This window comes from Oncorhynchus mykiss, chromosome 3, assembly GCF_013265735.2.
Source record: "Oncorhynchus mykiss isolate Arlee chromosome 3, USDA_OmykA_1.1, whole genome shotgun sequence".
Lineage (NCBI taxonomy): Eukaryota > Metazoa > Chordata > Actinopteri > Salmoniformes > Salmonidae > Oncorhynchus > Oncorhynchus mykiss.
In genome coordinates this window covers 46,455,504-46,718,456 of record NC_048567.1, presented here as the reverse complement: position 1 = coordinate 46,718,456, position 262,953 = coordinate 46,455,504, and the positions used below count along the sequence as shown (strand labels likewise).

General features: G+C 43.9%; 2 protein-coding genes across 16 annotated transcripts; one reads left to right on the top strand and one right to left on the bottom strand.

The window, feature by feature from the left end:
* The first annotated feature begins 119,376 nt into the window (after positions 1 to 119,376).
* On the top strand, positions 119,377 to 171,620 carry LOC110520042 (pre-mRNA-processing factor 40 homolog A). Of its 4 annotated transcripts, none has more exons than XM_021597020.2 (28): positions 119,377 to 119,544; positions 136,379 to 136,413; positions 137,377 to 137,454; positions 137,565 to 137,708; positions 143,428 to 143,511; positions 146,331 to 146,349; positions 146,436 to 146,458; positions 146,559 to 146,600; positions 147,069 to 147,179; positions 147,415 to 147,535; positions 149,571 to 149,595; positions 149,910 to 150,134; positions 150,333 to 150,438; positions 151,539 to 151,603; positions 151,705 to 151,869; positions 158,415 to 158,523; positions 159,031 to 159,181; positions 159,571 to 159,704; positions 160,168 to 160,282; positions 161,816 to 161,907; positions 162,182 to 162,298; positions 163,007 to 163,144; positions 166,225 to 166,320; positions 166,535 to 166,621; positions 166,846 to 166,942; positions 167,165 to 167,226; positions 167,338 to 167,502; positions 170,028 to 171,620. In XM_021597020.2, the coding sequence occupies exons 1-28, from the start codon at positions 119,526 to 119,528 to the stop codon at positions 170,115 to 170,117; spliced, it is 2,715 nt and encodes a 904-aa protein (XP_021452695.2). In that variant the 5' UTR covers positions 119,377 to 119,525; the 3' UTR covers positions 170,118 to 171,620. The 4 variants fall into 4 exon arrangements, with proteins under 4 accessions (XP_021452695.2, XP_021452694.2, XP_036830201.1 ...); XM_021597019.2 differs by having other exon boundaries at positions 119,380 to 119,544; positions 161,795 to 161,907; XM_036974306.1 differs by lacking the exon at positions 137,377 to 137,454 and having other exon boundaries at positions 119,511 to 119,544; positions 161,795 to 161,907.
* A 2,541-nt stretch (positions 171,621 to 174,161) lies between these two features.
* LOC110504152 (formin-like protein 2) lies at positions 174,162 to 259,867 on the bottom strand. 12 transcript variants are annotated; one of them, XM_036974296.1, is made up of 30 exons: positions 259,255 to 259,867; positions 226,961 to 227,044; positions 212,048 to 212,128; positions 207,660 to 207,736; positions 206,710 to 206,793; positions 205,735 to 205,884; positions 202,542 to 202,571; positions 202,334 to 202,378; positions 200,453 to 200,561; positions 200,045 to 200,121; positions 193,646 to 193,739; positions 190,894 to 190,968; positions 189,897 to 190,007; positions 189,454 to 189,603; positions 188,449 to 188,550; positions 187,860 to 188,175; positions 187,287 to 187,466; positions 186,345 to 186,365; positions 184,830 to 184,954; positions 184,322 to 184,524; positions 183,804 to 184,038; positions 183,510 to 183,578; positions 183,313 to 183,393; positions 183,038 to 183,167; positions 182,417 to 182,580; positions 182,091 to 182,192; positions 181,865 to 181,963; positions 180,250 to 180,388; positions 177,877 to 177,992; positions 174,162 to 175,502 (listed from the first exon to the last, which is right to left on the bottom strand). In XM_036974296.1, exons 1-29 carry the CDS (start codon positions 259,366 to 259,368, stop codon positions 177,901 to 177,903), a joined length of 3,339 nt encoding a protein of 1,112 aa, XP_036830191.1. In that variant the 5' UTR covers positions 259,369 to 259,867; the 3' UTR covers positions 174,162 to 175,502; positions 177,877 to 177,900. The 12 variants fall into 12 exon arrangements, with proteins under 12 accessions (XP_036830191.1, XP_036830194.1, XP_036830195.1 ...); XM_036974299.1 differs by lacking the exon at positions 177,877 to 177,992 and adding an exon at positions 176,104 to 176,150; XM_036974295.1 differs by lacking the exon at positions 177,877 to 177,992 and adding an exon at positions 176,051 to 176,150 and having other exon boundaries at positions 175,369 to 175,502.
* Between the last annotated feature and the right edge of the window lie 3,086 nt (positions 259,868 to 262,953).

Below are 262,953 nucleotides of genomic sequence, written 5' to 3'. Positions count from 1 at the left end.
TGAGAAGTCAGTGTGGCTGTATTGTCCAATTCTTGAATGAACCGCATCATCTGAAACAACAAACACACAAAACAATTCAAGAGGTAACGTATTCCTCCTCCTCCGAAGAAAAAAACAATCAGGCATCAACTTTGATGAGATGTCTAATGTAGGTCAGAACAGCAGGCTGCATACTTTTCTGGATAAGACTACTTCTTTTTAAGCGCAGAGTGATTATTTCATGAATGAACTGCTGTGAATAGCTCGCAGGAGAATGTTGTGGAGCAGTTTAATATCCAACAAAAAAAATTGCAGTCTGCTGTAGCACGTCTGTAATGATGTCACTGATCTAATGGAGGGCATGTCACACTGTGATGCAGTCTTTAGTAGGGTACTTTTCCAGACACATTTGAGTGATTTCATTCATATCAACAGATTCCGTCTAGAAATTCAACTGATATAATTGTATATTATTAGGTGATAATAAGCAGTTACAAACACTAGTATTGACACAGGTGATTATAAGCAGTTACAAACACTAGTATTGACACAGGTGATAATAAGCAGTTACAAACACTAGTATTGACACAGGTGATAATAAGCAGTTACAAACACTAGTATTGACACAGGTGATAATAAGCAGTTACAAACACTAGTAATGACACGGTCCTGTGTGGCTCAGTAGGTAGAGCATGGCACTGGCAATGCCAGGGTTGTGGCTTAAATTCCCACGGGGCAGCAGTACCAATGGAAATGTATGCACTTACTACTACTGTAAGTCGCTCTGGATAAATGTAAAATGTTGACAGTATAGGCTGTCTTCTATTGTAGATCATGATATGATTTGATCAATAGAAAATGTTATACACCAATACTCCCGAGCATGGCGTGCGATCTCATCCAGAATCTATGCCAGTTTTCTGTTTCAAGATACTGGTGTGTGGGGGACCTAATTCTATGGTGGTTTACACACCACAAAATGTATTCAGACCCCTGGACTTTTTACACATTTTGTTACGTTCAGCCTTATTCTAAAAGGTATTAAATAAATAAAACATCTCAGCATTCTACACACAATACCACATAATGACAAAGCGAAAACAGAGTTTTAGAATTTTTAGCACATTTATCAAATATAAAAAACAAAATACCTTATTTACATAAGTATTCAGACCCGTTGCTATGAGACTCGAAATTGAGCTCAGGTGCATCCTGTTTCCACTGATCATCTTTAAGATGTTTCGACAACTTGATTGGAGTCCACCTGTGGTAAATTAAATTGATTGGACATGATTTGGTCACAGTTGACAATGCATTTCAGAGCAAAAACCAAGCAACGAGGTCGAAGGAATTGTCCGTAGAGCTACAAGACAGGATTGTGTCAAGGCACAGATCTGGGGAAGGGGACCAAAACATTTCTGCAGCATTGAAGGTCCCAAAGAACATAGTGGCCTCCATCATTGTTAAATGGAAGAAGTTTGAAACCACAAAAACTCCTCTTAGAGATGTCCGCCCGGCCAAACTGAGCAATCAGGGAAGAAGGACCTTGGTCAGGGAGGTGACCAAGAACCGATGGTCACTCTGACAAAGCTCTGGAGTTCCTCTGTGGAGATGGGTGAACATTCCAGAAGGACAACCATCTCTGTAGCACTCCACCAATCAGGGCTTTGTGGTAGTGGCCAGACAGAAGCCACTCCTCAGTAAAAGGCACATGACAGCCTGCTTGGAGTTTGCCAAAAGACATGTAAAGACCATGAGAAACAAGATTTTCTGGTCGGATGAAAACAAGATTGAACTCTTTGGCCTGAATGCCAATCGTCACATCTGGAGGAAACCTGGCACCATCCCTACGGTAAAGCATGGTGGTGGCAGTATCATGCTGTGGGGATGTTTTTCAGTGACAGGGACTAGGAGACTAGTCAAGATTGAGGCAAAGATGAATGGAGCAAGACCTCAGATTGGGGCGAATGTTCACCCTCCAACAGGACAATGACCCTAAGCACACAGCCAAGACAATGCAGGAGTGGCTTTGAGACAAGTTTCTGAATGTCCTTGAGTGACCCAGCCAGAGCCCGGACTTGAACCCGATCTAACATCTCTGGAGAGACCTGAAAATAGCTGTGCAGCCATGCTCCCCATCCAACCTGACAGAACTTGAGAGAATCTGCAGAAAATAATGGGAGAAACTCCCCAAATACAGGTGTGCCAAGCTTGTAGCATCATACCCAAGAAGACTCAATGCTGTAATCATTCCCAACAAAGTACTGAGTAAAGTGTCTGAATACTTATGTAAATGCAAACATTTCTATAAATCCGTTTTTTCTTTTTGTGTAAAGATTGAAGAGAAAATAAAAACAATTTAATAAATTATAGAATAAGGCTGTAACGTAGCAAAATGTTGAAAAAGGCCAGGGGTCTGAATACTTCCCGAAGGCACCGTATGAGCAAAAAATATTACATTTTATTTGGACAAAATTAAGTGGGCCTATTTATATAATATGAATTTGGAGGGCAGAAATGATTAAATATTAAAGCAATAGACCTCTCACTAAAGGCTTCAGTCATACAAAAACTATACTTCAACCCTAGATGTTTTTCTAGCAGATAAGTAAGACTGACTCAGTCTGTGTTCAAGAATGGCCTTTTTCCCTTTATTCAGATTACAACCTCTCACTTTCGGTTATTTGAAAAGGAAATCATCTCTAAAATATTGCTATTTTTAAATCAAGCCATAGAAAGTTAGTTGCTATTTCAGTTTAATCCACCAGAAAAGACAAAACAAATAGTACAACCAATATTATGGTTAAACTCAAATACACTAATTGATTTAAAAAAAACATTTTTGGAGAAACAAAAACATTTAAACGGTATGATCTTTATAAATTATATTATAAATAGGACTGGTGGAGTTATGTCACACATGCAGCTAACAAAAATATATAGAAATAAAAAATTCAAAATGATAAGCAACTAATTGCAGCATTACCGCAAAAATGGAAGAGGAAAGTGGAAGGGGGAAAAAGTAATGAACCTGTCTGATGGCCCTGCATTAAAGACCAAAATTGGTTAAAGAAAATTGTGACAAATGAAAAAGCATACCAGTTTCATTTAAAGACCAAAATATTGGCAGCTGTGCCACGTAGATTGCAAAATAGTTGGAAAGAGATTTTCGACGCACCAATTCCATGGCACACGGTTTGTTAATTGATACACAAACTGACGTCGGATTCAAAACGTAGAGTTTTTCAATTTAAATGATTATACAACATTCTTGCAACCGATAGTATGTTATATATATATCTATATATTGGGGATACAACCATTCCAGCTCTGCATATTTGGCTGCGAAGAGACAGAATCCTTAGATCACATTAGAACACCTATCTACATCGATGGGACCGCAGTGGAGAAGGTGGAAGGCTTCAAGTTCCTCAGCGTACACATCACTAATGATCTGAAATGGTCCACCCACACAGACAGTGTGGTGAAGAAGACATAACAGTGCCTCTTCAACCTCAGGAGGCTTAATAAATATGTCTTGGCCGTTAAAACCCTCCCAAAGTTTTACAGATGCACAATTGAGAGCATCCTGTCGGCCTGTCTCACCTGGTACATCAACTGCACTGCCCGCAACTGCAGGCCTCTTGAAAAGGGTAGTGAGCCTAAAGCATCCAAAGTCACAGGAAGGCCAAAAAGATCATCAAGGACATCAACCACCCTGAGCAACAGCCTGTTCACCTCGTTATCATCCAGAAGACGAGGTCAGTACAGTTGCATCAAAGCTGGGACCGAGAGACTGAAAAACAGCTTCTATCTCAAGGCCATCAGACTGTTAAATAGCCATGACCAGCCAGCTTCCACCCAGTTACAAAACCCTGCACCTTAGAGGCTGCTGCCCTATATACATAGACTTGGAATCACTGGCCACTTTAATAATGGAAAACCAGTCACATTAATCATGTTTAAATAATGTTTACATACTGATTTACTCATCTCATTTGTACTGTATATACTGTATTCTATGGTATTTTAGTCAATGCCACTCCGACATTGCTCAATCTAATATATATATATTTCTTAATTACATGATTTAACTTTTAGTTTTGTGTGTATTGTTGTGTATTGTTAGATACTACTGCACTGTTGGAGCTAGGAACACAAGCATTTCGCTACACCCGCAACAACATCTGCAAAATGTGTGTATGTGACCAATAAAATTGGATTTGATTTGACTTGTTTTGGTACTGCCCATATGTTGCATGTTTTTGGTCGCAGGTTCAGGAATGGCTGAGGACTTTTAACATGTATCTGCGCTACCTCTGCAAATAGCACTGCTGGGTGATTTGAAAAGTCATAGTCAATTAAAAATATAATAATACTCTTAGCAAAACGTTTTTAATTTACAATCTGCAGAAAGGTTCAGGACCTTCATGAAACATCACAGTAGTGAAAAATACAATACATGACCAAAAGTATGTGGGCACCTGCTCATTGAACATCTCATTCCAAAATCATGGGCAGTAATGTGAAGTTGGTCCCCCCTTTGCTGCTATAACAGCTTCCACTCTTCTGGGAAGGCTTTCCACTCGATGTTGGAACATTGCTGCGGGGACTTGCTTCCATTCACCACAAAAGCATTAGTGAGGTCGGGCACTGATGTTGGCCGATTAGGCCTGGCTCACAGTCAGTTTTCCAATTCATCCTAAAGGTGTTTGATGGGGTTGAGGTCAGGGCCCTGTGCAGGCCAATCAAGTTCTCCACATCGATCTCGACAAACCATTTCTGTATGGACCTTGCAAGGGGAAATGTTCATGCTGAAAGAGAAAAGGGCCTTTCCCAAACTTTTGCCACAAAGTTAGAAGCACAGAATCATCTAGAGTGCAATGCTGTAACATTAAGATTTTCCTTCACTGGAACTAAGGGGCCTAGCCCAAACCATGAAAAACAGCCCCAGACCATTATACCTCCTCCCACCAAACTTTACAGTTGGCACTATGCAATGGGACAAGTAGCGTCCTCCTGGCATCTGCCAAATCCAAAGTTGTCTGTCAGACTGCCAGATGGTGAAGCGTGAATAATCACTCCAGAGAACACATTTCCACTGCTCCAGAGTCCAATGGCGGTGAGCTTTACACCAATCCAGCAACCGCTTGGCATTGTGCATGGTGATCTTAGGCTTGTGTGCAGCTGCTCGGCCATGGAAACCCATTTCATGAAGCTCCCATTGAACAGTTCTTAATTGCTTCCAGAGGCAGTTTGAAATTCGGTAGCGAGTGTTGCAACCGAGGAAAGACGATTTTTACTTGCTATGCGCTTCAGCACTCTGCGGTCCAGTTCTGTGAGCTGTTGTTGCTCCTAGACATTTCCAATTCACAAATACAGCATTTACAGTGGACTGGGGCAGCACTAGCAGGGCAGACATTTGATGAACTGACTTGTTGGAAAGGTGGCATCCTATGACAGTGCCACGTTGAAAGTCACTGAGCTCTTTAGTATGGGCCATTCTACTTCCGATGTTTGCCAATGTTTGACTATGGAGATTGCATGGCTGTGTGCTCGATTTTACACAATCGAGCACAAGATTTTACACAGGCTGAAATGGCCTAATCCACTAATTTGAAGGCATGTCCACATACTTTTTACCATATAGTGTATTTGGCTAACAGAAATCAAAACTGGATTTGAGGGGTCGAGGGGAGCTGAGATAACTAATATACTGTGTCCATAAAATATATATAGTATGTATCAGCTGGATGTAGAAGCCCAAGTATTGTTGTCCAGTAGTTAACTCAAATTGGAGGAGGTGTAATGTAGATGCAGGGAGTCTGGAAGCAGGTCCGGTTATTGATTACCTTGATGTTGGGACAGGACAGCCCCCACACCTACTTCTGAAGCGTCCACCTCCACCGTGAAGAGCAACGTAGGATCTGAATGTTTAAGCAACGGGGCAGAGGTGAAATGACCCTTCAGTAAGTGGAAGGCTTTATCAGCTGCAGAGTTCCATCCCAACTTCCGGTGACCAACTTTGAGGAAAGAAGTGAGAGGAGAGGCGATCGAGCGAAAGTTCTTAATGAATTGGTGGTAGAAGTTGTCAAATCCTCCAAAAACATTGTTACTCCTTTGTGGTGATTGGGACTAGCCACGACCTTGACAGCATCCACATTCCTCTCATCCATCATGACTCCTTGCGAACTGATCCGGTAACCCAAAAAGGAGACCTACCCCTGATGGAATGGTCACTTCTCTGCCTTGACGTACAGGTGGTTGGTCAGGAGGTGTACCAGGACTACATGGACATGAGCGATGTGCTCCTCCAAGGTAGCCGAGTCGATGTGCATGACCACCTGGTGTCCGAGCATGTCACGGAACACCTCAGTGACAAATGCCTGGAACACTCACGGAGCGTCGGCCAATCCAAAAGGCATCACCAAGTACTCGTAGCGACCAGACATCGTGCTGAGGGCCATCTTCCATTCATCCTCCTCCCAGGTGGGGATCAAATTGTAGGCACTCCGCCGGCCCAACTTGGTGAATTAACGGCTGTTGTTCAATTGCGGCTGGCACCAACGGGAGAGGATAGCGGTACTTTGTGGTGATGGAATTCAGATTTCTGTAATCGATTGCTCAGACGCAATCCTTCGTTCTTCTTGGCCACGGAGTAGAAGCCTGCCTGATGCAGCGGAGGTGGACGTGCCGAATGGAACCCTGCTGGAGAGCCTCCTGGATGTACTCCTCCATGGCCTGGGCTTTTGCCACCGACAGAGGTTGGATGGGGCCGCGCAGAGGTGTATAGCCTGTAGGCAGGTCGATGGCACAGTCCCAGAGGCGACGAGGAGGGAGACAGGTGGCCTGGGTCCTGTAAAAAACCTCCTGAAGATCTTGGTATGCCTCTATTGGGCTGAAGGGCAACCACAGGACTTTCAACCGACGTGGAATCACAGGGAAAGGGTAAACAGGTCTCCCGGCATTCGGGTGTCCAGTCTGCAATTTTCATCCCCAGACATGAGATGGTGTGGTTATAACGTTGAAGCCGTGGGAGGCCGAGGATGATCTTGTGTACGGGTGCACTGATGATGAGGAAGGGAAGGCTTTCTTGATGTATGGATTCCGCGATGAGGGTGAGTGGTGCTGTGATGTGTGTGATTGTCCCGGATCTCAGTGGTTGACTATCCAGTGCTTGAACCGGACAAGAAGAGGAGAGCGGGTATGAGGTGAAGAGGCGAGGTCAATAAAATTCCCCATGGCACCGGAGTCCACTACAGCTGTAGAGACAAAACATGAAAGACAGCCAGCCAGTCAAAATGTTACTAGAAAAAGTTTGGACGGAAAGTGATTATGATGGAATACTCACGCCTAACCCAGGAGACAGATGACGTGGCTGTCCCTCTGCTCCCGTGGACCCCTGGTTAGAACGTACTGGACACCGTTGAAGCTGGTGCCCATCCTGTCCGCAATAAAACAGAACCTCAGCTGTCTACGACGGCTACTGTCTGAGAGGTGAGCACGTACTCCGCCGTGGTCTGGCCCTCCTGCTGTAGTTGGAATAGGCGCTCACCCCCCTCTCTACCCTCTGGCGGATGGTCGAAGATCCCCCTGAACAGAGCCATGAACCCATAGGAACCCAGCTCTTCCTCTACTCTCTCCCTGACGGCCGTGGCCCAGTCCAACGAAATAGAGGGAGCTGTGGAGTAGGAAGCCACGTCATTTATATGGGGGATTGGAAATAATGCAGTCAACTACATTGATAGAAGCCGCAATCTATCTGCGATATTAAATCTAGCCCTCCCCCAAAAAAGAAGGGGTCCTATTGGTAGATGGGTAAAAATAAAATAAATAGCAGACACTGAATATCCCTTTGAGCATGGTGAATTTGTTAATTACATTTTGGATGGTGTATCAATACATCCAGTCACTACAAAGATACCGGGGTCCTTCCTAACTCAGTTGCCATGAGGCCAATGGGGACTTTAAAACAGTTACAAAGTTTAATGGCTGTGATAGGACAAAACTGAGGATGGATCAACAATGGAGTAAAGCTAAGCACAGGCAAAATCCTATAGAAAAACCTGCTTCAGTCTGCTTTCCAACAGACATTAGGAGACAAATTCACCTTTCAGCAGAACCATAACCTAAAACACAAGGCCAAACATACACTGCAGTTGCTACCAAGACGACATTGAATGTTCCTTAGTGGCCTAGTTACAGTTTTGACTTACAGTGCCTTGCGAAAGTATTCGGCCCCCTTGAACTTTGCGACCTTTTGCCACATTTCAGGCTTCAAACATAAAGATATAAAACTGTATTTTTTTGTGAAGAATCAACAACAAGTGGGACACAATCATGAAGTGGAACGACATTTATTGGATATTTCAAACTTTTCTAACAAATCAAAAACTGAAAAATTGGGCGTGCAAAATTATTCAGCCCCTTTAAGTTAATACTTTGTAGCGCCACCTTTTGCTGCGATTACAGCTGTAAGTCGCTTGGGGTATGTCTCTATCAGTCTCTCTATAAGAGAGACTGACATTTTTTGCATTCTCCTTGCAAAACAGCTCGAGCTCAGTGAGGTTGGATGGAGAGCATTTGTGAACAGCAGTTTTCAGTTCTTTCCACAGATTTTCGATTGGATTCAGGTCTGGACTTTGACTTGGCCATTCTAACACCTGGATATGTTTATTTTTGAACCATTCCATTGTAGATTTTGCTTTATGTTTTGGATCATTGTCTTGTTGGAAGACAAATCTCCGTCCCAGTCTTCAGGTCTTTTGCAGATCAGGTTTTCTTCCAGAATGGTCCTGTATTTGGCTCCATCCATCTTCCCATCAATTTTAACCATCTTCCCTGTCCCTGCTGAAGAAAAGCAGGCCCAAACCATGATGCTGCCACCACCATGTTTGACAGTGGGGATGGTGTGTTCAGCTGTGTTGCTTTTACGCCAAACATAACGTTTTGCATTGTTGCCAAACAGTTCAATTTAGGTTTCATCTGACCAGAGCACCTACATGTTTGGTGTGTCTCCCAGGTGGCTTGTGGCAAACTTTAAACAACACTTTTTATGGATATCTTTAAGAAATGGCTTTCTTCTTGCCACTCTTCCATAAAGGCCAGATTTGTGCAATATACGACTGATTGTTGTCCTATGGACAGAGTCTCCCACCTCAGCTGTAGATCTCTGCAGTTCATCCAGAGTGATCATGGGCCTCTTGGCTGCATCTCTGATCAGTCTTCTCCTTGTATGAGCTGAAAGTTTAGAGGGACGGCCAGGTCTTGGTAGATTTGCAGTGGTCTGATACTCCTTCCATTTCAATATTATCGCTTGCACAGTGCTCCTTGGGATGTTTAAAGCTTGGGAAATATTTTTGTATCCAAATCCGGCTTTAAACTTCTTCACAACAGTATCTCGGACCTGCCTGGTGTGTTCCTTGTTCTTCATGATGCTCTCTGCGCTTTTAACGGACCTCTGAGACTATCACAGTGCAGGTGCATTTATACGGAGATTTGATTACACACAGGTGGATTATATTTATCATCATTAGTCATTTAGGTCAACATTGGATCATTCAGAGATCCTCACTGAACTTCTGGAGAGAGTTTGCTGCACTGAAAGTAAAGGGGCTGAATAATTTTGCACGTCCAATTTTTCAGTTTTTGATTTGTTAAAAAAGTTTGAAATATCCAATAAATGTCGTTCCACTTCATGATTGTGTCCAACTTGTTGTTGATTCTTCACAAACAAATACAGTTTTATATCTTTATGTTTGAAGCCTGAAATGTGGCAAAAGGTCGCAAAGTTCAAGGGGGCCGAATACTTTCGCAAGGCACTGTATATTGGCTTGAAAATCTATGGCAATACTTAAAACCTGCTGTCTAGCAATGATCAACAATCAACTTGACAGAACTTGAATAATTATTTTAATGAGTAAATATTGTACCATCCAGGTGTGCAAAGCTCTTAGAGACCTCCCCAGAAAGACTCACAGCTATAATCACTGACAAAGATGCTTCTACAAATTATTGACTCAGGGGAATGAATACTTATGTAAATCAGATATTTCTGTATTTCATTTTCAATGAACTTGCATCAATTTCTTAAAACAGGTTTTCACTCTGTCATTATGTGGTATTGTCTGTAGATGGGTGAGAAAAATGATACATTTTAAACATTTTGAATTCAGTCTGTAATACAAACAAATGTGGGGTTATGAATACTTTCAGAAGGCACTGTATATTTACATTTTGGTCATTTAGCAGACACTCTTATCCAGTGCGATGTACAGGAGCAATTAGGATTAAGTAGCATGTTCAAGGGCACATTTTACACCCAGTCAGCACGAGGATTCAAACGGTATAGCCTTATTCTAAAATGGATTCAATTGTCCCCCCCCCCCCCCCCCCCCATCCATCTACAGAAAATACCCCATAATGACAAAGCAAAGACATTTTTATTTTTGCAAATCCATTAAAAAAAAAATCTAAATGGAAAAATCACAGTTAAATAAGATTTCAGACCTTTTACTCAGTACTTTGTTGAAGCACCTTTGGCAGCAAATTGAGCTTCAAGTCTTGTTGGGTATGACGCTACAAGCTTGGCATTCTTCATTGCAGATCCTTTCAAGCTCTGTCAGGATTGGGAGCATCGCTGCACAGCTATTTTCAGGTCTCTCCAGAGATGTTCAATCGGGTTTAAGTCCTGGCTCTAGCTGCGCCACTCAAGGACATTCAGAGACTTGTCCTGAAGCCGCTCTTGCGCTGTCTTGGCTGTGAGTTTAGGATTGTTGTCCTGTTGGAAGGTGAACCTTTGCCCCAGTCTGCGGTCCAGTATGCTTTGGAGCAGGTTTTCATCAAGGATCTCTCTGTACTTTGCTCCGTTCATCTTTCCCTCGATCCTGACTAGTCTCACAGTCCCTGCCGCTGAAAAACATCCCCACAGCATGATGCTGCCACCACCTTGCTTCACCGTAAGGATGGTGCCAGGTTTCCTCCAGACGTGATGCTTGGAATTCAGGCCCAACAGTTTAATCTTGGTTTCATCAGACCAGAAAAAAATCTTGTTTCTCGTGGTCGGAGAGTCCTTTAGGTGCTTTTTGGCAAACTTCAAGCAGGCTGTCATGTGACTTTTTCTGAGGAGTGGCTTCTGTCTGGTCATTCTACCACAACGGCCTGATTGGTGGAGTGCTACAGAGATGGTTGTCCTTCTGGAAGTTACTCCTATCTTCACAGAGGAACTCTGGAGCTCTGTTAGAGTGACCATCGGGCTATTGGTCTCCTCCCTGACCAAGGCCCTTCCCCCCCGATTGCTCAGTTTGGCCGAGAGGCCAGCTCTAGAAGAGTCTTGGTGGTTCCAAACTTCTTCCATTTAAGAATGATGGAGGCCATTATGTTCAAGGGGACCTTCAATGGTGCATAAATGTTTGGGTACCCTTCCCCAGATCTGTGCCTCGACACAGATCCTGTCTTGGAACTCCTTGGACAATTCCTTTGACCTCATGGCTTGGTTTTTACTCTGACATGCACTGTCAACTGTGGAACCTTTCCAAATCATGTCCAATCTATTGAATTTACTACAGGTGGACTCCAATCAAGTTGTAGAAACATCTCAAGGATGATCAATAGAAACAGGATGCACCTGAGCTCCATATCAAGTCTCATAGCAAAGTGACTGAATTCTTATGTAAATAAGGTATTTATGTGTTTTTATTAGTAATACATTTTTAAAATGTCAAACAACTTGTTTTTTCTTCGTCATTATGGGGTATTGTGTGTAGGATGAGGATTTTTTTTTAATCCATTTTTTGAATAAGACTTTAACGTAACAAAATGTGGAAAAAAGGAAGAGGTCTGAATACTTTCCCCGAATGCACTGTATAGTGCTCTATTGGCCCTGGTCAAAAGTAGGGCACTATATAAGGCATAGGGTGCCATATGGGATGCAGATACTCACTAGTTGTCTAGGGACAGGGAATCTCCAGGGTGTTGATTATGGCAACAAATAAACTACTGTCCAGCTGATTGGTGCAGAGCTCTGCTGGTTGGTGGAGGTAGTCAATGATCTCGATTGCCACTGACAGCTTCAAATTGCGGCATGACAGACACAATCATCTCCCCTATTCACTCCTTGCACCTCACTGGCACTGGGTCCCATTCTCCCCCTTCTCCAAAAGGCCGTATCGTGCTCACAGACTCGGCGAGAAAAACACAGAGACGCCTGTCAAAGAGAGATAAGGTAGTAGGACTAAAATAAGCACTGGGTAATGTCTTCTTGCCTCCTAGCGTAATGATTCTCCGACAACATCAGTAATTGTGGGATTTAAGCGATGTGACAAATCTCTTTGGACTGGTTTGTGGGATAATTCCATTACCGGTATATCTCGTCTCAGCTGGATGCCAGCCTTGGGATGAGTCAGAGCCCTCCTGTGTTGTTGATTGTTTCCCACCGAAATATCAAAGGGATTTATCATCTCAACAATACATCCCTGTACACTTGTTAACTTCACAGTCATCCTTGTGTGTGTGTGTGCTCCTGTCATGTGTGTGCCCTCCTGTCATGTTTGTGCCCTCCTGTCATGTGTGTGCTTTCAGAACTTATAGCCTTGGGGTTAGTATGCGATGGGAACACTTTTCTGTTCTCATGGGAAACAATAAACCTTGTCAAACACTACTGTGGCAAGAAGTGTTTTGGAAGGGAGGACATCGAAAATGACCATACCTTGTGTATTCAATCACAAAATAGTTTTTGGATCATCTACTTCAGTTTTTTTAACTTCTTAATCTTGGACGTTATCAAAAATGGCGCAAATAATGCAAAAAGAATGCATTTCACAAGAAGAGCATTTTTATTCTGCACTTTTGAAAAATACTGTAGCCTGCTGAAGTTAATAGACACAACGTGAGCTATACAGATACCCCTTTCAAGTCGGCTTCCCAGACACAGGTCAAACCTAGACTAAGTGTTTTGATGTCGAATCTCCACTGAGTTCTGTTTAGTCCAGGATCAGACTTCATCTGTGCCTGGGAAGCCGTCCCCAAGTCTCTTGTACATCTTCTTTTGATGAAAAGTTTCAACACTCCACACTGTGGACAATGAGTACTATGCAATACAATACAAATACTACCCATTCCTCATCACAGTATATCACACAGAACAATTAGTGCGTGTTGCATTAAAAACACTTTTTTTTAATATATATTATGTCAATGTGATATTGAAATCCATTTCAATTCTATAGTAAGAGTGATTGGGGGTGTATCAACCTCCCGATGATCATCCAACTCTGTGCCAGTTAGTTTATACTTTTATCAGAATCTCATCACAGAGGGTTAACTATTACCACACTATACTATTACCATTACTGTTACTATACTACTATTGCGTTGAGATAACAATGTCTATAGTAATTATTTTTCCGGACACAACTTTGAGCACAGCTGGCTGTTTGAAAGGGCCTACAGCCACTTTGCTTGTTGGTCTTCAGATAAACTTTCAAAACCGCTTTTTGAATTCCACGGCAATGCCACTCGGCTGATTGAATGCATAGTGGTGTTTATTCTGTCAAACGACTGATATGGAGTGAAGTTTATAGTTTTAAGGGAATAGTGAAGCACTGTTTTCCATGATACCTCTATAACATTCTCATTACACTTTTTTTTAAAACTTTTTTTTATAGAACCTTCATTTATCTAGGCAAGTCAGTTTAGCACACATTTTTTTATTTAGAATGACAGCCTACCCTGGCGACACTGGGTCAATTGTGCACCACCCTATGGGACTCCCAATGACAGCCGGTTGTGATACTGCCTGGAATCAAACCAGGGTCTGTAGTGACGCCTCTAACAATGAGATGCAGGGCCATAGACCGCTGCGCCACTCGGGAGCCAATACAGTCCTCCCCATTTTAAAGAGTGACATACCTAAACCTACACAAAACAGTCTCTCTCGTGACTCCAAGTACAGCAACTTGCATACAAGCAGACCACTGTGAGCCATATTTTTTTTTATTTTTTAGATAAGACAAATCATTTTACAGATGTAGAGTTACACTCAAGAGAAAAATGATTCAAACAGAAAAGCTTCGGTTTGCAAACCCTTTGGGGTTTTGCCAACAGTAGTGATGGACATGAATAATACATTGGTGCACCTGAGGACATCCTCATCAAACAGTGAGGTGTTTAATAGAAATATGCAATATTTATCCATGGCTTGTCTCAGTGCACATGCCCCTGTCTTTCTCCTGTTTATACCTTCAATCATTTATATTTGAACACGTGTGTTGTCCAGCACCTAAGAAGCATTCAAATATAATACGCCTGTTGTTGTGGTGGTGGTATACTGCAGACCCAATAGTAGGGCTTCAGGTATTATATGCTCTCTCAAGAGAGAGGGATTCCATGAAAAGCAATGCCTTCTCTGACCCCATCCCGTGCTAGCACGCACTCCAGCACATTTCAGTGCAGAACCTTTACAACCTGAGGTGTGTTCATTCCACCGATTCTGTTGCAAAACGTTTCTTAGACGGAAGCAAACGGAACATAATGGAGAGGAACTTACCTGAATTTGTCTACTAGAAACTTTAGTTTTAGTTGCAAAACCGAACATTTTGCAATTGTTTGGTAGAATGATTACTCCCCTGAAAGTTGTTAAAATACATTTAGTTCCAGTGCAGTACTTTTTTCAAACGATGGTTAGGCCAAGATGGCTGTTACTGGGGAGGGGCCTGATGTCAAGAAAACCTTCACCTGCATCTCACACACAAAGAAGATGGTCATAGAGACAGATGCATGCAAAAATGTGCGCGCATCTCTCTCTCTCTCTCTCTCTCTCTCTCTCTCTCTCTCTTTAAAAAAAAGCAAACAGTTCAAATTATTTTGCGGTGATATTGATTATGCCTGAATCTCTCTGTGCTGAGTGCAGTGGGCTCTGACAGTCACTCTCAATTTGGGTAGCAGTGATGAGGCCCCTCCTCTACAGATACACCGTGACATCAGAAATGCAGAACTCACTCTCACACCACATGTCATCCATCCAGCCCCTGTCTAGACAGAAGGAAGATGTCTTTCAAAAGATGCTCAGATCAGCTCAGTGCAAGGTGAAACATTATCACAGATGCTGCCTATAATACAGTAGTCATTTCACAGAAGCATCTCTTTCAGGCAAAATACATACTGTGCCTAGAAGATATTTCATCTGTAAGGCATTGTAGGTTGCCGTTGTTAGTCGATGAATCTAATATTCTCAATGTTGTTTTGCTTTTTGCTTGTGAATATTGCATATGTGTAACTCACAGAACAAGCCAAGGTACCAAGGATATTGCTCTAATCCAGCTGTCATCTCCATAGTTCATAATATAATGTAGTGGTTCCTAATCCTTTTTTGGTTACTGTACCACCAACTGAATTTTGCTCTGTCTGGAGTACCCCTGAAGTACCCCTTCATATGCATTTGACCAGTAGTCCTATGGTCTCATGAGTCTCCTCAAGTACCCACTGTGGATAGGATAAGTACCCCCATGGGTCCGAGTACCTCAGGTTGGGAACTACTGATATATAGTTAATTACAGTATAAAACGCTTAACACTGTAACAGTCCATGGCATTCAAAAACCTGTATAGTATACAGGCATTGTCCATGATGCATTCATAAAAACAGGTGATTCACAAGTGGAACTAAACCAGGACAAAACCGACAAAAAAATCAAGAAACAGAAACAACGTTTCAAAAAAAAACATTAGTAAGAGCTCGATCCAAAAATACAATACGTCATATTTCCACCTCGTGCACGCCAAAGAACTCATGGATGAACAATGTTACAAATGAATTGTGTTTGCTCAGACCTCACCGTGGAAAATCTCCAGTGACAGATCGGACTTGGCTGACAACCAGTGGTGTCCTGGCTGGCTCTTCAAATCAAATCTAACTTTATTTGTCACATGCGCCGAATACAACAAATGGAGACTTCACCTTTACTTTACCGCTGACTTACAAGCCCTTAACCAACAGTGCAGTTCAAGAAGAGTTCAGAAAATATTTACCAAGTAGACTAAAATAAAAAGTAATAATACAAAGTCACACATTAAGAATAACGAGGCTATATACAGGGGGCACTGGTAGCGAGTCAGTGTGCGGGGGTACAGGTTAGTTGAGGTAATTTGTACATGTAGGTGGGGGTCAAGTGACTTGTACATGTAGGTGGGGTTGAAGGGGGGGGTCAATGTAAATTGTGATTTTAATTGTTCAGCAGTATTAGGGCTTGGGGATAGAAGCTGTTGAGGAGCCTTTTGGTCCTAGACTTGGCGCTCCGGTACCGCTTGCCGTGCGGTAGCAGAGAAAACAGTCTATAACTTGGGTGACTGGAGTCTCTGACAGTTTTATGGGCTTTCCTCTGACACCGCCTATTGTATAGGTCCTGGATGGCAGGAAGCTTGTACTGGGCCGTTCGCACTACCCTCTGTAGCGCCTTACGGTCAGATGCCGAGCAGTTGCCATACCAGGCGGTGATGCAACCGGTCAGGATGCTCTCGACGTGCAGCTGCAGAACCTTTTGATGATCTGGTGACACATGCCAAATCTTTTCAGTTTCCTGAGGGGGAAAATGTTTTGTCGTGCCCTCTTCACGACTGTCTTGGTATGTTTGGACCATGATAGTTCGTTGGTGATGTGGACACCAAGGAACCTGAAGCTCTCGACCCGCTCCACTACCGACGTGAGTGCCACGGGGAGGTAATCCTTTAGGCAGGTTACTTTCGCTTCCTTGGGCACAGGGACTATGGTGGTCTTCTTGAAACATGTATTACAGACTCAGTCAGGGAGGGTTTGAAAATGTCAGTGAAGACACTTGACAGTTGGTCAGCGCATGCTTTGAGTACACGTCATGGTAATCCATCTCGCCCAGCAGCTTTGTGAATGTTGACCTGTTTAAAGGTTTTTTTTCACATCGGCTACCGGACCGTTATCACACAGTCATCCAGAACAGCTGGTGCTCTCGTGCATGCTTCAGTGTTGGGATGAGGTCAGGGAGGATATCCTCCTCCCACAAAAAAATTATTCTCTGGTTGCACATGTGACATGCTGGTAAAAATTTGGTAAAACTAATTTAAGTTTGCCTGCATTAAAGTCCCCGGCCACTAGGATCGCCGCTTCTGGGTGAGCATTTTCATTTTTGCTTATGGCCTTTTAGAGTTGGTTGAGAGCTGTCTTAGTGCAAGCTTTGTTCTGTGGTGGTAAATAGATGGCTACGAATAATATAGATGAGAACTCTCTTGGTAGATAGTGTGGTCTACAGCTTATGACAAGGTACTCGACCTCAGGTGAGCAATACCTCGAGACTTCTTTAATATTAGACATTGCGCACCAGCTGTTATTGACAAATAGACACCCCCCCACCCCTCTCAGAAGGCTGCCCGATCTGCGGGCCCTTTTCCTGAGTCTTTTCTTCAAGCAAAAGGTGTGGATCTGGGCCTGTTCCAGTGAAAGCAGAATATCCTTCTCATCGGACACGTTAAAGAAAACATTTTCTTCCAGTCCGCGGTGAGTAATCGCTGTTCTGATGTCCAGAAGTTATTTTAGGTCATAAGGGACGGTAGCATTATGTACACAACAAGTTAAAAAATAAGTTACACAAAACGCAAAAAAACTAACAATGCTAGCACAATTGGTTGGGAGAATGTAAAATGTCAGCCATGTTCTTCGGTGCCATCTGGTCTTCAGTGCACTCCAGTGCTCCCCAGCTGTCAGCTGCACTCAGCCTGTGTACAAGTAAGGAGCAACCTTTGGCAAAAAACCTAACATCCTAAAAGGACTACAGATGGATTCAGAACCACTTATAAACATGTCCGACTGCCTTTGAGACTCCATATTTGGTGAACAGCTAGGTGAATTTGGCAAAAAAGCTAGATTATTTTGAAGATAATGACAGCATCTGTATACCGGTGGAGGCTACTGGGAGGAGGACAGCTTATGATAATGGCTGGAACAGAGAAAATGGAATGGCATCAAACCATGTGTTTGATGTATTTGATACCGTTCCACCAATTCCGCTCCAGCCATTACCACTAGCCTGTCCTCCCCAATTAAGGTGCCACCAACCTCCAGTGCTGTATACAGTTCAGGCCCAGTCAAGAGATTTTAGGTTCAATTACTATGGTTGTTGAGTAACATGCTGCTTGCAAAGGATAAATATTACCATGTTAGTACGCGGCAGGTAGCCTAGTGGTTAAGAGCGTTGGACTAGTAACCGGAAGGTTGCAAGTTCAAACCCCCCAGCTGACAAGGTACAAATCTGTCGTTCTGCCCCTGAACAGGCCGTCATTGAAAATAAGAATTTGTTCTTAACTGACTTGCCTAGTTAAATAAAGGTAAAAAAAATAAGGGACAAATGAATTGCAAAAGAAGACACAGTAAGATAGTTGGTGTCGTAACACATTGTAAGTGTTTTATAAGGACATTATGAAGCACTACGTCAAATAAAATAAGACATTGTCAGTGTACACCATGCCAACTTACAAAAGCTATTGCATAGAAACTCTAATATGGTTTGCCAGTTGAGCAAAGTGTCTTGTGTTTAAAGGCTCCAGGGTTGCAGTCCTACCTTGGGAATTCATGCTTAATGGGCCGCTGCCTAGTTCTGTCACACAGCACATCAAAGTTGGCCTCAGTGCTTCATGATAAAACATCTACAGGTCATGACTTATTGAGCTTCCTCAAATTGCTTCTCGCTGTGCCAGAAGCAGTCCCAGTTGTGGGACGGGCTCCATTATTGCCTCGGTCTGGAGAAGCACCACCATCACAACATCGATGTCTGCTTCCATTAAATCAACTTCTTACAGCCAGAGAAGAAGTTGAGTCAGCGAGTCTGCTGGTCCATTATAAACCATCCTCACGCTGTGAGGGAAGCAGGTACATACCAAACACAAAGTTAGGGATTGCGAAATTCAAATTCAGATGGGAATAAGCAGGAAATCCAGGAATCCTTCAACCAGGAGTTCCGCAACCCTAAAGCAGACACAAAGATGCTGGATGTGGTACGAAAGAGAGGAAACAGAACAGAGAGAGAATATATTTGGCTCTAAAGGATATAATGAGAAATATACTGTCCTTTGGAGAGGAATCATCAAGTTTGGGATGTGGAGACAATTCAGTAGTGACCATTACAAGTTGATTGAAAGGGAAAGGGGGACACCTAGTCAGTTGTACAACTGAATGCATTCAACTGAAATGTGTCTTCTGCATTTAACCCAACCCCTCTGAAACATAGAGTTGCGGGGGCTGTCTTAATCGACATTGACGAACAGTGGGTAAACTGCCTTGCTCAGCGGCAGATCAACAGATTTTTACCTCGTCAGCTCGGGGAGTCGATCCAGCAACCTTTCGATTATGGGCCCAAATAGAATAGCATCGCCCATTTATGAGAAGCATGATACAGACATGTTGGCCTGATATTGATTGATTGCACATTGTGTATCTTGAATATGATAGTGTGTGTCAAACATATTTTTGAAAGGTGTATATGACGACAAGCGAGATATGCTGTATCTTTACTGTACAGGTAAAGAAAAAGTAACCTTCTAAGGCACCACTGTGTAGGAGGAGGTGCCAGCTTTGTAGCCTATACCTACAGTAGGCCTACGCTGTTCTCATACAACAACCTCGTCTCAGAGCATTTCGTATTATTCTGTACGTAAATCCGAAACACTCCATTTAGTATGATATGTTATGTTTGGTAAGGTTACATAAGAGAGATGGTTACTTAAGGCAAAAAACAGAAGTCCAACTGCTGGTCAGGGTAGATGGGTGGATGTATAACGTAAAGGTCTAGCAAACCAAAGGTTGCGAGTTCAAATCTCATTATGGACAACCTTAGTATTTTAGCTAATTAGGCACTTTTCAACTACTTACATGTTAGCTAACCCTTCCCCTAACCTTAACCCTTACCTAACCCTAACCATAACCCTTTTAGCTAACCGTAACCATAACCCTAACCTTAACCCTTCAACCTAACTCCTAAACTTAACCTTAACCCTATACCATTGGCCTAACTAACCTTAATGAGCTAGCTAATGTTAGCCACCTAGCCTAGCATATGTTTTGCACATTCGTAACACATTCTACATTTTGCAAATTCGTAAAATATAACCGAATTGTAATTTGTAACATATCATACGAAATGAGGGATGGACATCCACAAATGAATACATACCATACGAAATTAAACATATCATACTAAATGGAGTGTCCCATTTAAGAGAGGAAGGAAAGAAGAGATGGATGGCTCTGCTGCCTTCAGCCTTTGCTAATGATGTCATCTGAGGAGAAAAAGAGAGGGCCAATCACTCACAGTCACTATCAGCCTCTTCACAAACTGCATGTCTGCTAGTTAACATGACAAACAGCATGCTTAAAAAACATTGGAAAAACAAGAAAAACTACGGCATGTGCAAACCTTGTCTACATATCTGTCAATACAGATTTATCTTACAGTAAATTGTACAAGTTTGGTAAAAATGGTGGTAGTTCCCCCCCCTCAGTACCATTTCTTTATGTTGAATAATTTCTCTGATGTGACCATTATGGCAAAACCTGCCACGTGTTACAGTTTGATTTGGTTCATTTTCCAGTGTGTTACCTTTATTGAGACAACTGTCCCCTGCTCTCATATACAGTCTAATGGCTTGTGTCACACCTTTAAAAACGTGCATCAGCTGTCACAAAAGATCAGCGTCCGCTGCACAGAGAGAGCCGCTCTCACAAAAGAGCACTGTTGTTCGGTTGCCCTGTACTGTAAGTTTATTGTTACAAACTAAAGGTCACAAAATAATAGACTGCTTTTAATCTCCCTCTCGCGGGCCGAGTTTAAAATAGCCTCTGCACAGGTATTGCTGTGGAAAATGCATATTATTCACATGTCACGCAGAAATATTCATGAAATGTTTGTAGAACCCTTTTAAAAACCTCTAACATTGTATTATCTGTTTTAAATAGAGAAGCCACCTGGGCGGGTATACAGATCAAAGTAGTAGTCTGGGAGAGTTGCACCTGGCTGAAGTTATGGAGGCTTTGATGTGTATTCCACTTGATCCTTCCTTTGTAACCATTATACTCCTCCCCTAGTGAAAAGGGACAAAGATTGAAATGATCCGTATTTAAAGCCCCCATGCAGTCTTTTTCATAAAATGTTTTATATCATCACTGTGTGTCTAATAAATCACGTTGTGTGTGTATATTTCATGAAAATAACTCAAAATGTATGCTTTATTATTTATTTCCCTGAGCCTCCCGATAATGTGGGCGTGTTAATACAAATTTACATGCATTTACATACACAGCCCTGATTGGTGGATAGGATCATCTAGGGCTTTCACCGCGGAGCCCTTCAAAGTAGGTGGGTACACATGCAAATAAAAGACGCCTGGTCGTTGGTCAGAATAATCACATCATATTGTGACGTCATGTTCTGGGCCATAATCTCCATACCATCTTAATATGCTGAAATTACAGGTACAGTTCTCACACTATAATGGTATTATTATATATTTTTTAAATTTCATAGTGTTCTTTCGACCGCATATTGTGGAAATATTATCAACAAAATAGGAAAATCCTTATTTTTGACTGCACTGTCCCTTTTAAAGAGGGAAAGGAGGAATGTCACAGCCAAACAGATGGGAGTCTGAAATAGAGTTCTTCCGTGTTGCTTGAGCATGAAGAGGTGAGGGGGGGAAAGTGGTTGTGACAGCAGTTAGAGGGGTGTTTAAAGTGCTGACAGGTAAGCTGGCAGTACACTGCTGCTGTGGGAGAGGTGAAAGAGTACAGTGCCCATTAATCTCAGCTCGCAGTCGGAGCGGGACCTCTCCTCTGACCTCCCTGCCCCTGCTCAGGGAGACAATCCTGACCTCTCATCGCCATAGGGGAACACCTGACCACACTACATCTTACCAGCACACTCTCCTGTCAATGTTACCCTGGTCTTTTACATAATACCTGGTCACTGGGGTAAGCCATTTGACATGTCAGAATACTAAGACTGAAAAAAAAAGTCCTGCCTAGACTGAGGCTTACCTAATATGGACACTGTACAGAATGTAAAATCAGTTATGTATACTTTTTGGACAGAGATGGATGAGAGATGCAGCAAAACTTAACATTGAGAAAATGTAGTGGTCAATGCATGCTGGACACAGCACTCTGGACACATCATTAAAGCCATATGCTTCCACTTTTAAGAGGATTTATTAGCCAATATCAGACCCACTCCTTAAATAAACTGGACCTCATACACTGCAGGACCAGAGCGCTATAGGACTGCAGTGTAATCTCAGTCTTGGTTTGCCTGCTAAACAGCTCATTTCTTTTGACTTCAAATGCCTAAAAAGTTGCAATGTTATTTACAGTTGAAGTCGGAAGTTTACGTACACCAAATACATTTTAAACTCAGTTTTTCACAATTCTTGGAATTTAATCCTAGTAAAAATTCCCTGTCTTAGGTCAGTTATGATCACCACTTTATTTTAAGAATGTGAAATGTCAGAATAATAGTAGCAAGAATTCACATTCCCAGTGGGTCAGAAGTTTATATACACTCTATTAGTATTTGGTAGCATTGCCTTTAAATGGTTTAACTTGGGTCAAACATTTCGGGTAGCCTTCCACAAGCTTCCCACAATAAATTGAGTGAATTTTGGCCCATTCCTCCTGACGGAGCTGGTGCAACTGAGTCAGGTTTGTAAGGCCTCCTTTCTCGCACACGCTTTTTCAGTTCTGCGCACACATTTTCTATAGGATTGAGGTCAGGGCTTTGTGATGGCCACTCCAATACCTTGACTTTGTTGTCCATAAGCCATTTTTCCACAACTTTGGAAGTATGCTTGGGGGCATTGCTCATTTGGAAGACCCATTTGCAACCAAGCTTTAACTTCCTGACTAATGACTTGAGATGTTGCGTCAATATATCCACATAATTGTACTTTCCTCATGATGCCATCTATTTTGTGAAGTGCACCAGTCCCTCCTGCAGCAAAACATCCCCAAAACATGATGCTGCCACATCCGGGCTTCATAGTTGGGATGGTGTTCTTCGGGTTGCAAGCCTCCCCCTTTTTCCTGTAAACATAACGATGGTCGTTATGGCCAAACAGTTCTATTTTTGTTTCATCAGACCAGAGGACATTTCTCCAAAAAGTATTATCTTTGCCCCCATGTGCAGCTGCAAACCGTAGTCTGGCTATTTTATGGCGGTTATGGAGCAGTGGCTTCTTCCTTGCTGAGCGGCCTTTCAGGTTATATCAATATAGGACTCGTTTTACTGTGGATGTAGATACTTTTGTACCTGTTTCCTCCAGCATCTTCACAAGGTCCTTTGCTGTTGATCTGGGATTGATTTGCACTTTTCGCACCAAAGTACGTTCATCTCTAGGAGACAGAACGCGTCTTCTTCCTGAGCGGTATGATGGCTGCGTGGTCCCATGGTGTTTATACTTGCGTACTATTATTTGACAGGTAAACGTGGTACCTTCAGGTGTTTGGAAATTGCTACCAAGGATGAATCAGACATGTGGAGGTCAACAATTCTTTTTTCGAGCTCTTGGCTGATTTCTTTTGATTTTCCCATGATGTCAAGCAAAAAGACACTGAGTTTGAAGGGAGGCCTTGAAATACATCCACAGGTGCATCTCCAATAGACTCAAATGACTCAAATGAATGACTCCAACCTAAGTGTATGTATACTTCCGACTTCAACTGTACATTATTTATGGTGTTTGTAATTAGGGGTTTACAGCGAAGCTATTATTTTCTATATTACATTTTTTGTTACATGATCAAATAACTCATGCAAAGATGGGTAACTATTTTTTAAATTTGGCACACAGGAACTAGAGGCCATGGGTAACTTGGTCAAAAAGAATGGCACCGATTGGTCTATAACTTGTACTGTTATAAGCAGTCTCACTTAAAATAGACACTTTGTATATAGGAGTCTTTTCTCGTAATGAACAAATTTGTAACGGTTTTCTTGAGTTGAAGGCGAGGCGGACCAAAATGCAGCGTGGTTTCTATTCATGGTTCTTTAATGAAGAAACTACACATGAACAAACTAACAAAACAATAAACGTGAGAAAACCTAACCAGCCTATCTGGTGACAACAAACACAGAGACAGGAACAATCACCCACGAAACACTCAAATAATATGGCTGCCTAAATATGGTTCCCAATCAGAGACAACGATAAACACCTGCCTCTGATTGAGAACCACTCCAGACAGCCATGGACTATGCTAGATACCCCCACTAAGCCACAAACCCAATACCTAACAAAAACCCCAAGACAAAACACAGCACATAAAAAAAAACATGTCACACCCTGGCCTAACCAAATAAATAAAGAAAACACAAAATACTAAGACCAGGGCGTGACAAAATTGGCCTCAAGGACCCATACGGTCCGCCAGGATAGATTTTCCTCCGTCTTGGAAATTTTGTAACACCTTTGCAAAACTTATTGTCTTGAAAATGAGTCCAAATAACACCAAATTTGTTATGTAGGCCCATGGTACATCTCTTAATTGAGTTTGATTAAGAGATACCTGAGTTATTGGTGAATCAGGAGATCTGATTATACTTGTCGATTTAAATCCTACGTATATCCACTCCGCAATGGCCTATCAACTTGAAATATTTTAGGTTCATCAAATACATGACCATGACGAACCATGTTAACTTTGGCATTGATATCTTTAAAAATATGGAAAGTATTAACAATGTACTTTTTTGACTATGGTAACACTAATGCTTAAAATAATAATAAAAAAATCTACTTCTCATGGACTAAAAGTCAGATTCACCCAAATGTGGTCTTTGAACATTGAGAAAACATTGAGAAAATAATGTTGATGCATTCAAAGATGGCCACACTATACCAGTAGATGCATATTAACACATACGCTAATATACAAAAACGTGCTAAAAATACTTAATCTCAAATTACACTAAATTCAGAATGTAGGCCCATGGTACATGTCTTAACTTAGTTTGAGAAAAGCTACAGGATAAAAAAAAAAAGATTTTACATGTCAATTTAAACCACTGTAAATTCACTCCACAGTCGCCTATTAACTAGAAACATGTAATCGCTATCATGGACATCCCTAAGATGAACCATACTACATTTAGTATTGATTTTTTTTAAACAAGGAAACTATTTACAACTCCTTGCATATATAACGCTAATGCTCAAAATCATCTGCAATCATCTTCTCCTCACAAACCATACATCACAGATTTTGTATTGAGACTCAGTACAACAGTCTTTAATGGTTTTGGGAAACAATAGCTTCCTTAGAAGCTGTGTGAAGATAAAGTTACTGTAGACCACAGAGTTGTTATATAAGCCATTAAGTAATGACTTTGAGAATGATTACCTGTTGCATTCAAAGATAACCAACCTACAGCACTACACTTAAGTTCAATTGCATCATCCTTGTGGTATTGAGAGAACCATGGTAATGCTTTCACTCATTGCACATAAAGGAAGATAGTTCCATCATGATAGAATGCTTGCTTTGTTATCCAACTGATTGGTCTCGTAGACTAGATGTAACATATATGTAAATGTAAATCTGGGACACTCAAATCAGTATGATATATTACACATACGATCAATGCATATGGTCATTCATTAGTGGTCAGTCTGATTGTCTTTTCGGCATAATTTGAAGATATTCTCCTGCACTTTCCTATAATTTTTTGTATAATCCACAAAAATGTTGGACCACATCACATATGTGCAGATATTGGCTAAAACTCAAATTGCTTTGGGTTTGGTCCACGTGGGGAGAAATGTAGGGAAAATAGGGATTTTGTGGCTAATTGAGGTAAAACAAAAAGAATGGCACCGATTGGTCTATAACTTGTACTGTTATAAGCAGTCTCACTTAAAATAGACACTTTGTATATAGGAGTCTTTTCTCGTAATGAACAAATTGGCCTCAAGGACCCATACGGTCCGTCAGGATGGATTTTCCTCCGTCTTGGAAATGTTGGAAAACCTTTTCAAAATGTATTGTCTTGAAAAATGAGTCCAAATAACACTAAATTTGTTATGGGGCGGAAGGGTAGCCTAGTGGTTAGAGCGTTGGATTAGTAACCGGAAGGTTGTAAGTTCAAATCCCCGAGCTGACAAGGTACAAACCTGTTGTTCTGCCGTCATTGAAAGGCCTTCATTGAAAATAAGAAAAATGTTCTTAACTGACTTGCCTAGTAAAATAAAAAAATGTGGGTGTAAGGGTGTCTTCCTACTCTAACGAGGAGGAGTAGTAGGAAGGATTGGAGGACCAATGCGCAGCGTGGTAAGTGTCTATATTGTTTAATAAGAATACTGAACACTGAACAAAACAATAAACGACAACGTGAAATATCAAAACCGAAACAGTTCCGTGTGGAACAAACACTGACACGGAAAATAATCACCCACAACTCAAAAGTGAAACCAGGCTACCTAAGTATGGTTCTCAATCAGGGACAACGATAGACAGCTGCCTCTGATTGAGAACCATACCAAGCCAAACACAGAAATCCCAAAACATAGAAAAAGGAACATAGACAACCCACCCAACTCACGCCCTGACCATACTAAAACAAATACATAACAAAACATAACAATCAGAACGTGACAATAGGCCCATGGTACATCATAGCAGCACCCACCCGTAACACGCGCTCCAGCAGGTATATTTCACTGGTCACCCCCAAAGCCTATTCCTCATTTGGTCGCCTTTCCTTCCAGTTCTCTGCTGCCAATGACTGGAACGAATTTCAAAAATCACTGAAGCTGGAGACTCATATCCCCTTCACTAACTTTAAGCATCAGCTGTCGGAGCAGCTCGCAGATCATTGCACCTGTACATAGCCCATCTGTAAATAGCCCATCCAACTATCTCTACTTGCATATTCATCTTCTGCACATCTATCACTCCAGTGTTTATTGCTAAATTGTAATTACTTCGCCACTAAGGCCTATTTATTGCCTTACCTCCCTAATCTTACCTCATTTGCACACACTGTATATAGATTTTTTTCTATTGTGTTATTGACTGTACGTTTGTTTATTCCATGTGTCGCACTGCTTTGCTTTATCTTGGCCAGGTTTCAGTTGTAAATGAGAACTTGTTCTCAACTGGCCTACCTGGTTGAATAAAGGTTAAATAAAAAAAATACAAAAATTAGCTGATACACAAAACGACGCCGGATTCAAAACATAGAAATATCAAATTTAATCTTGCAACCAATAGAATGTTACATATTTGGGAGATACAACCATCCCAACTCAGGTATTGTCCATATGTTTTTGGTTGCAGGTTCAGGAATGGCTGAAGAACTGCAACATATACCTGGAGGTAACTCTGCAAATAGCACTGCTGGGTGATTTGAAAAGTCATAGTCAATTGATCAATAATACTTTTAGCAAAAATGTTTTTCTTTAATTTACAATCTGTAGAAACTATGAGAATAGGAAGGTTGAGAACTTTTGTGAAACATCACAGCAGTTGAAAAATATATGGCAAATAGAAACTGGATGGTGTTGAGAGATATAGTGGCTTGCGAATGTATTCACCCCCCTTGGGAAAACAACAAGTTAACTAATGTACAATATGCTGGGTGCGTAAATATGTATAGGTTCAGAACTTTTGAGAAAAAGCACAGTTATGCATATATGGCAAATAGAAATCAAAACTGGATGGTCTTCAAAGATAGATGGGAGGGGTTGAAGTTAGCTGAAGGATATGAAAAAAAGAAGATAACTATTGTAAAATACATTGTGTCCGTAAATTGTATATATGATGTATAAGCTGGAAGTAGAAGCCTAAGTGTTGTTGTCCATTAGTTTACTCCAATTAGGGGAGGGGTATATATACACTGCTCAAAAACATAAAGGGAACACTAAAATAACACATCCTAGATCTGAATGAATGAAACGTTCTTATTAAATACTTTTTTCTTTACATAGTTGAATGTGCTGACAACAAAATCACACAAAAATTATCAATGGAAATCAAATTTATCAACCCATGGAGGTCTGGATTTGGAGTCACACTCAAATTACTCAATTACAAATCACTCAATTAAAGTGGAAAACCACACTACAGGCTGATCCAACTTTGATGTAATGTCCTTAAAACAAGTCAAAATGAGGCTCAGTAGTGTGTGTGGCCTCCACGTGCCTGTATGACCTCCCTACAACGCCTGGGCATGCTCCTGATGAGGTGGCGGATGGTCTCCTGAGGGATCTCCTCCCAGACCTGGATTAAAGCATCCGCCAACTCCTGGACAGTCTGTGGTGCAATGGAGCGAGACATGATGTCCCAGATGTGCTCAATTGGATTCAGGTCTGGGGAATGGGCGGGCCAGTCCATAGCATCAATGCCATCCTCTTGCAGGAACTGCTGACACACTCCAGCCACATGAGGTCTAGCATTAGGAGGAACCCAGGGCCAACCACACCAGCATATGGTCTCACAAGGGGTCTGAGGATCTCATCTTGGTACCCAATGGCAGTAAGGCTACCTCTAGCGAGCACATGGAGGGCTGTGCGGCCCCCCAAAGAAATGCCACCCCACACCATGACTGACCCACCGCCAAACCGGTCATGCTGGAGGATGTTGCAGGCAGCAGAACGTTCTCCACGGCGTCTCCAGACTGTCACGTCTGTCACGTGCACAGTGTGAACCTACTTTAATCTGTGAAGAGCACAGGGCACCAGTGGCGAATTTGCCAATCTTGGTGTTCTCTGGCAAATGCCAAATGTCCTGCACGGTGTTGGGCTGTAAGCACAACCCCCACCTGTGGACGTCGGGCCCTCATACCACCCTCATGGAGTGCACATTTGCACATGCACATTTGTGGCCTGCTGGAGGTCATTTTGCAGGGCTCTGGCAGTGCTCCTCCTGCTCCTCCTTGCACAAAGGCGGAGGTAGCGGTACTGCTGCTGGGTTGTTGCCCTCCTACGGCCTCCTCCACGTCTCCTGATGTACTGGCCTGTCTCCTGGTAGCGCCTGCATGCTCTGGACACTACGCTGACAGACACAGCAAACCTTCTTGCCACATCTCACATTGATGTGCCATCCTGGATGAGCTGCACTACCTGAGCCACTTGTGTGGGTTGTAGACTCTGTCTCATGCTACCACTAGAGTGAAAGCACCGCCAGCATTCAAAAGTGACCAAAACATCAGCCAGGAAGCATAGGAACTGAGAAGTGGAGTACAAGCATACCCATAACATAATGCAGCCACCACTATGCTTGAAAATATGGAGAGTGGTACTCAGTAATGTGTTGTATTGGATTTACCCCAAACATAACACTTTGTATTCAGGACAAAAAGTGAATTGCTTTGCTACATTTCTTGCAGTATTACTTTAGTGCCTTGATGCAAACAGGATGCAAGTTTAGGAATATGTTTTTTCTTTCTGTACAGGGTTCCATCTTTTCACTCACAATTCAGTTAATATTACTGAATAACTACACTGTTGTTAATCCATCCTCCATTTTCTCCTATCACAGCCATTCAACTCTGTAGGAGTTTTAAAGTCACCACTGGCCTCATGGTGAAATCCCTGAGAGGTTTCTTTGTATCTTTGTAGTGACTGGGTGTATCGATACACTATCCAAAGTGCAATTAATAACTTCACAATGCTCATAGGGATGTTATCCTTTTTTTAATCCATCCTCCATTTTCTCCTATCACAGCCATTCAACTCTGTAGGAGTTTTAAAGTCACCACTGGCCTCATGGTGAAATCCCTGAGAGGTTTCTTTGTATCTTTGTAGTGACTGGGTGTATCGATACACTATCCAAAGTGCAATTAATAACTTCACAATGCTCATAGGGATGTTATCCTTTTTTTTAACCCATCTACCAAAGGGTGTCTTTCTTGGTACACCTCTGGTCTTTGTGGTTGAATCCGTGTTTGAAATTCCCTGCTCCACTGAGGGACCTTACAGATTATTGTATCGTTGGTTACAGAGATGAGGTAGTCATTCAAAAATCATGTTTCAACACTGCTATTGCACACAGAGTGATCCATGCATGTTATTAAATTACTTATTGGGGTGGCAGATAGCCTAGAGGTTATAGTGTTGGACTAGTAACCGAAAGGTTGCAAGATTGAATCCCCAAGCCGACAAGGTAAAACATCTGTCGTTCTGCCCCTGAACAAAGCACTGGGCTGTCATTGAAAATAAGAATTTGTTCTTAACTGACTTGCCTGTTTAAATAAAGGTTAATTAAATAATTAATCACACTTTTAGGCTTGCCATACATAACAAATGGGTTGAATATTGACTCAATACATTACTGCTTTTCATTATGTATTCATTTGTAAAAATTAAAATAAAAAAAATAAAAAAATTATTGTCTGTAGGCCAGTGACACAAAATCCCTATGTAATCCACTTTAAATTCAGGCTGTAACAAAATGTGAAAATATTCAAGGGGTGTGAATACTTTCTGAAGGCACTGTAAATACCAGAATATCCAAACATTTAGGGGCACAGAAAGAAAGGAAATGCACAATGTATGAACCTAATATTCCACAAAAAAAATTGTAATTCCAATGACAGGCATTCGTATTAAATTGTAGCTTTAAATAATCAAATATATTTACAGCGTTACATATTAGTTTCTAGAGCATAACATGTGCTTCAAAATTAGCTAGAATTCATGTAGCCCCGATATAGGCTGTATCGCAATCAATAAAATAAAAAAAAATCTTGTGCGCCTAAATTTCATGTGGTACTCCTAACATTTAAGTTGGGAGCACTGGTGCTACCAATTTGTTTTAAAAATAATTTAGAGCCCTGCATACAGTAAATAGTTAGTCAGAGTATAAGCTACGTAACCATGCTGGTAAATCATGCAGTGCTAGTTGTTTGGGGAACAATTTCTTTCACCTCGGAAGGTAAATTGACAATGTGTACTGATGTCTAACTTGTCTTTGAGGGAAACCTTGTGACAAAGAGAGTGAATTAGTCAGGGGAGGATAAAACAGATTCTCGTGACCAGTTCGGTATCAACTTTGTCAGCTGATGGCTATTAGGGAGCAGCGCAGCAGCGAGATGGGCCCTGTGAGAGAGACCCCGGGGCGGAGGGAAACAGCAGTGCTGTAGCGCTCGCTACCTCCCTCCCTTCCTGCCTCTGTCGTCACGCAACTCCACAACGCACATCTGAACATCACAACAGTGGCAGCCACGGCAGGGGGCTCTTCTCACATGGCAGCCAGGGACATTGTTGTCTGGGCATTTGAAAGATTATCAGAGAACAAAATTGCCTTCCAAAGGTTTCTGAAAATAGCTCACTCAATAGCATTCTATCCATTTAGGCTGGGTTTTCACTGTGAGATTTAATGCACTTTCAGATTGTCATTAGTCAACCTATTAGATTAGTTTGTTATGAAACAGGAAGGCAAATATAGCTGCGAGCAGCAATGAACGGGGTTCACAGGATGACAGAAAGCAAGCACTCTTTCATGTAGGACCTTTCTTCCTTTATGTACAATCAGTGAAAGCAAAACTAATAAAGCAGTTATTTTACTCAAAGAGCAGTGGCCAAGGTTTGTACGGCTCTACCCAAGTAGGGATTGTTCATTCAGCTCTTCCTCCCAAGCATGGGACGTTAGTCGATGGCTGGTCCAGTAGTTGATGGCTGGTTTCTCACTCTGTACTGGCCTGCTGGGTCGTAGTTTTGGGTGTAGCCTCTCGTAGTTAAGTTGGGCGTGTCCTCCTTGTCTGCAGTCATAGGGGACATCAAACATATGATTAGAGCATGTAATGGCAAACAATTGGAGCCACACTCACAAGTTCAAAACAAGCACTTTCCTTTGGTAGTGCTATTGAGAGCATTGTGATTTGTGTGTTTTCCGGAGAGGAAAAGAGGAGAGGAGCAGCGGTCGAGAAGCAGCAACTATATAGACTTCCGCTGGTCCAAATGGCGTGCTAAAGGTAAGTTCCAGTTACTTTTAACTCTAGTCCTGGGGTGTGTTTAGCAATTTGTTTGGGGAGGGAGGAAATGATAGGGTATTGGCAACAGATGTCTCTTAGTCAATGTAGTCCATTCCAATCTGGAGAATCACAGCACACCATGCAAGCAAGCAAATAGTTCATGCAATTCAATTTCACACAATGTCGGAGTTAAGTGAAGGCAATCTTTGTAAATACACACAGCTCACGTGATTACAAGGTACTTGTAAATAGGCATGATATCAAAAAAATATCACATGCCGATAATAAATACAAGGCAGATTGACAGTCTCTTGTTTAGTAAAGCTGTCCTATGCCACGATTTTGCCATCCCAGACAAAATTTCCAAGTCGCAAGCAAATTTGTGGGTCGTAAACAAATATCGGACGTCTTGGGTCGTTCAGTTTGACATGGTCTAGGTCTGCCGATTAAGCCTCCCACAATGTTCTGTCAGTGTCAGATTTTTTACCCCTTTATTATGTTATTATGTGGGGGGCTTGATGTTACGAGCCGATCCCAGTGACTGGCGAATAGTAACACGGCCGGTCCGCACTGAGTATGTACACAATAATATGACTATTGTGAATAGTTATATGAATATAATAGTTTGATTTTAACGTTTACATGCTGTGCAATATGAACAATTTCTCTAATAATCTTGTTTACATAACACATCTAAAATCAGGCTACTTGACGGGATTTTGAATCATGCACAAAATCGGCAATCAAAATAAGCGTTCTTCTCAGCGTTGATTCTGAGTTCGGACATATACAATTTGCAGGTGAAAAATATTTCTAAGATTCCTACTTTGAGTTTTTCCCGAAATCACTTCAATCACACATAAGCAGAGACATGCTTGCGCTGCTGGTACTGGCACATGTGCAGATCAAATGTATCCTTGCAGTCGATGTAGCCTACGTCGACTGACATAGCCTCTCAAGCCATTCACAGAATGTGACGACAGAACTGAAGCAAATAGTACAATCTGGCCAGGTTGAAATCAAGATTTTAATTTGGTAACGTCGCACTTTTAGTGGCCCCCCTCTTGATGGCAGAGAGAAACGTTTTTGAGTACATTTCCAGTAATTCTACACATTTTCCCATGACTTATGCTATGCTAATCTGATGTCAGGGTCAGTAATTTGACCATGATTACAGTTTAGATAGCTGACTAGACTCATTTACTAATGTCAAAAATGTTAGCTGACATGGCAGTGTTCATTTCGTCAACAATAACTATGATGAAAAAAACTCCTCAACCACCTATTAAAAATGACTGATAACAAGAGGAGATACCCTCGAAAAAACCCGCTAACTATTTCATAACACTTTTCATTTTAGTTGCCGAAAATTGGAGACAAGAATTCCACGTGAGACTAATTGACATTTCATTGAATCTGTTTTGTCCAATCCTAAGCATGCAAGCATGCAGAATATGTCATGCAATCCTCTCACTGGCAGAATTGACATCTTTCAGTTGCGGGATCTGATTGTGCAGATTTTCCCGACTCTCCCACACAGCTCCCAGGCGGTCGTTTCAGTCACAACCTTTTGAACTGATGCGAAGCCAGGACACTTGACTTGTAACTAACCTCAGCTAGAAACAACGTTTACTCTCTCTTACTGTAATGTAGGATATTTTTGCTTTCATCACATCAGAAGCTCTATTTTCCCATGTGCGCTGTTATTCATTCATCTGGAGGTCTGTAAATGTGAGTTGCGTTTGCTTTTTTTTGTTGCTATTTGTTGAATATTAGGGGTACAGCAATACTTCTGGGATTTTTGAATAGCTCAAATTCTCGACTCTTATTTACCCCCTTGGCGGTTATAGTGGGGAATAAAGCAGAGCTATAAATAGTTTAACCTGTAGCCAAGGCTTTGACAGCCTACATGGTTAATTATGGCTGGCGTTGGTTACAATCTACCATAATATCAATGTTGCCAGCTAAGGTATACGAGGGGATAGTAAGCATAATTGAACAAGGCAATCTGAATGTGCACATGATGGAAGTTAGAGGTAGCCTAAATATTAATTATTTCATAGACATAAATGCTCTGTTTATTATGTGACTAAAATGGCTCTGACTAAAACTAGACTTAGCATTTTTCAGAGTTTTAGTCCACTGATAGTAACTAAAACTAACGAAGGATGAAATGATTCAAATGTGACTAAGAGTAAAAGGTACTTTAAGACTAAAACTAAAATGAAATCTAAAATAGAACCAAAATGAACACTGTGACATGAGGCATTTGAGTGTGACTGTCAGTGACCAACATAAGAGAAAAACTGCTGATGCACAACCAAATTTAGAAATTGCAACTTTTATATTCTAACTAACTCTATTCTAACTCTCAACAGATGAGACCTCGACTGAGTTAAAAAATGTATGATAATAACAATAATTTTTTTAATTCGCGGGGGGCCTAGGAGCCACACGGCCCTAATCAGTTGCTTATCCCTGGAACTGGCCCTACATACAGTCTGCAAAGGGCTTTAGAGTCAGTGTCACTTGTGACATTCATATACCAATTCTGGGGTAAATTTGACTAATGGTTTATGTTAAGATTTGTGTAAATATTTTCAGTGTAAGTGTATTGGTATTGTAAGAGCCATTTTGCATTGGAAAGAAAATTATGTGTAGAAATATTGGAAACTATTATGCTCTTTATTTGTGTGGAATTCCACTTGAATTGCTATTGTGACACCTGGTTGCTACCTTTTGGGTTTAACTGCAGGGTAGCATATAAGGGGGTTGTGGGTAAAGATAGCAGAAGACCAAAAGGGCTCGATCTTTGGCAAAGGGAGTGGGATGCTAGTAGTAAGAGGCAATTGTATCGCTTGCACCAATCAGTTAAGGAAGAGGTGGGGAGTATGGGATGTCAGAGAAAGGATGTTGTGTGGAGGAGACTATGGTTTGGGCACACAGGTTTTAAATACCACATTGTGGATGATAGGCAGACATGAAACAGGTCTGTGTGACTTGTTTAGTGGAGGAAACAGTGAACTGCATAACGTAGGTAGGGAGAGATTGTGTGAAAGGGTTAGAGAGGCTGAACGGGGTTGGAGATTTGGTGGTGTAGTGGGGGGGAGGAAAGGGATGTATATGGCTCTATTTCAGGACTAATGAAGAGAATTTAATGTAGGTAGGCCGTGACTGGCCTCATACTCCAATACAGTGGGTGGCAAAAAAAGAAGATGAAGATGGCAGAAGACTGATTAGAACAGGTGTACAAGCCTGTTTAACAAGATTTTGTTTTCAACTGTTTGAAGCATTTCATTTACCATTCATCCTTTTATCTTTTTTGACTTCATTAATATCACTTGAATCGGTTCAGAACACACGGAATATTGCTTTGTTTCACGATACACCAACTGGAATCTGTGTGACAAATACAATTGAACTGCAACAATCTCTTCTCATCTATGGGGGAAACGCGTTGGAACCTACCCGTAAAGCAGCTAAAGAAGCGGCTTTTGAACTCGTTGAACCTAGCCCCTACAGGTAGATTGCGGTTACCTTTGAATTCGGAGACTTTAGTTTGTCAATTTGTTTAAATGATTTAAATCTCACAGTTGGTACACTCTACATTGGCATTCCAAAATGATTCAATACTTTCTCACAACTGTAATACGCCGACTGTGCAAGTGACAGGACGTGTCACTGTGTTCAGACCACATAGTAGGGCAACAATGTGTGATTATACAGATTTACACTGAACCAAAATATAAATCCCATGTTTCATGAGCTGAAATAAGAGCCCAGAAATGTTCCATATGCACAAAAATGTTGTGCACAAATTTGTTTACAACCCTGTTAGTGAGCATTTCTCCTTTGCCAAGATAATCCATCCTCCTGACAGGTGTGGCATATCAAGAAGCTGATTAAACAGCATGATCATTACACAGCCTCTGCTGGGGACAATAAAAGGCCACACTAAAATGTGCAGTTTTGTCACACAACGCCACAGATGTCTCAAGTTATGAGGGAGTGTGCAATTGACATGTTGACTGCAGGAATGTCCACCAGAGCTGTTGCCAGAGAATTGAATGTTCATTTCTCTACCATAAGCTGCCTCCGTCATTTTAGAGAATTTGGCAGTACGTCCAACCAGCCTCACAACCGCATTTCGTCAAGTGGGCGAGCGATTTACTGATGTCAATTATCAGGAATCAAGGTAAGACCCAAGTGCAGACTGTATGAAGTAACAATGTTTATAGTAACCACAGGAGCAGGCAAACGACAGGTCAAGGTTGCCAGGGGTCAATAATCCAGAGCAGGGGCCAAGGTACAGGACAGCAGGCAGGCTCAGGGTCAGGTCAAGCAGAGGTCGGTAACCCAAAGGTGGAGCAAAGGTACAGAACGGCGGGCAGACTTATGGTCAAGGACTGGCAGTGGTCAGGCACAGGGTTAGGACAGGCAAAGGACAAAAACCAGGAGGACGAGAAAAAGAAAGACTAGGGAAAACCAGGAGCTGAGACAAATTTGGTAGGCTTGAACAAAAAAGACAAACTGGCAACAGAAAGAAAAAACAGGTATAAATACACAGGGGATAATGGGGAAGATGGGCGACACCTGGAGGGGGTGGAGACAAGGACAGGTGAAACAGATCAGGGCGTGACAGTCAATGTTGTGAACAGAGTTCCCCATGGTGGTGTTGGGGTGATGGTGTGGGCAGGCATAAGCTACGGACAACGAACACAATTGCATTTTATCGATAGCAATTTGAATGCACAGAAATACCGCGATGAGATCGTGAGGACCATTTATTTTAAGGCTCTGTGACCAACAGACGCACATGTATTCCCAGTCAGGTAAAAACCATAGTTTAGGGTCTAATTTATTTATTTAAACTGCCTGTTTTTCCTCATATGAACTGTAACTCAGTCAAATCTTTGGTGCATTTGTATTTTTGTTCAGTATACTCATCACGATATTTCACATTGTTTGTCTCAATAGTTATTGCTCTAGTATCCTATGGTGCCAATTACATCTATAGTGCCACCAACTGGTCTGGTGCAGCCCATCTTAGGTTGCAGTGACTTTTTCACACAGCTTCTAAGGACTGTAACCTAAAGTTTACATACCACATTTCATGGCCTCATGTACGTTGGTTCAGTTCTTATAGCCCACTAGTGGTGTAGCGTGGCTAACTTTGAATGCAGCATCTAATCATTCTCAAATTCATTTCAGGCTAATTCATTGATACTAAATCTGTAATCAATTGAATTTATGGCTCATGAGAATTTTTTTGTTGTTGCATTAGCATATGACACAACAGTGGTAGGCTTGACTACCAATAACGACGAGACGGCCTACAGGGAGGAGGTGAGGGCCCTCGGAGTGTGGTGTCAGGAAAATAACCTCACACTCAACGTCAACAAAACTAAGGAGATGATTGTGGACTTCAGGAAACAGCAGAGGGAACACCCCCCTATCCACATCGATGGAACAGTAGTGGAGAGGGTAGCAAGTTTTAAGTTCCTCGGCATACACATCACAGACAAACTGAATTGGTCCACCCACACAGACAGCATCGTGAAGAAGGCGCAGCAGCGCCTCTTCAACCTCAGGAGGCTGAAGAAATTCGGCTTGTCACCAAAAGCACTCACAAACTTCTACAGATGCACAATTGAGAGCATCCTGTCGGGCTGTATCACCGCCTGGTATGGCAACTGCTCCGCCCACAACCGTAAGACTCTCCAGAGGAAAGTGAGGTCTGCACAACGCATCACCGGGGGCAAACTACCCTACTACACCACCCGATGTTACAGGAAGGCCATAAAGATCATCAAGGACAACAACCACCCGAGCCACTGCCTGTTCACCCCGCTATCATCCAGAAGGCGAGGTCAGTACAGGTGCATCAAAGCTGGGACCGAGAGACTGAAAAACAGCTTCTATCTCAAGGCCATCAGACTGTTAAACAGCCACCACTAACATTGAGTGGCTGCTGCCAACACACTAACTCAACTCCAGCCACTTTAATAATGGGAATTGATGGGAAATGATATAAAATATATCACTAGCCACTTTAAACAATGCTACCTAAGATAATGTTTACATACCCTACATTATTAATCTCATATGTATACGTATATACTGTACTCTATATCATCTACTGCATCTTTATGTAATACATGTATCACTAGCCACTTTAACTATGCCACTTTGTTTACATACTCATCTCATATGTATATACTGTACTCGATACCATCTACTGTATCTTGCCTATGCCGCTCTGTACCATCACTCATTCATATATCTTTATGTACATATTCTTTATCCCCTTACACTTGTGTGTATAAGGTAGTAGTTTCGGAATTGTTAGTTAGATTACTTGTTGGTTATTACTGCATTGTCGGAACTAGAAGCACAAGCATTTCGCTACACTCGCATTAACATCTGCTAACCATGTGTATGTGACAAATAAAATTTGATTTGATTTGTGCTATTGTGCATCTATAGATACAGTGTCCATATTTGAATGAGGCAACAATTTTCTCAAAACCATTAAAGACAAATCTGGAGTGAATCTGACATATGGTTCATCAGGAGAAGTTGATTACAGATGATTTTGAGAATTAGCGTAGCATATGGAAAGAATGCATTAATAGTTTCCTTGTTTTTTTTTTAGATATCAATGTCAAATTGAGTGTGGTTCATCTTAGGGACGTCCATGACAGCGATGACAAGTTTCTAGTTGATAAGCCACTGTGTAGCGAATTTACTGTGGTTTAAATGGAAGCATAAAATGTGATTTTTGATTTGTCCATAACTCTGCCATCTTTTGACCAATCCCTTAGCCTTTTCTATTTGCACATTTCCAAGTTTGTTTGCATTTGGTCCTATGGAAAATAATATTTTTGAACTATTTATGTTACATATTTTAGTATATTAGTGTATGTTCTAATGCATCTACTGGTATAGTGTGGCAATCTGTGAATGCATCAACGTTATTTTCTATTTAGGGACAATTGTGTGTCCAAAAACCACATTTGGATGTATCAATAACTCAGCCATAACTTAACCAATCACCTAGCTTTTCTCAAACCAAGGTAAGAGATGTACCATACAGTACCAGTCAAATGTTTGGACACACCTACTCATTCCAGGGTTTTTCTTTATTTTGACAATTTTCTACATTGTAGAATAGTGAAGACATCAAAACTATAAAATAACACATATGGAATCATGTACTAACCAAAAAAGTGTTCAAAAAATCTAATTTTATTTTTGATGACAGTTTTGCAGACTCTTGGCATTCTCTTATAACAGCACCCCCAAGAGACCAATCGGTGCCATTCATTTTGACCAAATTACTCATGGCCTCCAGTTTCTGTTTGCCAAATAAGAACAAAGTAAAACATCTATGCTTGAGGTAATTATCTGCCAATGATAATTTAGCTTGGTAAGACAAACCAAGGAAAAACACTTAAGTGAGTTGTCACTCAATATAAGATATTTAGGCTTGCTTAGATGTAACTTTCTTGCTGGCATTATCAGTGAGCTTCCTGTGTACAGCAACATGTTTTCTGCCTTCTGTTCCTTTCAGATGAGGGAGAGACCTTTTCAAACCTCCCAGCCACGAAACATCGGGCTTCCGTTTGGACAATGCGTAAGGTATTTTCAGCACATTTCATTTTAAAATGTTCCCCTTCCAGCAATTTTCTAAATGTCACCCATAATTGTGTGCTCACTCTTGCATCTAAAAACCCAAGAAAATCTCTGACATCACTCGGTATGTGCAATGGGCCAATCAGTGTCCAGCAGTAACCTGCCAGCAGACCTGCCTCATTTTATGAAATGCATTGTGCAACACCGATGGCTTGTCACAGTATGCTCAAAATCATCTGCAATCAACTTCTCCTCATGAACCACCTGTCAGATTCACTCCAGATGTTTGTATTTACAACCGTCTTGAATGGCTTTCAGGAGAACTAAATCTGCATTAATATATGGCCACACTGTTCCTATAGACAGTGTTGTGCTCGTGACCACTTAAAGTGAGACCGATTTCAAGACCAAGGCCGGAGTAAATCGAGTTCGAGTCAAGGACAAGTTCGGAGGAGTCAAGACCAAGACCAAGACCGGGAGGAGGCAAGGGTTCGAGACAAAGTCGAGACCAAGACCAGAAAAATGTGAGTCTAGTTCAAGACCATGGTTGGAATTGAGTCAAATCACCACCATAAGAAGAGTTAAAAATGTCCAGTATTTCTGTGTTCATGTTTCAGAACAACATATGGATTCTTTAGACATTCAGACTTGTGTAAAAATACATTCTGAGGGTAAAGAGACACTTTACAAATGATCACTAACCCAAATAGGTCTACAATAGATGAAAAGGACTATGTTACAACTTCCTCATGTCTCCCCTTACTAACAGTGAGTGCGCAACTTTTAAACAGTGTCCCCCACTCTTCCCTACCAGTGTATCAAGGACATTCTGATGAGCCGACAAAGTTTAAGGATATTTTTCAGCAAAAGTAAAGGACAGTGATGTTATGAGTAAAGTAGGACGCCCAGGTTTCAATGGGCGATAAGATAGTATTGTCTCATGAAAGGAGTGTGTATATTTCATCTGGTGAAGCGGTTTTATGGGCTGAATAAATGGGTGGTGATTCATGAGTTTTTCACTCCGCTCGTCCCAACATAGTTTGGGCAAGAAATGATGAGTCTTCATTGTCAGAGACAGTGTCAAGGCCGAGTAAAAATGTATCCGACGCCCAATATGTGGTCTTGAGACCGAATTAGAGACCGAGACCTGTCTTGAGTACTGCAACACTTGCCTATAAATGCACGTTAACCCATATGCTAATGCAAAAAATACTTTACAAATCTTCTCATGAACCAGAAATCATATTGACTCCAGACTTGGTATTAATACTCAATTAAATAGCCTCCAATGAATTTGAGAATAATTAGTTGTTGCATTCAAAGTTGGCCACGCTACCCCACTAGATGGCACCATATCACATTAGGGCAATAAGAACTGAACCGATGGACAACAGGCCATGAAATTTGATATGTAAGCCTTATGTACCGTTGAAGTCGGAAGTTTACATACACTTAGGTTGGAGTCATTAAAACTTGTTTTTAGCCACTCCACAAATTTCTTGTTAACAAACTATAGTTTTGGCAAGTTGGTTAGGACATCTACTTTGTGCATGACACAAGTAATTTCTCCAACAATTGTTTACAGACAGATTATTTCACTTATAATTCACTGTATCACAATTCCAGTGGGTCAGAAGTTTACATACACACAGCTTGGAAAATTCCAGAAAATGATGTCATGGCTTTAGAAGCTTCTGATAGGCTAATTGACATCATTTGAGTCAATTGGAGGTGTACCTGTGGATGTATTTCAAGGCCTATCTTCAAACTCAGTGCCTCTGCTTGACATCATGGGAAAATCAAAAGAAATCAGCCAAGACCTCAGAAAAAAAATTGTAGACCTCTACAAGTCTGGTTCATCCTTGGGAGCAATTTCCAAACGCCTGAAGGTACCACGTTCATCTGTACAAACAATAGTTTGCAAGTATAAACACCATGGGACCACGCAGCCGTCATACCGCTCAGGAATGAGATGCATTCTGTCTCCTAGATATGAATGTACTTTGGTGCAAAAAGTGCAAATCAATCCCAGAACAACAGCAAAGGTCCTTGTGAAGATGTTGGAGGAAACAGGTAGAAAAGTATCTATATCCACAGTAAAAACGAGTCCTATATCGTCATAACCTGAAAGGCCGCTCAGCAAGGAAGAAGCCACTGCTCAGAAACCGCTATAAAAAAGCCAGACTACGGTTTGAAACTGCACATGGGGACAAAGATCGTACATTTTGGGAGAAATGTCCTCTGGTCTGATGAAACAAAAAATATAACTTTTTTGCCACAATGACCGAAGAACACCATCCCAACCGTGAAGCACAGGGGTGGCAGCATCATGTTGTGGGGGTGCTTTGCTGCAGGAGTGACTAGTGCACTTCACAAAATAGATGGCATCATGAGGCAGAAAAATGATGTGGATATATTGAAGCAACATCTCAAGGCATCAGTCAGGAAGTTAAAGCTTGGTCGCAAATAGGTCTTCCAAATGGAGAATGACCCCAAGCACACTTCCAAAGTTGTGGCAAAATGGCTTAAGGACAACAAAGTCAAGGTATTGGAGTGTCCATCACAAAGCCCTGACCTCAATCCTATAGAAAATGTGTGGGCAGAACTGAAAAAGCGTGTGCGAGCAAGGAGGCCTACAAACCTGACTCAGTTGCACCAGCTCTGTCAGGAGGAATGGGCCAAAATTCACCCAACGTATTGTGCGAAGCTTGTGGAAGGCTACCTGAAATGTTTGACCCAAGTTAAACAATTTAAAGGCAATGCTACCAAATAGTAATTGAGTACTTCTGACCCACTGGGAATGTGATGAAAGAAAGAAAATAAATGATGAAAGAAAATCTCTCTACTATTATTCTGACATTTCACATTCTTAAAATAAAGTGGTGATCCTAACTGGCCTAAGACGGGGACTTTTTACTATAATTAAATGTCAGCAATTGTGGAAAAACTGAGTTTAAATGTTTTTGGCTAAGGTGTATGTAAACTTCCGACTTCAACTGTATGTCCTTAGAAGCTGTGTAACTATAAACTCACTGCAACCTTAGATGGCTGCACCAGACCAGTTGGTGGCACAATAGATGTCATTGGCACAAGTGGCACCATAGGAAACTAGAGCAATAACTATTGTTCAAGTGGACTGTCTCATACAGATTAATGTTAGATTTAAATTATGCAGACAAACCATGTGAAATATCGTGATTAGTATTGTCATTTATTGTTGACCTATTTTGTGGTCTGAACGTAGTGAAAAGTGGATATTTTATTTGGGGAAACAAGAAACCGGAAGTCCTCCCGTTTGTGCAGTCAGCGTATTACAGCTGTGAGAGGGGATTGAAGTATTTTGGAACTGAGATTTAAATTATTTGAATAAACATATTTTTACTAAATAAAGTCCCAGAATACAAAGATGATACCAATATACCAATACACTAACGCTGAAAATAATTCACTAATCATTAGTCACATTGACCACAGAATTGGTATATAAAGCCAATGCATTAAGTAATTATTTTAAAGACCCAGTGCAGTCAAAAATGTGATTTATACTGTGTTTTATATACAGTATATTTCCACGCTATGAGGCTGGAACAATACTATGACATTTTTTTATGTGTTATCCAACTGCTCATGTCCTTTCTGTCATCCTGTGAACCCCGTTCATTGCTGATATATAAGAGGTAAATATCTTTAAAAATATTATGAAATAAGATCAATTACTATTATTAAGGCTTTTTTAGGTTAAAATAACCCAAATGATCTGGCAATGGAGTTACATATAATATAGTGCCTTCAGAAAGTATTCACACCCCTTGACTTTTTCCACATTTTGTTATGTTACAGCCTGAATTTAAAATGGATTTAAATGGAGATATTTTTGTCACTTGACTACACTCGGTACCGCATAATATCGTAGTGGAATTATGTTTTTCTGAATTTTACAAATTAATAAAAAATTAAAAGCTAAAATGTCTTGAGTCAATAACTATTCTACCTCTTTGTTATGGCAACCCTAAATAAGTTCAGGAGTAGAAAATGCCTCATCTCTGTACCCCACACATACAATTAATATGTAAGGTCCCTCAGTCGAGCAGTGAATTTCAAACACCGATTCAACCATAAAGACCAGAGAGGTTTTCCAATTCCTCGCAAAGGGCACCTATTGGTAGATGGGTAAAAATATAAAAAGCAGACATTGAATATCCCTTTGAACATGGGGAAGTTATTTATTACACTTTGGATGGTGTTATGTTTTGGGCAAATCCAATACAACACATTACTGAGTATCACTCTCCATATTTCAAGCATAGTGGTGGCTGCATCGTGCTATGGGTATGTTAAGGACTGGAACGTTTTTCAGGATAAAAAAGAAACAGAATGGAGCCTAGCACAGGTAAAACCCTAGAGGAAAAGCTGGTTCAGTTTTCTTTCCAACAGACAAATTCACCTTTCAGCAGGACAATATCCTGAAGAACAAGGCCAAAACTATACTTGAGTTAATTACCAAGACAGCACTGAATGTTCCTGAGTGGCAGAGTTACAGTTTTGACTAAATGCTGCTTGAAAATCTATGGCAAGTACTGAAAATTGTTATCTAGCAATGAAATTGTTATCTTGCATAGGTTAGTCGAGGTAGCAAAGAGAACAGTCTATTACAAGGGTCGCTGGAGGCGTTGCCAATTTTTAGGGCCTTATTCTGACACCGCCTGGTATAGAGGTCCTGGATGGCAGGATGCTTGGCCCCAGTGATGTGCTGGGCCGTACGCACTACCCTCTGTAGTGCCTTGTGGTCGGAGGTCGAGCAGTTGCCATACCAGGCAGTGATGCAACCAGTCAGGATGCTCTCGATGGTGCAGCTGTAGAACTTTTTGAGGATCTGGGGACACATGCCAAATCTTTTCAGTCTCCTGAGGGTGAATAGTTTCAGGATGGTAAGACTTGTTGGCCTTGTCTCAAGATGGTAAGTTGGTGGTTTAAGATATCCCTCTAGTGGTGTGGGGGCTGTGCTTTGGCAAAGTGGTTGGGGTTATATCCTGTCATCTCCTTTGTCTTGATCACGTTGAGGGAGAAGTTGTTATCCTGGCACCACACGGCCAAGTCTCTGACCTCTTCCCTATAGGCTCTCTCATTGTTCTCTGTGATCAAGCCTACCACTGTTGTGTCGTCGGCAAACTTGATGGTGTTGGAGTCGTGCCTGGCCATGCAGTCATTGGTGAACAGGGAGTACAGGAGGGGACTGAGGGGCCCCAGTGTTTAGGATCAGTGTGGCAGAAGTGTTGTTACCTACAGTTGAGGTCGGAAGTTTACATGCACCGTAGCCAAATCCATTTAAACTCAGTTTTTTCAAAATCCCTGACATTTAATCCTAATACAAATCTCTGTCTTAGGTCAGTTAGGATCACCACTTTATTTTAAGAATGTGCAATGTCAGAATAATAGTAGAGAGAATTATTTATTTCAGCTTTTATTTCTTTCAGCTTGTATTTCTTTCATCACATTCCCAGTGGGTCAGAATTTTACATACACTCAATTAGTATTTGGTAGCATTGCCTTTAAATAGTTTAATTTGGGTCAAACGTTTCAGGTATCCTTCCACAAGCTTCCCACAATACGTTGGGTGAATTTTGGCCCATTCCTCCTGACAGAGCTGGTGCAACTGAGTCAGATTTGTAGGCCTCCTTGCTCGCACACCCTTTTTCAGTTCTGCCCACACATTTTCTATAAGATTGAGGTCAGGGCTTTGCGATGGACACTCCAATACCTTGACTTTGTTGTCCTTAAGCCATTTTGCCACAACTTTGGAAGTATGCTTGGGGTCATTGTCCATTTGGAAGACCCATTTGCGACCAAGCTTTAACTTCCTGACTGATGTCTTGAGATGTTGCTTCAACATATCCACATAATTTCTCTCCATCCTGAAGCTATCTATTTTGTGAACTGCACCAGTCCTTCCTGCAGCAAAGCACCCACACAACATGATGCTGCCACCCCCGTGCTTCAAGGTTGGGATGGTGTTCTTAGGCTTGCAAGCCTCCCCCTTTTTCCTCCAAACATAACGATGGTCATTATGGCCAAAGAGTTCTATATTTGTTTCATCAGACCAGAGGACATTTCTCCAAAAAAGTATGATCTTTGTCCCCATTTGTAGTTGCAGACCGTAACCTGGCTTTTTTAATGGCGATTTTGGAGCAGTGGCTTCTTCCTTGCTGAGCGGCCTTTCAAATTATGTAGATATAGGACTCGTTTTACTGTGGATATAGATACTTTTGTACCTGTTTCCTCTGGCATCTTGGCAAGGTCCTTTGCTGTTGTTCTGGGATTGATTTGCGCTTTTCGCACCAGAGTACATTCATATCTAGGAGACAGAACGCGTCTCCTTCCTGAGCGGTATGACGGCTGCGTTGTCCCATGGTGTTCATAATTGCGTACTATTGTTTGTACAGATGAACGTGGTACCTTCAGGCGTTTGTAAATTGCTATTTTATTGAGGTCTTGGATGATTTCTTTTGATTTTCCCATGATGTCAAGAAAAGAGGCACTGATTTTGAAGGTAAGCCTTGAAATACATCCACAGGTACACCTCCAATAGGCTAATTGACATAATTTGAGTCAATCAGAAGCTTCTAAAGCCATGACAGAATTTTCTGGAGTTTTCCAAGCTGTTTAAAGGCACAGTCAACTTTGTTTTCTGTAAACATCTGACCCACTGGAATTGTGATACAGTGAAATAATCTGTCTGTTAACAATGTTTGGAAAAATGACTTGTCATCCACAAAGTAGATGTCCTAACTGACTTGCCAAAACTATAGTTTGTTAACAAGACATTTGTGGAGTGGTTAAAAAATGAGTTTTAATGACTCTAACCTAAGTGTATGTATACTTCCGACTTGAACTGTACCCTTACCACCTGGGGGCGGCCCATCAGGAAGTCCAGGATCCAGTTGCAGAGGGAGATATTTAATCCCAGTGTCCTTCACTTAGTGATTAGCTTTGAGGGAACTATGGTGTTGAACACTGAGCTGTAGTCAAGGAATTGCATTCTCACATAGGTGTTTGTTTTGTCCGGGTGGGAAAGGGCAGTGTTGAGTGGAATAGAGATTGCATTATCTGTGCATCTGTTGGGGCGGTATGCAAATTGGAGTGGGTCTAGGGTTTCTGGGATAAGGGTGTTCATTTGAGCCATGACCAGTCTTTCAAAGCACTTCATGGCTACAGACATGAGTGCTACGGGTCAGTAGTTATTTAGGCAGGTTACCTTAGTGTTCTTGGGCACAGGGACTATGGAGGCCTGCTTGAAACATGTTGGTATTACAGACTCAGTCAGTGACAGGTTGAAAATGTTTCTGAAGATACTTGCCAGTTGGTCAGCGCATGCTCAGAGTACACGTCCTGGTAATCCGTCTGGCCCTGCGGCCTTGTGAATGTTGACCTGTTTAAAGGTTTTACTCACATCGGCTACAGAGAGCGTGATCACACAGTCGCCCGGGATAGCTTATGCTCTCATGCATGCTTCAGTGTTGATTGCCTCGAAGCGAGCATAGAAGTAATTTAACTCATCTCGGCATCTCTCTTTGTAGTCTGTAATCGTTTGCTTTCTTATAAGCGTCCGGGTTAGAGTGCCGCTCCTTGAAAGCGGCAGCTCTACAGTGCATCAGCAGGGTTCCTCTGCCCTCTTGGGGTCTTTAAATACAGATATCCAAGACCAGGGTCACAGTCATTAGCTATATATCAAATGGCACCCTATTCCCTATATAGTGCACTACTTTTGACTGTAGTGCACAAAATGTGGAATAGGGTGCCATTTGGGAAATCCTCACCCTATTACTAGACACCAGCAGCCAGATTCAGTTTCACTCACTGTTTTTACAAATGGCCTTACGCCTCCATCCTGATAGGAACATAAATTAAACTCTAATAATACCCATAAATGTGATAATGTGTTTACCCAAGAATGATAGGACTGGAGACATTCTGTATCCTCAACACAGTAAGACCATTCACGTCGCAAAGTACACAGCAACAAGACTTGCAAAACTGAACAGCAGAATGGGGTGTTTTTGTCTGATAATCATTGTAAAGCACATTCGCAAAAGTGATCATTTCTCTGGGTTGTCAGCATCTCCTTAAACGGTAGCGAAACAAATTATGCTTCCAGCCACGATGGTGTTCGGAATTCTCTGACCCTATTTTTTTAGCAAGACTTGGAAGTGTGTCTCCGTTAAGTTGATTAGCATTAACGCCAAACTCTTACACCTAGGGTGGAGTTGGGAAGTTAGTCAAGTCAGTTTCACAGCAGCTTGACATTTTACCACAGGCGTCGTCTATGGTCCTTCCAGAAGACCATCCCATAATGAGTCCTTGGTGGGGCCTGAGGTGCTGAGATGGGTCTGGTTGGGATTTGCAGAGGCGCCCGTCCTAATGAGGACACCACAACGTACACCTGTGTCACGATCGTCGTAAGGAGCGGACCAAAATGCAGCGTGGTATGTGTTCATGATGATTTTTTTTATTAAAGAAAGCACTGAATAAAACTATACAAAACAATAAATGAATAACGACCGTGAAGCTATAATGAGAACTGTGCTGACACAAGCAACTAACATAGACACACAACATAGAATGCCCACCCAGCTCACGTCCTGACCAACACTAAAACAAGGAAAACACAAAAGAACTTGGTCAGAACGTGACAACCTGAGAGAAACAGCCGAGGGTCATGTTGTGTCTGCAACTCCCACCTTCAAATATGTTAATGAGACCATCGGAGAGTAAAACCGTGAATAACGACTCTTTATAAAAAAGCATTGCGGGGTGACTGTAGGAAATGGGCATATGTTAGCTTCCCAATCTAAGATGGAGAGCAGCTGTGTTGTGGAAATGTAATGTGATTGAAACTAATGACTAAACCCACAGCAATATGCCATCCCCAGATTGTTTTAGCATGGAGTTAGGCGTCTATTAGAAACAATCCACAAAGTATGCCACATGGTCTTTTTTCATTTTTTTACAGAATGCTGGGAAAAGTTTTGACTAGGGCTGTATTTGGCAAGATGAATATGGACAGGACGAGCCACAGCATGGGTCAGAAGACTGTCACATGACGTCAGCCTCCCATAGCTGCTTCGGATTACTGGCAGGTTGGGTAGATATGACAGAAGGTGACTGACACTCCCTTTTCGGAGTAGGACACTGGAATGGAATCTGATGAAATATTAATTTGCCCTCAATCTCGTCTTGTTTGTGATGTGGTTTAACCACCGCATGCAGAGACAACAGATGTATTATTCATCCATTCAATTATAAAGAAAATCTTTGTTTTCAAACACAATTACTATTTTGTATATAATTTGTGTGTAGATTTAATCAGATAACAAGAGGTAGACCTGCCTCAATATCCAAGACACCTTAGCTTAAAATGTAATACTGCTCCACATGTCACGTGTTACCTTCTGTGGTGTTGAGTTTTCCGTTGACCATTTCTAGTGTTAATTCAAGAGTTAAATTAACTCTGTAAGAGTAAAATGTATTGAAAAAAATTGTGTAAAATAACCCAGTGTTGGTGTTAATAACCAGAGTTAAGTGTGAGTGTTATTGTCTCCGTTTTACTCTTTGGAGAGTAAATCATACCCATCAAAACCCCTCCCATCATTATCATATTTCCCAACATGCTCTAATGCAGGTAGATTTTTTCGTGATTAAGTACATTAATTGATTGATTCATATTATTTCACACAAAGATAAATAACATATATTTTTTCTAAACTAATTCAATCAATGAGTTAGATTTAATACACTCGTTACTGAAATGGTTCCAGTTTAAATGGTTTAGGTAGTCTCCTTTATCGATGTTCATAACTCTGATAGTCATTCTGAAAGGAGATTGAAAGGTGAATGAAAATTCCAATTGTTGGATATCCTTATTCTGGCTGTATTCCAATAGGAATTACACATCACTTTGCAAGGCAGCATAAAATGTGACTTGCAGGCCTGATTTGCCTAGGATCTCAGTTGAAGACCACAGGTTGGAAATTGAATCCAAATTTTTCCATCAGAGATGTTTCTATCAAATCGATGTAAATGATGACGTAATGCACATAAAAATAACATTTGCAGTGGAATTCCCATGTATTTAATAAAAAATACAAGTTATATGGGTTTCCATTGTATTTTCCACTCTACTGATGGTTTTGTCTCAGAAAATGTTGCTCTATATAGCAGATGTGCCCACTCTGGTATTGACACGTGTGCTTTAGCTAACAACTCGCAGACACAGTGCCGATATAGTCTACATAATGAGATTATTATGGACACAATAGCGAGATTATTTTAATTTCTCAAATTTGATCATCATGTCACAAAAGTAAGAGCCTCAATATTTATTAGATAGGAGCATCAAGCTCATCACCTTGCACTTTCACAACCCTGTGAAGTTCATTATAAACGTATTTAATCTGTAGCCTAATAAACTGCATGCATTCCCGAGTCGTAGCGGGAGGACCACACAACATGCCATAGCGTGATTCCAAGCTAACATACTGATATTTACGTTTACATTTTTAGTAATTTGATGGTTATTATATCAATATTTGCACATTAAAAAAGCACTTCCACCTCCATTTCTCGCATAATTAATTTTACAGACACAGAAAGATCCCACCTTGTCTAGCGTATTTTGTTTTAATCGACATTAGGAATCCTTACTGATAAATTTGCTCTTTCCATCAGACTTGTCATGATATTTTTGATCCAATACAGTTGCTTGCAAAAGTATTCACCCCCTTGGCATTTTTCCTATTTTGTTGCCTTACAACCTGGAATTAAAATAGATTTTGGGGGGATTTGTATCATTTGGTTTTCACAACCCCCCCCCCCCCAAGGTCAATACTTTGCAGAGCCACCTTTTGTAGCGATTACAGCTGCAAGTCTCTTGGGGTATGTCTCTATAAGCTTGGCACATCTAGTCACTGGGATTTTTGCCCATTTCTCAAGGCAAATCCGCTCCAGCTCCTTCAAGTTGGATGGGTTACGCAGGTGAGCAGCAATCTTTAAGTCATACCACAGATTCTCAATTGGATTTAGGTCTGGGCTTTGACGAGGACATTCCGAGACATTTAAATGTTTCCCCTTAAACCACTTTGTTGCTTTAGCAGTATGTTTAAGGTCATTGTACTGCTGGAAGGTGAACCCCCGTCCCAGTCTGAAATCTCTGGAAGACTGAAACAGGTTTCCCTCAAGAATTTCCATGTATTTAGCACCATCCATCATTCCTTCAATTCTGACCAGTTTCCCAGTCCCTGTCGATGAAAAACATACCCACAGCATGATGCTGCCACCACCATACTTCACTGTGGGGATGGCGTTCTCTGAGTGATAAGAGATGTTGGGTTTGCGCCAGACATAGTGTTTTCCTTGATGGCCAAAAAGCTCAATTTCAGTCTCATCTGACCAGAGTACCTTCTTCCATATGTTTGGGGAGTCTCCCACATGCCTTTTGGCGAACACCAAACGTGTTTGCTTATTTCTTTCTTTAAGCAATGGCTTTTGTCTAGCCACTCTTCCCTAAAGCCCAGCTCTGTGGAGTGTATGGCTTAAAGTGGTCCTATGGGCAGATACTCCAATCTCTGCTGTGGAGCTTTGCAGCTCCTTCAGGGTTATATTTGGTCTCTTTGTTGCCTGTCTGATTAATGCCCTCCTTGCCTGGTCTGTGAGTTTTTGTGGGCGGCCCTCTCTTGGCAGGTTTGTTGTGGTGCTATATTCTTTCCATTTTTTTAATAATGGATTTAATCGTTCTCCGTGGGATGTTCAAAGTTTCGGATATTATTATATAACCCAACCCTGATCTGTACTTCTCCACAACTTTGTCCCTGACCTGTTTGGAGAGCTCCTTGGTCTTCATGGTGCCACTTGCTTGGTGGTGCCCCTTGCTTAATGGTGTTGCAGACTCTGGGGCACTTGGTAGAGCATGGCACTGTCAATGCCAGGGTTGTGGGGTTGATTCCCACAGGGGAAAATGTATGAAAATGTATGCGCTCACTACTGTAAGTCACTAAGTGACTAAAATGTAAACGTAAACATAGAAATGCTACCAAAAATGTATTGACATTTGTTTCAAATGACGAAGTCACCCATGATAAAACTAACAATATTTTGAAAGAGGAAGCAAAGTACTCGAAGCACATGTTTTCATTTCAGTCTCCATCTCCACTAACCAAAGTTAATTGTAAGGAATGTTTTTTCTATAAATAATGTACAATTAACAGCTGTACAGAAAGACTCATGTGAAGGTCAAATTACAGAGGAGGAACCTCTTGATGCAATTAAGGCCTTTAAGTTCGAAAACTACAGAGGACCGTTATTCGCATGTTTTTAACCACTCCTATAAAAATGGTAGATTAGCAGATACTGAAACAGGACCCAAGTGGTAAATATAAAAATCCCTTTACACTTCAGTGTTGTGATGCAAAAATTCTAGCAAAATGGATAGCTTTGAATTTAAAAGGTATTGTCAGATATTATTCATCCTAATCAGAAAGGTTTTTTACATGGACGATACATTGTAGATAATAAGACAAGTTGTGAAAACACTTGAACACTAAGAAAAATCTGGGAAACCAGGCCTGGGATAGCAAAGTCATAGCTGACTTTGAAAAGGCTTTTGATGAAGTAATACTGGAGTTTATATATAAAAGCCTGGAACATTTACATTTTGTTATACAATTGGTTAAAGTTGATGATTCATGTTTTCTTTTAAATACATCATTTGGATCCCTCTACAGCCTCATAGAGGATCTAGATCATTTTTCTAACCTCTGGATTACAAACAAATTATTTTCTGTGTACTATATTACATATCGGATCACCCCCAAAAATATGTTTACATTACCATGTAGTTTACTAATAACATGGTCTGACGTTGAAGTGGACATATTCGGTGTTCACATACTAAAATAAAAAGATTATCTCATGACGATACATTTTTTATCGAAAGTTAGCAAAAATAGATAAGATCTTGCTACCATGAAAAGGAAAATACCTGTATATTTGTGAGTATAATGCTTGAAAAGTCCAATGACCTCAACAACAAAAAAGTTTTGCCTGCCAAATCAGTTCTGTTATACTCACAGACATTATTTTAACAGTTTTAGATAATATAGAGTATTTTCTATCCAATACTACCATGCATATGCATATCCTAGCTTCCGGGCCTGAGTAACAGGCAGTTTACTTTGGGCACCTCAGTCATGCAAACTTCTGAATACTGCCTCCTTGCCTTAAAAAGCTAAAGAAGGACAGTTTTATTGCTTCTATAATCAGAACAACAAGTTTTCAGCTGTGCTATGTCTACACTGTATTTCTGATCAATGTTATGTTATTTTAATGGACAAAAAAATAGCTTTTCTTTCAAAAACAAGGACATTTCTAAGTGACCCCAAACAATAGTGTATGTAAATCATTATTTGTGTATATTTACACACAAAAATATATTTGGGAAAAATAAAATGTCTGCTTTCCGCATCTACAGTGGAAGGTGGCCAAGCTACAGTGGGATGTCTCAAACTATGAGACGTCCCAAAAATCATTCTTCTCACCAAAACATCTGTAGCATCCAAACAATTTGGCCTACAAATTTGGCCTACAAACCATGATGGAAAGATAAGACTTTCACGAACACTATAGTGTTCTCCGTTTTGCTTTGCAACTCCCACTCGTCTGAAGTTGGTACTGCTGATGTGCCAACCTCTGTCTGTAGCTTCCGGTCCATTTGAGCTACAAACTAAAATGACCCCACTATGGAAATTGGAATTCCTCAAAAACACAATGGTGTTCTCCGTTTTGCCCTACAACCCCCACAAGTGTCACGAGACTTGTCTGAAGGTAAACAGTACCAGTTTACAAAAAAAATGTTGAAGTATGGAGGAAGTTTTGTATCAGAAAAAGGAGTTAAATTATTTGGCTGCCTGGACTATTTACATTGAACCCCTGTATTATTTATTTATCTCAATTGTTTTGCACTGACTCCCTTGCACTGTCTCTATGCACACTCACTAGACTCTATCCACACACTCAGACATGCTACACTGACACTCCAACACACACATGCACACACACGCACACAAACTACATACCGTCAAACACAACACGCACACACATGCATATTGACACCGCACACACTCACACATAAACACACTTTAACACTCTTTACATATGCTGCTGGTAATCTGTTTATTATATACTGAACAAAAATATAAACGCAACATGCAAAGTGTTGGTTTCATGAGCTGAAATAAAAGATTCTGAAATATGCATATATAATAATGCATAAAACCAAGCACACAGCCATGCGATCTCCATAGACAAACATTGGCAGTAGAATGGCCTTACTGAAGAGCTCAGTGACTTTCAACATGGCACCGTCATAGGATGTCACCTTTCCTACAAGTCAGTTGGAAACATTTCTGCCCTGCTAGAGCTGACCAGTTCAACTGTAAGTGCTGTTATTGTGAAGTAGAAATATCTAGGAGCAAGGCTCAGCCACAAAGTGTTAGGCCACACAAGCTCACAGAACAGGACAGCCAAGTGCTGAAGAGCGTATAAATTGTCTGTCCTCGGTTGCAACACTCACTACCGAGTTCCAAACTGCCTCTGGACGCAACGTCAGCACAATAACTGTTCGTCGGGAGGTTCAGGAAATGGGTTTCCATGGCCGAGCAGCTGCACACAAGCCTAAGATCACCATGCACAATGTTAAGTGTCAGCTAGAGTAGTGTAAAACTCGTCGCTATTGGACTGTGGAAATGCGTTATCTATAGTGATGAATCAGGCTTCACCATCTGGCCGTCCGATAGATGAATTTGGGTTTGGAGGATGCCAGGAGTATACAGAGCCTTGACCTCAACCTCATCAAACACCTTTGGGATGAATTGGAATGCCAACTGCGAGCCAGACAAACTTGATCTTATCAATAATTTAAATTCTGTCTTGACGTTGGAAAGAGTAATAGCTACCTGGTCTGAAAAGAGTGTTTGTTGAGAACACTCTAAAAAGGTTAACAACATTTCCAATTCTGAAATCTTCTTCATTGTGATTCATTCAACCCAAATGCGAATGTAGTTGCATTATTTTTGATAAAAACCTTTGGTGGCATAGAATCCGTGGGTCATCGACTGAAAATGTATTGATTATTAATTAATTTAGTATCACAAAATGTAGGATTTTATAATAATGAAACGTTGAAACACCATCTTGTGGCTCTTAGGAGATTCTGACATTTTAAGTTGGCAGTAGTACCATAAGCATAGTGGTCAGACAGGCTCATATGTCGAATTTATGTTTTCCTGTCAGGTGCGTGAATGAGGACCCAAAAGCGAATTAACAAACAGAGTTTCTTTAATGATGAACACACGTGGGCTCAGATGGACAGGTAGATTCCGACAGGACAGGACAAGGTTGCAGCAAACACGATGATAGTCTGGTTCAGGCATGAGACACACAAACAAGAATCCGACAAAGACAGGAGCAGCAACAGAGAGAGATATAGGGACCTAATCAGAGGGAAAAAGGGAACAGGTGGGAAAAGGGGTGAATGAGGTAGTCAGAGAAGACAAGGAACAGCTGGGGGAAAGAGGGACAGAAACGGTAACCTAGTACGACCAGCAGAGGGAGACAGGGTGAAAGGAAAGGACAGAAAGACACAACATGACAATACATGACAGTACCCCCCCACTCACCGAGCGCCTCCTGGCGCACTCGAGGAGGAAACCTGGCGGCAACGGAGGAAATCCTCGATCAGCGCACGGTCCAGCACGTCCCGAGAGGGAACCCAACTCCTCTCCTCAGGACCGTACCCCTCCCAATCTACGAGGTACTGGTGACCACGGCCCCGAGGACGCATGTCCAAAATCCTACGGACCCTGTAGATGGGTGCGCCCTCGACAAGGATGGGGGGGGGGGGGAAGACGAGCGGGGGCGCGAAGAACGGGCTTGATACAGGAGACATGGAAGACCGGGTGGACGCGACGAAGGTATCGCGGAAGAAGAAGTCGAACTGCGACAGGATTAATGACCCGAGAAATACGGAACGGACCAATGAACCGCGGGGTCAACTTGCGAGAAGCCGTCTTAAGGGGAAGGTTCTGAGTGGAGAGCCAAACTCTCTGACCGCGACAATATCTAGGACTCTTAGTTCTACGCTTATTAGCAGCCCTCACAGTCTGCGTCCTATAACGGCAAAGTGCAGACCTGACCCTCTTCCAGGTGCGCTCGCAACGTTGGACAAAAGCCTGAGCGGAGGGGACGCTGGACTCGGCGAACTGAGATGAGAACAGCGGAGGCTGGTACCCGAGGCTACTCTGAAAAGGAGATAGCCCGGTCGCAGACGAAGGAAGCGAGTTGTGGGCGTATTCTGTTCTGACCAAGACGCAGGGTTGCGAAAAGAAAGACTGCGTAAGATGCGACCAATAGTCTGATTGGCCCGTTCTGCTTGACCGTTAGACTGGGGGTGAAAGCCGGAAGAGAGACTGACGGAAGCCCCAATCAAACGGCAAAACTCCCTCCAAAATTGAGACGTGAATTGCGGACCTCTGTCCGAAACGACGTCTGACGGAAGGCCATGAATTCTGAAAACATTCTCGATGATGATTTGTGCCGTCTCTTTAGCAGAAGGAAGCTTAGCAAGGGGAATGAAATGAGCCGCCTTAGAGAACCTATCGACAACCGTAAGAATAACAGTCTTCCCCGCTGACGAAGGCAGTCCGGTGACAAAATCTAAGGCGATGTGAGACCACGGTCAAGAGGGAATGGGAAGCGGCCTGAGACGGCCGGCAGGAGGGGAGTTACCGGACTTAGTCTGCGCGCAGACCGAACAAGCAGCCACGAAACGACGCGTGTCATGCTCCCGGGTGGGCCACCAAAAACGCTGGCGAATGGAAGCAAGCGTACCCCGAACGCCAGGGTGGCCGGCTAACTTGGCAGAGTGAGCCCACTGAAGAACGGCCAGACGAGTAGGAACGGGAACGAAAAGAAGGTTCCTAGGACAAGCGCGCGGCGACGGAGTGTGAGTGAGCGCTTGCTTTACCTGCCTCTCAATTCCCCAGACAGTCAACCCGACAACACGCCCCTCAGGGAGAATCCCCTCGGGGTCAGTGGAGGCTACTGAAGAACTGAAGAGACGAGATAAAGCATCAGGCTTGGTGTTCTTAGAGCCCGGACGATAAGAAATCACGAACTCGAAACGAGCGAAAAACAGCGCCCAACGCGCCTGACGCGCATTAAGTCGTTTGGCAGAACGGATGTACTCAAGGTTCCTATGGTCAGTCCAAACGACAAAAGGAACGGTCGCCCCCTCCAACCACTGTCGCCATTCGCCTAGGGCTAACCGGATGGCGAGCAGTTCGCGGTTTCCCACATCATAGTTACGTTCCGACGGCGACAGGCGATGAGAAAAATACGCGCATGGGTGGACCTTGTCGTCAGAGAGGGAGCGCTGAGAAAGAATGGCTCCCACGCCCACCTCTGACGCGTCAACCTCGACAACGAACTGTCTAGAGACGTCAGGTGTAACAAGGATAGGAGCGGATGTAAAACGATTCTTGAGGAGATCAAAAGCTCCCTGGGCGGAAACGGACCACTTAAAGCACGTCTTGACAGAAGTAAGGGCTGTGAGAGGAGCTGCCACCTGACCGAAATTACGGATGAAACGACGATAGAAGTTCGCGAAGCCGAGAAAGCGCTGCAGCTCGACGCGTGACTTAGGGACGGGCCAATCAATGACAGCTTGGACCTTAGCGGGATCCATCTTAATGCCTTCAGCGGAAATAACAGAACCGAGAAATGTGACGGAGGAGGCATGAAAAGTGCACTTCTCAGCCTTCACAAAAAGACAATTCTCTAAAAGGCGCTGGAGGACACGTCGAACGTGCTGAACATGAATCTGGAGTGACGGTGAAAAAATCAGGATATCGTCAAGGTAAACGAAAACAAAGATGTTCAGCATGTCTCTCAGGACATCATTGACTAATGCCTGAAAGACAGCTGGAGCGTTAGCGAGGCCGAAAGGAAGAACCCGGTATTCAAAGTGCCCTAACGGAGTGTTAAACGCCGTCTTCCACTCGTCCCCCTCCCTGATGCGCACGAGATGGTAAGCGTTACGAAGGTCCAACTTAGTGAAAAACCTGGCTCCCTGCAGGATCTCGAAGGCTGAAGACATAAGAGGAAGCGGATAACGATTCTTCACTGTTATGTCATTCAGCCCTCGATAATCTATGCAGGGGCGCAGAGACCCGTCCTTCTTCTTGACAAAAAAACCCCCCGCTCCGGCGGGAGAGGAGGAGGGGACTATGGTACCGGCGTCAAGAGCTACAGACAAATAATCCTCGAGAGCCTTACGTTCGGGAGCCGACAGAGAGTATAGTCTACCCCGGGGGGGAGTGGTTCCCGGAAGGAGATCAATACTACAATCATACGACCGGTGTGGAGGAAGAGAGGTGGCCCTGGACCGACTGAACACCGTGCGCAGATCGTGATATTCCTCCGGCACCCCTGTCAAATCACCAGGCTCCTCCTGTGAAGAAGAGACAGAGGAAACAGGAGGGATAGCAGACATTAAACATTTCACATGACAAGAGACGTTCCAGGAGAGGATAGAATTACTAGACCAATTAATGGAAGGATTATGACAAACTAGCCAGGGATGGCCCAAAACAACAGGTGTAAAAGGTGAACGAAAAATTAAAAAAGAAATGGTTTCGCTATGATTACCAGAAACAGTGAGGGTTAAATGTAGCGTCTCACGCTGAATCCTGGGGAGAGGACTACCATCCAGGGCGAACAAGGCCGTGGACTCCCTTAACTGTCTGAGAGGAATGTCATGTTCCCGAGCCCAGGTCTCGTCCATAAAACGGCCCTCCGCCCCAGAGTCTATTAAGGCACTGCAGGAAGCTGACGAACCGGTCCAGCGTAGATGGACCGACAAGGTAGTGCAGGATCTTGAAGGAGAGACAGGAGTAGTAGCGCTCACCAGTAGCCCTCCGCTTACTGATGAGCTCTGGCTTTTACTGGACATGAAGTGACAAAATGACCAGCAGAACCGCAATAGAGACAGAGGCGGTTGGTGATTCTCCGTTCCCTCTCCTTAGTCGAGATGCGGATACCTCCCAGCTGCATAGGCTCAGCTCCCGAGCCGGCAGAGGAAGATGGTAGTGATGCGGAGAGGGGGGCAACGGAGAACGCGAGCTCCTTTCCACGAGCTCGGTGGCGAAGATCAACCCGTCGCTCAATGCGAATAGCGAGTTCAATCAAGGAATCCACGCTGGAAGGAACCTCCCGGGAGAGAATCTCATCCTTTACCTCTGCGCGGAGACCCTCCAGAAGACGAGCGAGCAAAGCCGGCTCGTTCCAGCCACTGGAGGCAGCAAGAGTGCGAAACTCAATAGAGTAGTCTGTTATGGATCGATTGCCTTGACATAGGGAAGACAGGGCCCTGGAAGCCTCCTCCCCAAAAACAGATCGATCAAAAACCCGTATCATCTCCTCCTTAAAGTCCTGATACTGGTTAGTACACTCAGCCCTTGCCTCCCAGATTGCCGTGCCCCACTCACGAGCCCGTCCAGTAAGGAGAGATATGACGTAGGCGACACGAGCAGTGCTCCTGGCGTAAGTGTTGGGCTGGAGAGAAAACACAATATCACACTGGGTGAGGAACGAGCGGCATTCAGTGGGCTCCCCAGAGTAACACGGCGGGTTATTGATTCTGGGCTCCGGAGATTCGAAAGCCCTGGAAGTGGCCGGTGGATCGAGGCGGAGATGGTGAACCTGTTCTGTGAGGTTGGAGACTTGGGTGGCCAGGGTCTCAACGGCATGTCGAGCAGCAGACAATTCCTGCTCGTGTCTGCCTAGCATCGCTCCCTGGATCTCGACGGCTGAGTGGAGAGGATCCGAAGTCGCTGGGTCCATTCTTGGTCGGATTCTTCTGTCAGGTGCGTGAATGAGGACCCAAAAGCGAATTAACAAACAGAGTTTCTTTAATGATGAACACACGTGGGCTCAGATGGACAGGTAGATTCCGACAGGACAGGACAAGGTTGCAGCAAACACGATGATAGTCTGGTTCAGGCATGAGACACACAAACAAGAATCCGACAAAGACAGGAGCAGCAACAGAGAGAGATATAGGGACCTAATCAGAGGGAAAAAGGGAACAGGTGGGAAAAGGGGTGAATGAGGTAGTCAGAGAAGACAAGGAACAGCTGGGGGAAAGAGGGACAGAAACGGTAACCTAGTACGACCAGCAGAGGGAGACAGGGTGAAAGGAAAGGACAGAAAGACACAACATGACAATACATGACATTTCGTGCTAAAAAAAATGGAGGTGTAGACAATAGTATGTCATTGAGAATGATTTCTGAATTTTTTAGTAAAATAAAAAGACACAAGGACAACACTGGGGGAACACTGCAATTGTATTATAGATATGATACATCATATATGGAGAAACTGAAAAATCTATCTTGCGTTGCAAACAAGAGTTGCTACATCATACTGTATCAAGATAGACATTTTGATGGCTGTTCATTGTAAATTGTAAATTTGCTGAAGTGAGAAGAATTTATGCAAACTTAATCTACACCCCAAGTGGCACCCTATTCCCTATGTGTCAAGTTCTGACCTTTTATTTCCTTTGTTTTGTATTTATTTAGTATGGTCAGGGCGTGAGTTGGGTGGGCAGTCTATGTTTGTTTTTCTATGTTTTGGGGTATTTCTATGTTTCGGCCTAGTATGGTTCTCAATCAGAGGCAGGTGTCATTAGTTGTCTCTAATTGAGAATCATACTTAGGTAGCTTGGGTTTCACTGTGTGTTTGTGGGTGATTTTTCCTGTCTTTGTGTTTGTTGTCACCAGATAGGCTGTTTAGGTTTTCGCACGTTTATTGTTTTGTTAGTTTATTCATGTATAGTTTTCTTCATTAAAAAGAACATGAATAACCACCACGCTGCATTTTGGTCCGCCTCTCCTTCACCTAAGGAAAACCGTTACAGAATCACCCACCACAACAGGACCAAGCGGCGTGGTAACGGGCAGCAGCAGGAGCAGCGTAAGGACTTCTGGACTTGGCAAGAAATCCTCGACGGGAGAGGACCCTGGGCAAAGCCAGGGGAGTGTCGCCGCCCCAAGGTGCAGCAGGAGAAACGGAAGCAGGAGCAGCGAGAGGAATGGACATGGGAGGACGAATTGGACGGAGAAGGACCCTGGGCTCAGCCTGGAGAATATCGCCGCCCCAAAGAAGAACTGGAGGCGGCGAAAGCGGAGAGGCGCTGGTATGAGGAGGCAGCACGGCGACGCGGATGGAAGCCCGAGAGTCAGCCCCAAAAATGTCTTGGGGGGGCTCACAGGGAGTATGGCGAGGCCAGGTAGGAGACCTACGCCAACTTCCTGTGCTTACCGGGGGGCTAGAGAGACCGGGCAGGCACCGTGCTATGCTGTGGAGCGCACGGTGTCCCCAGTGCGAGTGCGTAGCCCGGTGCGGTACATTCCTGCTCCGCGTATCGGCCGGGCTAGAGTGAGCATTGAGCCAAGTGCCATGAAGCCGGCTCTACGCAGCTGGTCTCCAGTGCGTCTCCTTGGGCCGGCTTACATGGCACCAGCCTTGCGCATGGTGTCCCCGGTTCGCCTGCATAGCCCAGTGCGGGCTATTCCACCTCGTCGCCAGGGCGACCGGGAGCATTCAACCAGGTAAGGTTGGGCAGGCTCGGTGCTCAAGAGCTCCAGTGCGCCTGCACGGTCCGGTCTACCCAGTACCACCTCCACGCACCAGCCCCAGCTCCCCACACCAGGCTTCCTGTGCGTGTTCTCGGCCCAGTACCACCAGTGCCAGCACCACGCATCAGGCCTACAGTGCGCCTCGCCTGTCCAGCGCTGCCAGAGCCTTCCTCCTCTCAAGCGCTGCCGGAGTCTCCCGCCTATCTAGCGCTGCCAGAGCCTTCCTCCTCTACAGCGCTGCCGGAGTCTCCCGCTTGTTCAGCGCAGTCAGAGCCTTCCTCCTCTACAGCGCTGTCGGAGTCTCCCGCCTGTTCAGTGCAGTCAGAGCCTTCCTCCTCTACAGCGCTGCCGGAGTCTCCCGCCTGTTTAGCGCTGCCAGAGCCTTCCGCCTCTACAGCGCTGCCGGAGTCTCCCGCCTGTTCAGAGCTGCCAGTCTGCAAGGAGCTGCCAGTCTGCAAGGAGCCGCCAGTCTGCATGGAGCAGCCAGAGCCGCCAGTCTGCATGGAGCAGCCAGAGCCGCCAGTCTGCATGGAGCAGCCAGAGCCGCCAGTCTGCATGGAGCAGCCAGAGCCGCCAGTCTGCATGGAGCAGCCAGAGCCGCCAGTCTGCATGGAGCAGCCAGAGCCGCCAGTCTGCATGGAGCAGCCAGAGCCGCCAGTCTGCATGGAGCAGCCAGAGCCGCCAGTCTGCATGGAGCAGCCAGAGCCGCCAGTCAGCCAGGATCCGCTATTCAGCCAGGATCCGCCGTTCAGCCAGGATCCGCCAGTCAGCCAGGATCTTCCAGATCCGCCAGTCAGCCAGGATCCGCTATTCAGCCAGGATCCGCCGTTCAGCCAGGATCCGCCAGTCAGCCAGGATCTGCCAGAACTGCCAGCCAGCCAGGATCTGCCAGAGCCCCTCAGCCCAGAGGCGCCGGAGCCCCTCAGCCCAGCGGCGCCAGAGCCCCTCTGTCCCGAGCAGCTGCCCCTCTGTCCCGAGCAGCTGCCCCTCTGTCCCGAGCAGCTGCCCCTCTGTCCCGAGCAGCTGCCCCTCTGTCCCGAGCAGCTGCCCCTCTGTCCCGAGCAGCTGCCCCTCTGTCCCGAGCAGCTCCTCTGTCCCGAGCTGCCCCCCTGTCCCGAGCAGCTGCCCCTCTGTCCCGAGCAGCTGCCCCTCTGTCCCGAGCAGCTGCCCCTCTGTCCCGAGCAGCTGCCCCTCTGTCCCGAGCAGCTGCCCCTCTGTCCCGAGCAGCTGCCCCTCTGTCCCGAGCAGCTCCTCTGTCCCGAGCTGCCCCTCTGTCCCGAGCTGCCCCTCTGTCCCGAGCTGCCCCTCTGTCCCGAGCTGCCCCTCTGTCCCGAGCTGCCCCTCAGTCCAGTGGGGTCATTAAGTAGGGTCGCCGTGGTTAGGAGACCACGGAAGCGGACAAGGTGGGGGACTAAGACAATGGTGAGGTGGGGTCCGCGTCCCGCGCCAGAGCCGCCACCGCGGACAGACGCCCACCCAGACCCTCCCCTATAGGTCAAGGTTTTGCGGCCGGAGTCTGCACCTTTGGGGTGGGGGTACTGTCACGTTCTGACCTTTATTTCCTTTGTTTTGTATTTATTTAGTATGGTCAGGGCGTGAGTTGGGTGGGCAGTCTATGTTTGTTTTTCTATGTTTTGGGGTATTTCTATGTTTCGGCCTAGTATGGTTCTCAATCAGAGGCAGGTGTCATTAGTTGTCTCTAATTGAGAATCATACTTAGGTAGCTTGGGTTTCACTGTGTGTTTGTGGGTGATTTTTCCTGTCTTTGTGTTTGTTGTCACCAGATAGGCTGTTTAGGTTTTCGCACGTTTATTGTTTTGTTAGTTTATTCATGTATAGTTTTCTTCATTAAAAAGAACATGAATAACCACCACGCTGCATTTTGGTCCGCCTCTCCTTCACCTAAGGAAAACCGTTACAGAATCACCCACCACAACAGGACCAAGCGGCGTGGTAACGGGCAGCAGCAGGAGCAGCGTAAGGACTTCTGGACTTGGCAAGAAATCCTCGACGGGAGAGGACCCTGGGCAAAGCCAGGGGAGTGTCGCCGCCCCAAGGTGCAGCAGGAGAAACGGAAGCAGGAGCAGCGAGAGGAATGGACATGGGAGGACGAATTGGACGGAGAAGGACCCTGGGCTCAGCCTGGAGAATATCGCCGCCCCAAAGAAGAACTGGAGGCGGCGAAAGCGGAGAGGCGCTGGTATGAGGAGGCAGCACGGCGACGCGGATGGAAGCCCGAGAGTCAGCCCCAAAAATGTCTTGGGGGGGCTCACAGGGAGTATGGCGAGGCCAGGTAGGAGACCTACGCCAACTTCCTGTGCTTACCGGGGGGCTAGAGAGACCGGGCAGGCACCGTGCTATGCTGTGGAGCGCACGGTGTCCCCAGTGCGAGTGCGTAGCCCGGTGCGGTACATTCCTGCTCCGCGTATCGGCCGGGCTAGAGTGAGCATTGAGCCAAGTGCCATGAAGCCGGCTCTACGCAGCTGGTCTCCAGTGCGTCTCCTTGGGCCGGCTTACATGGCACCAGCCTTGCGCATGGTGTCCCCGGTTCGCCTGCATAGCCCAGTGCGGGCTATTCCACCTCGTCGCCAGGGCGACCGGGAGCATTCAACCAGGTAAGGTTGGGCAGGCTCGGTGCTCAAGAGCTCCAGTGCGCCTGCACGGTCCGGTATACTCAGTACCACCTCCACGCACCAGCCCCAGCTCCCCACACCAGGCTTCCTGTGCGTGTTCTCGGCCCAGTACCACCAGTGCCAGCACCACGCATCAGGCCTACAGTGCGCCTCGCCTGTCCAGCGCTGCCAGAGCCTTCCTCCTCTCAAGCGCTGCCGGAGTCTCCCGCCTATCTAGCGCTGCCAGAGCCTTCCTCCTCTACAGCGCTGCCGGAGTCTCCCGCTTGTTCAGCGCAGTCAGAGCCTTCCTCCTCTACAGCGCTGTCGGAGTCTCCCGCCTGTTCAGTGCAGTCAGAGCCTTCCTCCTCTACAGCGCTGCCGGAGTCTCCCGCCTGTTTAGCGCTGCCAGAGCCTTCCGCCTCTACAGCGCTGCCGGAGTCTCCCGCCTGTTCAGAGCTGCCAGTCTGCAAGGAGCTGCCAGTCTGCAAGGAGCCGCCAGTCTGCATGGAGCAGCCAGAGCCGCCAGTCTGCATGGAGCAGCCAGAGCCGCCAGTCTGCATGGAGCAGCCAGAGCCGCCAGTCTGCATGGAGCAGCCAGAGCCGCCAGTCTGCATGGAGCAGCCAGAGCCGCCAGTCTGCATGGAGCAGCCAGAGCCGCCAGTCTGCATGGAGCAGCCAGAGCCGCCAGTCTGCATGGAGCAGCCAGAGCCGCCAGTCTGCATGGAGCAGCCAGAGCCGCCAGTCAGCCAGGATCCGCTATTCAGCCAGGATCCGCCGTTCAGCCAGGATCCGCCAGTCAGCCAGGATCTTCCAGATCCGCCAGTCAGCCAGGATCCGCTATTCAGCCAGGATCCGCCGTTCAGCCAGGATCCGCCAGTCAGCCAGGATCTGCCAGAACTGCCAGCCAGCCAGGATCTGCCAGAGCCCCTCAGCCCAGAGGCGCCGGAGCCCCTCAGCCCAGCGGCGCCAGAGCCCCTCTGTCCCGAGCAGCTGCCCCTCTGTCCCGAGCAGCTCCTCTGTCCCGAGCTGCCCCCCTGTCCCGAGCAGCTGCCCCTCTGTCCCGAGCAGCTGCCCCTCTGTCCCGAGCAGCTGCCCCTCTGTCCCGAGCAGCTGCCCCTCTGTCCCGAGCAGCTGCCCCTCTGTCCCGAGCAGCTCCTCTGTCCCGAGCTGCCCCTCTGTCCCGAGCTGCCCCTCAGTCCAGTGGGGTCATTAAGTAGGGTCGCCGTGGTTAGGAGACCACGGAAGCGGACAAGGTGGGGGACTAAGACAATGGTGAGGTGGGGTCCGCGTCCCGCGCCAGAGCCGCCACCGCGGACAGACGCCCACCCAGACCCTCCCCTATAGGTCAAGGTTTTGCGGCCGGAGTCTGCACCTTTGGGGTGGGGGTACTGTCACGTTCTGACCTTTATTTCCTTTGTTTTGTATTTATTTAGTATGGTCAGGGCGTGAGTTGGGTGGGCAGTCTATGTTTGTTTTTCTATGTTTTGGGGTATTTCTATATTTCGGCCTAGTATGGTTCTCAATCAGAGGCAGGTGTCATTAGTTGTCTCTGATTGAGAATCATACTTAGGTAGCCTGGGTTTCACTGTGTGTTTGTGGGTGATTTTTCCTGTCTTTGTGTTTGTTGTCACCAGATAGGCTGTTTAGGTTTTCACACGTTTATTGTTTTGTTAGTTTATTCATGTATAGTTTTCTTCATTAAAAAGAACATGAATAACCACCACGCTGCATTTTGGTCTGCCTCTCCTTCACCTAAGGAAAACCGTTACACTATGGGCCCTGGTCAAAAAGAATACACCATATAGGGAATAGTAGTTTAAATTTAGCACAGTGTTCCATTCTCCGTGATCCAGAGGCCAAAGCATTGAATGGCACATGAATAGAAATGGTATTGTCTGTCGACTAAACATTTGCAATTGGGTTTATATGTTGCTCTCATTTTAACGCAAATAAACACAGACAGACAGTCACAAGCAATTAAACCACATGTCTTATAGAAACTGCAGGAGGGCCACATGCCACAAGAATAAAACAGTGAGATCTCAAAGCAGTGATAAATCACTGTTGACAAGAAGAAAATTGTCCCTATATATTTATTGATAGATCTTAAAATTTGATACTGACTTCTGAGGTTTGTGTTTGTTTTTTTGTTTTTGTTTGCTCACTACACACATGTATTATTGGCAAAGAGATTGTGCATCACCTGTTGAGTGAGTTCTTTTATCTAAATGGGATTTTAGCGAAGCAGAGACATAATCGTTTTATTACTAACCGCCTTTCAAGATAAGACGCATATTTTTCTTGTGTTGTGTGGGAAATAATGAATGTCAGGCTGGTTTGACGTAGGCTGCAAATAATACATGTGATCTCCCGCTATTGAATTGCATCACTGTCTGTCTGCCTCCCAGCCACTGCAGAACTTTTCCTTTGACTTGTCACACAAGAAAGCTATAGGCCTACATCAATCCTCCAAATTAGGAAAGTACAGTGCCTTCAGAAAGTATTCAATTGCACTTGACTTATTCCACATTTTGTTGTGCTTGCATCCAATTCAAAATGGATAGCTCATAATGACAAAGTGAAAACATGTTTGTGGAAATTGTTTAAAATGTGTTGAAAATTAAATACAGAAATGTGTCATTTACATAAGTATTTACACCCCTGAGTCAAATCCAATCAAATGGCTAACCGGACTATTTGCATTGTGTCCCGGACTATTTGCATTGTGTCCCGGACTATTTGCATTGTGTCCCAAACTATTTGCATTGTAGTTTTGCCATGTGTTTTTGGTTATTGTCCTGCTAAAAGATGAATTTGTCTCCCAGTGTCTGTTGGAAAGCAGACTGAATCTGGTTTTCCTCTAGGATTTTGCCTGTGCTTAGCTTTATACCATTTCTTATTATCCTACAAAACTCCCTAGTCCTTGCCTATGACAAGCATACCATAAGAGGATGCAGCCACTACCATGTTTGAAAATATGAAGAGTGGTGCTCAGTGATGTGTACTGTAGTGTTGGATTTGCCCCAAACATAATGTATTCAGGACATAAAGTTCCTTTCTTTGCCACATTTTACTTTAGCACCATATTGCAAAAAGGATGCATGTTTTCGAATATTGTTATTCTGTACAAGCTTCCTTCTTTTTACTCTGTCATTTAGGTTAGTATGAGGAAGTAACTACAATGTTGTTGATCCATCCTCAGTTTTCTCCTTTCACAGACATTATTCAACTCTGTAACTGTTTAAAGTCACTGTTGGCCTCATGGTGAAATCCCAGAGCGGTTTCCTTCCTCTCCAGCAACTTAGTTAGGAAGGACGCCTGTATCTTTGTTTTGACTAGGTATATTGACACACCATCCACAGTGTAATTAATAACTTCACAATGCTCAAAGGGTTATTCATTATCTGTTTTTTTTTCCCAAATCCATTTACCAATAGGTGCCCTTTGTGAGGCATTGGAAAACCTCCCTGGTCTTTGTGGTTGAATCTGTGTTTGAAATGCATTGCTCTAATGAAGGACCTTACAGATAATTGTATGTGTGGGGTACAGAGACAAGGTAGTCATGTTAAACACTTATTGCACACAGAGTGAGTCCATGCAACTTATTATGTGACATGTTAAGCACTGTTTTACTCCTGAACATATTTTGAATTGCCATGACAAAGGGGTTGAATACTTATTAACTCAAGGAAGTCTCAGCTTTTCATGTTATACTGATTTGTAAAAATGTCTAAAAACACAGTGTAAGACGAGACCCAAATGCAGATACAGGAGGCAGATGGTAGAACTCCGATATTTATTAAAACAAAGGGAGTAGACAAAGGCAGGTCGAGGACAGGTGAGATTTCATAAACCAGGTCAGAGTCCAAACAGTACCAGGCGATAGGCAGTCTCGAGGTCAGGCCAGACAGGGGTCAGAAACCAGATCCAAGTCCAAAAAGAGGGCAAGGGGATAGGCAGGCTGGTAGTCAGAACAGGCAGAGTGGTCAGGCAGGCGAGTTTGGAGTCAGGACAGACAAAATGTGGAAAAAGTCAAAGGGTGTGAATACTTTCTGAAGGCACTGTGTAACAAATCCATGTGCAAGACAATTACTGTCAACATGTAGCATAATATGAAATAGGAGATACAAATGCATTTCTGACAAATCTGTTAATGTGCATAAATGACCACCATATTTGACCTCCAATGACGTTGTTTATCTGTATTCATGTTTACATGACGTGTCTGACAAAACCTTTGATCGCAACAACAAAAAAAGGATGTTGCCTCAAATACCCTTATATCCAATCAAAGGGGTCAGGCAGTTTAAAACCCAGACAGTGGGAAAGAACTCTGCGACAGCCTGTTAATTAAAGTCTGTTTCAAGTCTGATTGGGCAGACATGCAGTATTGGAGCTTTGGAGAAATAGCAGAAAAGGATGCCTCGTATGTGAAGTAGGTGCCTAAATGACATCCTGGACACCGACCAACTGTTTCCTGGAGATAAGAGAGAACGGGGGGGGGGGGGGGGGGGGGCAGTTGAGCTGGGACTAATTTAATAAGTCCAGGAGATACCATATTAATCTGTCACTATCTAATTACCAATCGGGGATCACAAGACTCTGGTATTTTCAAAAGTTTACGAATAGATGAAAGAGTGCATTTAGAAATCCCACATCGCCAATAGTCATTTTCGCAGGCATACAAAGATTTCCCATTATTCTTTAAGTTGAAGCTTTTCTAAGGAAGCTAGAATTTGTTGTACAAACAAAGTCATTTTTTTTGCTGCATACTGTATATCCCTCTACTGTGTATGTAAGAAAGTAATTACTGTATCGCTTACTCTATGCATTGTGATCGCCTACAGTACATCAATGGCTATATATAATTTAAAAGTCCTAAAATGGATGTACCAATCCCAGACTGCCAATTTAACCTCAGGGAAAGTAACGGATAACTGTACCTTATTACAATAAATACCAAACAGTCTACACAGTACTGTAGATATGGTCTCTATCATGAGCCGTCAATCCCTGCTGTCACTCACAGCAAGCCTTTTTAATACATCTTCAATATAACAATAATGCCCTGAGCAATTTCTTTGTGGTACTTCATTCGGGTATTGAAGCCTGCACAATCAGATTTCTAACGATGAAAAATACCTCTTTACTTGAGTGTCATCCAGTGACGTGGTGTTACCACCACAACAACAACACAACTTTTTATTTCATCTTGAGGAATTACCTGACAGGTTAGGAATAATTATAAAAAGGAGCCTAACAGAGTCTCCTCAGTACCTTTTGGGAGATGGATTCATCATAGATTAAATGATTCTGCAGACGGGCAGCTGAAGCTGGGCTTTAATGAATTATCAAAGGCGTATGCTTGTTAAATGCCCAGTGCAGTCAAAAACGTGATTTTTCCTGTGTTTTATATATATTTCCACAGTATGAGGTTAGAATAATACTGTGAAATTGTGAAAATTACGATAATGTCCTTTTGGTGTAAGAACTGTTTTAAATGATCACTTGCAATTTCAGCCTGTTTTGGTAGGACAGAGTTTTGGACTGCCTGGTGATATCACCAGACAATAAATTAGTTAATAAACCAACAAGAAAGAGGTTTCCAAACCTCTGCAAATTTTCCCCTCCCCACTCAGACCACTCCCAGACAGTCGGAGCAAAATTCTTGCTTGAGAAATTGCTTTTTGCTGAGAAGCTATTTTTGTTTATTTAGGACCTTTTTAATTGAAAGCAATCACAGTAAGGTACTTACTTGTTACCAAGAAATGATTTGATATTGAGATAAAAAGGTTGCAATGGACCTTTAAAGTGGATGGGGAATATAAATGGAGGCTTCCCACCTGGGCTTCACCGAGAGGTTATTATGTTTTACTTGGAGAGGAAGAGATCCCATCAGGTTTTCATCGTTTTAGGCCATGAGAGGCGAACTCCACATGCTCATTCAAGTTTGGGAGCAGGTGCTTTCAATATGAGTGAATATCGTAATGCAATGTTAGTCAGCCATCTAAGCTGCCTAGCCTGAACCACAACAGGTCTACTTTAGAATATTGGGCTCTCGTGAGGATAGAAATCAGAGGATACATTCCCCTCAAATAACCTCTAAGTTTAGGGTAAAAATATAAGAACAAAAAACACAAGATTAACTTCCTGATCCTATTCCCAAATCAACCAAATCCAATATAAATCAAATTTTATTGGTCACATACACATGATTAGCGAAATGCTTGTGCTTCTAGTTCCGACCATGGAGTAATATCTAAGCAATCTAACAATTTCACAACAACTACCTTATACACACAAGTGTAAAGGAATGAATAAGAATATGTACATATAAATATATGGATGAGCGATGGCCGAACGGCATAGGCGAGATGCAGTAGATGGTTTAGGGTACAGTATATACTGTACATATGAGATGAGTAATGTAGGGTATGTATGTAAACATTATATAAAGTGGCATTAAAGTGACTAGTGTTGCATTTATTACATCCAATTTTGAATTATTAAAGTGTCTAGAGATTTGAGGCAGTATGTTGGCAGCAGCCACTCAATGTTAGTGATGGCTGTTTAACAGTCTGATGGCCTTGATAGAAGCTGTTTTTCAGTCTCTCGGTCCCAGCTTTGATGCCCCTGTACTGACCTCGCCTTCTGGATGATAGTGGGGTGAACAGGCAGTGGCTCGGGTGGTTGTTGTCCTTGATGATCTTTTTGGCTTTCCTGTGACATGTAGGTGTAGGTGTCTTGGAGGGCAGGTAGTTTGCTCCCGGTGATGCGTTGTGCAGACCTCACTACCCTCTGGAGAGCCTTGCGGTTGAGGGCGGAGCAGTTGCCGTACCAGGAGGTGATACAGCCCGACAGGATGCTCTTGATTATGCATCTCTAAAGGTTTGTGAGTGTTTTTGGTAACAAGCCAAATTTATTCAGCCTCCTGAGGTTGAAGAGCTGCTTTTGCGCCTTCTTCACCACGCTGTCTGTGTGGGTGGACCATTTCAGTTTGTCCGTGATGTGTACGCCGAGGAACTTAAAACTTTCCACTTTCTCCACTACTGGTGGGGGGGTGCTCCCTCTGCAGTTTCCTGAAGTCCACGATCATCTCCTTTGTTTTGTTGACATTGAGTGTGAGGTTGTTTTCCTGACACCACACTCCGAGGGCCCTCACCTCCTCCCTGTAAGCTGTCTCGTCGTTGTTGGTAATCAAGCCTACCACTGTAGTGTCATCTGCAAACTTGATAATTGAGTTGGAGGTGTGGATGGCCACGCAGTCATGGGTGAACAGAGAGTACAGGAGAGGGCTGAGAATGCACCCTTGTGGGGCCCCAGTGTTGAGGATCAGCAGGGGGAGATGTTGTTTCCTACCCTCACCACATGGGGGTGGCCTGTCAGGAAGTCCAGGATCTAGTTGCACAGGGCGGGGTCAAGACCCAGGGTCTCGAGATTAATGACGAGTTGGAGGGTACTATGGTGTTAAATGCTGAGCTGTAGTCGATGAACAGCATTCTTACATAGGTATTCCTCTTGTCCAGATGGGTTAGGGCAGTGTGATCGCGATTGCGTCGTCTGTGGGCCTATTGGGGCAGTAAGCAAATTGGAGTGGGTCTAGGGTGTCAGGTGGGGTGGAGGTGATATGATCCTTGAGTATTCTCTCAAAGCACTTCATGATGACGGAAGTGAGTGCTATGGGGCGATAGTCGTTTAGCTCAGTTACCTTAGCTTTCTTGGGAACAGGAACAATGGTGGCCCTCTTGAAGCATGTGGGAACAGCAGACTGGGATATGGATTGATTGAATATGTCTGTAAACACACCAGCCAGCTGGTCTGTGCATGCTCTGAGGACGCGGCTAGGGATGCCGTCTGGGCCGGCAGCCCTGTGAGGGTTAACACGTTTAAATGTTTTACTCACGTTGGCTGCGGTGAAGGAGAATCCACAGGTTTTGGTAGCAGGCCGTGTCGGTGGCACTGTATTGTCCCCAAAGCGAGCAAAGAAGTTGTTTAGTTTCTCTGGGAGCAAGACATCGGGGTCCGCGACGGGGCTGGTTTTCTTTTTGTAGTCCGTGATTGACTGTAGACCCTGCCAAATTCCTCTCATGTCTGAGCCGTTGAATTGCAACTCTACTTTGTCTCAATACTGACGATTAGCTTGTTTGATTGCCATGCGGAGGGAATAGCTACACTGTTTGCATTCAGGCATGTTTCCGGTCACCTTGCCCTTATTAAAAGCAGTGGTTCCCGCTTTCGGTTTTGCGTGAATGCTGCCATCAATCCACGGTTTCTGGTTGGGGAAGGTTTTAATAGTTGCTGTTGGTACAACATCACTGATGCACTTGCTAATAAACTCGCTCACCGAATCAGCGTATACATCAATGTTGTCTTTCGACGAATTCCGGAACATATCCCAGTCCACGTGATCGAAGAAATCTTGAAGCGTGGAATCAGATTGGTCGGACCAGCGTTGAACAGACCTGAGCACAGGCGTTTCCTCTTTTAGTTTCTGTCTATAGGCTGGGAGCAACAAAATGGCGTTGTGGTCAGATTTGGAGGGCGAAGGATGGCTTTGTATGCATCGCGGAAGTTAGAGTAACAATGATCCAGAATTTTCCCAGGCTGGGTCGCGCATTCGATATGCTGATAAAATTTAGGGAGCCTTGTTTTCAGATTAGCCTTGTTAAAATCCCCAGCTACAATAAATGCAGCCTCAGGATATGTGGTTTCCAGTTTGCATAGAGTCCAATGAAGTTCTTTCAGGGCCGCCAAGGTGTCTGCTTGTTGGGGATGTACACGACTGTGATTATAATCGAAGAGAATTCTCTTGGTAGATAATGCGGTTGGTAACCCTTCCAAACACTGTGCATCTGTACAGTAGGACAAATGTAAATAATTGTCAATCTTGATTCATAATTGCAATTTCATGGTGCAAATCACTCATGAGCACTTCACTTTTGAACCGAGCAAAAAATATTGTTTTCTGTTTTGAAAGCTGTGGTTATGGCTCCGAGCCTGTGAGATGGATATTTTCATATTTATATATGACAAATTTAGCTAATGGTTTTGCTTATGTAGCAGATGATCAAAGGCCATGGTCATTGTGCACTGTGGTGAGTGTTTTCTCTTCGCTGCATTTGGGACTCAACCTGCTGATCCAGCCCCATTTTACAGTGGGACTGTGTTCCAAATGGCACCATATGCACTTTGTAGTGCACTACCTTTGATGACAGCCCTATTGGCCCCGATCAAAATTAGTGCACTATAAACAAGAAAAGGGTGCCATTCGGGTTGCATCCTGGGTTTCTTCCAAGCACACTCACTCTGGGAGAAGGGTCCCATTCAACACCTGATCTCAACCTCTCCCAAAATAAGGCTATTTTCCAATTTGGTCTGTTTGGGCTTTGAAGAAGAGACAATTTGTTATTTTGGCTGTCCCTAGATGAGAATTATATATGACCAGATGCAGTATACAGTACTTTGTGTTTAAAATGTACAACCGTATTGTGTTTCCATTGGCCCAGTGAAGGTGAAGGTGGTGGTGGCAAGATCATGATTGTGGTATTTTCACATGGACCATATATGTCATACCCTGATCTGCTTCACCTGTCTTGTGCTTGTCTCCAGGTGTCGCCCATCTTCCCCATTATCCCTAGTGTATGTATATCTGCGTTCTCTGTTTGTCTGTTGCCAGTTCGTTTTCCCCTTGCTCCTGTCTTTTTCTAGTTCCTGTTTTCTAGTTTTCCCAGTTTTGACCATTCTGCCTGCCCTGAGCCTACCTTTCTGTACTTTGTCACACCACCCTGGATAATTGACCTCTGCCTGCCCAGACCATGAGACTGCCTGCCGTTCTGTGCCTAAAGGACTCTGATCTGCCTGCCATTGACCTGTTGTTTTGCCTGCCCCCTGTTCTAGTAATAAGCTTTTGTTACTTCGACACTGTCTGCATCTGGGTCTTCTCCTGAAATGTGATAATATATGAATAAAAGTGTCTGCTAACTGACCACATTTTCTTATAAAAAGTTAGTGCCGACTGTTTCATCAAAGCAGTTCATATTTCTAAACGACATACAACACTTTGTGAATTGACAACAGACACGTTTTAATCCAAAACGGATGAGTAGGTATCACAAATAATCCATTCCCTCAACATTCTGTAAAGATGCACTGATTATACCCAGTGACGCACTGCAGAGAAATAGCCCACTTACTGCATATTTATATTGGTAGACAAACGTGTGCAGTAATGGTGCACTCTATCCTGGTAGACCATCATAATGTGAGCTAAATGTATGAAGTTCATAAGGTCGTAGACTAACGTGGTTGTGCCGACAGCATGACTGAGAGCAAGGCACATCGCTTCCCCAGAGGACATTATGAAGAGACTGAATTCATTTTGAGATGTGGCAGGATTTAAATGATCTAGGGTAAACATTATCATGGCATTTTTTTAATAACACAAGGGAGCAAGACAGATTTACCCCATTATAACCCATTATGGTGGAATCCATAATGAGACTTTAAATGGTCTGGGTTTGCTAAATCAAAACATTGGCATCAGCATGTGAAATGTTTTGATTGCCCAAAAGCTATTACGAATGTTGATTAAGGCCAAAAAGGTGACAATCAATTCCTCAAAGTCATTTGTCTCAGCCATAGCTGAAACATACCCATATTTTTGTTTAGCAAAGCTATTTCATATATTGTGACTGTGATCTGAAAATTGACAAACGTTTTTGGGGAGGTTCAAGTACTCTGTGCACAGGGGATTCTATGGAGATTGTGCTCGCTTATCTGAAACAGCCCAGGCACATGACACGCAAGACTATTTTAGAACTAGAATTATGGTCATAACTTCAGAAACCCCTTCTGAACAGTCTACAGGAAGACGGCTGTCACAATAGAACAAAAAAGTTATTGAACAAGCTCCAGCCCAGCTCCAAAAAAATAAGAAAAAAATATCAGAACATTATTTCAATCATTTGAAATGAAAGAAACAAAGCATAATGGGACAGTTAAAAGCATATACAAATCTCAAGGTTACTTGAGGATTCGATTCAGGCGGATCACTATGACAAAGACACCAATCAAATAACATCTGTCAGAGACAGACAGGTCGAGTGGCAAATGAGGTGAGCCCTTCCTCGTTATAAGGCGCTGTTTGCCCGTCCTCTGGTCATTCTCGAGCGCGACTCTATTCCGTACACTCTTGCGAGCAGGGAAATGTGGTTCTACATCTAACTCATATTATCAGAGAACTGGGGTTACGCAATGCATTCTGTTTAAAATACTCGTTTTGATGTATTACTATGGGATATGGCCAACTACCGTATCGCTGACATGCTCTCCAAAGCCAGGGTAGTCCCAACAGGGGCTCCGACTCTGAGGACAGTATGCGCCAACGAAGGTGCGGTGACATTTAGTCTGTAAAAAAAACTCAGAAATGCATGATGGGTGGTCACGTGCCACATTGAAAATCTATTCTAAAGAGATACCTTAGAGCAGTGCCCAAGACATAGTCGAAAATCTGGTGGAATGAGTCCTCAAGCCCTCTGGGGGGCTGTAAAACCTTTGCTATTATAAGCCAATATAATAGCTTCCACTATCCAATGGGATAGCTGTTGACGAGAAAAAAGGCCTCCCCATGCAGAGAGGTGCCCAAGAAACGAAGAGCTGGTCTCTCTTGCGTAAAGCTCTCGTTTCATCCAAGTAAATGCACAAAGTGCGTAATGGACATGGACGGCGGAGAAGCTCTTCTTCTGAATCGGTGAAGAGCAGCTGGTAGAAGCCACAAGCTCTAAGGTGAGACAACCAACAATTGTTGACCGTAGGCAAATGGTGTGGTCAGGTAACAAGGTACCTAGGATAAACCTGGTGTAACAGTAGGCACAAATAATGGTGGACTTACACTGCATGCAGCTCACTCACTTGCTTTGCTGCATCGGGCAATAGTAAAGCAATATTAAGGAGAAATATTGCATCTCCACACTTTCCAGCTGCAAAAAAAACAAACAGCTGCTGCGAAATAGCCTCAAGCACAATAGACAGGTCCGAGGAATGTATTCAACTGAAATGTGTCTTCCGCATTTATCCCAACCCCTCTGAATCAGAGAGGTGCGGGGGGCTGCCTTAATTGACATCCACGACTTTGGCACCCGGGGAACAGTGGGTTAACTGCCTTGCTCAGGGGCAGAAAGACAGATTTTTACCTTGTCAGCTCGGGGGATTCAATCCCCGAGCTGACAACCACTAGTCTACCTGCAGCCCCCCACTAGACTACCTGCCGCCACCCCGGGCATATGCAACGTGCCCCCCTTCACAAAACAACATAACAGAGGAAGTCCCTACTGTGTTAATGTCAAAGCCTCTATGACAGGTGGATACAAACCTTCATCTTCTCAAAAGGTTCTGCAAGAGCATGAAACCTTAGACACAGAGCAGAGGTAAGGAGGGTCTGTGTTCGGTCACACCACTTCTCTAAAATGCACCACCTGTTTCCAAACCCTTTGTTTAATGGAGGAGAAGCAACCTTCCCTCTATTCAAAAAGGTCCTGCAACAAGCATAAACCTTAGATACAGAGCACAGTCAAAGTATATTGGTAACACCACTTCTCAAAATGCCTCACTTGTAATAATACAGTGAGTGTGTAGAGGGGATGAAGGCAAGCCTGCACCATTCAGAGCCATTCTCTCTTAGGCCATGGGGGAGTGATCCCTGCCAACCAGAATTTTCCCTTGCTCCCGTATTTTCGCTCGCTCCCGTATAGTGGAGTAGAAAACAGAACGAACGAGAGATGACTAAGCGTTGTGAACTTGGGAGTACCAGATAGCTGTCTGGGCTCTGGTGCCTGAAAAGGGCACGGTTCCCCCAATTTTCTTGAACCAGAAAATAAGAGTAATCTGATACTTTACTGACTGTTCCTTAGCTCAATAAAGAGGGTTCTCCATCAATAAACTGAGTTGCCGTAGGCTCCCCGAAGATGCTAAGGGAGTCTCATAGTGAGGTAGAAGAAACCTGCTCCCAGGATTAATTCCAAGCCTCGTTCACCTAGGGCAGGGCAAAGGTCGGATGCGGAACCTGATTCATTAAGGCCCGAGGAATCATGCTCAGATCACATAAAGAATTTGCGATAGTAAAATTTTTTAAAACGTATTTGTTATTCAAATTAAAAGCCCAATGAATACTCGACTTTGTGTAATGATTTAACTCCCACCGCTTGTGGAACATTTATTTTGAAGGCACCTATAAATAACAACTGCACGAGGACAGACAGTGACTGACAGGCTGACACACGTCACAGTTACTAATAGTAGCTAGCTAGAAATTGCGCAAAAATGTGTTTTTCAAAGATTTCAAAGAAAAGGAAAGTGGACAATGAATGTAGGGTGTTCCAGCAAGGGTGGACATCGAAATATTTATTTATTGAGGTATCAGGGAAAGCTGTGTACCTAGTGTGCAAAGAGAGCATTGTTGTCTTGAAAGACTACAACTTGTCCCGACACCTCCAGACGAAGCATGCATCGAAAGAGTTGCTTTCTCAGTTGCAAAAGCAGCAAGGACTTTTCACCAAACTGCATTCAGCAAATGACGCTAGCTGTGTACTGTCCCACAAAATTGCTAAACTGAGGGCAAATTAATTGAAGAATGTTTAAACGACTCTGCAGCAATACTTTGCCCCAACAAGGAAGAGCTGTTTGAAAATGTTTCCCTGTCAAGACAAACAGTGACACGGCGTGTTGAGGACATCGCAGAGAATATGGAACAACAGTTGAAAGACAAGGTAAAGGATTCCACCTATTTCTCCTTGGCCCTGGATGAGAGCAGTGATGCACTTGACACGGTGCAGTTGTTGATATTCTTACGAGGCATAACCCCAGACTTTGAAACTACAGAGGAGCTTTCTTCAGTGCAGTCAATGAGGAGCACAACAACTTAGCACAAACATTTATTGGACGAGGTAAATAAGTGCGACAAAGCTGTGAGTTTTGAAAAGTTATTCAGTGTGACCACTGATGGTGCCCAAACTTGACAGGAAAAAACGTTGGCCTTTTGAAAATGATACAAGATCAAGCAACTGAGCTGAACCCAGATCAGAATGCTTATTTCATTATTCATCAGGAGGTGTTCTGAAAATGAGCCATGTTGTGGATACAGTCACTAAAGTGGTAAACTTCATAAGAGCCAAATCTTTAAACCACAGGCAGTTTGTCTCACTGTTGGAAGAGACAGAGTCGGGTCATGCAGATCTCCACTACCACACGAACGCCAACAATCTCACCCACCTTCCGACAATACTAGTCTGTTACCTATCAGATGACCAGCGGGAGAAGTATACATCGCTGCTGCGTGATTTGAACGGTGAGTTTTGAGGATTTCAAAGTGTTGGAAAATGACATGCTGTTGGTTTCCTCTCCTTTCACCCACTGACCTACAACTTGAGCTTATCGATCTTCAGTCTGATGCAGTGATTGTTTTGAATAGTTCTCCAATGTCACTGACGAGGTTCTATGCATCCCCCGATGAACAAAACATTCCAAAGATTAGGAGTCATGCTCAGAAGATGTTTGTACTGTTTGGGTCAACCTATGTATGTGAACAGACATTTTCAGTGATGAAATATAAGTCAAGGCACAGATCATCTCTTACTGACTCTCACCTCTCAGCAATCCTGGCATTGCGATGTCAGAAACTATACCTGACTTTACTGCTCTAGTAATGCGGAAGACACATTTCAGTTGAAGGCATTCAGTTGTAGACTTTCCCTTTCCCTAGTCAATTCGCATCAGACTTCACTCTTCACACTGATTGAGTAGTTTAAATGTAATGTTGAGCTCTCTCTCCCTTTCTTGTGTTTTTGTGCATACCAGTTAACAAGAGTTCTGTCCGTGGTGCTGAATACACAGTGTTCTTTTCCCTCCATGTAGTTCATGTTTAATAATGAAAATACCTACCAAAAGGAGAACATGGATGTGGTAAAAAAGTTAAAGAAGTAGCATGTCTGGACGTGATTTACAGTAGATATATCTGTCAACACGGTCAAACACATGATGTATAATCCTGTAATACGATTCTGGCCCGCGATGGCAAAAATATAGTCTAATGTGGCCCCCCATGGAAAATAATTGCCCAGGCCTGACCTAGGGTGATGACACACCCTGGTGGTAGAACCTGGGGGGTGCACCCATGAGTCTGTTCTATTACGTTTGCTTGCACGCAACAGAACATTTTAAGGAAGAGCCATGATAGATGGCAAATAGAAATCTGTAATAATTCTCTATTTGTCAAAAATACCGGAGGGAGTGTGGACATGTTGACTTCTACCTCTAGCTAGAACCTGACAAGGTGCTGAGGGTAGAGCCTATGGGAGTATAGCACTTGGGGGTAAAGTGCATCTCCTCCATTTTTTCCCATGTGAGCAAGATCATGAAAATGAGCTAGGTTTAGGTTTATTTTTCAAGAACGCAGACATGCCTCCCCACAGCCGTTTGAGACGGGGTGGGGGAGAGATGGCTAAAATCAAAATGAAATGTTATTGGTCGAGTAAACATTATGGTGGGTGTAGTGTTATCAGACGTTATCGTGGGCGTAGCGTTATCGTGGGTGTAGCGTTATCATACGTTATCGTGGGCGTAGCGTTATCAGACGTCATCGTGGGCGTAGCGTTATCAGACGTCATCGTGGGCGTAGCGTTATCAGACGTCATCGTGGGCGTAGCGTTATCATGGGCGTAGCATTATCAGACATTATCGTGGGTGTAACAAAATGCTTTTCTGCCTAGCTCCAACCATGCAGTAATAGCTAACAAAACAATACATGAGTCCAGAATATACATGTAAATATGTATATGATTGGATGTATAGACATAATGGACAGTATATGAATCGAAAAGGTGTGTACAAGCAGTAGTTAAATAGGATAGGCCTCGACTAGAATACAGTATACATACTACATACATACATACATACATACATAGAGTGGGGCAAAAAAGTATTTAGTTAGCCACCAATTGTGCAAGTTCTCCTACTTAAAAAGATGAGAGAGGCCTATAATTTTCATCATAGGTACACTTCAACTATGACAGACAAAATGAGAAGAAAAAAAATCCAGAAAATCACATTGTAGGATCTTGAATAAATGTATTTGCAAATGATGGTGGAAAATAAGTATTTGGTCAATAACAAAAGTTTCTCAATACTTTGTTATATACCCTTTGTTGCCAATGACAGAGGTCAAACGTTTTCTGTAAGTCTTCACAAGGTATTCACACACTGTTGCTGGTATTTTGGCCCATTCCTCCATGCAGATCTCCTCTAGAGCAGTGATGTTTTGGGGCTGTTGCTGGGCAACATGGACTTTCAACTCCCTCCAAAGATGTTCTATGGGGTTGAGAGTTGTTTAGTAGGGACTGTACGGGAAGGGAGTCTCCCTACAGGATCTTGGGCCCCCAAGGGAGCCGACACTTGATGTCGAGTCTGGCCGCGGCTTGCTTTGCAAATGTCTAAAAACCCAAATTCCAAGGGGGAGAGGGTATCACTTGTCCCGGAGGCAAGGAGACATAAGGACTTAAGAGGGTGGGAGAGCAGGGTTTCCACCCTCAATTTCAGTCGTGAGTTGACGGAGAGCCGCAAGATTAATTCCATCGTCTTCCTCGTCATCCCCTAGCTCGCCATCCCCTGACACAAAGTTGTCAGACAGTGAGGGGAGAGAATCAAGGCTGTCCATAACCTTGTCCCAGCTGGGCTCGGTTGTGGGGGGCTGAATCTCAGCCTCGGCCGGTTGCCTAGAAGTGAGCAGAGGGGCCTAGACGGAGGTGCATTTGAACCTCCTCCTCAGACCTGCCCTAATCTGCACCTTACAGTGCTGACAGGACTCTGGGTCTTTGAGTGCTCCTCGAGCATGTTCCTTTCCAAAGCAGTTGATGTATAGAAGGTGTAAATTCTTCCCACCAATCATGGAGTGACAGGAGCAAGAACGTGGGGGTTTGAGTGCCGGTCATGGCTCGCAGGTTCAACTTTGGGTTGGTAAATTCCCTCGAATGAGAAGCCTTGAGGCTGAAACCCGTTCGGTCTAGCTAACCCAATGAATGAATGTAGGTTAACTAAGCGAGGAAAAGAGCTAGTGTGTGTAGATAGCCAGCCAGCCCTTGCTTGCTCCCCTAACAGCTACCTTATGGCTAAGGTATGATGTAGCTAGGACAGTGCTAACTGAATGGAACCGCGTTGAGGCTGAGTTCTATTTCGGATAGGCGTTCTTCATTTGCCTTAAGCAAATACAGTCCTTTTCCTGGCTAGTGCTACCAGCTGGACGTTTTCATTTTCAAAAGCAAAACAGCCCATTCTCATTTCCTCTTTAAATCAATGAGATGTGATAATAATCCAACCTTTATTTTTTATTTAACTAGGCAAGTCAGTTAAGAACAAATTCTTATTTACAATGACAGCCTACACCAGCCGAACACTTTCTTACCAACCGTGTCAAAGAAGATTTGTTTAATTTTCTCATGTTTTAGCTAAAGGCTGGTTTACAGTCCATCTATCAACATGTCTATAGACAATTGTCGTAGCGACATAGTGAACATTATATTGTCATCCAACAATTTTCTAAACGATGTTTTGGTTCGTTGCTAGGTAGATAGCTAGCCAGTTCAAATAATGACCAAAATATAGCTGACAACGTCTTTACTTTTTGCTAATTTTTATTCATTATTATTCCAGAAAAATAAACCACAACATAATTATTTACAAGGTAATGTTAACTGCCACAGTGTGTCAATATCCCTTGCTAAACAACTTTAATAAGCAAGCCTTCCTTCTGTAAAATGATATAGAATCAGCTTGATCCCCTCTGTCGAAGACGCGTGGACCGTCTTTTTTTATATATTTTCAGTGGTATTGATAACAAACAAGCCCCCATAAGAAAATGAGAATTAAAAACAGGTTCAGCCCCTGGTTCAACCGTCATCTTGCAGAGTTACTCCACCTCAAGAATTACATTTGGCAAAAGGCACCGCCCACCCATACTCAGGCTGATTGGCTATCGTTCAGGCAAATAAGAAATAAGTACACTCAGGCTATCCGGAAGGCCAAAGTTTACTTTAAGGAGCAGTTCTCTCTTTGTGGGTCTAACCCCAAGAAGTTCTGGGAAACAGTTACAGACCTGTAGAATAAACCCTCTTCCTCACAGCTGCCCATGTCCCTTAATGTTGGTGATGTGGTTGTTACTGACAAGAAGCACATTGCTGAGCTCTTTAATCACCACTTCATTAAGTCAGGATTCCTATTTGACTCAGCCATGCCTCCTTGCCCGTCCAACATTTCCTCATCTCCCACCCCTTCTAATGTGATGCTTCTCCCTCTTTTTCTCCTGCCCTGCTACAAAGTTTCTCCCTGCAGGCGGTCACTGAGTCCGAGGTGCTAAAGGAGCTCTTTAAACTTGACCCCCAAAAAACATCTGGGTCAGAGGGTTTAGACCCTTTCTTCCTTAAGGTTGCTGCCCATATCATCGCCAAGCCTATCTCCAAACTTTTTAACCTGTCCCTCCTTTCTGGGGAGGTTCCCATTGCTTGGAAGGCAGCCACGGTTTGTCCTTTATTTAAAGGGGGAGATCAAGCTGATCCTAACTGTTTTTGGCCTATTTATATTTTGCACTGTTTATCACAATTCTCTCTGGTATGCAATCCGGTTTCCGCTCAGGTTATGGATGTGTTACTGCAACCTTGAGTATTAGCAATATTGTGCTGCTATTTTAAATTTACTTGGCCAAAGCTTTTGATACGGTAGACCATTCCATTCTTGTGGGCCGGCAAAGGAGTGTTGGTGTCTCTGAGGGGTCTTTGGCCTGGTTTGCTAACTACCTCTCTCAAAGAGTACAGTGCATAAAGTCAGAAAATTTGCTGTCTCAGCCACTGCCTGTCACCAAGGGAGTACCCCAAGGCTCAATCCTAGGCCACACGCTCTTCCCAATTTATATCAACAACATAGCTCAGGCAGCAGGAAGCTCTCATTTATATGCAGATGATACAGTCTTATACTCAGCTGGCCCCCCTGGGATTTTGTATTAAATGCTTTCCAACAAAGCTTTCTTAGTGTCCAACAAGTGTCCAATAAGCTTTCTCTACCCTTAACATTGTTCTGAACACATCCAAAACAAAGGTCATGTGGTTTGGTAAGAAGAATGCCCCTCTCCCCACAAGTGTTATTACTACTTCTGAGGGTTTTGAGCTTGAGGTAGTCACCTCATACAAGTACTTGGGAGTTCTCTCAGCACATATCAAAGCTGCAGGCTAAAGTTAAATCTAGACTTAAATCAAGGTTTCCTCTATCGTAATCACTCCTCTTTCACCCCAGCTGCCAAACTAACCCTGATTTAAATGACCATCCTACCCATGCTAGATTACAGAGACGTCATTTATAGATCGGCAGGTAAGGGTGCTCTCGAGCGGCTAGATGTTCTTTACCATTCGGCCTTCAGATTTGCCTCCAATGCTCCTTATAGGACATATCATTGCACTCTATACTCCTCTGGAAAGTGGTCATCTCTGTATACCCGTCACAAGACCCACTGGTTGATGCTTATTTATAAAACACTCTTAGGCCTCACTCACCTTTATCTGAGATATATGCACTTTGTAGTGCACCCTTTTCACCCCCATATGCACTTTGTAGTGCACTACCTTTGATGAGAGCCCTATTGGCCCTGATCAAAATTAGTGCACTATAAACAAGAAAAGGGTGCCATTCGGGTTGCATCCTGGGTTTCTTCCAAGCACACTCACTCTGGGAGAAGGGTCCCATTCAACACCTGATCTCAACCTCTCCCAAAATAAGGCTATTTTCCAATTTGGTCTGTTTGGGCTTTGAAGAAGAGACGATTTGTTATTTTGGCTGTCCCTAGAGGAGAATTAAATATGACCAGATGCAGTATACAGTACTTTGTGTTTAAAATGTACAACCGTATTGTGTTTCCATTGGCCCAGTGAAGGTGAAGGTGAAGGTGGTGGTGGCAAGATCATGATTGTGGTATTTTCACATGGACCATATATGTCATACCCTGATCTGCTTCACCTGTCTTGTGCTTGTCTCCAGGTGTCGCCCATCTTCCCCATTATCCCTAGTGTATGTATATCTGCGTTCTCTGTTTGTCTGTTGCCAGTTCGTTTTCCCCTTGCTCCTGTCTTTTTCTAGTTCCTGTTTTCTAGTTTTCCCAGTTTTGACCATTCTGCCTGCCCTGAGCCTGCCTTTCTGTACTTTGTCACACCACCCTGGATAATTGACCTCTGCCTGCCCAGACCATGAGACTGCCTGCCGTTCTGTGCCTAAAGGACTCTGATCTGCCTGCCATTGACCTGTTGTTTTGCCTGCCCCCTGTTCTAGTAATAAGCTTTTGTTACTTCGACACTGTCTACATCTGGGTCTTCTCCTGAAATGTGATAATATATGAATAAAAGTGTCTGCTAACTGACCACATTTTCTTATAAAAAGTTAGTGCCGACTGTTTCATCAAAGCAGTTCATATTTCTAAACGACATACAACACTTTGTGAATTGACAACAGACACGTTTTAATCCAAAACGGATGAGTAGGTATCACAAATAATCCATTCCCTCAACATTCTGTAAAGATGCACTGATTATACCCAGTGACGCACTGCAGAGAAATAGCCCACTTACTGCATATTTATATTGGTAGACAAACGTGTGCAGTAATGGTGCACTCTATCCTGGTAGACCATCATAATGTGAGCTAAATGTATAAAGTTCATAAGGTCGTAGACTAACGTGGTTGTGCTGACAGCATGACTGAGAGCAAGGCACATCGCTTCCCCAGAGGACATTATGAAGAGACTGAATTCATTTTGAGATGTGGCAGGATTTAAATGATCTAGGGTAAACATTATCATGGCATTTTTTTAATAACACAAGGGAGCAAGACAGATTTACCCCATTATAACCCATTATGGTGGAATCCATAATGAGACTTTAAATGGTCTGGGTTTGCTAAATCAAAACATTGGCATCAGCATGTGAAATGTTTTGATTGCCCAAAAGCTATTACGAATGTTGATTAAGGCCAAAAAGGTGAAAATCAATTCCTCAAAGTCATTCGTCTCAGCCATAGCTGAAACATACCCATATTTTTGTTTAGCAAAGCTATTTCATGTATTGTGACTGTGATCTGAAAATTGACAAACGTTTTTGGGGAGGTTCAAGTACTCTGTGCACAGGGGATTCTATGGAGATTGTGCTCGCTTATCTGAAACAGCCCAGGCACATGACACGCAAGACTATTTTAGAACTAGAATTATGGTCATAACTTCAGAAACCCCTTCTGAACAGTCTACAGGAAGACGGCTGTCACAATAGAACAAAAAAGTACTTGAACAAGCTCCAGCCCAGCTCCAAAAAAATGAGAAAAAAAATATCAGAACATTATTTCAATCATTTGAAATGAAAGAAACAAAGCATAATGGGACAGTTAAAAGCATATACAAATCTCAAGGTTACTTGAGGATTCGATTCAGGCGGATCACTATGACAAAGACACCAATCAAATAACATCTGTCAGAGACAGACAGGTCGAGTGGCAAATGAGGTGAGCCCTTCCTCGTTATAAGGCGCTGTTTGCCCGTCCTCTGGTCATTCTCGAGCGCGACTCTATTCCGTACACTCTTGCGAGCAGGGAAATGTGGTTCTACATCTAACTCATAATATCAGAGAACTGGGGTTACGCAATGCATTCTGTTTAAAATACTCGTTTTGATGTATTACTATGGGATATGGCCAACTACCGTATCGCTGACATGCTCTCCAAAGCCAGGGTAGTCCCAACAGGGGCTCCGACTCTGAGGACAGTATGCGCCAACGAAGGTGCGGTGACATTTAGTCTGTAAAAAAAACTCAGAAATGTATGATGGGTGGTCACGTGCCACATTGAAAATCTATTCTAAAGAGATACCTTAGAGCAGTGCCCAAGACATAGTCGAAAATCTGGTGGAATGAGTCCTCAAGCCCTCTGGGGGGCTGTAAAACCTTTGCTATTATAAGCCAATATAATAGCTTCCACTATCCAATGGGATAGCTGTTGACGAGAAAAAAGGCCTCCCCATGCAGAGAGGTGCCCAAGAAACGAAGAGCTGGTCTCTCTTGCGTAAAGCTCTCGTTTCATCCAAGTAAATGCACAAAGTGCGTAATGGACATGGACGGCGGAGAAGCTCTTCTTCTGAATCGGTGAAGAGCAGCTGGTAGAAGCCACAAGCTCTAAGGTGAGACAACCAACAATTGTTGACCGTAGGCAAATGGTGTGGTCAGGTAACAAGGTACCTAGGATAAACCTGGTGTAACAGTAGGCACAAATAATGGTGGACTTACACTGCATGCAGCTCACTCACTTGCTTTGCTGCATCGGGCAATAGTAAAGCAATATTAAGGAGAAATATTGCATCTCCACACTTTCCAGCTGCAAAAAAAAACAAACAGCTGCTGCGAAATAGCCTCAAGCACAATAGACAGGTCCGAGGAATGTATTCAACTGAAATGTGTCTTCCGCATTTATCCCAACCCCTCTGAATCAGAGAGGTGCGGGGGGCTGCCTTAATTGACATCCACGACTTTGGCACCCGGGGAACAGTGGGTTAACTGCCTTGCTCAGGGGCAGAAAGACAGATTTTTACCTTGTCAGCTCGGGGGATTCAATCCCCGAGCTGACAACCACTAGTCTACCTGCAGCCCCCCACTAGACTACCTGCCGCCACCCCGGGCATATGCAACGTGCCCCCCTTCACAAAACGACATAACAGAGGAAGTCCCTACTGTGTTAATGTCAAAGCCTCTATGACAGGTGGATACAAACCTTCATCTTCTTAAAAGGTTCTGCAAGAGCATGAAACCTTAGACACAGAGCAGAGGTAAGGAGGGTCTGTGTTCGGTCACACCACTTCTCTAAAATGCACCACCTGTTTCCAAACACTTTGTTTAATGGAGGAGAAGCAACCTTCCCTCTATTCAAAAAGGTCCTGCAACAAGCATAAACCTTAGATACAGAGCACAGTCAAAGTATATTGGTAACACCACTTCTCAAAATGCCTCACTTGTAATAATACAGTGAGTGTGTAGAGGGGATGAAGGCAAGCCTGCACCATTCAGAGCCATTCTCTCTTAGGCCATGGGGGAGTGATCCCTGCCAACCAGAATTTTCCCTTGCTCCCGTATTTTCGCTCGCTCCCGTATAGTGGAGTAGAAAACAGAACGAACGATGACTAAGCGTTGTGAACTTGGGAGTACCAGATAGCTGTCTGGGCTCTGGTGCCTGAAAAGGGCACGGTTCCCCCAATTTTCTTGAACCAGAAAATAAGAGTAATCTGATACTTTACTGACTGTTCCTTAGCTCAATAAAGAGGGTTCTCCATCAATAAACTGAGTTGCCGTAGGCTCCCCGAAGATGCTAAGGGAGTCTCATAGTGAGGTAGAAGAAACCTGCTCCCAGGATTAATTCCAAGCCTCGTTCACCTAGGGCAGGGCAAAGGTCGGATGCGGAACCTGATTCAATAAGGCCCGAGGAATCATGCTCAGATCACATAAAGAATTTGCGATAGTAAAATTTTTAAAAACGTATTTGTTATTCAAATTAAAAGCCCAATGAATACTCGACTTTGTGTAATGATTTAACTCCCACCGCTTGTGGGACATTTATTTTAAAGGCACCTATAAATAACAACTGCACGAGGACAGACAGTGACTGACAGGCTGACACACGTCACAGTTACTAATAGTAGCTAGCTAGAAATTGCGCAGAAATTTGTTTTTCAAAGATTTCAAAGAAAAGGAAAGTGGACAATGAATGTAGGGTGTTCCAGCAAGGGTGGACATCGAAATATTTATTTATTGAGGTATCATGGAAAGCTGTGTACTTAGTGTGCAAAGAGAGCATTGTTATCTTGAAAGACTACAACTTGTCCCGACACCTCCAGACGAAGCATGCAGAGAAATATATTAATGTCTTCTGAGCAGAGGGCAAGTGCATCGAAAGAGTTGCTTTCTCAGTTGCAAAAGCAGCAAGGACTTTTCACCAAACTGCATTCAGCAAATGACGCTAGCTGTGTACTGTCCCACAAAATTGCTAAACTGAGGGCAAATTAATTGAAGAATGTTTAAACGACTCTGCAGCAATACTTTGCCCCAACAAGGAAGAGCTGTTTGAAAATGTTTCCCTGTCAAGACAAACAGTGACACGGCGTGTTGAGGACATCGCAGAGAATATGGAACAACAGTTGAAAGACAAGGTAAAGGATTCCACCTATTTCTCCTTGGCCCTGGATGAGAGCAGTGATGCACTTGACACGGTGCAGTTGTTGATATTCTTACGAGGCATAACCCCAGACTTTGAAACTACAGAGGAGCTTTCTTCAGTGCAGTCAATGAGGAGCACAACAACTTAGCACAAACATTTATTGGACGAGGTAAATAAGTGCGACAAAGCTGTGAGTTTTGAAAAGTTATTCAGTGTGACCACTGATGGTGCCCAAACTTGACAGGAAAAAACGTTGGCCTTTTGAAAAGGATACAAGATCAAGCAACTGAGCTGAACCCAGATCAGAATGCTTATTTCATTATTCATCAGGAGGTGTTCTGAAAATGAGCCATGTTGTGGATACAGTCACTAAAGTGGTAAACTTCATAAGAGCCAAATCTTTAAACCACAGGCAGTTTGTCTCACTGTTGGAAGAGACAGAGTCGGGTCATGCAGATCTCCACTACCACACGAACGCCAACAATCTCACCCACCTTCCGACAATACTAGTCTGTTACCTATCAGATGACCAGCGGGAGAAGTATACATCGCTGCTGCGTGATTTGAACGGTGAGTTTTGAGGATTTCAAAGTGTTGGAAAATGACATGCTGTTGGTTTCCTCTCCTTTCACCCACTGACCTACAACTTGAGCTTATCGATCTTCAGTCTGATGCAGTGATTGTTTTGAATAGTTCTCCAATGTCACTGACGAGGTTCTATGCATCCCCCGATGAACAAAACATTCCAAAGATTAGGAGTCATGCTCAGAAGATGTTTGTACTGTTTGGGTCAACCTATGTATGTGAACAGACATTTTCAGTGATGAAATATAAGTCAAGGCACAGATCATCTCTTACTGACTCTCACCTCTCAGCAATCCTGGCATTGCGATGTCAGAAACTATACCTGACTTTACTGCTCTAGTAATGCGGAAGACACATTTCAGTTGAAGGCATTCAGTTGTAGACTTTCCCTTTCCCTAGTCAATTCGCATCAGACTTCACTCTTCACACTGATTGAGTAGTTTAAATGTAATGTTGAGCTCTCTCTCCCTTTCTTGTGTTTTTGTGCATACCAGTTAACAAGAGTTCTGTCCGTGGTGCTGAATACACAGTGTTCTTTTCCCTCCATGTAGTTCATGTTTAATAATGAAAATACCTACCAAAAGGAGAACATGGATGTGGTAAAAAAGTTAAAGAAGTAGCATGTCTGGACGTGATTTACAGTAGATATATCTGTCAACACGGTCAAACACATGATGTATAATCCTGTAATACGATTCTGGCCCGCGATGGCAAAAATATAGTCTAATGTGGCCCCCCATGGAAAATAATTGCCCAGGCCTGACCTAGGGTGATGACACACCCTGGTGGTAGAACCTGGGGGGTGCACCCATGAGTCTGTTCTATTACGTTTGCTTGCACGCAACAGAACATTTTAAGGAAGAGCCATGATAGATGGCAAATAGAAATCTGTAATAATTCTCTATTTGTCAAAAATACCGGAGGGAGTGTGGACATGTTGACTTCTACCTCTAGCTAGAACCTGACAAGGTGCTGAGGGTAGAGCCTATGGGAGTATAGCACTTGGGGGTAAAGTGCATCTCCTCCATTTTTTCCCATGTGAGCAAGATCATGAAAATGAGCTAGGTTTAGGTTTATTTTTCAAGAACGCAGACATGCCTCCCCACAGCCGTTTGAGACGGGGTGGGGGAGAGATGGCTAAAATCAAAATGAAATGTTATTGGTCGAGTAAACATATTATGGTGGGTGTAGTGTTATCAGACGTTATCGTGGGCGTAGCGTTATCGTGGGTGTAGCGTTATCATACGTTATCGTGGGCGTAGCGTTATCAGACGTCATCGTGGGCGTAGCGTTATCAGACGTCATCGTGGGCGTAGCGTTATCAGACGTCATCGTGGGCGTAGCGTTATCATGGGCGTAGCATTATCAGACATTATCGTGGGTGTAACAAAATGCTTTTCTGCCTAGCTCCAACCATGCAGTAATAGCTAACAAAACAATACATGAGTCCAGAATATACATGTAAATATGTATATGATTGGATGTATAGACATAATGGACAGTATATGAATCGAAAAGGTGTGTACAAGCAGTAGTTAAATAGGATAGGCCTCGACTAGAATACAGTATACATACTACATACATACATACATACATACATAGAGTGGGGCAAAAAAGTATTTAGTTAGCCACCAATTGTGCAAGTTCTCCTACTTAAAAAGATGAGAGAGGCCTATAATTTTCATCATAGGTACACTTCAACTATGACAGACAAAATGAGAAGAAAAAAAATCCAGAAAATCACATTGTAGGATCTTGAATAAATGTATTTGCAAATGATGGTGGAAAATAAGTATTTGGTCAATAACAAAAGTTTCTCAATACTTTGTTATATACCCTTTGTTGCCAATGACAGAGGTCAAACGTTTTCTGTAAGTCTTCACAAGGTATTCACACACTGTTGCTGGTATTTTGGCCCATTCCTCCATGCAGATCTCCTCTAGAGCAGTGATGTTTTGGGGCTGTTGCTGGGCAACATGGACTTTCAACTCCCTCCAAAGATGTTCTATGGGGTTGAGAGTTGTTTAGTAGGGACTGTACGGGAAGGGAGTCTCCCTACAGGATCTTGGGCCCCCAAGGGAGCCGACACTTGATGTCGAGTCTGGCCGCGGCTTGCTTTGCAAATGTCTAAAAACCCAAATTCCAAGGGGGAGAGGGTATCACTTGTCCCGGAGGCAAGGAGACATAAGGACTTAAGAGGGTGGGAGAGCAGGGTTTCCACCCTCAATTTCAGTCGTGAGTTGACGGAGAGCCGCAAGATTAATTCCATCGTCTTCCTCGTCATCCCCTAGCTCGCCATCCCCTGACACAAAGTTGTCAGACAGTGAGGGGAGAGAATCAAGGCTGTCCATAACCTTGTCCCAGCTGGGCTCGGTTGTGGGGGGCTGAATCTCAGCCTCGGCCGGTTGCCTAGAAGTGAGCAGAGGGGCCTAGACGGAGGTGCATTTGAACCTCCTCCTCAGACCTGCCCTAATCTGCACCTTACAGTGCTGACAGGACTCTGGGTCTTTGAGTGCTCCTCGAGCATGTTCCTTTCCAAAGCAGTTGATGTATAGAAGGTGTAAATTCTTCCCACCAATCATGGAGTGACAGGAGCAAGAACGTGGGGGTTTGAGTGCCGGTCATGGCTCGCAGGTTCAACTTTGGGTTGGTAAATTCCCTCGAATGAGAAGCCTTGAGGCTGAAACCCGTTCGGTCTAGCTAACCCAATGAATGAATGTAGGTTAACTAAGCGAGGAAAAGAGCTAGTGTGTGTAGATAGCCAGCCAGCCCTTGCTTGCTCCCCTAACAGCTACCTTATGGCTAAGGTATGATGTAGCTAGGACAGTGCTAACTGAATGGAACCGCGTTGAGGCTGAGTTCTATTTCGGATAGGCGTTCTTCATTTGCCTTAAGCAAATACAGTCCTTTTCCTGGCTAGTGCTACCAGCTGGACGTTTTCATTTTCAAAAGCAAAACAGCCCATTCTCATTTCCTCTTTAAATCAATGAGATGTGATAATAATCCAACCTTTATTTTTTATTTAACTAGGCAAGTCAGTTAAGAACAAATTCTTATTTACAATGACAGCCTACACCAGCCGAACACTTTCTTACCAACCGTGTCAAAGAAGATTTGTTTAATTTTCTCATGTTTTAGCTAAAGGCTGGTTTACAGTCCATCTATCAACATGTCTATAGACAATTGTCGTAGCGACATAGTGAACATTATATTGTCATCCAACAATTTTCTAAACGATGTTTTGGTTCGTTGCTAGGTAGATAGCTAGCCAGTTCAAATAATGACCAAAATATAGCTGACAACGTCTTTACTTTTTGCTAATTTTTATTCATTATTATTCCAGAAAAATAAACCACAACATAATTATTTACAAGGTAATGTTAACTGCCACAGTGTGTCAATATCCCTTGCTAAACAACTTTAATAAGCAAGCCTTCCTTCTGTAAAATGATATAGAATCAGCTTGATCCCCTCTGTCGAAGACGCGTGGACCGTCTTTTTTTATATATTTTCAGTGGTATTGATAACAAACAAGCCCCCATAAGAAAATGAGAATTAAAAACAGGTTCAGCCCCTGGTTCAACCGTCATCTTGCAGAGTTACTCCACCTCAAGAATTACATTTGGCAAAAGGCACCGCCCACCCATACTCAGGCTGATTGGCTATCGTTCAGGCAAATAAGAAATAAGTACACTCAGGCTATCCGGAAGGCCAAAGTTTACTTTAAGGAGCAGTTCTCTCTTTGTGGGTCTAACCCCAAGAAGTTCTGGGAAACAGTTACAGACCTGTAGAATAAACCCTCTTCCTCACAGCTGCCCATGTCCCTTAATGTTGGTGATGTGGTTGTTACTGACAAGAAGCACATTGCTGAGCTCTTTAATCACCACTTCATTAAGTCAGGATTCCTATTTGACTCAGCCATGCCTCCTTGCCCGTCCAACATTTCCTCATCTCCCACCCCTTCTAATGTGATGCTTCTCCCTCTTTTTCTCCTGCCCTGCTACAAAGTTTCTCCCTGCAGGCGGTCACTGAGTCCGAGGTGCTAAAGGAGCTCTTTAAACTTGACCCCCAAAAAACATCTGGGTCAGAGGGTTTAGACCCTTTCTTCCTTAAGGTTGCTGCCCATATCATCGCCAAGCCTATCTCCAAACTTTTTAACCTGTCCCTCCTTTCTGGGGAGGTTCCCATTGCTTGGAAGGCAGCCACGGTTTGTCCTTTATTTAAAGGGGGAGATCAAGCTGATCCTAACTGTTTTTGGCCTATTTATATTTTGCACTGTTTATCACAATTCTCTCTGGTATGCAATCCGGTTTCCGCTCAGGTTATGGATGTGTTACTGCAACCTTGAGTATTAGCAATATTGTGCTGCTATTTTAAATTTACTTGGCCAAAGCTTTTGATACGGTAGACCATTCCATTCTTGTGGGCCGGCAAAGGAGTGTTGGTGTCTCTGAGGGGTCTTTGGCCTGGTTTGCTAACTACCTCTCTCAAAGAGTACAGTGCATAAAGTCAGAAAATTTGCTGTCTCAGCCACTGCCTGTCACCAAGGGAGTACCCCAAGGCTCAATCCTAGGCCACACGCTCTTCCCAATTTATATCAACAACATAGCTCAGGCAGCAGGAAGCTCTCATTTATATGCAGATGATACAGTCTTATACTCAGCTGGCCCCCCTGGGATTTTGTATTAAATGCTTTCCAACAAAGCTTTCTTAGTGTCCAACAAGTGTCCAATAAGCTTTCTCTACCCTTAACATTGTTCTGAACACATCCAAAACAAAGGTCATGTGGTTTGGTAAGAAGAATGCCCCTCTCCCCACAAGTGTTATTACTACTTCTGAGGGTTTTGAGCTTGAGGTAGTCACCTCATACAAGTACTTGGGAGTTCTCTCAGCACATATCAAAGCTGCAGGCTAAAGTTAAATCTAGACTTAAATCAAGGTTTCCTCTATCGTAATCACTCCTCTTTCACCCCAGCTGCCAAACTAACCCTGATTTAAATGACCATCCTACCCATGCTAGATTACAGAGACGTCATTTATAGATCGGCAGGTAAGGGTGCTCTCGAGCGGCTAGATGTTCTTTACCATTCGGCCTTCAGATTTGCCTCCAATGCTCCTTATAGGACATATCATTGCACTCTATACTCCTCTGGAAAGTGGTCATCTCTGTATACCCGTCACAAGACCCACTGGTTGATGCTTATTTATAAAACACTCTTAGGCCTCACTCACCTTTATCTGAGATATATGCACTTTGTAGTGCACCCTTTTCACCCCCATATGCACTTTGTAGTGCACTACCTTTGATGAGAGCCCTATTGGCCCTGATCAAAATTAGTGCACTATAAACAAGAAAAGGGTGCCATTCGGGTTGCATCCTGGGTTTCTTCCAAGCACACTCACTCTGGGAGAAGGGTCCCATTCAACACCTGATCTCAACCTCTCCCAAAATAAGGCTATTTTCCAATTTGGTCTGTTTGGGCTTTGAAGAAGAGACGATTTGTTATTTTGGCTGTCCCTAGAGGAGAATTAAATATGACCAGATGCAGTATACAGTACTTTGTGTTTAAAATGTACAACCGTATTGTGTTTCCATTGGCCCAGTGAAGGTGAAGGTGAAGGTGGTGGTGGCAAGATCATGATTGTGGTATTTTCACATGGACCATATATGTCATACCCTGATCTGCTTCACCTGTCTTGTGCTTGTCTCCAGGTGTCGCCCATCTTCCCCATTATCCCTAGTGTATGTATATCTGCGTTCTCTGTTTGTCTGTTGCCAGTTCGTTTTCCCCTTGCTCCTGTCTTTTTCTAGTTCCTGTTTTCTAGTTTTCCCAGTTTTGACCATTCTGCCTGCCCTGAGCCTGCCTTTCTGTACTTTGTCACACCACCCTGGATAATTGACCTCTGCCTGCCCAGACCATGAGACTGCCTGCCGTTCTGTGCCTAAAGGACTCTGATCTGCCTGCCATTGACCTGTTGTTTTGCCTGCCCCCTGTTCTAGTAATAAGCTTTTGTTACTTCGACACTGTCTACATCTGGGTCTTCTCCTGAAATGTGATAATATATGAATAAAAGTGTCTGCTAACTGACCACATTTTCTTATAAAAAGTTAGTGCCGACTGTTTCATCAAAGCAGTTCATATTTCTAAACGACATACAACACTTTGTGAATTGACAACAGACACGTTTTAATCCAAAACGGATGAGTAGGTATCACAAATAATCCATTCCCTCAACATTCTGTAAAGATGCACTGATTATACCCAGTGACGCACTGCAGAGAAATAGCCCACTTACTGCATATTTATATTGGTAGACAAACGTGTGCAGTAATGGTGCACTCTATCCTGGTAGACCATCATAATGTGAGCTAAATGTATAAAGTTCATAAGGTCGTAGACTAACGTGGTTGTGCTGACAGCATGACTGAGAGCAAGGCACATCGCTTCCCCAGAGGACATTATGAAGAGACTGAATTCATTTTGAGATGTGGCAGGATTTAAATGATCTAGGGTAAACATTATCATGGCATTTTTTTAATAACACAAGGGAGCAAGACAGATTTACCCCATTATAACCCATTATGGTGGAATCCATAATGAGACTTTAAATGGTCTGGGTTTGCTAAATCAAAACATTGGCATCAGCATGTGAAATGTTTTGATTGCCCAAAAGCTATTACGAATGTTGATTAAGGCCAAAAAGGTGAAAATCAATTCCTCAAAGTCATTCGTCTCAGCCATAGCTGAAACATACCCATATTTTTGTTTAGCAAAGCTATTTCATGTATTGTGACTGTGATCTGAAAATTGACAAACGTTTTTGGGGAGGTTCAAGTACTCTGTGCACAGGGGATTCTATGGAGATTGTGCTCGCTTATCTGAAACAGCCCAGGCACATGACACGCAAGACTATTTTAGAACTAGAATTATGGTCATAACTTCAGAAACCCCTTCTGAACAGTCTACAGGAAGACGGCTGTCACAATAGAACAAAAAAGTACTTGAACAAGCTCCAGCCCAGCTCCAAAAAAATGAGAAAAAAAATATCAGAACATTATTTCAATCATTTGAAATGAAAGAAACAAAGCATAATGGGACAGTTAAAAGCATATACAAATCTCAAGGTTACTTGAGGATTCGATTCAGGCGGATCACTATGACAAAGACACCAATCAAATAACATCTGTCAGAGACAGACAGGTCGAGTGGCAAATGAGGTGAGCCCTTCCTCGTTATAAGGCGCTGTTTGCCCGTCCTCTGGTCATTCTCGAGCGCGACTCTATTCCGTACACTCTTGCGAGCAGGGAAATGTGGTTCTACATCTAACTCATAATATCAGAGAACTGGGGTTACGCAATGCATTCTGTTTAAAATACTCGTTTTGATGTATTACTATGGGATATGGCCAACTACCGTATCGCTGACATGCTCTCCAAAGCCAGGGTAGTCCCAACAGGGGCTCCGACTCTGAGGACAGTATGCGCCAACGAAGGTGCGGTGACATTTAGTCTGTAAAAAAAACTCAGAAATGTATGATGGGTGGTCACGTGCCACATTGAAAATCTATTCTAAAGAGATACCTTAGAGCAGTGCCCAAGACATAGTCGAAAATCTGGTGGAATGAGTCCTCAAGCCCTCTGGGGGGCTGTAAAACCTTTGCTATTATAAGCCAATATAATAGCTTCCACTATCCAATGGGATAGCTGTTGACGAGAAAAAAGGCCTCCCCATGCAGAGAGGTGCCCAAGAAACGAAGAGCTGGTCTCTCTTGCGTAAAGCTCTCGTTTCATCCAAGTAAATGCACAAAGTGCGTAATGGACATGGACGGCGGAGAAGCTCTTCTTCTGAATCGGTGAAGAGCAGCTGGTAGAAGCCACAAGCTCTAAGGTGAGACAACCAACAATTGTTGACCGTAGGCAAATGGTGTGGTCAGGTAACAAGGTACCTAGGATAAACCTGGTGTAACAGTAGGCACAAATAATGGTGGACTTACACTGCATGCAGCTCACTCACTTGCTTTGCTGCATCGGGCAATAGTAAAGCAATATTAAGGAGAAATATTGCATCTCCACACTTTCCAGCTGCAAAAAAAAACAAACAGCTGCTGCGAAATAGCCTCAAGCACAATAGACAGGTCCGAGGAATGTATTCAACTGAAATGTGTCTTCCGCATTTATCCCAACCCCTCTGAATCAGAGAGGTGCGGGGGGCTGCCTTAATTGACATCCACGACTTTGGCACCCGGGGAACAGTGGGTTAACTGCCTTGCTCAGGGGCAGAAAGACAGATTTTTACCTTGTCAGCTCGGGGGATTCAATCCCCGAGCTGACAACCACTAGTCTACCTGCAGCCCCCCACTAGACTACCTGCCGCCACCCCGGGCATATGCAACGTGCCCCCCTTCACAAAACGACATAACAGAGGAAGTCCCTACTGTGTTAATGTCAAAGCCTCTATGACAGGTGGATACAAACCTTCATCTTCTTAAAAGGTTCTGCAAGAGCATGAAACCTTAGACACAGAGCAGAGGTAAGGAGGGTCTGTGTTCGGTCACACCACTTCTCTAAAATGCACCACCTGTTTCCAAACACTTTGTTTAATGGAGGAGAAGCAACCTTCCCTCTATTCAAAAAGGTCCTGCAACAAGCATAAACCTTAGATACAGAGCACAGTCAAAGTATATTGGTAACACCACTTCTCAAAATGCCTCACTTGTAATAATACAGTGAGTGTGTAGAGGGGATGAAGGCAAGCCTGCACCATTCAGAGCCATTCTCTCTTAGGCCATGGGGGAGTGATCCCTGCCAACCAGAATTTTCCCTTGCTCCCGTATTTTCGCTCGCTCCCGTATAGTGAAGTAGAAAACAGAACGAACGATGACTAAGCGTTGTGAACTTGGGAGTACCAGATAGCTGTCTGGGCTCTGGTGCCTGAAAAGGGCACGGTTCCCCCAATTTTCTTGAACCAGAAAATAAGAGTAATCTGATACTTTACTGACTGTTCCTTAGCTCAATAAAGAGGGTTCTCCATCAATAAACTGAGTTGCCGTAGGCTCCCCGAAGATGCTAAGGGAGTCTCATAGTGAGGTAGAAGAAACCTGCTCCCAGGATTAATTCCAAGCCTCGTTCACCTAGGGCAGGGCAAAGGTCGGATGCGGAACCTGATTCAATAAGGCCCGAGGAATCATGCTCAGATCACATAAAGAATTTGCGATAGTAAAATTTTTAAAAACGTATTTGTTATTCAAATTAAAAGCCCAATGAATACTCGACTTTGTGTAATGATTTAACTCCCACCGCTTGTGGGACATTTATTTTAAAGGCACCTATAAATAACAACTGCACGAGGACAGACAGTGACTGACAGGCTGACACACGTCGCAGTTACTAATAGTAGCTAGCTAGAAATTGCGCAGAAATTTGTTTTTCAAAGATTTCAAAGAAAAGGAAAGTGGACAATGAATGTAGGGTGTTCCAGCAAGGGTGGACATCGAAATATTTATTTATTGAGGTATCATGGAAAGCTGTGTACTTAGTGTGCAAAGAGAGCATTGTTGTCTTGAAAGACTACAACTTGTCCCGACACCTCCAGACGAAGCATGCAGAGAAATATATTAATGTCTTCTGAGCAGAGGGCAAGTGCATCGAAAGAGTTGCTTTCTCAGTTGCAAAAGCAGCAAGGACTTTTCACCAAACTGCATTCAGCAAATGACGCTAGCTGTGTACTGTCCCACAAAATTGCTAAACTGAGGGCAAATTAATTGAAGAATGTTTAAACGACTCTGCAGCAATACTTTGCCCCAACAAGGAAGAGCTGTTTGAAAATGTTTCCCTGTCAAGACAAACAGTGACACGGCGTGTTGAGGACATCGCAGAGAATATGGAACAACAGTTGAAAGACAAGGTAAAGGATTCCACCTATTTCTCCTTGGCCCTGGATGAGAGCAGTGATGCACTTGACACGGTGCAGTTGTTGATATTCTTACGAGGCATAACCCCAGACTTTGAAACTACAGAGGAGCTTTCTTCAGTGCAGTCAATGAGGAGCACAACAACTTAGCACAAACATTTATTGGACGAGGTAAATAAGTGCGACAAAGCTGTGAGTTTTGAAAAGTTATTCAGTGTGACCACTGATGGTGCCCAAACTTGACAGGAAAAAACGTTGGCCTTTTGAAAAGGATACAAGATCAAGCAACTGAGCTGAACCCAGATCAGAATGCTTATTTCATTATTCATCAGGAGGTGTTCTGAAAATGAGCCATGTTGTGGATACAGTCACTAAAGTGGTAAACTTCATAAGAGCCAAATCTTTAAACCACAGGCAGTTTGTCTCACTGTTGGAAGAGACAGAGTCGGGTCATGCAGATCTCCACTACCACACGAACGCCAACAATCTCACCCACCTTCCGACAATACTAGTCTGTTACCTATCAGATGACCAGCGGGAGAAGTATACATCGCTGCTGCGTGATTTGAACGGTGAGTTTTGAGGATTTCAAAGTGTTGGAAAATGACATGCTGTTGGTTTCCTCTCCTTTCACCCACTGACCTACAACTTGAGCTTATCGATCTTCAGTCTGATGCAGTGATTGTTTTGAATAGTTCTCCAATGTCACTGACGAGGTTCTATGCATCCCCCGATGAACAAAACATTCCAAAGATTAGGAGTCATGCTCAGAAGATGTTTGTACTGTTTGGGTCAACCTATGTATGTGAACAGACATTTTCAGTGATGAAATATAAGTCAAGGCACAGATCATCTCTTACTGACTCTCACCTCTCAGCAATCCTGGCATTGCGATGTCAGAAACTATACCTGACTTTACTGCTCTAGTAATGCGGAAGACACATTTCAGTTGAAGGCATTCAGTTGTAGACTTTCCCTTTCCCTAGTCAATTCGCATCAGACTTCACTCTTCACACTGATTGAGTAGTTTAAATGTAATGTTGAGCTCTCTCTCCCTTTCTTGTGTTTTTGTGCATACCAGTTAACAAGAGTTCTGTCCGTGGTGCTGAATACACAGTGTTCTTTTCCCTCCATGTAGTTCATGTTTAATAATGAAAATACCTACCAAAAGGAGAACATGGATGTGGTAAAAAAGTTAAAGAAGTAGCATGTCTGGACGTGATTTACAGTAGATATATCTGTCAACACGGTCAAACACATGATGTATAATCCTGTAATACGATTCTGGCCCGCGATGGCAAAAATATAGTCTAATGTGGCCCCCCATGGAAAATAATTGCCCAGGCCTGACCTAGGGTGATGACACACCCTGGTGGTAGAACCTGGGGGGTGCACCCATGAGTCTGTTCTATTACGTTTGCTTGCACGCAACAGAACATTTTAAGGAAGAGCCATGATAGATGGCAAATAGAAATCTGTAATAATTCTCTATTTGTCAAAAATACCGGAGGGAGTGTGGACATGTTGACTTCTACCTCTAGCTAGAACCTGACAAGGTGCTGAGGGTAGAGCCTATGGGAGTATAGCACTTGGGGGTAAAGTGCATCTCCTCCATTTTTTCCCATGTGAGCAAGATCATGAAAATGAGCTAGGTTTAGGTTTATTTTTCAAGAACGCAGACATGCCTCCCCACAGCCGTTTGAGACGGGGTGGGGGAGAGATGGCTAAAATCAAAATGAAATGTTATTGGTCGAGTAAACATATTATGGTGGGTGTAGTGTTATCAGACGTTATCGTGGGCGTAGCGTTATCGTGGGTGTAGCGTTATCATACGTTATCGTGGGCGTAGCGTTATCAGACGTCATCGTGGGCGTAGCGTTATCAGACGTCATCGTGGGCGTAGCGTTATCAGACGTCATCGTGGGCGTAGCGTTATCATGGGCGTAGCATTATCAGACATTATCGTGGGTGTAACAAAATGCTTTTCTGCCTAGCTCCAACCATGCAGTAATAGCTAACAAAACAATACATGAGTCCAGAATATACATGTAAATATGTATATGATTGGATGTATAGACATAATGGACAGTATATGAATCGAAAAGGTGTGTACAAGCAGTAGTTAAATAGGATAGGCCTCGACTAGAATACAGTATACATACTACATACATACATACATACATACATAGAGTGGGGCAAAAAAGTATTTAGTTAGCCACCAATTGTGCAAGTTCTCCTACTTAAAAAGATGAGAGAGGCCTATAATTTTCATCATAGGTACACTTCAACTATGACAGACAAAATGAGAAGAAAAAAAATCCAGAAAATCACATTGTAGGATCTTGAATAAATGTATTTGCAAATGATGGTGGAAAATAAGTATTTGGTCAATAACAAAAGTTTCTCAATACTTTGTTATATACCCTTTGTTGCCAATGACAGAGGTCAAACGTTTTCTGTAAGTCTTCACAAGGTATTCACACACTGTTGCTGGTATTTTGGCCCATTCCTCCATGCAGATCTCCTCTAGAGCAGTGATGTTTTGGGGCTGTTGCTGGGCAACATGGACTTTCAACTCCCTCCAAAGATGTTCTATGGGGTTGAGAGTTGTTTAGTAGGGACTGTACGGGAAGGGAGTCTCCCTACAGGATCTTGGGCCCCCAAGGGAGCCGACACTTGATGTCGAGTCTGGCCGCGGCTTGCTTTGCAAATGTCTAAAAACCCAAATTCCAAGGGGGAGAGGGTATCACTTGTCCCGGAGGCAAGGAGACATAAGGACTTAAGAGGGTGGGAGAGCAGGGTTTCCACCCTCAATTTCAGTCGTGAGTTGACGGAGAGCCGCAAGATTAATTCCATCGTCTTCCTCGTCATCCCCTAGCTCGCCATCCCCTGACACAAAGTTGTCAGACAGTGAGGGGAGAGAATCAAGGCTGTCCATAACCTTGTCCCAGCTGGGCTCGGTTGTGGGGGGCTGAATCTCAGCCTCGGCCGGTTGCCTAGAAGTGAGCAGAGGGGCCTAGACGGAGGTGCATTTGAACCTCCTCCTCAGACCTGCCCTAATCTGCACCTTACAGTGCTGACAGGACTCTGGGTCTTTGAGTGCTCCTCGAGCATGTTCCTTTCCAAAGCAGTTGATGTATAGAAGGTGTAAATTCTTCCCACCAATCATGGAGTGACAGGAGCAAGAACGTGGGGGTTTGAGTGCCGGTCATGGCTCGCAGGTTCAACTTTGGGTTGGTAAATTCCCTCGAATGAGAAGCCTTGAGGCTGAAACCCGTTCGGTCTAGCTAACCCAATGAATGAATGTAGGTTAACTAAGCGAGGAAAAGAGCTAGTGTGTGTAGATAGCCAGCCAGCCCTTGCTTGCTCCCCTAACAGCTACCTTATGGCTAAGGTATGATGTAGCTAGGACAGTGCTAACTGAATGGAACCGCGTTGAGGCTGAGTTCTATTTCGGATAGGCGTTCTTCATTTGCCTTAAGCAAATACAGTCCTTTTCCTGGCTAGTGCTACCAGCTGGACGTTTTCATTTTCAAAAGCAAAACAGCCCATTCTCATTTCCTCTTTAAATCAATGAGATGTGATAATAATCCAACCTTTATTTTTTATTTAACTAGGCAAGTCAGTTAAGAACAAATTCTTATTTACAATGACAGCCTACACCAGCCGAACACTTTCTTACCAACCGTGTCAAAGAAGATTTGTTTAATTTTCTCATGTTTTAGCTAAAGGCTGGTTTACAGTCCATCTATCAACATGTCTATAGACAATTGTCGTAGCGACATAGTGAACATTATATTGTCATCCAACAATTTTCTAAACGATGTTTTGGTTCGTTGCTAGGTAGATAGCTAGCCAGTTCAAATAATGACCAAAATATAGCTGACAACGTCTTTACTTTTTGCTAATTTTTATTCATTATTATTCCAGAAAAATAAACCACAACATAATTATTTACAAGGTAATGTTAACTGCCACAGTGTGTCAATATCCCTTGCTAAACAACTTTAATAAGCAAGCCTTCCTTCTGTAAAATGATATAGAATCAGCTTGATCCCCTCTGTCGAAGACGCGTGGACCGTCTTTTTTTATATATTTTCAGTGGTATTGATAACAAACAAGCCCCCATAAGAAAATGAGAATTAAAAACAGGTTCAGCCCCTGGTTCAACCGTCATCTTGCAGAGTTACTCCACCTCAAGAATTACATTTGGCAAAAGGCACCGCCCACCCATACTCAGGCTGATTGGCTATCGTTCAGGCAAATAAGAAATAAGTACACTCAGGCTATCCGGAAGGCCAAAGTTTACTTTAAGGAGCAGTTCTCTCTTTGTGGGTCTAACCCCAAGAAGTTCTGGGAAACAGTTACAGACCTGTAGAATAAACCCTCTTCCTCACAGCTGCCCATGTCCCTTAATGTTGGTGATGTGGTTGTTACTGACAAGAAGCACATTGCTGAGCTCTTTAATCACCACTTCATTAAGTCAGGATTCCTATTTGACTCAGCCATGCCTCCTTGCCCGTCCAACATTTCCTCATCTCCCACCCCTTCTAATGTGATGCTTCTCCCTCTTTTTCTCCTGCCCTGCTACAAAGTTTCTCCCTGCAGGCGGTCACTGAGTCCGAGGTGCTAAAGGAGCTCTTTAAACTTGACCCCCAAAAAACATCTGGGTCAGAGGGTTTAGACCCTTTCTTCCTTAAGGTTGCTGCCCATATCATCGCCAAGCCTATCTCCAAACTTTTTAACCTGTCCCTCCTTTCTGGGGAGGTTCCCATTGCTTGGAAGGCAGCCACGGTTTGTCCTTTATTTAAAGGGGGAGATCAAGCTGATCCTAACTGTTTTTGGCCTATTTATATTTTGCACTGTTTATCACAATTCTCTCTGGTATGCAATCCGGTTTCCGCTCAGGTTATGGATGTGTTACTGCAACCTTGAGTATTAGCAATATTGTGCTGCTATTTTAAATTTACTTGGCCAAAGCTTTTGATACGGTAGACCATTCCATTCTTGTGGGCCGGCAAAGGAGTGTTGGTGTCTCTGAGGGGTCTTTGGCCTGGTTTGCTAACTACCTCTCTCAAAGAGTACAGTGCATAAAGTCAGAAAATTTGCTGTCTCAGCCACTGCCTGTCACCAAGGGAGTACCCCAAGGCTCAATCCTAGGCCACACGCTCTTCCCAATTTATATCAACAACATAGCTCAGGCAGCAGGAAGCTCTCATTTATATGCAGATGATACAGTCTTATACTCAGCTGGCCCCCCTGGGATTTTGTATTAAATGCTTTCCAACAAAGCTTTCTTAGTGTCCAACAAGTGTCCAATAAGCTTTCTCTACCCTTAACATTGTTCTGAACACATCCAAAACAAAGGTCATGTGGTTTGGTAAGAAGAATGCCCCTCTCCCCACAAGTGTTATTACTACTTCTGAGGGTTTTGAGCTTGAGGTAGTCACCTCATACAAGTACTTGGGAGTTCTCTCAGCACATATCAAAGCTGCAGGCTAAAGTTAAATCTAGACTTAAATCAAGGTTTCCTCTATCGTAATCACTCCTCTTTCACCCCAGCTGCCAAACTAACCCTGATTTAAATGACCATCCTACCCATGCTAGATTACAGAGACGTCATTTATAGATCGGCAGGTAAGGGTGCTCTCGAGCGGCTAGATGTTCTTTACCATTCGGCCTTCAGATTTGCCTCCAATGCTCCTTATAGGACATATCATTGCACTCTATACTCCTCTGGAAAGTGGTCATCTCTGTATACCCGTCACAAGACCCACTGGTTGATGCTTATTTATAAAACACTCTTAGGCCTCACTCACCTTTATCTGAGATATATGCACTTTGTAGTGCACCCTTTTCACCCCCATATGCACTTTGTAGTGCACTACCTTTGATGAGAGCCCTATTGGCCCTGATCAAAATTAGTGCACTATAAACAAGAAAAGGGTGCCATTCGGGTTGCATCCTGGGTTTCTTCCAAGCACACTCACTCTGGGAGAAGGGTCCCATTCAACACCTGATCTCAACCTCTCCCAAAATAAGGCTATTTTCCAATTTGGTCTGTTTGGGCTTTGAAGAAGAGACGATTTGTTATTTTGGCTGTCCCTAGAGGAGAATTAAATATGACCAGATGCAGTATACAGTACTTTGTGTTTAAAATGTACAACCGTATTGTGTTTCCATTGGCCCAGTGAAGGTGAAGGTGAAGGTGGTGGTGGCAAGATCATGATTGTGGTATTTTCACATGGACCATATATGTCATACCCTGATCTGCTTCACCTGTCTTGTGCTTGTCTCCAGGTGTCGCCCATCTTCCCCATTATCCCTAGTGTATGTATATCTGCGTTCTCTGTTTGTCTGTTGCCAGTTCGTTTTCCCCTTGCTCCTGTCTTTTTCTAGTTCCTGTTTTCTAGTTTTCCCAGTTTTGACCATTCTGCCTGCCCTGAGCCTGCCTTTCTGTACTTTGTCACACCACCCTGGATAATTGACCTCTGCCTGCCCAGACCATGAGACTGCCTGCCGTTCTGTGCCTAAAGGACTCTGATCTGCCTGCCATTGACCTGTTGTTTTGCCTGCCCCCTGTTCTAGTAATAAGCTTTTGTTACTTCGACACTGTCTACATCTGGGTCTTCTCCTGAAATGTGATAATATATGAATAAAAGTGTCTGCTAACTGACCACATTTTCTTATAAAAAGTTAGTGCCGACTGTTTCATCAAAGCAGTTCATATTTCTAAACGACATACAACACTTTGTGAATTGACAACAGACACGTTTTAATCCAAAACGGATGAGTAGGTATCACAAATAATCCATTCCCTCAACATTCTGTAAAGATGCACTGATTATACCCAGTGACGCACTGCAGAGAAATAGCCCACTTACTGCATATTTATATTGGTAGACAAACGTGTGCAGTAATGGTGCACTCTATCCTGGTAGACCATCATAATGTGAGCTAAATGTATAAAGTTCATAAGGTCGTAGACTAACGTGGTTGTGCTGACAGCATGACTGAGAGCAAGGCACATCGCTTCCCCAGAGGACATTATGAAGAGACTGAATTCATTTTGAGATGTGGCAGGATTTAAATGATCTAGGGTAAACATTATCATGGCATTTTTTTAATAACACAAGGGAGCAAGACAGATTTACCCCATTATAACCCATTATGGTGGAATCCATAATGAGACTTTAAATGGTCTGGGTTTGCTAAATCAAAACATTGGCATCAGCATGTGAAATGTTTTGATTGCCCAAAAGCTATTACGAATGTTGATTAAGGCCAAAAAGGTGAAAATCAATTCCTCAAAGTCATTCGTCTCAGCCATAGCTGAAACATACCCATATTTTTGTTTAGCAAAGCTATTTCATGTATTGTGACTGTGATCTGAAAATTGACAAACGTTTTTGGGGAGGTTCAAGTACTCTGTGCACAGGGGATTCTATGGAGATTGTGCTCGCTTATCTGAAACAGCCCAGGCACATGACACGCAAGACTATTTTAGAACTAGAATTATGGTCATAACTTCAGAAACCCCTTCTGAACAGTCTACAGGAAGACGGCTGTCACAATAGAACAAAAAAGTACTTGAACAAGCTCCAGCCCAGCTCCAAAAAAATGAGAAAAAAAATATCAGAACATTATTTCAATCATTTGAAATGAAAGAAACAAAGCATAATGGGACAGTTAAAAGCATATACAAATCTCAAGGTTACTTGAGGATTCGATTCAGGCGGATCACTATGACAAAGACACCAATCAAATAACATCTGTCAGAGACAGACAGGTCGAGTGGCAAATGAGGTGAGCCCTTCCTCGTTATAAGGCGCTGTTTGCCCGTCCTCTGGTCATTCTCGAGCGCGACTCTATTCCGTACACTCTTGCGAGCAGGGAAATGTGGTTCTACATCTAACTCATAATATCAGAGAACTGGGGTTACGCAATGCATTCTGTTTAAAATACTCGTTTTGATGTATTACTATGGGATATGGCCAACTACCGTATCGCTGACATGCTCTCCAAAGCCAGGGTAGTCCCAACAGGGGCTCCGACTCTGAGGACAGTATGCGCCAACGAAGGTGCGGTGACATTTAGTCTGTAAAAAAAACTCAGAAATGTATGATGGGTGGTCACGTGCCACATTGAAAATCTATTCTAAAGAGATACCTTAGAGCAGTGCCCAAGACATAGTCGAAAATCTGGTGGAATGAGTCCTCAAGCCCTCTGGGGGGCTGTAAAACCTTTGCTATTATAAGCCAATATAATAGCTTCCACTATCCAATGGGATAGCTGTTGACGAGAAAAAAGGCCTCCCCATGCAGAGAGGTGCCCAAGAAACGAAGAGCTGGTCTCTCTTGCGTAAAGCTCTCGTTTCATCCAAGTAAATGCACAAAGTGCGTAATGGACATGGACGGCGGAGAAGCTCTTCTTCTGAATCGGTGAAGAGCAGCTGGTAGAAGCCACAAGCTCTAAGGTGAGACAACCAACAATTGTTGACCGTAGGCAAATGGTGTGGTCAGGTAACAAGGTACCTAGGATAAACCTGGTGTAACAGTAGGCACAAATAATGGTGGACTTACACTGCATGCAGCTCACTCACTTGCTTTGCTGCATCGGGCAATAGTAAAGCAATATTAAGGAGAAATATTGCATCTCCACACTTTCCAGCTGCAAAAAAAAACAAACAGCTGCTGCGAAATAGCCTCAAGCACAATAGACAGGTCCGAGGAATGTATTCAACTGAAATGTGTCTTCCGCATTTATCCCAACCCCTCTGAATCAGAGAGGTGCGGGGGGCTGCCTTAATTGACATCCACGACTTTGGCACCCGGGGAACAGTGGGTTAACTGCCTTGCTCAGGGGCAGAAAGACAGATTTTTACCTTGTCAGCTCGGGGGATTCAATCCCCGAGCTGACAACCACTAGTCTACCTGCAGCCCCCCACTAGACTACCTGCCGCCACCCCGGGCATATGCAACGTGCCCCCCTTCACAAAACGACATAACAGAGGAAGTCCCTACTGTGTTAATGTCAAAGCCTCTATGACAGGTGGATACAAACCTTCATCTTCTTAAAAGGTTCTGCAAGAGCATGAAACCTTAGACACAGAGCAGAGGTAAGGAGGGTCTGTGTTCGGTCACACCACTTCTCTAAAATGCACCACCTGTTTCCAAACACTTTGTTTAATGGAGGAGAAGCAACCTTCCCTCTATTCAAAAAGGTCCTGCAACAAGCATAAACCTTAGATACAGAGCACAGTCAAAGTATATTGGTAACACCACTTCTCAAAATGCCTCACTTGTAATAATACAGTGAGTGTGTAGAGGGGATGAAGGCAAGCCTGCACCATTCAGAGCCATTCTCTCTTAGGCCATGGGGGAGTGATCCCTGCCAACCAGAATTTTCCCTTGCTCCCGTATTTTCGCTCGCTCCCGTATAGTGAAGTAGAAAACAGAACGAACGATGACTAAGCGTTGTGAACTTGGGAGTACCAGATAGCTGTCTGGGCTCTGGTGCCTGAAAAGGGCACGGTTCCCCCAATTTTCTTGAACCAGAAAATAAGAGTAATCTGATACTTTACTGACTGTTCCTTAGCTCAATAAAGAGGGTTCTCCATCAATAAACTGAGTTGCCGTAGGCTCCCCGAAGATGCTAAGGGAGTCTCATAGTGAGGTAGAAGAAACCTGCTCCCAGGATTAATTCCAAGCCTCGTTCACCTAGGGCAGGGCAAAGGTCGGATGCGGAACCTGATTCAATAAGGCCCGAGGAATCATGCTCAGATCACATAAAGAATTTGCGATAGTAAAATTTTTAAAAACGTATTTGTTATTCAAATTAAAAGCCCAATGAATACTCGACTTTGTGTAATGATTTAACTCCCACCGCTTGTGGGACATTTATTTTAAAGGCACCTATAAATAACAACTGCACGAGGACAGACAGTGACTGACAGGCTGACACACGTCGCAGTTACTAATAGTAGCTAGCTAGAAATTGCGCAGAAATTTGTTTTTCAAAGATTTCAAAGAAAAGGAAAGTGGACAATGAATGTAGGGTGTTCCAGCAAGGGTGGACATCGAAATATTTATTTATTGAGGTATCATGGAAAGCTGTGTACTTAGTGTGCAAAGAGAGCATTGTTGTCTTGAAAGACTACAACTTGTCCCGACACCTCCAGACGAAGCATGCAGAGAAATATATTAATGTCTTCTGAGCAGAGGGCAAGTGCATCGAAAGAGTTGCTTTCTCAGTTGCAAAAGCAGCAAGGACTTTTCACCAAACTGCATTCAGCAAATGACGCTAGCTGTGTACTGTCCCACAAAATTGCTAAACTGAGGGCAAATTAATTGAAGAATGTTTAAACGACTCTGCAGCAATACTTTGCCCCAACAAGGAAGAGCTGTTTGAAAATGTTTCCCTGTCAAGACAAACAGTGACACGGCGTGTTGAGGACATCGCAGAGAATATGGAACAACAGTTGAAAGACAAGGTAAAGGATTCCACCTATTTCTCCTTGGCCCTGGATGAGAGCAGTGATGCACTTGACACGGTGCAGTTGTTGATATTCTTACGAGGCATAACCCCAGACTTTGAAACTACAGAGGAGCTTTCTTCAGTGCAGTCAATGAGGAGCACAACAACTTAGCACAAACATTTATTGGACGAGGTAAATAAGTGCGACAAAGCTGTGAGTTTTGAAAAGTTATTCAGTGTGACCACTGATGGTGCCCAAACTTGACAGGAAAAAACGTTGGCCTTTTGAAAAGGATACAAGATCAAGCAACTGAGCTGAACCCAGATCAGAATGCTTATTTCATTATTCATCAGGAGGTGTTCTGAAAATGAGCCATGTTGTGGATACAGTCACTAAAGTGGTAAACTTCATAAGAGCCAAATCTTTAAACCACAGGCAGTTTGTCTCACTGTTGGAAGAGACAGAGTCGGGTCATGCAGATCTCCACTACCACACGAACGCCAACAATCTCACCCACCTTCCGACAATACTAGTCTGTTACCTATCAGATGACCAGCAGGAGAAGTATACATCGCTGCTGCGTGATTTGAACGGTGAGTTTTGAGGATTTCAAAGTGTTGGAAAATGACATGCTGTTGGTTTCCTCTCCTTTCACCCACTGACCTACAACTTGAGCTTATCGATCTTCAGTCTGATGCAGTGATTGTTTTGAATAGTTCTCCAATGTCACTGACGAGGTTCTATGCATCCCCCGATGAACAAAACATTCCAAAGATTAGGAGTCATGCTCAGAAGATGTTTGTACTGTTTGGGTCAACCTATGTATGTGAACAGACATTTTCAGTGATGAAATATAAGTCAAGGCACAGATCATCTCTTACTGACTCTCACCTCTCAGCAATCCTGGCATTGCGATGTCAGAAACTATACCTGACTTTACTGCTCTAGTAATGCGGAAGACACATTTCAGTTGAAGGCATTCAGTTGTAGACTTTCCCTTTCCCTAGTCAATTCGCATCAGACTTCACTCTTCACACTGATTGAGTAGTTTAAATGTAATGTTGAGCTCTCTCTCCCTTTCTTGTGTTTTTGTGCATACCAGTTAACAAGAGTTCTGTCCGTGGTGCTGAATACACAGTGTTCTTTTCCCTCCATGTAGTTCATGTTTAATAATGAAAATACCTACCAAAAGGAGAACATGGATGTGGTAAAAAAGTTAGAAGTAGCATGTCTGGATGTGATTTACAGTAGATATATCTGTCAACACCGTCAAACACATGATGTATAATCCTGTAATACGATTCTGGCCCGCGATGGCAAAAATATAGTCTAATGTGGCCCCCCATGGAAAATAATTGCCCAGGCCTGACCTAGGGTGATGACACACCCTGGTGGTAGAACATGGGGGGTGCACCCATGAGTCTGTTCTATTACGTTTGCTTGCACGCAACAGAACATTTTAAGGAAGGGCCATGATAGATGGCAAATAGAAATCTGTAATAATTCTCTATTTGTCAAAAATACCGGAGGGAGTGTGGACATGTTGACTTCTACCTCTAGCTAGAACCTGACAAGGTGCTGAGGGTAGAGCCTATGGGAGTATAGCACTTGGGGGTAAAGTGCATCTCCTCCATTTTTTCCCATGTGAGCAAGATCATGAAAATGAGCTAGGTTTAGGTTTATTTTTCAAGAACGCAGACATGCCTCCCCACAGCCGTTTGAGACGAGGTGGGGGAGAGATGGCTAAAATCAAAATGAAATGTTATTGGTCGAGTAAACATATTATGGTGGGTGTAGTGTTATCAGACGTTATCGTGGGCGTAGCGTTATTGTGGGTGTAGCGTTATCATACGTTATCGTGGGCGTAGCGTTAGACGTTATCGTGGGCGTAGCGTTATCAGACGTCATCGTGGGCGTAGCGTTATCATGGGCGTAGCATTATCAGACATTATCGTGGGTGTAACAAAATGCTTTTCTGCCTAGCTCCAACCATGCAGTAATAGCTAACAAAACAATACACGAGTCCAGAATATACATGTAAATATGTATATGATTGGATGTATAGACATAATGGACAGTATATGAATCGAAAAGGTGTGTACAAGCAGTAGTTAAATAGGATAGGCCTCGACTAGAATACAGTATACATACATACATACATAGAGTGGGGCAAAAAAGTATTTAGTTAGCCACCAATTGTGCAAGTTCTCCTACTTAAAAAGATGAGAGGCCTATAATTTTCATCATAGGTACACTTCAACTATGACAGACAAAATGAGGAAAAAAATCCAGAAAATCACATTGTAGGATTTTTAATGAATTTATTTGCAAAGTATGGTGGAAAATAAGTATTTGGTCACCTACAAACAAGCAAGATTTCTGGCTCTCACAGACCTGTAACTTCTTCTTTAAGAGGCTCCTCTGTCCTCCACTCGTTACCTGTATTAATGGCACCTGTTCGAACTTGTTATCAGTATAAAAGACACCTGTCCACAACCTCAAACAGTCACACTCCAAACTCCACTATGGCCAAGACCAAAGAGCTGTCAAAGGACACCAGAAACAAAATTGTAGACCTGCACCAGGCTGGGAAGACTGAATCTGCAATAGGTAAGCAGCTGAGTGGCATCCAAAGAACACCATACCTACTGTGAAGCATGGGGGTGGAAACATCATGTTTTGGGGCTGTTTTTCTGCAAAGGGACCAGGACGACTGATCCGTGTAAAGGAAAGAATGAATGGGGCCATGTATCGTGAGATTTTGAGTGAAAACCTCCTTCCTTCAGCAAGGGCATGAAGATGAAACGTGGCTGGGTCTTTCAGTATGACAATGATCCCAAACACACCACCCGGGCAACGAAGGAGTGGCTTCGTAAGAAGCATTTCAAGGTCCTGGAGTGGCCTAGCCAGTCTCCAGATCTCAACCCCATAGAAAATCTTTGGAGGGAGTTGAAAGTCCGTGTTGCCCAGCAACAGCCCCAAAACATCACTGCTCTAGAGGAGATCTGCATGGAGGAATGGGCCAAAATACCAGCAACAGTGTGTGAATACCTTGTGAAGACTTACAGAAAACATTTGACCTCTGTCATTGGCAACAAAGGGTATATAACAAAGTATTGAGAAACTTTTGTTATTGACCAAATACTTATTTTCCACCATCATTTGCAAATACATTTATTCAAGATCCTACAATGTGATTTTCTGGATTTTTTTTCTTCTCATTTTGTCTGTCATAGTTGAAGTGTACCTATGATGAAAATTACAGGCCTCTCTCATCTTTTTAAGTGGGAGAACTTGCACAATTGGTGGCTGACTAAATACTTTTTTGCCCCACTGTATATGGGGTGGGTAAAAAAAATATGTAAAATTTAATGTGACCAGTGTTCAATGACTATGTACATATGGCAGTCTCTAAGGTGCAGGGTTAAGTACCGGGTGGTAGCCAGCTATTAACAATGACTAAAGTTCAGAACAAGATACTAGGCAGAGGCCAGCTAGTGGTGACTATGTAACAGTCTGATGGCCTGGAGATAGAAGCTGTTTTTCGTCTCTAGGTTCCAGCTTTGATGCACCTGTACTGTGCCTCTTCAGAACATTGGGCTGATCCCACCACCCTCTGGAGAGCCCTGCGATTGCGGAGAGTGAAGTTGCCGTAGCAGGCAGTGATACAGCCCGACAGGATGCTCTCAATGGTGCATCTGTAGGAATTTGTGAGGGTCTTGGAGGCAAAGCCAAATTTCTTCAGCCTCCTGAGGTTGAAGAGGCACTGTTGCGCCTTCTACACTACACTGTCTGTGTTAATGGACCATTTCAGGTTGTCAGTGATGTGCACGCCGAGGAACTTGAAGCTTTTCACCCTCGTCTGCAAACTTGATGATTGAGTTGGAGACGTGCCTGACCACTCAGTCATGGGTGAACAGAGAGTACAGGAGGGGCCTGAGCATGCACCCTGTGTTGAGGATAAGCGTGGTGGAGGTATGTTTAACCCGAAAGAGAGAGGGTGGAGCAGGGAGCCTTCGGCTTTGCATCCTCCTCAGCTGCAAGGGCTGTGACCTAGGTTGGCCGGCTCCTCTTGCTCCCCTTAGCGGGTTTAAGAGGGTGGAACCTTGCTGTAGCAGCAGCAAATTACTGTTTACCTGCAGGTGTGCTCTGGTTCAGGGGCTTTACCAGGGTATTGGCAGTCTGCTGTGTCGCCGGGGGTTTTGGACCCCCAAAGACAGCTTGTTGCCTTTTTCCAGTCATACGGCTGGGGTGGGTTGCTGGAGCCAATGGGCTGCCACAGGGCCTGGGTCACACTTCTGCCACATGGCGGAGACAGTGGGCCCAAACAGTGGAGTGGTACCATGGGAAGCAGTTGTTTAGTAGGGACTGTACGGGAAGGGAGTCTCCCTACAGGATCTTGGGCCCCCAAGGGAGCCGACACTTGATGTCGAGTCTGGCCGCGGCTTGCTTTGCAAATGTCTAAAAACCCAAATTCCAAGGGGGAGAGGGTATCACTTGTCCCGGAGGCAAGGAGACATAAGGACTTAAGAGGGTGGGAGAGCAGGGTTTCCACCCTCAATTTCAGTCGTGAGTTGACGGAGAGCCGCAAGATTAATTCCATCGTCTTCCTCGTCATCCCCTAGCTCGCCATCCCCTGACACAAAGTTGTCAGACAGTGAGGGGAGAGAATCAAGGCTGTCCATAACCTTGTCCCAGCTGGGCTCGGTTGTGGGGGGCTGAATCTCAGCCTCGGCCGGTTGCCTAGAAGTGAGCAGAGGGGCCTAGACGGAGGTGCATTTGAACCTCCTCCTCAGACCTGCCCTAATCTGCACCTTACAGTGCTGACAGGACTCTGGGTCTTTGAGTGCTCCTCGAGCATGTTCCTTTCCAAAGCAGTTGATGTATAGAAGGTGTAAATTCTTCCCACCAATCATGGAGTGACTGGAGCAAGAACGTGGGGGTTTGAGTGCCGGTCATGGCTCGCAGGTTCAACTTTGGGTTGGTAAATTCCCTCGAATGAGAAGCCTTGAGGCTGAAACCCGTTCGGTCTAGCTAACCCAATGAATGAATGTAGGTTAACTAAGCGAGGAAAAGAGCTAGTGTGTGTAGATAGCCAGCCAGCCCTTGCTTGCTCCCCTAACAGCTACCTTATGGCTAAGGTATGATGTAGCTAGGACAGTGCTAACTGAATGGAACCGCGTTGAGGCTGAGTTCTATTTCGGATAGGTGTTCTTCATTTGCCTTATGCAAATACAGTCCTTTTCCTGGCTAGTGCTACCAGCTGGACGTTTTCATTTTCAAAAGCAAAACAGCCCATTCTCATTTCCTCTTTAAATCAATGAGATGTGATAATAATCCAACCTTTTATTTTTTATTTAACTAGGCAAGTCAGTTAAGAACAAATTCTTATTTACAATGACAGCCTACACCAGCCGAACACTTTCTTACCAACCGTGTCAAAAAATATTTATTTAATTTTCTCATGTTTTAGCTAAAGGCTGGTTTACAGTCCATCTATCAACATGTCTATAGACAATTGTCGTAGCGACATAATGAACATTATATTGTCATCCAACAATTTTCTAAACAATGTTTTGGTTCGTTGCTAGGTAGATAGCTAGCCAGTTCAAATAATGACCAAAATATAGCTGACAACGTCTTTACTTTTTGCTAATTTTTATTCATTATTATTCCAGAAAAATAAACCACAACATAATTATTTACAAGGTAATGTTAACTGCCACAGTGTGTCAATATCCCTTGCTAAAAAACTTTAATAAGCAAGCCTTCCTTCTGTAAAATGATATAGAATCAGCTTGATCCCCTCTGTCGAAGACGCGTGGACCGTCTTTTTTATATATTTTCAGTGGTATTGATAACAAACAAGCCCCCATAAGAAAATGAGAATTAAAAACAGGTTCAGCCCCTGGTTCAACCGTCATCTTGCAGAGTTACTCCACCTCAAGAATTACATTTGGCAAAAGGCACCGCCCACCCATACTCAGGCTGATTGGCTATCGTTCAGGCAAATAAGAAATAAGTACACTCAGGCTATCCGGAAGGCCAAAGTTTACTTTAAGGAGCAGTTCTCACTTTGTGGGTCTAACCCCAAGAAGTTCTGGGAAACAGTTACAGACCTGTAGAATAAACCCCCCCTCCTCACAGCTGCCCATGTCCCTTAATGTTGGTGATGTGGTTGTTACTGACAAGAAGCACATTGCTGAGCTCTTTAATCACCACTTCAGTAAGTCAGGATTCCTATTTGACTCAGCCATGCCTCCTTGCCCGTCCAACATTTCCTCATCTCCCAGCCCTTCTAATGTGACTATCCCCGATGCTTCTCCCTCTTTTTCTCCTGCCCTGCTACAAAGTTTCTCCCTGCAGGCGGTCACTGAGTCCGAGGTGCTAAAGGAGCTCTTTAAACTTGACCCCCAAAAAACATCTGGGTCAGAGGGTTTAGACCCTTTCTTCCTTAAGGTTGCTGCCCATATCATCGCCAAGCCTATCTCCAAACTTTTTAACCTGTCCTTCCTTTCTGGGGAGATTCCCATTGCTTGGAAGGCAGCCACGGTTTGTCCTTTATTTAAAGGGGGAGATCAAGCTGATCCTAACTGTTTTTGGCCTATTTATATTTTGCACTGTTTATCACAATTCTCTCTGGTATGCAATCCGGTTTCCGCTCAGGTTATGGATGTGTTACTGCAACCTTGAGTATTAGCGATATTGTGCTGCTATTTTAAATTTACTTGGCCAAAGCTTTTGATACGGTAGACCATTCCATTCTTGTGGGCCGGCAAAGGAGTGTTGGTGTCTCTGAGGGGTCTTTGGCCTGGTTTGCTAACTACCTCTCTCAAAGAGTACAGTGCATAAAGTCAGAAAATGTGCTGTCTCAGCCACTGCCTGTCACCAAGGGAGTACCCCAAGGCTCAATCCTAGGCCACACGCTCTTCCCAATTTATATCAACAACATAGCTCAGGCAGCAGGAAGCTCATTTATATGCAGATGATAGTCTTATACTCAGCTGGCCCCTCCTGGGATTTTGTATTAAATGCTTTCCAACAAAGCTTTCTTAGTGTCCAACAAGTGTCCAATAAGCTTTCTCTACCCTTAACCTTGTTCTGAACACATCCAAAACAAAGGTCATGTGGTTTGGTAAGAAGAATGCCCCTCTCCCCACAGGTGTTATTACTACCTCTGAGGGTTTTGAGCTTGAGGTAGTCACCTCATACAAGTACTTGGGAGTTCTCAGCACATATCAAAGCTGCAGGCTAAAGTTAAATCGAGACTTAAATCAAGGTCTCCTCTATCGTAATCGCTCCTCTTTCACCCCAGCTGCCAAACTAACCCTGATTTAAATGACCATCCTACCCATGCTAGATTACAGAGACGTCATTTATAGATCGGCAGGTAAGGGTGCTCTCGAGCGGCTAGATGTTCTTTACCATTCGGCCTTCAGATTTGCCTCCAATGCTCCTTATAGGACATATCATTGCACTCTATACTCCTCTGGAAAGTGGTCATCTCTGTATACCCGTCACAAGACCCACTGCTTGATGCTTATTTATAAAACACTCTTAGGCCTCACTCACCTTTATCTGAGATATCTACTGCAGCCCTCATCCTCCACACACAACACCCGTTCTGCCAGTCACATTCTGTTAAAGGTCCCCAAAGCACACACATCCCTGGGTCGGTCCTCTTTTCACTTCGCAGCAGCTAGAGACTGGAACGAGCTGCAACAAACACTCAAACTGGACAGTTTTATCTCAATCTCTTCATTCAAAGACTCAATCATGGACACTCTTACTGACAGTTGTAGGTGCTTTGTGTGATGTATTGTCTCTACCTTCTTGCCCTTTGTACTGTTGTCTGTGCCCAATAATGTTTGTACCATGTTTTATGCTGCTATCATGTTGTATTTCTACAATGTTGTTGTTATGTTGTGTTGCTACCATGCTGTGCTGTCATGTGTTCTTGCCTTGCTCTGTTGTTGTCTTAGGTCTCTTTTTATGTTGTGTTGTCTCTATTGTTGTGATGTGTGTTTTGTCCTATATTTGTATTGTGTTTGTTTTACATTTTTAATCCCAGGCCCCCGTCCTCGCAGTTGGCCTTTTGCCTTTTGGTCGGCCGTCATTATAAATAAGAATTTGTTCTTCACTGACTTGCCTAGTTAAATAAAGGTTAAATAAAAATATAAAGGTAGGTCGTTCCATCAGATTTTTTAAAACTCCTGCGTCATCTTGTCACAGGAAGATTTGGCCTTGTTGCTGAGGCAGTCCGGTAACCATGACAACAGACATTGCGACTGTCACGGATCCCTTCGGAACTTTCGTCACACACACACACACCTGTCCCCTATTCCCACTATTTAGTATTTGTATATATGTGCCATTTGGTTTCCTTTGGGCTGTCGTTTATTGTTTCAATGTCCGTTGGTGCGTGTGAGTACCTTTGCTGTGTGTTTTGGGCTTTCGTGCCCTTGGGATCGCGCAAATGATTACAGGTCTCATCCGGTGTGATATTCATTGTGCGCATGTGTTATTTGTTTGAGGTACTCCTCGCTCTTTTGTTTGGGTTTCAATCCTGTGTTTTTGTTACGTGTTTGTTTGGTCTTCATCCCCGTGCCCCTACACGACACTCTGTAATTTGGCCTTAATATTAATTTTAAAAATGATTACGCATTCCTGTGTCTGTCTCCCGATCCTTCATGCCAACATGACAGTCAGAGATTTAAACCTTTTTCATGTCGGTGCATCAAGGAAACTGACAGTTGCAGCAACGGTCTATAGACATTACTCTGGAATTGACCAGCAAAATGTTGCATTCTAATTGCCTACAGAGATGTCATTATACATAGTATCAACTGGTCTTTAGTCTCTAATTTACATCTTAGGTGTTTGTTGTGCCTGCCATCAGTTGGGACATAGCATACTCTTGAATACAGGGTGTGTCATTTCAATCATACAGTATAAATATCATTCATAGAATGGACCTATCCCTTCAGACCATTGTACTTTAGCTGGTACACCATTTACATTTAATTGACATTTTAACTTCTATTTACTACCACAAAGATTCACCCAAATTACAACACAAAAAACATTGGTTCCTTAACCTGTATGCAGTTGATGTAGGCTAAAAGTAATATGACAGCAATCCATGCTTTGGCTTAGTTTCCCTGGCAGTGTGTCACGATCGTCGTAAAGAGGAGACCAAGGCGCAGCGTGAGTAGAGTTCCACATAATTTTAATCAACTGAAACTCACCTAACAAACAACCAACCAAATGAAACGTGAAGCTACAGGTGTGCACTCAGGCAACTCAATGTAGACAAGATCCCACAACACAAACGAGGAAAATAGCTACCTAAATATGATCCCCAATCAGAGACAGCAATAAACAGCTGTCTCTGATTGGGAACCATATCAGGCCAACATAGACATACAAAACTCCTAGACATACAAAAACCCTAGACGTACAAAACTAGCGTACCCACCCTAGTCACACCCTGACCTAACCAAAGTATATAGAAAAAACGATATCTAAGGTCAGGTGATGAAAATTGTTTGTTCAGTGTAATTCCAAATGTATTTTTTATCATTTATTTCCCCTGAGCTTCCTTTTGCAATTGAAATGCTCAGTCTGATCGTGTGGGCGTGTTGATACAAATTTAGTTATATTTACATACACAGCTCTGATTGGCGGATAGGATCGTCTAGAGTACGGGTACTCAACTCTTACCCTACCAGGTCCAAAGACTGCTGGTTTTCTGTTCTACCTGATAATTAATTGCACCCACCTGGTGCCGCAGTTCTAAATCAATCCCTGATTTGAGAGCAACAATGAAAAAAACGCAGTGGAGCTGGATTCGCTGTCCAGAGTTGAGTTTAAAGGGTCTAGAGCAGGCCTGGGCAACTCCAGTCCTCAGTGGCCTGATTGGTGTCACTCTATTGTCCCAGCCCCAGCTAACACACCTGACTCCAATAGTCAAATAATCATGATCCTCAGTTAAAAATGCAATTAGTTTAAATCAGGTGTGTTTGCTAGGGATCGGGGGGAAAGTGTGACCAATCAGACCCCCGAGGACTGGAATTGCCCAGCCCTCATAAAAGACACACACTCGTCCACTTACCTTCGCCTTATGCCCTTGGGTTAATCCCCGCCATCATTTTGGAGGGTGGTCCAAATGATTAGCAAAGCAAGGGAAGTTTGCATTATAAGCCCTTCCGCCCTCGTTTTTAGTCGAGTTTGCGAGTGTACGATTATGTTCACTTCGAGGCCTGAAACTCCCCATAATTACATGTACATCCGTTAAGAAAAGTCTGCCAAAAATTAAAACCTCAACATCAATATATGGAGTCAACATACAAGTGTAAGTAAAAACAAATGTAAATAAGTAAAAAATGGTGCTTCTAATGCATGTGGTGGCACAAACACATCTCGGAAATGTAATGATTTGGTTAGCTTTTTGAAATTGTAGAAATAAATGTTTCCTTCAGAAGTTCCAGCTAGGCAGGCAAATGTTATTCAGCTAATTAATTTGCATGTATATTAATAATTACTGTATATATTTAATGTAATGCAATCATAATTGACTGTAGCGCACAATCATCACGCGATGAACAAGTGATGAATTTCCGGGCAAGGGCAGTCCATTTAAAATCATTCCTTCCTCCCTCGTCCCTTGCCCTGCAAGTGTGTACTCGTCAGATGTCCTCAGAAGTGTCCGCTTAATTTGAGAGCTGAGGGGATAAGGTGTGTCTTTTAAGTGTATTGAATGCAGCCCTGGTCTAGAGTAGATGCTAGAGCCTACCCCGCATAGTCCTTCAAAGTAGGAGGATGCATATGCAAATAAAACATGACTGGTCATTGGTCAAAATAATCAGATCAGATGGTAATGTCATGCTGTGGAAGCACACCTGAACAGTTGAAATTAGTTTTTTTTCCCAAAAAAGCTCATACACTAAAAAAAGCTCTTACACTCTGACATTTTTTACATTTGGGGCCTGATTTTTTTTTAAATGTTGATGTTATTTCAACCTGATATGAAAATATATTTAAAAAAACGTGAAACAGTGTTTTTGACTGCACTAACCCTTTCAAAAAAATGTTTCAAGAAATTCTCAAATAGTTTGACAACCCTGTTTGAAGCTTTTAAATCAAACAACAGCTTATTTACATTTGACATTTTATTTTGTATATTTTTTTATTTCACCATTATTTAACCAGGTAGGCTAGTTGAGAACAAGTTCTCATTTGCAACTGCGACCTGGCCAAGATAAAGCAAAGCAGTGTGACACAGACAACAACAGAGTTACACATGGAGTAAACAATAAACAAGCCAATGACACAGTAGAAAAAGGAAAGTCTATATACAGTGTGTGCAAAAGGCATGAGGAGGTAGGCAATAAATAGGCCATAGAAGCGAATAATTACAATTTAGCAGATTAACACTGGAGTTATAAATGAGCAGATGATGATGTGCAAGTAGAGATACTGGTGTGCAAAAGAGCAGAAAAGTAAATAAAATAAAAACAGTATGGAGAGGAGGTTGGAAGATTTGGGTGGGCTATTTACAGATTGACTATGTACAGCTGCAGCAATCGGTTAGCTGCTCAGATAATTGATGTTTAAAGTTGTTGAGGGAAATAGAAGTCTCCAACTTTAGCGATTTTTGCAATTCGTTCTAGTCACTGGCAGCAGAGAACTGGAAGGAAAGGCGGCCAAATGAGGTGTTGGCTTTGGGGAGGATCAGTGAGATATACCTGCTGGAACGTGTCCTATGGGTGGGTGTTGTTATCATTATCGTGACCAGTGAACTGAGATAAGGCGGAGCTTTACCTAGTATATATGACCTGGAGCCAGTGGGTCTGTCGCCGAATATGTAGCGAGGGAAGCTATTTTGTTCACATTGCCGAAGTCGAGGATCGGTAGGATAGTCAGTTTTACTAGGGTAAGTTTGGCAGCGTGAGTGAAGGAGGCTTTGTTGCGAAATAGAAAGCCGATTCTAGATTTGATTTTGGATTGGAGATGTTTAATATGAGTCTGGAAGGAGAGTTTAGTCTAGCCAGACACCTAGGTATTTGTAGTTGTCCTCATATTCTAGGTCGGAACCGTCCAGGGTGATGATGCCAGTCGGGCGGGCGGGTGCGGGCAGGGAACGGTTGAAAAGCATGCATTTGGTTTTACTAGCGTTTAAGAGCAGTTGGAGGCCACGGAAGGAGTGTTGTATGGCATTGAAGCTCGTTTGGAGGTTAGTTAACACAGTGTCCAAGGAAGGGCCAGAAGTATACAGAATGGTGTTGTCTGCATAGAGGTGGATCAGGGAATCGCCCGCAGCAAGAGCGACATCATTGATATATATACAGAGAAAAGAGTCGGCCCGAGAATTGAACCCTGTGGTACCCTCATAGAGACTGCCAGAGGTCCGAACAACATGCCCTCTGATTTGACACACTGTACTCTGTCTGCAAAGTAGTTGGTGAACCAGGCGAGGCAGTCATTAGAAAAACCAAGGCTATTGAGTCTGCCGATAAGAATACGGTGATTGACAGAGTCGAAAGCCTTGGCCAGGTCGATGAAGACGGCTGCACAGTATTGTATTTTATCAAAGGTGGTTATGATATCGTTTAGTACCTTGAGCTTGGCTGAGGTGCACCTGTGACCGGCTCGGAAGCCGGATTGCACAGTGGAGAAGGTACGGTGGGATTCGAAATGGTCAGTCATCTGTTTATTAACTTGGCTTTCAAAGACTTTAGATAGGCAGGGCAGGATGGATATAGGTCTGTAACAGTTTGGGTCTAGGGTGTCACCCCCTTTGAAGAGGGGGATGATCGCGGCAGCTTTCCAATCTTTAGGGATCTCGGGCGATACAAAAGAGAGGGTCCAGGTTTTGCAGCTCTTTCAGAACATCTGCTGTCTGGATTTGGGTGAACGAGAACCTGGGGAGGCTTGGGCGAGTAGCTGCGGGGGAGGCGGAGCTGTTGGCCAGGGTTGGAGTAGCCAGGAGGAAGGCATGGCCAGCCGTTGAGAAATGCTTATTGAAATTTTCGATTATCATGGATTTATCAGTGGTGACCGTGTTACCTAGCATCAGTACAGTGGGCAGCTGGGAGGAGTGCTCTTGTTCTCCATGGACTTTACAGTGTCCCAAATTTTTGGGGAGTTAGAGCTACATGATGCGAATTTCTGCTTCAATGCTATTGCAGTCCGCCACTGGATGTTTTTGTGCTGGTCAAGGGCAGTCAGGTCTGGAGTGAAGCAAGGGCTATATCTGTTCTTAGTTCTGCATTTTTTGAACGGGGCATGCTTATCTAAGATGGTGAGGCAATTACTTTTAAAGAATGACCAGGCATCCTCGACTGACGGGATGAGGTCAATGTCCTTCCAGGATACCCTGGCCAGGTCGATTAGAAAGGACTGCTCGCAGAAGTGTTTTAGGGAGCGTTTGACCGTGGACCCATAGCGGATACAGGCAATGAGGCAGTGATTGCTTTGATCCTGATTGAAGACAGCGGAGGTGTATTTGGAGGGCAAGTTGGTCAGGATAATGTCTATGAGGGTGCCCATGTTTACGGATTTAGGGTTCTACCTGGTGGGTTCCTTGATGATTTGTGTGAGATTGAGGACATCTAGCTTAGATTGTAGGACTGCCGGGGTGTTAAGCATATCCCAGTTTAGGTCACCTAACAGAACAAACTTTGAAGCTAGATGGGGGGCGATCAATTCACAAATGGTGTCCAGGGCACAGCTGGGAGCGGAGATGGTTCTATTGCAGGCAGCAACAGTGAGAGACTTATTTCTGGATGAGGTTAATTTGTAAAATTCGAAGTTCAAACTGTTTGGGTATAGACCTGGAAAGTATGACAGAACTTTGCAGGCTCTCTCTGCAGTAGATTGCATCTCCTCCCCTTTTGGCAGTTTTATCTTGACGGAAAATGTTGTAGTTGGGTATGGAAATCTCAGAATTGTTGGTGGCCTTCCTAAGCCAGGATTCAGACACGGCAAGGACATCAGGGTTGGCAGAGTGTGCTAAAGCAGTGAGTAAAACAAACTTAGGGAGGAGGCTTCTGATGTTGACATCAGACGCTCACAGACGCTCAGCTATTGCGTTCACCTTAAGATAGCTAAATGGGACAACCACATACATTATCTCAATCATAATAAGTACATTTTTCCTAAATAAAGTAGCTATCAGCAAAGTCAGTGCTATTAGGGGGGGAAAGAGTCAAGTGCGGGTCATGTGCAACTTTAAGCACCTTCATTTCCTGAATGTTTTGGCATTCAGGTCCAAAATTCCACATTCTGACCACTTCTACCATGGGCAAGTACGATATGTATGGAAAGTTTCATTCAAATAAAAAGGGGTCAAAAAGTGATTGAAATCAAATGGAACAACCCGATTTAAAGTTCTTTACTAACTTTAATTATCTCACATCACTGAAGAGCACACCATCTTAAATCAATTATGCATGGCGTCTGACAGACAGACCTGTAGATAGCAGCCATTTTGTAGCTGTCCCTGGAGGCACAGATCTGAGTTAGTTGTTGCCCTGTTTTTATAGTGTCCCTCAGCCCTGACAGCATGTGACACATCTCAATCTGCTGGCTGATAACGTGTCCAAAGAAGTTGTCGGTCACGTTGACTGTGACAGTGGCTACGACACATCCATTCTCCTCACATACTGCTCCTCTTTTGGAAGAGCCCAAGGAGTATGCACATACAGTGATGATCCTGTCGGTCACATGCATGAAATGAGATGGCAATCGGAACATGATGACGATACAACCAGGTTTAACTGAGTGCAGTTGGATAAGAGGGAGGGGCATTTATGCTCAAGTGTAAGAACATCACTTTAATATTCAGATGAAAGGGACAATGTGATTCCGTATTCTGGTTTTAAACCCTCCTGCTGGCTTTCCAGTGTAGTCATTGCAATGCCCCTCCTTATCTCAAAGAACTGCTCTCCCTCTATAACCCCCACCTGCACCCTCAGGTCAAGCGATAGCCTGCTCCTCCACACCTCCAGCACCAAGCTCCGCTCCTGGGGCCTTTAAGCTTGACCGGGCCCCAGGCTCTGGAAGGCCCTACCGGCACACCTGAAGATTCTGGGCTCCTTTTAAAACGTTTTTTTTCTGTTGATAGCTGTGCTCCTAGGTGTCTTTGTCCCTTGTAGTGTCAGCTGCGTTCTTTGAGTCGGTTGCCATGTCTAGTTTTCTATTTTTTTTCTATTTGGTTTTTATTTCATGCAATTTTAGATTGTTCTGTATAATGAAAAGCGCTTTACAAATTAAATTAATTGCTACTACTAGCAGTAATTCCTTTTGACAGAGACGGTTGGCAATACGTACTGATCTGTCAGCAGCAGAGAATCCAGTATGAGCGAGTCTTCTAAATCAAAAGAAAGACGTGGTGGTTAACAAGGACGTATTTCACATGTAACCTGCTTTTTGGGAGATGTCTTTGGTACAATCTTTTTTTAGATCCTCTATTCATATGTAACAGCCACATTTACATGGAAAGGCTTGATTGTCATTTTACCAAATGCAATAGTTAAGTCTCGATGACTAAGCTGCGAATGTGTGCGGGGAGAGTAATGCACTTTTCATGATTGATATTCATGAAATCAGGCACACTTTCAGAAGAGATACGATAAGTGGTTGTTATTCTTCAGTAATCAGACTCTTTATGTGAGCTCTGAATTGCAAGCCAATTTTTTTTTTTAGGAAACTCAAAATAGCTTATCTGGATATGTGTCAAAGGTTTCCCATGCATGTACAAAGCTCGTTGAAGAAATGTAAACAACAGTATAGGTAAAAACCTGCTGTGTCATTCCGCAGAGTAAATATCTAGTCTTTTCTCCCAGTTGAACAGTTTAGCAGTTTCCCCACATGTAAAGCATGCATGCAAGCGTGGAGACGGACATTCGCGTTATCAACATAGAGGCCATGCTTTTGGTGGGTCGATGGATTCGTATCTGGCACAGGTCAATACCTCCCCACAGGACAAATAGGCTTTTAGACGGACATACCCATTTTGAAGCAACATCATCCATGGCAGTAACGAGGCTATGATGAGGTAATTCCTCCCACTGTAGAGTGAACAAGCGATTTAGAAGCCCTGCCATTAAATCAGGCATACTTTTTCAAACAGAGAGCGATTGTTGACAAGTATTTCCCTTGCTATGCGGTAATGCTGACTTCTGTGGGGGAAAAAATCGACAGTAAAGATGGGGCACGGGAGACTCAAAGTGTCAAAAAGGCCAGGGACAGCCTTCGTCCAGCTGACATACACATCTGTGCGGTGCTTGTGAATTGTGCTGGAATTCACTCATGGATAAGGGAGTCTTTTATGAATACATTATCCAAAGTGTTGCATGTTCATGGCCCTTTTGAAACGTGGAAAATGTGACTTTATTTAATATAGAAGTGTATTACCAGTTTATTATTGAAGCAGAAATATGTTCCAAAAAGGGATGCAAAACGGTGACAAACTGTACCCTGATTATTTTGTTATGCAAAACCACCCTGAAAAGCCTACATCAGATTGATGTGCTCCAAAGAGGCATCCTGTTGCAACAATGCACTTGCATTTTAAAGGCACTCTAAAAGTCCCTATGGGGGTGTGACAACTAGGGCCAGATAACTGAACGGGCATGCAGGGCACGTGCCCGGGGTCCCCGACCTTCCCAAATGAGTCCTTTAAAGTAAAGAGAGCGATTATCCCTTATCTTGTACACTGATTTATCATGTATTTTATTAGTACACATACATTGTTCCGGAGTCATCCCAAATACAACCTCCGTCCTCTGGACCTGGTAAGCTGATGGATAGCAAGTGCTGCAGAGTCACTCAGTAAATGGATCACTCTTTTGCATGCTTTAGTTACACTCCAACAGCAACCAAAAGACAAACATAAACACATTTTAATCCTAGTCCCAGACATCTGTTACATACAGCCTTTTCATTGACATCCTTTTGGACTGTTTGTGCAGGGTATGTTGAGGACATTCCTTTACTTGAAAAGCCTTTCAAGACAATTGGAACCCACCAACTGAAAAAAAAAATGTGTGAAAAATGATCCTGTGTATTGTCAACATATTTCAGGATATGGGATAAACACAGACGTTGCATCTGCGAATTATGGCCAGTTGAAAGTGTGCTGCTCAAAATACCATATTAAGTTATTTCAAAAAATGAAGTGGCAACAATCCATTACAAAGGAATGTTGATTGAAAACTATCTGCATACACAGAGAAATTCTACAATTTCATTTCTATGTCAATATGACTCAACACTACTCGACACAGAAAAAGTGCAAGGGAATTGGAACCAATGTGAATGACATGTAAAGGAGTAGATAGCCTTCTATTAGACCATCTTGCCAATTTCCCACTTCCTTTGAAAGCAACTCTGTGCTAACAGTTGGATAATATATGTATATGTATCAGTCAATTACAGGAAATTTGCCCCCTGTTCTTCAGATCATCACTACTGGCTATAAGAAATTCTGCTTTATCTGAACATCAACTGCAATGTCATAATTTATTTCCTGACATGGGTCCCAGTTATGATATCTAAAACAATGATAAAATGCTTTGCTAAATAACTCTCACACTGATTCAATTATACACGTAGTGTACAAAACACTGCTCTTTCCATGACATAGACTGACCAGGTGAATCCAGGTGAATGCTATGATCCCTTATTGATGTCACCTATTAAATATACTAGATCTACTAGTAGACGAAGGGGAGGAGACAGGTTAAAGAAGGATTTTTAAGCCTTGAGACAATTTAGACATGGATTCAGATGGGGAATAGGCAAGACAAAATATTTACGTGCTTTGCTGGTCATAAAAAAAGCTAGCTAGCTCATGGATGCAAACAATGTTCTTCCCCCCAAAACATAGCAAAACGACAATCTGTTTAGCTATAGTTGGCTAACTCTATAGCTCGGTGTCATCATCTAAAATAGCGTGAATTTATAAGACAGTTCTTATTTGATTAATGGTGGAAACGCTTTATGCGCAAGTATTGATGTAGTAACCATCATATCGAACTAAACTTGGAGTCACATATGTTATGTGGTCCTCCCACTACAACTCGTGAAACCATACAGTTTATTAGGCTACAGATCAAATTAAGTTATGATGAACTTCACAATGATGAACAGTGCACAATTATGAGCTTGATGCTTCTTTCCAATAAATATTGAGGGTCTGATTATGGTGACATAATGATCGATGATTGACTGCCGTTTCACAGATGCAAATATTCTCACTCTTATCTATTATAATCTCATCATGTAGATTAGCCTACCCGCACAGCCTACCCACACTGTAACTGCGATCTGTTGGCTAGAGCACACGTGCCAAGACCAGAGTAGACCATTTGCTATTTAACGCAAAAAACTTTGACAAAACTACCAGTTGAGTTGAAAATGCAATGGAAACACTTTGAAATTTCCCCCAAAATATTCGGTACATGAAACATTTTCCTGAAAACTACATTTTGTGTGCACTATGTCTTCACGCACTGATTTTTGATTTGCAACAAGTCATTTTGATGGAAACCTGATGGAAACACACCTGTAGCTAGGTTTCCATCCAGTTTGGCGAAAGATTTTCATTCGAATATTCTAAAATCCGCATAAAACACGCATTTTCCCACCAAAGATGGATTTCCATCAAATTGACTTGTTGCGGATGAAAGGCTGGCTGTATGTGATGTAGTGCACATAAAAATTACTTTTGCAGTTAAATTCCCATGAACCGAATAAAACATTTTAATGTAAATGGGTTTGCATTGCATTTTCAACTCTACTGACGATATGGTTTTGCCACAAGCAAATGTTATGTTATATAGCGAATGTGCCCACTCTGGCCTTGGAACGAGCGCTCTAGCCAACAGCTCGCAGATATAATGTGGGTGTAGTCTACTACATCAGTGGTTCCCAAAATGTGGGGCGCACCCCCCTGGGGGTTGGCGGGTGGGGCGGGGGCGCATGGATATGCCCACCCATCCCTCAGTCTGCGGGATGTTCCCCAATGCTGGAATGGGGGACTGAGTAAAATGGTTTGGGAACTTCTGTACTAGATTATTATGGACAGAAGAGCGAGATTACTTTTGCTTGTCAAACGGCAGTCAAGCATCGATCAACATGTCACCAGAATAAGACCCTCAATATTTACTGGAAAGGAGCATTTTCACCAACCTGTGAAACTCATCGTAATTGATTTAATCTGTAGCCTAATAAACTGTATGCTTTCCCAAGTCTTAGTGGGAGGATCACATACCATATCATAGTGTAACTCCAAGTTTACTTTGATATAACGGTTGGTTATTATATCAATATTTACTCATACATGCGTTCCCACTGACATTTCTCGCGTCATTTACCAGCGCAAAAAGATCCCACGTTTGTCTGGCACATTTAGTTTTGTCGACATTTGGAAAGTTTACCGACAAATTTGCTGTTTCCATCACGCCTGTCATCACATTTTGTTTATCTTAGGTACTTTACTCATATAAAAAGGTTGGATGTAAACCTAATTACTGGTGGGTAATTAAGTGATAATGCCCGAGAAGCAAGTGTTTGGAGGATATATTGGCACCGGTGTTGTTTATACAGCTGGTTAAATAGCAGTGTTACTATCAAGAGCAGTGTGCGAGTTTCTTCTTTTTTTCTAATTTTATCCAACTGTTGCCATGCGACTTCAAAAAAAAAGATAGCTCAGATGTGCGAGTGCTTTTGGAATTTTCAAATACAACGGGTTACCAACATATTCAAATAATGATTAACATATTTTAATTAAAAACATTATTTTGATGAATTTATTCATACTATTTCATCCTTCCACAAGATATAGTCCCAAAGCAAATCTAGGGTTGCTACCCAAGCCGGCTGGTCGTTTGCCAGTCGTTCAGTCTTTTTGTTCTGTATCTATGGACGCGACCCAGTCGTTCGTTCTAAATGTTCCATTGCCATACTGGCTGGCAACGTTCTTATCCCTTGCTTGCTAGCTAGCCAACTACGGCTAACTTACAGTCATGTCAAACAGTGCAGACAGAATAAGAACAGTAGCTGCATTTGTTTAAGCTGTTTTCAAGTGACATTTACTTGGATACATTCTTAACAATGAGCTAATGAGGCACTGTGTATATCCATTAAAATGAAGCCAGCGGATTCATGATTTCGACTGGCTGAGAAACGCAGTCTGCCTCTCTCTCTCGTCCTGACCCTTACACGTTCAGACAGACACTTTTGGAGATCAAGTTTATAACTTCCCTTAATGGGCTGATGAGACTGTGGATTGCACAGTCAGATGGAACAGAGTAAATAGGCATTTTAACCTCATAGATTTAGCCGGTGGTAACTTGTGGAATAGACACCGGCTGGAATGCGCTTTTAACCAATCAGCATTCAGGATTAGACCCACCCGTTGTACAAATGTACATATTTTCTTTTTGCAGATTTTAGAATATTCACTTTCAAATCTGCAGCCAATTGGATTGAAACCTTGCTGGTGTCATAAAGGGAGGAATAGGAAGATATTGCAGAATAAGCTGTTCCCCTCCTTCCTGGGTGTTATCGTCCTTACTCAGCACCGGCCTGTACCTTACCTGCCCTAAGCTCTCTCCTCGCCCATTACACTAAGTCTGAATTTGTCCTGCTAGGTGACCTAAACTGGGACATACTTAAGCCACCTGATCAAATCCTAAAGCAATGGAACTCCCTAAATCTTTCTCAGATTATTACCAATCCCAAACACCCAGAAAAGGCTACTCTCCTCGATGCTATCCTCACAAATCAGTCTGGTGTTTTCTGTAATGCCCTTAGTGATCACTGTTTTACAGCCTGTGTTTGTAATGGCTGCTCAGTGAAACGACCCGTCCTGATTTGTCATAAACGCTTGCTAAAAAACTTTAATGAGCAAGCCTTCCTTCATGAACTGGCCTCTGTAAAATGATATAGAATCAGATTGATCACCTCTGTCGAAGACACTTGGAACTTCTTTTTTTGATATTTTCAGTGGTATTGTTAACAAACACGACCCCATAAAGAAAATGAGAATTAAAAACAGGTTCAGCCCCTGGTTCGACCGTGATCTTGCAGTGTTACTCCACCTCAAGAATTACTGACTGGCTCTCATTCAGGCAAATGCGAAGGAAGTGCACTCAGGCTATGCAGAAGGCCAAAGTTAGTTACTTTAAGGAGCTGTCCTCTCTCTGTGGGTCTAACCCCAAGAAGTTCTGGAAAGTGGTTAAAGTCCTGAAGAATAAACCCTCCTCCTCACAGCTGCCCATGTCCCTTAATGTTGATGTGGTTGTTACTGACAAGGAGTACATGGCTGAGCTCTTTAAGTCAGCACTTCATTAAGTCTGGATTCCTATTTGACTCAGCCATGCCTCCTTGCCCGTCCAACATTTCCTCATCTCTCACCCCTTCTAATGTGACTAGCCCTAATGCTCTTCCATCTTTTTCCCCTGCCCCGCTACAAAGTTTCTCCCTGCAGGCGGTCACTGAGTCCGAGGTACTAAAGGAGCTCCTTAAACTTAACCTAAAAAAAACCATCTGTGTCAGATGGTTTAGACCCTTTCTTCTTTAAGGTTGCTGCCCCTATGATCGCCAAACCTATCGCTGACCTTTTTAACCTGTCTCTTCTCTCTGGGGAGGTTCCCGTTGCTTGGAAGGCAGCCACGGTTCCACCCTTTATTTAAAGGGGAGATCAAGCTGATTCTAACTGTTATAGGCCTATTACTATTTTGCTTTGTTTAACAGAAGTGTTGGAAAAACTGGCTTTCTTTATGTCTATACTATTCTCTCTGGTATACAGTCTGGTTTCCGTTCAGGTTATGGATGTGTCACTGCAATCTTAAAAGGTCCTCAATGATGTCACCATTGCCCTTGATTCTAATCGATGTTATGCTGCTATTTCTATTGACTTGGCCAAAGCTTTTGATATGATGCATCATTCCATTCTTGTGGGCCGGCTAAGGAGTTTTGGGGGGTCTGAGGGGTCTTTGGCCTGGTTTGCCAACTACATCTCTCAAAGAGTGCAGTGTATGAAGTCAGAAAATCTGAATCAAATCAAATCCAGTTTTATTTGTCACATCCACATGGTTAGCAGATGTTAATGCGAGTGTAGTGAAATGCTTGTGCTTCTAGTTCCGACAATGCAGTAATAACCAACGAGTAATCTAACCTAACAATTCCAAAACTACTACCTTATACACACAAGTGTAAAGGGATAAAGAATATGTACATAAAGATATATGAATGAGTCATGGTACAGAACGGCATAGGCAAGATGCAGTAGATGGTATTGAGTACAGTATATTAATATGAGATGAGTATATAACCACAAAGTGGCATAGTTTAAAGTGGCTAGTTCTCTGCTGCCTGTGATTGGAACGAATTTCAAAAATCGCTGAAGTTGGAGACTTTTATTTCCCTCACCAACTTTAAACATCTGCTATCTGAGCAGCTAACCGATCGCTGCAGCTGCACATAGTCCATCTGTAAATAGCCCACCCAATTTACCTACCTCATCCCCATACCGTTTTAATTTATTTACTTTTCTGCTCTTTTGCACACCAGTATCTCTACTTGCACATGTTCATGTGATCAATTATCACTCCAGTGTTAATCTGCTAAATTGTAATTATTCGCCTACCTCCTCATGCCTTTTGCACACCATGTATATAGACTCTTTTTTTTCTACTGTGTTATTGACTTGTTTATTGTTTACTCCATGTGTAACTCTGTGTTGTCTGTTCACACTGCTATGCTTTATCTTGTAAATGAGAACTTGTTCTCAACTAGCCTACCTGGTTAAATAAAGGTGAAATATATATATATATTTTAAATGATATAGAGTACAGTATATACATATACTGTACATATGAGATGAGTAATGTATGGTATGTAAACATTATATTAAGTAGCATTGTTTAAAGTGGCTAGTGATATATTTTTACATCAATTTCCATCAATTTCCATTATTAAAGTGGCTGGAGTTGAGTCAATGTGTTGGCAGCAGCCACTCAATGTTAGTGGTGGCTGTTTAACAGTCTGATGGCCTTGAGATAGAAGCTGTTTTTCAGTCTCTCGGTCCCTGCTTTGATGTACCTGTACAGAGCTCGCCTCTGGATGATAGCGGGGTGAACAGGCAGTGGCTCGGGAAGTTGTTGTCCTTGATGATCTTTATGGCCTTCCTGTGACATCGGGTGGTGTAGGTAGTTTTCCCCCGGTGATGCGTTGTGCAGACCTCACTACCCTCTGGAGAGCCTTACGGTTGTGGGCGGAGCAGTTGCTGTACCAGGCGGTGATACAGCCCGACAAGATGCTCTCGATTGTGCATATGTAGAAGTTTGTGATTGCTTTTGGTGACAAGCCAAATTTCTTCAGCCTCCTGAGGTTGAAGAGGCGCTGCTGCGCCTTCTTCATGACACTGTCTGTGTGGGTGGACCAATTCAGTTTGTCCGTGATGTGTACGCCGAGGAACTTAAAACTTACTACCCTCTCCACTACTGTCCTGTCGATGTGGATAGGGGGGTGCTCCCTCTGCTGTTTCCTGAAGTCCACAATCATCTCCTTAGTTTTGTTGACGTTGAGTGTGAGGTTATTTTCCCGACACCACACTCCGAGGGCCCTCACCTCCTCCCTGTAGTGTCGTCCGCAAACATGATGATTGAATTGGAGGCGTGCATGGCCACGCAGTCGTTGGTGAACAGGGAGTACAGGAGAGGGCTCAGAATGCACCCTTGTGGGGCCCCAGTGTTGAGGATCAGCGGGGTGGAGATGTTGTTACCTACCCTCACCACCTGGGGGCGGCCCGTCAGGAAGTCCAGTACCCAGTTACACAGGGCGGGGTCAAAGCACTTCATGATGATGGAAGTGAGTGCTACGGGGCGGTAGTCGTTTAGCTCAGTTACCTTAGCTTTCTTGGGAACAGGGACAATGGTGGCCCTCTTGAAGCAATGGTCCGTAAACACACCAGCCAGCTGGTCTGCGCATGCTCTGAGGACACGGCTGGGGATGCCGTCTGGCCCTGCAGCCTTGCGAGGGTTAACACGTTTAAATGTTTTACTCACATCGGCTGCAGTGAAGGAGAGTCCGCAGGTTTTGGTAGCGGGCCGTGTCGGTGGCACTGTATTGTCCTCAAAGCTGGCAAAAAAAGTTACTTAGTCGGTCTGGGAGCAAGACATCCTGGTCCGCGAGGCTGGTTTTCTTTTTGTAATCCGTGATTGACTGTAGACCCTGCCACTTACCTCTTGTGTCTGAGCCGTTGAATTGCGACTCTACTTTGTCTCTATACTGACGCTTAGCTTGTTTGATTGCCTTACGGACGGAATAGCTTGGTCATGTTTCCGGTCACCTTGCCCTGGTTAAAAGGCAGTGGTTCGCGCTTTCAGTTTCACGCGAATGCTGCCATCAATCCACGGTTTCTGGTTTGGGAATGTTTTAAACGTTGCTATGGGTTCGACATCGTCAATGCACTTTCTAATGAACTCGCTCACCGATTCAGCGTGTTCGTCAATGTTGTTGTTGGACGCAATGCGGAACATATCCCAATCCATGTGATCGAAGCAGTCTTGAAGCGTGGAATCAGATTGGTCGGACCAGCGTTGAACAGATTTTAGCGCGGGAGCTTCTTGTTTTAGTATCTGTCTGTAGGCTGGGAGCAACAAAATGGAGTCGTGGTCAGCTTTTCCGAAAGGAGGACGGGGAAGGCCTTATATGCGTAGCGGAAGTTAGAATAACAAGGATCCAGGGTTTTACCAGCCCTGGTTGCGCAATCGATATGCTGATACAATTTAGGGAGCCTTGTTTTCAGATTAGCCTTGTTAAACTCCCCAGCTACAATAAATGCAGCCTCAGGATATGTGGTTTCCAGTTTGCATAGAGTCAAATAAAGTTAGTTCAGGGCCAATGATGTGTCTACTTGGGGGGGATTATATACGGCTGTGATTATAATCGAAGAGAATTCCCTTGGTAGATAATGCGGTCGACATTTAATTGTGAGGAATTCTAAGTCAGGTGAACAGAAGGACTTGAGTTCCTGTATGTTATGATCACACCACGTCTCGTTAATCATAAGGCATACCCCCCCGCCCCTCTTCTTACCAGAAAGATGGTTGTTTTCTGTCGGCGCGATGCGTGAAGAAACTAGCTGTCTGTACTGACTCCGATAGAGTCTCTCGAGTGAGCCATGTTTCCGTGAAGCAAAGAATGTTAGTCTCTGTCTCTCTGGAATGCTACCCGTGCTCGGATTTCATCAACCTTGTTGTCAAATGACTGGACATTGGCGAGTAGTATGCTAGGGAGTGGTGCGCGATGTGCCCGTCTTCGGAGCCTGACCAGAAGAACGTCGTTGTTTTGGGTGGAAGGCAGAACACAGGATCCGCTTCAGAAAGTCATATTCCTGGTCGTAATGATGGTGAGTTGACGTTGCTCTTATATTCAGTAGTTCCTCCCGACTGTATGTAATGAAACGTAAGATTACCTGGGGTGCCAATGTAAGAAATAACACGAAAAAAAATTTAAAAAATACTGCATTGTTTCCTAGGAACGTGAAGCGAGGCGGCCATCTCTGTCGGCGCCGAAACAATCTGCTGTCTCAGCCACTGCCTGTCACCAAGGGAGTACTCCGATGATTGATCCTAGGCCCCCCACGCTCTTCTCAATTTACATCAACAACATAGCTCAGGCAGTAAGAAGCTCTCATCCATTTATATGCAGATGATACAGTCTTATACTTAGCTGGCCCCTCCCCGGATTCTGTGTTAAACGTTCTACAATAAAGCTTTCTTGGTGTCAAACAAGATTTTTCTGCCCTTAACCTTGTTCTGAACACCTCCAAAACAAAGGTCATGTGGTTTGGTAAGAAGAATGCCCTTCTCTCCACAGGTGTGATTACTACCTCTGAGGGTGTAGAGCTTGAGGTAGTCACCTCATACATGTACTTGGGAGTATGGCTAGACAGGAACACTGTCCTTCTCTCAGCACATATCAAAGCTGCAGGCTAAAGTTAAATCTAGACGTGGTTTCCTCTATCGTAATCGCTCCTCTTTCACCCCAGCTACCAAACTAACCCTGATTCAGATTACCATCCTACCCATGCTAGATTACGGAGACGTATTTTATAGATTGGTGAGTAAGCGTGCTCTCGAGTGGCTAGATGTTATTTACCACTCGGCCATCAGATTGCCACCAATGCTCCTTATTGGACACATCACTGCAGTCTTTACTCCTATGTAAACTGGTCATCTCAGTATACCCATCGCAAGACCCACTGGTTGATGCTTATTTATTATAAAAACCCTCTTAGGCCTCACTCCCCCCTATCTGAGATATCTACTGCAGCTCTCATCCTCCACACACAACACCCGTTCTGCCAGTCACATTCTGTTAAAGGTCCCCAAAGCACACACATCCCTGGGTAGCTCATATTTTCAGTTTGCTGCAGCTAGCGACTGGAACGAGCTGCAAGAAACACTCAAACTGTACAGTTTTATCTCAATCTCTTCATTCAAAGACTCAATCATGGACACCCTTACTAACAGTTGCCTCTACCTTCTTGCCCTTTGTGCTGTTGTCTGTGCCCAATAATGTTTGTCCCATGTTTTGTGCTGCTACCATGTTGTGCTGCTGCCATGTTGTGTTGCTACCAGTCTGTGTTGTCATGTGTTGCTGTCTTGCCATGTTATCGTAGGTCTCTCTTTATGTAGTGTTCTGTTGTCTCTCTTGTCACGATGTGTGTTTTGTCCTTATATATATATTACAAGTTTTTATTATTTCTTTATCCACCCTTTGTGTAGGCCATCATTGTAAATAAGAATTTGTTTTTCACTGACTTGCATAGTTAAAAACGGTTAAATTAAATAAATATAAATTCCATTTAGGATACTGTTTGTTTTGTCCACATAATTGAGGAAACAAAATTGTAATGATTTTATGAAGGGCGTGTATGTATTTTATTTTTATAAAGAGGTCATCATGGTTTAAAAGGCATGACATTTAGACATGCGGCTATGAGCTCAACCATGTTAGGTTTTTTTAGTTAAGAAAAATGTATTTTCTAGCCACGAAATTGCGTTACAGCTTTTTGCGCAATCTGTGGGCAGTCTTCAGAAACGTTGGTTCACCTTTGCCCTTTCATTCAGAAGCAAACTAACCAATCAGATTGCACGTTATTGTAGCGTGGCTGCTGGATGCGCATCGTGAAGTCAACATGGTGAGTAAAGTGTATTGATAATATTGCCAAATGTTGTATTACTACTAATTTATATCGCCTACTGTATGAAGCGTTTATTATAAACAATTGTTTTATGAATGGGTATAATCCACATAGCTATCTGTATTTCATTATTTTGGTGTGTTTCTGACTGCAATGTTGTTAGCCGGCTAGCTAGGTAACTTAGCTAGTAGCTAGCTAAACCAACAGTTAGCTAACTAGCATCTATTCCGCTAAAGTTAGCGTGCTGTTGTAAGGACACCTTTTTCATAAGCTAGCAAGTTAAAGTTAAACGAGGCAAGTGGCTAGCGACCTAATAATGTTATATGTGCAGGATTTAGACGTAAGTGGTGTGAACAAATCACGTGTAGTAGTAGTAGTAGTAGCAGCAGCAGCAGCCATATACTTTGCCAGCAAACTAGCTAAGTTAGCTACAAGATGCAAGTAAGCATTGTGTATGCTGATGGATAAATAGCCATTTAGCTAACTATTTATCTAGTTAGGAATGACTGAATGTACCTACTATCGACAGTGAAAGAATGGCAAGCAGACGCTTCAGCGTGGACAGAACTGCGTCTGTGTCTAGTAGGCTAACTAGTTCGTAGTATGCGAACCTGGTTCTGTCCAGGGCCAGCTCCTTACCTAGCCCAATATGTAATAAGTAGGCACGCTCCTTTCCCAGACCACGATACATGATTTAGTAGAGAGAATAGCAAGAACAGAGATCACTGACATATTCAACTTTATTTTTTTGGCAAATGTAGCAAGATGTTATGGCACATACTAGCAGCATGTGTTATGTAGCTAGTTATTTATATAATGTACAATATCAGTACTTGTATCAGAATGCCTACATCAGTATGCCTCGGTTAAATGTTACTGTGCATAGCAGTAAAGGACAGATATGAGCCTTAAAATAAAAGTTATAGTAGTAACTGTATTGGGCCTCTTGTTCATGTCCAGTCTTCAGATGATAATAATGGCCAGAGCCAAGCACCTTCTTTTGCTGGGGTCCCACCCTCAGGGATGCCACCGCCTTTTGTAAGTTGGTGTTGGAAAATATTCACTGTGTTAGCAATGGCATCTCAAAATGAAGTTACATTGAGTGTGTTGAATCTCACAGCTTTGTTTCTCAATTTTCTCCTGTGTAGATGGGACCACCAGGAATGCCGCCTCATTATCCACCAATGGGAATGCCACCCATGGGACAGAGGCCTCCCAACATGGCTCCCATGCCACCTGGTATGATGCCACCTGGCATGATGCCACCAATGGGAGGGCCACCCATGGGACAGGTGAGCCTACTATCAAGCTTAGATGTCCACTTGGAGTCCTAGAACATAGGCTAGACCTACAGATCAGTCATTTTTCCTTTGTTGGAATTTTCCAGTTTAGCCTAAGTATTCGGCCCCCTTGAACTTTGCGACCTTTTGCCACATTTCAGGCTTCAAACATAAAGATATAAAACTGTATTTTTTTGTGAAGAATCAACAACAAGTGGGACACAATCATGAAGTTGAACGACATTTATTGGATATTTCAAACTTTTTTAACAAATCAAAAACGGAAAAATTGGGCGTGCAAAATTATTCAGCCCCCTTAAGTTAATACTTTGTAGCGCCACCTTTTGCTGTGATTACAGCTGTAAGTCGCTTGGGGTATGTCTCTATCAGTTTTGCACATCGAGAGACTGAATTTTTTCCCCATTCCTCCTTGCAAAACAGCTCGAGCTCAGTGAGGTTGGATGGAGAGCATTTGTGAACAGCAGTTTTCAGTTCTTTCCACAGATTCTCGATTGGATTCAGGTCTGGACTTTGACTTGGCCATTCTAACACCTGGATATGTTTATTTTTGAACCATTCCATTGTAGATTTTGCTTTATGTTTTGGATCATTGTCTTGTTGGAAGACAAATCTCCGTCCCAGTCTCAGGTCTTTTGCAGACTCCATCAGGTTTTCTTCCAGAATGGTCCTGTATTTGGCTCCATCCATCTTCCCATCAATTTTAACCATCTTCCCTGTCCCTGCTGAAGAAAAGCAGGCCCAAACCATGATGCTGCCACCACCATGTTTGACAGTGTGCATGGTGTGTTCAGGGTGATGAGCTGTGTTGCTTTTACGCCAAACATAACGTTTTGCATTGTTGCCAAAAAGTTCAATTTTGGTTTCATCTGACCAGAGCACCTTCTTCCACATGTTTGGTGTGTCTCCCAGGTGGCTTGTGGCAAACTTTAAACTACACTTTTTATGGATATCTTTAAGAAATTGCTTTCTTCTTGCCACTCTTCCATAAAGGCCAGATTTGTGCAATATACAACTGATTGTTGTCCTATGGACAGAGTCTCCCACCTCAGCTGTAGATCTCTGCAGTTCATCCAGAGTGATCATGAGCCTCTTGGCTGCATCTCTGATCAGTCTTCTCCTTGTATGAGCTGAAAGTTTAGAGGGACGGCCAGGTCTTGGTAGATTTGCAGTGGTCTGATACTCCTTCCATTTCAATATTATCGCTTGCACAGTGCTCCTTGGGATGTTTAAAGCTTGGGAAATCTTTTTGTATCCAAATCCGGCTTTAAACTTCTTCACAACAGTATCTCGGACCTGCCTGGTGTGTTCCTTGTTCTTCATGATGCTCTCTGCGCTTTTGACGGACCTCTGAGACTATCACAGTGCAGGTGCATTTATACGGAGACTTGATTACACACAGGTGGTTTGTATTTATCATCATTAGTCATTTAGGTCAACATTGGATCATTCAGAGATCCTCACTGAACTTCTGGAGAGAGTTTGCTGCACTGAAAGTAATGGGGCTGAATAATTTTGCACGCCCAATTTTTCAGTTTTTGATTTGTTAAAAGTTTGAAATATCCAATAAATGTCGTTCCACTTCATGATTGTGTCCCACTTGTTGTTGATTCTTCACAAAAAAATACAGTTTTATATCTTTATGTTTGAAGCCTGAAATGTGGCAAAAGGTCACAAAGTTCAAGGGGGCCGAATACTTTCGCAAGGCACTGTATATAAAAGAATCACTCTGCATGTTGCAAGGGAGAAGAGAGCCTCTGCCCAGGAATTTATAACACTGTTGTAAAGTCACAAAACTAAATTAGAAATGTACATGTCTAGATCATTCTTATATATTATTTACAGTTGAAGTCGGAAGTTTACCGTAGCCAAATATATTTAAACTAAATTTTTCACAATTCCTGACATTTAATCCTAGTAAAAAATTCCCTCTCTTGGGTCAGTTAGGATCACCACTTTATTTCAAGAATGATTTATTTCAACTTTTATTTATTTAATCACATTCCCAGTGGGTCAGAAGTTTACATACACTCCATTAGTATTTGGTAGCATTGCCTTTAAATTGTTTAACTTGGGTCACAAGTTGGTTCCACAAGCTTCCCACATTAAGTTGGGTGAATTTTGGCCCATTCCGCCTGACAGAGCTGGTGTAACCGAGTCAGGTTTGTAGGCCTCCTTGCTCACACATGCTTTTTCAGTTAATGCCCACAAATGTTCAATGGGATTGAGGTCAGGGATTTGTGATGGCCACTCCAATACCTTGACTTTGTTGTCCTTAAGCCATTTTGCCATAACTTTGGAAGTATGCTTGGGGTCATTGTCCATTTGGAAGACTCATTTGTGACCAAACTTGAACTTTCTGACTGATGTCTTGAGATGTTGCTTCAATATATCCACATACTTTTTCTGCCTCATGATGCCATCTATTTTGTGAAGTACACCACTCCTGCAGCAAAGCACCCCCACAACATGATGCTGCCACCCCCGTGCTTCACAGTTGGGATGGTGTTCTTCAGCTTGCAAGACTCCCCTTTTTCCTCCAAACATAACGATGGTCATTATGGCCAAACAGTTCTATTTGTGTTTCATCAGCCCAGAGGACATTTCTCCAAAAAGTACGATCTTTGTCCCCATGTGCAGTTGCAAACCGTAGTCTGGCTTTTTTTATGGCGGTTTTGGAGCAGTGGCTTCTTCCTTGCTGAGTGGCCTTTCAGGTTATGTCGATATAGGACTCGTTTTACTGTGGATATAGATACTTTTGTACCTGTTTCCTCCAGCATCTTCACAAGGACCTTTGCTATTGTTCTGGGATTGATTTGCACTTATTGCACCAAAGTACATTCATCTCTAAGAGACAGAACGCGTCTCCTTCCTGAGCGGTATGACCACTTCGTGGTCCCATGGTGTTTATACTTGCGTACTATTGTTTGTACAGATGAATGTGGTACATTCAGGCATTTGGAAATTGCTTCCAAGGATTAACCAGACTTGTGGAGGTCTACACAATTTTTTTCTGGGGTCTTCTGGGGTGCGATTTCTTTAGATTTTCCCATGATGTCAAGCAAAGAGGCACTGATTTAGAAGGTAGGCCTTGAAATACATCCACAGGTACACCTCCAATTGACCCAAATTATGTCAATTAGCCTATCCAAAGCTTCTAAAGTCATGACATAATTTTCGGGAATTTTAAAGGCACAGTCAATTTAGTGTATGTAAACTTCTGTCCCACTGGAATTGTGATACAGTGAAATAATCTGACTGTAAACAATTGTTGGAAAAATGACTTGTGTAATAAAATAGATGTCTTAACTGACTTGCCAAAACTATAGTTTGTTCAAAATAAATGTGTGGAGTGGTTGAAAAAATAGTTTTAATGACTCCAACCAAAATGTATGTAAACGTCCTACTTCAACTGTATTTTACATATTTCTGCTGTTTGGAAGAGAATAGGATCTTATGCAGAAAAATATGTTGGTAGGACAAGGCAATGTACAGTGGGGCAAAAAAAGTATTTAGTCAGCCACCAATTGTGCAAGTTCTCCCACTTAAAAAGATGAGAGGCCTGTAATTTTCATCATAGGTACACTTCAACTATGACAGACAAAATGAGAGAAAAAATCCAGAAAATCACATTGTAGGATTTTTTTATGAATTTATTTGCAAATTATGGTGGAAAATAAGTATTTGGTCACCTACAAACAAGCAAGATTTCTGTCTCTCACAGACCTGTAACTTCTTCTTTAAGAGGCTCCTCTGTCCTCCACTCGTTACCTGTATTAATGGCACCTGTTTGAACTTGTTATCAGTATAAAAGACACCTGTCCACAACCTCAAACAGTCACACTCCAAACTCCACTATGGCCAAGACCAAAGAGCTGTCAAAGGACACCAGAAACAAAATTGTAGACCTGCACCAGGCTGGGAAGACTGAATCTGCAATAAGTAAGCAGCTTGGTTTGAAGAAATCAACTGTGGAAGCAATTATTAGGAAATGGAAGACATACAAGACCACTGATCATTTCCCTCGATCTGGGGCTCCACACAAGATCTCACTCCATGGGGTCAAAATGATAATAAGAACGGTGAGCAAAAATCCCAGAACCACACGGGGAACCTAGTGAATGACCTGCAGAGAGCTGGGACCAAAGTAACAAAACCTACCATCAGTAACACACTACGCCGCCAGGGACTCAAATCCTGCAGTTGCAGACGTGTCCCCCTGCTTAAGCCAGTACATGTCCATGGCCGTCTGAAGTTTGCTAGAGAGCATTTGGATGATCCAGAAGATGATTGGGAGAATGTCATATGATCAGATGAAACCAAAATATAACTTTTTGGTAACAACTCAACTCGTTGTGTTTGGAGGACAAAGAATGCTGAGTTGCATCCAAAGAACACCATACCTACTGTGAAGCATGGGGGTGGAAAATCATGCTTTGGGGCTGTTTTTCTGCAAAGGGTCCAGGATGACTGATCCATGTAAAGGAAAGTATGAATGGGGCCATGTATCGTGAGATTTTGAGTTTATTTTTTTATTTTACCTTTATTTAACTAGGCAAGTCAGTTAAGAACAAATTCTTATTTTCAATGACGGCCTAGGAACAGTGGGTTAACTGCCTGTTCAGGGGCAGAACGACAGATTTGTACCTTGTCAGCTCGTGAAGATGAAACGTGGCTGGGTCTTTCAGCATGACAATGATCCCAAACACACCGTCCGGGCAACGAAGGAGTGGCTTCGTAAGAAGCATTTCAAGGTTCTGGAGTGGCCTAGCCAGTCTCCAGATCTCAACCCCATAGAAAATCTTTGGAGGGAGTTGAAAGTCCGTGTTGCCCAGCAACAGCCCCAAAACATCACTGCTCTAGAGGAGCTCTGCATGGAGGAATGGGCCAAAATACCAGCAACAGTGTGTGAAAACCTTGTGAAGTCTTACAGAAAACGTTTGACCTCTGTCATTGCCAACAAAGGGTATATAACAAAGTATTGAGAAACTTTTGTTATTGACCAAATACTTATTTTCCACCATAATTTGCAAATAAATTCATAAAAAATCCTACAATGTGATTTTCTGGATTTTTTTTTCTCATTTTGTCTGTCATAGTTGACGTGTACCTATGATGAAAATTACAGGCCTCTCTCATATTTTTAAGTGGGAGAACTTGCACATTTGGTGGCTGACTAAATACTTTTTTGCCCCATTGTGTGTGCACATGGTATTCAGTGGTCTATGTTTACTATAGTTTAATGAGGCAATACAAATGTGATGTGGCTTAAATTAAGGGGCATTTAGTTACCTAAAATAGCCCTCAGTTTTTGTCATTTTGACAATAACTAGGCAATCATTATTCAAATGACAATCATTTGCTTTAGGCTTTTAGTAAAAATGATTAAGACTAGACTAAATCTTAGAAATGGTGCCAAATATCAATTTGGTTATACTACTTGCAGTCATCATATGCGATTGCATTATCTGGAAGAAAAGGCTGTGTGATCTGGCTGCCTGACTGAGAAATGGGGCTCAGGAGGTGGCGAGGAGCTGCAGATTGTAGCGTCACCGCTTCAGAGTACAAGCCGAAGCTCGATTCGCTCTGTAAAAGACTGTCAGTCGCTCTCACCCCGCCACGGCGTCTCTCACTGTGTATTAATACTCAGCGTGCGCCAGGCGGGAGGGAAATGAACGGGTCAGATGAATATTTCATGATACTCTTTTATTAGATGCCAGGCATGATGCCACCTATGATGCCTGGGATGATGATGCCACCTCGCATGCCAGCTGCGACGATGCAGCCAACAGGACCGGTAAACTGACTCGCCTTACTGTTCTGCTTCACACTTTAAAAATAGAGCCCGCAAGCTGTCACGACTGACATTAGCATAACTAACACGGCAAAGTGTAGGAACACTTACCAATATAGACATAGGCCACCAATATAGAGGGATTAATATATGCATCACACAACCTGAATGTGTACATCCCATCTCCATATTAAGTATACACTCCTCGTTATAAAAATGTAATTAGGCAATTTATTGTCTTTTAATCTATGTGTACACTTTTATTTCTTTGTTTAAGACAATACCACATTGGTCCTCTTGTATTCCTGCCACAATAATCTATTATCAAATTATCATTTGGTGTTGTGTTAGGAAGAGTATTTCTGTTTGTTTACTTTGGATCAATGCTATCTAAAACAAATACCATTTGTATCTCAGTAGACATTCAAAGGGACAAGATCATTTCAATCTTAAATTGGAGAAAAGTCAAAGAAAACACCTTGTTTAATGGAACATTTCCTCCTCCAGTAGATGGTTGAGTGAGTTATGAAAGGGTTCTCTACATTTTAGTCTGTTTTGCTTTCGACAGCAGCCAGCTGTTTAACTCGATGCACTTAGACCTGCCAAATAAATGTTTCACTTGTCAACTGGGATGCATCAAGGCTGGAGAGAAGTTTGTCTTCACTTTAGAAGCTCAAAGGTACCCTGTTGTGTTAAAGAGCAACTGCCCCTAAAAACCAATGTGGCGTCAATGAGTCTAACATTTTTATTATGCAGTAAAAATGTACTACAAAGTGTAAATAGGATAATTTTGTTCATAAAGTCAGCCTTGTCCAAAACTGAGTTTTGTGAGACTTGTAGTTGTGACTGCATAACAATGTAAATTAAGGTTGGGGTTGTTTCAATTCTGCCCACTGCTGGCAGCACACAAGTAATCATCCATTACAAGTAATCATCCAACCCAGTTCCGCTAGTGCAACCCCTCGCCAACAGCCAATGAAATTGCAGGGCACCAAATACAAATCAACAGAAATATCATAAATCAAATTTCTCAAACATACAAGTATTAGGCACAATTTTAAATATATAATTCCTGTTAATCCAGCCACATTGTCTAATTTCAAAAAATGCTTTACAGCGAAAGCGCCACAAAGATTGTTAGGTCACCACCAACTCAAAGAAAAACCCAGCCATTTTTCCAGCCAAAGAGAGGAGTCACAAAAGGCACAAATAGAAATAAAATTAATCACTAACCTTTGATGGTCTTCATCAGATGACACTCATAGGACTTCATGTTACACAATACATGTATGTTTTGTTCGGTAAAGTTAATATTTATATCCAAAAATCTTATTTTACATTGGCTTGTTACGTTCAGTAGTTCCAAAACATGCACTGATATTGCAGAGAGCCACATGATTTCACAGAAATACTCATTATAAATGTTGATGAAAATTCAAGTGTTATGCATGGAACTTTAGATAAACTTCTCCTTAATGTAACCGCTGTGTCAGATTTTAAAAAAACTTTAAGGAAAAAGCATAATCTGAGAACGGCGCTCAGAGCCCAAACCAGCCAGAGAAATATCTGCCATGTTGGGTAGTCAACATTTTTCATAAATAGCATTATAAATATTCACTTACCTTTGATCTTCATCAGAATGCACTCCCAGGAATCGCAGTTCCACAATAAATGCTTGTTTTGTTCGATAATGTCCACAATTAATGTCCATTTATGTCCAATAGCTTCTTTTGTTAGGGCGTTTGGTAAACAAATCCAAAATCGCGTTCAAGTCCAGTCGGATGAAAAGTTAAAAAGTTATATTACAGGTCGAAGAAACTTGTCAAACTAAGTATAGAATCAAGGATGTTTTTATCATAAATGTTCAATAATGTTCCAACCGGAGAATTCCATTGTCTGTGGAAAAGCAATGGAACAAGAGATACCTCTCATGTGAAAGTGCGTGACTGAGAACGAGGCTGCAGGCAGACCTCTTAGTCAAACAGCTCCCATCCGGCCCCCCTTCACAGGAGCAGCCTGAAACAAAGTTCTAAAGGTGGTTGACATCTAGTGGAAGCCTTATGAAGTGCAAAGTAACCCATATCCCACTGTGTACTCGATAGGGGTGAGTTCAAAAACTACAAACCTCAGATTTCCTACTTCCTGTTTGGATTTTTTATCAGGTTTTTGCCTGCCATATCAGTTCTGTTATACTCAAAGACATCATTCAAACAGTTTTAGAACCTTCAGAGTGTTTTCTATCCAATACTAATAATAATATGCATATATTAGCATCTGGGACTGAGTAGGAGGCAGTTCACTCTGGGCACACTATTCATCCAAAAGTGAAAATGCTGCCCCCTGTCCCAAAGAAGTTTTAATTAATGCCTGTTGTAAAATTGGGTTGACTTTGGATATCCTTATGGGGCAGTTAGAGACCATCTGTAAATTACACAATGCACATGGTACAATATGTTAATTTAAACAGCTCCAAATTTCAGTTACTTAACCTCAACCCAACTATAAATTGTAGAAATACATATGCATCTATTGAAAGCATTTAATGACAACTAAAAGGTGTGCCACACGAAAATATTGTCTCATTTACATTGTGTAATTTATTGACGGCCCCTTAACTAGCCCCAGAGAGAGGCTATTCAAAGTCAAAACAACTTTGCTTCAGACCATCCGGCTGAAGCGAATTAGCTAAGCAATTTAGTTAACTCTTTCTACCTGCGAACACACACGAGACACCCACATGAAACCACACCAGGAAGTGCAGTTTTCCTTTAATGAAGCAAGGGTCATAATAATTTTAACTAATGAAGATATCTCTTCCACAGCCTGGAGTGGACACAACTGGTAAGGCTGAAACAACATATTCTTGAAAAAAATACAAATAAATTGATAATCTGAGTAATTTTAATTATTGCGTTGTTTTTTTATAGTCATCGCTATGCCTGGAACAGTTGTAAGTACAACCTATTTTCTGTGGATAAGTTAATTTAGTGTAATGATTCTAGCACTATATAAATTACCGACCCTACTATAATATATCTGTTGTTCAACAGGGTACCACAAATGGCTCGCCACAGGATGACCAACCAAAGAATGTTAGTGAACATGTCTTTAAGTGGAAGCCTTTACTCTTCCTGACCTCAAATGAACCATTGTTTTCTGTCTGAAGATATAGCCTTAAAGGAAAGATTCACCCATTTTGAATGTTATATTGTTTTTGTGCGGCTCTGCGCGATGTTCTGTCGATTCCCGGGGTCATTTCATGTTTTCGTGTATATCAGAGCTATTGCCGTTCAAGCAGGTAGAAATTCAGACGTTGATGACAAGTTTAGCATAATATGAATAGCTCAGATAAACATGAAATTATCCCGGGAATCAATGAAACATCACTCAGAGATCCACAAAAAAATGATATTACACTCAATGGGCGAATCTTTCCTTTAAAAACTTTCACACTTACTGCTTGCTTAAGACTTTGAAGTATAATTTCCTTGGAAATGTAGAATTTGTATCACAGTGCCACCTGTTGTCGAGTGCTTAAGGCAAAGTGTTGTCATCCTCAGAAGTCTGTGTGGACAGAACATAAGTCCCTGGATGAGAAGACCTACTACTACAACACAGAGACCAAGCAGTCTTCCTGGGAAAAGCCAGACGACCTGAAATCTCCTGCAGAAGTAAGGCCCCACACATGACTGTGTCCCAAATGACACCCTATTCCCATAGAGCTCTGGTCAAAAGTAGTGCGCTATATAGGGAAAGGGTGCCGTTTGGAACACACAACCATCCTTTCCACACTGTTTTTGCATTAACAGTAGAGGCCATTCCCAGACTCTAGCTGCTGCCACAATTTGTCCTCACTGTATTGTGGAGCGTGTCTAGATGTACTGTTTTCACTTTTGTGTTTCGCAGCAAATGCTGTCTAAATGCCAATGGAAGGAGTACAAATCAGACAATGGGAAGGCGTACTACTACAACTCCCACACTAAGGAGTCCCGGTGGACCAAACCCAAAGAGCTTGAAGATCTGGAAGGTGAGCCGGGCATTAATGATCCTTTTCTACTCTACTGTAGCGGACTGGGCCCGTATCCACAAAGCATCTCAGAAAACGTAAAACCTGTTTAAAAACAAAAAAGCTCCCAGCTCAGTGTAGGTTTTAGGATGATGTTAAGACACTGCCCAGACAAACTCTGAGCCAGGTGAAAAATCAACTCCTAAAAGTTTCTCAGCTGATATCACAATATTTTGAGGTACCGCAAAGATTGTGAGAAAGCTCATTGACATTGTTGCAAATGATGGTGAACCAATCGCGATGAGGCATCGCCAGCTGTAAACTCTATAGCACACTTCAGACAACCACAGTGAATGTGACTGTACATCAAACATTGCAATGTTAAGTGAATAACATGATGTAAGTAATTGAAAGAAACTGATTTGTTTATTAGCCTAGTGGTTATAAGTATTAGGCATATCATGTGAAATTTGCCTTGTGAAATCATTGTCAAAAGCGCTAGAGATACTGTCGCATGTACAGTACATTCGGGAAAGTGTTGCTGCACAGCTATTTTCAGGTCTCCAGAGATGTTCGATAAGGTTCAACTCCAGGCACTGGCTGGGCCACTCAAGGACATTCAGACTTCTCCGGTGTTATCTTGGCTGTGTGCTTAGGGTCATTGTCCTGTTGGAAGGTTAGCCTTCACCCCAGTCTGAAGTCCTGAGCAGGTTTTTGAGCAGGTTTTCATCAAGGAACTCTCTGTACTTTGCTCCTTTCATCTTTGCCTCGATTTTGACTAGTCTCCCAGTCCCTGCTACTGAAGGATATCCCCACAGCATGATGTTGGCACAACCATGCTTCACCGTAGGGATGGTGCCAAGTTTCTTCCAGATGTAACACTTGGCATTCAGGCCAAAGAGTTCAGTCTTGGTTTTATCAGACAAGAGAATCTTATTTATCATGGTCTGAGAGTCCTTTAGGTGCCTTTTAGCAAACTCCAAGCAGGCTGTCATGTGCCTTTTACTGAGGAGTGGCTTCCGTCTGGCCACTCTGCCATAAAGGCCTGATTGGTGGAGTGCTGCAGAGATGGTTGTCCTTCTGGAAGGTTCTCCCATCTCCACAGTGGAACTCTGGGGCTCTATTAGAGGGACCATTGGGTGCTTGGTCACCTCCCTGACCAATGCCCTTCTCCACCGGGCAGCCAGCTCTAGGAAGAGTCTTGGTGGTTCTAAACTTCTTCCATTTAAGAATGATGGAGGCTACTGTGTTCTTGGGGACCTTCAATGCTGCTGAAATGTTTTTGTATCCTTCCCCAGATCAGTGCCTCGACACAATCCTGTCTCAGAGCTCTATGGACAATTCCTTAGACCTCATGGCTTGGTTTTTGCTCTGACATGCACTGTCAACCTTATATAGACAGGTGTGTGCCTTCCCAAATCCTGTCCAGTCAATTGAATTTGGCAAATGAAGATTCCAATCAAGTTGTAGGAACATCTCAAGGATGATCAATGGAAACAGAATGCACCTGAGCTCAATTTTGAGTCTCATAGCAAAGAGCCATTAAATAAAGGTCAAATTTAAATTACTAATACAAAATATTTAGAAATATCAAAACATTTATTTTTAGCAACTCCAAAGCAATTGCGTGTGGGGCAGAAACCACTGACTTGCTGCACTTTTCTATTATCAAGGCGTCTGCTGTAACTGGTTAGGACAGCTCACGAGGTGTCCTAAATATCTGTCAACTAGGTGTGACACTTACTCCTACCCATAAGAGTAGGAGTAAAATGTCTCTTCTCAGCACTTACGACCAATTTTCTACTCATAAGACTCATTCACCTTTGTGAATACGGGCCCTGGCCAGGGGAAGCATTTACTCATCCTCTAGGCCAGTGTAAATGGTAGTGGTGTCATCAATGGATATAAACAGCTATTGGTAATGATAGATCAGCCAGCACTTTGCACAAACTCCTCTTAATGCCATTCATTCTTAAAAATGACATGGGTTCCTTAAAGTATCCTGCGTAGGCATTGTTAACATGCGTTTCTTTCCTCTTTTCTTTTTCTTTTTTAGCCATGATAAAAGCTGAGGAGAATGGGTAAGAGCTGCTTATTATTACCAGTGCTCAACAAACTTTGTCGCCAAAGCATTTTACTTTGTATCACAGCCAATTACCTTTTAGAGCATAGAAGATCTTTGTAGATGACGGAACACATTACCTTCATCAAATTATTAAAAAAAAACGTATCCTTTTTAGTATTTTGATCTATTATTTACAGATATGTGTGAATGGAATGACCTGATTCTTTTTTTTGACATATTTGAGAGGCACTCTCCTGTTATGTCTAACAACAACATGGTGGATGATGCTGTATGAAGGTCCACCGTCAATAACAACCAAACTGATTACAGGATGGCGGAGGTGGGTGCTCCTGGCACTGTCATCATCACCCCCAACCATCAGCTCGACAGCGTTGCTTCGATGGCGACCATGATGATGGAAATGCCGGCCATGAGGCCAGCTCCAACCGTCTCAGTGGAACAGATGTCCCTGGTGCCCATGCTTGTAGCTGAGGTCAACGCTGACTCGCCTGTCAACTCCACAGAGGACTTGGCCGGCATGGAGGCCTCAGCCAGGTTGGTACTACAGACAGACCCTTTAACCCCAGAGAGTTTAGAGACAGGCTCCCAGCACAGGCTTACAATGAACTCACCAGGAATAGCAAGAAAGCACGGACCCGTTTACCTATTTCCCTACCAAAAACATGATTTTGTTTTTATCTTAGGACAATGGGTAAGGTCTTTCTCTTTCCTTTCTGTCTTTCTTTTCTTTAGTAATGACGCCTCAAAAGAGGAGAGGCCAGAGCTGGTGAAGAAAACGTACAAGTGGAACACGAAAGAAGAGGCCAAGCAGGCCTTCAAAGAGCTCCTGAAGGAGAAGGTGAGCCTTCCGGGATGGGTTTTCATTACTCCCCGGCTCCTCAGTCGGGGCTCCTGCGTGAATCATCAGCATGCATCATCTCAATGATCGTTTCGAAATTACAATCTGAACATTACATCAATACAACGAGCACATAAAGGCAAAGCACGGTCATCGACTGTGTCCATGAAGCCCCGCAGCTCTGCTAGCTAGCCGTCATCATGAATCACACCCACACACTTCTGTCTGAGAAGCACTTTCACTGGGCTTGTAAATAAGGTGCTCAACGCGCTATGACTTGACTGTAATAAAGCTGGAGTGTCCACCCGACCTAAAGATTGTTTACCAAAATGGCCCTCTTGGACTCTAATTAATCCATCTCGCTCAGCGTGAGCACTCTCCGGGTCTTTCGCGTGATTGCTAAGCCTCGCCGCTCCTCCTGTTGCCATTGTGGCGACGGATGTGTTGTTTTTGACCAAGGTGGCTCGGCGTAGCTATATTTAGGTAGTTTTAATTTGGCACACAACGCTCGCCTCTGAAATTGCTCCTTGCCGTTTCCCTGCGAGCTCTTGATGGCTCTGTCTTTGTGATTGCCGTTATTGGATGAAAGCATGTGTCCGGATTAGGACAGCGGAGGTTGACGTGCTCCACTGGATTAGAATAACTCTGGTTGCGTTTTGAAATAACAGTCTATTCCCAGTTTAGTGCGCTACTTTTGACCAGGACCCGTAGCCTAACTAGTGCATTATATAGGGAATAGGGTGTGTCTCTTGGAGACAGATGGACAAAAAGTAACCATAGCAACTATTAGTAATTAAGGAAAATGAATCGCCGTGCCTGGAACAAGCCAGAGAATCGCATCACCACTCCTTGTTGCATTTTTCAGATAGGCTACACATGCATACGGGTTCCTCTACGCGGGTGCATAGATTCAATACATAGATTATGCTGGGAGTAGCCTATTGTTTACTGTTGATGGAAATGTGAGCTGTCCTCTTACACAGTTTTGCTATGTATGAGCTGTGATGCAGATTATACAGCTGGGTTGATTTGTGTTGACTAGAGTACTTTATATTTTTCATTCAAATCTTAATGCTCGATATACTCTTTCTACATGTCAGGGCGTTTCATCCAATGCGTCTTGGGAACAAGCCATGAAAATGATCATCAATGACCCACGCTACAGGTACCCGCCAACTTCCTCAGTTTTCTGATTATGCTAATGTTCGTCTATGAAGATTAAACAACGTCTCTAACCAGCTGTTTGTCCCTATTTCTCATTTCAAGTGCTCTGCCGAAGTTAAGTGAGAAAAAGCAGGCCTTCAATGCTTACAAGGTGCAGACGGAGAAAGAGGAGAAGGAGGAGACTAGGATCAAGTACAAGGAATCCAAGGAAATGTATCAGCGATTTTTGGAAAACCACGAGAAAATGACATCTACAACCAGATATAAGTAAGTACCTTTCTTGGTCAAGTCAAGTTGTGTCCCAAATGGTACCCTATTCCCTATATAATGTACTGCTTTTGACCAGGGCCCATAAGCATAGGGTGCCAGTTGGGATGCAGGCCTCAGTCTTTATACTTCTACGTTTCTGTCATTGATATGTGCTTCCTAGAGTTGCTAATATGTGGAGTTATTGAGATGACCAATAAAATTGTATTTTAAAAAATTAAGTTATTTAAGCAATAAGGCCAGAGGGAGTGTGATATAGGGCCAATATACCACGGCTAAGTACTGTTCTCAGGCACGAAGCATTATAAACTGGGTGGATCAAACCCTGAATGCTGATTTGGCTGACAGCCGTGGTATATCAGGACGTATACCACGGGTATGACAAAACATATATTCTCTTTACTCTTCTAATTTCATTGGTAACCAGTTTATAACTAGGTTTGATGTTTGGGCTCCTGAGTTGCGTAGCTTGCATCTCAGTGCTAGAGGCGTCACTGCAGACCCTGGTTCGATTCCAGGCTGTATCACAACCGACCGCGATTGGGAGTCCCATAGGACGGCGCACAATTGGCCCAGCGTCGCCGGAGTAGGCTGTCATTGTAAATAAGAATTTGTTCTTAACTGACTTGCCTATTTAAATAAAGGTAAAATAATAATAATAGCAATAAGGCACCTTGGAGGTTTGTAGTATATGGCCAATATACTACAGCTAAGGACTGTATCCAGGCACTCCGCATTGCGTCGCGCCAAACAGCCCTTAGCAGTGGTATATTGAGCATATACCACAAACCCCAGAGGAGCCCTATTGCTTAATTATATGCCCAGAGTACCAATAATATACCCCCACTTAATCTTTGACGCTGACCATTCTGTTGTGCAGTTGTGACCAGTCCATGGCCCATATCTAGCCATACCAGACTTATTATTAGCATTATTGTCACGTACACCGGATAGGTGCAGTGAAGTGTTGTTTTTACAGGCTCAGCCATAGTAGTACGGCGCCCCTGGAGCAAATGAGGGTTTAAGTGCCTTGCACATCCACAGATGTTTTCCTCTTCGGCCCGGGTATTCGAACCAGCGACCTTTCGGTTACTGGCCCAACGCTCTAACTGCTAGGCTACCTGCCGCCTGACAAACCCTAATAGATGAGTAAACACTAGTAGTACACAGACTGAATAACTCACAGGCAGATTGTCTTCTGAACTTCCCCATCCATCCCTAAAACGAAACATTGCTTTATCAGATGGGTTGTAGCATTTTGACTTCCCCTGCATGTGAATCCACCACATTACCATGCAGGCTCTCGCTCTCTCTCCCCCTACTTGCTCGCTCTCCCCCCTACCCCTCTCATGTCTGTCTTCCTGGGTGTGAAAGGCACTGACATGGCTCCAGGCGAAGTGATCGACCTTGACAACCAGCCAGTTTGGAGGCCACAGGCTGGTGTTGTTGCGGCGACTTGATGTTGTGTGCGCACGCTGGCCTGGCTTAAGACGAACGGGGGGGGGGGGACATCTGGGTCGTCAGACTGCGTCTTTATTCCTTTTCATGTTTTTAGGACTCACTCATTCTAGAAATACTACTACTCTGCCTGCCTCCCTGGTAGCGTGGAGATGAACTTGATATGGTTTCACCGCGTTGTGACGTATTTTGAATCCACGTTTCTTCTCATGAAGAATTGTAGGTGAATGTTATGTCTTGTAAAAGTTGAAATTCAAATGGTCCTTTTTTTGGACAATTGTAATCATCTCCAACAATAGCAGCAGTGCTTTGAGCTGGGCGAGCAGCAATAGTGATGGTTTTAGCTTGTGTAATGCTGCCCCCGTGGGGAGCAAAGTGTCGTTGCATTTGGAGTCTGGATTTCCAACTTATTCCTTAATGATTTTGAGAATCTTGCAAACAGGATATCTGAAAACCTGGGAATTTTAGGAAAGTTAGCTGAATTTCGCAACCCTATTTGTCATGCATGGCATTTTATTTATTTTTATCGAGAGAGGGAGGTCATGAGCAGATGAGCATCCCACATTTTTCAGCATGTTTAAAGAAAAAAAGATTTAGAGTTAGACAAACTTAGATTTTTTTGGCAGGGACTTATACAGAATGCTACCCTAAACAACATAACCTTCACTCCAAATCAAAACTCCAAACCTACAACCAGATTTTGGATGGAATTACCTGGAATCATCTGGAATGCTTCCTACACCCAAGGATTATTATTCCCAAATTACACAGTAAATTCTCTGGGAAACAAACAGAAACCTGAAAACACCATCCAACCTGGAGCTGAGTGAGTAATGTTTAGTCTGAAGCTATTTTTTACTTTCAAAAGCCAAGAAAAATACATCACAAGGATATATTTGACTTTATATGGACTGAAAGCTACCAAGCTTGCGAGGACTAAGAAATTCAACTGACGTGTGAAGCGAGAGGCGTCGAAGCCTTTGAGCCCAACAAATGGCAGACTACCCCACCCAAACCCAGAGGCCTTGAAGCCCCCTCCTGCTGTTCAGAGACTGCCATTTTCTACAAGAAATCTGCCTCCAGAAATAAAAGCTTCTCCCAGGTGGGTGTGACACCTACTCCCTTTGCCTGCTGCACTGCTGCTTGGATTCCACCTGCAAATCTGTTCACCGTCTCCCCTGGTTGCCCCGTCCTCTCTCCCGAGCTTTCGCTCGCCTCCAGCACTGTTGGGGCGAGTGACTCTGAACTTACAATGGCTAGCCCCAAGTTGTTATATACTAGATTTTTTTTCTTGTGCATTTTGCTATTTGCCTCATGACTCCTGCGTGCTTTGTTGACTACGAACTTTCTTTACCCGACCGTGGGACAGACTGTTTGTTCCCACACTCGGGACTCTGGCTCTCTATTGGTTACACAGTCTTTTGGCCTCCCATCTCATTCTAACCATCTCTCGCCGTCTTTGTATTCATGTTACCTGATGAAATTGCTGTACAATATTATCTTGTTGCCATCTGATGCACATTCAGATGTCATAAATCAGCACGGCAGAGCTCTCCCTGTCCTATGCCGTGCCGTGATTGTATTACTGTTGATGATATCTGGAAATGTGCATGTACACCCTGGCCCATCTATAGTTGCTAGCCCTAATTGTGACTTGTGCTCTGATATCTGCTTCACTGATTTCTGCTCTTGTAAAAAGCCTGGGTTTTCTGCACGTTAACACTAGAACCTAAAATGGATCAATTGAAAGTGTTGGTTCACAGCTCCAATCCAGATGTGTTGGTCATTACTGAGACGTGGTTAAGGAAGAGTGTTTTGAATACAGATGTTAACCTTTCTGTTCATAACCTTTTTCGGCAAGTCCGATCTTCCAAAGGTGGGGGAGTGGCAATATTTTTTTTACAGTACAATATTCCCAGGTCAGAAGTTTTAGGTTGTAGTTATTATAGGAATTATAGGACTATTTCCCTCTATACCATTTGTATTTCATTAACCTTTGACTATTGGATGTTCTTATAGGCACTTTAGTATTGCCAGTGTAACAGTATAGCTTCCGTCCTTCTCCTCACTCCTCACTCCTCCCTGTGCTCGAACCAGCAACACAGCGACAACAGCCACCATCGATGCAGCGTTACCCATGCAGAGCAAGGGAAACAACCACAGGCTCAGAGGGAGTGATGTTTGAAACGCTATTAGCGCGCGCTAACTAGCTAGCCATTTCACTTCGGTTACATCAGCCTCATCTCGGGAGTTGATAGGCTTGAAGTCATAAACAGCGTAATGCTTGAATGCTTGACGCACAACAGAGCTGCTGGCAAAACGCACTAAAGTGCTGTTTGAATGAATGTTTACGTGCCTGGTTCTGCCTACCACCGCTCAGTCAGATACTTAGATACTTGTATGTTTGTATGCTCAGTCAGATTATATGCAACGCAGGACACGCTAGATAATATCTAGTAATATCATCAACCATGTGTAGTGATTATGATAGATTTTTTTTTTTGTAAGATAAGTTTAATGCTAGCTAGCAACTTACCTTTGCTTAGTGCATTCGCGTAACAGGCAGTCAGTCTCCTTGTGGAGTGCAACGAGTGAGAGGCAGGTCGTTATTGCGTTGGACTAGTTAACTGTAAGGTTGCAAGATTGGATCCCCCGAACTGACAATGTGAAAATCTGTCGTTCTGCCCTGAACGAGGCAGTTAACCCACCGTTCCTAGGCCGTCATTGACAATAAGAATGTGTTATTAACTGACTCGCCTAGTTAAACAAAGGTATACTTTTTTTAATTGAAAAACACATTTTAAAAAAATCAGCAAATCGACGCCCAAAAATACCGATTTCCGATTGTTATGAAAACTTGAAATCGGCCCTAATTAATCGGCCATTCCGATTAATCGGTCGACCTCTATTATGGATGTCACTGCAACCTTAAATGGTCCTCAATGATGTCACCATTGCCCTTGATTCTAATCAATGTTGTGCTGCTATTTCTATTGACATGGTAGACCATTTCATTATTGTGGGCTGGCTAAGGAGTTTTGGTGTCTCTGAGGGGTCTTTGGCCTGGTTTGCTAACTACCTCTCTCAAAGAGTGCAGTGTATGAAGTTAGAAAATATGCTGTCTCAGTCACTGCCTGTCACCAAGGGAGTACCCCAAGGCTCAATACTAGGCCCCACGCTCTTCTCAATTTACATCAACAACATAGATCAAGCAGTAGGAAGCTCTCATCCATTTATATGCAGATGATAGTTATACTCAGCTGGCCCCTCCCCAGATGTTGTGTTAAATTCTCTACAACATAGCTTTCTTAGTGTCCAACAAGCTTTCTCTACCCTTAACCTTGTTCTGAACACCTCCAAAACAAAGTTCATGTGGTTTGGTAAGAAGAATGCCCCTCTCCCCACAGGTGTTTATTACTAACTTTTGAGGGTGTAGAGCTTGAGGTAGTCACCTCATACAAGTATTTGGGAGTTTGGCTAGATGGTGCACTGTCCTTCTCTCAGCACATGTCAAAGCTGCAGGCTAAAGTTAAATCTGGACTTGGTTTCCTCTATCGTAATCGCTTCTCTTTCACCCCAGCTACCAAACTAACCCTGATTCAGATTACCATCCTACCCATGCTAGATTAGAGACATCATTTATAGATCGGCAGGAAAGGGTGCTCTCAAGCGGCTAGATGTTCTTTACCACTCGGCCGTCAGATTTGCCACCAATGCTCCTTATAGTACACATCACTGCACTCTATACTCCTCTGTAAACTGGTCATCTCTGTATACCCATCGCAAAACCCACTGGTTGATGCTTATTTATAAAACACTCTTAGGCCTCACTCACCTTTATCTGAGATGTATACTGCAGCCCTCATCCTCCACATACAACACTCGTTCTGCCTGTCACATTCTGTTAAATGTCCTGAAAGCACACACATCTCTGAGTCACTCGTCTCTTCATTTCGCTGCAGCTAGCGACTGGAACGAGCAGCAACAAACACTCAAACTGGACACTTATCTCAATCTCTTCATTCAAAGACTCAATCATGGACACTCACTGACAGTTGTGGCTGCTTTGCGTGATGTATTGTTGTCTTTACCTTCTTGCCCTTTGTGTTGTTGTCTGTGCCCAATCAAATCAAATGTATTTATATAGCCCTTCGTACATCAGCTGATATCTCAAAGTGCTGTACAGAAACCCAGCCTAAAACCCCAATCAGCAAGCAATGCAGGTGTTAAAGCACGTTGGCTAGGAAAAACTCCCTAGAATGGCCAAAACCTAGGAAGAAACCTAGTGAGGAACCAGGCTATGAGGGGTGGCCAGTCCTCTTCTGGCTGTGCCGGGTGGAGATTATAACAGAACATGACCAAGATGTTCAAATGTTCATATGCCAGGTAGTCCTGAGGCATGGTCCTAGGGCTCAGGTCCTCCTCCGAGAGAGAGAGTGAGGGGGGGTGCGCCAACCCAGACAGGAAGATCACATCAGTGACTCAACTCACTCAAGTGACGCACCCCTCCTAGGGACGGCATGAAAGAGCACCAGTAAGCCAGTGACTCAGCCACTGTAATAGGGTTAGAGGCAGAGAATCCCAGTGGAAAGAGGGGAACTGGCCAGGCAGAGACAGCAAGGGCGGTTCGTTGCTCCAGAGCCTTTCCGTTCACCTTCACACTCCTGGGCCAGACTACACTCAATCATATGGCCCACTGAAAAGATGAGTCTTCAGTAAAGACTTAAATGTTGAGACCGAGTTTGCGTCTCGCACATGGGTAGGCAGACCTTTCCATAAAAATTGAGCTCTATAGGAGAAAGCCCTGCCTCCAGGTGTTTCCTTAGAAATTCTAGGGACAATTAGGAGGCCTGCGTCTTGTGACCGTAGCGTCTTAGGTCTCTTTATGTAGTAGTGTGTTGTCTCTCTTGTCGTGATGTGTGTTTTGTCCTGTGTTTATTTTTTGAATCCCATCACCCGCAGGAGGCCTTTTGGTAGGCCGTCATTGTAAATAAGAATTTGTTCTTAACTGACTTGCCTAGTTAAATAAAGGTTAAATGAAAAAGACTACTAATAAAAAAAACTGTGGTTGTCTCTGTGTGAACCAGGAAAGCAGAGCAGATGTTTGCGGAGCTCGATGTGTGGAGCACCGTCCCAGAGAGGGACAGACTGGAGATCTATGAAGACGTCCTGTTCTACCTAGCCAAGAAGGAGAAGGTCAGATATATTGCCGTTAGGCTGCCTCTTTTGGGTATTTGGCATTTTATTAGGATCCCAATTTAGCTGTTGTAAAAGCATCAGCTACTCTTCCTGGGGTCCACGTGAAACATGACATAATACAGAACATGAATAGACAACAGCTCAAGGACAGAACTACATGAATAACTAGAGTCAGCCGGGCTTGTTTTTTGGAGTGTGGTGTCACAACTACCAGTTTATTCTCTTCCAACATTTTATCCTATTTCTAATTAAACATTTCTATTTACAAAATAAATGTATTGTGAGGAAAATAATGTATTTGATCCCTAGCTGTCTGAAGAATGGAGTATTACTATCAGGGTTGGGATCAATTCCATTTCAATTCAGGGAGACAAAATGTCTGTGTACTTCCTGAATCGAAATGGAATTGACCCCAACGCTGATTACTAAGGACATTATCTGTCAGAATGTGTTTACCACCTCTTTACTCTAGTCTGTTCCATCTTTGTTGTGTGTGGGGTACAGGAGCAAGCCAAGCAGCTGAGGAAGAGGAACTGGGAGGCTCTGAAGAACATCCTGGACAACATGGCCAACGTGACGTACCGCACCACCTGGTCCGAGGCCCAGCAGTACCTGCTGGACAACCCCACCTTCGCAGAGGACGAGGAGCTCCAGAGTACGCTACCCACTCATTCATACTATCTGCATCCCAAATGGCACCCTATTCCCTACATAGTGCACTACTTTTGACCAGAGCCCTATATGGGACAGATTTTGGACACAACCTTTCTCTGCATTCATTTAACTAAAGCAGCAGAGCTGTTACTTGTGAGTCATAAAAACAAGAGGGGGTGGTGTCTGTCTGTGAGTTTGAATAGGTGAATGACTGAACAGGCCAGGTAACTGAAATTGGTGAATGACTGCCCTGTCCAGTCAGGTGCTGTGGTTTGCAGCGTGTGCCTGCGTGGCGCAGCAGTGTGTGTGTGTGTAAAAGACTGACTGTTTGCTGTGTGAGTGCTCTGTTGACATTCTCCCCTTTCTATTTTCTCTCCTTGCTTGCTTCAGACATGGACAAAGAGGACGCTCTGATCTGTTTCGAGGAGCACATCCGAGCTCTGGAGAAGGAGGAGGAGGACGAGAAGCAGAAGACACTGCTGAGGGAGAGGAGGAGACAGCGCAAGAACAGAGAGTCCTTCCAGGTGAGAAAGACGGGCCTCCTCCTCTACCCCACCACGGAGCATTTTGGGAACAGTGTACACGGTAGAGGATTATGATACAAAAAAATGCTAATACCATAGAATTATATACAGAACATTAGAATGGATATTGGTAGCCTAGCAACATGGTACGGCTCATTCTTAAAACGGATCATAGGGAATTATAGGATTCCTATGACTAACACAGACTGAAGAAAAAGCCAAACAGTTTGTCAGGCGTTTTGACTGTAATACTGTACTGAAAAAGTACAGGAAAATATAAGTGAATTTTGCGTGGGTTGATCTCTGGGATGTCATTTATCCGGGCTGCGTTCCAAATGGCGCCCTATTTCCTTTTATATAGTGCACTATATAGGGAATATAGTGCCATTGGGACGCAGCCCGGTCATTTCAGTTGCTTTGCTGAGCCTTATGTTTCTCCCCCCCCCCCCCCCCCCCCCCCCAGAAATTCCTGGATGAGCTCCATGACAACGGTCAGCTCCACTCCATGTCTGCGTGGATGGAGATGTACCCCACCGTCAGCTCAGACATCCACTTCGCCAACATGCTGGGCCAGCCAGGTATGAGGACACCTGCTGCATGCTCATACTCTCGCTCGCAACAGGTTTTCCGTTAGCAGCTAATAGCCGCCTTTAGGCCCCCCAAAAAAACAAAGATACATGTATGTATTTTTTTTTTTTTTTACAGTACAAAAGCCAATCTTTTTAATTGGCGCCTGCAAAAGTGTCCAGGAGAATAAAAAATCCCATTGCGAAATAATGCTTTTTAGCATATTCGTCGATGGAAATACATTTGACTGGTCATGCTTATCGGTCTATAGGTTAATTTGCATAATCAAATAAATAAATTGCCATGTGTGTGTACAGTATATTCGTTATGCATCTTATTTATCACACGCGTACAGTATACAGAGCCTTTGAGCGGAAAATCAGTGCGAGAGCTCCTGCTACAGCATCTCAAACAGCAAACATAGGCAGCGGAAGGCAGGTTTCATCAGCGCGTCACACACCACTTTACAATGAGCTGGAGGCAGTATGCATTTTGAAAAAGCATATGTAATTGTTTGAACCCTGAACTTTTTAATACGTATTATGGGGCATGTGTTACTTTACTTCAAAGCAGCCTAGCCAAAATCAGACCATATCCGTGGAGGCAATTATTTTTACATCATCTTTCTTTCATCGTCCAGTAGCCCACAATCCTGGTCATATTAGCAACCCATGATAGTTGTTTGCATATGAGATCTCCCCTCTTTCTACATTTCGAATGGATATTTTCATCTCTGTCGCATGAAACGGCTCGCTGCATTATGCCCTGTGCGCTTATAATGTGAAGATATAATAGTTGAGATAAATGTTCTGATCGTTTGCATCAGACTCAGAGCTGTTAACTTCATTTTTTGAATAATTGTTATGTGGCGTACTGGTTGAATGAATTTGGGCTCTATCGTCCCACAACTGTTCCCAGAGTGTTTGGAATAGTCTATTTCTTTCTCGATCAACTTTCTCGGTCAACTTTTCTACGATGGGAGATAGTAGATTGACATAGGCTAGTGATTTTGCACTCGTCTTCGTGGCTATGGAAAAGTAACTCTTCAATGTGCGCATCGGAATTGGATTAGAAGGACCGCGCATCGTTCATCCTCGACTTGCATGCTCTGTTATTTAATATGAATTACCATACTCAAAATGTGGTTTCTGTCATTCCGCGCGCCGTGGGTGGACGCCCTAATCAAGTTACGCACCCTATGCATATGGCTCCGGTAAATTTCTCAAATGGCCAGTAAATGAAAATACTGCCGGTCAAATGTCCGGCGCCAACATTTTCCTGACGGAAACTCTGTCTCACACAGGTATATTATATACACACACACACACACGTGGATGCCCACACTGATAGGCACGCATGCACGTTATCAATATTGTTGTTCTCTTGTCCACTTGTACTGCGGTGATAATGTCGTATTATACTTCTGCTGCTCTGGTTTGTGGTCACTGCCTTTTTCTTTAGCCTTTGGTGTTGCGGTAACCATGTGTTGTCCGAGCACATCTTGAATAACGCGTGCCTGTTAGTTTATGGTGTCTATTCCGCAGGCTCCACTCCCCTCGATCTGTTCAAGTTCTACGTGGAAGACCTGAAGGCTCGCTACCACGACGAGAAGCGGATCATTAAGGATATCCTGAAGGTGGGAGAATGTTACCGTCTGTGTTTTCTCCCACGTTGTGGTCTCAAATGGCGTCCTATTCCCTATTTAGTGCACTACATTTTGCCTATATAGTGCATTACCTTTCACCAGAGCCCTATGGTGCCTGATCCAAAGTAGTGTATGAAATAGAGTGTAGGGTACCGTTTGGGATGCAGTTAAATCTACTTTACAGCGCAGATATCGTGTAATCTGCACCATCGCCTCAATGGTAGTTTTCATTTTATTAACTCTTTCTCCTCTTTCCTCCACACAGGACAAAAACTTCTTGGTGGAGGTAAACACTAGCTTTGAAGACTTTGGCACTGTGATCAGCTCAGACAAGAGAGCCACAACGCTGGACGCAGGCAACATCAAGCTAGCCTTCAACAGCGTAAGAGCTCTTTTGAGTTATACCTAGACCACCATTTCTGTGTTCGAAAACTTAACTCTACACTGAGTGTTCAAAACATTAGTAACACCTTCCTAATATTGAGTTGCACCCCCTTTTGCCCTCAGAACAGCCTCACTTCGTCAGGGCATGGATTGTTCAAGGTGTCGAAAGCGTTCCACAGGGATGCTGGCCCATGTTGACTCCCAATGCTTCCCACAGTTTTGTCAAGGTGGCTGGATGTCCTTTGGCGTGTGGACCACTCTTGATACACACGGGAAACTGTTGAGGTTGAAAAACACAGCAGCGTTGCAGTTCTTGACACAAACCAGTGCGCCTGGCGTCTACTACCATACCCTGTTTAAAGGCACTTAAAACTTATGTCTTGCCCATTCCCAATCCATGTCTCAATTGTCTCAGGGCTTAAATATCCTTCTTTAACCTGTCCGCTCCCCTTCATCTACACTGATTTTGAAGTGGCTTTAACAAGTGACATCAATAAGGGATCATAGCTTTCACTTAGATTCACCTGGTCAGTCTGTCATGGAAAGAGCAAGTGTTCTTAATGTTTTGTACACTCTATGAGCCCTGGTCAGAAGTAGTGGACTAAATAGGGAATGGGTGCCATTTTGGCGATCTGACGATCAGTGACCTCGCTGGGCTTCTAATAAATAGTAACTGACCTCCCTCTCTCCTCCTGTACCGATGTAGTTGCTGGAGAAGGCAGAGGCTCGGGAGAGGGAGCGGGAGAAGGAGGAGGCCAGGAAGATGAAGAGGAAAGAGGCTACCTTCAAGAGCATGTTGAAGCAGGCTACCCCAGCCCTGGAACCAGAGGCAACCTGGGAAGAAGTATGTGTTAATCTGTTACCTTTCTCACACACACACACAGTCTTACTGTTACCTTGCACCAGAGGTGTGGACTCAAGTCACATGACTTGGACTCGCGTTTGACTCAAGTCACAAATTTGACAACTTGAGACGGACTTCAAGACTCGGGACTTGACTTTTACTTCAGACTGATGACTTGAAATTATCTGGCCAGGTTTGTAAGGTTTTGTCACTCATTTATGGCACAGTCTCCAGGGATTACTCTCCAAGCAACCAGTGAGAGTAGCCAGTGAGCATGCACTTGCAAAAAAAAAAAAAAAGTGCAAAGGGCACACTCTGCCCTTTGATTGGACCAGCAAACTGTCAATCAACACCGGTTCGGGTGAGCTAGCGCAGTGATACAGTTCCAGTCAAAAATTTGGACACATCTACTCATTCCAGGGTTTTTCTTTATTTTTTAAATATTTTCTTCATTGTAGAATAATAGTGAAGACATCAAAACTATGACATAACATATGGAATCATGTAGTAACCAAAAAAGTGTTAAACAAATCAAAATATATTTTATATTTGAGATTCTTCAAAGTAGCCACCCTTTGCCTTGATGACAGCTTTGCGCACACTTGGCATTCTCTCAACCAGCTTCATGAGATAGTCACCTGGAATGCATTTCAATTAACAGGTGTGCCTTATTAAAGGTTAATTTGTGGAATTGCTTCCCCCCTTAATTCGTTTGAGCCAATCAGTTGTGTAAGTGAGGATTGGTATACAGAAAGCCCTATTTGGTAAAAGACCAAGCCCATATTATGCCAAGAACAGCTCAAATAAGCAAAGGGAAACAGTCCATCATTACTTCAAGACATGAAGGTCAGTCAATCTGGAACATTTCAAGAACTTTGAAAGTTTCTTCAAGTGCAGTCGCAAACACCATCAAGTACTATGATGGAGCTGGCTCTCATGAGGACCGCCACAAGAATGGAAGAACCAGAGTTACCTCTGCTGCAGATGATACGTTCATTAGAGTTACCCACCTCAGAAATTGCAGCCCAAATAAATTCTTCACAGAGTTCAAGTAACAGACACATCTCAACATCAACTGTTCAGAGGAGGCTGCGTGAACCAGGCCTTCATGGTCGAATTGCTGCAATGAAACCACTATTAAAGGTCACCAATAAAACACAAGCAATAGACATTATGGGCTATTTTACCAAGAAGGAGAGGGATGGAGTGCTGCATCAGATGACCTGGCCTCCACAATCACCCACTCAATCTTATTGAGATGGTTTGGAATGAGTTGGACCGCTGTGAAGGAAAAGCAGCCAACAAGTGCTGAGCATATGTGGGAACTCCTTCAAGACTGTTGGAAAAGCATTCCAGATGAAGCTGGTTGAGAGAATGCCAAGAGTGCAAAGCTGTCATCAAGGCAAAGGGTGACTACTTTGAAGAATCTCAAATATAAAATATATTTTGATTTAACACTTTTTTTGATTACTACATGAGTGTCACTATTTTTCTACAATGTAAAAAATAAAGAAAAACCTTTGAGTAGGTGTGTCCAAACTTTTGCCTATTTCATCTGTTATCTAGTATAGGCCTATGTTATTGCACCAAATTATTGTCTCAAAAACATTTTTATCTGTGCATAAGTACAAAAAAGTTGCACATCTTGACTGTTGACCAATTATTCATCATCAGCATTGGCGCTCAAAGGCAGGCTCACATATCCAGATTAGTGACCAGAAAGCACTTTTCTATAAATATTAGTATGTTTACATTATCCGTATAAAATACCATTTAGCAATCTGCTACAGACGCATCCTTGCCAGAACAATGATAGGCTTGCCTTATGACTAAAGATGGTTGTAGCATCGCACTGCCTTCAATATTATGGGATGAAAATGGAACATTCTGGCGAATTTAATGACAGTATCTGTGAGGAAGAAGAGGGCTGGCTACACAGTTGGCGAAGAGCGGCAGGGTTAGTGGTTAGAGCGTTGGACTAGTAACCGGAAGGTTGCAAGTTCAAACCCCCGAGCTGACTAGGTACAAATCTGTCGTTCTGCTCCTGAACAGGCAGGATATAACCCACTGTTCCTAGGCCGTCATTGAAAATATGAATTTGTTCTTAACGGACTTGCCTAGTTAAATAAAGGTAAAATAAAAAAAATAGGCAGCCATCCAAAGTGATATCGCGTGGTGCAGATAGACCATGCTTTCCATCCGATCCTGCAACCTCTGCTGCTTGCAGGTAGGCAGTATGATTCTGCTTGCTCTGGACTCCAGGGAAGTGACTTGATATTGGCTGCTAACATGTAGGTGTAAATCTGCTGTTTATTTCTGTATCTTAAGTTCTGAAACTGCATCGCCGTTTTAGGGCTGTAAATGACTGGCTATATTTGTGCGCTCGTGTTCGCAAGCTTTGGACCACTCCTTTTTGGGGGGGTCGCTAACGAATCAGTTTTCTGATTTGCTGTACAGCGCAAACGTCAAATTGTATGGAGAAAGGATTGTCGTAAATAAATATGCAGCTCCAAAAATTGTTCGGTGATCAAGAATAATAACAGTTTACTTTGCAAACTCACCGGCAATGGGACATCAAGCAACAATTACTGGCATAGGCATACTGGTCTTTTGGTATGTCAACATTTCTTGATATGGATAATTCAGTTATGAAGCTTGCATTTGGAAATTGTTGTTAAAATGAATTATTACATAACCAAATATATATTGTAGACAAAATAATGACGAGGGCCGTCCACTAGCCTCAATAAATAGACAGAAAGATTTGTAGTTGAACAAGTCATTGCACGTATATATATATTTTTTACTTGAGACTTGACTTGCTCTTAGAACGCAGGACTTGGACTTGACTCATCTTGAGACTCAGATCTTGTGACTTGCTTGTGGCTCGAAAAATAGTGACTTGAACCCACCTCGCACACACACACACACACACACACATTGTTACTGTTACCATTCTCACACACACACGTTGTTATCAATGGGCTACTGTCTGGCACATGATTTGATAGTCATGCAACTGTTCAAAAGCAAACCTTTTTGTTTTCTGACTATTCATTTTCTCTCTTTGGTCGTCTTAGGTCCGAGAAAGATTCCTCAAAGAATCTGCATTCGAAGACGTGACTCTGGAGTCTGAGAGGAAAAGGATATTCAAAGACTTCATGCATGTCTTGGAGGTAAGACTCATTTAACTCTGGTAACCTCTGTGGGGGGGGATTACCCCGACTATGTCAGTGGTTGCATCTCAAATGGCACCCTATTCCCTATATTGTGCACTACTTTTGACCAGGGCCCATAGTAGTGCACTATATACGGATGGGGGTGCCATTTGGGACAGAACCAGTGTCACGACATACAGTACTCAAACCTGGCTGCTGTTTCTTCTCACAGCACGAGTGCCAGCATCATCACTCCAAGACCAAGAAACACTCAAAGAAGTCCAAGAAGCACCACAGGAAGCGCTCCCGCTCTCGATCGGTTAGTACTATGCCCCGACACTGCACAAACCAAGACCCATCTGCGCCCTTTGTAGTGTGCGTACCAAATGGCACCCTATTCCCTAGATGGTGCACTGCTTTTGACCAGAAACCCTATAGTTTATAGGAAATAGGGTGCCATTTGGGATTTCGCCTTCAATTGTATCAGCATGGCACCTCACTAGACAAACCCTCTTACTACTCTCACTTCTCTTCTCTCTGCAGGGCTCAGAGTCTGAAGGCGAAGACGATTATCACACCAAGAAGAAGAAGCGCTCACAGTCCAAGTCCCCGTCCGAGCGCTCCTCCAGTGGGGAATCTGGTCAGTGGTTTTCCTATGTATAATTCCTTTTGTTTATTCTTTTATCATTCCAATTAAAAACTTGAATGATAATTGTGATATAAGGATCAGGTATGATGAAAAAGTATATGCTGATAGGAATGTGTTGTACCTATAACCTTGACTATCAAATAAAAATAATCCCAAATGAAGGAATATTGTGTGGCGGCCAGTTTCTGACATCCCTCTCCATTCGGTCAACAGATAGAAGTTATAAGAAGTCCAAGAAGCACAAGAAGAAGGGGAAGAAGAGGCGTCACAAGTCGGTAGGTTCTCAGGACGGAACTACATTTGAGGGGAATGTTTGGGCTACTCTGGAAAGATTGTGAAGCCAAATGGCGGAACGGCGCGCTTATTCTTGTGACCCTGTCTTTCAGCAATCTCCTGAATCCGAAGGCGAGCGGAAAGAGAAGGGAGGAAGAGAGAGGGACGGCAAGCGGGAGAAGGACCAGGAGAAAGAGAAAGAGAACGACAAGTCCCGGGGGAAGAGTCGCTCCGAATCCAAGCAGAAGTCACCTAAAAGGAAATCTACCAAGGAGGAGGTAAAACGTCCCATTCCGGTCACGAAACCCAGCCATGCATCTGGGATTTGAATGCTTTAAAAGAAAGAAATACTCCACGCCAGTTACACAGCAGTTGTATCCAAGCATTTTGTCTCATCCTAGTCCCAGTGAGGTGTTTACTATTCTATTTCCTAGTGCAGGGGTCCCCGGTTACATTCAGCCTTGGGCAGATGGTCGGGGTGACGGAAGATAGATGTTCACAGCAAATTGACCGCAAGAATCCCAAACAGATATAGTATTTGACAAAATCGAAGTCATTTCAAACTTTGATTACATTGGGATACGATCACATATGCCTTTATGCGTGGGAATAAATAGGAACAGATTTTTCCTACATTTAAAATCACTTCCTGGTGATTTTTAGTCTTCTGTCCAACAACAAAAATGATTTAAAGTGACTGCGGTTCTGGATTTGCTGCAACCCAACTTGCTGTGTCTATTGATACGGAGATTTCTGTGCATGTGCAGGATTCTTTTTTATTTTTTTTGCGGAGCTGCTGCCCACTATTTTGTCTATGTAGCTTCTGCTCAGTGCTTCCACTGCCGCTTCCACATTAACATGGAGGGGGAAACTTCATGTTCTGCTCTAAAGAGTAAAGATATGGATCGACATGTTTGAACAGTGCATTCCATACCTCGAGCGATTTTAATGTTATTTTTTTTCTGGAGGGGCGTAGGCAGCCTTCAGCCTTCATGTTATACACAAAAGACATGATCAACATTTTGGTATAAACTTTGTCTTCTAACAGTATATTTAGGCAAGCATATCAAACACAAGCAAGATACACACAGGAAGTCAATAGTGATTCTTTATTCATTATCGTTGCAAACATTGGCTAGCTCTCTTTTTTTCCCCCAGCTACTCTCGCTACTTTGTGGCAGCATATCTATGAAGATCACCACAAATAGTAGGAAGTCTAAAGCAGTAATTGACAAATGAAGTAAGGATTAATAGCGCTTGGTCAGACATGCTCAGGTTGCCTAGAATGTTCTTTTTACAGGAACTCGTAGTGGCTGTGATATGGCAGCAACTATAAAGATTAGCCTACATCACACAAAATGCTGATTGTTTATTTTGATGCTCCAATGCAATATCTGTTACAACAGACACAGAAGGTTGTATACTTTAAAGACTTCAATAAATATTTTGGAGAATGTTTGTTGAAATCGCCGCGTTTCAATTATTATTATTTTTCCCGGCTGTTTAGAAATATGGGCAGGGGCCTCCCAAGTGGCACAGCTGTCTAAGGCACTGCAGTGCTTGAGGCGTCACTACAGACCCAGGTTCGATCCCGGGCTGTATCACAACCAGCCGTGATCGGGAGTCCCAGAGGGCGGCGCACAATTGGCCCAGCGTCGTCCAGGTTATGGGAGGGTTTGGCCGGCAGGGCCACCACCTTGTGGTGGGCGCCTGCAGGCTGACATCTGTCGTCAGGTGAACAGTGTTTTCTTCCGACACATTGGTGCGGCTGGCTTCCGGGCGAAGCGCGGTCTGGCGGGTCATGTTTCCTAGGACGCATGACTCGACCTTCGCCTCCCGAGCCTTTTGGGGAGTTGCAGCGATGAGAAGATTTGAAATTAGGGGTAAAAATAATAATATGAGGCAAAGTGGGTAGATCATGCAGAGGTTTCCGGCGGGGGCAAGAACTCTATTGGCAGCCGCAGCCTTTTTGTTTTGGGCTCAGAACTTTTTTTTGGGGGGGGGATAAAATCACCTTTGGGCCGCTTGTTCGGGAACCCTGTCCTAGTGCATCCCAAATGTGACTCGACTACTTTTGACTAGAGCCATATGTATGGGTTACATCCTGGTCAAGAGTAGTGCATTACACAGGGAAAAGGGTACCATTTGAGAAGCATACCTAGTAAAACTGGAAGTAGTGCTGAGCTATTAGTGCTTTTAGAGGCCGTTTTTTTTTTAAATTACCACAGATTTAAACATCAAATGTATTTATATAGCCCTTAGATCAGCTGATATCTCAGTGCTGTACAGAAACCCAGCCTAAAACCCCAAACAGCAAGCAAACCAGGTATAGAAGCACGAAATGCTGATTGTTATTTTGCTCCATTGCAATGTGTAGGGACTTAGTCCTGCTTGTGCAACTGCAATATCCGTTACAACAGACAAGGTTGTGTACTTTATAGACTTCAATAAATATTTTGGAGAATGTTTGTTCAAATCGCAACGTTTCTAAAACATTTTTTTTATGTACTATATTTGCGTTGAATGCTGTAACAGAATAAATAAGGCATACTGTTGACTGCTGAATACCAACCGTCAATCCCGTAGATCATGTGTTTTAAGTCTTGCGAAGCAACTGCTTTCTATCCCTCTCGATTGCGCGTTCCCAACGAAGCAGCATAAAAAAAATTGAACCGATGTCGGTCCGTTAGTTGTTTAAAAATCCCAAAATAACTGTTATTTCGGTTAATCGCTCAGCACTACCTAGAAATCACCAGTGTTGTCGGGGAAATGTGGGTTTTGATGTTTTGTCTTTGTTGTGTAGGGTGGCTGGGACACTTCAGGCAGCGAGCTGAGTGAAGGAGAGCTGGAGAAGAGGAGGAGGACTCTACTGGAACAGCTGGATGCTCCTTGATCCTGTTTTTCCTCATGCTTCCTTTCATCCACCATAGATTCCCCCCGGTGCTTATTTTTCAGCGTAATGCCACACATGCTTGGACTTAAGGTTATACAATTCCGGTAACTTTCCCAAACTTCACAGGTTTTTCCAGAAATCCCAGTTAGAAGATTTGCTTAATTCCTGCCAATTTTTGTCTAAGTTACCAGAATGTTTTCAACCCTTTTTGGACTGTGTGTGAACTATTCCCCTTGTGTTTTGTATAATGGGAATGAACCCGACACCCTGGCACTAGAATGCTTGGTAAATATTTGCTCTGTTTTCTTACGTTATTGGAAGTGGTCACAGGCTGAGTTGAGTGACTACTTTGATATCAGGTCAACTGTGTGGACATTTAGTGACACACTTCAGAAATGTGTTGCCTTTTTTATAATGTTTTCTCGCTAGCTATTTTATTTGTTTTGTAGTTGTTTGATATCGAAATGGATTCAAAGAGCATCTTAATGCCATGCTCTTTACTGTGACTGCCTTGCAGTTCTCAGTACAATTCTTATCCGAGTCACAAATGGCACTGTATTTATTCCCTTTATAGTGCACTACTTTTGACTAGGGCCCTCAAAGTAAAAAAATGTATACAAATTTAGTTTAGGAAATCTGACAAAATATCCAGCAAATAAAAAGAGATGTGATTGTGTCTCAGTGTAATCAAGGTTTGAAATTATTTTCAAATAAAATAAATACATTTTTGTGCTTAGTTGTGCTCAATTTGCAGTGTACAAATTTTAATGATTTTCCGGACCTCCGACCATCCGCTCCGACAAAAAAATTGCCCCGCAGCTGAATCTCGTTGCATACCGCTGCTTTGGACTGAGGTAGAACTCTTTGGCAAAGGTCCACGTCTAGACTGAAGTAAATGTCTCTCTGAAACAAGACTCTTTAAAATACATTTTTTATGGTATTTTTAGGATTGGTTCGCTAGATTTTCACGAGAGGAATTGTGAAAGTCCTCGTTGCATGATCTATAAATGTAATAAAATACAGTTGACATGAATTTGTTTGTCTTCATGTACCATCACCAGCAGCCACCATAGATCGGAGCTCATTATTTTCTGTACATATGACCTCTCTGTTATGAGTGCCTCTTGTTCACTAGGCTTAGTAGCCTTGTATCCGTTTCCTGTGGATCATTGCAATGCTAGGCAGGCTGAAGGTAATAATTGCTACTGTAAGAGGGAGTGCCCGAGACAACGTGGCTCAGGACAATCTAGATTAAGCTCCAATAACATCACCAGGGCTGTGGCACGGTTGCCGAAGACCGCCAGAAGTGGCAAATCCAAACCTTTGTTGCTGCCCGATGCCCCAAGCCCGCCAGACGGGCGAGTAAAGATTTCCACAGTTTACATACACGGAGATGACAAGACCGACTTCTCCTGTTGTTTTCATATCAATGAGCATGCATAGAAAACCAGAGTGAATCTGAACAGCTGTCTGCCAAAATGAATTGAAATAAAGATGCACACGCTATAATAGTGTAAATAGTTTATTTGATCATGTCCAGAACTCGGTCTACCTTTAACTAAATGTTATTTAAAAGTATTTTGTAATAAGCACACAATGCCTAAAATACATTTCTGAAGAAAAAACAAAAACATGCCACTATTATCCAGTCTAATGAGTGAAGCTGATGAGTGGTCAACAGTTCACATAGGAAGTATAGAGATGAGTGGTTTGTTGCACATGCTAACGTGGACAATTATAGTCCCAAGACCACAGAAAGCTTCTCTGAACGTCAATGGGTTATGGCCCAAATGACTCCCTATATAGGGCACTACTTTTGATATTTTTTTGACCAAGGCCCATAGGGTCAAAAGTAGTAACCTAGATAGGGAATAGAGTGCCATTTGGAACATACGTTAATATAATGCCTCTTTACTCAGGCAAGTGTGACGCCAGGGCATTCTGCTTCACACAATAGATCCGTTGTGTTAAAGTGAACCCAGATTTGTTTTTTCCCCCCCCCGGCTTAATTAAATATACAAAATGGACAAACCTATAAGTTAAAATAACATTCAAATTGTGTATCACAGGGTGATGCACATTTTGTTTTAAACAATATGTACAATAGTAACCTTATAGTAATGAGTGTATTAAGAAGTAAAAAACAATGCAACAATTTTTGTAGCAAAATATCTGTACATTTACAAAACTTTTTTTTGTTGTTGTGTACTTTTTGTTTGTTCTGACATTTTTTTAATATAACTAGCTAAACACTTAAAAAAAAAAAGACTGTTTGCTCACGTCAAAGTGGGTCATGAGCAAAACTGAATGGATACCGTTTACAGTGGTTAAATACTATACATCAAATGTACAATAATAGTGAGTGGACAGTTGCCTAGAGATTCATTAGCCGATTGCAGGTTTTCAGAGTAAAAAAATAAACTTGGAATCCAGTTTCCATGACAAGCTCCTCAAGTAGCCTAAAGTACCTTCCTTGTAGCCACTACACTTGACTGGAAGTGTATCTGCTGATAAGTCTTTGTTTTAGCACCTTTCCTATTCAATTGTGGCTCTAGCTCTGGTCCGGGGAGTCGTTCGGGTGTGCGGTCGTTCGACCGAACGACTCCCTGAACCAGAGCTATTGTGGCTCAAGAGCCCCACCATCCACTTAACAGCATTGCATTTGAATGGCACTTGAGGTCTACATGAGCAGACAATGTACAGTACCAGTCAAAAGTTTGGACACAACTACTTATTCAAGGATTTTTTTCTTTAGTTTTACTATTTTCTATATTGTGGAATAATAGTAAAGACATTAAAACTATGAAATAACACAGAATCATGTTGTAACCAAAAAGGTGTTAAATAAATCAAAATATATTTTATATTTGAGATTCTTCAAAGTAGCGACCCTTTGCCTTGACGACAGCTTTGCACACTCTTGGCATTCTCTCAACCAGCTTCATGAGGTAGTCACCTCTAGTGCATTTCAATTAACAGGTGTACCTTGTTAATTTGTTGAATTTCTTTCCATCTTAATGTGTTTCAGCCAATCAGCTGTGCTGTGACAAGGTAGGGGTGGTATACAGAAGATGGCCCTATTTGGTAAAAGATCAAGTCCATATTATGGCAAGAACAGTTCAAATAAGCAAAGAAAAACAACAGTCCACCATTACTTTAAGACAGGAAGGTGCTATGATGAAACTGGATCTCATGAGGACCGCCACAGGAAAGGAAGACCAGGAGTTACCTCTGCTGCAGAGGATAAGTTCATTAGAGTTACCAGCCTCAAAAATTGCAGCCCAAATAAATGCTTCACAGAGTTCAAGTAACACACACATCTCAACATCAACTGTTCAGAGGAGACTGTGTGAATCAGGTCTCCATGGTCAAACTGCTGCAGAAGGAGACTTGCTTGGGCCAAGAAACACAAGCAAAGGACATTAGACCGGTGGAAATCTATCCTTTGGACTGATAAGTTAACATTTTGGAATTTTGGTTCCAACCGCCGTGTCTTTGTGAGATGCAGAGTAAGTGAACGGATGATCTCAGCATGTGTGGTTCCCACCGTGAAGCATGGAGGAGGTGTGATGGATTGGGGATGCTTTGCTGGTGACACTGTCTGTGATTTATTTAGAATTCAAGGCACACTTAACCAGCATGGCTTCCATAGCGTTCTGCAGCGATTCACCATTCCCATCTCGTTTGTGCTTAGTGGGACTATCAATTGGTTTTCAACAGGACAATGACCCAAAACACACCTCCAGGCTGTGTAAGGGCTATTTGACCAAGGAAAGTGATGGAGTGTTGCATCAGATGACCTGGCCTCCACAATCACCCGACCTCAACCCAATTGAGATGGTTTGGGATGAGTTGGACCGCAGTGATGGAAAAGCAGCCAAGTGCTCAGCATATGTGGGAACTCCTTCAAGACTGTTGGAAAAGCATTCCAGGTGAAGCTGAAGAGAATGCCAAGAGTGTGCAAAGCTGTCATCAAGGCAAAGGGTGTCTACTTTGAAGAATATATTTGTATCTGTTTTAAAACTTTTTTGGGATACTACATGATTCCATATGTATTATTTCATAGTTTTGATACCTTCACTATTATTCTACAATGTAGAAAATAGTCAATAAATACAGAAACTCTTGATTGAGTAGGTGTGTCCAAACCTTTGACTGGTACTGTAGTTCTCTCTAGATAGAGCTAATAATTCACGACTTGGTCCACTAACCATGTTAACACCGATGAATGAGATGTTAATACCGTAATATAGAGGCCTAGCTATACACAATTCACATTAGCCTGGTCTCATTTCGAGAGAGCCACACCTCTCTGAGTTATATTATTTCCGATACGATTTCTCGAACTGTGGTCACACGTTGGTGTACAGAAGTCTACCTGATACTTGCTTAAGTACTTTCATTGAGCATATTAGTTTTGGATCACTGCTTCATAGTATTTAATCTAAGACTTGTCCCCTTTAATAAGGCCATTAGCCCTTTAGCAACGATGGAAAAGCTAATGCGTTTTTTAAGTGCCACTCGAGCACATTGTTGGAATTCCAAGAGCAATGGCAGTAGCACCAGGAATGTAATAAGATACTTGCAATTGAATATCAAATTCATCACCTGTGGCGGAATACTTTGACGCCTAACGCCTCGAACACACCTGCAGTGTCATGCGCAAAATGGTACGCGGCCTCATCTGGATATGTGCGCAACAGAAGTTCCACATTCACCTTTCTGCTACCGTTTCTGTCAAGCCGTCTACGCATAGAATGTGATGCGTACGTTTGGTTGGTCCGACGTACACACCGACACTCGAGCGCACTGCAACTGCCAATGCCACGCGGCAAAGGCAAACGCAGCGCCTCCATTGGAAATGCATGTGCTTCTGGTGTACCAAAACGCAATGACACTGGGAGGTGTGATCGAGGCATAACGGGAACCGTGTCACGTACATTCTACACATCTCACAAAAATCTCTTCCAGGAATTCCCCCTACGGAGGTTCGAGTCCAGTTTTACACATCAAAGGAAATTACAGTTAAAGCCAGGTCAAGTTGCATTGCTTGAAGTAATGAAAAAATTAAACTGATCACATAAAAAGTACGTTTCAGGCACTTGGCTTGTCTAAGGTTCCCTATGACTGACCTTTCAGACCCATCCATCTCTCTTTCCTTTCAGTCTAGCCATCTCTTCCAGTCCATCCATTTCTCTTTCAGTCCAGAGTGAGAGGCTGTTACATCCACATCACCCCCCTTCACCCCTCTCTGAGCACATGCACTGTTCCCTCGTCACATGACAACTTCAGTGTTGTTGACCGGCCGCAAGTTTTGGTCGTCAAAGCGCCTTCTGACGCTCCTCCTCACCGCGTCGGCTCTCCTGTAAGGCTGATTTCGAAGATCTGGGATGGAGGGAGGAAGGTGGGGAGAGGAGGGTGGATAAAAGAAGTGTCAGTCATGCCAGGGCCTTCAGATGAGGCTGTTTGTTGGCAGCCAATCAGGCAAAGCAGCTTGAGTTGTAAAGAAACATTCCCCTTCAGTTCACTCCTCTAAAAGGAAGACGAAAACAGTCCCACAGAAAAGACCTTATTGATTTGACATTTTTCATATTTACTAGTCCTTCTGTCACTGTCGATTAAAAAAACACAAGCTATGGACAAGTGCCCCCCAATACAAGCCCCCCCCCCCCAAAAAAAAAAAGATGCAACATTTTCTCATGTTAAACAATCAGGGGAAAAAAGGGGAACGTAAATCATTTCCCATAAAGGGCATTTTACACTGAATTTGCATTCTTTCATTTTAGACATGCAACATTTGTCTATAACCTTATTAGGAAATGGAAGGTGAACAGAAAATGAGGGAGGGGGGACCAACACAGTCAGTCTAGTATGAAGTAGAGAAAGCCCTCAGTGGTAGGTAACTCAAGGGGAGGTAAAAAAGAGATGCTTGCCAGGTCTGGGACACATCCACCACCACAGGGGTGCTATTGGAGGAATTCCTTACCCTCGAGTGGACATTGGGAAATTTAGTAATATTATTCTTCTTTAGGGCTGGATGGATGAAGAGAAGACAAAATGGAGGTTAAAGAAGCAGGGTGACCAGAGGGGTGTTTTCACAGTGGAGGAGCGCTGAGCGAGCAAAGCGGCCAATGGGGAGGGGGGGGGGTGGGCAGAGGTCATTGGACAGGATAGGGCAAGACTAAGGTGTTAGAGGAGTAGAGCTTACTAAGATATGCTGTTAATTGACACTGCAGGCACAAAGGACGAGTAAAATCAAAGCGTTTTATTTTTCTCTCTGTTTTTCTGTCTAAAAAAAACACCCAGGCTGCTTTCCAGAGTGACTACCAGCATGAGCAAATAGTGCCAACCATCACATTTTGCACGAAGACTTAGTTATCACAAACCAAACCCAACAAGTGTTTTTTCAACATACACGAAAAAGTTATATTTTGAATAAAAAGCAGACCAAAGAACGGCATGCATTCAGCCAGATACATGGGCATGGGACGTGAACTCAACTGTAATTTATGAAACATTTAGAAATACTGAGGCCTGTCCCTTTTAAATGGCTCAACAGCAATTCAGGACATGTATCTGGCTGTGTGTTAGTTGCACACAACGGAAATTAATGTGACATCCATAAGACCCGAGAACGCGTGTCAGAAATGAATCATTCATGCTTCGTGCAATACGTTAGAAAGGTGACCAGACAAACCACCAGAGAGTCATGTGATACGAATATGATCCAGCACCAAAGAGTTTGAGCCGAGCACAAGGCAAGGGAAACTGGAGATCTGGTCCAGGGGCGTTTACATATAACTTACAAGGCTCAGAATCAGCCACAAATAACGCCCTAGACCAGAGCTAGGGGGAACTGGGAACGGGGTATTGTGGGTTTGAAGCGGGAGAAAGCCAGAGGCATGCAGGAACCCAACCAACAGCACAGTAATACATGAACACAACACTCTGTTTTCATGATGGACAGATGAACACAACACTCTGTTTTCATGATGGACAGATGAACACAACACTCTGTTTTCATGATGGACAGATGAACACACAAGCAAGGTATAATGCCACAGCCATTTTAAAATAAGTCAAGGCTATCAATACATCAAAATTGACAATTGATGAATTACTATATAATTATAGGCAAAAAAATACTCTGCTATGCTGATTACAATACTGACTAGTATACGATATATACTGAAGCAGAAGTTTTACTATATAGTAGAACTACTAGCACTAATACTAGTCAGCATAACATGTAGGAGTGTAAACTTCTTGGATGATGGCCAGTGAGAGCCGTTTCGGTCTAGGACGCACTTCCTCCTTTTTAACAGCAGATGGCACTTGCCTTAATGTCCCATTGACATGTACTCTGTAACGCTGCTGTATTCCTTGTACTGTATAGAGTGAGACGTGGTAGATTTCTTACCCATCTACCCATCTCACTCTCCTCAGGGCAAATGTCAATAGCCTGGCTGACTGCTAGGAGCATTTCTGTGACATTATGGTTTGCTATGGTTGGTGACACAAATGGATGAGGTTGAATAACGGGGATGACTCGTTTTATGCAGGGTAACGGAGGGGACATCGGAGACTCCTCCCACAAACCGCTTCCTCCCCATGCTAGAAGGGGCGGAGGTGGTAACGCCGACACACCACACCACACACACGCGCACACACACAACTGACAGGGATAACACAGAGTGAGAGGGAACACAACACGCTGTGAGAGTACGGAGAAGAAGGACAGCACTGTATTTACAGCGACCTTTCAGAGAGAGAGTTCTAAGCTTTAGTAATGGTTCTCCTCATTGTGAACCGGCTCGCAGAAGAACCGAGAGCCCCGTTTGGCTGTGCGGGCGGTAAAGGGCACTGTCTTCAGCACTGCATTGAAACAACAACAACAACAGCCAAGACACGACAGTAAGGAGTAGCACACATCTACAGGGTTTTAGCACAGGTTAGCACACCCTACAAAGCATCAGAAGACTGGAGGCGAGAGACACTAACACATTATATAGAGGGTTACAGTCTACAATAGGCCTTCAGGGCTGAACTTTCCCAATCCCGCTTGGAGGATTCCTGGACTTCCTGCGTATCCCCTCCTGATTCCGGGAATCTTCCAACTGGGAAAAACCTGGGCATTTTGGGGAAATGTCCTTGAATTTTGCGCCCCTAGGGCAATTATACTGTATCTTATGGAGCGCCAATGTTAAAATGTTACAAGACAAGCTTTTAGCTTGTCAGCTAGAATACAGTTATGTGTGATTGTTATAGAGAATTAGTGTTAATAGTATTATATATGCCAAACCACACAGAATGTAAATGGCCTACGATCGTATGTCTTCTCTGTGGAACAGAGGGGTCGTGTATTTTAATAAAGCAGATCAATACACGGGGCTGCATCCCCAAATTGCACCCTATGGCCTATATAGTGCCCCATAGGTCTCTGGTCAAAAGTAGTAGGGAATAAGTTGCCATTAGGGACGTAACCATGGTATCTGGTCCGGGAGACTATACCCTCAGCCCGGCCCGTCTACACCCCTAACTGTCACAAAGCTACGACGGGAGAGCAGACATTACTAACTGCTACAAAGCTACGACGGGATAGCAGACATTACTAACTGCTACAAAGCTACGACGGGATAGCAGACATTACTAACTGCTACAAAGCTACGACGGGATAGCAGACATTACTAACTGCTACAAAGCTACGACAGGATAGCAGACATTACTAACTGCTACAAAGCTACGACGGGATAGCAGACATTACTAACTGCTACAAAGCTACGACGGGATAGCAGACATTACTAACTGCTACAAAGCTACGACAGGAGAGCAGACGTTACTATCACAAAGCTACGACGGGATAGCAGACATTACTAACTGCTACAAAGCTACGACGGGATAGCAGACATTACTAACTGCTACAAAGCTACGACGGGATAGCAGACATTACTAACTGCTACAAAGCTACGACGGGATAGCAGACATTACTAACTGCTACAAAGCTACGACAGGATAGCAGACATTACTAACTGCTACAAAGCTACGACGGGATAGCAGACATTACTAACTGCTACAAAGCTACGACGGGATAGCAGACATTACTAACTGCTACAAAGCTACGACAGGAGAGCAGACGTTACTATCACAAAGCTACGACGGGATAGCAGACATTACTAACTGCTACAAAGCTACGACGGGATAGCAGACATTACTAACTGCTACAAAGCTACGACGGGATAGCAGACATTACTAACTGCTACAAAGCTACGACGGGTTAGCAGACATTACTAACTGCTACAAAGCTACGACGGGATAGCAGACATTACTAACTGCTACAAAGCTACGACGGGATAGCAGACATTACTAACTGCTACAAAGCTACGACGGGATAGCAGACATTACTAACTGCTACAAAGCTACGACGGGATAGCAGACATTACTAACTGCTACAAAGCTACGACGGGATAGCAGACATTACTAACTGCTACAAAGCTACGACGGGATAGCAGACATTACTAACTGCTACAAAGCTACGACGGGATAGCAGACATTACTAACTGCTACAAAGCTACGACGGGATAGCAGTCATGACTAACTGCTACAAAGCTACGACGGGATAAAAGACATTACTAATTGCTACAAAGCTACGACGGGATAGCAGTCATGACTAACTGCTACAAAGCTACGACAGGATAGCGGATAATGATCCTACGGACATTTGAGCTGGCACCGAGTGTCTACGTTAGGCTAGCTGGATGGTCAAAGCATGTTTCTACCGTAGGATCAAGGTGTAGTAAAGCCTTTCGGATTGACAGTTCAATCCGTTCCAGAGTTAAAGAGGTACCTGTTAGCGGTTTAGATACCCAGTGTTAATGATCTGATTGGAGCACAGGAGAGGACCTGCATGCAGAGCGCCCGGTGTGTAAGTTTGTGTCTTAACCACGCTAGCCGTACTGGAGCAGGGGGAGAGCTTCTTCTGCACAGGCCTGCCTGCGTGTGTGTAGATGTGTATATCTGTGTGCGCATGAATGTGCGTGTGTACACATGTGTATGCGTGTATTTATGTGCACGTATATAAGTAAGGTGTGTGATATGTAGAACTGATGGTGATTGGCCCCCCAGTCCTGTTTACCCGTGATGATGTCCTCGATGGCCCCGTCCTTTCCCTCGTAGACGTGGCGGCTGCCCGTATCCTTCACCTGCTTCTTCCTCAGCTCAGCTATCACCTCCTGCTGCTGACTCCTGCCCCGGGTGTTCTTATGGGACGGAGACTGGTGGGAAGACCCCACACACACACACACACACACACACACACACACACACACACACACACACACACACACACACACACACACACACACACACACACACACACACACACACACACACACACACACACACACACACACACACACACACACACACACACACACACACACACACACACACACACACACACGCACGGAGTCAAATCTCAGGCACCTTGGTTGACTATTCAAATGGCATAACGATGTCCCTGTGGGAATCCTCGACATCGTATTTTACTCCGCTGTACAAGCTGGTCCCTAATGTGTCCACTAGAGGTTATACTGTCTATATTATATATACTGTTTATGTTTACTAACTGGTTCTATTGACTGGTTGGTTTACTAACTGGTTCTATTGACTGGTTGGTTTACTAACTGGTTCTATTGACTGGTTGGTTTACTAACTGGTTCTATTGACTGGTTGGTTTACTAACTGGTTCTATTGACTGGTTGGTTTACTAACTGGTTCTATTCACTGGTTGGTTTACTAACTGGTTCTATTGACTGGTTGGTTTACTAACTGGTTCTATTGACTGGTTGGTTTACTAACTGGTTCTATTGACTGGTTGGTTTACTAACTGGTTCTATTGACTGGTTGGTTTACTAACTGGTTCTAATTACTGGTTGGTTTACTAACTGGTTCTAATTACTGGTTGGTTTACTAACTGGTTCTATTGACTGGTTGGTTTACTAACTGGTTCTAATTACTGGTTGGTTTACTAACTGGTTCTAATTACTGGTTGGTTTACTAACGGGTTCTATTGACTGGTTGGTTTACTAACTGGTTCTAATTACTGGTTGGTTTACTAACTGGTTCTATTGACTGGTTGGTTTAAAAACAGGTTCTATTTACTGGTTGGTTTACTAACTGGTTCTATTCACTGGTTGGTTTACTAACTGGTTCTATTGACTGGTTGGTTTACTAACTGGTTCTATTGACTGGTTGGTTTACTAACTGGTTCTATTTACTGGTTGGTTTACTAACTGGTTCTATTGACTGGTTATATATTTGCTGATACTGACTTGATGTGACACACTAGGTGTCTGTCTGCAGTACCTAATATAGCTGCCCCACCAGCAGGAGATGATCCTCCCATCATTAGTCCTGGGGGATGAGGGAGAGGGGGAGAAGGGAGGGGGAAGGAGAGCCTACCTTCTGGGAAGAGGGGGAGGAGGGAGAAGGAGAGGGGGATAAGGGAGGGGGAAGGAGAGCCTACCTTCTGGGAAGAGGGGAAGGAGGGAGGGGGAAGGAGAGCCTACCTTCTGGGAAGAGGGGGAGGAGGGAGAAGGAGAGGGGGAGAAAGGAGGGGGAAGGAGAGCCTACCTTCTGGGAAGAGGGGGAGGAGGGAGAAGGAGAGGGGGAAGGAGAGCCTACCTTCTGGGAAGAGGGGGAGGAGGGAGAAGGAGAGGGGGAGAAGGAGAGGGGGAAGGAGAGCCTACCTTCTGGTCCTCCTGGTCCAGCATGGCCTCCTGCTCCAGAAGCTTCTCCATCATCATCAGCTCTGCTCTCTTCCTTTGCTCGTTGTCCTCCTCCGCTTGCTGACAGAACACGCACGCACACGCACATATTTAGACAGAGGGCTCAAACACACAGCCGTACCAGCGCCCTGCGTAGTGTGTGGGTGTGGGACATGACGGGTGTGTAAGAGAGCAATGCCAGTCTCACCCTGTAGGCCTTGACAAAGCGCACAAACACCGGGAAGAACACGGACGGGGGCGTCGTTTTGGAATTCTCGCCGAAGAATTTGACGGCCTCGTCGAAGGCGTCCTGTCAGAGACAAATAGCACATTTTGCATTTGTTGATCTGTCGATCATAAAGGTAATAGTTTGATCAAACGTATATAAAAAGGGGCAATCTGGGATTGGTAAATGCATTTTTTGACTTTTGGATAAATGGCATATAACCATTGATTCTTGAAGAATATCATGTATAAATGCCTTGTGAGCGTTGACTTAATTGCACATGACAAATTCAGCGAGGTGAGGTTTACCAGCGCGATCTTGGCTTCGTCCTGCAGCTTTTTCAGCTTGCCCTCGTTGTGTGTGATGAAGTCTTTGAGCATGGTGTTGTGACCGTGCATGCTGTACTCTCTCTTGGTCAGGTCCATTCCCCGCTGGAGCTCCTTCACATCCAGCAGAACGTTCTCTAACGACACTGAGATCACACACACACACACACACACACACACACACACACACACACACGAGTACACGCACACACAGATACACGCACGCAGAATTGGATACAGTTTGAAGCGGCGTGCTCCTCATTAAGGAGGGCCATACAGCACATCTCCCTAGAGCAACACACAGCGTGGAGGAGCCCCAACAAGTGCACAACATCATCACCCATTCTCTGAGATGATGGCTGTGGATACAGCGCAGTGGAAATGCCTGCAGACCAAAGATAGGCTACAATCCTGTCCAAATCCATCATTTAGGTGGCATGTCCTAAACAGAGCCCTACTCCCTATTTTAGCGCACGACTTCCGGTCAAAAGTAGTAGCGCTTTATAGGGAACGGGGTGCTATTTGGGACCCACGCTAGGATCTGCTGTAGCATCGTCAGCCATTCATCGCTGCAATCACATGGAGCTGCATGGTGAACCGTACCTGCTGCGGCCTTCTCCACGTAATGCAGTTCGTTGTAGAACAGATTGACCTGCTGGTACTTCTCCTTCACCACGTTGGCTATGTAGTGCAGCAGAGTCATTTTCCGGTCTGTCGACTTGGTGTCCAGTAGCTGGGGGGGGGGGGTGTTAAAAAAAAGAAGTGTGAAGACAGTGCTTACGTCCCAAACGGCCCCCTATGGCCTATGTAGTGGACTAGTAGCAATCCTAAAGCACGTCATGCACTAGCAATACATTCGGGAGAAAAAAATCTCCTACCAAATCTAAACTCTGTAGCTTGAAACCGTATACTGCTCCCCGTTTGCTGCTGTTCATGTAGTTTCCGAGCGCCAAGATGATCTGAAGAAAAAGAGCATATTAGAACAACACAGAAGGCAGCCAGGAACAATATTTTCAACACATTGTTCAGCGCAGGATATTTCCGACGCATAGAATTTCTGCAACGAGTCGCTTACTTCGAGAATTTTCTTGAGTTTCTGTGAGGACTTTATTGACACAGATGCTGCGATGACCGCATGGAGTTGCTGTGAAGAACAAGAGAGAAGGAAGTAGAACTAAAGTCAGAGAAGAGGAGGATAAGTCAAACTCAAAAAAAGCCAATCCTCCTCTCCAGTCACCTACAACCTGAACCAAATCCTTATTTTGTGCACTACTTTTGACCAGGGCCCATATGGCTCTGTTCAAAAGGAGTGCACTATGTAAGGAATAGGGTGCCATTTGGGGCACATCCATGGAGTCCCGGCCCTCACCGGCGTCAGCATCTGCACGCTCTCGCAGAAGTTGCCAATGAAGGCCATGATGGTCATCTTCTGCATGAGCCGCTCGATCTTGCTGAAGTGCATCATGAAGCGGTCCTCGTCCGTCAGCGCCTCCACGGGCTTCCTCTCCTTCTCGTACTGACGCATGATCTTCACCTCGCTCTCCGTGGGCAGGAAGCGCATCAGACACTCCACGTAGTCCACCGACAGGGTGCGCAGGTCAAACCTGGTGGGGGGGGTTAACAGTTAATATGCAGACTGGAGACATAGACACACACGCTATGCAGACACAAACTGCCAATAAAGGCTAACAAGCACACACATGCACACCACCGTAACCAAATGGACCCTCGTTTATAAAACTACATATGGAAAAGAAGACAACAAGAAATTGCGTCCCAATTGGCACCCTATTCCCTACATAGTGCACTACTTTTGACCAGCGTTGTGCACTATATATGTAATAGGGCGCCATTGGGACGTAACCCGAAGAGGCCATTGTGTCTTACAGCTGGATGGCCTTGCAGATCTCCTCAGGGGCCTTTCCCACTTTCCTCAGGGTGATGGCCATGTTTTTGGCCCGGTTGGCGTCCAGCAGTGCCACCTTGTTGGGCCCCTTCTGGATGACCTTGGTCTTGCTCATGATCAAGTCGATGGCCGGTCCCTGGGCTTTCGTCTTGAACATCTCCTCAAACTCATCCACATTCAGGTCCTGAGGTTGAAACACATCAAATAAAATACAATTTCAAATCAAATCAAATGTGTTTATAAAGCCCTTCTTACTGATGTCACAAAGTGCTGTACAGAAATCCAGCCTAAAACCCAAAACAGCAAGCAATGCAGGTGTAGAAGCACAGTGAGCAGTACAGTGCATCAAGTGAGAAGGTTTGAATCGTAAGCAACCTGCCCTGTGTTGAGCGGCCTACACGTTGTTTGAAGTGCGGTAGACCATCATAGCTTTAATAGTAGTTCCGAGTGTGAAGTGCATACATGTGGGGGCGAGTGGAGGGTCCCTACCTCCAGTATCCTCTCGTCGTCGATCTCGTTGAACACAGTGCCGTTGATTTGGTTGGGCTTCAGCGCCACCCAGTTGAACACGGGCAAACGGAACTTGGTCTTGATGGGCTTTTTAATCTTCACGGCTGCACAGCGAAACACAGATCAATTATTCAGTAAAGCACTCCATCCGCCATGTCCATCATCACGCTCACAAACACACAGTGCACGGTCGTGTGACGGAGGGGTAGACAGGGTCGGCATCCCAAATGGCACCCTATTCCCTTTATAGACCACTAACTGTGACCTGAGCACGTATGGTTCTGGCCAAAAGGTGTGCACTATATAGGGCATAGGCTGCCATTTGGGACGTACCCAGGATTTTATGTGACTGGAGGTGGTGTCACACATGGAGATTCCTCCCTCTGCTGTAACAGGAGGCTTAAGAGCCCATTCATTAAAATCCCACAGAGAAAGCTGGAGAGGTGCTCTACAGTTATTTCCATAGCAGGGCCTGATGTGCCCTGGCTAGCTCTGTACTGCTAGCCATAGCCACTACAGTTTATTGATTTAACCTTTTTTTAACCAAGACATTGCATTCAGTAGTGGGCCCAGAATAGAGCCTTGGGGTACACCAGATTGAGTTAGCTATGATATTGAATGTGCATATGGCCCGGCTTGTCATCCCTGGCACAGCAGCAGATTATGTTTTTATAGACTAGGATTATGACCATACTCGTGATGCCACGAGGTACAGACAGACTGACAGAGGTACCGCCGGTGGCGGGGCAGAGAGATAAGGATTAGGACCGGAGAGTGTGACAACCAGGGCATTCCAGGCCTGTGCAACACTCTCCTATCTTACTATCACCATCAGCCTGCCTGCAGCGGCACGTCAATGTGTTTCAGCTTACAACAACAGACACTACCAGACATCACAAAAAAACACACACACACACACGTTACAGTACAACAGGGAGACCATGCAGGAGTTGGAAATGTGGCATTTTCAGTGCTTTCCCATCACAACTGTCAAGACTAAGTCAGACTGTACCTTGTCTCGTCCCATTACATTTAGCAGGCTAAGGACCAGCATTTCAGGATCCCGTAATGTTGACAAATGACTGTTACCAGGTGTCCATGTACTGTGGTCCACGTTTTGTGGGGAGACTGTTGTTTCATATTTTGGTGTGCCCAAGACTTCTACAGTCCAGCAGTGAAAAGTAAAGAATATTTGGGGGGGAGTTTGCCAACAGTCGTCAGCGAATTCAAAGAGAATGCATGAAACAAAGAGTCCAATTTCATTCTTGGCTAGACTAAAAGAATATCAATGTAGTGCCTAGGGCATGAGTGGCCATCTCTTTACGTGGACCTTGTTCCTCTGTGTGTGTGTGTGTGTGTGTGTGTCTGTGCTTTCTTGCGTGCATGTGCGTCCATCTTCACATTTGAGGTTGAGACTAAAAATACAATTTCCAAATACTCGGGGGGGGGGGGGGGGGGGGGTTAAAACACAACCACATGACAGAGAAAACCTACAGAACAGTTTGATGGGCCCCTCTGGTTTGCAGAAAACAAAAGTAGAGAGAAAACAACCAGAGAAATCATTGAGAACAAAATAACATTGTGCTTCCATTTTGAAGAGAGAAAGAGAGATTAGTCAAATAATATATCCCCACTAGACCAAACCAACCATTCCTTTGTGTGTTCAAAACAAGCTTTATACTTCAAAGTGTACTAATGCTATTACTGCCATACTACATGGTAGATTCTTTAGACAATAGTCACGTATTCATAGTGACCGGTCAAATTCTGTAACGATCTTGTGCTACACTGGTCAAAGGCTGCAGTGATAGGTTAGGGAGGTGAGTGACCGGTTGAGGAGGCTGTCCCATCAGCTCTGAGTCACCCATGGCTGCCCAGTGTCCAGATGGCCCTGATATCCAGGAAGTCAAGCAGCTTGAAATAGGTTTGAGTAAACAGCATCGGACACACTGATCAAGGAGGACTGCTGTGACAGGAGGAAAGCAGGGTAGAAAAGGCCTAGAGGATCTCAGGAGGCTTGGCTCCTGTTCTACTGCTGTCAGTCATACCCACACAAACAGACAGACTGCTCAGTCAATGAGGCGACACGGTGTCGACGTAGACAGTGAATTTAGAAGCAATGGAGAGCACACGGGTGTCCTTTCAGTGACCTATTGTGATAAGGGCTGAGAACACTTGATAATGACCGTTCATAAATGCATCGAAAGAGGGTTGTCATTGAGATCGCTGATAGCCAACACACAATAGAACGAAAGCCTATCATGAAAACACATCTCCATTGTCTGCTACAGTGTGATTCATCCACATCCACACACATAGTGAGCGTCTCAAATGGCACCCTATTCCCTATGCAATGCACCACAAAGGGAATAGGGTGCCATTTGAGACGCAGGGGCAGTCTCACATGTGGGCGGCGTCTGAGTGTGAGGACCTTACCTGCTAACCCTGAATTGAAGATGACGGTGGGGGATCCACAGCCCGGGAGCGGGGGGGCCATGGGGGGTGGAGGCGGGGGCAGGGGAGCAGACACCTCCATGGGGCCGGGGGGAGGCGGGGGAGGAGGGGGCGGCGGGGGAGGGGGAGGAGCGATGGGACCAGCCAAAGGCCCATTTGGTACTGGAAGAGAGGGAAAGAAATAGAGAAGAGAGAGAAGAGAGAAGAGAGAGAGAGAGAGAGAGAGAGAGAGAGAGAGAAAAGAGAAAGGGAATGAGAAAGAGAGAAACAAAGCGTGGAATTGAGAGGACAACATGCCAAGTGCTGTCTCCAATTGAGACTCAATCAGCAGAGTACAAACTCCCCTCGTGTGACTGCTCTGCTCTCTCCCTCCCTCCAGCTCCCTCTCTCGGCTATCTTTCCCCAGCTCTGCCTCTGCGTCTGTTTGTCACAACTCAAATGCCAGAACAGCAAAAAATTTAAGGGCGTGTTGTGAAACTAGCAATCCAGACTGTTTAGCTACCGTCTGGGACTAAACAGTAAACTAGGACGGGATTGGTCTAGAACTCCACCTACCCGTCCCAGGCACAAGCGGTGGGGGAGGAGGAGGGGGCGGCGCGGGCATCCCCGGGATCCCATTCGACCCCATCGGGCTGACTGTGCCCCCGTTATAGACCCCTGGCACGCCAGCCACCAGCGGGCCCCCGGGGGCGGGCGGCGAGGGCAGGTTGGAGATATCCTCGTCGCCCTTCTTCTGGATCGTCATGGTGCCCTGCTTCTCCAGCTCGTGGATCTTCTTCTCCAGGTTGCACTGCCTCTGGATGGCCTCGTCCTTCTCCTTCACCATCCGCCGCAGTGTGTGCACCTGCGAGTTGGCGTCCTTGTACACCTCCTGGGTGACGGGGAACGGAGATGTCAATGTATGTACGCAGACCAGGGGGCGGTTTACTATGAAGGCATCTCAGAGTAGGAGCGCTGACTCACAGTATAGGGATCAGTTTAGCCTTTTAGATTACAATAAATAAGATCGCACGGACGGGGTGGACCTGATCCTAGATCAGCACTCCTTAGAAGCTCGATACAAACAGGCGTTGAGAATGATCGACCTGTGTCTGTCTAATAGTGTTATTCACCCCCCCCCCCTCCCCCCACGGGTGAGTCTCACCCGGATCGAGTCGAGCTCCTTGTTGCGCGTCATCAGCTGTTTCTCCAGCTCCACGATTTTTGACATGGCCTCGTTCTCCGTGTCCTGCAGCTTCTCCGTCATCTGGGAGAGCAAAGGTCAAGGTTCAACGTGGCATGGACACACAGAGAACTGTGTGAGGGTGTTGTGCATGCAGGAACAGCCATGTACACTTTTGTACATAACAGTGTAGGCTAACGGGACGGATACACCGGTATCCCGATATGGCTTGCTCAACAATATCATATCGAATGATCGATAATGGTGCTCATCACTAGTCACAACCCAATAAAAGTGGTTGTAGTCCTTAACACACATGTATGCAGGTCATATCACACAGGGGTGTATTACATAGAAGGTGTATGTGTGTGCAAATCATGCATCATTTGACATCAGCCATGTGTTGTGACACTCTAAGGAAACATTAGCCATCAAAGCATTCATGTCAAATGCCCTTCCTCTGGAGTTTGTGGACACCCTGATCTGAACAAAAATGTGGACTTTTCTAGAGTTAGGCTAGGAGGCCCAGAGGCCATTGGACAGTGTGTGTGTCTCTCTGTGTGTGTGTGTGTGTTGACGACTACTAACTGAAAGCATGAGACTAATCTAAAGGGCCTTTGAGAAAGTGGCATGTGATGGAAAGCCGGTGTGACAGAGATTTAAAGGCACACTGTACATGCTGTCAGATCCCTCCCCAACACTGCTGTGCAGCGCAGCACGCTGACATCTGTACGGCATCACATAGTAGTCAGTACGTCAAAACAGACTCGATACAGTCACTAGAAGAGGGCAGACTGGGTTCTTATTGGGGGGGGGGGGGGGGCGAAGAGATGGGACTGAAGTGGCGAAAGAGCAATTGAGGATTCAGAAAGTAGGGACGGGTGGAGTGAGTTAGTGAAAAGTGTCAAATGTGGGGTGGCAAGAGTCAGTGCAGAGCGTCACGAGCAGTCAAGGGATGGAGACAGGAAGGTTGTCGTGTCCTCTCACATGTGACATGTTCTCCTCCAGCTCCTCCACGCGCTCCAGCGCGGCGTTCTTGGTCTCGGCGTCCTCCAGCAGGGCGCCCACGTCAAACACGTTGTCCAGGTAGGCCTGGATCTGCACCGACAGCTTGTCACTCTCCGTGTGCTTCAGCTTCTACACAGACAGACGGGAGAGGCGAGAGGAAGAGTCAGTGAAACGCCTATGACGCGTTGATCCATGTTGTTACCATATACCCCACTGTTGAACAGCTTCTTTATATATTTGCGGTCTATAAATCTACTGTCTACCTCAGATCAAATCAAACTGTGTTTGTCACGTGCTTCGAAAAAACGACAGGTGTGGACTGACAGCGAAATGCTTACTCCACAAAATAGTAGAAAAATAATAACGAGGAATATATAAAACAAAGAGTGCCGATAACTTGGCTATTTACGCAGAGGACTTACATCCAGGTAGGTGTCCAGACAGAGCTTGGTGAAGTCGTACTGCAGGTGAACCCGGAAGTTCATGTCCTCTACCGAGTGGACTACGATGTTGATGAACTGCATACACGCCACCTACAGGCACCGGCAAACATTAAGAAAAGCATACAGAGTGAATTTCACACCAAGCGAAACCAAAAGCATCCAATGCATTTACAGGGGGACGCATGTAGCGTACGTCTCAAATGGTACACTACTCCCTATATAGTGCACTACTGTTGACCGGAGCCCCATTGGCCCCGGTGAAAAGTAGTGCTCTTTAAAGAGAATAGGGTGCTGTTTGGGACTCATCCACAGACTCCAGGGCCTGTAAATAAGCGTGTGCATGGAAATGATCTGGCTGCATCCGTCTTGTTAAATGGGCAGATAAAGGGAGTCACGTCAGGTCGTGTCCCAAATGGCAGCCAAATCCCTACGCAGTGCCCTACTTTTGACCAGGGAATTAGGGTCCCACTTCGGGACACGGCCTCCTCAGTCTAATGTGCGCAGTGGAGTGTCACCGTGTCAGTGCATTCTCCTTGCTAATACTGTCTTAATGGACTTCCTTAAGAAGCTCAGAGTCGACTGTGTGAGAGACTCCAGGCCCCGTCTGACAAATCTGTTTGCTTTCGTGCTTGTGTCAAATGACTGGCCCGCTACCAAATGGCTCAGAGTTGACTTGTGACCGGTTGGACTCTCATGCACACACGGACCAATGGGGAGCCTCAGAGCGGAGGCAGTGTGGCACATTTAGAAAAAGCATGTATTTTGTTGACACACACCACACAGCATGCTGCCTCATCCATTTCTATTCAAACATATTAGTAGGAACTCTGCGGCAAAACAAACTGAGTTGGCGAGGATTCCGCGCGCGTGGTTGGCTAATGATAGAATTAGTTCAATGGCAAGCGACAGGGTCTGTGATTTCAGGATACGATGTAGCCTAGCAATCGATAGCTAGTCCAGTGGAAATGTTGTGTACCATAAAGTCGATGTTGTTGTCCATGTCCTTGAAGTGTTCCATCAGCCTCTCGAACCGCTGCGTCTCAGCACACACCTGCCAGAGAAACATTCAATCGTTCATTTTGTTATCGTAATAAAATAGGATGCCATTTGGGAAGCAAGCCTTGTCCGTTGCAACGCAACATACATATTACCTCAGGTTGCGAAAGGAAATGTTTCTGTCATACCCATGTACTGTCTCCTCACTCCCTCCCATCACTCTGGCTCCCTCCCTGCTAAAATATGAAGCGAAGCCCCTGACATAGGACTTCTTAAATACACGCGACCTCATTTCTCCCACTGCGATTACCATATCTACGTCTCTGAGAGAGAGGGAGGGGGAGGAGAGAAGAGCGAGAGAGAGAGAGGGAGGGGTGAGAGGGAGAGAGAAAGAGGGTGGGAGGAGAAGAGAGAGAGGGATGCAGCTCTATAGTTCAGACGGTGCTCAGAGCCAGGGAAGGGGAGACAGACAGGGGAGAGATGAAGAGTCAAGGAGATGAGGAGGAGAGAGGGGAAGAGATGGGATTGGAGTGCATAAGCGCAGCCTTCATACACAATGCTCTGTGCCCCAGACTGCACCCTGCCCTTCACTCAAAACAACCCCTTCTAGCCCACGAAGCGGGGAGTCAAGAACCCCCTCACAACAAGCCTCCTCAAAGAGGGAGAGCTCGATTTCAACTTAAGCAAGCCAACATAACACTCGGATGATCAGTTCTTTGCACCAAACACAAAAAGCTGAACAAGAAAGCACTGTTTTTATATTACAATTTATATGACACTGCCAACCAATAAGATAATCTAAATCAAATACAATTGTTATTTGTCACATACACATGTTTAGCAGATGTTATTGCGGGTGTAGTGAAATGCTTGTGTTTCTAGCTCCAACAGTGCAGTAATATCTAACAATACACAACAATACACACAACCTAAAATTAAAATAATGGAATTAAGGAATATATAACTATTAGGATGAGCAATGTCGGAGTGGCATAGACTAAATACAGTAGAATAGAATACAGTATATACATATGACATGAGTAAAGCAAAAATTATTAAAGTGACTAGTGTTCCATTATTAAAGTGGCCAGTGACTTCAAGTCTATGTATATGGGGCAGCAGCCTCTAAGGTGCAGAGTTACGTAACCGGGTGGAAGCAGCGTAGTGATGGCTGTTTAACAGTCTGATGGCCTTGAGGTAGAAGCTGTCTTTCAGTCTGTCGGTCCCAGCTTTGATGCACCTGCACTGACCTCGCCTACTGGATGATAGCGGGGTGAACAGGCAGTGGCTCGGGTGGTTGTTGTCCTTGATGACCTTTTTGGCCTTCCTGTGACACCGGGTGCTGTCGGTGTCCTGGAGGGCAGGTAGTTTGCCCCTGGTGTTTCTTCGGGCAGATTGTACCACCCTCTGGAGAGCACTGCGGTTGTGGGCGGTGCAATTGCCGTACCAAACGGTGATACAGCACGACAGGATGCTCTCAATTGTGAGGGTTTTAGGTGCCAAGCCAAATTTCTTCAGCCTCCTGAGGTTGAAGAGGCGTAGTTGCGCCTTCTTCACCACACTGCCTGTGTGGGTGGACCATTTCAGATCGTCAGTGATGTGCACGTGTAACGGATGTGAAACGGCTAGCTTAGTTAGCGGTGCGCTAAATAGCGTTTCAATCGGTGACGTCACTTGCTCTGAGACCTTGAAGTAGTGGTTCCCCTTGCAGAGCCCTCTGCAAGGGCCGCGGCTTTTGTGGAGCGATGGGTAACGATGCTTCGTGGGTGACTGTTGTTGATGTGTGCAGAGGGTCCCTGGTTCGCGCCCGGGTATGGGCGAGGGGACGGTCTAAAGTTATACTGTTACACACGCCGAGGAACTTGAAGCTTTCCACTGTGGTCCCGTCATCTGGATAGGGGCGTGCTCCCTCTGCTGTTTCCTGAAGTCCACAATCAGCTCCTTTGTTTTATCGACATTGACCCCTCGAACCACATCTATTGTGAAGGGTCAATCGCTATCCATTGACTTTAATAGATGCAGTGGCACACATGGCTATGTCTCTACCTTCTGCTTATGGGTGAGCAGCTCTGAGCAATAGAAGTTGATATTCCACCTCTAATAACAGAGAAATGCAATAGACTGTAATGCTCAATATTTCATTCTGGGTGTAAATATTGCATTAACTGCAGTCGGCCCAAGTTCCCCGAGCCGGCCTAGAAACTGGGACTGCTGTAGAGATGCCAGGCCACCCCAGACTCCACCTTACTCCCCTCCTTTCTAGAGGAGATCAAATACTCTACACAATTCACTGCATACAACACAGGGCATAAGCGCTGATCTAGCATCAGCTCTTCTTTTTTAGATCATAATGAACTGAATATTACATGGACAGGGCGACCTGATCCTGGATCAGCACTCTTACTCTGAGATACATACAGCCCCCTGATCAGGCTGTACTGAATATTACTCTACACTTGTACTCACATTTGTTAGAATACATCTTTGAAGGGCCTGTAAAATCACTAACAAAACACAGAACTGATTTCTCTGTGGGCCTGAGAGGCCAGTGAGCAGCCATTTCTGTCTGAGAGATGCGAAGCAACATGTCTAAAGGCTTTGATACAGCCGGCGCTGCGCCCCTCGATAATATCCTCCTACCACACGACTCACGGCGTCAACTATGTCAAATTCCACTGCTTAAACACAATAGCAGCATTATCCTCTTGCTCCGCGCGTCCCCCATACCGCACCTCCTTGAAGTTGTCGAACGCAGAGAGAATGATTTCGTGTCCCCCCCTCACGAGACACACGGCGGCCAGCAGCTCCAACACCAGAGCTTTGGTTCTGGGAAAGGAGAAGAAGAAGAGAAGGAACGGTTAACGTAACGCGGCGCCACTGCCAACACCGACCCATCATTTCTGCCACAAGGTTACATAACGGTCGGATCCCAAATGGCACCCTATACCCTTTCTAGTGCACTAGTTTGGACCAGAGCGCCATGGACCCTGGTCAATAGTAGTGCACTATGAAGGGAGTAGGGTGCCGTCAAATCAAATCAAATTGTATTTGTCACATGCGCCGAATACAACAGGTGTAGACCATTACCGTGAAATGCTTACTTACGAGCCCATAACCAACAATGCAGTTTTAATAAAATAGAGTTAAGAAAATATTTACTAAATAAACTAAAGTATTTTTTTTTTTAAAATAATAGTAATACAAAATAAAATAACAATAATGAGGCTATATACAGGCGATACCGGGTCAATGTGCAGGGGCACAGGGTAGTCAAGGTCATTTGTACATGTAGGTAGGGGATAATAAACAGCGAGTGGCAGCAGTGTAAAAATAAAGGGGGGGGGGGGGGGGGTCAATGCAAATAGTCCGGGTGGCCATTTGATTAATTGTTCAGCTGTTTTATGGCTTGTGGGTAGAAGCTGTTAAGGAGCCTTTTGGACCTAGACTTGGCGCTGCGGTACCACTTACCGTGGGGTAGCAGAGGGAACAGTCTATGACTTTGGGCCTGCCTCTGACACCACCTAGTATATACAGTCGTATGAAAAAGTTTGGGCACCCCTGACAATTTCCCTGATTTCCATTTATACATAATTGGGTGTTTGGATCAGCAATTTCATTTTGATCTATCAAATAACTGATGGACACAGTAATATTTCAGTCGTGAAATGAGGTTTATTGGATTAACAGAAAATGTGCAATATGCATCAAAACAAAATTAGACAGGTGCATACATTTGGGTACCCCAATAGAAAAATCACATCAGTATTTAGTAGAGCCTCCTTTTGCTAAAATAACAGCCTCTAGACGCTTCCCATAGCCTCTAATGAGTGCCTGGATTCTGGATGAAGGTATTTTGGACCATTCCTCCTTACAAAACATCTCCAGTTCAGTTAGGTTTGATGGTTGCCAGGAATGGACAGCCCACTTCAAATCATCCCACAGATTCTCAATGATATTCAGGTCTGGGGACTGGGATGGCCATTCCAGAACATTGTACTTGTTCCTCTGCATAAATGCCCGGGGTAGATTTTGAGCAGTGTTTTGGGTCGTTGTCTTGTTGAAATATCCAGCCCCGGTGTAACTTCAACTTTGTGACTGATTCTTCAAAATGATTCCCAAGAATCTGCTGATATTGAGTGGAATCCATTGCGACCCTCAACTTTAACAAGATTCCCAGTACCGGCACTGGCCACACAGCCCCCACAGCATGATGGAACCCCCACCAAATTTTACTGTGGGTAGCAAGTGTTTTTTCTTGGAACGCTGTTGTCACGCCCTGACCATAGTTTACTTTGTATTTTCTATGTTTTGATTGGTCAGGGTGTGATCTGAGTGGGTATTCTATGTTTCATGTCTTGTTTATCTATTTCTATGTTCAGCCTGATATGGTTCTCAGTCAGAGGCAGGTGTTCGTCATTGTCTCTGATTGGGAACCATATTTAGGTAGCCTGGGTTTCACTGTGTGTTTGTGGGTGATTGTTCCTGTCTATGTGTTTTTCACCAGATAGGCTGTTTTAGGTTTTCGTTACGTTCATCACGTTCTTTATTTTGTAGTGTTTGCATTGATTCGTGTTTTACGTTTGTTCATTAAAACATGGATCGCAATCTACACGCTGCATTTTGGTCCGACTCTCCTTCACACCTAGAAAACCGTTACAGAATCACCCACCACCAACGGACCAAGCAGCGTGTCAACAGGCAGCAACAGCAGCGTAAAGAGGAATGGACATGGGAGGACGTTTTAGATGGCAAGGGCTGTTACACTTGGGAGGAGATACTGGCTGGAAGAGATCGCCTCCCATGGGAACAGGTGGAGGCACTTAGGAGAGCAGAGGCAGCCGGAGAGAGGAGCCGGCGATATGAGGGAACACGGCTGGCAAGGAAGCCCGAGAGGCAGCCCCAAAAATTTCTTGGGGGGGGGGCTAACAGGGAGTATGGCTAAGCCAGGTAGGAGACCTGGGCAGACTCCCTGTGCTTACCGGGGGGCTAGAGAGACCGGACAGGCACCGTGTTATGCAGTGGTGCGCACGGTGTCTCCAGTGCGGGTGCATAGCCCGGTGCGGTATATTCCAGCTCCGCGTGTCGGCCGGGCTAGATTGAGCGTCGAGCCTAATGCCATGAAGCCGGCTCTACGCAGCTGGTCCCCAGTGCGTCTCCTTGGGCCGGCTTACATGGCACCAGCCTTGCGCTCGGTGTCTCCGGTTCGCCTGCATAGCCCAGTGCGGGCTATTCCACCTCGCCGCACTGGCAGGGCGACCGTGAGCATTCAACCAGGTAAGGTTGGGCAGGCTCGGTGCTCAAGACCTCCAGTGCGCCTGCACGGTCCGGTTTTTCCAGTACCACCTCCACACCCCAGCCCTCCGGTAGCAGCTCCCCGCACTAGGCTTCCTGTGCGTGTCCTCGGCCCAGTACCACCAGTGCCAGCACCACGCATCAGGCCTACAGTGCGCCTCGCCTGTTTAGCGCTGTCGGAGCCTTCCTCCTCTCCAGCGCTGTCGGAGTCTCTCACCTGTTCAGCGCTGCCAGAGCCTTCCTCCTCTTCAGCGCTGTTGGAGTCTCCCGCCTGTTTAGCGCTGTCAGAGCTTTCCGCCTCTACAGCGTTGCCGGAGTCTCCCGCCTGTTCGGAGCTGCCAGTCTGCATGGAGCTGCCAGTCTGCATGGAGCTGCAAGTTTGTATAGAGCTGCCAGTCAGCAAGGAGCTGCCAGTATGCATAGAGCTGCCAGTCTGCAAGGAGCTGCCAGTCTGCAAGGAGCCGCCAGAGCTGCCAGTCTGCAGGATGCTGCCAAAGCTGCCAGTCTGCAAGGAGCCGCCAGAGCTGCCAGTTTGTAAGGAGCCGCCGGAGCTGCCAGTTTGTAAGGAGCAGCCAGGGCCGCCAGTTAGCAGGGAGCAGCCAGGGCCGCCAGTTAGCAGGGAGCAGCCAGGGCCGCCAGTCAGCATGGAGCAGCCAGGGCCGCCAGTCAGCATGGAGCAGCCAGAGCAGCCAGGGCCGCCAGTCAGCATGGAGCAGCCAGAGCTGTCAGTCAGCATGGAGCAGCCAGAGCAGCCAGGGCCGCCAGTCAGCATGGAGCAGCCAGAGCTGCCAGTCAGCATGGAGCAGCCAGAGCAGTCTGCCAGCATGGAGCAGCCAGAGCAACCAGTCAGCATGGAGCAGCCAGAGCTGCCAGTCAGCATGGAGCAGCCAGTCAGCATGGAGCAGCCAGAGCTGCCAGTCAGCATGGAGCAGCCAGTCAGCATGGAGCAGCCAGAGCTGCCAGTCATCATGGAGCAGCCAGTCAGCATGGGGCAGCCAGAGCTGCCAGTCGTCCAGACTCTTCCAGATCTGCCAGTCGTCCAGACTCTTCCAGATCTGCCAGTCGTCCAGACTCTTCCAGATCTGCCAGTCGACCAGACTCTTCCAGATCTGCCAGTCGACCAGACTCTTCCAGATCTGCCAGTCGACCAGACTCTTCCAGATCTGCCAGTCGACCAGACTCTTCCAGATCTGCCAGTCGACCAGACTCTTCCAGATCTGCCAGTCGACCAGACTCTTCCAGATCTGCCAGTCGTCCAGACTCTTCCAGATCTGCCAGTCGTCCAGACTCTTCCAGATCTGCCAGTCGTCCAGATTCTCCCAGATCTGCCAGTCGACCAGATTCTCCCAGATCCGCCAGTCGACCAGATTCTCCCAGATCCGCCAGTCGACCAGATTCTCCCAGATCCGCCAGTCGACCAGATTCTCCCAGATCCGCCAGTCGACCAGATTCTCCCAGATCCGCCAGTCGACCAGATTCTCCCAGATCCGCCAGTCGACCAGATTCTCCCAGATCCGCCAGTCGACCAGATTCTTCCAGATCTGCTAGTCGACCAGGATCTGCTGAAACCGCCAGCCAGCCAGGTTCTGGTAGTTTCTACTACCTGCCTGGGCTTCCTCTCAGTGCTGAGCTTCTTCTCAGTGCTGAGCTTCCTCTCAGTGCTGAGCTACCCATCTGTCCCGAGTTACCTCTGTCCCGAGCTGTCCCTCTGTCCCATGTTATCATTGTGGTGGGTAACCTATTTAGGGACGTTTAGGAGGGGGATTAAAACTGTCATGGAGTGGGGTCCACGTCCAGCGCCAGAGCCGCCACCGCGGACAGATGCCCACCCAGACCCTCCCCGTTCAGGTTTTGCGGCCGGAGTCCGCACCTTGGGGGGGGGGGGGTACTGTCACGCCCTGACCATAGTTTACTTTGTATTTTCTATGTTTTGATTGGTCAGGGTGTGATCTGAGTGGGTATTCTATGTTTCATGTCTTGTTTGTCTATTTCTATGTTCAGCCTGATATGGTTCTCAGTCAGAGGCAGGTGTTCGTCATTGTCTCTGATTGGGAACCATATTTAGGTAGCCTGGGTTTCACTGTGTGTTTGTGGGTGATTGTTCCTGTCTATGTGTTTTTCACCAGATAGGCTTAACAAGAACTGTGCTTGTGGTCTTCCATTTCCTCACTATGTTCCTCACAGTGGACACTGACAGCTTAAATCTAAGCGATAGCTTTTTGTTTCCTCTAAACCATAATGTTGAACAATCTTTGTTTTCAGGTCATTTGAGAGTTGTTTTGAGGCCCACATGTTGCCACTCTTCAGAGGAGAGTCAAAGAGAACAACAACTTGCAATTGGCCACCTTAAATACCTTTTTCTCATGATTGGATGCACTTGTCTATGAAGTTCAAGGCTTAATGAGCTCACCAAACCAATTGTGTGTTCCAATTAATCAAGTATTCACAGGTATTCAAATCAACAGAATGACAAGGGTGCCCACATTTTTGCATAGCCTATTTTTCACATCTGACTTAAATTCATACAACTTAATATTGCTACACTAAAAATATTTGTCTGGACAATACCCCAGTACTCAGCTTTTATTAGAAAATGAATGGCATGCCTCCTGTGATCATTTTCTGTGACGACAGAGTAAATTATTACGCAGCCTCAGAGGGGTGCCCAAACTTTTTCATACGACTGTAGGTCCGGGATGGCAGGACGCCTTGCCCCAGTGACGTTCTGGGCCGTACGCACTACCAAGGTTCATCCGAGGTAACATCATGTGTTTTTATCAGATCACATGACTGGATCTAAAATGTCTATCTAATATCTGAACATGTAATATATGATAAACAGGTCCGTTGATATAATCGAGAGGATTAAACGAAGCGTATATTACAGAGTGAATCCCTCAGCCATAATCCCTACGGGTGATGGAAGAAAAGTACAGTCAGCTCATTCATTAAAAGTCCAAATATGATATTATCTTCTATTTATTTTATTTTTTTAATTCCACTGTAATCCTGGAGGAATTCTCTGCCTGGGTCACAGACTACGGTAGAGGTGTTATTTGACAGACGATTCGAGACAGCTCGGCAAACACCCTTTCAACCCAGCGTGTGTGTTCGTGCTGGGTTGAAAGGGTGTTTGCCGAGCTGTCTCGAATTGTCTGTCAAATAACACCTCTACCGTAGTCTGTGACCCAGGCAGAGAATTCCTCCAGGATTACAGTGGAATTAAAAAAAAGAAAAAAAGAATAGAAGATAATATCATATTTGGACTTTTAATGAATGAGCTGACTGTACTTTTCTTCCATCACCCGTAGGGATTATGGCTGAGGGATACACTCACACAGGGGTTGGTGTTCACACAAGTGCGCGCGCGACGCAAGCGGACACAAAGACACGCACGCTACACACACTTCAATAAACAACACCCGGGGGGGGGGGCCCCCCCAAGTAAAAAAGGCGCCTCCTGTCGCCTGGTGCTCTGTGCAGCTGCCAGTGTTTAGCAGTGTGCCAGCGGTGCCCTGAGCTGGCTGTCTGTCTGGCTGGAGGAATGAGTTAGTGCTGGATGCTTGGCCTCGCACACAATTTGGACGCTGAAAGAGCAGGTGCAGCAATAAGGGGAGGGAAGGTCCTGTATTCGTGAAGCGTCTCAGAGTAGGAGTCAGGAGTGCTGATCTGCAACCAGTTGTGCATTTTAGATCCTCATGAATGCCATAATATAGACCGAGGGGGGGGACCTGATCCTAGATTAGCACTAATACTTTGATAAGTTTTATGGATATTGGATGTGTATCACTAAGAAGTGGAGGAGCTGTTTAACACCAGACACAACGCTTCCATCTCACCTGGGATTCTTATTGTTCAGACTTAGTGCAATTTCATTCACAGCGTGCGGGTGGGACATCACCATGTTGAAGCCGTACTGGGTCGTCAAAAATGGATGGAGCAAGAGAGGGATGGAGGGAGAGAAAAAGAAAGAGATCTCGTTTAATAAACAGGAAGTGACTCCTTTTACGTAACAAAGAGAAACTTGAGGCATAATGTGTTGCGGAAAACATGGTAGACGACAAACTGAATTGGGCCGATGATGGATGAGGGCGGGTGCGTGTGCGCTTCAACCCTCCATTTTACGTCCCACATGGCACCCTGTTCCCTACACGTGGGCACTACTTTTGACCAAAGCTAGGGAACAGGGTTCCATTTGGGACGCACCCTATGTGTTGGGTTAGCCCGGGGACCGGAGAGACTCTCACCTGGTAGTTCATGATGGCTCGCAGGCACATGATGCAGACGTGGACGTCGTCCTTCTTACAGACCAGCCGGGAGTTCTTCAGAGTTCTCCGGCTCGGCAACGCGTTGCAACTGAAACACATCGGACACAGGAGCGTCTTCACAGCAGAAGGCGTCTCCGAATTCATACCAACAAAGAGACACGCGGCTTGGTAAACAAGAAGACAGATGCCATCGGTGAACCGTAGCAGCCCTCGTACCATTCTTGCACCCCGTCGTTTTCAAAGTAGACATCCAACTCCATGGCATGTTACATGGACACACAAAGAGCTGTGTAATCCACTCCCTTGCTCAGAGGCCAGAGGGGAGACCGTGTGATTGTTTTCATTTAACTATCCTGCACAAAAATATCACTTACAACTAGTACAATGGAGGCAAGTCATTTGCATGCATGGAGGTGATCAGGCCGGCTTTGTGGAGACAAAACGTTAGCGAAAGAGGGCCTTTCTCCTGACCCCTTTCTCCCAGTGAAAGGAGAGCGCTTGAGTAGCACATCGCTGGTGTCTGTGTGTGTGTGTGTGTGTGTGTGTGTGTGTGTGTGTGTGTGCCACAGAACACAGCCCAGTACAGCTCAGTCCAGCCAGGGACATAAGACATGATTATTTCCAGCCCTGCATGTCATAAGACTTTATCCACCCGCCATGGTTCTGGGAAAAGGTGCCTTCAGCCGACCCATGCACACACACACACACACTGATTCATGTCAGCACTGACGCCTTGAAGCTCTGAATCCGTCTTCAGTGTATGTGTGTGTGTGTGTGTGTGTGTGTGTGTGTGTGTGTGTGTGTGTGTGTGTGTGTGTGTGTGTGTGTGTGTGTGTGTGTGTGTGAGAGGCTGAGACAGTGTGACTAAGCTTTGATAAGGATTTATGATGAGGGTAAATAAGGACAGATCCAACATACTGGCTGTAGTCTTCATGGTCTGATGCTTCTCACTGGTTCCATGAATGAGAGCTATTCAGCAGCAAGCAGTTATGACGTTTGCGTGTAGTAAAGAAAAAATAGCAAAACATTGTGCGGGGTGTGTGTATGAGTGACTTTGTTTGTCTTTGTGTGTGTGTGTGTGTGCGTGCGTGCGTGTGTGTGTTTATGTGTGCTCTTTGTTCTATTTAGGTGCATGTGGCGTCTACGTAGTGCAAAACAAGTTTCCTCACATAAACGCGCTCGCTGCTTCACGAGACCGGTGACAGAATTGGAACATCGCCTCACACGCAGCCGGCGACGGGCGGCGGTGTTCCAAAAGAACTGCGATTTTACAGAAATATACCTCCAGCACTCAGTCTGCAACCAGGCAGCGGAAACGAATGGTAGAACGACACTCATTTGAGGGAAAGAGACTTCGGCGTGGACACGTCCCAAATAGCGGACCATAGGTCCCTGGTCAAAAGCAGTGCGCTACATAGGGACCAGGTTGTCATTTGGGACGCGTCCTCTGCTTCATAACCACACAGACGGAATGACATGTGGTGACAGGACTATGAGTAAAAAGAGACAGTCGATCACCCTGATTCAATGTAGGCGCGGTGGACTTGCTTTGACAGGCCTTGTGGTGCACCGACTTAGAACCCATAAAAGATCCTCCAAGGCCTTCCAAACTATGTTTTCATGGACGTTACTTCAACACTAAAGCTAATAAACAGCATAGTCTAAGGCGGAGTCCCAAATGGCACCTCAATTCCGATATAGTGCAATACTTTACATTGGGCTCTGGTCAGAAGTAGTGCACCACATAGGGAATAGGGTGCCATTTGGGACGTGCCTATAGTCGAAATCACAACAAACACAACTACAAACTAGACCAGCCTAAATATTTCTAGGTAACCCTGGGCGAACCAGAAGACGTACCATCGTCCTTGCGAATATTTTGGGCATTTCAAAGAGCTCGGTGTCCTTCGAGTTTGCCGTGAGTTTTTAAGAAAAAGACATGTAAATTCAACAGGACATCAGAAAAGTGACACACAATGATTGACTTGGGAGGGATACAACTGTGACAAGGCAAAGGTGCTGTACGTTGGAAATAGGAATAAATACTGATAACGCTAATGTTAATTACCTTGACTTGTCAGCCTGTGTCAGGAGGTAACTAAGGAATAACAGTACAGATAACATCGTATTAGTTGATACATAAGAAGGGTCTGGTTGTAGCCAGCTACTACTTGCACAACTACCTGCCGCATATAGCCTGATCAAGGAGACATACGAAAAGCAATAATCAGAGGGGGCCAGGAACAATGCCGGTATAAAAAGCCATTTGCTCTAAATGGGAACAGAAATGTCTACAGTAAGACCACAACAGAGGTAGAAGCATCTCCCCTTCAACGCCTCCACACACTGGACCACAGCTTAGCAATGGAAGCAGGTAGGAGTGTGTGTGTGTGTGTGTGTGTGTGTGTGTGTGTGTGTGTGTGTGTGTGTGTGTGTGTGTGTGTGTGTGTGTGTGTGTGTGTGTGCGCGCGTGCGTGCGTTGGCGCCTGCCTTCCCGCGCGTGCGCACTCGTGTGTGGCAGGTAGTGAAGACAGGGGAGGGGGGGAGGAGGTGTTGAGGTAAGGCTAGGGGGGTGGGGCGAGCTAGAGCTATCAGATAGCACCGTGAGCCACACTGTGTACTGTGTAGACCTGCCTGCTGCTGCTGAAGACTGGAGCACAGAGCAGGAGACTAGAGGAGGAAGGCCGGGACAAAACACCAGTCAACATCAGCTCTCACCGTCACCTAGTTAAGTTCATACAGCTGCCATTCACACACAGTTCCTTCAGAAAGTATTCACGCCCCTCCATTTGTTCCACATTTTGTTGTGCTGCAGCCTGCATTTAAAATGGATCACGTTAAGATTGTGTGTCACTGATCTACACACAATGCCCCATCATGTAAACGTGGGATTCTGTTTTTCGAAATTTGTACAAATGAATAACAAATGGAAAGCTGAAATGTTTTGAGTGTAATACATATTTAACCCCTTTGTTATGGCAAGCCTAAATAAGTTCAAGAGTGAAAATGGGCTAAACAAGTCACATAATAATTTGCATGGACTCACTATGTGCAGAAATAGTGTTTAACATGATGTTTGAACGACTGCCTAATTTCTGTAACCCACACATTCTGTAAGGTCGGTCCCTCTGTCGAACAGTGAATTTCAAATACAGATTTCAACCACCAAGACCAGGAAGGTTTTCCAATGCCTCGCTAAAAAGGGCACCTATTGGTAGAAAAAAAGCAGACATTGAATATCCCTTTGAGCATTATTAATTACACTTTGGATGCTGTATCAATACACACAGTCACTACAAAGATAAAGGAGTCCTTCCTAACTCAGTTGCCGGAGAGGAAGGAAACCTCAGGGATTTCACCATGAGGCCAATGATGACTTTAAAACAGTTACAGAATTGAATGGCTGTGATAGGAGAAAGCTGAGGATGGATCAACAACATTGTAGTTACTCCACATTACTAACCTAAATGACAGAGTTAAAACAAGGAAGCCTGTACAGAATAAAAAATCCAACACAACACATCCACCTGGTACCACTCTTCATATGTTCAAGCATGGTGGTGGCTGCATCATGTTATGGGTATGCTTGTTATCGGCAAGGACTAGGGAGTTTTTTTTAGGATACAAAGAAACAGAATAGAGCTAAGCTTGAAAATCCAAGCCAACTTAACAGAGCTTGAATAATTTTTTAAAGAACAATGTGCAAATATTGTACAATCCAGGAGTGCAAACCTCATAGAGACATACCCAGAAAGAAATTCTAACATGTATTGACCCAGGGGTGTGATGTAAATGAGATATTTCTGTATTTCATTTTCAATACATTTGCAAAGATGTCTAAAACCATGTTTTCACTTTGTCATTATAGGGTATTGTGTGTAGATGGGTGAGATTGAAAATATATATATATATATATTTAATCCATTTTGAATTCAGGCTGTAACACAAAATGTGGAATAAGTCAAGGGGTATGAATACTTTCTGAAGGCACTGCATGGGTCCCGAATGGCACCCTATTCCCTATATTGTACTACATTTCAAAACCAGTGCACTATATAGGGAACAGGTCGCCACTCGTCAAAAGTAGTGCACTATATAGGGAACAGGTCACCACTCGTCAAAAGTAGTGCACTATATAGGGAATAGAGTGTCATTTGGGACACACACATAGCCTTGGTCTCCTATAGTACATATCCTATAAAGTGTACTACTTTGGAACAGGGCCCATAGAGCTCTGGTCAAAGGTGTGCACTCGGCGACATTCTATAGGGAATCGGGTGCCATTTTGGGGGACACAAACTGGCCTGTGTGTTTCCTAAGAGAAGAAGCCTAGCGAGTCCAGATTCGTTCGTCCATTATATGAGAGTTAGGATAACGTTGGGGTTCAGAAGACGCGTGCGGTCTCAGTGGTGTAACGTCTCTCGTTAAAAGACCTGTGAGTTACTGACGGTCAGAAAAATTGGGATTAGCTGTGTACATGTGAAGTCAACGGGACTAACACACCGGGACATCATTGAAACGACTGCAGCGATTAACAGAGTCAGAAACATGAACTATGTCTGCCGCCTATAATCCAAATGAAATGACCATGGTTTAAAGGAAACGGGGAGAATTTCAAATGTTAAATGTTTGCCAAATCAAAAAGACGTAGAACTCGCGTCATATTCATGACATAACACGTCATATTTGTTAAATCCCTGTGGAAAAGATGGTGCTATAGAAGAGAGTTCTTCCAGCTTGTTCAGAAGCCACGAAACCCCCCGTGTCAGAGATATCCTATTCCATAACATCATGAGTCAGACGACCCAATAAAAGGTCTTCTCCCAAATGGCACCCAATTCCATGTATGTAGTGCCCTACTTTTGACCCATCAAAAGTGACCCATCAAAAGTAGTGGACTATATTGGGAATAAGATGCCGCTTGAAACACAGCTCTGGAAAACAACCCACCCCCCCCTTATCCTTCGTCCTGCTGTTCCATGCCACAACTAAACGTGTCTTAAGCCATTTAAAGACTTAAAGGCCTCATGACCACAACAAAAGGCCTTCTCAGACATCACATGCAAACGCGTGAGCGTATTAGCAAACCTGGGAACTGTGACAATCCAGACTAAGTCAAAAACAATTTCAAGCCATTTCTTATACAACAAGCATGTTACGTTTTAAATAGAGAATTAGGACTTGGTTATCATTGCAGCGCGTTCTTACAGTAGCCTCTAGGCTATAATGTATGGTGGTGAGGTGGCGTGTGCGTTGCTTACCGTAGCGTGGCGTGTCGCCCGGCGCGGGTAATGCTGTTCCCGCTGACGGGGGACGGGAGGTTACTCCCCCCGTGCAGGTCCTCTATGGATCTGCTCCAGGGCTTGTCCACCGACTTCTCCGGGTTGTTCTCCACGCTGTCGCCATCAAACCTGGAGAGGGGAAACACACAGGACAAAGGGGCTTAGAGAACCTAGTACATTTCTGTACTCTCTGACCACAGTCCAGCAATGTCCCAAATAGCGCCGTATTCTCTTTATAGTGCACTACTTTTGACCAGGGCCCATAGGTTTCTGGTCAAAGGTAGTGCACTGCATAGTGGATAGGGTTATCAGAGTCTGGAAGGAAAAGGAGAACTGTATAAAAGTCACATATCTCTTACTTCACATTTTAGGAGGGCAGATATCCCCCCACCCCTCCCCCTGTATTATTTTTTTATATTTTTTTTATAGCTGTGGCTGTTTTCTAACAAAAAGGCAGGGGACTAACTAGTACCTGGGTAATCAAGGTAAACACTCACTGATGGGGTAACCATTAGAAACGTGTTGGACAGACCAATAACGTAGGGTCAGAAAGCAAATACAAACGTAACTAAAAACGCCATTGGCTCTGAATGGAAACCCCCCGGGACCGAGTAATTATTCCATCTATGAATAGAATCTACATGCCACACAGAGTTGAACGTATGCACGGCAAATGGCACCCTATTCCCTATGCCGTGCACTGCTTTTGACCAGGTCTATATAGGGAATAGGGTGTCAGTTGGGACGTAGACAGAGTCTACGGGAGCAGGGCCGGTCGCCACATACGACCAGTGACTCTGTGTTTCTGAGAACGAAGCAGGCTGCAGGGTGTCGAGGAGATGCGTGGTTGATTAGGCTAACAAACAAAAAAAGGGCCATTGTGCTCATTGTCTGGCCCGCGCTATAGGAGGACATGGAGAAAGGAGAAAGAGCCGTGGGGGGGGGGGGACTTACGTGACAGCGTACTGCGCAAAAGACAGATACTCCACCAGTACGTCCAGGCCTTTGTTTTCTTCGTTTAAGAACTCTCTCACCCACCTAGAAGGAGAAATGACACACAGTCTTAGTTCAAAGACAATGCGCAGACGGCGCTCGGCATGTGGTTCACGTTGTGAACGGTCTGGGATTCTCATTTGACATTGTGATAGGCCTACACAACAAGGAGAGGGAAAGAGGGAGAGAGATAGAGGGAGAGAGATAGAGAGAGAGAGTGAGAGATAAAGAGAGAGTGAGAGAGATGGAGAGAGAAAGAGAGATATAGGAGAGAGAGAGTGAGAGATGAGAGAGAGACATGAGAGACAGTGTGAGAGAGAGAAAGAGAGAGAGAGAGAGAGAGAGAGAGAGAGAGAGAGAGAAAGAGAGAGAGAGAGAGAGGGGGGGGGGGGGGGGGGGGGGCATCTCGTGTTGTTGGGATGCTGAGATTGTGTGACTGTTGTAATGTAACTGAGTCTGCCTGGGGTTGTATTGTCTAGGTAGGACTTGGCTGGGTGGCTGGTCTCCTGTCTGTGGCTGGGGGCTCGGGTCAAAAGTAGTACACTGTGTAGGGAATAGGGTGCCATTTGGAACAAATACTGTTCCTTCCTGTCCTCACATGCTGTTCCTTCCTGTCCTCACAGGGTCACAAAATAGTGCCGTGTCGCCAGTGACATTGATCCAGTCCCATCAACCCCCGCTGCTTCCTGCTGACCCTTATCATCCCTTATCCTGCCTCATCCTGCCTCCAGCTCCCAGCATGCACCCTGGCCTCATTACCACCTGCGAACACAGCTGACCTGGGATGAGACCCAAATGGCACCCTACTCCCTTTCTAGTGCACTATTTTTGACCAGGACCCATAGGGTACCAATTTGGGACGCAGGCACTTGACCTTCACATTCACATACTTAATCTTAATTATTACTCACCCTATGTGATTGGTCCTTAATGAAATTTCCAGTTCTCTCAGGACCTGGGTGGACTCCTGCACCCTCCGTCTGAATTTCTGGGGTTAAAGAAAGAGACATTTTGAACATTTCATCACTCCGTTCCGTATTCAGTAGACCGATAGAATATGTCGGGATGAACTTTGAGTGATTTGTGGGGCATTTCACCAACCATATCATCGGTCGTTTCTCATTCAACAGAGGGCCAGGAAGCATGACAGTCAACATAATGGACAGTCCTGCTTATAGAATGCTTGACTTTACCGTAGTCATTCCAATGTCTGCTTTGCGTAGAAGCAGTTCCTTCATCCGGAGCAATATAATCGTCAGCATCCCAAATGGCACTCTATTCCCTATACAGTGTACTTTTGGTCGAATGTGGTGCACTACAGTATATAGAGAATCATGTGCTATTTGGGATGAGGCCATAATCGACTCATTAAATTGGATCTGGCTTGTGTTTGAGCTGTCAGGGCCTTTACACAAACACACACACAGCATATATCCATTCTAGTCCTGTTGTGCTGTTCCCGTGGTTACTAGTCCAGGAACAAACGCTGGGTGGACTGAAGTGTATGACCTGCCCTGCATGTGAATATGCAACGTGACACAAGTGTTCGTGGGGAGGTTGTTCCCTCTCTCTCTCTCTTTCTCCCTCTCACCTCTCTCTCTCTCTCTCTCTCGTTGCTTTCATTTTCAGACAAAAAGACCTGCGACTCCAAACAAAAGCCTCGCAGCCTGTTACGCAAAAGTTGCGCGGCGGAATCCAAAAAGCAATAGCGTGAGCGACAGGGCTTTGCCATTAACATTCATAATCAACGCCCAGAAGAACCGGTGTTGATCACTACTCGTTCAGTGGAAGAGCCTCCCTGATGGCACAGTGAATCATTGCATCACCAATCACAGAGACAGAGGAGGAGGCTCCCAGTCTCCATATCAACCCATTTTTGGCTGAGCTGGAGCCTTCCCTTTCCATGATGTGTCTATGGCTGGCGGCATCCCAAATAGCACCCTATTCCCTATATAGTGCACAGGGCTCTGGTCAAAAAGTGGTGCACTAGGTAAGGAATAGGGTGCCAGACAAACAGAGCAGTGCCCGGTGTTATAAACACACAGAGAGAGAGAGAGATGAGTACAGAGATGTTCCCATTGGCAGGGTTTCTCTGGTCCTTGGCCTGTAGTACTGAGCTGGGGTGTGTGTTTGGCACATGTGAGATGAGAAACAGTGTTTTTATTAGGGAGGAGGCCCCTTGTGTGTTTATATGGAAAGCGGCGCTAGTGTGAGGTGTACTGCGCAGACTCCCTGACCCACATACACAGCGGTCACGTACACACACACACATCACTCCTCACTAAGTACTACCAGCTGCCGCTCAGATCCAGAGAGAGCAGGGGGAACGAGACGAGAGAGAGAGAGAGCAGAGGGAACGAGACGAGAGAGAGAGAGCAGGGGGAACGAGACGAGAGAGAGAGAGCAGGGGGAACGAGACGAGAGAGAGAGAGCAGGGGGAACGAGACGAGAGAGAGAGAGCAGGGGGAACGAGACGAGAGAGAGAGAGCAGGGGGAACGAGACGAGAGAGAGAGAGCAGGGGGAACGAGACGAGAGAGAGAGAGCAGGGGGAACGAGACGAGAGAGAGAGAGCAGGGGGAACGAGACGAGAGAGAGAGAGCAGGGGGAACGAGACGAGAGAGAGAGAGCAGGGGGAACGAGACGAGAGAGAGCAGGGGCAACGAGACAAGAGAGAGAGAGCAGGGGGAACGAGACGAGAGAGAGTGCAGGGAGAGAGAGAAAAAAAAGCAGGGAAAGAGAGAGGAGGAAGAGAAGAGAGAGAACAGAGACAACAGGCGGAAGGGAGAGATCGCAAAGAGAGAGTGAGAGAGGGGAAAAGAGGTCGAGTGGGGAGCTGTGATGAGTGGAGGACGGTGAACGCTCCGGGGAGGTCATCCTGGAAACAAATCAATGGCTGATACATTCTTAGGGAGTTTTTTGGAATGAACCTCTTCCTTTTTGGCTGCCTATTGGCTGAGAGGAATGCACGGGGGCCTGCATATGTAAAGAGGCGGCAATGACCTCCAGCTCCGGCTCTCCACAGAGGCACAAAGTGGCAATTGTTCCGAGTCTGAAGAAAAGGGGGTTGAACAGGAATGTAAAACCATAACTCTCTTTTCCTGCATCTCTCTCTCCCCTACTCTCTCTTTCTCCCCTGCGCTCTCTCACACACTATCTTTCCCTGTCTCTCTCCATTTTCCAACTCTCCCTCTGGTGCCGGCTGCTGACCTCCTGCGAGGGACACGCGGGACTGTTGTTGGAGCATGGTATCAGCCCAACTGTGGAGGGAGCAGACTCTGACAACTCATAGTTCCCAGGGCATGTGATAAACAGCCCAGACGTTTGGACGTGAAAATAAACACAGGAGCCCAACCGCTCGTCGTCGAAAAAACAGAGACGTGTTTTAATAAGCGCTGTTGCCTCTCGCTGAAGGCTCGATTCCAGCCCGAGACAAACGGTTTCAATAAAGATGGAGGAAGATCATACTTTGGTCAGCGGTGTTAGACAAACAAAGACAGCGAGGGCTCGCTGCCTAAACGTATGCAGGCCCTGGAGTCAGTGATTGCGTCCCAAATGGCACCCTATCCCCTACATAGTGCACTACTGTTGACCAGAGCCCTATGGGACTCCCTATGGACCCTGGACAAAAGTAGACCACTATATAGGGAATAGGGTGCCATTTGGGATGCAGATAGTGTGTAATAAATCCTTCCTTCAGCCATGGCAGTGCTAAGTGTTTACACCCCGAGAGAGAGTTAAATCTGGACCAGTCATTTCCGTCATCAGGGAGCCATGCTCCCGTTCACCATGCCAACATCCCAAATAGCACCCTATTTCCCTATATAGTGCACCACTTTTGGCTCGGCTCCAGTCAAAAGTAGTGCACTATAGGGACTAGGGTGCCATTAGGGAGGAAGCCTAACCCTGCCCCATCCCACAATGCACTCCTCCTCATAGTCATGCATCTGACCACAACATGAGCACTTGTTATCTACCATCCACCATCCTCCTTCCTCTCTCTATTCCTCGCTTCTCCTCTCCAGTGTTGCTCTTCATCCTCCTCCTATCCTCCTTCCCCTTCATCTCCGTCTCCAGTGAGGAACGTTAGTCCTTCAGTCACGTTCTGTATCATCAGAGACCCGACTACGGATGCGTCCCATATGGCACCCCTATTCCCTTTCGCAGTCCACTACTTTTGACCAGGGTCCATAGGGCTCTGGTCGAAAGTAGTGCACTGGAAAGGGAATAGGGTGCCATTTTTTGGATACAACCCTAAAGAGCAGGGCGATGCTCTGAGGGAGACGTACGCCCCGAGCTTAGAAGGGTTCATCGATAATGCAGCTAGGGCTGCAGGAGTGCCAAAACACGAGGCGTGTCGCGATACAAGATGCAGAACATGTTCTCTTTGCTTTTTCGATCGGGGAGAGACGAGGAACACACTTCAACACTATGAAAAATGTAATACTCGAAACAATCCAACCTAGATCGTCACTAGTCAGCTAAGATGGGGGGGGGGTGGCAGCATAGGCAGATATTCTATCTCCGTAGCAGAAGTCACATCCATTGGCTGATCTAGAACTGCTTTCTTGCCCTCTTCACGCTCCCGTAGCATATTCACGCTCCGAAACCTTCAATCCAGTCGGTCAGCGTAATTTAATTATCTGGAGCAATGAGATGTCCCTCTGGCAGAGTCGCTCGGCGCTAATTTGTTTTTATTACAGAGACAACTTTGTGGCGTCGTCCCAAATGGCAACATACTCCCTATAGAATTGCCTATATACCCTATGGGCCTTGGTCAAAAGTAGTGCACTATATAGGGAATCGGGCGACATTTGGAACGCATCCCATCGGGACAGCGGCACTATCTCCCTCCGCAAGCCAAATCTCTTCCTATTGGCGAGGCCTGAACGCTGGCTGACACTTTACTCTGGAAGACCTTCTCGCCTCTCCAACTCCTGTGGCCAGAGAGTCAGCCTCAGCCGGTACCCCTAACACTACCACCGGCACGATATCATAACGCTCCTGTTAGCTATGGCCTCAAGGCCATGTTCACTCCCAGGGCCCACTACTTCTCAGGGCAACACAGCTGTATGGTGGGATACCCTGGGTAACATTCACTAGGAATGAAACGGAAGCAGAAGTGGCTAAATGGGAAGGGACTACGTGAACTTATCCAATAAGAAACGTTTAAAGTTTTTTACATTGCAACATGTTTTGCTACGTTTTTCAACAAACGAATGTAACACGGGTGATGTTGAGCTGAAAGGGGAAGGAAGAAGCTGAGGCAGTTGGTCGGGAAGAATCCACACTCTCCCTTACCTTCCTGGTGGCGGCCGGGTCCAAAAAGCCCCTCAGCTTCTGGATGTATGTGTGGGGGGGGTTCTTCACTTGGAATCGTTCCTGTGAGAGGGAGAGAGAGAGAGAAGAGAGAGAGAGGAGGAGACAGAGAGAACACAAAAACACGTTACTTTCACCCTCATTCTGTAGTTACTCAGCTAACTGTGGAGGGTTAAAGGGGACAACATTAACTGTCATTTGGTTACCTGGCGATTGTGCCAAACTACTGGGGCTAAACCACATCACTGTTGTTGATTTCCACTCAGTAGACAAAACATTAAAAACGTGCTCTTTCCACGACATAGACCAGGTGCATCCAGGTGAAAGTTATGGTCCCATATTTTTGTTAAATTCACTTCAATCCGTGTAGATGAAGAGGAGGAGACTAGAGGTCGACCGATTATGATTTTTCAACGCCGATACCGATACAGATTACCAAAAAAAAGCCGATACCAATTAATCGGCCAATTGTTTTTATTTATTTGAAATAATGACAATTACAACAATAGTGAATGAACACTTATTTTAACTTAATATAATACACCAATAAAATCAATTTAGCCTCAAATAAATAATGAAACGTGCAAAAACAAAGTGTTGGTGAAGAAAGTAAAAGTGTAATATGTGCCATGTAAGAAAGCTAACGTTTAAGTTCCTTGCTCAGAACATGAGAACATATGAAAGCTGGTGGTTCCTTTTAACATGAGTCTTCAATATTCCCAGGTAAGAAATTTTAGGTTGTAGTTATTATAGGAATTATAGGACTATTTCTCGCAATACCATTTGTATTTCATATACCTTTGACTATTGGATGTTCTTATAGGCACTTTAGTATTGCCAGTGTAACAGTATAGTTTTCGTTCCTCTCCTCGCCCCTACCTGGACTCGAACCAGGAACACATCGAAAACAGCCACCCTTGAAGCATCGTTACCCATCGCTCCACAAATGCTGCGCCCCTTGCAAAGCAAGGGGAACAACTACTCCAAGTCTCAGAGCAAGTGACGTTTGAAACGCTATTAGCGCGCACCCCGCTCACTAGCTAGCCATTTCACATCGGTTACACCAGCCTAATCTCGGGAGTTGATGGACTTGAAGTCATAAACAGCGCAATGCTTGAAGCATTGCGAAGTGCTGCTGGCAAAACGCACGAAAGTGCTGTTTGAATGAATGCTTACGAGCCTGCTGCTGCCTACCATCACTCAGTCAGTCAGTCACTCACCTGTATTTCTTTTAGCTAAATATTCAGGTTTAAAAATATATACTTCTGTGTATTGATTTTAAGAAAGGCATTGATGTTTATGGTTAGATACACATTGGAGCAAGGACAGTCTTTTTCGCGAATACGCACTATGCAGCGCAGGACACGCTAGATAAACTAGTAATATCATCAACCATGTGTGATTATGATTGATTGATTGATTGTTTTTTATAAGATAAGTTTAATACTAGCTAGCAACTTACCTTGGCTTACTGCATTCGCGTAACAGGCAGTCTCCTCATGGAGACTGGTGGTTAGAGTGGTTAGAGCGTTGGACTATTATTTTTTATTATTTATTTATTTATTTTTTTGAATTGTACCCCTTTTTCTCCCAATTTTCATGGTATCCAATTGTTGTAGTAGCTACTATCTTGTCTCATTGCTACAACTCCCGTACGGGCTCGGGAGAGACGAAGGCTGAATGTCATGCGTCCTCCGATACACAACCCAACCAGCCGTACTGCTTCTTAACACAGCGCGCCTCCAACCCGGAAGCCAGCCGCACCAATGTGTCGGAGGCTACACCGTGCACCTGGCAACCTTGGCTAGCGCGCACTGCGCCCGGCCCGCCACAGGAGTCGCTGGTGCGCGATGAGACAAGGAGATCCCTACTGACCAATCCCTCCCTAACCCGGACGACGCTAGGCCAATTGTGCGTCGCCCCACGGACCTCCCGGTCGCGGCCGGTTACGACAGAGCCTGGGCACAAACCCAGGGACTCTGATAGCACAGCTGGCGCTGCAGTACAGCGCCCTTAACCACTGCGCCACCCGGGAGGCCGCGTTGGACTAGTTAATTGTAAGGTTGCAAGATTGAATCCCCGAGCTGACAAGATAAAAATCTGTTGTTCTGCCCCTGAACAAGGCAGTTAACCCACCGTTCCTAGGCCGTCATTGAAAATATGAATGTGTTCTTAACTGACTTGCCTAGTTAAATAAAGATTAAATAAAGGTGTAAAAAAAGAAAGAAAAGTAAATTGTCCAAATCGGTGTCCAAAAATACCGATTTCAGATTGTTATGAAAACTTGAAATCGGCCCTAATTAATCGGCCATTCCGATAAATCGGTCGACCTCTAGAGACAGGTTAAAAAATGATTTTTAAGCCTTGAGACATGGATTGTGTATGTGTGCCATTCAGAGGGGGAATGGGCAAGACAGAAAATGTAAGCGCCTTTAAACGGGGTATGGTAGTCGGTGCCAGACGCACCGGTTTGGGTTAATACCTAAAACGCTGTTGGATTTTTCCCACTCAACAGTTTCCCGTGCGTATATCGGAACTCTAATAAAAGGCCACAAGGTCATCACTCACAGCAGCTCCACTATCACAGACTCGTCAAATTAGGCTCGTTGGTCGAGGTGGATGTGTGGGCGTAAAAGAGCAAACGTCTAGCAAAGCGAAGGTTGCATGTTTGAATCTCATCACGGACAACTTTGGCACATAGTATATTATACTAAAGCAACGTAATATATCGTTTTGTTGCCAACCTTACTTTGCTACCTGACAACTTTACGGTTTTTACTTTTTAATTACCGTTTATATTTTTAGTTTTTCCCTCACAACTTTTTTTTTCATTCAACTTTTTCACTCCGGACGCTTTATCTGGACATGGTTCGTCAGGACCTCCAACAGCCAAAGCTAAGTAGTAACATTAACACGATGCCTTCTAATTGCAGTCGCTGTACTCATAATATACAGGAGAACAATCGCCTTACGGCGAGGATAGCTGTGCTGCAAGCCCAGCTTCAGACGCAATTGTTAGGCAAGGGTCAGTTAAGTGTAGGAAAGGATGAACAGAGTCTGTGCCACCACTAAGTACAGATAGTAACGTTAAAATAAATCCCCTCGCACGGTCCCTGCAGCCGGACAACTTTCTCATGGCTTCTGGAGGGAAATGCTGTAGGAATGCTCAAACGGTGTCGCTCATTCAGCCGACAGAAACTTTCAACAGGTTTTCCCCATTAAGCAGCGAGTCGGAGTCTGAGGCCGAGCCTTCTCTTGTCTCTACTCCTCCCGTTACGGGGTCTGAGACACCGAAGCTTCCCACCATTAGCTCTGACAAATTGAAAACCCTAGTCATTGGAGACTCCATTACCCGCAGTATTAGACTTAAAACGAATCATCCAGCGATCATACACTGTTTACCAGGGGGCAGGGCTACCGAGGTTAAGGCTAATCTGAAGATGGTGCTGGCTAAAGCTAAAACTGGTGAGTGTAAAGAGTATAGAGATATTGTTATCCACGTCGGCACCAACGATGTTAGGATGAAACAGTCAGAGGTCACCAAGCGCAACATAGCTTCAGCCTGTAAATCAGCTAGAAAGATGTGTCGGCATCGAGTAATTGTCTCTGGCCCCCTCCCAGTTAGGGGGAGTGATGAGCTCTACAGCAGAGTCTCACAACTCAATTGCTGGTGGAAAGCTGTTTTCAGACCGTCCCAAAAGATAGAATTTGTAGATAATTGGCCCTCTTTCTGGGACTCACCCACAAACAGGACCAAGCCTGGCCTGCTGAAGAGTGACAGACTCCAGCCTAGATGGAGGGGTGCTCTCATCTTATCTACCAACATAGACAGGGCTCTACCTCCTCTAGCTCCACAATGAAATAGGGTGCAGGCCAGGCAGCAGGCTATTAGCCAGCTTGTCGGCTTAGTGGATTCTGCCACTAGCACAGTCAGTGTAGTCAGCTCAGCTATCCCCATTGAGATTGTGTCTGCGCTTCGACCTAGGTTGGGCAAACTAAACATGGCGGTGTTCGCCTTAGCAATCTCACTAGGATAAAGACCATCCTCCATTCCTGCCATTATTGAAAGATATCGTGATACCTCACATCTCAAAATAGGGCTACTTAATGTTAGATCCCTCACTTCAAAGGTTATAGTCAATGAACTAATCACTGATCATAATCTTGATGTGATTGGCCTGACTGAAATCTGGCTTAAGCCTGATTAATTTACTGTGTTAAATGAGACCTCACCACCTGGTTATACTAGTGACCATATTCACCGTGCATCCCACAAAGGCGGAGGTGCTGCTAACATTTACGATAGCAAATTTCAATTAACAAAAAAAAAACATGCCGTTTTCGTCTTTTGAGCTTCTAGTCATGAAATCTATGCAACCTACTCAATCACTTTTTATAGCTACTGTTAAAGGCTTCCTGGGCCATATACAGAGTTCCTCATTGATTTCCCTGAATTCCTATCGGACCTTGTAGTCATAGCAGATAATATTCTAATTTTTGGTGATTTTAATATTCACATGGAAAAGTCCACAGACTCGCTCCAAAAGGCTTTCGGAGCCATCATCGACTCTGGGTTTTGTCCAACATGACTCTGGACCTACAAACTGTCACAGTCACGCTCTGGACCTAGTTTTGTCCCATGGAATAAATGTTGCAGATCTTAATGTTTTTCCTCATAATCCTGGACTATCGGACCACCATTTTATTACGTTTGCAATCGCAACACATAATCTGCTCAGACCCCAACCAAGGAGCATCAAAAGTTGTGCTATAAATTCTCAGACAACCCAAAGATTCCTTGATGCCCTTCCAGACTCCCTCTGCCTACCCAAGGACGTCAGAGGACAAAAATCAGTTAAACACCTAACTGAGGAACTCAATTTAACCTTGCACAATACCCTAGATGCAATTGCACCCCTAAAAACTAAAAACATTTGTCATAAGAAACTAGCTCCCTGGTATACAGAAAATACCCGAGCTCTGAAGCAAGTTTCCAGAAAATTGGAATGGAAATGGCGCCACACCAAACTGGAGGTCTTCCGACTAGCTTGGAAAGACAGTACCGTGCAGTATCGAAGAGCCCTCACTGCTGCTCGATCATCCTATTTTTCCAACTTAATTGAGGAAAATAAAAACAATCCGAAATGTATTTTTGATACTGTCGCAAAGCTAACTAAAAAGCAGCATTCCCCAAGAGAGGATGGCTTTCACTTCAGCAGGAATAAATTCCTGAACTTCTTTGAGGAAAAGATTGTGATCATTAGAAAGCAAATTACGGACTCCTCTTTAAATCTGCGTAATCCTCCAAAGATCAGTTGTCCTGAGTCTGCACAACTCTGCCAGGACCTAGGATCAAGAGAGACACTCAAGTGTTTTAGTACTATATCTCTTGACACAATGATGAAAATAATCATGGCCTCTAAACCTTCAAGCTGCATACTGGACCCTACTCCAACTAAACTACTGAAAGAGCTGCTTCCTGTGCTTGGCCCTCCTATGTTGAACATAATAAACGGCTCTCTATCCACCGGATGTGTACCAAACTCACTAAAAGTGGCACTAATAAAGCCTCTCTTGAAAAAGCCAGACCTTGACCCAGAAAAAATAAAAAACTATCGGCCTATATCGAATCTTCCATTCCTCTCAAAATAGAAAAAGCTGTTGCGCAGCAACTCACTGCCTTCCTGAAGACAAACAATGTATACGAGATGCTTCAGTCTGGTTAGACCCCATCATAGCACTGAGACTGCACTTGTGAAGGTGGTAAATTACCTTTTAATGGCGTCAGACCGAGGCTCTGCATCTGTCCTCGTGCTCCTAGACCTTAGTGCTGCTTTTGATACCATTGATCACCACATTCTTTTGGAGAGATTGGAAACCCAAATTGGTCTACACAGACAAGTTCTGGCCTGTTTTAGATCTTATCTGTCAGAAAGATATTAGTTTGTCTCTGTGAATAGTTTGTCATCTGACAAATCAACTGTACATTTCGGTGTTCCTCAAGGTTCCGTTTTAGGACCGCTATTGTTTTTACTATATATTTTACCTCTTGGGGATGTCATTCGAAAACATAATGTTAACTTCCTCTGCTATGCGGATGACACACAGCTGTACACTTCAATGAAACATGGTGAAGCCCCAAAATTGCCCTTGCTAGAAGCTGTGTTTCAGACATAAGGAAGTGGATGGCTGCAAACTTTCTACTTTTAAACTCGGACAAAACATAGATGCTTGTTCTAGGTCCCAAGAAACAAAGAGATCTTCTGTTGAATCTGACAATTAATCTTGATGGTTGTACAGTCGTCTCCAAAAAAACTGTGAAGGACCTCGGTGTTACTCTGGACCCTGATCTCTCTTTTGACGAACATATCAAGACTGTTTCAAGGACAGCTTTTTTCCATCTACGTAACATTGCAAAAATCGAAAACTTTCTGTTCAAAAATTAATCCATGCTTTTCTTACTTCTAGGTTAGACTACTGCAATGCTCTACTTTCCGGCTACCCGGATAAAGCACTAAATAAACCTCAGTTAGTGCTAAATACGGCTCCTGGAATCCTGACTAGAACCAAACAATTTGATCATATTACTCCAGTGCTAGCCTCCCTACACTGGCTTCCTGCTAAGGCGAGGGCGGATTTCAAGGTTTTACTTCTAACCTACAAAGCATTACATGGGCTTGCTCCTACCTATCTTTCCGATTTGGTCCTGCCGTACATACCTACACGTACGCTACGGTCACAAGACGCAGGCCTCCTAATTGTCCCTAGAATTTCTAAGCAAACAGCTGGAGGCTGGAGTTTCTCCTATAGAGCTCAATTTTTATGGAATGGTCTGCCTACCCATGTGAAAGACGCAGACTCAGTCTCAACCTTTAAGTCTTTACTGAAGACTCATCTTTTCAGTGGGCCATATGATTGAGTGTAGTTTGGCCCAGGAGTGTGAAGGTGAACGGAAAAGCTCTGGAGCAACAAACCGCCCTTGCTGTCTCTGCCTGGCCGGTTCCCCTCTCTCCACTGGGATTCTCTGCCTCTAACCCTATTACAGGGGCTGAGTCACTGGCTTACTGGTGCTCTTCCATGCCGTCCCTAGGAGGGGTGCGTCACTTGAGTGGGTTGAGTCACTGACGTGATCTTCCGGTCTGGGTAGGGGGTTGTGCCGTGGGTTGTGCCGTGGCGGAGATCTTTGTGGGCTATACTCTGCCTTGTCTCAGGATGGTAGGTTGGTGGTTGAATATATCCCTCCAGTGATGTGGGGGCTGTGCTTTGGCAAAGTGGGTGGGGTTATATCCTGCCTGTTTGGCACTGTCCGGGGGTATCATCTGATGGGGCCACAGTGTCTCCTTACCCCTCCTGTCTCAGCCTCCAGTATATGTGCTGCAGTAGTTTTTGTGTCGGGGGCTAGGGTAAGTCTGTTATATCTGGAGTACTTCTCCTGTCTTATCCGGTGTGACATTTACTCCTGAGGTGCTGACTTGCTGCACCCTCGACAACTACTGTGATTATTATTATTTGACCATGCTGATCATTTATGAACATTTGAACATCTTGGCCATGTTCTGTTATAATCTCCACCCAGCACAGCCAGAAGAGGACTGGTCACCCCTCATAGCCTGGTTCCTCTCTAGGTTTCTTCCTAGGTTTTGGCCTTTCTAGGGAGTTTTTCCTAGCCACCATGCGTCTACACCTGCATTTCTTGCTGTTTGGGGTTTTAGGCTGGGTTTCTGTACAGAATCAGCTGTATCAGCTTACATCAGTATCAGCTGATGTAAGAAGGGCTATATAAATACATTTGATTTGATACTAAAGTAGTTGAATGTAATATATCATACTAAAGTAGTTGAATGTAATATATCATACTAAAGTAGTTGAATGTAATATATCATACTAAAGCAGTTGGATGTAATATATCATACTAAAGCAGTTGAACGTAATATATCATACTAAAGCAGTCAAACGTAATATATCATACTAAATGGATCAAATCAAACTGGTGTGGTCAAAACGTAGGATACTATACGTATTATATTGTATGACCGCTATTACATTGGTAGGCCAATGTAATGTAACCTAATGTAAAGTAACATATCATACTAAATGGAGTGGCACGGATTTTAGTAAGATGTAATATGTTTGAGACCAGGTTGGCTACCATCTTGCCAGAGGTAGACTGTTGTGTCAGAGAGAGACAGTCTCCTCAGGTTTAATGAACTGACATTAAACAAACCCAGGCAGACCACACCACACTGTCCTGATATCGAATGATTAGTATTCGGCTCGTCTGTAGGTGACAGACAGGGTTCCATCCCAAATGGCCACCTATTCCCTTCATAGTGCACAACTTTTGACCAGGGCTTGTAGGACTGACTATGGTCAAAGTGGCCAGTACAGAAAGGTGATTCACTAGCCTACACAGCCCCAGATCCCAGATCAGAATCACCAGACTCTCATAGCTTTGTGTCTATGCGGTGGTGCCTTAGAAGGCTGTTCAGAGTGCATCTGGGACTGCAAAGAGCGCAGGACGCAGGCTGGCTGTCTTGTTTGCCCTGACCGACTGTCTAGGGCTGGCAGTAGGCAGGTTTTAGGCCATAATTTCCCCCACAGTCCTCCAAATTCAAGCAAGAGGGATTAGCGGAGGCTTTGGATCACTCCGAACGGGAATGAGAATCACAAATCACAACAGAACCGGTACAGCGGCCGATAACATTGCTCAGAGCTCACTACATGTCGCTAGGTCATGTCAACCCGGGTCAGACATGCAGATTGTGTAAATCAGTAGCCTTGTTCCAAATGGCATCCTATTCCCTATCAAGTGCACTACATAGGTAATAGGATGCCATTTGGGAGGCAACCTGAGCGTTGTGTTTATTTTCTGGGTGTTTGATCATCGCATTGCTGGCTGTGTGATGATGCCGATGGCCTCACCATTACATTCATCACCGCGTGAGTGAGTGCTGTTGCCTCTCAGTCACAATAACAGGAAAGAGGACAGCTCCATGCAGGAAAGGGAGCATGACTTGTTGATCCAATAAAAACAGCGTGGCGTGCTTCCCAAATGGCACCTACAGTGAGGGGGGAAAGTATTTGATCCCCTGCTGATTTTGTACTTTTGCACACTGACAAATAAATGATCAGTCTATACTTTTAATGGTAGGTTTATTTGAACAGTGAGAGAAAAATTTTATAAATTGATTTGCATTTTAATGAGCGAAATAAGTATTTGACCCCCTCCCAATCAGAAAGATTTCTGGCTCCCAGGTGTCTTTTATACAGGTAACGAGCTGAGATTAGGAGCACACTCTTAAAGGGAGTGCTCCTAATCTCAGTTTGTTACCTGTATAAAAGACACCTGTCCACAGAAGCAATCAATCAGATTCCAAACTCTCCACCATGGGCAAGACCAAAGAGCTCTCCAAGGATGTCAGGGACAAGATTGTAGACCTACACAAGGCTGGAATGGGCTACAAGACCATCGCCAAGCAGCTTGGTGAGAAGGTGACAACAGTTGGTGCGATTATTCGCAAATGGAAGAAACACAAAAGAACTGTCAATCTCCCTAGGCCTGGGGCTCCATGCAAGATGTCACCTTGTGGAGTTGCAATGATTATGAGAATGGTGAGGAATCAGCCCAGAACTACACGGGAGGATCTTGTCAATGATCTCAAGGCAGGAGGAGGAGGAGGAATGCTGCCTATGACCCCAAGAACACCATCCCCACCGTCAAACATGGAGGTGGAAACATTATGCTTTGGGGGTGTTTTTCTGCTAAGGGGACAGGACAACTTCACCGCATCAAAGGGACGATGGACGGGGCCATCTTATCTTGGGTGAGAACCTCCTTCCCTCAGCCAGGGCATTGAAAATGGGTCGTGGATGGGTATTCCAGCATGACAATGACCCAAAACAGACAGCCAAGGCAACAAAGGAGTGGCTCAAGGAGAAGCACATTAAGGTCCTGGAGTGGCCTAGCCAGTCTCCAGACCTTAATCACATAGAAAGTCTGTGGAGGGAGCTGAAGGCTCGAGTTGCCAAACGTAAGCCTCAAAACCTTAATGACTTGGAGAAGATCTGCAAAGAGGAGTGGGAAAAAATCCCTCCTGAGATGTGTGCAAACCTGGTGGCCAACTACAAGAACCGTCTCTGACCTCTGTGACTGCCAACAAGTACTAATTCATGTTTTGCAGAGGGGGTCAAATACTTATTTCCCTCATTAAAATGCAAAGCAATTTATAACATTTTTGTCATTCGTTTTTCTGGATTTTTTTGCTGTTATTCTGTCTCTCACTGTTCAAATAAACCTACCATTAAAATTATAGACTGATCATTTCTTTGTCAGTGGGCAAACATACAAAATCAGCAGGGATTCAAATATTTTTTTCCCTCACTGTATAGGGCTCTGGTCAAAAGTAGTGCACTGTAAAGGGAATAGTGTACGATTTGGGATGTCCCCCCCCATTGTTGGTGACAGACAAGCTGCATATGTTGCTGGTAAAATGACAGGGGAATATATACGTGGCAGGCCATGGCGTACGGAAAGTATATGAGATTTATAGGGGGACATATAAAAGAGTTCCCGCGTGGTCTATGACAGCCATAAAAGCCATCTGTGGGAGGAGGATCGTGATCTGAATTCCATCTGAGCTGTCGTAATAGTAGTAGAATCCCTCCTCTGCACCTGCAGCATGGGGCCCGAGTGGGACAGAGGAGAGGGATACCGCTGGGAGACGGGGGTTAACCGGGTGCAGTGCCAGCGGTGTTTGTAATATCCTGTGTGTGCTGTATAGCCACTAGATAAAGAGGAGGAGTGACTTCCTGGTAATTTGTACTGAGCTGCCATGTGAAGCCCAGAGTTCAAATCCTGCTGCAATGCGGAGGGGCGGAGAGGAATCTCTCTACCGAGTTCAAAGGGAGAGAGAACATACACTATACTGAGCAGGCAGGCAGCTTATCTATTAAATCATTACAATTCCACTATTAATGGTGAAGTTGATGTTTTATTTAACCTTTATTTGACGAGGCAAGTCAGTTAAGAACAAATTCTTATCTACAATGGCGGCCTACCCCGGCCAAACCCAGGCCAACTGTGTGCCGCCCTATGGGACTACCAATCACGGCCGGTTGTGATACTCTAGCACTGAGGTGCAGTGCCTTAGACCGCTGCGCCACTCGGGAGCCCAAAGTAAGCAAGCCTCTCTCTTCTCTGTTGCTGGATGAACGACTTGAGAGGCAGAGATAGTTCCAGAGACACAGCACTTCAATGGCTTTCCCTATCTAAAGGCTGAGGCTGGAAGCACCATTAATAACTCTCAAAACCATTCCTCAACATACCAGTCTCAACATTCCACCCACGTGGCATTGACAATCGGAGGAGCCAGGCACTATGTCCCAAATGGCACCCTATTCCCTGTATAGTGCACTTAAGTAGTGCATTATCGGGAATAGGGTGCCATTTGGGATGAAGCCATGATGTAGCTGAGAGAGGTCTACTGTGGGTCAAAGAAAGGCTCATTTGGCATTACATGATGAGGTCTCTGATGAGGATAATTGGACATTGGTCAATGCATCATGTTCTTCATGCAGGCCTACTTTAGAATAATCTCCTTTCCTTGTTTTCGTTGTGAGAAGAGCATCTTTAATATTTTATCGATCTTAATTGCCCTAACAAAGGTGTAATATTTCAACCCCCCTGAATGTTTTTTTTTTTCAAGAGAAATACTGTTGTACTAATGTACCTGTCGGCCTTGTTTCTCTGGCTACCCCTCCGAACATCGCAGTTGCCATGGTTACATTACAAAATGAGCTGTTGTTGTAATATGACATGGAAAACATTTTATTTGGCTTTAACACGGGTTAGTTATTCTGATGGCAAACATGAACATGCAGAAGTCTATTTTTAGCAATACCACCCAACTTTGTTTCCGCAAACAGCGAACAAACTGTTGGATCCCGCCTCGCTTCTCACTTCCAAACTTTCCCCTGGACAGAATTCCATCAGGCGATCTTTAAACAGCTAACTGATCACTCTTCACAAGGAGGAGAGTCATTCTGAATCTGTGTCCCGAATAAAAATCTGTTCCCTATAGGGGAGAGTGGGTTAAATTGAGCCAAAGGGGTAACCCACCCTTGTTTCTATGAAACCATACACAAAATAAACAATTTGACCAAAAAAATATACAATTTCATTGAGTCTGTGAAGGAAGAAACCACATGGATAAAAGTGGTAAGCAAGTTAGGTTTAAAAAAAACGTATTTTTCACCACGTCACGTTCATTTATTTTGTTAAGAGGTTTCATGATGCTTGTATCTAAACCAAAGTAGATAATTTTACTATACATCAGTATATGCTTCAATATGAGGCCCTAAACCTAACATGAAAGTGCATCCTTGTAGCTGTGTGGGCTAATTTAGTCAAAAATGTTTGCCGTGGGGTAAGTTGAACCAATAACCATGGGGTAAAATAAGCCAATGGTTGAGCCAATGGCAAGTGGAGCAAATTGAAGTGTTTTCTTCACAGGTGTAATACAAGGCATTATCACTGGGATATGAGGTAACAACAGGGCCTGACCTATGTTAAAAGCACTACCAAAAAAAAATGCTTAAAATGCAACAAAAACAAAAAGCGATTTCAATTGTGTTTGTGAAATAAAGATAGACATGGTCTAAAAAGGTAGTGGTATTATTTCATTCAGTACAGAAACTTACCGTCCCGCGGCTCAACTTACGCCATACCCCGGGAGACCACTGTTTTTCTACAATTTATGTTTTCAAAACTGCAATGTTAACAGGAATTCTGATTATTTCTAAGGATACACAGCATCCTGAAATATATGATAAAAATCTTTGTTAGAAAGAATACTCTATTTCCCTTGACGGAGTGTTACTGCGTGTAAAAACAAAAGGACTCAACTTACCCCACTCTCCCCTGTAGTACACTCGTTTTGACCAGAACCCTATGGTACATGGACAAACATAGTACTCTAAACAGGGACTATGGAGCCATTGAGAAATGCCAGACAACTTCGCTTCACTTGACGTGTGACGCTGACAGGAATTTGAACTCCGGTCACAATTCAAAAACGTGTCAACACGTCAAAACGACCAGGCAGCAAACTGCATATTTTGCCCACTTCCCCACTCTGTCTATTGTGTTCAGGGAGGCTGCGTATCAATGGTATCCTTAGCCTGAGCGAGTGCTTGGTGGTCCCTCTCTCCCTCTCGTCTTTTCACTCTGCTCGGGGAAGCAGAAAACACAAGGGTTCCATCCCAAATGGCACGCTATTCCCTATATAGTGCACTCCTTTTGACCGGAGCCCTACTCGGTCTGCTGAACACACCGTGAAACCCCTGTCATCCTTCCCTCCACTCAGTGTAGAGAGTGAATGTACTGCTTTCTACTGAATCATCTGCACCCCAGCAGGGCCACCTCACCAACTTGACCAACTAGGGAGGGGCTTGGGGGACCGAGGGCCACACACACACACAAAGTGCCCTCTCAGTTGTTTAGACTAGCGACTTGAGTCAGAAATGGACCAGCCATACGGCAGTTCGGGCAAATGCCAGATGGGCTGGTCCATCTTTAGCATCTTTTTATGGCTGCAGGGGCAGTATTGAGCAGCTTGGATGGAAAGGTGCCCATTGTAAACGGCCAGCTCCTCAGTCTCTGCTGCTAATATATGCATATTATTATTAGTATTGGATAGAAAACACTCTAAAGTTTCAAAACTGTCAAAATATTGTCTGTGAGTATAACAGAACTGATATTGCAGGCGAAACCCTGAGGAAAATCAAAACAGGAAGTGGCTTCTATTTTGAAAACTCCATGTTCCATAGCCTCCCTTTGCTGGATTTAAAGGGATATGAACCAGATTCATTTCCTTCCTCAAGGTGTCAACAGTCTTCAGACATAGTTTCAGGCTTTTATTTTGAAAAATGAGCCAGAACGATAACATCGCGTCAAGTGGTCACATGAGTTTTGCTCGCGCAACAGAATTTGGATAGGTATTGCTTTTCCCTCTCCTACTGTGAAAGACATTTGCGGTTGATATATTATCGATTATATATTTTAAAAACAACCTGAGGATTGATTATAAAAAAAACGTTTGACATGTTTCTGTGGACATTATGGAAACTATTTGGAATTTTCGTCTGCGTTGTCGTGACCGCTCTTTCCTGTGGATTTCTGAACATAACATAACGCGTGAAAACATCCGAAGATCATCAAAGGTAAACTATTAATTTGATTGCTCTTCTGATTTTTGTGACCAAGCTACCTGATGCTAAGTGTACTTAATGTTTTGTCGTGCGATCGATAAACTTACACAAACGCTTGGATTGCTTTCGCTGAAAATCGTAATTTCAAAATCTGACACGACAGGTGGATTAACAAAAGGCTAAGCTGTGTTTTCCTATATTGCACTTGTGATTTCATGAATATAAATATTTGTAGTAACATTTATTGAATGTAGCGCTATGCTATTCAGCGGTTCTTGATGACACTTATCCTGATATCGGGATTGCAGCCATAACAAGTTATTTAGCTAATAATTTGGATCTAGGAGAAAAAAATGGTCCGGTGTGGGGGCCTCCCTCGGGGGGAAAAAATGGGCCGGTGTGGGGGCCTCCCTCGGGGGGAAAAAATGGGCCGGTGTGGGGGCCTCCCTCGGGGGGAAAAAATGGGCCGGTGTGGGGGCCTCCCTCGGGGGGAAAAAATGGGCCGGTGTGGGGGCCTCCCTCGGGGGGAAAAAATGGGCTGGTGTGGGGGCCTCCCTCGGGGGGAAAAAATGGGCCGGTGTGTTCTAAATTTTGATTTCTGGTCCAAGTCCGTCCCTGACTGACACAGTAGATTCTAAACTAGGATATTGTGAACAGGTTAATGAAGGTGAGTAAACAACATCCCACCTGATCACAGATAAGTTCCCACTTCTTCTCGTTGTCGTACTGCCGCAATAGTCGCGCTTTGTCTGGAGGAAGGTTCATAGAGTTCTGAAAGAGAAACAGAGAAACATCGCAATTATAAAATGTACGAAACGTCCACCCAAAATGGCAGATGCCACAGTCAGACCTGCGTCCCAAGTGGCACCCTATTCCCTGTATAGTGCACTACTTTTGACCAGAGCCCTATGGTTAAGGGGTGACGGGGCGAGGACAGAGTGTCTCCCCCTACTAAGGAGTCTGACTCTGGGACTCTGGGGCTCTCTCTCTCTCATATAACAAGCAGCATGAAGCCCCACTTAATCCCCCAGGCCTCCCCAAGGCACAGCACGATGAGTGTTTGGTGCTGTGCGCGTGTGTGCGTGCGTAATCATTCTGTGGGATTGCATTTTATGCACACAAACATGCAACCGGCGGGATCACATACTGACAGAGTAAGATAGGGGTGGGGGGCAGTGCGGGAGGGGTTGGATTAGTCTACGCAGTGCTACGTCCTCATTGACAAAATTCAAACTGCTTTCTGGCGTTGAAATGGGTCCTCTGCAATCGGCTGTGGTTGTCTCACATGCAGTATGTCATCTTAGATTTAGCTAACGTTACTGTAGCTAAACCACTCAATAAAACAAACTGTAAACATCCAACCGAATTGTTTAGCCACCAAGACAACTTTCTGCTTCGTTTTGTTTGGTAATTGGGATCTCAAACAGAAAGCTACTTTGTTAGGAGGATTTGAAAGTGACTTGCAGCTGACAGTAATGTGTTGTACTAGAGGCTTACTATTCAACACCCATGTGTTGGTTACATGTGTAGAGTGTGTGTGTGTGTGTGTGTGTGTGTCTGTGTGTGTGTTGGTTAAACTGCTACATGTGTAAAAACAAGACCTCCATCATCCATTGCACAACCCCTTTCTTTTTCCGTTCGCTCGCCCTACTTTCAAATAACATCTGCTTCATGTAACGCCCCCCCCCAAAAAAAAGACTGCAGTTGTCTCGTTTTGGCCCCGGACCCGACTATACCCTACCCACAAGTGCATTCGAAAAGACTGAAACAATTAGCTGGTGCTTAAATCGCACCACCCACCCAAATTCACGGGGCAGTGCACGTACACTCACTGACGTACACAAAACACACGTGACCATAACATATTCTAAATACTCAGAAACAACACATTTTATATGAATGAGTTAGGCTACGACCTATTATTCTTTTGATATGAAAACTACACTTTCAACAAACAACCTAGATTTGGTAGAACATGTTTCGTTTCGTTTGAGTGATCGTCAGTCTGTGTTGTGAAACACAACCCAATAATTAATGGGCAATTCCACAGTAACAGAACGATTGCTAAGGCCTTTCACCTTCGAATATGTGGCAAACAATAACCAATGATTGCAATGTTAAACAAACCGTACAACACTGTTGCATAGAGTCGCACGGTTTGTTTACTTTGCAATCATTGGTTTATGTTTTATTTGACATACATTTAAACGTTTTGAGTGTCTGCATTATTCTGTTACCGTGGAATAGCCCACTATGACTGTTGGACATGTCTCGGTTATAAACACAGGCTACCAGTGGTGCAGGGTGAATGTTTTCCACTGCTTAAGGAAGACAAAAATTGGCCATTTTACAGTGTACAGTTTTGGGTTCTTTTTTCTCTGTTTTAATTGGCAGGATCATCTATCAATGTGTGTTCAGCACTGGGACCGGGCTCTATGTTTTTCCACCGCAGAATTTTCCAAAGTCGCATGGCGAGGAGAGCGACTGGAAGACGGATGGAGAATATCCTGGGACTGTGTCGTTTTCCATGACCGAGTGAAACCAGGATACGGTCGGGAGACGGAGAGTAACCCCGTGTCTCAGTCTAAGCCATATGTGTGTGGAAGGGCCTGAGCGACACAGCAGGCATCAGGGTTGGGAAGGAAGGTGATGACATGCCAAGTGTTGCCTGGTAAAACTAAAAAAAAAAACACCTGCAATTCTCTTATTCAACAAAAGAAGATATAAGAGGGATGGGCCAGTGTTCAACATCCTTCCCAAAATGCATTTAACCGGATCAAAATGACCATGCATAACACGAGATCAATCTACCATACAGGCTTAACTTTACTGTACGGAACCAGTAACCGGGGAAGATTTCGTCTGGTCAAAAACATGGTGTACTTTATAGGGAATATTGTGCTATTTGGGACAGGTACATCATTCCAATGAGTGTCAATCGTGTGGGCTTCATGTGCAAAAACACAACACTGAATAATACTGTAGTATTTACTGTAGTGTTTTTGGGGATTTGAGCGTAGTATACTGCAGTATTCGCTGTAGTGTTTCTGCAGAGATTACTGTAGTATACTGTAGTATTTACTGTAGTGTTTCTGCAGACATTACTGTAGTATACTGCAGTATTTACTATAGTGTTTCTGCAGACATTACTGTAGTATACTGTAGTATTTACTGTAGTGTTTCTGCAGACATTACTGTAGTATACTGTAGTATTTACTGTAGTGTTTCTGCAGACATTACTGTAGTATACTGTATTATTTACTGTAGTGTTTCTGCAGACATTACTGTAGTATACTGTAGTATTTACTGTAGTGTTTATGTGGACATTACTGTAGTATACGGTAGTATTTACTATAGTGTTTCGGCAGACATTACTGTAGTATACTGTAGTATTTACTGTAGTGTTTCTGCAGACATTACTGTAGTATACTGTATTATTTACTGTAGTGTTTCTGCAGACATTACTGTAGTATACTGTAGTATTTACTGTAGTGTTTATGTGGACATTACTGTAGTATACGGTAGTATTTACTATAGTGTTTCGGCAGACATTACTGTAGTATACTGTAGTATTTACTATAGTGTTTCTGCAGACATGACTGTAGTATACTGTAGTATTTACTATAGTGTTTCTGCAGACATTACTGTAGTATACTGTAGTATTTACTATAGTGTTTCTGCAGACATTACTGTAGTATACTGTAGTATTCACTATAGTGTTTCTGCAGACATTACTGTAGTATACTGTAGTATTTACTATAGTGTTTCTGCAGACATTACCGTAGTATACTGTAGTGTTTCTGCAGACATTACTGTAGTGTTTCTGCAGACATTACTGTAGTATACTGTAGTATTTACTGTAGTGTTTCTGCAGACATTACTGTAGTATACTGCAGTATTTACTATAGTGTTTCTGCAGACATTACTGTAGTATACTGTAGTATTTACTGTAGTGTTTCTGCAGACATTACTGTAGTATACTGTAGTATTTACTGTAGTGTTTCTGCAGACATTACTGTAGTATACTGTAGTATTTACTGTAGTGTTTCTGCAGACATTACTGTAGTATACTGTAGTATTTACTGTAGTGTTTATGTGGACATTACTGTAGTATACGGTAGTATTTACTATAGTGTTTCGGCAGACATTACTGTAGTATACTGTAGTATTTACTATAGTGTTTCTGCAGACATTACTGTAGTATACTGTAGTATTTACTATAGTGTTTCTGCAGACATTACTGTAGTATACTGTAGTATTTACTATAGTGTTTCTGCAGACATTACTGTAGTATACTGTAGTATTTACTATAGTGTTTCTGCAGACATTACTGTAGTATACTGTAGTATTTACTATAGTGTTTCTGCAGACATTACTGTAGTATAATGTAGTATTCACTATAGTGTTTCTGCAGACATTACTGTAGTATACTGTAGTATTTACTATAGTGTTTCTGCAGACATTACTGTAGTATACTGTAGTGTTTCTGCAGACATTACTGTAGGGTTTCGGCAGACATTACTGTAGTATACTGTAGTATTTACTATAGTGTTTCTGCAGACATTACTGTAGTATACTGTAGTGTTTCTGCAGACATTACTGTAGTGTTTCTGCAGACATTACTGTAGTATACTGCAGTATTCACTGTAGTGTTTCTGCAGACATTACTGTAGTATACTGTAGTATTTACTATAGTGTTTCTGCAGACATTACTGTAGTATACTGTAGTATTTACTCTAGTGTTTCGGCAGACATTACTGTAGTATACTGTAGTATTTACTATAGTGTTTCTGCAGACATTACTGTAGTATACTGTAGTATTTACTCTAGTGTTTCGGCAGACATTACTGTAGTATACTGTAGTGTTTCTGCAGACATTACTGTAGGGTTTCGGCAGACATTACTGTAGTATACTGTAGTATTTACTATAGTGTTTCTGCAGACATTACTGTAGTATACTGTAGTATTTACTCTAGTGTTTCGGCAGACATTACTGTAGTATACTGTAGTATTTACTATAGCGTTTTTGTTTTATTATCTTTTGTTTCATTATCTCTTTTTTTTTTATTAGCCTGTGTTACCTTGTTTGGGCGCTCTCCTTGAGGAAATCTGCTGGTCAAATACTAAAAGAGCAAATTGTCAATAACCTGTAAGTAGGTAAGACTGGGCTTCTGCTCTTTTCTATAACCTGTAGGGAACGCAATATACGGTCTATACTTGGCATGTAGGTTTCTCTCTCATGGGTGGCAGTAATTGGGATATTGGGGGAGGGGAATAGCGTATCAATACAGTGCGTAGTACCGTACTCGACAGTACAGTACAAAACTATATAGTCAGTACTACACATGATTGAGGGAGACTGCAGAGTTCTACACTACAGTAGTATTTGTTTCTCGTGGTTGATGGCTGCTGGGGGGGGAGGGGGGGAGGCCTTGTGAGGCTACAACGCAAGCACTCGTGATCTTAATAGCACTCGTCTGCCTACTAAGCTTGCCATGCCCTCACTGTCTCCCACCACTGTACGAACAGAACATTACATTAGTATTCAGTAGGAGCACTGAGACGAGCAGCCTGCTGACTGGAGGGAATTGGAGGCAACTGAGCTCCATCGACTGTCTGGCCGGGAACCAGACTGCTAACATTGCTAGCTAGGAGCTACCCCCCTTTCTTTCCCTAAGATATATTAAAAGGGAACACTAGACCTGAGCAGCCCGTCACAATAAAGTGACATAAACCCGCAAGCAGTGGCCAGCATACTAAATACACAGAGACACTGAAACGCAACCCCTATACATCAATCAGATGGCATGTTCGAATTAGGGAGACGAAACAATTAATGAAAGTTAATTCCTCCTTCCTGCTGCCTTGTTATGTTTGGAGCCCGGCAGTAGCCCTTGGCCCCGAGACAGATGGATTTGTGGCAGTGTCACTGACGTAGGTGCAGTTAAATGAGCAGTAGTGCAGACTGCTGGCTGGCTGACTCAGTGCTGCACGCTCGGCCCTGTGGGCTAGCTTCCTGTCCTTGGTGATGCTCCAACTCAAGCAGAGGCCACTTCTAGCACCTTTATACCCCCCCCCCCCCCCTTCCCCCTAATGAGCTGTGACATGCTCTTATAGCGCCCGGTTCAGCTTTCCCTCATCGGAGGCTATGGGAGAAAGTGTGCGTGTATGGATAGGGTGTCGTTGACTGGTGAGAGGAAAGGAACAGCCTCACAACTCCACTTGACCCCCTCTCTCACCTACAAAATGGATGACCATCCTCAGTTCAGTAACATGCTCAATTTGTGAGCCAACTGAAGTGGCTTGTGGAGAACAGACTGCATTGCATGCCTAAATAGCCTAGGTATTGAGTTAGAAACAACACTAATGGTTGTTTTATGAGCAGTGGGATACACATAGGCAGTAGTGTTATGTACGCCTAGACATTTGCTGACAAAATATTGGCCATTAAACTTTGACGTGAACTTTATAGTCAAAATAAAATACGCCCAACGGGGATGTCATTGCACTACTCTTTAAATTGGCTCCCGGTGTTTTGAAGTAGCCTCCCGTTGTCAACACAATCCCAGTGTACAAAAAAAGCTGCGTTACACAAGTTAAAAAATAGTCTTGAACAAACTGAAAGGCAGAGATAGCTAATTCGGCAGAACGAAACATGCGTGTCATTTCTTGGCCTTCCCGGTTTGATTACCTGAGGTATTTTCTGTACACGGGGCTGGTCTTCCTCTTCAGCTTCTAAAAGGGTCTAACGTTTTCGCTAACATCTAGGCAATACATGGTCCGTTCAGTAGTAGCAAGCCGCATTTGGTGTAAATGTGTCTTCTCTGAGGAAGAAAGGTCAATCCAAGGTCACATTCGGCCTCGTGAAAACACAAGGGTCTGTGAAGACTTACTTCATACTACTGAATTGCAAAATCCCCCGCTGAGAATAGGAGCCCATTGGTGAAGGACATTCTCCTTTTGAACTCCTGGCTTAGAACTAGAAGTGTGACGGATATCCGGCAACCCTGGCCCGCGTGGCACATAAAACACACCATGTGGACAACCTTCGTGAAATACACATTCTCTGTGTTTAAGCGGTGGACGGGAAATCCAGTCCCCTCCGTGCACCGCGAATGAGGACCTCCATTGACTAACGACTCCATCACCTTTAAATAAACAGCCCAGATGTTGATTTAAACTCAGTGTGCCATACAGACCACAGACACAGGGGACCGAGCAGGAGCTCTGCGCCAGCCTCCCATTACATGAGTCATACAGGCCAGGCAGACAGACAGACGGCACTTGGCTCAACCCTTCCATCTCCCTCCACCACCTCCCTGGAGGTCCAAGGAAAATGGCCTCCGACAGCTACAAAAAAACAAAACAAAAAAAAACACTATTTATTTCTTTTTTTTTGCTTCGTCTGCTGTCGTCCCAGACCAGCAGAGAACCTTCACCGAACATGGGCTATGCCTTCACTTTGAGATAGGCTACGTCAATTAGGCTAATTCATTTCTCGGCTTGGAAGAGTGAGTCAAGCTTTTCTAAGGTGAAAAAAAATCTGAAACAGGGCGTTGGATAAAAGCAGTATGCCAACTTCTTACATAGCCATGTGATTAGTCTATAAAAGAGCCAACTTGGGAACTTTGATTGCCAACCTTACTGAACGCACTGGTAAATCATAGGAAAATGGCTGAGGCCCAGAAGGAAGTTCAACAGCGTCTGTCTATTTCTGACAGGATTCATTAACCTTGTCTTCAAGAGGACAGTGACATCCTCAGTGTACACCCGATTGCCAGCTCTGAGTTCCCCTCTAGAAAAACACCTGCAAGTCATGCAAATATGTCAAAATGAATCAAACAAAACACCTATTGGGTAATGGAACTAATTAACTGGCCATGCAACATTCAACACATATATTTATTTGCTATATCAAGACAATCTAACCCTTAATAGAACTTCCAAAAATGCTTCATAGCATAGCTAGCCGGGCGCAGTACGAATCATTTAGACGCTCAGATTAACTTTTTACACGGACAACAAATGATTGAGAAGATACAAAAAGTGTCTGCAATGCAGCAACTCTCCCTGCCCACGTCCCCTCAGATAATTTATTTGCCTTGATTGATAAGACCCAGGGGACTGTCTAACTACAATGAGGGATAGCGCATGCCGCTCTCTCCTCCTGCCCTCCTGCCCTCCTGCCACTGATCCAGGACCTGTCGGATGATCTTCAGGACTGCTGGGTCCTCCTACCCGCCTACAGTGCAACCATGAGATCCGGGCCCGCATCCACTGCATGCAATCGTGTCAGGAGGATGCAGGGAGCTGTAGTATAGTTGTAGAATAGCTGTACTAATATTTTTTGTAGTATATCTGTAGTATACCAGTAGTATTTTGTAATACAGCTGTAGTATAGCTGTGGAATAGGACAGACTAGGAGAACGTACTGGAGGCTTTTCTGATCCTCATGGTTTGGCGAGATGGCTGTGCTCTTTGTTCAGCTGTCGCACAGACGCACACACAGCACTGAATCTGGGACTGGAGTGGGCTCCTCTTCAGCCACCCAGCCAGCCAGCCAGCCAGCCAGCCAGCCAGCCAGCCAGCCAGCCAGCCAGCCAGCCAGCCAGCCAGCCAGGCCTCTCCGCTTGGCTTTCCCACATGACTCTATTTCCTCAGCATTTCCTGAGCCGTGTATCCAGTCTGGTTTTCTCCGTTCCAGGGCCGACATGAGATGGCTTTCCCAGCCGAGGAGAAGGCAGAGTGGGTTGGATCAGTGCTGTGCTGCGCACACCAGACCAGGCAGTGTGAGGGGATAAACCCACAAGAGAAGAGAATGCTGATGACACGACGCCCGCTAATCAAATTCCATTCTGTTGCATAGTAGAACAATCAAAGCTATCGGCTCACATCTCTGTTGGCTTTTTGACTAAACAGTCTGTAGACCACAACATGCACTTTGATTCTGTAGAGAGTCAATTCCGGTATCGACGAGATGACGTAGCAACAATCATCTAAGAGTTGCTCAACATTCAGGGGTTGACTGTGTTCTCTCAGACGGTCAGACACACGTGGCTGCAACAGTCGGGTCATAATAGTGTGGATGACTGCCAGAGAGAGCCATCGGGCAGCACTTCGCTGTCCCTCCCTCAGGAGTTCCCTCCACTCTGGCCCTCCCTTCCAGTAACCCAGTCTGTCTGTGTCTCCTTGCCAAGCCCAGCCAAGCGTCCTCCCCTCATTAGCGCAGTGTGGCTCCATAATCCTCCAGTCTGAATTATGTGGGGGCACAGGTGTCCCTCGTCTGTCCTCAGATTAGCCATGTAATCCCGAGGACCCCCCTGCCCGGCCCCTGGCTCTGCCCCTGACCTAGCCCAAAACAACCACCCACCTCCATGACGGGATATGGCATACGTTTGGAGAGGTGTTCACAGGAATGTGAGCCGAAACAAATGTGGAGACATTTGCTGCAAGTCTGCTTCATCATAACATCGCAATGCTAATATGATTACTGTCGCCAACTTGGCGGCTTAATATTTTTCCACACATTTCAAGAATTTCAACTTATAATGTAGGCTATATCCTCCTTTGTCTCAACGTCCATGGCCAGAACGTGCTCCCAGGTGAATAGGTGTCTGCCAGGGTGCTATTCCAAGCTGAATGCCGATGAGCCTAATACGCTACATAAACTGCTTCCCTCATCAATAGAGCGCCTGAGTGTCCCTGTTTGAGAAAGAGTTACGTTTTGAAAATTACAGAATCAGAATACGAGACACATTGTTGAATGGATTAAAGTTGTCAAATTTTTTATTTTTATTTTTAAAGAACAAGAGCGCAAGTTGCGGAAGTGTGTCCGTCTCCACACTAGGTGGGAACCCATTTCAATCCCAACGAATAGAAGACCGTTTTGACACATACTTATGGTCCCGTGCGATTTGAAATCGACAACATCGATGACACTTTGCTTGAAATGGGGAGCGCACCTCGATGAAGATCAGGACTGGTAGTTCCAACCCTTCATCTTTTTCATCCTAATCTGCGTTGTTCTACGTCATCCCAAAGACGCAGCACGACGCAGCACCGCATAAAGCCACCGTCTAACCGTGGTCATACATCAGCAGCATTAGGCTGACGCTTTGCTGACGCCTTCCTCAGCTTAAGCTCATTGACCTCTCTGCAATGGTCTTTGCAAAGCAAGTCATTTTCAAAAACCTGGTAATCAACTTTAATGGCACCAGTACCTCATTGACGAAAGGTTCTTTAAAGGAGTCATGTGGGCAGAGGAGAGGCAGATTTAACTCTGTGAACTCTTGGTCAACACAGACTCACATTGATGAAACCTGTAGGAATCACAATGAAAATTGCCTGGGCATTTCATTAGCCCTTTGATTGCATACTAGTTCAGTAAGTGATTCATTGTATGACTTACAGGCCTGGTTATTTCTTAAGCCCGTTGGGTTACGGGCTCAGAACATGTTGGTCCAAACGATGGAAGGCTGACCAAGTAGTGATGCCTGATCTTTACGAAGGAGCTTTCTGAAAAAAAATACCTGCTATTTGTAGACTTCCTATCATACGAGTGTCTAAAATGTCTAGGCTAAGTTTGACGTTACTCTTGCATGCAGTCACCTTCATGAAGCCGAGAAGCATCCACCTCAGGATCTGATCGCAGTGACCTGATCGGCACCCTGGAGCTTCGAGGCCCGGGGGTCTGCCTCTACTTTATCATATCAGATAGCCCAAGACATAGTAGTTTACTGCTGGTTCAACAGGGCCAGTCTGGGAGCCATTAAGACTCTACCGTCAAGGCAGTGCGAGTCACATCCCAGGGAGGGAACATTCCTGACATGGTCCAAACCGTGGGTGGCAAGGCTTTCAACCGAGACACTGCTCACTCGTGACCGACCACGGCCATTTGGGTTTCATTTGGAGAAAGTGAAGACACTTTGTGATTTTTGACTGGGTTGTTAAGAGTGTAACTTGCAGGGGAAATGGCAACTTTTTTTAAAATATCTGTCAGTCACCTGGACACAGTTTTTGCCTGAAACGTTGATTTAAAATAATGAGATGGGTATAGAACAAGCCTTTACTCAGCACATGGTTATAATCTATTGATAAACTATAAATTGAGATTTAGAGCAATGTATTAGTTTCTTATTTAATCTGAGTAGGTGGCAAATCAACACTACGCACCTTGGTCCGGTTCATCTTGGTCCTGTTCATCTAACCAGTTCTGATACCCCTCTAAGGGCGTCTGGTTTGAGTGTGGGCTACGGTTCAGACATAAGAACTGCTAAATAGTTTCTCTTTCAGGCACAACTGTGAGGACGGAAACCTAAAAACCTAAAACCTAAAACATGTCTCTTTTTTCCCCGGCTCGCTGATGTGGAAAAGAGTTAAGTGATGGTACAGCGGATGGTACAGTAGCAGAAGGTAGCCTCGCCACCTTACTGGCCCACTTGTTTTCAGAGCTGTCAAAGCTGGTTAGCCTCTACCTAGCTACATCAGTGCCTCCTCCAAACTGGTCTCGGCAGCACCGCTAACAGTTCTGACAGTGCCAGGGACCCCAGTTCTGACAGTACCAGGGACCCCAGTTCTGACAGTGCCAGGGACCCCAGTTCTGACAGTGCCAGGGACCCCAGTTCTGACAGTGCCAAGGACCCCAGTTCTGACAGTACCAGGGACCCCAGTTCTGACAGTACCAGGGACCCCAGTTCTGACAGTACCAGGGACCCCAGTTCTGACAGTACCAGGGACCCCAGTTCTGACAGTACCAGGGACCCCAGTTCTGACAGTGCCAGGGACCCCAGTTCTGACAGTGCCAGGGACCCCAGTTCTGACAGTGCCAAGTACCCCAGTTCTGACAGTGCCAGGGATCCCAGTTCTGACAGTGCCAGGGACCCCAGTTCTGACAGTGCCAGGGACCCCAGTTCTGGCAGTACCAGGGACCCCAGTTCTAACAAAGAGAACTGAATAACAGATAGAAGGCAAAGGACCCATTTAACCCTGTAAAACTGACGCAGTGATCAGGCCCACATCTGAGACGCTCATCTCTTCAACTGAGAATTCGGAGGAGTTCCTAACAAAGGTAGCCTAGTGGTTAAGAGCGTGGTGCCAGTAACCGAATGGTAGCTGGTTCGAACCCTGAGCCGACTAGGTGAAAAATCTGCCGATGTGCCCTTGAGCAAGGCACTTAACCCTCATTTCTCCTGTAAGGCACTCTGGATAAGATGACTAAAATGTAAATGTGAAATTGACACTGAGCTACAGGTACCCACGGCAGAAATATGCACCCGTATCACAAACACATCGAGAGGTTAGGCTCGCAAATCAAAGCATGGGCCTAGTTATCTGGAAACTTAATACAAGAAAACTCAGCATTAGAGAAAAAAGTGGCCTATACGAAGTAACAAAATGTTTGAAGTATATCAACTAAAATAGGATGTTGACAGTGGATGTGCATGTTGTGGGAGGCCAGTCTTCAGTCCAATAAACCTGTAAAAACAGATTGCTGTAGTATTTGGAGTCTAAGGCGGTCACTGAGGTCTATATCAAACTCTGACAAGGCACGACCTCCCATTTTCACTGCAGATGTTGCTTCTGGCATGAGCTTACCCTACAAAACCCTCCTTTTACTCGGGCAGCTTCAAAAGGCAACAAATGTCTCAAGAGAACTTCGCCGGTCGGGTTGTGCATCAATCAGAACCGAGGGGAAAATTAGTCTGCAGGGCCTTCTCCAAAAGCCTAAATATTTTAGCATCAGTAGATCCGGGATCTAATAACTATGATAAGCAGAACCCACTGGCCACAAAATAGTTGAATCAACGTTGTTTCAATGTAATTTGTCAACGTATTGTGACGTAGAATCTGTGGAAAATACATAGGATTTTTGTTGTTATGACCTGGATTGCAGTTGTTTTGAGGGTGAAATTTCAACCAACGGGATTATGTCCTCCTTATAACCAATTTGACATAGACAATCCATGCATTTAAAGTTATTAGATTTAGCCATATTTTTTAACTTCTTTAATTCCAGTTAGTCATTTGCAGACAAAGTTAAAGAATAGGACTACATCAAAAATAAACTTTTAATAAAGTTTGATTTGATTTAGTCCTCTTCTTTGACGTTGATTCTTGGTTGAGATGGAGACGTGAATCCAACATAGAAATGATTAATTTGTAGACAAGCTGGAATTTGTTAACGAAACACAATTCAACATCACTTTTACAATACAGTAAATAGCATATTAACTTATGTTACCAAATGATATGTTGGATTCACGTCAACTGAACCAAAAATAAAAGGTAAAGAATGGGATTAAGCCCGTGTGTAATGAATAGAAAAAGGTGTAGGTTCACGCGCAGAGCGCGGCAGATGTTAATTAGGCCTTCACAATCTACACACAATACCCCATAATGACAAAGCAAAAACAGTTTTTTAGAAATGCTTGCAAATGTATAAAAAAAACTTTTGTTGAAGCACCTTTGGCAGCGATTACAGCATCGAGTCTTCTTGAGTATGATGCTACAAGCTTGGCACACCTGTATTTGGGGAGTTTCTCCCATTCTTCTCTGCAGATCCTCTCAAGCTCTGTCAGGTTGGATGGGGAGCATTGCTGCACGGCTGTTTTCATGTCTCTCCAGAGGTGTTCGATAGGGTTCAAGTCCAGGTTCTGGCTGGGCCACTCAAGGACATTCAGAGACTTCCCCCGAAGCCACTCCTGCATTGTCTAAGGGTCGTTGTCCTGCTGGAAGGTGAACCTTCGCCCCAGCCTGAGGTCCTGAGGGCTCTGAAGCAGGTTTTCATCAAGGATCTCTCTGTACTTTGCTCCGTTCATCTTGGCCGCAATCCTGACTTGTCTCCCAGTCCCTGTCGCTGAAAAACATTGCCACAGCATGATGCTGCCACCACCATGCTTCACCGTAGGAGTGGTGCCAGGTATCCTCGAGACATGATGCTTGGCATTCAGGCCAAAGAGTTCAATCTTGGTTTCATCAGACCAGAGAATCTTGTTTCTCGTGGTCTGAGAGTCTTTAGGTGCCTTTTGGCAAACTCCAAGCGCCCTGTCATGTGACGGTTACTGATTGGCTTCCGTCTGGCCACTCTAACATAAAGGCCTGATTGGTGGAGTGCTGTAGAGATGGTTGTCCTTCTGGAGGTTTCTCCCATCTCCACAGAGGAACTCTAGAGCTCTGTCAGAGTGGCCATCGGTTCTCCCCCGATTGCTCAGTTTGGCCGGGAGGCCAGCTCTAGGAAGAGCCTTGGTTGTCCTAAACTTCTTCTATTTAAGAACGATGGAGGCCACTGTGGACTTGGGGACCTTCAATGCTGCAGAAATGTTTTGGTACACTTCCCCAGATCTGTGCCTCGACACAATCCTGTCTCGGAGCTCTACGGACAATTCCTTTGACCTCATGGCTTGGTTTTTGACATGCACTCTCATCTGTGGGACCTCATATAGACAGGTGTGTGCCCTTCCAAATCATGTCCAATCTATAGAATTTACCACAGGTGGACTCTAATAAAGTTGTAGAAACATCTCAAGGATGATCAATGGAAGCAGGATGCACCTGAGCTCAATTTCGAGTATAATAGCAAAGGGTTCGAATACTTATGTAAATAAGGTATTTCAGTTTTTTAAAAGTTTTTTTTATCTTTAATGCATTTGCTAAAATGTCTAACAATCTGTTTTCATTTTGTCATTATGGGGTATTGTGTGTAAAAGTCACGGGGTCTGAATACTTTCACTGTAAATGTCTTCTTATGTAACCATAGAAGCGTGCATGTTCAAGATAGCAGGCAAAGGTCGCAGGTCTCTGGAGATCTTCACAATTGCTGTAACAATCTGCACAGAATCTCGAACAGCCTTGATCACTTGCACTATGTACACTCTTAGAAAAAAGGGTTCCAAAATTGTTCTGCGGCTGTCCCCATAAAATAACCCTTTTTGGTTCCAGGTAGAACTCTTTCGGGTTCTATGTAGAACCCTCTGTGTAAAGAGTTCGACATAAAACCCAAACGGGTTCTATCTGGAACCAAAAGGGGTTCTTCAAAGGGTTATCCTATGGGGACAGCCAAAGAAAGAACCCTTTTAGGTTCTAGATAGCACCTTTTTTTCTAAGAGTGTACTTTTAATGTCATCTCAAGTGCAATGCAGGTAATTTGGTTGTGCTATTAGATGAAGCACAGTGATAACACACTCAATTGTTGTATAAATACAAAATATCTCACATTGTATTCACAAATAACACATTTAGATGACAACTAAACCGAGAATTTGACATTGTTTTTCCATTGGAATTTGGTTGTGCTTTTAGATGGTTGAAAGCATACTGATAACACATTGGGAATTCAACAAACTTCTGGCTGTCTTTTTGAGCGGGTGAATAACGTTTTAAATCTCATTGATTAACATCTCAACCAAATATTACCCAAATTTCCACACTGAAATGACGTGGCGTGCTCAGTGGGAATGGCCTTGCGCTCATAATGAAGTAGACTAGGCCTACAAAGAAGTAAACTAGATATAGTCTGGCTGTAGGGTAAAAAGGGCATATACTTAATTTACTGTCATTTAGCCTACTGTAACCAGACCTTTTCAAAAAATGGTGTACTGTAATTTTGCTCGAAGCAGAGGTATGGAAAATGAAGGAAATATTTTCTTAAATGGTCTGGGATTATTTGATAGAGCCAGTCACCATTTTGTATACTGTCAGAAGTATAAAAAAAAAAACTTTGATAGCATGTAAATCCTTGGAATCAAAATGGCAACACTAGACAACATAGCCTCTGGTGCCAGGACACAGATTCTAATTTATCTGAATGACCTCAGTGTAAAATGTTTTCTCCTGTTTTAAGAGAGCTTGAAGCATGGTTGGCTTTAATCACACGGTTGAACTTCAGATAAAGTTCAGCTAGAACATAAAACAACTCAAAATGACAAAACAGAAAACACCAACACTTTTACATAAGACAGTCTAAATAGTGTCTCATATGGTGCCGTTTCAAACAGCTGTCACCTTGGACTGTGTACAGAACCACTCCATGAGGCAGTTTACTTCAGAGGCAGAGTAACAGCCTCCTCTCCCATTGTTGTGGGGCCTGTTGTTGTGCCAGTAGGGCTGGACTGGGCCACACTGAAGACTGGCTGTAACTGGCTGTGCACAACATAAAGGAGCCAAGCTGGACCATGTCTAACTTGCCTCACCCTACACCTGCTCATTACGCTAGGGTAGATCAACAGCTAAGAAAGAACCAACACAAAAGACTGCTGTTCTAGACTCAATCATTAAATCAAATAAAAAAATGTAATCACATTATATTTGTCACATGCGCCGAATACAACAGGTGTAGTAGACCTTACCGTGAAATGGTTACTTGCAAGCCCATAACCAACAATGCAGTTAAGAAAGAATTGACTAAATAAACTAACGTGAAATATATATATCTATATATATATATATAGATACATAAACTCAGCAAAAAAAGAAACGTCCCTTTTTCAGGACCCTGTATTTCAAAGATCATTCGTAAAAATCCAAATAACTTCTCAGATCTTCATTGTAAAGGGTTTAAACACTGTTTCCCATGCATGTTCAATGAACCATAAACAATGTATGAACATGCACCTGTGGAACGGTCGTTAATAGAGGTTGACCGATTATGATTTTTCAACGGCGATACCGATTATTGGAGGAACAAAAAAAAACAGATACCGATTAAATCGCCTGATTTTTGTTTATATATATTTGTAATAATCACAATTACAACAATACCGAATGAACAATGAACACTTTTATTTTCAGAGTCAGTAGAAAGGTCTTTTTAGTGTCCTAAGTTTTCATAACGATGACCTTTAATTGCCTACCGCCTAATTATACATAAATAACATCTATTTAGTCTCAAATAAATAATGAAACATGTTCAATTTGGTTTAAATAACGCAAAAACACAGTGTTGGAGAAGAAAGTAAAAGTGCAATATGTGCCATGTAAAAAAGCTAACGTTTAAGTTCCTTGCTCAGAACATATGAGAGCTGGTGTGTTTCCTTTTAACATGAGTCTTCAATATTCCCAGCTAAGAAGTTTTAGGTTGTAGTTATTATAGGACTATTTCTCTCTATACCATTTGTATTTCATAGACCTTTGATTATTGGATGTTCTTATAGGCGCTATATTATTGCCAGCCTAAACTCGGGAGTCGATAGGCTTGAAGTCATAAACAGAGCTGTGCTTCAAGCATTGCGAAAAGCTGCTGGCAAACAGAGGAAAGTACGGTTGGAATGAATGCTTACGAGCCTGCTGCTACCTACCACCGCTCAGTCAGACTGCTCTATCAAATATCAAATCATAGACTTCATTATAATATAATAAACACACAGAAATACGAGCCTTAGGTCATTAATATGGTCAAATCCGGAAACTATCATTTCGAAAACAAAACGTTTATTCTTTCAGTGAAATACCGAACCGTTCCATATTTTAGCGAACGGGTGGCAACCCTAAGTCTAAATATTGCTGTTACATTGCACAACCTTCAATGTTATGTCATAATTATGTAAAATTCTGGCAAAAAAAAGTACATTCCTTGTTAGGAAGAAATGGTCTGACTCTGCTTACACTGAACGCAAGAGAAGTGACACAGTTTCAGGCACCGCATTGATTATATGCAATGCAGGACAAGCTAGTTAAACTAGCAATATCATCACCCATGTGTAGTTAACTAGTGATTATGTTAAGATTGATTGTTTTTTATAAGATACGTTTAATGCTAGCTAGCAACTTACCATTGCTCCTTGCTGCCTGCACTCGCATAACAGGTGGTCAGCCTGCCACGTAGTCTCCTCTTGGATTGCAATATAATCGGCCATAATGGGTGTCCAAAAATGGCAATTACCGATTGTTATGAAAACTTGAAATCGGCCCTAATTAATCGGCCATAATCGGTCAATCTCTAGTCGTTAAGACACTAATAGCTTACAGATGGTAGGCAATTAAGGTCACAGTTATGAAAACTTAGGACACTAAAAAGGCCTTTCTACTGACTCTGGAAAAACACCAAAAGAAAGATGCCCAGGGTCCCGCTCATCTGCGTGAACGTGCCTTAGCCATGCTGCAAGGAGGCATGAGGACTACAGATGTGTCCAGGGCAATACATTGCAATGTCCGTACTGTGAGACGCCTAAGACAGCGCAACAGGGAGACAAGACGGACAGCTGATCGTCCTCGCAGTGGCAGACCACGTGTAACAACACCTGTACTGGATCGGTACATCCGATCATCACACCTGCGGGACAGGTACAGGATGGCAACAACAACTGTCCGAGTTACACCAGGAACGCACAATCCCACCATCAGTGCTCAGACTGTCCGCAATAGGCTGAGAGAGCTTGGACTGAGGGCTTGTAGGCCTGTTGTAAGGCAGGTCCTCACCAGACATCACCAGCAACAACGTCGCCTATGGGCCGTCGCTGGACCAGACAGCACTGGCAAAAAGTGCTCTTCGCTGATGAGTCACGGTTTTGTCTCACCAGGGGTGATTGTCAGATTCGCGTTTATCATCAAAGGAATGAGCGTTATACCGAGACCTGTACTCTGAGGCGGGATCGATTTGGAGGTGGTGGGTCCGTCATGGTCTGGGGCGGTGTGTCACAGCATCATCGGACTGAGCTTGTTGTCATTGCAGGCAATCTCAATGCTGTGCGACACAGGGATGACATCCTCCTCCCTCATGTGGTACCCTTCTCCTGCAGTCTCATCCTGACATGACCCTCCAGCATGACAATGCCACCAGCCTACTGCTTGTTCTGTGCGTGATTTCCTGCAAGACAGGAATGTCAGGGTTCTGCCATGGCCAGTGAAGAGCCCGGATCTCAATCCCATTAAGCACGTCTGGGACCTGTTGGATCGGCGGGTGAGGGCTAGGGCCATTCCCCCCAGAAATGTCTGGGAACTTGCAGGTGCCTTGGTGGAAGAGTGGTGTAACATCTCACAGCAAGAACTGGCAAATCTGGTGCAGTCCATGAGGAGGAGATGCACTGCAGTACTTAATGCAGCTGGTGGCCACACCAGATACTGACGGTTACTTTTGATTTTGACCCCCCCCCCTTTGTTCAGGGACACATTATTACATTTCTATTAGTCACATGTCTGTGGAACTTGTTCAGTTTATGTCTCAGTTGTTGAATCTTGTTATGTTCCTACAAAAATGTACAAAAATGTTAAGTTTGCTGAAAATAAACGTAGTTGACATTGAGAGGATGTTTCTTTTTTGTTGAGTTTATATCAAAAAGTAACACAAAAAAATGTGCGGGGGTACACGTTGTTGAGGTAATTTGTAAAGTGACTATGGATCGATAATAAACAGCAAGTAGCAGCAGTGTAAAAATAAAGGGGGGGTTCAATGTAAATAGTCCGGGTGGCCATTTGATTCATTGTTCAGCAGTCTTATGGCTTGTGGGTAGAAGCTGTTAAGGAGCCTTTTGGTCCTAGACTGGGCACTTTACAAAAACAACTCAGCAGGACTGGTTAGGTCTAGAAGTTAGGTTTGAAAGAATGTGAGTGATTGAATTTACATATATTTAAACTAATTCAAATTACTAGGCTATAGCTTAGGCTACAAGATTTGCTAACTTGGCCCAAGTCATTTATGTCTACCTATACAGTAGCCTAACTCTCTAACATCTCTACAGCCCACGCAAAAGCATGGTATAAAATTAGACATTATCCAAAACCCCCGCCAAGGCGCAAATGCCCAAATTGAATTGAGCACAACAACAACAACGATTGCAGTCCCCAACGGTTTCGACCCAACGCTTCTTGCACAGATCCAAAAGGCTGGTTCCCACACAACCAGAATATTCTGTGCCAGCGGAGGGAGCAAGGCTTTCAAGCTCTGCTGGCTGCATGCAGTGTAGGCTTTAAAAAGCACATCACACACCACAGCAGCCTAAGACTTGTGACGGGTTTGAATGGCCAATGTGCCTCTGGCTGGATCACTAGCCCTACTACTTCTCACCAGTAACAGTTTAGTGTTCCTCGCATCCACGGCTAGTTAGGGACCTTGGTTCGGCAGCATTCTGGACTTCCGACACCACGTTGCCTGTTGCCTCTCAATCAATCCCCTGAACGACCCAGCACCCCCAGTGATGGGACGGAAGCAGCCCCAGCCTCAACGCTGTGGACGGAGCTGGCCCCTGGACCCGGAAGGAACAGCCACAAGCCTAGCTGCCTGTCGGGCCGGGGGTTAGTGCCAGGCTCCGTCCTCCTACAGAATAACGAGCGGCTTTGTTCCCCAGCTACTGTTAGCCCTCTGCTGCATAGAGAATACCCATTGTTCTGCTCTTTTAATGCAGAGTCAGCATGAAAAATGCAAAGAATGCTGGCTATTCATTTATTTCTTCTTTACCTCTGTTTGCATTTCCTTTCTCAAAAGATATACTGAGTGGCCAAAGAGAAAGGTAGGATACTTTAAAAAGGGCTAATTGAGAACACGCCTAGCTGGCTCGACCAAGGACGCTTGAATTGAGAAGAAAAAATTACTTTTCCAAACTGTAGCCCACGTTTACAAAAATGGAGCAATTCGCAGATCATGGCCCTTTGGCTGCCTTTAAGCAAAGCGGCTTATATGTAATCTGGTCAGACTATTGAGAAGTCTATAACAAAAGCTAAGCCCTTAGCCCCATATGGCATTTAAGCAAGTCCCAAAAACTGCCTCGAACTTCTCTGCCTCCCAGGCAAGCCAGGGTATACAGCAATGGCTAAATCAAGATGTGTCCGTGTTTTAACATGGTGAACACGATATTTCCATGAGAGGCCAGTGGTTACTTGAAGCAGAGGGAAAGCAACATAGGCCTAAAAGGCTACATTTCTGCTGCGTCGTGTCACCTTCCTGTGTTCCCATGTGAAGCGTACACATTGCATGTGACTCACATACTCTCGGGTAGATTGATGATTTCCCAATGGTTTAGATCAGGGACGGGTAACCGCTAGCCTTGTTTTAGGGCCGTGGATCAATTTTTCCTTTTTCTTAAAAAAAAAAGGGAAATCAATCGCGGTCTCAACTTACTGTTGCGAGTTAGAATAGTAGAATACGCCAGGTACAATTTTGAAAATGTGGTTGTATATCAGCAGTTTTTCTCTTATTATGTCGGCCAGCTATCTACACTTGTAGTTATCATGGTCGAATTACTGGATGGAGGGCGTCCCATTGACCATCAGATATCATGTTAAAAACGGCAAACATTTGTCTCCATCCTATGTCAAAATGTGTAGAATTGCAGGAAATTAGCTGTAAAACTGCTCATTTTTCTGTCCGCCCCATGGCGAAATGTGTAAAATAGCAGCGAACTTGCCTTAAACAGATATTTTTTTTTAAAATCGGGGCATAATGTGTAAAATTGCAGGAAATTAACTCTACGTTTTTTCTCTTCGTTGTCAAGAGGGGGGCATTAAAATGCTTTGCTTGCAAGGTGGGGTGGAAGTGGGGGTGGGGGGAGGGGGCAACAACATTTAGCTTAGGGCCTCCAAAAGGCTAGGGCTGGCTCTGACTGCATGTGTGGGTATGCAGATGTGCAAGCCACTGCAGCGCCTCTTGACGAGTTTACATTGTTTTTGGTGGCCCCCATGCCCATCAAAGTTGCCCATCCCTGGTTTAGATAATAACCATCACAAGTAGGGGACTTTCTAAAGACACAAAAGCTATTTTGTTTTGATTCCCTTAACTGATTTGCTAATTGTTGGAGTCATGCTTGATGAGAAATGAAACACAGTTAAATCAGTTGAGAAACAAATTCAAATGTACATCACTTGCCCTTCAGGAGAAAATGTCAACCTTGTTATGTTTAGGAAACAGGGAAAAACATGATTTCCAAACCTTTAGTCTAGTGCGAGCCATCTCTTTAATTCTTGTCGAAATGTCGAAACAGCCAACACTCATGTCATGGGTGCTATGGCAACCAGGTAAGAGCGTACAGACATGCTCCTGAGTGAAAGAGACTACTAAATGCCAAGCATGTTCCCATAAAAAGTACACATTTTGTATGAAAACTGTGCCTTACAGTGTAATGAGCCGTCTTCGTCATGCTTACAAAAACAGAGGGGCTAGCCAGTGATCAATGGAGGGACATTCAGTATGACAGAGCTCACTAGAAAATACAAGAAACTATGGCAATGCAAGCAACTACAGCAAGGGACAAAGCAGACTGTGCCGAAGGTTACATTAGATAGACAAAGTATAATTTGGCTACACTGTTCATGAAGTGACAAATATTCACAAATACAATACCAGTAAAAAGTTTGGAAACACCAACTCAATCAAGTGTTTTTCTTTATTTTTGATATTTTCTACATTGTGAAATAATAGGGAAGACATCAAAGGTATGAAATAACACATATGGGGCTAGCCAGTGATGGCAAACTTTTTTGAGATTCTTAAAAGTAGCCACCCTCTGCCTTGCCCTTGATGACAGCTTTGCACACTCTTGGCATTCTCTCAACCAGCTTCACCTGGAATGCTTTTCCAACAGTCTTGAAGGAGTTCCCACATATGCTGAGCACTTGTTGGCTGCTTTCCCTTCACTCTGTGGTCCAACTCATCCCAAACAATCTCAATAAGGTTGAGGTTGGGTGATTGTGGAGGCCAGGTCATCTGATGCAGCACTCCATCACTCTCCTTCTTGGAGGTGTGTTTTGGGTCATTGTCCTGTTGGGAAAAAAAGGATAGTCCTTCTAACCCCAAACCAGATGGGATGGCATATAGCTGCAGAATGCTATGGTAGCCATGCTGGTTTAGAGTGCCTTGAATTCTAAATAAATCACTGACAGTGTCACCAGCAAAGCACCCCCACACCATCACACCTTCTCCATGCTTCATGGTGGAAACCACACATGCAGAGATCATTTGTTCACCTACTCCGAACCTCAAAATCTAAAATTTGGACTCATCAGACCAAAGGACAGATTTCCACCGGTCTAAAATCTATTGCTCGTGTTTCTTGGCCTAAGCAAGTCTCTTCTTCTTATTGGTATCCTTTAGTAGTGGTTTCATTGCAGCAATTCGACCATGGAGACCTGATTCACGCAGTCTCCTCTGAACCGTTGATGTTGAGATGTCTCTGTTACTTGAACTCTGTGAAGCATTTATTTGGGTTGCAAGCTGAGGTGTAGTTAACTCTAATGAACTTGTCCTCTGCATCAGAGGTAACTCTGGGTGCTTGCTTTCTTGTGGCGGTGTCACGCCCTGACCTTAGTTATCTTTGTTTTCTTTATTATTTGGTTAGGTCAGGGTGTGACGAGGGTGGTTTGTTTAGTTTTTGTATTGTCTAGGGAGTTTTGTATGTCTAGGGGTTTTTGTATGTCTAGGGGTTTTTGTATGTCTAGGGGTTTTTGTATGTCTAGGGGTTTTTGTATGTCTAGGGGTTTTTCTAGTCTAGGTGTTTATATGTCTATGGTTGCCTAGATTGGTTCTCAATCAGAGGCAGCTGTTTATCGTTGTCTCTGATTGGGAACCATATTTAGGTAGCCATATTCCTTGGTGGGTTGTTATTCCTTGTGGGTTGTTATTATATGTTTAGTTGCCTGTTCTGCACTAGCCATATTGCTTCACGGTTTGTTGTTTTGTTTAGTTCTGTTCAGTGTTCTCTCTTTAAATAAAGAGTTATGTTCGCTTACCACGCTGCGCCTTGGTCTCCCCTTTATGACGACCGTGACAGGCAGTCCTCATGAGAGTCAGTTTTATCATAGTGCTTGATGGTTCTTGTGACTGCGCTTGAAGAAACTTTCAAAGTTCTTGAAATTGGACGGATTGACTGACCTTCACGCATTAAAGTAATGATGGACTGTCGTTTCTCTTTGGTTATTTGAGCTGTTCTTGCCATAATATGGACTTGGTCTTTTATCAAGTAGGGCTGTCTTCTGTATACCATCCCTACCTTGTCACAAGACAAACGATTGGCTCAAATGCATTGAGAAGAAAATAAATTCCACAAATTAACTTGTTAATTGAATTCTAGATGATCAAATCAAATTGTATTAGTCACATATGCCGAATACAACAGCTGTAGACCTTACAGTGAAATGCTTACTTACGAGCCCCTAACCAACAATGCAGTTAAATATATATATTTCTTAAACGAATAAGGATAAGAAATACTAATTAATGAGCAGCAGTAAAATAACAATAGCAAGACTATATACAGGGGGCACCGGTACAGAGTCAATGTGCGGGGGCACCGATTAGTCAAGGTAATTGAGGTAATATGTACATGTAGGTAGAGTTATTAAAGTGACTATGCATAGATGATAACAACAGAGAGTAGCAGCGGTGTGAAAGGGGGGTAATGCAAATAGTCTGGGTAGCCATTTGATTAGTTGTTCAGCAGTCTTATGGCTTGGGGGTAGAAGCTGTTGAGAAGCCTCTTGGACCTAGACTTGGCGCTCCGGTACCTCTTGCCGTGCGGTAGCAGAGACAACAATCTATAACTAGGGTGGCTGGAGTCTTTAGGGCCTTCCTCTGACACCACCTGGTATATAGGTCCTGGATGGCAGGAAGCTTTTCCCCAGTAATGTACTGGGCCATTCGCACTACACTCTGAAGTGCCTTGTGGTCAGAGGCCGAGCAGGTGCCATACCTGGCCCTCACACGGCCAGGGTTCTGATCTCCTCCCTATAGGCTGTCTCATCGTTGTCGGTGATCAGGCCTACCACTGTTGTGTCATCTGCAAACTTAATGAAGCTGGATTCCAAGTTTCTTTTTTTACTCTGAAAACCGCAATCAGCTAATGAATCTTTAGGCAACTGTCCACTCACTATTATTGTACATTTAATGTATAGTATTTAACCACTGTAAACGGTATCCATTCAGTTTTGCTCATGTGGCCCACTTTTCTTTTTAAAGTGTTTAACTAGTTATATTTAAAAAATGGCGGAACAAGCTAAAAGTACACAACGCAAAAAAAAAATGTTTTTGAAATGTACAGATTGTTCCATTGTTATTTACTCCTTAATTCACTCATTACCCTAAGGTTACTATTGTACATATTGTGGTGGTAGTGTGATGGTTTGGGGATGCTTTGCTGCCTCAGGACCTGGATGACTTGCCTAAATAGAAGGATCCATGAATTCTGCTCTGTATCAGAGAATTCTACAGGAGAATGTCAGGTCATCCGTCTGTGAGCTGAAGCGCAGCTGGGTCACGCCGCAAGAGAATGATGGAAAACACACAACAAGTCTACATGAAAACGGAAACAACAACAAAAAATGTTTTGGAAGTTTTGGAATGGCCTAGTCAAAGTCCAGCCCTAATCCCAATTAAGATGTTGTGGCAGGACTTAAAATGAGCAGTTCATGCTTGAAACCCCACAAATGTTGCTGAGTTAAAGCAGTTATGCATGAAAGAGCGGGCCAAAATTCCTTCGCAGCAACATGAGAGACTGATCAACAACTACAGGAAGCATTGCAGCTAAAGGTGGCACGACAAATTATTGAGTGTAAGGGAGCAATTACTTTTTCACGCAGAGGCAATGGGTGTTGCATTACATTGTTCATGAAATAAATATAGAATTGTTGTGTTATTTGTTCACTCAGGTTTCCTTTATCTAATGTTTTACAGCCAGAAAGCATTTTTACAGCCAGAAAGTATTAAGAGAGAAAGGATTAGGCTTACAAGTAAAAACAGCCTTTCGAGCAAAAACATGTTATTGGAAATGAAATTCTGACTATTTAATCAAATCTACATGGAAGATTACAAGTCTGTAGCCTAAGCTTATAATGGACATTTACATTATACTTGTTTCTCTCCCTGGTCAAGGTCGTATGTGAAATACTTTGCCTTATCTTGACGGAGGCCTTGCATGACAATTATGTCTAGTTGAAATCTCAGCCGTCGCTTCAAGTCCCCTGCAGCAGCTGTATCAATGGAAGGCAATGTGCTTTGTCAGGGGAAACAGTTAGGCTTAGTGGAATCAGCCAGCAGCAAGCCTGGAATTTTCCAGGAAAAGCCTACCTGTAGTGCACTAAATCTGTTCTCAATGTTGACTCTATTCTTATGATTACAGTACAAGTACAAATACACTCAGTGGCCAGTTTATTAAGTACACCACTCATTCATGAAAATGGTCACGTGGCCTGCTATATAAAGCAGACAGGCATTCGAGGCATTCAGTTACTGTTTGATTTTGAGCAACATTTTACCTTTATTTAACTAGGCAAGTCAGTTAAGAACAAATTCTTATTTTCAATGACGGCCTAGGAACAGTTAACTGCCTTGTTCGGGGGCAGAACGACAGATTTTTACCTTGTCAGCTCGGTGATTAGTTCTTGCAACCTTTCGGTTACTGGCCCAACACTCTAACCACAACACTACAAATAACATCCAGTCAGTGGCAGTCCTGTGGGCTGATGGCAGAGTCAGGATTTGGCGTAAGCAGTATGACTCCATGACCACATCCTGCCAGTACAGGCTGGTGGCGGTGGTGTAATGGTGTGGGGAATGTTATCCTGGCACACATCTGGTTCCTTGATACCAATTGAGCAACGTTTGAATGCCACAACTTGCCCCAAATAATTCAGGCTGTTCTGGAGGCAATGGGGGGTCCGACCGGGTACTAGATGGGCGTACCTAATAAATTGCAGACTGGGTGTATACAAATCCACTCAAATTGGGCTATTTATTAGCCAATGTAACAACATGTTAGTAGAGTAATTACAGTGTTACTACACAGCTACTAGCCAGCAGCATACCACCCTGCATACCACTGCTGGCTTGCTTCTGAAGCTAAGCAGGGTTGGTCCTGGTCAGTCCCTGGATGGCAGACCAGATGCTGCTGGAAGTGGTGTTGGAGGGCCAGTAGGAGGCACTCTTTCCTCTGGCCTAAAAAAAAATATCCCAATGCCCAGGGGCAGTGATTGGGGACACTGCCCTGTGTAGGGTGCCGTCTTTCGGATGGGACGTTAAACGGGTGTCCCGACTCTCTGAGTTCATTAAAGATCCCATGGCACTTATCGTAAGAGTAGGGGTGTTAACCCTGGTGTCCTGGCTAAATTCCCAATCTGACCCTCAAACCATCACGGTCACCTAATAATCCCCAGTTTACAATTGGCTCATTCATCCCCCTCCTCTCCCCTGTAACTATTCCCCAGGTCATTGCTGCAAATGAGAACGTGTTCTCAGTCAACTTACCTGGTAAAAAAACAGATAAATAAAATAAAAAATAAAAATTGTGACCCTAAACAGAATAAAGCTGTAATGAGTGCAACACATAGCCTAAAAAAAAACAGTTGTCAGCTGAGCATGGAGAGGTCAAATGCTTTCATGTAGTCAAATCCCTCCCAACCCTGTTTACTCCACCTGGTTTCTCAATGTAGGAGTTAGTCAGGCCATAGCAGCTACCCAGCTACCCTCTAGATGGCTAATGTTCAGATTAAGAGGGAGCTAAACATGTTAAAAAAAAATTGTTTAAATACATTTGGAAAATGAACTGTAAAGCCCAGTTCAGGTACAACAGCCGACATGAAATGAGACGAGATAAAATGAGCTAGTTTGAGAATGTTGTGTTGTACAACTGGTTGACTAAAGACGGGGCATTCTGATCAAGAAGGTGAGAGGTGCTGTTGAGCCCATTTCCATGGTAACGGTGTCTTTTAAAACAACAGATGAAACTTTGAAACAAAGTTGCCACTTGTTGTAGCAAGGTGCTTTAGCAAACTTGAGTGTCATGGAATACATGCACCAGAAACAGGGTACACTTTGTGACTTGTCAGATGAATGTCAGGAAACTAGGTTAGCCATGTGCAGCAAAATAGCTAGCTAGCTCTCTGTTTGGCTAGCTACCTACCTGGCTGAACACAGAGCATTAGTGCACTGTTCTTTGTTTGGCTAAATAAATCTGTCTCGCTTGAGACTAAAGATTTGACATGTTGAGTCTTGGAAACTCCAGTCGACTAAATGAGACGTTCTAAAACTAGGCCGTTCAGATCATACAAACTCCTTAAAAACCGTTGTGTCGTGTCTCTTCTTATGTATCTGAACTAAGCTTAAGGGGCAATTCCAAAGCAAAAGAATGATGCTGACTCAAGATTTTTTTACTTTAAAATGTACAGTGCGGATGTAAAGTTTGGTAACAGAATGACGGCACAAACAGCACAAACCGTCATTCTGTTACCAAACCTTACATCTGCACTGTTCATAAAGTTAATGTGTTTTTGTAAAATCTTCAGTGGAAATTGTTAAAAGTCGTCCTTGTGCATAGAGTTGTATGGTTTATTGAACTTTGCAATCATTGGTTTTTGTTTGAAATATATTTAAAAGTGTAAAATCTGAGTCATTCTGTTACCATGGCTATTTAAAAGACCTTGTATAGGACGGCATGTAGCCTAACGGTTAAGAGCATTGGGCCAGTAACCAAAAGGTTGCTGGTTTGAAAACCTGAGCCGACTAGGTGAAAAATCTGTCGATGTGCCCTTGAGCAAGCCACTTAACCCTAGTTGCTCTGGACAAGAATGTCTGCTAAATTACTCAAAAGTAAATGTAAATATATAAGCCACTGCAATATAGCATTGCTGTTTTTTAGGGCCTTCCTTTGACACCGCCTGGTGTAGAGGTCCTGGATAGCAGGCAGCTTAGCCCCAGTGATATACTGGGCCGTACACACTACCCTCTGTAGCGCCTTGCGGTTGGAGGCCGAGCAATTGCCGTACCAGGCAGTGATGCAACCAGTCAGGATTAGAGGTCGACCGATTAATCGGAATGGCCGATTAATTAGGGCCGATTTCAAGTTTTCATAACAATCGGAAATCGGTAATTTTGGACGCCGATTTTTTTTTTACACCTTTATTTAATCTTTATTTAACTAGGCAAGTCAGTTAAAAACACATACTTATTTTCAATGACGGCCTAGGAACGGTGGCTTAACTGCATTGTTCAGGGGCAGAACGACAGATTTTTACCTTGTCAGCTCAGGGATTCAATCTTACAACCTTACGGTTAACTAGTCCGACGCTCTAACCACCTGCCTGTTACGCGAATGCAGTAAGAAGCCAAGGTAAGTTAGCATTACACTTAATCAATCATAATCACTACACATGATTGATGATATTACTAGTTTATCTAGCATGTCCTGCGTTGCATATAATCGATGCAGTGCGCAGTGCGCATTCGCGAAAAAGGACTGTCGTTGCTCCAACGTGTACCTAACCATAAACACCAATGCCTTTCTTAAAATCAATACACAGAAGTATATATTTTTAAACCTGCATATTTAGCTAAAAGAAATCTAGGTTAGCAGGCAATGTTAACCAGGTGAAATTGTGTCACTTCTCTAGCCTTCATTGCACGCAGAGTCAGGGTGTATGCAATAGTTTGGGCCGCCTGGCTCATTGCGAACTAATTTGCCAGAATTTTACGTAATTATGATATAACATTGAAAGTTGTGCAATGTAACAGGAATATTTAGACTGATGGATGCCACCCGTTAGATAAAATACGGAACGGTTCCGTATTTCACTGAAAGAATAAACGTCTTGTTTTCGAGATGATAGTTTCCAGATTCGACCATATTAATGACCTACGGCTTGCATTTCGGTGTGTTATTATGTTATAATTAAGTCTATGATTTGATAGAGTAGTCTGACTGAGTGATAGTAGGCACCAGCAGGCTCATAAGCATTCATTCAAACAGCACTTTCGTGCGTTTTGCCAGCAGCTCTGCTGTTTATGACTTCAAGCTTATCAACTCCGGAGATTAGGCTGGTGTAACGATGTGATGTGAAATGGCTAGCTAGTTAGCGGGGTGCGCGCTAATAGCGCTTCAAACGTCACTCGCTCTTGCTCTGCATGGTTAACGCTGCTTCGAGGGTGGCTGTTGTCGTTGTGTTCCTGGTTCGAGCCCAGGGAGGAGCGAGGAGAGGGACGGAAGCTATACTGTTACACTGGCAATACAAGTGTCTACAAGAACATCCAATAGTCAAAGGTATATGAAATACAAATGGTATAGAGAGAAATAGTCCTATAATTCCTATAATAACTACAACCTAAAACGTTTTACCTGGGAATATTGAAGACACATGTTAAAAGGAAACACCAGCTTTCATATGTTCTCATGTTCTGAGCAAGGAACTTAAACGTTAGCTTTCTTACATGGCACATATTGCACTTTTACTTTCTTCTCCAGCACTTTGTTTTTGTATTATTTAAACCAAATTGAACATGTTTCATTATTTATTTGAGGCTAAATTGATTTGATTGATCTATTATATTAAGTTAAAATAAGTATTCATTCAGTATTGTTGTAATTGTCATTATTACAAATAAAAATCGGCCATTTAATCGGTAGCGGCTTTTTTTTGTCCTCCAATAATCGGTATTGGCATCGGCGTGGAAAAATCATAATCGGTCGACCTCTAGTCAGGATGCTCTCGATGGTGCAGCTGTAGAAAATATTTTTTTTTATCAAAGAAGTAGCCTGTTTTACAAAAGTCCTACTTACACTGATTAAAATGATTTTGCGCGTTGGTGAAGAAAAAAAATGGGAAGTGATAGCATCCAATCCGTGAAACCGTCATCCTCCTGCTGACTGCTCCTCCTGCTGACTGCTTGTTGCAGTTTAACCCATGCTTATCAATCAGTGAAGGATGCATGGTGGTATTGGATCAATCATTGAGGGGCCCAATACAGTTTTTAAATCATTAGCCTTGCAGGCTGAAGTGACACACTCATCTGAATCACACGCTCACTCGGGCAATTCGTGGCGCCGCCGGCCAGCGGGCATTACTGACAATCAGCGGGGTTTAAGTAGCAGTAAATAACGCTGTGCTGGTGATTAAAACACTAAACTCGCCCAAGGATCCAGTCTAGTTGGTACTCCTTCATTCTCACATCCATCCCTCTTCAGTGAGCGACTGATCACTCCTGGTGCAACCAGACCCACTGTGTTATTTTAGCCTGTGCTTAAGGGATTCAACCAGTAGCATTAACTAATAGGATACGTTTAGAGTATGACTCATTAGTCCATCAATGACCTTTACAGGGGAAATAAATACAGGTTATGAGCATGTCGGGAAAAGCTTACCGACAACTAACAGTTTCAGTGAACTCAATGATACAGTATCCTTCCTATAGCGTCGTTAAGTGGTTACATTTGGTTCCTCTAGCCTACTTTTTTTTTAGGCTTGTTAGTTGAAAAGGAGGCCAGGCAGGCAGAGGCGTTCAAGCCGGGCATTCCTTGGTGTTGTTCACGGATCATGAAAAGCAGCCAGGTTATCCTAAAAGCAGACGGGATTAGGAAGAAGCCTTCAATCCCCTGGTAGGCCTAGGCAGTGTGACGTCAACCCTGGCTGTGTCTCAAATGGCACTCTATTCCATAGTGCACTACTTTTGACCAGGGCCCATAGAGTTCTGGTCAAAAGTAGTGCATTATATAGGGAATAGGGTGCCATTTGGGACGCACAACCTTACGAAAAGATATAACTGCAGTACACTGTAGTATAACTGTAGTTAGAATGCAGTAGAACTGCAGTAGGCTGCAATTACTGAGTCCAAAATAACACAGTCGACTGCAGTTACTGCACTTTTACTGCAGTTTCAGAACTGTTATCTTTTTTTTGTAAGGGCACCCCTCTGGCCAGAGGTCTGCTCCCTGCCTCCCTCTCCGCCAAAACATGCAGCAATTACACCCCAACGAGAACACTGTGACATGTATTAGTGACTCCCACGTAAAAAACAATTGCTCCATTAGGTAGCCTAATAACAGTCTAAATGGCTTGGGCCAGCACCAGTCAGCAAACAGAGTAACAGGCCATAGCCCAAGGCATAGTACATTGGAAAACACAGAAACACAGAGTAAAACAGGTTTAGTTACAGTCTTTCCCTCTTAAATCAAACCGTTCCTTCTGACAGGTACGGTTGCAGGAGCTCTGAAGTCACATGGCACTGCATAACCTTCTTAGTAGGTCTGTTTTGGGCAAATTCTGTTGCAGGCGACCAGGTCCCACAACAGACTCACCTAGCCACCTTGTAGCGGAGTATTTGGTCTGACTACAACCATGTCTGACCCACATCTACACGACCTCACAAAACCAGGCTTTACACCCCTGAGCCCTTCACTGATCTAACCCCCCAGAATCTCTGAACAGGCTATGTTGTGTTATGCTTGGTACGTAATGCCATGTTTTAGGATGCTGAAACATTGCAAATGTGTAGTAGAGTAAGCAATGCATGTATTAGCTTAAAGTACAGAAAATTGAAGATAAGATTAAATGAGCAGGATTAGCCTAAATCAACTAGTTTACTAATTTTGTCAAGACAGCTAGCTGTTCAATTGGTTCTTTAGAGTACACAGTTGGCTAACACATCACATTTACAGAAGCAGCGTAGGTACAAGTAAACCTAGCCTTGGCATATACAGGCTGATAAACAAGCATTCTCACTGAACACTGAATGTCCCACTCAGAAAGGCATTTTCGAATTTGCAAGATAGGGCCGATGGGGCAAACAAACAGCTGTCCTACTTTAAATTGCTGAGGTTTACAAATCAAATCAACCAGTGAGTCAACTTGCTGAGTAGAGTTCAGTTTCCTCCATATATAACTTCACCGCAAAAACAAAGGTAATTGACTTCACAGACTACTAGATTATTGGATTGTGTGCTTTTCGGATGAATTTGCGTGACAGATTTTGTTCACGTGGTTTTCTACCCTCTCACATTGATGATTTGATGCGATCAATGAAAGAAGAAAAAAACGTGTCAAGTAAACCAAAGAAAAATGAAAAATATATGAGATCAATTGTTGCAACGTCTATCTCATCGTGATATTCCAACTTAGCTTGCTACTGTAGCTAAACACAAACGGTGGAACATGGTTTGAGTTGAGAGGACGACTGAGCGGAGTAGCTAGGTAACGGTCGGACCAACACCGCTGCGGTGCCAGCGCAAAGTAGGAATGGCGCAAAGACAAATGGGAAACTTATCAGGGTTCGATAAGAAAGCACTTTGAATTTGTGAACATACCAAAACGATTGCGAATCTCTCCTCCAATTCGCCTGGCTCCGGCATAGGCAGCTTCAGAGGCATGTTATGTCCCCTGAAATCAGTTTGCTGGTCCATACTCCCTGCGTTCCCCATGTTTCAGCTTGTTTTTTTTGTTGTTTGTTGCTGGATCACAACTACCTAACGTTACACCTTCCTCCTCGACTTCAGAAATCACAGCAAGTCAACAAAAAAAAAAACGAAACAAATGTACCCGCGCTAATGCCTCTTGTTTGCAAATGTTCCTGTGTTTATCCCAGCCTCGCCACTTTTAACAGAAAACCCACGTGAGGAAATCAGCACACCACGATGGTTCCAAAGAGCCGAGTCCTCGAGCAGCATTATAATGGAATGGGGGACTATGTGGAAACTTGAATCGAAGCAACGACCGCGCAATATTTATAGGACCAACGGAATCTATCCATATCTTGCACAATTTCTGCTCCACTCCCATTTAGTTGTAATGACGATGTGCATGATTCGGGTTCAGGAATCCCTGTCTGTGTAGCAAACTAATCTCTGCAGTGCTGACCCAACGAGTACAGTAAAGAGTCTAGTCTACTCATACGTCACCGATTACACCGCACACACACACACAATCACATCTCTACACAATGAGCCCTTTCAGAGACAAGCCTTCTACTTGGCTTTGCCAAAAGCGTAGTTAAGGAGACGATGTTGTGTAGCGTTGCATGCTGGTAGATGCAGACCCGTTCATGGTGTATAACCGGTGTATAACCTGTTTATAACAACCTTATTACAACCAATTTACCTCATCTAAAACACTAATTACAATTACACTAATCCAAATCCAGTATTTAAGCCTCATAGCCCCGAAGAATTAGGATAGTTGGGAAATCTTAATTTACAGCCATTATAGATAGGCATAGGATAGAATATTCACTATACTGAAGGTTGAGAGAAAAAAGGCAAAACAATCTATTAGGCCTACTACTGAGTAGAAGATATCAGATAATGTGTTGCTAACAGGGTGGAGTCCCATTGCTTTTGAGAGGATGACATCAGCTTGGGGAGAGTTTCCATGGAGAGCAGAGGTTCTCCAGATGCACAGTGGCAATATTGAACAACACAGCCTGATACAACAGAGCGTCAGTCATGTCATATTAGGGGTCAGCTGGCTACACACATCGCATCAGGGACACAATGAAGAGAGAGGCTGACCTCATACCATTAAATGCTCCAAATCGTGTTGTTGGCGACTTACACGTTCTGACATTCTCCTTCTCTGTTTGGTTTCTCGCCATTTTGTTACTGGCTTGATTACGTCAATCAAATACACTGTCACTGAGTCAGTTGATGAAAGTGACATTTTAGGTTACAGATATGGGCAAAGCATGAAGACACGCTGTTTCACATCTGTTAATGTGAAATGATGAAGTTCCTTAATGAAGTTGTACCTGACTGGCTGGACATGACTGGCTTGTGGTAATGACTGGAGTGGAATAAGTGGAATGATATCAAATCGAATGGATGCCATTCCATTTGTTCAGTTCCAGCCATACTTTATTATGAGCCGTCCTCCCCTCAGCAGCATCCACTGATGAAGTTTGTGAAAAAGTACAATATATATACAAAAGTATGTAGACAACCCTTCAAATTAGTGGATTTGGCTATTTCACAGCCACACCCGTTGTTGACAGGTGTATAAAATCGAGCACACAGCCATGCAATCTCCATAGACAAACATTGGCAGCAGAATGGCCTTACTGAAGAGCTCAGTGGCTTTCAACGTGCTACTGTCATAGGATGCCACCATTCCAACAAGTCAGTTTGTCAAAATGTTGCCCTGCTAGAGCTGCTCTGGTCAACTGTAAGTGCTGTTATTGTGAAGTAGAAACCTCTAGGAGCAACAACAGCCCAGCCGCGAAGTGGTAGGCCACACAAGCTCACAGAACAGGACCGGCGAGTGCTGAAGCATATAGCACATAAAATCGTCTGTCCTCGGTTGCAACACTCACTACCGAGTTCCAAACTGCCTCTGTTAGCAACGTCAGCACAAGAACTGCACACAAGCCTAAGATCACCATGCCAAGCGTCAACTGGAGAGGAGTAAAGCTCACTGCCATTGGATTCTGGAGCAATGGAAAAGCGTTCTCTGGAGTGATTAATCACGCTTCACCATCTGGCAGTCCGACGGACAAATCTGGTTTTGGCAGATGCCAAGAGAACACTACCTGCCCCAATGCATAGTGCCAACTGTACAGTTTGATGGAGGAGAAATAATGGTCTGGGGCTGTTTTTCATGGTTCGTGCTCGGTCCCTTTGTTCCAGTGAAGGGGAATCTTAACGCTGCAACATACAATGACATTCTAGACGATTCTGTTCTTCCAATTTTGTGCAACAGTTTGGGGAAGGTCCTTTCCTTTTTCAGCATGACAATGTCCCCGTACACAAAACAAGGTCCATACAGAAATTGTTTGTCGAGATCGGTGTGGAAGAACTTGACTGGTCTGCACAGATCCCTGACCTCAACCCCATCAAACACATTTGGGATGAATTGGAACGGTGACTGCGAGCCAGGCCTAATCGCTCAACATCAGTGCCCGACCTCACTAATGCTCTGTGTGACTGAATGGAAGCAAGTCCCCGCGGTAATGTTCCAACATCTAGTGGAAAGCCTTCCCAGAAGAGTGGAGGCTGTTACAGCAGCAAAAGGGGGACCAACTCCATGCCCATGATTTTAGAATGAGATGTTCGATGAGCAGGCGTCCACATATTTTTGGTCATGCAGTGTTAAGTGTAAATGTGCAATATTTGAAGTTACAGATTCGTTCCCTTTGCCACTCATTGCAGACATACAACAATTCTAATATATGTTTCAAAACCAGTAAGTCTATCTTAATAACATTGTCATTACAATCATGCCCTTTTTATTTTTTATTTTTACATAATATTATAACCTTCATCACATAGCTACAGTAATTGGCCTTTCTTTTTAGGCCTTAGGGGCTCAACAACTAGCCTATTATTCTGTACACAAAACGCCACAAATTAACTAATGAACATACAGAACAGTAGTGCTCAGCAGAGCTATGCCTGTAAAATACACAACAATGGACATACCAACAACAGTCAACAATAGCAGGGTCTCTCTCAGACGTCTGCCGTGGAGAGCAGCCAAGGCCGTGGAGTGAGTGGGACAGACATAGACATGATGCTGCAGCTGATGATGAGGCAGCGCATAGTAGATGGAGTGTGTGTGTGTGTGTGTGTGTGTGTGTGTGTGTGTGTGGATGGAGATGGGAATGAGAGACATTGATTTCCTGGTGGAGGGTGGGGGTGGTTGCAGACATGCCAGGGCCTCAGCTGGTTGAGAAAGGCAGGGAGACAGGATGTCAGTAGTCAAATCAAGTCAAATTCTATTTGTCACATGCGCCGAATACAACTGGTGTAGACCTTACAGTGCAATACCTACCCTTAAGCCCTCAACCAACAATGCCGTTTTAAGAAAATACATAAAAAAAAAGTAAGAGATAAGAATAACTAATGATTAAAGAGCAGCAGTAAATAACAATAGCGGGGCTATAAACAGGGGGTACCGGTACAGAGTCAATATGAAGGGGCACCGGTGTCGAGGTAATTGAGGTAATATGTACATGTAGGTAGAGATTTTAAAGTGACTATGCACAGATAAAAACAGAGAGTAGCAGCTGCGGGGGT

Bases quoted from the DNA above. Each gene is read 5' to 3' on its own strand.
- LOC110504152 (XM_036974294.1), bottom strand. From the start codon at position 259,368: ATGGGGAACGCAGGGAGTATGGACCAGCAAACTGATTTCAGGGGACAT. The intron at 183,168-183,312 runs GTAGGAGATTTT...CCCCCCCCCCAG, and splicing joins AGCTACAGAGTTTAGATTTG to CTACTGGACACCAAGTCGAC. The intron at 175,503-180,249 runs GTAAACAGGACT...CCTCCATCCCAG, and splicing joins CATCGAGGACATCATCACGG to ATCTTCGAAATCAGCCTTAC.
- LOC110520042 (XM_021597019.2), top strand. The intron at 151,870-158,414 runs GTAAGTACCTTT...TGTGTGAACCAG, and splicing joins ACATCTACAACCAGATATAA to GAAAGCAGAGCAGATGTTTG. The intron at 167,227-167,337 runs GTAGGTTCTCAG...CCTGTCTTTCAG, and splicing joins AGAAGAGGCGTCACAAGTCG to CAATCTCCTGAATCCGAAGG.